The 283,885-nt window shown below is 56.8% G+C and overlaps 1 protein-coding gene across 2 annotated transcripts; it reads left to right on the top strand.

The window, feature by feature from the left end:
* The first annotated feature begins 109,169 nt into the window (after positions 1–109,169).
* Tafa5 (TAFA chemokine like family member 5) lies at positions 109,170–274,564 on the top strand. Of its 2 annotated transcripts, none has more exons than XM_069999813.1 (4): positions 109,170–109,363; positions 225,506–225,655; positions 256,161–256,288; positions 272,477–274,564. In XM_069999813.1, exons 1-4 carry the CDS (start codon positions 109,252–109,254, stop codon positions 272,483–272,485), a joined length of 399 nt encoding a protein of 132 aa, XP_069855914.1. In that variant the 5' UTR covers positions 109,170–109,251; the 3' UTR covers positions 272,486–274,564. The 2 variants fall into 2 exon arrangements, with proteins under 2 accessions (XP_069855914.1, XP_069855915.1); XM_069999814.1 differs by lacking the exon at positions 109,170–109,363 and adding an exon at positions 179,342–179,634.
* Positions 274,565–283,885: the final 9,321 nt, after the last annotated feature.

Raw genomic sequence — 283,885 nt, 5'->3', positions numbered from 1 at the left:
ATGTCTAAGAACGCTTCATGGGCCCATGTGACTCTGTTTGTGGACATTGCACAAGGTTTCCTGTACTGTGACAACAAGGCTACCAGCCCCTGCCCCCTAGTTCCAAGTCTGGATCACAGATTCCTGCTTCCCAAGTGATGGTCCTGGGGCCCACAGCTGTGTCTCTGAAGAACCAGGTGTCAGGCATTTGGCCACACTGCACATCAAGCAAGAAGACAGAACACATACCTGGAGAAAACCACAGTAGAGAGGAAGAGCCAAGGACGTAGGACAGGAAGAGGCCAGAAGGTGAGTGCACAGGCATGGACGCTCATCTGCACACCAGAGCTTCTCAGCCTTGGCAGGTAGAATGTGAGTAGGTGTTTGCCGATCTCCCAGGCAGAAGCCAAAGGACTGTCAGTCAAATGCCCCCATCCCCCACAGGGTAAAGGCACGTGTGGAGTGTGATCGTCTGCGTGCCCGCGGCCAGCAGTGCACGAGGCACCACGTGCTGAGTAAGGGAGAAGCAGACTCTGCTCAGCCACGGCGTGTGGACATTTTTGTGACCGCAGCGTACGCAGGCTCATGATGTGAGGCAGGAAGACAACTCCGCTTGATGCTGCATTCGTGCACTTGAGGGCTGGTGAGGGAGAAATGACATTCACTGAGGAGCTCCATTCGAATGCCAGGGACTCCATCTCCAGCAGCCAGCAGCCAGCATTGTCCACGGATGAGCTCAGGCAGTGAGACCCGGGATGGAGTGCGGGGAAGAGCCGTGTGAGCTCAGTCCCACACTTCCACTCCTAGCGTTTGTCCTGAGAGCCCTCTGAGAGTCAGAGTCCAGTGCAGTTACCCCCCTGTCCCATTTGCAGATATTGATTGAGACTTATTGTATACCGGTTAATGAGATACACTCTAAGAATAAAATAAAAGGCCTGTCAGAAAAATGAAAGGCCTTGTAAATCTGATGATGGTTTTTGCTGTGATGTGGAAGATGTTAATCCACCAATAATGAGTTCAAAATTAACCACACAGGGCACAGAATCAATGACTCATTGCGATGCTACATACACAAACACACAGAGGCACCGACGGGCGCCCGGCCCAACACACACAGGAGCAGAGGCCCTGGAGAGCAAGAGCCCTCCCTCGAGTCACTCTTGGCTTTATCCCCAGGCCCCGCTCCATGTTGAACGAGGAAAAGTGCTGACTGACTATGAAGTGTGGATCTTTCCGTAAAGGGACGAAAGGTGCTGGGCACTGTCGTTGGGGAAGGAGCCTGGGTCTGCAATCCCAGTTGGCTGCAACCATTAGCCGATGAACTGATGGAGTGGCGGCCCCCCTGCAGAGCCAGGAAGCTGGTGTCCAGCCTGGACACGCCGAGCAGCACCCGGGCCACCGAGGATGAACAAGCAGGTGTGGCGGCTGCCATAGCCCGAGCAGCTGGTCTCCCAGGCCGTAACTGCCCCACGTCTGCCCCACAGACAGAGTTGACAGAGACTGAATTCCCACCCTGGAGAAACGGTCAGCTGCCGTTTGCCATGTCCGTGTGGAAACTAGACAGGGAGAGTTTACACACAGTGTAACAATCGGGCGAGCAGGAATGACATCTCCACATAATGGCATCAGGGCGGGGGATGGAGGACAAGGTGAAATGGGAAACGTGGGCGGGAGCCCCTTGCAGTGGGAAACGCTGGGTGGAGCCCCTTGCAGTGGGAAACGCTGGGTGGAGCCCCTTGCAGTGGGAAACGCTGGGTGGAGCCCCTTGCAGTGGGAAACGCTGGGTGGAGCCCCTTGCAGTGGGAAACGCTGGGTGGAGCCCCTTGCAGTGGTCCTGCGCGAGGCTTTACCTCCGCCCTCAGACTCTCCTCAGTTCCCGCCCCCTCTGCTGGGAGCCAGTGGATTCCTGTGCCACTCCAAAGAGGCGGCCTGACCATCTCACATTCAGTTCTTCCTTGGTTTTAAGAGAAAAGGAAAATTCTAGAAGGAATACCTTTCACCCACCAAAAACCAAAGTACTGACTTTTTTTGACCGAATGAGCCAGTTAGGTAGTTTGTGTTTTAACGTTCCTCTGTTTTCTACAGCATAGTGCAACACTTTCACACTGCTCTGAACTATGGAGGGAATTTGCTCCCGGGCACCTGTACGAAGCCTGTACAAGCCCACCTGGCCCTGAGCAGGTGCGTTGGGAAAAGCCAGAAGCGCAAAGATACTTCTGCCACCCTCCTTCCTCTGAGAATCCTTGAGGCTTACAGAGCAGGGAGCAGCCGCCTTCCTCTTCAGCTAAATCCACTCCAGCCCCTGTCACCCTGACCGCTGACTACAGACTCAAGGGACCTCTGAGCACACGCCAGACTCCTCCAGCACCTTCTAGAACAAACACACCTCTTGCTTGAGCATCAGATGACAGCGACACGCTCAACACGCTCTCTCCTGCCACCTGAGTCTTTTCTTTTTTTCTTGAAGCCTAACAAGATTGCCTTCACCAGACATTAATCGCCACTTCTGGGGCTTATTACAGCTCCAGGTGTGGAGCCAGCAATTACCTTCTTAGCTGCCCAAGGTGGAGCCGTGCTCATACACTGCTCTCCAAGACGTTCTGACCAGAGTCTGGCAGATGGTGTGGTCCATGGGCTTACAGGAGGGCTTGGCCCCAAGACCCTAAGGTACCAAAATCCTAAGGCAGGACCTTTCTCTAAAACAGCCTCCCTCCCTTTTCTCCTTCCTCCCTTTATCCTTTCGTTCGTTCCCTTCCTTCCTTCCCTTCCTTCCTTCCCCCTTCCTTCCCTCTTTCCTTCCCTCCTTCCTTCCCTCCTTCCTTCTCCCTTCCTTCTTTCCCCCTTCCTTCCTTTCCTCCTTCCTTCCTTCCCTCCGTCTTTCCCCTCTTCCTTCCTGCCCCCTCCCTGTCTCCCTTTATCCCTTCTTTTCTTCCTCCCTCCCTCCCTCCCTGTAGCCATGGACCGACCCCCTGACAGACAGCTGTGTACTCGGGCTCCTGTGTGACTACTCCCATGCTCCCCAGAGCCAGGCTCTCTGCGTGGGGAGCTGTGTCGGTGGTGATGCTCAGAGGGAGGGCTGAACTCAGCGCCCACCTCTTCCTGGCGGGGTCCCCAGGGACCGAGATGGGGAGCAGCAGCCCAGACAGGAGGTCAGCCTCTACCCAGGCCACACACAACTGCAGCTGCACCCAGAATGCGGCCTCAGACCCTGGTTCATGCAAATGGGGCGGAGGCCTGGTCCTGCTGTCTGAGGTTTATGAGCCCCATTCCCAGAGAAACCGCCCTGCCAGGGGACCTTGCCGCCTCTGCTCGGGTGACCCGTTTGTGGATAAATGGGTAAGAGCCATTTTCCATTGATTAGTGTGAGAGAAAAACCCATAAAATATGCCAGTATGCTTCAACATTGGGCTATTTTCAAACAGCACGCATCGGGGGGTGCTCAGAACCATATGTTGTCAGCATCACTGCTTCTGACTGCCTGGGCCGCGGGGCGTGGCTGGCACTGGGGCAGCAGACGGACGCTGAGAGCCTGGGCCGTGGGGTGTGGTCAGACGCTGAGAGCCTGGGCCGTGGGGTGTGGTCAGACGCTGAGAGCCTGGGCCGCAGAGCACGGCGGGCACTGGGGCAGTGGATGGATGCTGAGACCTTGGGCCGCGGAACACAGCCGGCACTGGGGCAGCGGTCAGACGTGGATGCCCAGCCGGACATCCGGGGCTGGGGACCACTCCATCACAGGCTCCCTTGTAGCTTCTCAATTCGCAGATGCTGATTTAAAGGGTGGGGAAACTAAGGCACGGGGTGCAGGCTGGTGCTCACAAAGTGCGCCCTCCTTCCCAGACAGTGGTCCAGGGCCCGGATCCCGTGGCAGCCGTGGCAGAGTGAGGGGGCACACCCAGCGTGAGCACTCTGAGGCCGGGGAGTCAGGGCACCGTCTGGAGTCAGCATGGACGCCTCTGCACTCCCATAGGACAGCAGGGCCCCCCAGGCCAGCTCCCTGTCCAGTCCACTGTCCCTCTGGACCGGGCTCTGTTTCATGATGGAGTGCAGATGTAGAGCAGATGAAGGGGGCCACGCATCTGGGCTTGAGGACGGTGACCTGACCAGGGACTGCTGCCCAGGCTAGGGTGGAGGGGAGACAGAGGGGGCAGGGATACAGGGGGGATTGTGAGGAACGGGAGGAAGGTAGTACTGTGGCTGGGGCACAAGGCCCGAGACCTGGTTCTCTCAGCCGGTGTTTCTGCCAGAGCCAGACATCATCTCCTCTGCACAAGGGGCAGGGAGGGATTGTCACCACAGCTGGGACATCACAGCAGGGGGCACATGTCCCTCCCCTCTCCCCCGTCCCCTGTTACCCCACAGCTCCTGCCACACAGCGCTGAGTCCGTTCCCACGGAAGCCATTGGTCCTGCAGAGACAAAGTCTCCAGAGCCTCGGCTGAAGTCTGGGGATGGGCAAGGATGGGCAGGAGCCAGGCAGGATGCTGGAGCTGGGCAGGTGTGCAAACCGCCTGGGTCTCCTTCCTCACCCGGGTGCCTCTGAGGTCACCTTCATCAGGACGCTGTGCATCCGTCTTACCTCTGTGCGGTGGAGGCCTTGTACTGGCCCCCGGGGGCACTGGGGGAAAGGGAGGGTGAGGGTTCCCCCTCCCACCCCGGCCCCTCGGGGCCAGGCAGGCACCTGAGGCAGTGGGCATCTGCGAAAGGAATGAGCAGTCCTGGATTCCGACTTCGCAGTGGAATTGGCAGTGATGTTTTCCTGCAAACGCATTCTAAAATAAACACGCCGGAGCCGGCGCGCACTTCCTGCGCCCTGCTCCCCAGCCCAGCCCGCGATTCACTTACAAGCACGCCGGTTATAAATTGCAGCCTGCATTTCTCATATCAAAATGCACAGCTAGTGATATTTAACTCTGAAGAAATATATCCTCCGGCAATGAATACAGTCAGAAATTACTCACTGGATTTAACCAAGGGGAGAAAGATGCCATCGAGATGTACTGCATAAATTCGGAAATGTGGGACAATGGCCACCATTTATTAACATTTTATGTCCTCGTGGAAGTGTTTGACCTTGCTTCAGCGATTTTATTGGGAGCAGGATCTCTGGGAGCTCCCATCTCCTCTGCAGAAGCAACCTGGGCTGCGTGCAATGGCAAAGACCATGCAAAGGGCTGGTTTCTTGGTGTTTCCTTTACCCTAGGAGAAGAAGAAAAATACGTAGGGAAAGGGTTGCCCCCCTTCACTACTGCCCCTACTGGAAACTGCCTTTGGGACATGTGGTAGTCCAGGCCTCTTGAACATGCTGCAGTTCCTTCAAGGGAAATGTGAGTGATTGAACACGGAGGGGATGACACTTCCCAGGAGGCCCTGGGGCTCTGGGACACTGCACCCTGCAGAGGGGCCCTGGGAGGTGGGGGGGGAAGGTACCTGGCTACTGCATGTCACCAAATTAAATCCAGCCACTAGAACTAGGATTGTGTCCTGAGCATCAGCTCTGCCCCAGGCCCAGGGCAGCTAGGAAATTGTGAGAGGCACAGAAGCAACAAACACCTGCTGGCATCATGGAGCAGTTGTCCGGGGGTGGAGATGACCACAGACAGACAGACGCCCGATGGAAGAAATGGAAGGTGTACACCACAGTCTCGGAGGCCTCTCTCCCCTCTCTCCCCTCTGTCTCTGACTCGCTGCTAGGCACCACATGCCTCTTCCCCTGGTCATGGTTGCTGGCCCTCAGCCCTGGATCCATTCTGAAAACGGCAATGCTGGCTGTTTTGGTTGGTCTGAGCACACAGAGGGTGCATACAAGCCTGGATGGCAGGGCCTACCGCATACCCAACCTGTGTGCATACATGAGGTGCCGCTCATTGCCCCTGCTCCTTGAGAAAAACCACAGGAGGCTAAATCAGGAAACACAAGGTGTCTGAGGCTGGGGTGAGTAGAACCCCTTGCTGGGCTATAGAAGAATGTGTTTTATAAGTAAGAGGATGCTCTAAGAGCCTGACCAGGACAGTACAGTGACAACATAAACCAGAGATGGGCCGGGCAGTTCATCTCTGCCACCACCCCCACGCAGGACCCTGCTGCCCTCAAGGACTGGCAGGAGGAGCATGCATGCACACCAGCCTGTCACTCACGGGAGCCCTGCACTGTGTGCTGATGGTAAGAGGGCCCTCGGTGCCCCAGGTGGCAGGCAGGACCCTCTCAGCTCCCTTGCAATCTCCTGGGACCGAGTTAGACACGTGGCCTGACCCTGACAGCAACCCTACAAGGTCAGTGGTTTTCACCTGTGCATTCTCAAGGTCACTGGAGATGCAATCTGTTCTGAGCACTATTTGCAGCTCAGTGCTAACTTTCACAGGCTGACGCTTGGTGACCATGCTTGGAACTCGGCTCATCTGCAGCTATGCTGGTCGCGCTGCTCCTGGGACTCACTGGAAGGTTTGCTGCATGTGTGCAAGGCGCTCAAAAGCCTGAAATCCCCGGATCCCTGAGGGCCCAAGAGAGCTTGTTGGCTAGATGCTCACTAAGGAACAATTGAGCTGGGTATAAAATGTTTGGTCAATACATCCTTCCCCCCAAATCTTTCCAACTCCTTCCATCCTGATTCTGAGGATCCCACTGCTTGTCTTCATTTAGTCTTTCTTCATTTTCCCAGGTGATACATTTGTTTGTTCATGAAGCGTGCCTGTCCCCTGTTCCTTTCTGCTTGGGAAGGATGAAACCTCCAGGGACCATCACCATGCCGGTCTTGGAAACGTGACTGTCACCTCAGGCAGTCATCAGCCCTCAGGAACCCAGGTCCCTAGGGGCCCCTTTCTACCCATGCAGACATTCACATCCACGGCCATCTCCCCACCCCCAATGTCCCTCTACTGCAGTGCCACCACCTTAAGGAGACACGAGCATGCAAGAAGCCTTTCCACGGCTCTTCTTCAGAGACTCGTTCCTTGCCACTGCTCACCAGACAGGGACTACCAGCACAGTTGCCGCTCCTTGAAGATTCTCATGCCTGGAGGCCACTGAGGGTTCCTGTCAGTGTCCTCAGAAACCCTGCTACCACCAGCACCGTCCTCTCACACTGCTGGAACTGGGCTGGGCTCTCTGCTCCTCTGTCCCAGGACCTGCCTTCCCAGTCAACCACATCATCAGGACCTGCTCTTCTCTGCAGGCCCTGAATCCTGATCTAGTTCAATATCTAGTTCCAGATCTAGTTCCAGAATGCATATCTGATCCCCTCCCTGCCCCCCAGCACCTGCAGAACTGCAAACCAGGAGGCCCATACAGGGCTGTTCCCCTGAGCCCCTCCCCACCTCATACCCTGGGGCCCTCAGGACCATCAGTGACACCGTCACTGGGTAGTTGGACTTCTAGAGCACAGAGGTGTCTGTGTGAGACAGCTGAGGCGGTGCCCTGGAGGAGGGAGGGCTTGCTGGGGCTAGGAGAGCCTCCTTCCAGGCTACAGTGCAGATCAGAGATCTCAGCTCACCCAACAGAGCTCTGCAGAGCAAAGGTCCACCACGGGGTGCAAGCCTGACATTGAGCAGATACACTTAGGATCCAGGCACTGTCTGGACTGGCCAGCGTGGCTTTGCTCGGAGGTTGAGAGGAATCTTGGAGCTGCAGCACTGGGTAGGATGGGGGGACTGTGAGCTGCCCCCACCCAGGTAGCACTGGTGTTCCTATGGGAGGACAGAGGTTGGGTAGCATGGCCAGGCACTTCACTAGTGCTCAACCATCTGCCCAGTGATTGCTCCTGTCCAGCCCCCTCCTCAGTAATGCTCACCAGACCAGGCAGTGGACAAAACTGGGCTCTGGGCATGCTCACTGCCCCAGGCCTGCTCTGGGTCGGTGGTGCCAGGCTCACACCCACCCCAGGCACGTACCAGCTCTGCAGAAGGAGGTCCTTCAAATCCAGGGGGCTTTGAACAGGTGAAAGGTCACAGGCAGATGTCCAGAGCCTGGCTGCTGTGATCCCCCCAGAGCCTGGCACCCTGAAGTTAACATGGCCTCAGGATGCTGCCCAGGCACACACACATGACCCCTTGCTAAGCTGGGGGCTAGAAACCAAAACTGCAGGCTTGAGGGAGAGAGGAAGCCAGCCTCAAAGAGCTTCAGACCCAGCGGCTGATGAGCATCTCTGCAGACCGTTAGCCATTTCTCTCACAGGCAATGGTCCATGAGCCTGTCCATAAAAGACTGTCCAAAACCATCCCTTTCCTTTCCAGGCTTCCTGAGGCACCAGCCAGGCCAGCATTGTGACTGAGCCACGGCCCTGGAGCAGACAGAAGGAGCCAGATCTTCCAGAGAGGCCTGTGGTGGGGTCCCTGCAGCCCCTTCTCCTGCAGTCCCCAGGAGCCCAGGGTGTGGGGATGACGCGGGCCATGGGAAGGGCCTGGGCAGGCAGGGAAGGGGCGTCAGGACAGGACCTCAGAGCATGCTGTTCCCGCCCGGCCTCACTGGCCACTGCCAAGAAAGGAGAATTAACTGAGCTCGGGCAAGTATAGGGGATGCCCTGTGCAGGGAATCACTGGGGTGCCCAGCCCATGGGCCTGTGGTGTGAGGGGTCGTTAGTTACTACAGGCCACCTGCACTGATGGTCCTACTGAGGACAGGCCCTCCATCTCCATCAATGCCACACTACCGGCCGACGACCCCTGAACCACACTGAGCGCCCCAGGACTGGCTCCGTCCAGCAGCAGCCCACCTTGCTAGGGCAGGGCAGCAGATGGGGAAGGTGTTTGTATTCCCACCTCCACCTGGTCAGCGAGCAGCCCATCTGACAGCAGGTCACGCGTGTGTTCCAGACCCGCTAAGGACGTGGTATTCATTCCCACCTTGACCTTCTGCATCCACTCCATGATTGCGATGGCCTGCTATTCACGGGCAGCTTCTGGCCTCCGAGGAGTGGAGAAGGCCTGGCCTGGCATGCATTGGTCTCAGGAGTCTAGCCCGCTGATTGATTCACCCTCCCCTCCTCTGCCCGGCTCGGCAGCCCTGGGTTAGGAGTCCAAAGCGATCACTCACCACTGGTTCCCATTTGTCACCTTTAACTCTGCAAACTTTCAAAAGACTCCGGGCTTAATGCTACACTTAACACCATCTCTGCCAAATTAATTCTTGTCTTTTTATTTTAAAATTTTATAGGGTGGGAAAGGACACATTTATCTAGCCCACTTACATCTGTGTCTTTGGCTCCGATGGCAGTCGGGCAGAGAGCGTGGGTTCCATTCTGGCTTTGGCCAATCGCTTTCACGGCAAGGGTCTCTCACCAAGGGGACAGCGTGTATGGAAAAGGGGGAGGGAAAGGCTGTATTCCAAACCATCTGCTAAAAGGCACAAACTAGGTGGAAAATGAACCGTGCCACTTGTGGGCAAGGATGGGAGGGGCAACATGGGGCAAAGTAAAGAAAGGAGTGCCACTGTCCAGAGAACGGACTCATAACTGACCTATGAAACAGTGACGCCCTCTGCACAACACCTTCACAATAACATTGTCTTAAAAAGAGATGCAAACAGTAGGCTCACATGAGGAGGGAAGGGGAAGGGGAATGTGTTATTTTAAAAAAAAACGATTTAGGTGTTAAAAAAAAAAACCTTTTCCCATAATTACAGCTGAAAACACCATTTTAGGCAGCGGGGGCTGTTCATATAAAGTTGCATCGTTTTAGTAATCGGCGTGGTGTGTGCATGTGGGGCTGGGTGGCTTTTTGTATCAGGAGCTCTGGGGCTGGGCAGGATGTAGCTGAGCAGGACAGTGGCTGAGGGGCGCAGGAAGCTCTGGGCCGGGCTCAGCTCTCCCGGGTGGCTGATGCGGGGAGCAGCCTTCCTTCTGACTCTTTTTTTAATTGTGATGGAAAAGACAACACACAGTAATGCACCACTCTGACCGCTTTTAAAGGTGCCATTCAGTGGCACTCAGGATGCTGGCCTAGGTCACCTTCACTGCCGCCATTCTCCGGATCTGCCCCCACTGAACACCCAGCCCCCTTCCTTGGCAAGCCCCCTTCTCCTATGCATATTGGTGGATGACTTATTCAAGGTGCTCTGCACTCCAGCCACACCCTCGCCCAGCTTTGTGCTGGTTATTCTGGAGATGGAGTCTGAAGCGCTGTCTTGTCTGGGCTTTGAACTGTGATCCTCTAGACCCAAGTAGCTAGGATTACAGGCATTACCGCTGGCACCTGCCTTCTAGAGACCTCTTCGACATGGAATGACAGCATTCGCCCTGCGTGATCGGCTGTTTCACTGGGGTGCTGTCCTCAGGGTCACCCAGGTGTGAGCATTTCCTTCCTTTTCAAGCTTGTGCACTGTTCACAGCTCCCCGCGCTGTCTATCCATTCATGCGCACTGGGGTGGCTTGCCCTGGGTGGAGCTGTGAGCGGTGCTGGCCTCAGCACAGGATTGGGAGCGCCTGTTTGCGTCCCCTCTTTCACTATGGTGAACCCAGATGCTGAATTAGGGGATCACGCACGCAGTCTTCCTGAGGACCGGTCAGCACGGCTTTCCACCGCAACTCCCCTGAGCCTCCTCAGCTGCAGTGGACCCAGCTCTGTTTCCCAGGACACAGGATTTGACAACGGAGTCCAGCAGCAATGCAGTGTCCAGGGCTGACCCACAGGGAGGTGTGGGGGCTGGGGCTGCCCTCCAAATCCACCAGGAGCACGCGAGCCCAGGGCAGGAGAGAACAGTACTGCGGATTGGCCTGGAAGTCATGGGGGCAGCGTTAGGTGTGGAAGGAGCCCTGGGCCACGACGAGAGCCATTCTGGGTCCAGTGCTGAGCCCCCTGCCCCACCCACCCACTTGCTCCAGGGACAATCTGGGGAGACTCCTGGCCTCAGGGCCTCCCCATCCCATAGCCCTGCATCTCTCAGAACTCCGGTGCTGGGCTCCCCTTGGTCTGAGTCCACCCCTTGCACCGCCCCTGTGTGGAGACCCGTACATGGACACTCACAGCTCACCTCCGCTCGGCCAAGAGGGGTGGACACCGTGCGTCCCAACCCCACCAGCCATCTGGCTGTCCTCGGCTGGCCATTTGGAGCTGCTGGCCTGAGGCTGGGCCAGCAGGATGGGCAAGCGTGTCCCCACATGGTCTGTTGGCTCTGAGCAGGCTCCAAGCCTGCCACGCCGATTGTTCCTTCTTCCGGTACATCCGCCCACTGTGCCCACGGCCCCGGGCATCCGGTGTTTGTGGGTTGTAGTTCACTGACTAATTGGCAGGAGCAGACGGGGCTGGGGTGGCGGGGCTCCGGAAGCGAAGGTCTGGTCCAACCTCCGTTCACACCACCTTCTGCTCTCTTCGCCAAGCCCCGCAGATCCTGTTTTTCTGGCAGATTCCATATTGTCTGCGCTCTGAATCCACATGGTCTGACAGACAGCTCCCCCTCGGCACATTCTGGAACATGCGGCGGACACTCGCCTCTTGGATGGGAGAGTGGAGCAGGTGGCCTGGGCTGTCGGGGGAGCTGGGGAGGTGGTCCTGGAGGGGTACGGACAGGCCTGCGCCATGCCCACCAGGCCAGCGCGGAGGCTGGTATGTGGCCAGTTGGCAGAACCTAGCAGACACAGACCCAGCTTCCAGGGCAGGCTGGACCACTGTCGCTAGCGCGAAGAGCCAGCACTAATCAGATGTGTGGGTGAGCAAGATGGACCATGGCCTCCACCCATTCTCACAGGATAGGACCGGCGCCTCCAGCCTGGCGCCCCGAGGGAAGACAGGCCTCAGGCCGTCGCTCCAGCTGGAGGCCCGGCCCTGGGAGGCATCCAGGGCCCCCGAGCCACCAGGCCCCAGCAGCAGCCTGGTGGGTGGCAGCGGTCAGGTGACTCCAGGGCTCCAGTTCTGGCTCAGAGATGCTCAGACCCACAGTGGGCCCTGTCCAAGTCAGGCCCCAAGGTCCAGGCCAGAGAAGAGAGCTGACCAGAGGCCCCAGGGTCTGGGACGGAGGGAATGAGATGCCACTGGGCAGGGAGGGGAGGGAGCACAGGGGACTCAGGCGCAGCCTGAGACAGAAGGAGCTCAATGCAGGGAGTGGCTCGGGGTACAGGTGCTCCTTGGAGGGCGGAGTGCACAGCTCCAGGTCAGAGGTCACAGATGGTAAGTAGGGGCACAGGAGTCTCCCTCCCCTGTCCCTTACCCTCCACCCCCTGTGCCATCCATGATACTGTGTGACCCAAGTCAACAAGGCTGCAGCTAGAGACAAAGGAGAGACCTGGAGCCCCAGAGAGCAAAAGAGAGAGAGACAGAGACAGAGACAGAGACAGAGAGAGAGACAGAAACAGAGAAAGAGACAGAGAGACAGAGACAGAGACAGAGGGAGAGAATGCACATACACGGCCAGGCTTGGAGGTCACAGCTCCACCAGGGAAAATAGAGTCTCACAGCAGTTGGGACCTACATCAATGCCACTCTGGGCTACAAGTGCAGAATCTCACAGACCCCGTCCACCCCAGTGTTGGAATCAGAGGCTGACAGGATCTCACAGACCCCATCCACCCCAGTGCTGGACAGAGGCCGGCAGGACAGAGCTGCCTGGCCCCGTGACGGTGAGGCAGAACCGCCTGGACAGAGGCCCATGTGAGCGGCGCCCCCCTCCTGAGCCCCAGCGGTTCTGCAAGACACTGCTCCCGAGTGAGCTCTTGACCTCTCGCTGTTTTCATTTCTTCCTCCGCCAAGCGAGGAGACTTCGCAGCAAGTGTCCCGAGGCCGCGTGTGTGGACGCGCTCTGGTAACGGTGAACTGCTCTCTCTGAATGCCAGGCGATATTATTTTTGAATCAGCTTCAAGACACCACTGGAAGAGGAAGTATTGGAAAATTGATTTTTTTTTCCTCCTACCGATGTAACTGTCTCCCTGCCTTGATTAGACCGCGCATCTGCTGTCACTTGTGCCCTGGCCACTGGGCCACACCCCCCACCACAGGAGCTCCACATGGAGCTCCCTGCTCCCAGCAGGGAAGGCTTGGAGGTGAACAAGGCACCGTGAATGGATGGTGGTGTGCCTTTGAGCCCCTCGCATCTCCTCTGCTCCTCACATCTGTGAGCATCATTGTAGTCTTCCCAGGCATCTGCTGCTCTGAAAGATGATGAGCTCCGGGACATCACGGAAGATTCCTGGACAGGAGGGATCCTGGGGTCGTGGGAGCCGCTGTTGTCTAGGCTGGGATCCCCAGGGACGCAATGCGAGGACTCACTTAAGGACTAACGCTCTCTGATCCTCCAGACTGAACAGCCCGGCTTTCCTGCCCATGCTGCCTCTCCAGTGACGTCCCAGCTCCTCCCAGCTGAGTACCACCCCCTGGTGTGACCAGAGCAGAACTTCCCTTGGAGTCACTCATTCTGTTCTTGCTGAGGAGGTAGACCCCACTTCAGGGTTATCAGTTGTCTGACGTGGAGGTTGTATGTCCCTCAGGCCCCCGTCCGGTCTGAGTCAAAGCAATCTGTTGCGATGTCCTCCACACACAGCTGTGCCAGCCAGCCCAGCCAAGCCTGGTCCATGGACATCTGAGAGGCCTGTGCATCCTGCCACCAGCTTTCTCCCACCCCAGCTGGACCCACTTTCCAGCAGCCAGTCGGATGAGGTCAGGGCCAGAGGTGGCCGCTTCGGCTAATTTAGAACCTGGAACTTGGCTGGCTCACCTTCCAGTCAACAGCAACAAAAGCCCCATCCCACCAGGCAGCCTGGCAGGGAGGCACAACCAAGCCACTGGACCACAGGCTGTCCGCAAGAGCGGTCATCAGCCCTGCCCCTCCCCGTGCAAGCCAGAGCCATGAATCTGTGGAGGAGTTCTCCAGGTGAAATTGTCAGTGTGCTGCTCCCCAAACCAACAGAGCTGTGAGCCGCTGATGGAGCACTGAGATTTGGGGGCCCACTCTGTCCTTTCTATTTTGTCAGAGAATGGAGGTGTGCCATAGTGAAGGGTCAGCTAGGCACTGACCGCTGGGTCTGAAGCTGGCTCTGGGCCTCCCCCAGCCCCATTCCTGGCCTGTGTCTCTCCTCTCTGAGCTGTGCCGGGGCTCTGTCTGGGGCAAGCTGGCACAGTGGCCAGGCCAGGGAGCCCCAAAGCAAGGAAGACCAAGGAAGTAACCATGTGGATCTGGCCCTGGGAGCGTAGCAGAGGGAGAGGGCTGGACTGAGGTCCCCAAGGCCTTCTGCCCTTCCCCAGGAAAGGCATTTCTGATTCACAAACCCACACATGAGTTGCTTCTAGGGAGAATCTGGGCCTCTCCATGACAGGCAGTAGTATGAACCAAGAGGGCCCCTCCCAAGAACAGGGCTAAGCGAATGCAGACCCCCTTGAAGGATCCCAGGTTTCGAAGAGCCTGGAGCTCACATGGGGTTCTGCAAATGTGCTCCCTCCTCCTGCGCAGCTTGGAGTCCTCTTGGTCCTGGGCTCTGTCCCCTCTCTTCCTCCACAGGGGTTCAGCCTGGAAACAATTGGATGCTGGCACACTTCAGATTAAACAAACATTATTCCTCACAATGGCTTCTCACAGCTGGGCCACTTCAGGCCACGCAAGGAAGAACTCGGTCAGCAAGTCCTGGGAAGAATGCAAAACACTGGCTCCTTCATTTTCCAGGCCCCACACAACAAGCTATACATAAATACAGAAAGTGATTTTCATGAATTCTTTATGCTATTTACTTAGAGCCTGTGTTTATTAAACTGGTTGACTTCCAAAAACTCCTTGCAGATTTCTCTCTCAAAAAGTATGTTTTATTTCTCCATCCCACTATAAATTAAAAATGGGTCTGTGATGCAACCAGCAGATTTAGCCCCCTCCCCCCAAGCCTTACACTAGGAGCACAAATAGCTCACCAGCAGGCCAGAAGCATGTGCATGCCCACAGGCACACACACACATGCACACCTAGATGTGCACACGGCTTTACATACATGAAAATTTGCAATGGTGAGAGCCAAACACATTCCTATGTCTTGTCTTCTCCTGTCACTGGGCAGCTGTCATAGAGCCTGTCTGGGGCTTTCTTGCTGAATGAGAGGACTTGAAGGAATTTTTGGGAACATGATGAACGTTGCTCTCCAAGTCCACCCAACCAAGTTCACACATTCGCCAAGAGCCGCTGGCATGGAATAAAACACCATTCTACTATTTCCAGAAGGGCTAGGACTTGCCAGGACATGGAGCCCAGGGCCGGAGTAGACAGCACAGAGCCAGCACCACCAGCCCCGGCTTCGGAGGGTGAATGGAAAGATCCTGCAGAGAGGTCAGTGCAGGGAGCCTGGGGCCCTGGGGCCTGGGTTTCCATAACACGGGGCACAGGGCAGGGAGCCCTATTAGTAAATTGCTGCTCCTTAAAACTTTTGTTTTTCTATTTTTATTCTGAGCTCCCAGAAATCTTACTTCTGAAGTGACCTTATTATCAGGGCCAGCTGCAATTTTCCTGTGTTCAAAAAAAGAAAAAGAGGCTAAAGGTCCTAAAGAATGAAGCTCTTCCCTTTACAAGAATTCTCTTCCAGCAAACAAAGGAGCCAATAATGACGTATGAGTACAACACAAAGTTACAGCTGCAAAATAATACTTTAGAAGCATTTAAATTCTCATACCATAATAAATAAAGATACCTTGATATGATCATGTCTTGGTTAAGCATAGCATTTTCCGACTGTAGTAAATTTCTTTATAAGGTCATCAAAGTCTATACTTCCAAAGGAAAATGATGCCAGTTGCCTTAGACAAATGCATACCTGCAAAGAACTCGTTGGGAAGACACTGCACGTGGGTACAGCTTTTCCATCCACTCCTGCTCAATGTTTTATAGCTATGGCAACGTTGAGATGCATTTCTGGAGAATAATTTTGAAATACCAATTTACAGATGATAATACTCATGGAACAACTTCTCCAAAAAGATTGAGCTGTTCAGACAAACCAGTCTTGCATACTTCTGGTTGTTTTCGAATGCAAATCTACACGGAACATTGCAGTATTCCTTTTGATGACCCTGGACACTTGTGGCTGCCTGGTGCGTGTCCAACTCAGGAACCTGCTTCTGTATTCCACTGCCTTATCTGCCACCACGAGGAAAAGCTGAATTCTAAACCTTTCTCTTTATCATTGGATCATCTGTAGTTTCCTATGAAAACAGTTTTCTTTTCTGTTAGATGGGGTGATTTTCAAGTTTGATTCAAGTCTAAGCTTCTGGATATTTTAAATGTAGCAGCATTTTTCAAAACAGGATATTCATTCTGATGAATCCGAGGAACCGAGTCTGGGAGTAGTGACTCATGTCTGTAACCACAGCTACTTGAGGCACAGGGAGGAGCGTCATGGCCCAAGGCCAGCCTTGGGCAGTGACTATGTGTCTGTGTTGTCACCTTGTAGTCGCTGACTGACAGCGTTGACAACCGGCCCCATTGCTTCAGTGGGAGCTTGAATACTGGTGGCCTCCGGGGAGGGTCAGACTCTTTCTTCGGAGGGGAGTATTTTGTGGACCTCATCTCGTCTCCTGTGGCCGTGGCTCCTGCCATCACTGCTTATCCTACTTGTCTCCTTAGACGTCAACCTGGCCCTATGGCCCAGGCGCCCAAGAGACCTGGGGACCCCAGGGTACCTCTGGGCACGGGCAGGCTCAGCACCGCCTCTCCTGTTGGAGCCTGTGCAGGCCACGCTGGCGCCCTCTCCCCCTCCTCGGGAGCCCTGGAGCAGCACGGGGGAGGCCGCAGCCACCCGCTCTGCTGACGGAGCTCAGACTTCCCTCTGAAGTGTGGGAGAAGCCCTCCGCTGTTTGAAGACCCCTATGCCACTCTCGTTCGGGGTCTTCGCTTGAGGTAGCCAGGGGTGCACACCCACCCCCCAGCTTTCTGGGCACCATGTCTCCCCCGGAAGGCAACGCCCCTGGCTCCCGCTGGAGTAATTTCTCCCTTTCCTTCTTGCCCAGGTCATGCTTGGTCTTCCAAGAGCTGAGTGACTTTGGGTTTCCCGTTTAGGATTTCCTATCTAGCTGCCGTTCTCTGACTGTGCAGAGAGGTTTGGCCGGGCTCCTGTGGGCTCACCGAGGCCGGTGTGGCGCCTCGGGAACAACGCCGGCTTTGAGAACAGATCGGCGCTGCCGTCATCCCTGCATCTGCACAGGCCTGCTGAGAGAGTTCTCCTTGGGTTCAAGTCCAAGAGGATGGAGGGTTTTAAGTGCTACTTGGAAGTGAGTGGCAGGGCCTGGGGAGAGTTCTTCAAAGGGAAGTTGCAGGGGGCTGGAGGGAGGTCAAAGGCACTTAGCCAGCGGTGCTCAGTAGGCAGCACGGGGCCACGGGGTGTGTGCGTTTAAATTTCTATAAACCCAGGTGGAGTAAACGCCCTAGAAAAATCTGCTTTAGGAACTCGCACTGCAAATCCTTTTGAAAAGCAGACGATGCCCCACACCAGTTCCTCTACAAGGCCCCAATTTGCATCAAACTTGTTCAGTGTTAAGACACCGAACGTGTGTGCGCCAGGGTCAAAGCCAGACCTCCCTGCTTCCTGTCACCCTTTCTTAGAGAAAGTCTCTGCTTTTCCCAGCTCCAGCCAGGGGAGGCTGAGCCTCTACAGAGGTCAGAGGCTAACCTTGGTGACTGCTGTCCAAACCACTTCGATGCATCCCCTGCAAGACGCTTTGCCCCCAGCTTCCTCCCCACACCAGCTCCCGCTGCACTGCCCAGGGATGCTCAGGCCCGCCCTCCTCGGCAGCACACCACGGATGCCCTGGGACCCACCCCCCCACAGCCTCCTGTCCCACCCGCAGGGGCCTCACTGCACAGCTGGTTCTCAGACCTGCCCCAGGAAGGCACCCCTGGAGAAGGGGGCTCTCTGCTGTTGTGCTGCTTCCCAGTGGCCCTGGCTTAGAACCCATGAAAGTCCCTCTGGCTCTGGGAACCCGGTCACTGAGATACAGGCTCCGGGACAGGGACAGGCCTCCTCCTTCCTGCCCGATACCGGGTCAAAGCCCAGCAACTCCCGGGAAGTGAGCCACGGCAAACTCATTGTGCTCTGCCTATCCTCTTATTCCTGGGATATGGTTTTACTGATTTTCTTTGTGACCAAGCCCATACGCTCAGATTTGGGTGTATATATCACATTCTCTAAAAAGCCTCCTGGGATGGCTCCGTGCGCGAAGCTAGTTGCACGTGTGGCCCACAAATGTATGTTCAAACCCACATGCGTGGCTAACTGTATGTGACCACACACACTCTCACACTCTGAATACACATCTAAACAGGCATGCTCAGTCATGAGCATGCACACATGTGTGTATGTACACACGTGTGGTGGACCTAGTCTGGTGCTTCACAATTGTCTGTTGTACGGTATGTCTGTTCCTGCTTGGCCTTACCTGACCCCTTGACAAGGAAGCAGAAGATTCCGGTCTGCTGAGACCCCAGCTGCCAGGGCAGCTGAGATCCACCCACCTTTGGTGCTCATCCTGTGTCCTAGGAGTGAGTTCTTGGGGGAGGGGTGCCCTAATAACAACCGTGCCGCCTAGAGTAGAACTTCCAGTGGCCGCCTGTCCACCGCGACAGGGTGCTCTTCCCACCATCATCGCATGCACACCCCGGTGCCAGCCTCTGGCTTCCACAGCCCCAGGCTCCTGGAAGACACTATGGTTTTGCTCCAGGGGGCTGAACCGGCTTCAAAACAGACGAGTGCACAGGGCTGCCCCAAGCACAACATCCTTCCCGTCTGGACAGCTAGGCGCAAGCTCCGGGCAGCCCCGCCCTGCTGTCGCCCCTCCCAGGAGAGTGGGTTGGACCAGGTGACCGTCTTCTAGCCACAAGGACGTGGCAGAAAGGCCACAGAGGGTCATTTCCGACCTCGGGTTACAAAGAGGCTGCATCTTCCATCTTGCAGGCTTCTGCCACTCTCTGGCATGCTCACTCTGAGCTGTCCGTGCCAAGGCCCGTGTGGTGAGGAGTTGAAGGAGACTTTAGTTCACACCAGTGAGGGGATGAAGCCCTCCATCAAGCAGCTGGGAAGAAACAGCAGCAACCACAGGAGTGAGCAGGAAGAAGATCCTTCCCCAGACAAGCCAGGAGTGGGGGAGGGGAGAAGATCCTTCCCTAGACAAGCCTTCCCATGAGACAGAGCCAGAACGCAAGCTCCACAGCCACCTCCCAGGACCTTGAGCCAAAGGGTCCAGGCCCTACGGGGTTCCAGCTCTCAGAAACCATAAGGTCCCAGGGAGCCATAAGGTCCCGGGGAGCCAGGCGGTGTGTGCTGTGAACGGAACCGCCAGCACACTGTCCTGTGCCCTGTCCTGCCATGTCTGCCATGTCCCCCAGTGTCCCAGCAGCAGTTCCACAAAGCAAGTAAACGCCATGTGAAGGCATTTCCATGGTAAAACCAGAAACAGCAACACGAGGATAATCCATCACCAGGATTACAGGTGGCTCACACCTGTAATCCTAGCTACTCAAGAGACTGAGATCTGAGAATCAAGACTCAATGCCAGCCTGGGCAGTACAGTCCATGAGACTCTGCTCTCCAATTAATCACACACACACACACACACACACACACACACACACACACACACACACACACACATGCTGTAATCTCCAGCAAGTAATCTCCAAGGCATCTGAGCCCAAAGCAAGGAGAGGGCCTGGGCCTGTGTTCACGGAGAGGGGATGACCCCTGATCTCGTGGCCAGCTGGTCCTCCCCGGGCTGCGTGAGCGCTGGGAGGAACGGAGACTCTGCCGTCGCCAGCCGTCACCTGGGGCTGCATCGCGCTCAGAAGTGGCACCAGCTCACTGAAGTGTCTCATTAGCTTAGTGTTTGAAGCCTCCCAAGTGTTCACGGATAGCATTGCCCTAAAACCACCAGGCTTCGACCACAGCCACACGCTTTGGTCCCTTGAACAACTGTTCCAGACAAAATGCTCTTCCCAGAGCCCATCGTGAAGTAGCGACAGCCGGGCAATGGACGCCACGCATTCGCCTCCCGTGACCGGACCTCACAACCAGATAAGAAGAACTCTGCACCCAGTGGGCCTCCCATACCCTGTGGCCCTCCCCACCCCAGAGTGGCTGCCCCCCTACCTCTCCTACCCCCTGCCCGCTGGGGAAGGCTGGGCAGGCCTCTCTCGAGACATAGTTGCCACCTCTGTCCCGCCGGCAGCCTGCCTCCTGCCTGTCCACTGGCAGGGCCAGGGGACGTCTCCGGTGTACGGACCTGCTGTGCAGGAGTGCCCAGCCTCCGCAGACGGTGAGCCAGGCTTCTCCTTCCTGACCGCGGCTCCCGCTGCGACAACGGCTCCCGTGGCACCCTGCGCCACGTTGCCTAGAGAGGGAGGTGAGGTGCAGAGTTCCCAGAACTCAGCCGCACCCCCAACCTCGCAGCAGAGCTGTGGGCTGGCCTGTCTCTGCCCCCACTCAACAGCGGGAAGGGCCCCAGGTCCTCTGCCGCATGCCTGCCAAATGCTCTGTGCTCCGAAGAGCCTGCCTCAGCCCCTCCCACTGCGCACCTCACGCTCGGCCCGCCTCCAGCCATCCTGGAGACTCCGGGACCAGCTCAGCTTCGCACCACAAGCTTCTCCCCCCCGCCTCCGGCTCTGTGACTGGGAACCGTCCGCCTCCTTCACCTCTGACCTTCGCACGGTCTCCCCTGCCTCCAGTGGGGCAGGTGGACCCCAGCTGATCATCCGCAGCTCCGCAGGGGGAGGAGCCAGGGCTGTGCAGGGCACATGGGGGCGGGGGCGGGACAGGCGAGCTATGACATTCAGGGAGTGTCCCCCACCTCTCGGGAAGCCAGGGGACCCCTGGATCGGGGAAAGCTGCGCGAGCTCCCGTGGCCCTACAGAGATTGCCGTGGGAGCAGGAGCTTCTGCTCCAGAAACACAGCAGCCCCATTGCCCGGCAGGCGAGCGGACAGGCCTGGCGCTGCTCGGAGCCAGGGTCCATGGTTCCAAGTGTGGTGCAGACAGTGACACCCAGACCTGCCACGGGCATCCAGGGTCCGTGGTGAGCCAGGCAGCCCAGGTGTCAGCCTGTGGAGAGCCTGCGGGACAGCTCAGAAGCAAATCACGCCTGCCAAGTTTGTGGGCATCAGATGGAGAAAACCCCATAAAGGAGTGCACTTGCTCAACAGAGCTGCTCCCCCCGTGAGCACCCCAGGACATTCTCACAGGACTGAGCTGCTCCCCCGCCAGCACCCAAGGGAGCTCCCACAGGACTGAGCTGCTCCCCCGCCAGCACCCAAGGGAGCTCCCACAGGACTGAGCTGCTCCCCCGCCAGCACCCCAGGATGCTCCCACAGAACTGAGCTGCTCCCCCCGTCAGCACCCAGGAGGACGCTCCACAGGACTGAGCTGCTCCCCCCGTGAGCACCCCAGAACGCTCCCACAGGACTGAGCTGCTCCCCCTGTCAGCACCCCAGGATGCTCCCACAAAACTGAGCTGCTCCCCCTGTCAGCACTCCAGGATGCTCCCACAGGACTGAGCTGCTCCCTCTGCCAGCACCCCAGGACGCTCCCCCAGGACTGAGCTGCTCCCTCTGCCAGCACCCCAGGATGCTCCCCCAGGACTGAGCTGCTCCCCCCGTGAGCACCCCAGGATGCTCCCCCAGGACTGAGCTGCTCCCCCCGTGAGCACCCCAGGACACTCCCACAGGACTGAGCTGCTCCCCTGTCAGCACCCCAGGACGCTCCCACAGGACTGAGCTGCTCTCCTGTCAGCACCCCAGGACGCTCCACAGGACTGAGCTGCTCCCCTGTCAGCACCCAAGGACGCTCCCACAGAACTGAGCTGCTCCCCCTGTCAGCACCCCAGGACGCTCCCACAGGACTGAGCTGCTCCCCCTGTCAGCACCCCAGGATGCTCCCACAAAACTGAGCTGCTCCCCCTGTCAGCACCCCAGGATGCTCCCACAGGACTGAGCTGCTCCCCCCGTGAGCACCCCAGGATGCTCCCCCAGGACTGAGCTGCTCCCCCCGTGAGCACCCCAGGATGCTCCCCCAGGACTGAGCTGCTCCCCCCGTGAGCACCCCAGGACACTCCCACAGGACTGAGCTGCTCCCCTGTCAGCACCCCAGGACGCTCCCACAGGACTGAGCTGCTCTCCTGTCAGCACCCCAGGACGCTCCACAGGACTGAGCTGCTCCCCTGTCAGCACCCCAGGACGCTTCCCCAGGACTGAGCTGCTCCCTCTGCCAGCACCCCAGGACGCTCCCCCAGGACTGAGCTGCTCCCTCTGCCAGCACCCCAGGACGCTCCCCCAGGACTGAGCTGCTCCCCCTGTGAGCACCCCAGGACACTCCCACAGAACTGAGCTGCTCCCCTGTCAGCACCCAAGGACGCTCCCACAGGACTGAGCTGCTCCCCCCACCCCATCAGCACCCCAGGACTCTCCCACAGGACTGAGCTGCTCCCCCTGTCAGCACCCCAGGATGCTCCCACAGGACTGAGCTGCTCCCCCCACCAGCACCCCAGGATGCTCCCACAGGACTGAGCTGCTCCCCCCGCCAGCACCCCAGGATGCTCCCAGCCCTTCCACAGGCCCGGCCCCCCACCGCAGTCCTGCAGCCCACTACACACAAACGTCCTAGGGGTTTAGCCTTGACCTTCACGGAGGTGGAAGGTGCTGGACGGCGACTCAGGCCGCTGAGATGGCCAAAGGTGTCAGCAGGGGAGGGGGAGCTTGCGTGTAGGACCAGGGGAGCTGATTGTACCTCCAGGATGCCCCGAAACAGGCCCATTCACCATGTACTCTTCGTGGCTCGGCACTCCTGCCTCGTCTCTCTAGGTTGCTGTCCTACAGGTCAGGTCAGTGCCCTGGATCCCCCCCATCTGACCATCTCAGCCCCCAGAGCCCCCGGGGACACTGCCAGCCCCCTAGGGCGGCCCTGGAGCCTTCTTGGCTTGTCAGACTGCCCTCCTCCCCCAGCCGTGGTGCTCGGTCTGCGTTCGTGGCCAGAACAAATGTGTGGCTGAGCGGTGTGCCGCTTGGGAACACTGCCCACGGTCTCTCCCAGGAGGCGTGCGGCCCTCCAGGGTGACAGCAGAGCTGCAGCGTGCTCAAGGGCAGGTGTCCACGGTGCGTCTCCTCTTCCCCATGACCCAACACCGCCAGCCCACCTCCCGGGACCAGGACCTGTGCTTGTTCTCACCCAGGCTCCGTCGCCACCAGCCATGGCTTCCAGGAGAAATCATGACCACTAGAATATCCCCGTGGCCCAGGGACCGCAAAGGGGGCTCAAATCCTGCCCAGAGTTCAGGGCTGCAAGGCTTCGGGACCAGCACGGCTGCCTGGCTCCGCCTCCCCAGGCCCTCCCTGAGCCTGGCTGCGGACCTGGCCCAGAGCAGAGCAGAGCGGCAGTGGGGTGTGAAGACCAGTCCTCTGGGGCCCGTGCTCAGCTCCTCCAGGCAGGGCCGGGCATCAGGCTCACTACTCCCAGAAGTCACCCTCTCCAGGCAGAGGTCCCCAAAAATATCACAGTTACCCTTGGCAACCGGTGTCGGATCTGACACCTATTCACTTACTCAGCTCTTCACTGGTTGCCTTCTATCCAGCCAGCGCCACCTTCTGGGCCACACTTCCCTGTAGGGGAGTCTCCATGGGGGCCCAGACCCCTCCACTTACCCCTAGCTGCTCGCTAGGGCAGAGGGGCTCAGAAGCCCTCATAGTTGAACCCTGGCCATTCTTTGTCTCCAGGAATGAGACTCAAAGAGCAAAGCCAAACCCAGTTTTCTTTTAGGGAGACTGGAGTGGCTGAGGCCGGACTCCTGGGCAGGAGGAGGCTGGATGGCAGAGTCTGCCCCCGGGCTGGCTTCCTGCACGTGGACTGGTTTGGAAGACTGGCTTGTGGCCGGTGGTCCTGGGTCTTTTCTCGGCTCCCTGATGGAAGTGGTTTGGGGTAAGTCTTCCCTTTCCTCCTAAACAACATCTTTGGCCTTTTAGGAGAATGCTGGGGACAGCAGGGTTCCTGTACTTCCTAATCCTCTGCTCCTGGATTGTGCAGCAGAGCCTGGGTAGAAAGATAGGCTGACACCAGCGGATGCTGCTGCTCGCTGCGCACATGGGTGTGTGCCTGGAGGACATCCATTCCTTCCCTGTGAAATAGGGAGATCAGGTCTGGCCAGAGCCATCTTAGCCACATGGTGGATGGCACGGTCTGACATCTTGCTTTCATGATGGGGGAGGGTGAAGCCCCGCCTCCCAGGTGATGGGCATGCCAGAATCACTGGAGGCAGGGGAGGGGACTTGTATGATTGGGTACTAAACCTGTCAGTCCAGTGCCTGGGATTTGAGTTTCCTGTGACCCTGCCTGCTGACCTGACCCTATTTAGGCCTGGACCAGCTCAGGAAATGCCTTTCAACCTCCATGCAGTACCCACTGCATGACCAGAGCCCGCTGGCCCCAGCTCAGGCCTGTCTCAGTTGAGGTCCCAGTTAGGATCAACAGAACCCTCTGTGAGGATGGTGATGGTGGCTCCAATCCCCATAGAAGGTGTGGTCTTAGGGGCACTGTGGCACAGCAGCAGGAACTCCCCTCACTGGTGGGTGGGTTAGGGATGGATGGATGGATGGATGGATGGATTAATGGATGGATGGATGGATGGATGGGTTGATTGATGGATAGATGGATGGATGGATGGATGGATGGATGGATGGATAGATGGATGGATGGATGGGTTGATGGTTGGATGGATGGATGGATGGATGGATGGATGGATGGATGGATGGATGAATGGATGGATGACTGGGTTGATGGATGGATGAATGGATGGATGACTGGGTTGATGGATGGATGAATGGATGGATATACGGATGGATGGGGGGGTAGGTAGACAACTGGAAAAATGAACAGACAGACAGACAAAATGATGAATAGTGTTGGGAAAGCAAGGAGTATCACTATTTTTACTTGAAAAGAAATGAAACCAAGATATGTGATTGGGTTTAAAGGTATCCTCGGGGATTAGAGGGTCAATACAAGCTGTCCTCCACAATGAAAAAACTGTCTGGGATGGAAAGGGCAGAAGGTGTTGCTGGGACAGCTGACCTCGGGGACCCAGCTTCCTCGGGGACCCAGCTTCCTCTGGACCCCGCAGGACAACAGAGCTGGGTCCTCCTGGCTTGAGCTTCACGGACATGGCCAGGCCTACCAAGGATTCGGCAAAAGTGGGTTTCATTCCCTCTGAGCCTGAGCCTTGCCTCCATAAAGCTGGCATGCGCACAGTGTTTTTTCTGCCCAGAAATAGGTCTTGTCTCTTTTGGAGCCTCTTTCCCCCCATAACCATCAGGGCTGACAACAAGCCTGATGTGTTCCTGTGCACTCCCGAGCACAGGCTTTCTCTCCAGTGACAGCCGCCTCCCTACCTGCATAAATCTCTCCTTGGAAGTTTGTTCAGAGGAGGGTGCCTCTCCCCCTTCCCCCTGCCCCCCACGCTTCCTCCTTCCTGTAATTGAATGCACAGTTCATTAAGATCTCTGGTAGTGGCGGAAATGTTACAGGGGAAGAAAAAGCCGTTGACAATTTTATTTTTAAAAGTAACTAAGAATAGGCAAATCTTGTAAAAATAGCAAGCCTGCAAACAGGATCGTGTTCAAGGCCAAGTTCTCTTCCTAAAATTCAGAGTGTGGCATCCAAAAAGGAAGAGCTGCAAAGCTTGGTCTCAAAACCCTGCAAAGTCACGGAGGCCCAGAGACAAGAACAATGAGCAGTCTGTGAGTCCTGTGTGGTCCTGCATGGGCGGCCTGCTCCTGGACCCCACTCGAGACTGGGCATCCCTGGAAACAGACACATAGAATGCAAAGATGCTCGCCTGCTGTACCTGGGTGAGATTCACAGGCTCCTCACCTGAGGGAAAGCAGGAAGTCTCCCCTCGGCCTTCCCCCTGCGGCCTGTGGACAGGGAATGCCTTGGAGACACTCCCGTTTTTCATTTGAAGAACTTGGTTGTTTCCATGAGAGAAGAGGTTTGCAGTTGTGGGGACGTGGGCCGGAGGGCGCCCTGGGTTTGGGAGCCAGATGTTCACCCTGCCCAGGATGTCTGGATTCGGGTATCTTGTGAAGCCCATGCGTGGATGGGGAGGCAGTGGATTCCCATGGAAGGGGATCCGAGGTCAGGGCCTCCGGCCAGCTGGGGGGATCCACAGAGCAGTGGAGGACACTGTGGGCACTTCAGAGGGCTCCCTGGTCCTGCAAGGCAGCAGGCAGTACCCAAAGACTCCAAGACACGATGCTCGAGCCCACAGTCGTTGGAGGATGGAAAGGCCAGGTCAAGGGTCAGTGGTGATGCCGATGATGAGGGCTGGGCGTGGGGGACAGAGGAGGGACAGAAAGCCGTATGCTCGCATGCTGACATGTTAGATGGCATGTCCCCGAGCAGCTCTGGACCCAGAGTTCCTGTGGCAGCTGACCTCCATGAAGGCCATCGCTGGCAGGGGGCGGGAGACAAAGCGTTCAAGAAGTGCCAGCCGTGCTCCGTCCCGGCCCAGCCCCCGCTCCACACCCCCAGCAACGCCCGACCTTGGGAAGCCCAAGCTGCAGAGGTGGAGAAGGTGCACGGAATCACGGCACAAAGCACAAGGATCCACTATTAGGAGAAAGGAGGAGAAAGAACAGGCCAGACTTGATCTCGACAGGCAAGGACCGTTTGTTGAGGCATAGCAGCGACCTTCCTGCGGGAGTGGAGGTTGTGCGAGGAGGTGGGGTTGGAGCTGGGCCTTTGTGGGATCTGAGCAAGGAGACCGAGGTTAGCATTGGGGCTGGAGAGGCGGGGACGTCCGGTTGGGCCCACGATGGAGTGTGGACGGCCAGGCTGGAGTGGGCTGTCCTGCCTGCATGTGACGCACATCCACGCATACCTGGGGCTTCGCCTGGGCTGAGAGGGTGGGGGGCAGTCCTTCAGCCAGGGCCTCTACCAGGGTGCTGAGGTTATATAAATGAACATGGAGGAGGAGAAGGAGGGGAAGGGGGAGGAAGAGGGGGAGGGGAGGAAGAAGATGAGGAAGAAGAGGAGAAGGAGGAAAAGGAGGACAGAAGAAGGAGGAGGAGGAGGAGGAAGAGGAGAAGGAGCAAAATGAGAAGGAGGAGGGGAAGAAGAGGTGAGGGGAGAAGAGCAGAAGGGAGAACAGGAGGAGGTGGGTGAGGGAGAGAAGGAGGAGGAGGAAACATAAGAAGAGGAGGAGGAGGGGAGGAGGAGGAGAAGAAGCAGAAGGGGAGGAGGAGGAGGAGGGAAAGGAAGAAAAGGAGGAAGAGGAGGGAGAAGAAAAGAAAGAGGAAGAGGAGAAAAAAGAGGAAGGGAAAGAGGAAGAGGAGGAGGGGAAGGAGAAGCATGAGGAGGAAGAGCAAAAGAAGGAGTAAGAAGAGGTTGGGGAGGGAGAGGAGGAAGAGAAGACAGAGGAGTAGAAGGAGGAGGAGGAAGAGGAGGGGAAGGAGAAAGAGGAAGAGGAAGAGGAGCACAGGTCCCCTTACAGCGGTGCGATGGCTGGGCAAGGGCCACCGCCCAGGCCGCGCCGGGCTGTGAACTCCTATGGCGCTGCCTGAGGATTCCACAGAGGAGCCGCACCTGCTCCTCGCACAGAGGGGCCCTGGGCCCACCGCCGCCTCAAGGTGCCCGGCTTCCCTGGCAGACAGTGGTGAGCAGCAGAGCTGGGCTCTGAGGCAGACAGCCAGCTCTCCTCTGGGAGGCATCAGACCAGATGCAGGACCTCAGGACTGCACCTCCGTGGGAAGAAGAGAAAGCCAAGAGTTAACCCACATTGCAGGCGACCGGGGCTGGTCTCAGCACCCCTACGCAGAGGCGGTGTTTGCACACGGCAGGAGTGTGTCACTGCACTGTGAAACGTGTCTTCCTGAGCGATTCCTGGACAGCGGGCCGGCTCCCAGCAGCCAGGATCTGTGGGATGTGACACGAGCTGACCCTTCCCACCTCTTATCCAACCAGGAGCCAGCAGGCCCTGGCGAGCAGAGCTTCAGCCAATGAGGATGCAGGTGCGTGTGCCCCCTGACCTCACCCGTCCCTGTGTGCCCTCTGACCTCGCCCGTCCCCCAGCTCCAGGGGCTGAAGCCCCTCTCACTCTGCACCTCTTTGCTGACCTGTGCAGCTCCCATCCACACACCGGCTCTGGATCCAATGTCCTTTCTGACAGAGAGGCCACAATTTTATCTCATACTCCTGGCAAATGCGTGAGCTTCCAGACCCACAGGGTCGGACATCCAAGTCCACCTTGACTTGGCTATGCTTGAATAGTGTGACCTGGGACCAAGGTCACATAATTAATTAGGTCCAGAGGTCCAAGTCCTCCATCTTTAAAATGGGAATAGCCTCCCCAGCCCATTCGTCAGGGTCACCAGGATTGAAGAACACAGCCTCCATAAAGCTTGTCAGCCATAGCCAGGCGTGGTGTCTCACGCCTGTCATCCTAGCTGCTCAGGAGGCTGAGATCTGAGGATCGCAGTTCAAAACCAACCTGGGCAGGGAAGTCCGTGAGACTTTTGTCTTCAATTAACCACCAGAAAACCGGAAGTGGCACTGTAGTTCCAGTGGTAGAGTGCTTGCCTTGCGCTAAAGAGCTGGGGGACAGCGCCAGGCTCAGAGTTCAAGCCCCATGACTGACAAAAATAAAGGAAAAGAAAGCAAGCTTGTCAGCCACGGAGCTCGGCCGCGGTCCCCTTCACGTTCTCCCAGCTCATTCCAGTGCTGATTCAGAAAGGGAATATGCCCCCACTGAGCAATGGAGCACCCTCATGTTTAAGTGGGGTTCCTTATTTCCTGTTAATAGCCACATGCCAACATTGTTTTGGCTGCAGCCTTCGGTTTACTTGTTTGTTTTGATTTTTCTCTCTTTGCAGTGCTAGAGCACGGAACCCGAGGCCCAGGGCTTGCCAGGCAGGTGCTCGGCCACTTGAGTTATGCTTCAGCCTTTGTGGATGTTTGTTGTTGACATTGGGGTTTGAACTCCAGCACTCTACTACTGCTGAGCCACACTTCTCCCCCTTTTCTTTTGCTCTGTTTCTTTTGAGGTAGAGTCTTGCTTTTTGCCTGGGCACGTGACTGGGTGCAATCCTTCTGTTTTATGCTTCACCCTCTATGTGAGATTATAGGTGTGTGCCACCATGCCAGCTATTGGTAGGGAGGGGGTGGAGTTTCCCCAGACAGGCATGGAGCCACCTTCCTCCTCATGAGTGGTGAAGATGACAGGTATGAGCCTCTGTGCAGGTTTGGTTTCACCAGCCTTACCCTGGCCGGGAAACTCCAGATCCTCTTGTCTCTGCTTTCAGAGTAGAGGTGATTACAGGCCTGCACCAGCACGCCCAGCCTCAACATCATGTACAACGTCCTTTCAAACTACCGTACAAATCAAAATCCACTCCCTTCCGGGATCAGCCTGGAGTTACAAGATGAAGAGGCTGAGATGGATACCACACCACTTTGGAGCACCACATAGTTCTTCAAGAAATTAGCAATCGAATCACTAAACAACCCAGTAACCCCTCCTCTGAGTGTGTACTCAACAAAAATGACAGCAGCCCCTGTACACACTCACAGTCCTGCTTACAGTAGCTCAGACCATCCGAGCTGAGGCACAGATACAACCCAGTCCTCCTACAGGCAGGAGGGCAGAGGAAATGCAGCATGCACACAGCGGGCGTGGAGAACTCTCACACAGCAGTGATTGTGTGGGTATAGCAGTCATGCAATACACCGTCAACGTACACAATAAAAGCTGACATTTCTGCCAAGCGCTGGTGGCTCACGCCTGTCAACCCAGCTGCTCAGGAGGCTGAGACCTGAGGATCACGGTTCAAAAACAGCCCAGCCAGGAAAGTCTGTGGAACTCTTATCTCTAATGAACCAGCAGAAAACTGGAAGTGGCACTGTGGCTCAAAGTAGAAGAGTGTTTGCCTTGAGCAAAAAAAAAAATTAAAAAGCTCAGAGACAGGGCCTAGGTCCTGAGTTCAAGCCCTACGACCCACCCAAAAAAAAATGCAATTTCTGAGTTTCCCTAACCTGCCTAAGATCACACAGCTCAATGTTCAGGCCTGCAGATGTGTAGTTCCCGCTTGCAAACGAGTTCAGCAGCCTCAGAGCTCAGGGGACTCAGCTGCTCCTTTAATAAACACTTGAGGATCCGATAACCAGGGGAGGAAAAAAACTTGGTCTCGGACTAAGTTAATCCTCTATTTATTGAGAACACATCTCAAGCGGGGTATTTTTAGGCAGTCTGGCATTACAGTGTGTTAAAGCTAGCAATGTATTAAACACAGCCCTACTTACCAAAAATAACCCTTCTGTCCACACGGCCTCTCATTCATGCAAGGGACAAACTGTCAGGAACCAGAGACCCTGGAGGGTTAGCCTTGAGTCCAGCCCTGTGGCAGGGACCGGGGACCCTGGCTGTTTAGCCTCGAGTCCAGCCCTGGACAGCCTCTGGGTTTGAACCCTAGACAGAGAAATGTCTCAGATACTGGGTGTCTCAGGTTGGTGCTTTGGGAAGCGATCCTGTCTCTCTGTACTGAAAGGTTAAAGAAGAGATCAACAATGAAGACAGAAGAAGATAGAATATATACAAGACATAAAATATACACAAAATAGCATTCCTCGGGTCCTGTCCCCAACAGAAGTGCTCCACTGAAGAACCGCAGAGGGGTCCAAAGCTGCCCCCCACTCTGTCCCAGCTGCCACCTCTCCCGTGCCAGGCAGGAGAATCCTATCAGCAACAGGAATAGGGAGAGCGGCATGAATGGCCAGCTCAGTGTCCAGGAGTTACCACAGTCCAGCACACAAACACACTGGGTATGGTGACCCACAGCTGTAACCCAGCTACTTGAGAGGTGGAGCTAGGAGGTTTGAGGTCTAAGATCAGATCCAGCAAAGTTAGCCAGAGACCCTATCTCAACAAGAAAAGATAAAAGCACCCTGACCGTGACTCACGTGGCAGAGCACTTGCAAGCTCAAGGGCCTGAGTTCAATTCCCCATACCACCAACAAAGGAAGTCCCAAGAGTTCTCCATGAGCTTGGGCAGTCACCGTGTTCGCATCTGCTCTCCCAGACACCATCTTGTTGGCTTGTTCCTCTCGGCGGCGTCTTACGTGAAAGCAGACTTTAATGTTAATGAGGTCTCAACGTACTGCTGTCCTTCCCTTTCTTCTTTCTCTCAACGACCTTGCCTTTGGTGGTGTCTCTGAGCCCGAGCGCATGTCCGAGGTCACTTGTGCCCACTTCCACACCGCTGTGGGAAGCTTCTCCACCCGGCACTTTACATTCAGGCCTCTGATCCATTTTGAGTTGATTCTTGTGGAGGTCGAAGGCCACGGTCTGAACTCACACTCTCTTGCATGCAGATGGCCTTGCGAATATTTCTGCAGCCATTAAATCTTAATTATGAGAATTACAAAGAGGCTTGGAGGTAGCAGGCTCAACGTGATGTGGGGACAGGAATGCCTCTGGTGAGTGAAGATGTTACATCTGGGCTGATCCTAGGAGGGACAAGAGCAAGAAAGAGAGGGAAGGGGGGGCAAGGACGGAGCTGGCAGGAAGATTTGCAGCAACCGAGGGCTGAGGTGGCTGAGCACATCTCCACAGGACCTGGCCTGCACTACGGGACCCCCACCCAGCCCAGGCCTGGGCGGACCCCTCCTGCTGCAGTGGGACGGATGCAGATGTCCAACAGAAGTGGAGTCTAGGGAAGGGCTTGGATCTCACAGCGCCTTTGCTTAGAGGAGACTCTGGCTCTTATTGTGGGCAGACAGAGCTGGACCAAAGGGATAGAGGGAAATGGGGAAGAGCTCCAGAGGGGCTGCAGATCGGTGCTCTGCCCTGGAGGCTGAATCTATTGTTAATGTCTGATCTTTGTCAATGGTGTCTGGGCACCCTTCATTCACAGAGACCTCTGCCCCGAGGTTTGGCAATTGGGCCAGAGGTCAGGCTAGATTTTGGATACTTAAGGACCAGTGAGGATTTGTGGCTGAGGAGCAAAGTCCCCGAGTTAAAAATGAACCCCACATGGACAGGGCAGAATCTTAAGGAATCTGAATAAAGTCAGCTTAATCAGAGACTAAGCCACACCTCACCGGGTCGGGTTGGGGAAGGGCAGAGAGCACAGGGCCCCCACAGTCAGCCCTGGGCACGAGACGCCCCTTCCCAGGCGCTGACACGGAACTGCCACCAGCCTCTGGTGCCACCCACACACGCCAGCCACCGGGCTGCAAACAGAGCTCCCAGCCCTGCAGGGGCTGAGCCCAGGAGCAGCGCCACATGGTGGATACGCTACAGCCTAATGCCCAGCACCCTTCGTCCACACAGACGTCTGCACCACGCTCCTGCCTCGAGGTGCAGGTCCTGCTGCCGTAGCCTGCACCCTGTGGGACAGAACATTGTCTCTGAGGATCCAGCAGACAGCTCGGGCTTCTCCCTGGCCTTTTTCCTGGGCTGTCTACCTTCACATCTGGAGCCCAAGGGCAGACCTCCGTGGACATTTCCTGGCCATGCCATTGATCTCCATTCCCCACCCCACCCCTCAGCCTTTGTCTTCAGATCCAGACAAGGGTCCCCACACCAGCCCACGTGTCCAGCCCACGAGTCCAGCCCAGGAGCCCAGGCCCCCGAGCCCCAGTGGAGTCCCCAGCCAATCATCCTCACACACATCCCACAAGGTCATTAAGAAACGGGAAGTTTCCTGAGCATTGCTGCTGCCCCAAATATCCAGCATCTATGCAATCCAAATGAACTTGTTAAAAATAAGAAGAAGCTGATGATCGTTTGCTGTGGGCTCAATCCAGTTAGATAGTTCCTTAAAATAAAATCAGAGGATGGAGACAGTTCACTTGCAGCCTTCGGGCTCCTGCTGAGCCTGTCCGGCCATGGCTGGGCCCGCCAGGCATTGGAGCGGGACACCTACCCTGTCCTGATGTCTGCCCGTAACAGAGGGTACGGATGGGGTCTCGCCCATATTCCAGACTGGGTGGTACACCAGCCCCCAAACTCCCCATTAGTTCCCATGTAGAAGTACTTGGACTGAGTTTCATGCAAACCCTAAGAGATCCCCGAGCCAGCAGCATTCGAGAGCCTGGAACAGAGTTCAGATAGGACTGGGAAAGAACATTCCAGAGAGGGCAACTGTATGTTGTCCACCTAGAGCTTTGGGCTCCACGAGAAGGAGCAGGGTTTTGTCACCAGACGCCTGCCCCCCCCACGCCGCCCCCACTACCCACCCATCCCAAATTGACTGACAACCCCTCTGCCCCCGAGGCCCATGCGCAGCGCCAGGCTCCAGGACCGCCCCAGATCACGGCCTCCCCCTCGGCTGTTCAGAACCCCCTGTCCCTGAGCTCCATCTGCTCTCACCACGTCTATCCCCTCCAGTCAGTGCGGAACAAATCTGCTCCTAGCCCTGGGGGACCGGGTGGGGATGGTCCTTGGTGTTTGAAAATAGCTACCGGCTCCCCTCTGCCTGCCACCCCCCCCCCGCCCCCAGGCCCTACTGCTTCCTGTGCTTCCTGCAGGAGCAAACCTGCGATCCACATTTGGAGACGGAGACCAGGTGTTCAGCAGGTGGCAGCTCCCCCGGGGTCCACAGGGAAGAGGTCACGGCCAGTGTCCACTTCTGCCTGGCTCCAAAAGCCACCTCTTACCAGCTGCCCCCTATTACTAGCTGAATACCCCAGCCTCGGCACCCTTAAAGTTCTGCCCCAGTTGCAAAGCACCCCCACACCTGCTTCCGGTAAGTCCCACCCCTTCTGTATTCACTTCAGACAACAGGGGCCTAGTGCGATGTCCTAGACAGGTTATTTCATTTGTGTGCGTATGTGTGTGTATACCAGAGCCTTGCACTTGCTAGGTGATACTCCACCACTTGATGCATGACTCTGGTCCAGCTTTGTGCTGGTGACGTGGAGATGGAATCTAGCTAATTTTTCTGCCCAAGATAGACATATAATATTAGCACATCAAACACCGTCTACCAGGAGGCCTAGGTAAACCAAAGCGTGGAGAGCAGCAGTGGGTGACTGGATGGAAAGAGGGATGAAGAGAAGGAGCATGTGTCATTGGATAGATGGAAGGACGGAGAATAGGTAAATGATGAATGAATGGTGGGCGGATGGATTAATGGATGGATGGATGGTATGTGAGTGGATAAACGATGATTAATGATGGATGGACAAGTGGATGGGTGGTTACATGGATCAAGGGATGAACATGGGTGGGTAAATGATAGACAATGGATGGATGGATGGATGGAAGATGATGAGAGGGTGGATTGCATTGCTGGATGGACAGGTGAGCTGGGAGCAGAGTGGATGGGTGGGTGAGGAGGGAGCTAGATGACTGGGTGATGGGTGGGTGGATAGATGGGCAGGTAGGTGGATGGACAGATGCACGAAGGCAAGCTATTTCAGGGTCATCCTTTCAGAAAAGGCTTTTAGTTTTTCTGAATTCCCACAGAGCCGGCTTGGTTGAAAACCTCCCAGCGGAGTGCCGAATGCTTGCTGTCTTAGCGTGTTCTGGGTTATCTGAGCTCTGAGCGAAGCCCAGCTCCCAGGCTGGCAAAGTGCTTGTTCCCATTGTCAAGCTGAAGCAGGTGGGTGGACAGCAGCGCTCTCTGGGGCGGCCTTTTCTGCCCACTTGCACTCTCCGCTGACTCTAGCAAGGAGGACCCTTCACTTGTCACAGGCTTTGAATTGACCCCTGGGGGCAGGCGTCGGGCAAGATGGCTCAGAGGAACAGGATGCTTGAGGAAGCGTCACAGCCGCTCATCTGGAGGCCGGTCGTGCAGTCTGTGCTGGCCGAAGCGGTACTGGTCAGAGTGGGAGGTCCACGGGTCCCAGAGAGCTCCCTGGGCACCGTGTCCTCTCCTCGAAGGAGAATGGACGCCCAGTTGATCACTCCTTCAGGGAAGGATCTGGGCGCGAAGGTGAGGGTCTTTGCTCATAACAGCTGCAAGCATCTGGGGCGGGGGGAATCAAAGGATAGAGAGAGTGCACACAGAGGGCTTCCACGCCCGCCCAGCACGGAGAGGCCAAGCCTGTGCGTCTGTCATGAAGGGGTGCAGAGTGCTGTCCATCAAGGCCGGCTGGCGGTGCCAGGCACGTGGGGGGAGGCGGGTGGTGCTGAGCCACCTGCTCCCAGTGGGGAACCCAGCAGGTCAGCACCGGGCAGCTTCCGAGGATGCTCCCTGCCCTCACGGAGACAGAGCCACAGATCTGCCTGTCAGGAGCAGGTCTATTTATGGGTCGTTTGCTGTTGGTGCTTCTGTGGGTTTTTTCCTTTCTTATTCTTCCTCAGATCTCAGCAATGTTCTTTTGGAAAATTCCAGCAAGCTCAGCTGTGCTGGAAGCAAGGAAGGCTGCAAGGCACCTGGAAACCGGAGCAGTCAGAGCGAAAGGGGAGGCAAGGCCCTCGAGAGAAGGCTGCTCTCTACCAGCCTGAGGAAGTTTGGCCCTGCAGGCTCTCAGGCCTGGGCCAGGCCCTGGCGGCCTGTCACCCCGAGCAGGCTCAGTGTGAGCCACAGTGTGGATACATGGCATGAGCACACAGAGAACCACACTGCAGGGAACTGCGGAGACCAGCGACACCACACAGGAGCCCGTGTCCATGATGTGCACTGAGCACCAGGATGTCCTCCTAGAGGCCAATCAGGGTGAGGAGACTACACTGTGCCCCAGCTCACGCATGGGCCCACATGCACATATACACGCACATGCGTGCACACCCATGAATGCATGAACACAAAAGGGCGTGTCACAGGCAGCGCTCACATGCTTGCAAGCACACTTGTAGTCGCTCCCGTATACACGGCTGGATACTGACCACCACCATGCTTGTACTACTGTCCCTAGTGATCAGGCTGGGAATGCTCACATAGGTAGACGAGGTGGGCAGAGGGCAGGCGGGGCCCCCCGGACTCTAGAGATCTGAGCAGCAGCTGCTCCTTCCCTGATCCAATGTAAGGGACTGGCCCTGATGCCTGCCCCACCCCTCCCGGCCCAGGGGCAGATGGGGTGGTGTGCAAAAAAAGATGAATCCAGCACTACTGTGGAGCTCAACCTCAGACAAAGTCAGACCCCCAAAGACATACAGGTCCCCACGAAGAAGACAGGGGGATGAGGGCTTGCTGACATGCTCTCTAAGAAGCCTGCTGTCTTTGTGCTCAGTCTCCTTTGGAGGAAACTCTGAAGCCCAGAATTTCCCAGGTGGTAGATCGTCCTGTTCTTATGAAGGGGAAGCATGGCCTGGTCCGGGGTGGGGGGCCTTCGCGGTGCACCAGGGGCTGCGCCTCCTCTGTGAGCTCTAAGGTGTATCTCCTGGGGACCCCTCGCGAGCTTGTGATGAGTGGGGCAGTCCAGGAGTGGCCCACCCCACAATAGGAGATAGGTTTGGTCACCAGGTGTGGTGGCCTGTCTCCCAGCCTGGGGAAAGGCGTTGGAGCCTGAGACGGAGCTGCAGACTGGGTCAGCGGCTCTGCCGGCCTGCCCTTCCTGGAGGTCGTGGGTGTCCCTGGGGATTCCAGCACCCCTGGGGAGGAAGGGAGCTGAGACCCTCCAGGACCGGTGAGAGGAAGCTGCAGCTGGCCCTTCGGTCACAAGAGGACGATGATCACAGATGCAGCCCAGCTGCGTTTCGTGAGTTCTTAGTGATTTATTGAAACCGGTACTCAGGAAATGCGTGAGGCTCCCCAATTTGTAGCCAGCTGGTTGGAAGTGCGGGAGGCCTTAGTGGCCTTGCACATGCAGCTGGTGTCCACAGGGAGGGCATTCAAGTACAGAGCTCCCGCTGGACATGACTGCCAGAGAGGTGCGCAGGTGAGTCGTGGAAACAGTGTGGAAATGTTCAAACTAAGATGCTGCATACGAGCAAATCAAACCAATGTGGCAACCTAATTCCTCAGTGTAGGCAGGGTGAAGAGGAATGAAGTATGGTGTTCATGTCTTGATTCCACGCTGCAGATACACTCTAATCCTACGTGGGCACACCAAAGTAACTGGAAATAAAGAAACACTTCGGGAGTTAGTTAGTGAATGGCTGCTTCGTTCCAGGAACCTTCTCCATCTTCAGGATAAGTAACAAAGAACACAGTCAAAGCTTAAAACAGTTGGAATGATATCATTACTAAAGAAAATAACACCAGAAAGGGAGAAACACAGTGTCATTTGCAATAACTTGTGAACATGGCAAAAATGTATCCTAGTCTGTGCCACACGAAGCAACACATTCTCAAAAGCAGAATGGCTTAGAACATGTTCCCACTAAAATTAGAATTCGAAACAAAAGCAAACAGATACACACTCAGCAAGCAGATACACACACAGCCTTTGAATCAAAAAGTGGGTGAAGGGGGATTGAGACCCATCTTGTGCCTGCCTTGCTTCCTGAAGAAGGAAGGAAGATGGAGAGGGAAAGAAAGAGGGAGGGGGGGAGGTTCGGGAAAGGGGAAGGGAGAGAGGAAGACAGAACTCTCTCCGTGGATACAGAAAGATGGGGGAGGAGCATCTGGGTGGCTCCATCCGGCCCCAGCCTCACCCCTCTGCACCCCCTCAAAGCGCTGCCCTCCACCCCTGGGAGGACCGGTGCCCACTCCTCTCCTTCCTCAGTGCCTCGCTTCGCCCCAGTGCCCTGTCTCCGGGGTGCGCCCCTGCTTGGTGTCCTTGTGTGGCTGCCGGCCCTCCAAAGCAGGCGCCATGAACTCAAAGACCCAGGATCACAGACCCCGTAGCCCATGCACGGCCCCTACGAGCTGATGAGGACACCCTTGCTCGGGGGAGGGGAGGGTGCTGTGTTGTCCCACAGGTTTTTTGAGACTGGGACATACTATATAACTAACTGGGCTGGCCTTGAACTCACAGTGCTCCTGTCTCAACCCTGCCTAGGCCACCACATCTGGAAAATTATTGTTTTGATCCCACCGTGGCCTGGAGACTGACGCCAGCCATGGAGGGTGGGGAGAGAATCGTCCTCCGACCCCAGTCCTGGGTGACAGTGGCCTGCCCATAACTGCCCTGGCGAATTAAACCACAAAGTCACCCCAGGGGTTATGACAGCTTCATTTCAGACAGGAGATGTAGAGGGACACTGCCTGAGCAGGCTGGGAGCAGGCAGGGGCCGTGCCGTGAGGACGTCCATCTGTAGACTTACGTGCCTGGTGCTGACCAGGCCACCCGATGCCCAAGGCAGCCACCAAGACCAGCGCTGCAGGACCGAGTGAACCAACACTGCTGGCAACAAGGATGTGGGACTCGCTGAGGAGAAGCTTCTGGGACACCTCTGTGGGAGGAGATAAGATGCACTTGGCTGATGTCCAGCGCCTCTCGGTAGGGGGAGGGGGGCCGGAGCTACAGTGGAGCAGCTGGCCCCGCCTACCGACTCCCCCTGGACACCATCGGCCACGCCTCCTCCACCTCAGAAGCCAATTAGAACCCTCTCTTCATCTTTGTGTTCTTCGCTTACTACAGCAAGACTCCTAATGAAGCCAGATAAAAGCCAGGATGAGCAAAATATTCATGAAAGCAATAAGAAAGAGACAGCAGGAAGGAACTCCCAGGTCTTAAATGAAAGGAAGAACAGAGGGTCATCGGAAGAAATGGAAGAGGATTTGAATAAATGCAGCAAGGAGCCATGTTGCTGAATAAGAAGAAAGTGCCAAGCGATTTTTTTTCTAAACAAATCAGCATATTTAATGTTATTCCATTTTTTTAAAGCCAATGGAGATGGGTTTTAGGGTGGCATGTGGCCATTTGTAACCTTATTTGGGAAAATGAAAACATATAATATGAATTTAAATATATAAACACACGATGGTGAGGGGACTTTTGTCCTGACAGACACCAAATAACACCCAAAGCTGCAGAAATGAGTGGAAAATGGACGACACAGCAGACAAAACAGGCTCAGCAGCTCTGCCTGCTCTGGGCTTATTCGCCCACCGGGGCGGCGAGGGGAGGGGTTGTGCCTGGATCAGGCTTGGCGTCTATTTGGGTTGTGGCTTGGAGCCCAATGCCAAGACATCTCCCACATCAATGGGGTTAGAGGAAGCCGGGCACCAGCGGCTCAAGCCCCTAGTCCCAGCCACTCGGGAGGTTGAGCGCTGAGATCTCCTGTCAGCTTCAGCAGAAAGGGTCCTGAGGCGTGGCTCGCCTGGTAGAGCACCAGGCCTGAGTGAAAGTGCTGAGGAGTGAGAGCCTGGGTTCTTTGCCAGTGCCCCTCTCCTGCCAAAAAGAAAAAGGAAAGAAAAACCAACTTAGAGGCCCCAAACCTTCACTAGAAGCAGACCACATCTGGTGAGATTCAGCCAAATCTAAGCCTAATGACTCTTTTTCCAAAATAGGAGGACAATCGGGAGAGAGGGTCTCATGGGCGCAACGGCTCTGGAGTGGCCTGGGAGGTTGGTTAGTCTTTTCTGAGTTCATTTTTAAGCTTGTCCCAATCAAAGGGCAGTTTCTCCACCATTTTTGTGCATCTTGCACTGGCTGGCCCCAGAGCCCCTGCCTCAAGCTGAAGAAATGTTCCCAGGGCTCCATGGACTGGGCAGCGAATCCTGGGGGCTGTGCAGGTGCTTAGAACCTGGACCAGGACTCAAGCACTGGAGTCACAGGCATCTGCCCCTCTGCCATACCCACCAGCTGTGGTGAGGGAGGGAGGCTAAATTCTACTTTGGACATCCCCCAGTGTGACCAGATTTGTCCCAGCCAAGCATCAGAAAAATAAAAATAAATACAAGAAGGGGAGGGAGGGAGGGAGGGAGGGAGGGAGGGAGGAAGGAAGGAAGGAAGGAAGGAAGGAAGGAAGGAAGGAAGGAAGGAAGGAGGGAGGGAGGGAGGGAGGGAGGAAGGAAGGAGGGAGGGAGGGAGGGAGGGAGGGAGGGAGGGAGGAAGGAAGGAGGGAGGGAGGGAGGGAGGGAGGGAGGGAAGGAGGGAAGGAAAGAGGGAAGAAAGAGAGGAAGGAAGGAAGGAAGGAAGGAAGGAAGGAAGGAAGGAAGGAAGGAAGGAAGGAAGGACAACTACATAAAGACAATTTCAAATTCTCAAATTATTTACAGCATAGACCAGTATGAAAGTAGAAAAGGGGCACTGTTCAACAAAAGATGTAAAAATAAATAAAAGAAAGAAAGAGAAATAAAATGCCAGATCTGCACACGTGTGCCTTCCGAATCATTTAAACACGTGTTCTAATTAGTATTCTAAACGAGGCAAGAGCAGCAATCGAAATCTACATATAAATGAACTTCTCCACAACCCAAGACCCCCGCGCTCTGTCTGTGCCAGAGGTCTGCCGGGGCCTGGGCGGCTGCCCATCCAAGGTCTGCCGGGGCCTGGGCTGCTGCCCATCCAAGGTCCAGGGGACCCAGTGGAGCTCCATTCCTCCTGCACCTGGGTAGGGCTGTGGGCCAAGGCCTCCCCATGGGTGTGCAGGGGTCCTGTGAGCCAGCAGGCCCTGGGAGACAACTCCTGTGGAGCCAGGGGGTTGGTTGTGCAGGATTAGCCAGACGCCACCATGCCCAGCGCTGGCGCTACAGGCCCACCCCATGTGGGTGCTGCCCGCCAAGTCCCCTGAGCGGGCGCCCGGATCATGTAGCCATTGCATCCCAGCCCTGGGGACAGAGCCTGCCCCGTGCGCTCACACACTGCCGAGACTTAGACAGCAACTGGAAGAGAAGACAGAGCTAAAGCAGAATTGGTTTCCATGAGGGAATCACATGCCCAGGCCCGGCGTTGTAGGGGCCTCGCAGGTCCTGCCTGGTCCCCGCCCTGCACCCCTCCTTCCCGGAAGCAGGGGAGCGGAAGCAGGGGAGCCGGGAAAGATGCTGCCTCATAGTGGTCACCTGATGGCTGTGGTCACGTCATCTGGGTCTACATGTAGTTATGACTGGAGAAGCTGGAGAATGCAGCTAGCTACGCTTTCCAAATGGCATCAACCTTTCCATCAGCCTCCATTAATTCTACAAAGAGGTCCTGGACCTCCTCTCTGCTGGACCTCCTCTCTGCTGGACCTCCTCTCTGCTGGACCTCCTCTCTGCTGGACCTCCTCCCTCCTGGACCTGCCTGTGCTCCTCGGTGATTCCCGCAGAACCTCGGGGCCTTCCCCTGTACTGACAGAGGAGCCCAGGCCCCAGATGCAGTTTACGCACACATCAAGGACTTGAAATTCTGTGTCCCGGGGTGGACACTGCCTGGGTATTTGTGATATTCAGTTCTTAGGAGAGAGCGTGGTGGCCGTGTGTGGAGGGCTGCGGGTGGGCGTGGAGCCCTCCCTGTGCCCCCAGCCCGAGGCCCCGTGAATGGGGAGCAGTCACGCGCGGCCACGGTGGCCCCAAGTGGGTGCCGGAACGTCCGCCGGCCTGCATCACCGCTGCGTGCCACGCGTGACCCCCTTCCCCTCTGCAGCCTGGCTCTACTGCTCCTCACCGGCAGACTGGCTCTGGACCAAGGACTTGAGATCTCAGCTCATTCCCTGCCGCTGAGCTCCCAGTCTCCTTCCTTTGCCGACTAAGGAAGGGTTGGCACAGTGGCCACCTGCCTGCTCTCCCCCGAGCTGCCCGTGCCCAGGCCCCGGCCAGCCTCCTCCCCTTCCTCCCTCCTTCTCCTGTGCCTGGTTCCTGTGGCTCAGTGGCACTGAGGATCTTGTTCAGCACAGGCTGCCACGGCCCTGCCCCCGTCCCAGGCTGCCCCCCACCCCCACCCCGGTGCCCTGTGGGGTCCTGACAGGTGACATTTGTCATCCTTCCCCCTCCTCCCCCAAACCTCCTCTCCATTATGTGCTCCACTTCTGTGGTGCTCCACTTCTGTGGTGCTCCACTTCTGTGGTGAAAATAAGATAATTGTTCTCACCCCTCATTTTTCTAACACTTGACAATTTGAGAAGTACTTTCAACTATAATAACTCATTAAGCAAAGCAACCTTGAAGGCAAAGATTCTGATCTGGGTGTTTCAGTAATGCCAGGGCTCCAGAAAGCCACACAACTTGATGAAAATCATTGAATATTTATAGAAAAGCTAAGCTAACAAAAGACAGCTTCAGGGTATAAGCTATCACACACACACACACACACACACACACACACACACACACACACACACACACACACACAGAGCTCCCCAAGGTTCATCGTGTGTATTTCTAATGTTTGAGCATGATGTTCAGACTTCCCCAGGATCCATAAACCTCCTTCTTTTTTCTTTGACAGCATTGTCATCAAGACAAAGAATAGAAACAGAAAAGTGAGAATCAAATGTGAAATATTGGCATACCACATATTCTTCTTGTTTCTTCTTTTGCTTTGATTGCCAGGGAGCTCAATAGAGCTCAACTGTAGCTCAGCCGTGCAGGAGCCCAGGCCCGCTGTGTAAACTTCCCTTTCCCTGTGTTTGACGCCTTATGCTTCATCATCCTCGCATTGCACTCATGTAGCACCTAAGTTATGACTTTGGCTTCTTTTGCTCATTGATGAATTCCCCAAGCCTGGAGCTGGCCAGACAAGAGATGCCAGTCTGAGTCACTGTGTGAGTCACTGTATTTATTGTGGAAGCACTGATAAAAGCCAGCTCAGCAGAGCTAGCCCTGAAGAAAAAGTTAGTATGAGACCCTATCTGAAAAACAAATTAAAGCAGTCTTGGAGTGGCTAAAGTGGTAGCGTTCCTGCATAGCATAGCATAGCAAGAATGAGGACCTGAAACCAAACCTCAGTACCATCACAAAAAAAGAAAGAAAGGTGAGGGAGGGAGGGAGGGAGGAAGGAGGGGGGAGGGAAGGAGAGGAAGGAAGGAGAGAGGAGAAAGAAAACTGCTTAAAACTGCTTAGCTATCTCTGTAACAAAATACAGGAGGAATTAAAATGTACAATTTTACAAAACATTGAAAACATAAGAGGATATCACTTTCTATAAGTTCAGGATGGAATACGTCAAGGTGGAAATCTCAAGAAGGAAACTGCCAAATGACACCATGGTGCCATGAAAACTTCTCTATTGCATAACAGCATACGTTGTACTCGTGTGTGTACACGTGTCCTAAGTGCAAGGCAAATGGAGATGAATGTTTGCAATATGTGCTTCGTAACAAGTAGGAAACATTATTTAATTTCAGAATATTTATAGATATTCATAAAATTTTGGAAATAATATTATTAAAATACATTTTTGAAAATCTGAAGAAAAAATGATCCAGAGATTTAAATTGGTAAAATGATGCCCCAAAGCAAATATCAAAAGAAGAATGTAGTATCTAGTCAGAATATAAAATGTTCATCATTACCAGCAGCTGAAGACAGATTCGAAGAGGCTCACCTGCCACGGAAGAGAGGTTGGCTCACCTGTCAGCCTGTGGCTCTGGCTGGGGGAGGGGAGGTTGGCACACCTGTCAGCCTGTGGCTCTGGCTGGGGGAGGGGAGGCTGGCACACCTGTCAGGGCGTGGCTCTGGCTGGGGGAGGGGAGGCTGGCACACCTGTCAGGGTGTGGCTCTGGCTGGGGGAGGGGAGGCTAGCACACCTGTCAGCCTGTGGCTCTGGCTGGGGGAGGGGAGGCTGGCACACCTGTCAGGGCGTGGCTCTGGCTGGGGGAGGGGAGGCTGGCACACCTGTCAGGGTGTGGCTCTGGCTGGGGGAGGGGAGGCTGGCACACCTGTCAGGGTGTGGCTCTGGCTGGGGGAGGGGAGGCTGGCACACCTGTCAGGGCGTGGCTCTGGCTGGGGGAGGGGAGGCTGGCACACCTGTCAGGGCGTGGCTCTGGCTGGGGGAGGGGAGGCTGGCACACCTGTCAGGGCGTGGCTCTGGCTGGGGGAGGGGAGGCTGGCACACCTGTCAGGGCGTGGCTCTGGCTGGGGGAGGGGAGGCTGGCACACCTGTCAGGGCGTGGCTCTGGCTGGGGGAGGGGAGGCTGGCACACCTGTCAGGGCGTGGCTCTGGCTGGGGGAGGGGAGGCTGGCACACCTGTCAGGGCGTGGCTCTGGCTGGGGGAGGGGAGGCTGGCACACCTGTCAGGGCGTGGCTCTGGCTGGGGGAGGGGAGGCTGGCACACCTGTCAGGGCGTGGCTCTGGCTGAGAGGAGGCTGCTGGAGGCCCTGCTCAGGATGAGCTACTGGCTTCAATTTTTTATGATTCCATCTTACTGGAACAAGGCGCCGGTTGGTGCAAACTGAAGGTAAAAGGCAAATGAGATGAAGTGCGTGTGTGGCACAAAGGTGACAGCGTAAATGTGTTTCAGGCCTGGCAGGTGGAGCAGTTCTGCTGCCACCGGAGAGGGCAGGTGTGCTGGCACGGCTGGGCTGAAACGCAGGGGAAGGAGCGGGTCTGCGGGCGTGGTCCCTGCAGAATTTTCTCAGGAAGTCAGCTGCAGCAGCCGCTTGGTAAGAGAGATGTTAGGGAGTCTGCAGCCCCTGACAAGCGTCCTCTGGGAGGAACCCATACAGGGTCTGATGGGGCTTCCGGGCTCTGGTCCAGCTCACCGGGGACACATAGGCTAGACACAAGGTAATGACACCTGGAGGCCACAGACAGGTGCAGCGCGTGGAAGGTTGCTCAGGATAAACACCTGGGTGGGGGTGGGGGCCTGCAGCAGAGCAGGAAGCCCAGGCCTGCAGTGGCCTCCCTTAGACCATCTGTAAATAGGAGTTAGGTCTGGTGTGCTTCTGGCTATTTCATCAATGAATAAAAGAAAAGAAAGGGGGGTCCTGTTTCTGTGGCACACACCTATGATCTTAGCTACTCAGGTGGCCGAGATCTGGAGGATCACAGTCAAAACACAGCCCAGGCAGGAAAGTCTATGAGATTCCAGCTCCAAGCCGATCAAGGAATCCAAATGGGTAAAAAAAATAAAAAATCCTGAGTTCAAACCCCAGACTTCTGGCACCACACCTACCTACAATTGGGGTCCTCTGAGGATGGAATGACTCCTGGAAGAAACTTCTCAGGGAATTACCCAGGGGAGAAAGAGGGCGGGTCCTGAAAGCCAAGAAGCCCCCTCCCCGGGAAGATGTGGGGCACTGCAGGACAGGAAAGGCCTGAGCACCTGGGGCCCCAGGAGGACAGCTGGGGACCCAAGAGAGCCACCTTGCCCGGAGTGGGTCTTCCTGGCTCCCGGTGGCACCGCCGATGGGCAGGACAGCCCGCGGGCCACTGCTGACCTGGAGGACAGACCTGCCACGCAGAAAGCTGCTGGAGACACTGCACGGCTGCGTGGGCTCTGCTTCCCTAGAGTCTCGCTGGGGGTCGAGGCTTCCTTCTCACATTGGGGTGGACAGACACAGGAGACAGACAACGCCTGGCAGGTGCGTGTCAGTGAAGAGACCCCAGGACATGGGCCTGTGAGCTGTGGAGCTGTGCCAGCAACCTCATCAGCGGCTGCTCGATGATGCCGTCTGGAAGAAAGGAGGGCCCTGTCTGGCACCCAGGCCGAGGAAGCTGGCAGGAGCTGGCCCAGAAGCCTTGCCTGGCACTCAGGTGTGGAGAAGGGCTGGGGCCGACTCACACGGGACCTGCGGTGAAGCAGGTCAAGGTAGACAGGCACCCGAGGAGCACGGGAATGGAACGGATCGAGTCTAGTTCGGCAGATCCCCAAATTAGTCATGGGAACAATGTGGCATTTCCTTTGTTGTAGAAACAGGCCTGTTAAAAATATTTCAGGATATTAAAGTCACTTGCTGTGTCTCAGAACCCTAATTGCTGTGATTAAGCCTAATGAGGCTGAATCACCGGAGCTGAAGGAAGTGGGACAGCGGGGTTTTCCTGGGAAGTTGTCCGTGGAAGCCAGGCCCAACCACAGCAAGGACCCCCTCGCAGCCTTAGTGAGGACGCCCCCACCCCTGAACTGCCCCATCACGCCAAGGATGCCCCCCCAGCTGCACGGATGGACATCTGAGGGACTGAATGGAAGGAAGCAAGGAAGAGCTATAACTCCCATAAAAAGAGTGCAGCAAGCGACAGACTGACACCATAATCCTGCACACTCAGGAGGCTGAGATCTAGAGGATTACAATTCCAATGCTTCTTCAATGAACACACAAAATGCTGGACTGGAGGTTTAGCTCAAGTGGTAGAGCACCAGCCAAACAAGCAAGCTGATAAACAATCAAGAGACACTGAGTTCAAAGCTAAGTACTGGTGAGAGAGAGAGAGAGAGAGAGAGAGAGAGAGAGAGAGAGAGAGAGAGAGAGAGAGAGAGGGAGGGAGGGAAAGAGGGAGGGGAAGAGGAAGAGGGAGGGGGAGAGAGAGAGGGAGAGGAGAGAGAGAGAGAGAGAGTGGCACAGTGGTTCTTGCCTATTGTTGCTACCTTGGGAGGATGCTGGTTCCAATCAAGCTGGATTCACAAGACCATGAGCCAAGAAAAAGCTGGGGGCTATGGCATGCACCAACTATCCCACTTCCAAGAGAGACAGAAATAAGATCATGATCCAGTTGGGCCTAGGCAAAAAGAGAGACCCTAATTGAAAAAAGAATAAAAACTAAAGGCATTACAAGCATCGTTGGAGCATAGTTCAAGTGTGAAGCACTTGCCTATCGAACTCAAGACCCTAAGTTGAAACCCTGTACTACTAAGTAAATGAACAAATCACCCAAGTAAACCCCTGCCACAGTTCCTGAACCTTTGCTTGGAATAAGTGGCATTTAGTGGTCTGGGTGGCGATGTTCGGGATGGAGGTGGGTGGCCTGCGGAGGTCTGCCGGCCGTGTGGACGGTGCCGTGGCCCTCCGGACCTGCCTGCCCACATGCTGTCCAGCAACCCTCAGCAGTGGCAGCCCAAGACACTGACCCACAGAAGAGCCCCACAGCCTGCTGCCTGGTCAGCCGCCCCCTTTCCATGTTCCTTGACTGTCTCTGAACCCTGGAGAGAATAAATAACCGCCACCTGACACAATCCAGTCGGGACAGCAGCTGGAGCAGTGAACTTCTGTTAACAGACAAAAACGCACATTCTCTGAGCAGTGGAGCCTGCCAAGCTGTGGTCACGAGGCCCACAAGGTCTGATTTGCTCAGGATCGTTGTGTGGTGTCCTTGCCTATTTGGGGTTTAGGTGAAGGGAACACATACCAGCTCAGCTAGGGACCAGGCTGAGCGGGTGACTGAGCGTCCCTCACCGGGGACATGCCGCTCAGTCACCCGCGTGTCCTGTTTTATCTTATTGACTAATTTTTGGATTATGCAGATACATTGTCGGATTCAGGAATCTGTTATCTATAACCTGTTGTCTGCTCTGGACCTGCTACAGAAAGAGATTTCTAAAGGAATGACCAGTTTCCGAATAACTCACTTGCTCTCTGGTTGGAGTGTGCAAATTCAGGTCGGGAACTCAATCTCCAAATTTGTGGTGGGTGATGTTTGGAGGTGGGCACCCTGGCTGGTGTTGAGATCTGAACGGGGCACAGGACAGCGCCCCACGGTGGCATGGGAGGCTTCTAGAGAAGAGACAGACCTGAGCCGCCAGCCCGCCTCCCTGTCCACCTTCCTTGATGGGAATTCCAGCAAGAACTTCTGTGACTACAGGAAAATGATTTCAAAGTGTAGTTCCAAACAAGATGCTCCAGGACTCCCCACACTGTGCAGAAGAAGAGGGAGGCTGGAGGCCTGGCAGGGCCCCGTGCTGAGACTTGTTCAAGGCTGCAGTTCGGCGCTGCACACCGCCGGTATAAAAATGGACACATCAGCTAGGCACTGGTAGCTCACCCCTGTCATCCTAGCTACTCAGGAGGCTGAGATCTGAAGATCACGGTTCAAAACCAGCCCAGGCAAGAAAATCTGTGAGACTCTTATCTCCAATGAACCACCAGAAAACAAGAAATGGCGCTGTGGCTCAAGTGATAATGGGTTAGCCTTGAGCTGAGGAGCTCAGAGATAGCGCCCAGGCCCCAAGTTCAAGCCCCATGACTAACAAAAAAAAAAAAAGCACACATGTGGAGCAGAGCAGAGCACTGTCAACCAAGAATGAATCTCATAGCAGACTTTACACTTCTGATAAAAATTAACTCCAAGGGAGCTGGGAAGGTGGCTCAGTGGTAGAGCGCTTGCCTTGCATGCTCAAGGCCCTGGGTTCGATTCCTCAGCACCACGTAAGCAAAAAGAAAAAGCCGGAAGTGGAGCTGTGGCTCAAGTGGTAGAGCGCTAGCCTTGAGCTGAAGAGCTCAGGGACAGCGCCCAGGCCCAGAGTTCAAGGCCCCACGACCGGACCCAAAAAAAAAAAAAAAAAATTAACTCCAGGTGTAAAGTGCAACACTATACAACTCCAAGAAGATGAAAACTTGGATGATGATGGAATGCAGACTTTTTAATGTACAACACTAAAAGCACAGTCTTTTAAAGAAGCATTTAATAAGCTGGATTTTATTAAAATTAAAAGAAAACTATGCTTTGTGGAAGATATTATCAAGAGAATAAGAAAGCAAATCACAGACTGGAGAAAAGCATTTGAAAAACACATATTTGCTGTCCAAAATATACAAAGAGTTCAACAATCCAAAAACCAACACAACTGAAAAGCAGGCCACGAACCCAGACCGACACCTCCCCACGAGCGTACAAAGATGAATTCAGCCGAGGAGATGGCCCTCTGCAGATGTCACCGGGAAACGCAAATTCAAAGAAAATCAAATACCTCGGCACACTTGAGAGCAGCCCAGACTCGGCTCACCTGAAACTGGAGGGCGCTTAGGTCTGCTGCTGGCCAGAGTGCCCGGCGGCACGGCCACCGCGCAGTGCCTTCGCCGCTACCTAGACGCTCGCCATGTGGCTTGCCAGGCGTGCTTCTCCACATTTACCCAAAAGAGCTGGAACCCCCATCCATCCCAGACTGGCACGCCAGTGTGGATAGAGGCCTCCTCCAGCGTCACCCAAAGTTGAAAGCCATTTGGAGGCCAAACTGGGCTGAGGGGTTGAGGGAGTCATTGGAGGGGAGGGGAGAGGAGGGGAAGGTGCGATTCCGTGCACAACCACAGCCCAGCAGGTAGACTTCATAGCCAAGCAGGCCCGTGGGATATACAGGCCACTTCACGAAGAGCAGCCCGAGGAGGGACATCCCAAACCCGGACACGTGCACATCAAATAAGCAAGTTTAAAAGGTGGCAAATACAGCTGACACGCCAGCCCCTGTGAGCAATGCCAGGCCATATGCTGGACCCGGGGCTGCTTGGCCCTGCCCCATGCTCCCCTCCGCTCCAGGTCCTCTCCTGGATAATTAAGCCAGGAGCCAGCCACGGCTGTACCATGCTGATGTGACCTCGCCGACCTCTTACCATCGCCACATGCCCTCCTGGGTGATGTCCTACGTTCACGTAGGCGAAACTCCTGTTTGCACTGTGATTCTGAAGTTTCTGGCCATGGACGCTGCCATCTAGCCAGAGAGTCTGCCATCCTCAACCACACATCGAATGCCATCCATGTAACTTATTGTGCAGAACATGGGCGTATGCCATTCCCTTCTTCTTCGCCCCCAAATGTGGCCATTACAGCTATTATTTAGTGTCTATAATTTTTGCCTTTCGGAATGCCGGAGAGGTGTGGTGGGACGGCGCGCGGGCTCTGCCGAGTTTCTTCCACAGTCAGCACCAGCCCTGGCCTGTCCCTGGCTTTCTGTTGGATTTGTTCTCGCTGCTGAATGATAGGGCGTTGTCCGGCTGCTCGGTCTGCCGTGTCCAGGCACCAGGCGGGGAGCCGCTGATGGCCTGCGGCTGGGACTGGGGTAGGGCTGTATCCTCGACACACATTTACAAGTTTCCAAACTGGCTGAGTGAATTCCTAGAAGCACAGTTGCTGGATCATGTGGGGAAACTATGTTTAGTTCTGTAAGAAACTGCCAAATTGTCTTTCATCGGGCTTCACCACTCTGCACTCTCGCGGCAGGGAACAAGAGCCCCCGGTGCTCTGTGTCCCCAGCATTTGATACTGGTTACTTTGCTTCAGTCCTTTGTAGCGTTGCCACTCTAACAGCGCAGACTGGCGCCTATTGTTATCTTAATTTACATTGATCAAATGACAAATGGTGTTGGACGTCTTTTTATGTGTGCTTGACATCTGTCCGATATCTTTCTCTGGCAAAGTGTCTGCTCAGATATGTTTTATATCTACTTTTGAACTGCATTATTTTATTATTGTTGATTTCTGATTGTTCTTCATATATTTGGGTACAAATCCTTTCAGAGTTATGTATTACTCAACTATGAAACATTGTACACATTTATGGAAATGCCACAATGTACCCCCCCAAATAGAACTGAATATGTGCTCATTTAGGCATTACAGGGCTGGGGCTCGATCCAATAGAGACCAGGAAGAGGGCCAGAGGCAGGCAGAAGGGAGTCTTAGTGGAACCCAAAAGAGGAAGTCTAAAATTAGGAATAGCCATACACAAATGGCCCAAGTTAGTCAGGTCAAAGCAGCAATGGACAGAACCGGTGGCTCACACCTGTAATCCTAGCTACTCAGAAGGCTGAGATTTGAGGACTGAGGTTCAAAGTCAATCTGGGCAGGAAAGTCTATGAGTCTCTTATCTCCAATTAACCACCAAAAAAACCCAATAAAACAAAAACCTGACAATGAAGCTATGTCGCAAATGGTAGAAAGCAAACCTTGAGCAAAAAAGGGAAAAAAGTCAGAGACAGTGCCCGGGCCCTGAGTCGAAGCCCCAGAACTGGCACGATATATACCCTTCAAAACCATTTTTAAAAGTCTAAGTCAGAAGGCACCCCATGTGGAGACTCTTTTCCCTCTCGTTCCATTTTATCTGTACACTCCGTTCGTGAGAAATCTTTAGACACACAAGTACACACAGCATCTGAACGCCTGTGCAGAGAGAGCAGCTTGAGGAGACCCAGGGGAGGGGATGTTTGTTTAATTTTTCCTTCTCTTGGATCTGCCTTCCCATCCACTGCAGAGACTGAGCCTGCTCCTAGGGCACATGAGCGCCTTGTACTGCCCTCCCCCCCCACTCCCCCACCACCACCCAGACCTTCACTTCCAGCCTCTCCTCCAACTCCACTTCCTACCTTACCATAGGTAGGAACTCAGGTCACATTCTCATAAATTCCTCAGGCCCTTTTCTCTCTAATAAATTTTCCATCTCCTTTGACATAGATACCTTCCAAAGAGATTCCCCCCCCATCTCATAATTAGCAACTTTTGACACAATGATCCGCCTCGTTATGTCAACAGCATCAATACTAATATGCATTGTAACGTGTTGATTGCTCTCACTTGTGAGAGCTCCTCACCCCCTAGAAGAAGAAGGCAGGGAGCGTCCCTCGGATTCGGTCTCCTGGACGCCGGTTCACCTGTCCAGCAGCCCACGGAGGTGGCGGAGGTGGCGGTGTGTGCAGTGTGATGGGCAGGGACATGTCAAAGGAGGCGGAGCTGGCTCTGGGGCACCTGTGCTGATAGAACAGAGCCCATGTCGCTCTGGAGGCTGGAGGACCGAGGCTCACCTTCACTCAACCCTGGTAACTTCTGAAACAGCGCAGGAAGAGCTTCTGCCGGGAACTTTCCATTTCAAGCTCCAGAAATGGGCTGGTCTCCCCCATCAGGCAAAGCTGTGCTCTACAGAAATCAAGTCCCATGCTTAAGAACAGGGAGAGAGATGGAAGCCCACGCAGCCCTTTGCTGTGCTTGCATCGGGACTCCACACGCTCCGGCAGGAGGGCTGGGTCCAGCGGTGCAGCGGGGCCCGGCCTGGGTCACGCACGACCTAGCCAACACGGGTGGGAGCCTGTCTGGGCCTGGCCTCTTTCCACCACGCCCAGCACGAGGCATGTGGCTCCCTTCCCCTGCGAGCTGGGACTTGGCACCAGAAGCCCAGACTGACTTCCCTGGAGTCTTTGGGGATGTGCCTGGGGCTCCGTCCTCATGACTTTAGCAAAAGCCCTCCCTGTGGTCCATCCTCCCTCCGCTCCACACACCTGAGGGCCCAGGACAGTGCAGAAGGCCAGGCTGCTCCAGTTGCCACACAAAGGGCCATGGATGGTGGCTTAAATCAAAGGCACTCGGCGGGCTGGGTCCTCCAGGCTGGCTGTCCAAGACCTAGGCGTGCTCAGAGCCCAGGGCTGCTTTGTTCCAAGGGCCCCTTGGCCTGTGAGGGCTGGCCTCGGCTGGTGCATCACAGAGGTGTCCCTCTGTGTGTCCGTGTCCTGTCCTGTGGACACCACCAAAGAAAGCCACCATTAGGGAATAGCATCAATACCTTCATTACCTTCACAGAGACAGCTTCCATCTTCGAAGGCCTTGGGTTTAAGACACATGGATTCAGAGCAACACAATACATCCATGACATCTGGTATGCAATTGCTACAGTTTTCGTATTCCTGTTAAGATTATGGATTCCCCATTGATGAGCTTTTTTGTGTGCCTTGGTCAAGAAATCATTGACTAAAAACAGATAGTGTTGGCTCACACTGTAATCCTAACCTTTCTGGAGGTTAAGAATGGGAGGATTACAATTTGAGGCCATGGGTCCTGGGATGGGTACCTATCAGCCCAAGCTATGTGGGAAGATAATATTTGGAGAATCACAGTGGTAGGCCAGCCCAGACTGATCTTATCTGAATGAAAATAATCTTGACATAGAGGCCAAGGCCTATGATGCTAGCCTAAAAGTGGAAGCCTAAAGTAGGAGGATCACGGCCTAGGCTTGCGCCTGGACAGGCAGCAAGACACAGCCCGAGTTCAAGCCTGGGACTGCCAAATGACAGAACAAAACTGAATGAAGCCAAACAAAACAGAATGCCAGAGGGGACTAGACTGGTATGAATCTGCCTACAGACTCCACATTCCACTCCATTAACCGATCTTGGGGAAGTGGTAAGATCACAATCTTCATTATGAATTGGCCAGGATGGCACATCCAATCATTTCTTTGGTATCATTTTGGCTATTGAGGCTCTGCTCATTTCTAAACAAACTTTGAAACCCGTTTAGCAATAGCTACAAAATGTATTTCTGGGCGTTTGATTGGGATTACAGATAGTTTTGAAACCTCCTTTGCTCTCGAGAGTGGGCTCGGGGCTCAGGGAGTTTCGCCAAGGTTTCTCTGTTCTTCCCACACCAGGGCCTCCGGGGCTCTGTGACCTGCACTGTTAAGGTTCCTTAGGGAAGGATCTTGAAGGTTCACACCATCTGCTCACACTCAGAGCATCAGCTTCGTTTCCAGCAACTGCAAGACACTACTGTGTGGATATTCCAGCTGGGGTCCATGCCGGGGGTCCCCCCAGCTAAGCCCTAAGCTGTTTTCTCCAGCTCCATTGGTCTGCTCACGTTGTTTGTTCAGATCTTTCGGTTCAAGTCATTTTATAGAGTATTGTTTGTTGTGTTTTTTCCCTTTTCAACTTTACAAGAAATTTACTCTTGTGTATTTTTTTTGAAAGGTATCTCCAGCCTGCTACATTAGAACTAATCCGTGTTGTTTTGTGGTTTAACATATAATCACTACGTTGCAAATGTTTTGAAAAGATCAAATAATATGTTCAGTGATATGACACTGAGTTGAAGTGTATTAAGGCCATATTTTTAGTTAGACTCTTCAGACTCATTAGGAGATTAATTTAGACATTGTCTATTTGATCAAAGCCTGAGAGATGCAGAAGCGGCAAATGAGTCTGCCTGCTTGTAATTATGATTCTAAAGGTGTTTATTAGTCTATTTAGATAGGTATTCAGTGCAAAATTTCAAGACTGTTACGCTGTCCTCGGGCGAGGAGACAGTACCTGGTTCTGTCCATCCTATGGCTGGTGCGTGGAACTTCACTGTGTGTTAAGCTCCCCCACTCTCCCTCAGCATGGGAGAGCCACGGTCACAGCTCCTCTCCTTTCTCTCAGCTCCTCCGACTTCTCAGCGTTGGACTTTAGGATGATGGTAGTGTTCTGTCATCAATCTAGCCCTGCCCTCCCCTCACTCTCTCCGGAGACCCAGGGCCCGTGAAATTGTTTAACCCCTCGAGCCTGCTTCTTCAGTTATAAGTTGGGGTCTGTGAAACCGTTCACAGGGTTGTTGTAGCGCTCAAACGAGATAATGAATTTGGAATCCATTACTGAGCAATTCAGTGATGGAAACCACCACAGCATTCCAGGAGCTTTGGGTCTGGCAGGGAGACAGACTCCACGTGCACACTTATAAGAACTGCGCACCGCACAAAGCGTTCCCTCCACAGCAGCTTTTTCTTTATGATAAGTAGCAGCGAATGACCAGCTTATTTGATGTGGGTTTCCTGTCAATGGGTTCCTAATCGAGAAGGCTTTGTCACTTAGCAGGGAAGTTTAGCTCATTATTATTTGTTGTCGTAAAGCTATGCTCTTGTCTTCTTTCTGCCATTAAAAGACAAGAGCATAGTAAGGAAGATATTCGTAAACCATATGGCCAATTCTTAATACCCCCCACATTTCAGAAGCCTGCAGCCAAGCTGAGGAGGCGCAGTGAGGGGACAAGTCACAGAAGGAGAGCGAAACACATGGAGAATGCTCGGCACACAAGCAATTCTACAATGCAAATGGCAGTGCTTACAGAACGTTTCTGTCCATCTTTCAAGTTGGCAGTTTAGTGAGATAATCTTAGTGGAAATAGAAACAAGAATTGCCTCTCTCCAGAGCAACATGTAAATCTGAGGGAGGAGAGTTAGAATTTTATTCTCTGTGATGCCATAATCATCTTCCATCCGTCTGTCCTCGGAGACGAGACACAGGGGGATGTGACAGAGAGCCACCAAAAGGTCCCAGGTGGCTGTGTGGAGTGTGATGTCAGCCTCTTCCAGAGTGGGCTTAGGGAACTTGTCCTCCAGCCTCTTGGGGGGATTAGTCTGGCTATATGCTGGGGAGACGCTTCTTCCTAAAAGATACCATTGTAAAAAGTGGCTCTCTGAGCCTTTTCAATTAGTATTATCTTTAAGTAGGTGAACAAAGGGGCTTCAACTTTCTGAGTCTTCAGACTGTGAGTCTGGAATTTCAGAGGGGTTGGGGCTTGTGTCCTGTCCTGCACCATGCAGCATGGTGGCCTGACCTGTCTCCAGGGCAGCTCTTCCACACGGATAGACTCGAGCCGACAGGCCCCTGGGGTCCCAGGAGGATGTGCGGCAGGAAGGCCCCTGGGGTCCCAAGAGGATGTGCGGCAGGAAGGGCTCTGGGGTCCCAGGAGGAAATGCGGCAGGAAGGGCTCTGGGGTCCCAGGAGGATGTGCCCCAGGAAGGCTCTCTGAGTTTGGGAGTCTTGGACCCAAGCTAGCTATGGCTTCTGTCTGGGATGAGATGCTTCCGTGTTGTCAGGGATGGGATGCTCTTTCTCGTTGACAGTGACGTTCTTTCCCCTTTGGGGTAATCAGAGGTAGGCACAGGCCTGAACATCAGGACATGGCCGAGGCTGCCCGGCTGGCCAAGGCTCCACGAGCCTCCCACAGGCACGGTCTCCTGACTTCCAGCCCGCGGGCCGCGGCTCCGGCTCTCACAGGCTTTGGCACCACGCAGGCCCCTCTTCCCATGAGCACAAGGACCCTTGATGGTGCAAGGAAGAGCCACAGGCTGGATGAGAAGTAGAGCAGCCCAGGGCCAGCACAGCCGGCAGGGACACTGCTTCTCTCTGTGAGCAGCCTCGCGCCCAGGAAGACGCCAAGGTGCTGCCGGGGTCTCTAACGTCTGACCGTACCTGCCAGGGAGCCATGGTGGCACGGCTGGCGCTGAGCAGGGGCCCAGCTCAGATGCCAGGGCTGAGTGAGCTGGCTTCTTCCTTCAGGTTCCCCAGATGTCAGGGCCAGGCATGAGCTCCGCTGATAATACAAAGTCTGGCACAATAGTAGACATCTACTCAGATAAAAAGATATGAAAATTAAAGATCTCTTTCTATGTCTTTGCGATAACTACTTTCCAAATTGTCTGAAAGAATACATTGCTTTCATACTCTGCATTTTGGCAAGTGAGGTCTATTTAAACGAAGATGGAGAGCACATTCAAAATCCTTTTGTTCATCTAGAAACTTCAGGTAAAAACTGAAACGTTCAAATTATGCTCACTGGTGGCATTCTCTCACAGCATATTGAGTTGAGGTTTTTTTTTCTGAGAAGTGAAACATGAAATTCAAAATATATCTCAAGTCAGAGCAAGATTGTTTACTGGCTAAATTGAAAGAAAGATGTCATTCCCTCTGTTTCCAGGGACTGTCGGGGGACGGACGCACACAGACTCTGCAATAAGAGCTCTGTGGACCGGAGGCCCGCTCCTCTAGCCTGGACCAGACAGCCACGCACAGACAGCACAGGGAGGCGGCAGGAGGGCGCATGCACAGGGCCCTCAACACAACCTAAGCCATTTGTATCCTAGCATTTACTCAATCTGTGGGGCTGCTGTCTGCGAAGCTTTTCCCCCTCTAAACACAATTTGATATATAAATTTATGTTTTTACACTAAGTGGCTGGATTGCCAACAACACAAAGAGTAGCTTATGCATTTTAAAAACATTTCCCTTATGTCCCGTCAAGTGTAATCATACATTGGGCCTCGAGCCAAGGCTTCTTCACAACTTGCCTCGGTTTACTTTCCCAGCCTGGCATGTGCAGGCCTGGTTGTGCAACTAGTTGTCAGATTGGTGGGGTGTGAATTCGAAACTGATAGCTATTCATCACCTAGCATCACCACACAGTGTATCAAAGTTCCACACAGAACAGTGCTTTTACACTTCTCTTCATCTTCTTTCTTACTTCCTTGCCCCAAGAAGAAGTTTTATCACCTCTCTAAGGATTTTAATAGCTGTGAATTACAAACCCCACAGCTATGCATACCTGTCTTAGCATCCACTAAAGAGCGCGGCTGATTGGTTTTCTTCTGTAAATTCAATGTCAAATGTCTACCGCATCTTCAGTAGCCACATCGGGATTTGCAAAGCAACACTGCAGTCTTAGGAATCCAAAGAGTCCTTCTGGGCATTTCAAGATTGGTGTGAAGATCCTCAGTTCCCACAATTGTTATGAACCACACACACACACATACACACACACACACACACACACACACAGACTCACTTATACTCACATGCATACATACCCAAAGCCATACATACACACATCCATACATGCAAACTCATGCAGAATCACGCACGCACACACACAGAATCATACAGACACACATGCTCACACATGCACACACTCATATGCACACCGTCTGATTTGTGCTGTCTCGTCTCTTCTCCTAGAGAGGACGTGAGGACATCTGCACATGGCAAAAGCCTTTGTGGACTGTCCTCCCTCACAGACCACTGAAGATGAGACAGGCACAACCACTCATTCGAATACACGTTCTAACTTATCCCTACATTCTGAATGCATGGCCAGGTTCCGGAGGTTTTATCTTAAGACAGTTGAGAGCAGGAAAAGATGCAAGCTGACCTCATAGGTATCAGGAGTCCATCAGATGAAGCACCAAGTCATTTATGAATTCCCGCAGTGGATCTGAGAACCAGCGCTACTGTCCTCCACACTCCCTAAAATGAACTCCCCACGCCCTTTGAGGAAGCCAGGCCCCCTGTCCTGGCTTGGGGGGTCCCCCCTGCCCTGGCAGGTAACTGAAGGAAGAGGAGAAGCATTTCCATGGTGCTTCACAAATTTGTTGTAAGAGAAATCTTCAGGAGTGAGGCTTCTAATTGAACTGACTGAGTTCAGGATAGCCAAGTATAATTTCAGCAACAAGAGTAGATGGTTCCAGAAAAAGCAGTGCAGGGACAGTCACACGGAGCTGCTATGAGATAATTGGACGGAAGGTTTGGCTCAGCAGTGTTTGAGTATTGGGGGGGGGTATCTTTGGACAAGGAAAAAAATGACTTGTTCAGTTGTAAGGGAGAAGATGGCAGGAAAAGCGCATTCTCATTTGCAGACTCGGAAAATTTTGATCTGGACCCTCCAGAAATTAGCACCACAGTGAGCTGTCAGAGTCCACAGGTCCTCCCGATTCGGGTCCTGGGGCCACTTAGATGAGGGGTGAACTTCCCAGCATAAATGGCTCTATCGTCAGTTTTTGTTCAAGGTACTGGAAGAAATATTTTGTCTCCACCTAGTTCTACTCTACTCCTTTTGTGCTAGGCAAGATTAGGAGAAGGAAATTTGCATTACAGAAATCCCTAGTACATTAGCTAGAATATCTATTATTTCATGATGTACTCTTTAGCAAATGTGGAGCCATCCGACAAAAATAACCTGCTGTTTGAGAATCCCTTTGAAGTAAGTTGACATCTGGGGCCGAAGGGATCCAGCTTCCATCAAAACGGAAGCAGTTACTTGACACAGGGTGTGTTCGCATCCGTGGGTCCCCACCCCAAATTAAACTGTGCAGTTCTGGAGACCAGCAGTGTGAAATCAAAGTGTTGGCAGAGTGGTTTCATGGGGACTCCAGGGACAGCCAGGCCCCGCGCTCTCCCCTGGGTCGGCTGACTGACTCTGTCTCTAGGCTACTTGGTTTGTGGAATGGCCCCTTCTCCATGGGGCCTTTCCTTCTGCCTCTCCTCTGCCTTCTCTTGTAAGGACATAAGCCACTGGATTTGAGTAGCACGACCTCATCCCGAGATTCTTAATGACATCTGCACAGACCCTTTCCAAATATGGCCATGTTTGCAGGTTCAGCAAGTGGACATAGTGGGAATGCCGCTGTTCAAGGCTGTGTGACTCATTCATTGACTAAATCATGATTTCACAGGTCTAGCTTCCTCTCACAGACTCAGAATCACTGAGTGAGTCAAAAAATGATTGCGCTCAGTGACTGGAAAGTGGGGACTACTTCATGACCAAAAAAACACAATTTCACAATTTTGAGCGCTGTGTGCAGATCCAAGGGCACCTCCCGACTTGCAATCTTCCTTCGTATCTTTGCCTGCTAAGCAAAGGGGGCCTCAATACACGCAGAAGAACTGCTGTGGCTGGGCCCAAAGGAGGGTTCCAGAGGGCATTACTGGACCTGTGCTCAGTAAAGAAGTCTCCCTGAGGATGGTGATTCAGACCTGCATGCTTTCTTTCTTAACATGCTGCTGTGTTGTCCCTTGGTAACAAGGAGATACAGGAAAGTGGCTGGGAATGCTTTGTCGGAGGCAAAGCTCAGAGCTCAATGCTTGTCTCCAATGTAATGTTTACCCATGAGCCCATGGCCTACTCTTTTTTCCCATTTTCCCATGGTGTGACTTCTGATTCTGATGATGTTTCTAGATCCTAAAATGCTGATTATTAGAATCATTTCTATATTTTTTTCAGTGGTTTCAAAGCTTTTGTGAAATGAATTAAGGACCAGCTGATCCATTGGATCAATGGATGGATGGATGGATGGATGGATGGAGGGATGGATGGATGGAGGGATGGATGGATGGATGGATGATGGGTGGATGGATGGATGGATGAGGGTGGATGGATGGATGGATGGATGGATGAGTGGATGGATGGATGGATGGATGGATGGGTGGGTGGGTAGGTGAATGGATGGATGGATGGGTTGGTGGGTTGGTGAATGGATGGATGGATGGATGGATGAAGGACAGATGGTTAAATCAATGTAGGGTTGGTTAGATGAATACATGGATGGACTGATGACAGCTGGGAGAAAGGATGGTGGCAGGGTAAATAGATGTTTGAGTGCTTGATTAATAGTTTTTAGGATTCAGATAATTAGATACATGTAGATATCATATTTAATTTAATAAAAATTAAAAGCAGAGTTATAACTATTGACCAAGGTCTGTCAACAACTAACAGTTAACTTACTATAATACTTGAATTTGTGTGTGTGTGTGTGTGTGCACGCGCATACCTGTCCTGACACTTGAACTCAGGACCTGGGCTCTATCCCTGAACATTTTTCCTCCAGGCTGATGATCTACCACTTGAGCCACAGCTCCACTTTCAGTTTTTTGGTGGTTAATTATAAACAAGAGCCTCCTGGACTTTCCTTCTCAGGCTAGCTTGGAACTGCAATCCTCAGATCTTAGCCCCCCGAGTAGCTAGGATTATAGACATGAGACATTGGCATAGCTACTTTGACTATTTTTAAGTAATGCAGGTAAGTAGTTTTATTTTCACACCATTATACTGAAATTAATTTTATGTGAATTTATTATTTTATAGTAAATATCTGATTCAACAATCAGTGTGGTTGTATCCATATCCATTTTTATGGATTATGCCAATAATGAATGCAGCTAGCTTTCTTTTTAAGTGCATAGATTTCTACATAGCTCCAGTTTTCCTAGCTAAGTTTTCCATATTTAATTTTGTGAAAATGATAATACACTTTCCCACGTGAAGTTTCTTTTCTCTGCCACATTTATTTTGTGGTATTTCTACCAGCAACATTCATCATGAGATAAATAAAATGGATGGCCCATATGTCTCTCTTATTGTGAGAAATCTTTCTCAGATGTTCTAGCCTCGGACTTGGTTCCAGATCTATTTGCATTCTTGGAAGTTTGAGCGTGGGGAGAGTTACTTTGTTCATTTGTTTTCAGGGTTGTTTGGGGTTGTTCTGTTCCTGATTTGAGAAGAGCAAAGAGCCAGCAGAAGAGAGCAGCTCTAGTGACGACACAGGAGGTGACAACCGAGGGTCTGGGTCTCCCCACTGAGCGAGGTCCAGGAAATGAACATGGTCAGCGGAACAACATATGGTCTCCATGGAAACCCTGCCACCACAGCTCCAAAGCAGCTGCAGATGGGTGGGGCAGAGGCGTGCCAATAAAACTTTATGGACAAGAGCAAGCTGACAGTCCTGGCCCACTGTCCATAGTTTGCTGGCCGATTCCATGTGCTGAGTGTCCTTGGGGCTGATTCATGGAATATGTGACATGGAGTGGTGTGACCCTGGCACTCTGGAAAGCAAGCTTAGGGTGGTCAGGTGGCACACACACACACACACACACACACACACACACACACACACACACACACACACACACACACACTACTCATGTGTCTGTCTCCAGGGTCATGAGAGGTAGCAAGGACCCAAGAAGGATGGGTTGCTGTGGTCAACACAGCTGTTTCTGTCCCTTCCTGCCTGGTGACCCTTGTGATTATTAATGACAGGGGGACAAGCCACACTGCAGGGCCAGCAACCTGGAGCCGGGACCAAGGACAGAAAAGTGCCCAGGCTCTTCAGATGGAGTGTATAATGAGCAAGTAACAAGAATGAGGATTTATCTCCCTGTGATTTTCCAGCCCTGTCTGGGATGAAAAGGCACTCCGTGTGGAGCCGCTGATTCATGATGTGGCTATTCTTTAGTGGAGTTCTCTAAATATTTTGTAGCCAGCTTTGACTTGGAAATGCGGCATTTGAAATATCTTGACTTGACCAAGAGGCCCCAGGTGACATTAAAATAATGATTATCACATATTTTGCATCTTGTTGGAAAGTGTATTGGAATAATATCAGTCACCTCGGTCTCGGCGCCAAGTGATTTAGAGGGAGGCTGCGATCTGGAGTAGATGGCCGAGAACCCTCCATCTACGCTCATAAAAGGCCCGCGAGGAGGGGAGCTTCGTTTTTACTGCGCAGCTCTCTGTCTGGAGGGAGCCTTATTTCTACTTTACGCACTTTGGGAAAGTCTGCTGTTTGCTGGATTTATGAACTAGAGAGAGGAGGCTCCATGGGCGCAGAGACCCCTGGCCCCCAGAGCTCCCCCCACAGCCAGGCCAGGGAGCCCCTCGTTCCAATCTGCAGAAAACGTCTCGATCCCGCAGGCAGTCTGGGCTGGGAGACCACAGCCTGCCCCAGCCTTTGTGGGATCTCCTCGGGAGCCTCCTGCAGTTCACACCCGAAAAAGCCTTCTTGAGCTGGGTAAGGCCGCTTAGCAGGCCCGCTGGGAGACTCACTCAGAGCCCCACAGCTGCTCCTGGAGCTGAGGCCGCATGCAGGCGATGAGCACTGAAGACAGGCTCTGTCTGCTGCTGGAGGGAGGGAGGGGCCTGCACACTGCATGTGAGGCCTCCCAAGGGCATGGGCTGCGGGCTTGGTCCGGAATAGCGCTAGTGGGAGAAGAGCCAGAAGACCTCACAGGCCCTGGGGTTGGGGCCGGTGACCTCACAGGTCCCGGAGGGGTCAGGCAAGTCTACGTGGGAATCCTCTGCTGCCATTCATTTATCTCTGTCCTCATTTTCTCCCAGCTCCGCAGTGTGATGTTTTATTCCCAAGAACAGGGAACAGGTCAATAGATCCCTGAACAAAGACCCCTGCTGATGAAGGACGGTTTCTCTGAGTCTGTAGAAGAGATCTCAGGGCAGGAGCTGGTTTCTTGGTGGGCGTGAAGGGCGTGCAGAGCCAGCCGCTGCGGCTTGAGCCCGCGTCCCTGCTGAGTGAGCATCAGGCGCCTGTAGAAAGGAGGCGTGCTGAACCCCAGCTGTGCGGACCCCTGCACCCCACCTCCTGGCAGACCCTGCTGGAAACAGGGAAACCAGGATCTAGACCTACACAAGCCCTCAGTGGCTTCCCGGCCTGGTTTCCAGTCCATCCCGCCTGTCAGAGGCTCCACACTGGCCTTGGCAGGCACTGGGCAGGGGCGGGGCAGAGCCTCGTCCCAGAGGATAGAGACCTAGTCTGTGTGTCCCAGAGCCGAGGGGTGGGCCCAGAGCCCTCACAGAGGGGACCAGCCAGGGGCCTCACAGTCCCGCCCCACACAGGGGCTGGGTGTGGACAGTGGGGCCAGTTCACGCCTGCCACCATCAGGATGAGAAGTGACCTCAGCTTCTGACCTCAGGCATGACTCCCGGCATCGTAGGGTGAGTCCAGTCCCGACACGTCGGGCTGCACATGCCAGCCAGGGGGCACCAAGGTGTGTGTAAGTGGAGGGCAAGGCCCTAAAGTAGAACATGGAAGGGGGAGACGGAGTCCTAGAGCCCCACTGCCCCTCTGCCAGGACCGGGCCCTTCCCAGAAGAGCCAGCAGCTCCCTGGAAGGGGAGGACTGGTGGAACCCGAGGCAGGCAAACCCAGGAATGGGCTCAGATCCGTCACACAGGGTAATGAGTTGGATTTATAGAAAGGAAACACAATATGATTCCGAGTAATGGCTGTTGACAGAGATTCAGGCTGTTTGTTCTAGGGTATTAAATTGACAAACAGTGCAGGTTTGCTGAGCTCCCGTCCCTGATTTGCAGATACCTGTCAAAGGTGCACATTTCCCTGCTCTGGTCAGGGGGCTGGAGAATTCCAGATCCTGGGAACATGCCCAGAGAGCCTGGAGGGACACTGGTGACAGTGATCTGACTTCCAATGTCTCCCCGGAAACCCGCTCTACACTGAGCTAATTCATGTAGGAAGTGGGGTGGAAAAACTACCCCACTGCTCCCAGAGAGAACAGGCCGCATTTTTTGAAAACTTAATTAAGGCCTCAGATCAGGTTTGCGTAATTAAATTGGAGCTGTGAGTCACTAGGGTGCTGTGTGTGTGTGCTCTCACCGACGCCGGCCCTGTGAAGTGTGTGTGTGTGTGTGTGTGTGTGTGTGTGTGTGTGTGTGTGTGTGTGTGTGTCCTGGCCGCAGCCAAGGAGCCTCATGTCAAAGTCTGATTCTGTGGCTGCGCTCTGGGTGCACAGGGGGCTGTGGTAGGACCCCGCGGCTTTGGTTCACCTTTTGATTCCAGTAGGGCGTCTCTTGGTGAGCACAACAGAGGGGCAGCAAGCTGCTCCTCAGCACGAGCCCTCGCGTGCTCACGACTGCCTGTTCATGCCCACCAGAGCTGTGCTGCGACACTGCGCACCTGCCACTCAGGTCACTCAAGGGCTCTGGTGGGATGTCTCCAGTCTCCTGGAGGCCCCAATGGGAGAGAAGTCAGGCTTTGCCCACAGAACCCTCTATGGTCAGGTGAGCCCCAGTGGAAGGATGGTTTGTGCCGGGACGTGGAGGGCAGATCAGGGACCGGGCAGTGGAGTTTGTTTCCCATGACAAGAAGCAGACAGGCATCCAGGCTCCTCCCAAGGAAACACAGCACACAGTTCACCATGGAGGAAGGGAGGGAGGGAGAAAGAAGAGCTGGCAGAGGACAAGGGGGAGAGGGAAGGGAGGGCAGAGCAGGAGGAGAAGGGGCTCCTAGGAGGAGCAGCAGCACAGGGCGGTGGGAGCCTCCCCGGGCCAGCAAGCCCCGCCCTCCCCTGCCTCCTGGGTCCAGGGTTGGGGAACCCATTGGGCACCGGTTGGTATCAGAGTTAGTGTAGCCATGTGTGTGAAACTCCAGAGGGTATCTGGCCAAATCACAGGTCAGAGAGAGCCAAGCCAGAGGGTGAGTTCAAGGGCCAGGCCCTCTGTCCTTGTGGCAGCCTAGCCCTGAGAATCGCCCCCAGGTGAGCCAAGGCCTGGCTGGGAAGGGCATGGGAAGCCTCCGGTGACAGTGACAACCATAGCGAGACCAGGGAGGCTCTGGGCTGGAGGATGGCCGGGCTTCTGGGGGGGAGGGGGGAGGGCTGGTGCAGGTCACGCTGAGAAACACACACACACCTGGTCTGTGCCGCCCGGCAGGATGGCCTGTGTCTCTCGGGGAACGGGCATCTCAGCAGGCAGGGGAAGGGGACATTTGCTACCCAGCCAATTGACCCCTCTTCTAGAATCACCCTTAGCTGAGAAAACCCTTGAATCAAATGTGGGAGCTGCACTTTCACTGTGCGATGCGTGCCCGCAAGTCTTTCCCAGCCACGTTCCGCACCCTTCCTCCTCCTCCAGCCCCCTCTCACCCCTTCCAGTCCTGCCATCATCTCTCAAGGCTCGCTCAAGGAATAATACATGTCACGTTTTCTGGCAGAATCTTCAAGTGCCTGCATGTGTACTTTGGCTACAAATTTGTACCCAACAAGCAAGCTGGGCCATCAGACACATTAATCTGTTCAAATAAGACAGGGCCCGCACGTGCAAGGCCCCGGGTTCCATCCTCAGCATTCTGAAGAATAAAACTAAGTAAGTAGACAGATAGATGGGGGCCAGAAAGGTCCACCCCAGGGAGAAGGCTGCCGTGGAGTATCTGCCAAGAAGGGACGGGCAGGAATTGGAGAAATTACCATAGCAGGAGTCAAATGCTTTCCCTAGGCTTTGCTTTTCTCTCTCTTCTTGCCTGATTAAACCACACACCAAGGCCATAGGCACACAGTAACTCTTTCCCTAGTCCTGGGCTTGGATGTGTCACTTCTGCAAGAGTGACAGCCAGTGAACTTGGAGCAGGAATGACCAGGGTTAGAACCAGTTTAGGATCCTTTATGGTGGTTGTTTTTTTATTTTTTGTAATATGCAGAAAGTGGGAACTGGCCTTCCCCAAAGCAGGGTGAATGAACTGCTCCAGGGAGGTCACACCTACAGTCCTAGCTACTCAGAGATGGGGACAGGAGGATCAAAGCTTGGGAGGAGAATGGGCCCCGGTAAAAAGCTCGAGAACTGTCTGAAAAGACAAACTCCAGCAAAACAGGTGGGAAGTGTGGCTTACATGGTAAACCACTTGTCTAGCAAGCCCTAGGTCCCAGGTTCAGCCCTAGTACTACCAGAAGCATAAACATTAAATAATCTGAGCACTGGGAGACTCACACCTGTAATCCTAGCTACTCAGGAGGCTGAGGTCCAAAGGACTATGGTTCAAAAGTCAGATCAGGCAGAAAAGTCCAAGCATAGCATCTCTAAAATAAACAGCAAAAAGCTGGACTGGAGACATAGCTCAAGTGGTAGAGCACTAACTAAGCACGGGAACTGAACAAGTATGAGTTCAAACTCCAGTACTAGCGAAGACTAATAACTAAGCCTAGAACCGCCCCCCCCCCCCGTCTGAGGCCTGCACTTTCCCCTTCTAGAAATCACAGACACGTTTCCTACTTAAGATTGTGCCCAGGAGAGTTTCGGAGGGTCTTGGCTGACCTCTTCCCAGCCGCTTTGCTGCGAGTGCGTTCTTTCTCCTTCCCTGACTGCCTGGGAATCATCAGCCTCATCTGGTGCCAGCAAGCAACCTCTCGCTGGTTGGGAAAGCCTGGCCGTTTCCATGGAAAGCTCAGGTCTGGGGCACCAACAGGAGCCAACGGCTTCTTCCTGGAGGTGGAAGGACAGCATCGGCCAGCCGGCCCTGGAAGCAAGCCTTCCTGATTCTGAGCTCACTCAGTTGTGGGGTGATTTATGGTTGTATTATTCATAAATCTGTTTGAAGATGTAAACAGGGTGATTGTGCCTCCATACGATATTAATAACTTAATGAGTCTGTGCTATTTGTTTATGTAATGGATAATGGGATCTCTGCAGGGGCCAGATATAATATTACAATCTGGTAATTCAATGACTGCTATTAAATACACACGCAAATAGTATGTTGTTTGAGAAACTGAGTTCAGAGCCCCACAGAATCGTGGACAGCACAGGTGGCTCTCCTCTCTCGCTCCGGGGAAGGCGCCGTGGACCCCTGGCCTGCACGCCCTGTGGTCCCTGGCCAGGCCCACCGTGGGGACCCAGGGCTACAGATCCCTTGTCTTCTGAGAACGCTCTCCTCCAGCCCCGGCCCTGCTGTCCTCAGCCTGAGCTGCTCTCTGCCTACGTCCACAGTCCCAGGACTGTGATCCTCTGAGTTGCTGTCCTGAAGCCAGCAGAAGCCAGTGTCTATCTCCTCTTCCTTCCCCTCCTACCCTCCACTTCCTCCCCTCCTCCTCCTCCTCCTCCTTTACTTCTCCTTCCTCCTCCTCCTTCTCCTCCTTTTCCTCCTCTCCCTCCTTCTCCTCCTCCTCCTCCTCCTCCTCCTCCTCCTCCTCCTCCTCCTCCTCCTCCTCCTCCTCTTCCTCCCCCTCCTCCTCCCCCTCCTCTTCCTCCTTTAGGGTCCACTGCCCACTCTCCAGACCTTTAGCTCAGCCCTCCATGCCTGCTATGGCTGGGTTGTATCCCCAGTATTCACAGCCTGGCTTCTTACACTTCATCCCTCCATCTGGAGACAAGGTTTGCTGGGGGCCCACACTACATCAGGTCAGTAAGGTGCTGGCCCAGGGGCTGGCAACCTGCAGGAAGTGGGACACAGGGGACGTAGAAGGACACTGGCCCTGACCACACCTCTATCCCCAGCCACACCACACAGCTACAAAGAAATGCATATATTTTTTAGCAAATAAATGTTTTGTTTGATTCAGTGGTTTTTACTTTAATTCAGTCACACAACAGTAGCCATTATGTAATTTTAGAAATGGATCGCCTGGGATGTGCCAGTACCGTGGGCTCTCCCCTCTTCACCCCCCCAGTGCCGTGGGCCCTCCCCTCCTCACCCCCCCCAGTGCCGTGGGCCCTCCCCTCCTCACCCCCCCAGTGCCGTGGGCCCTCCCCTCCTGACCCCCCCCAGTGCCGTGGGCCCTCCCCTCCTCACCTCCCCCAGTGCCATGGGCCCTCCCCTCCTCACCCCCCCCAGTGCCGTGGGCCCTCCCGCTGCCCCCAGTCCCATGAGCCCTCCCCCCACCTGCTCCCCCAGTGCCCGTCACGCCCTCGATCTGTGGGGTTTTTTTCCCATTTTGAACATTGCACAGAGCTTGAGCCCTTTGATGTGTGGCTCCTTTCAATCCTCATGAAGTGTCCAGCTCCTAGGCTGCTCACCTTGTTAGAGGCCTAGCTCACCCATTGGATCAGCACCACACACTCGCTCGGTTCATTACCACCCCTCGGATTCATTACCAGCTGATGAATGCTGAATTGTGTCCACTTTGGTTATGATTGATGCTGTTGCCATGAATATTCACAGACAAGCTCTGTTGGCAATTAATACAAAAAACATCATGCATATCCCTGGAAGATAGTATCTGTGGGCCTTGTAGTGAGCACGTGGCAATTTCTGGTTTTTATCATTCTTCCCAGAGGTACTGGAGACTTAGAGGGACCCCGTACTGGCTAGGCAGGTGCTCAACCACTTGAGTTATACCTCAATCTTTTGGTGTATTTTGTTTTGATTATTTCCTGAATGTGATTTTGTGTTTGCGCCCAGAGCCACCGTGAACCATGAGCCCCCGTGGAGCTGGGATCACACGCAGGAGCCCCCGTAACCAGCCTGTGACTCACCACAGCCATGGTGTTGCTTTGCTGCAAAGCGCCAGAAAACACACGCACCCCAGCCTTGCTGCCTTGACCATGGTGGGCCTCGCCCCCAGCCTACGAGGCTGAGGGCAGCCCCCCAGAGACGGCCACAGGGGGCCGGGGCACCTGGAGGACATGGGCCCAGTGCAGGCTCACACCGGGCCATGGAGACCATGGCCGGGATGCGAAATGGCAGGACACAAAGTCTGATCCGGGGGGGGGGGGGGCGGACAATGGCAGCAGCCAGACAAGACCAGGGAAAGGAAGCCACGAGGCCGAGGGCTGGGCCTGGCCTGGAAGGAGCGACCGCTCAGTTGAGGGCTGGCAGAGGTGGCCCGGAGTCACCTCCCTACAGGGCAGCCCGAGGCCTCTGCACGAGCCCCACCACCTCACACTGGCCTCAGCAAGAATCACATGACCTCACAGGAAGGACACACCCTGCCCTGTGTGGTGCTGGCACCCCCACCAAGATCCACTGTCCACCTGGAGGACAAGCCGGTCAGGTGCACGCGCCCCGAGGTCTCTCCCACTCCCCAGGGGCCCAGAGGGTCTCCTTGAACCCCCACAGCCCCGGCCAGCCCACCCCCCTCTCCTGCCCTGCAACTGACAAAACCACCGCCCAGCGCCCCCCGCCCCCCCCGCCCTCCCTCCCTCTTCTGGCCAGGGGAGAACGGCTATCACTTCCTTCAGCTGCATTCGTCTAAAGTTTAAAAAAGAAAGAAAAAGGGCGGGGGGGGGGGGGAAGCAGGAGCCATTCACCATTAATCTCAGAATGACAGAGCTTCTTGTAATTAAACTCTGAAGATGTGTAATTCTTTATTGAGAGAGATCCTTTCAGTACTCAGCTGCCACGCGGCCCGAGGAGCAGGCTCATCCTGGGTGGTGGGGACAGCCCCCTCCACTCGCCCTCCCCCTCCGGGCTCACAGGGGCTGCCTCTCCCCACCCTCGGCTCACTGGGTGGCGGCTGACCAGACGTGCCATTGCCCCTTCCGTCTGGAGACCGGGTCTGCTGAGGCCGCCACACCACAGTGGGTCAGCGGGGTGCTGGCCCAGGGAGGCTGGCAGCGGAGGCCACACCAGGGCAGCAATGGCAGCAATGCCCTGGACAGCTCTGGTGCCTGGAGATGGCATCCCGCCCCCCCACGCCCTCCCCTTCATCTCTTTCTGTGTGTCTGTGCTCTCTGAATTGTGCTAACTATGAGCGGGATTGGACCCAGTGCCTCCGTTTCCTTATCTGTACAGCCAGGGTGATAACCTGCCTGGACACTGTGATACTAAGAGGAATAGCTGAGGTAATGATGGAACTTTCTGGGTGGTAATTGTGTTGCAAGGGCTGCCTACCCCTTCTCGCTCCGTGTTTGCATTACACACCTACTAGGCGCCATACACGGTGGGGATGCCAGACCTCCGCCTGGGGCCCAGAGCATTCTGGGAGGCAGGGAAGACACCGGTCAGGAGAAGGTGAGGTGGACGGCCCAGGGTGGCCGAGGCTGCCCGCAGCTCTCAGGATCTCGCGTGATTCTGTAAACCAGCCCAGGATGAGCGGGCATGACGGAGCCGCGTGCGAGGCCCTGCTCGCTTCTCCCGGCTGCTCCCAGCCCGTTGAGCGCGCCGGGGTCCTGTCCCTGTCCCGGAGCTCCCTCCTTTCTCTTCCTGGTCTTGGCTGCCTGGAGCTTTCCGGATGGTTTTCTTTTAAGTTTCCTGTGGTGTTGTCTTTTTCCTGTTTATTTGTGAGCTGCAGTGTGAAACAGTTACTAATTCAGATTTTTACTGTGGATAAACAAATACAGAAAATTAACAGATGTGTTTTGCAGATGTACTTAACAAAAATAACATCCCTCCTGATGAGCAAGCACCCGAGGCGGACGGAGCCCGAGGAGGCTCTCAGGAGCCCGCATCCTCTCCACGGCCATGGAAAGAAGCCGGCATCTGGAGGGATGAACGGGGGGCGGGGGGGGGGGGATGAACTCCAGGAGCAGTGGTGGAGCAGGCTGCCGGCCTGCCAGCACCAGAGACCAGCGGGGCCAAGGCCCACACACCTCAGAGGAGGACACAGGCTAGATCAGGTGGCTCTGAGCCCAGCAGAGCAGACAAGATCCCAGGCCGGAGGCTCGGGAGATTGTGAATCAGATGAGGAAGCCAGGCCAGAGCTCAGGTTTCAGGTGCAGTGGGGAGGCCAAGGAGCAGTTGAGATTTCTACCTCATGAACGAAGTGGGACAAGAATCAGACCGCAGCCAGCCTCGTGTGGGGAGGGACACAGGCCATGACCACTGAACACTGCACGCTGTGTATGAGGAAGAAGACCACCTGGACTCCCCAACCCCCCACCTGGACATCCAGCCCCCCCCACCAGCCCCTCCACCCCCCCACACACCTGGCTCAGCTTCTCCATCCCAACCTCCCCACCCCAGCGGTGGACGCTAAGCTCCTAGGACAGAAGGCAAGCAGAGAGCCTGGCAGGCCTCCCTTGCTTACATGCTTGTTTATAGGTGGACCTTTGCATTTCAGTTGTATTGTTTACTCTAGATTTTTAAAAATCATTATAGTCTAACTTTAACAAGTAAACTTGTAATTTTTGGCTGGTTTGCTTGCTTGCAAGAAGACAAAGGCTGTCAGCCATGGCCCCTTGCATCAGGCCTGGCTTCCCTGTGCTTCAGGCTCCAGGAGCTCCTCCATGCCGCTTCACATGGGCGCTCGCTCTCACTCACATACAAAGGTGCACACACACACACACACAGAGGCTCTGCACACACATGCAGACTCACATGCTCACACACAGGGTCACACATGGCTGCACATAAGCACATGCATGCACAAGTACCTGTGCATGCATGCGGGTTCACACGTGCTTAGGCAAGGGGCCACATGCCTTCCTGCACATGCTCACACACATGTGTGTGCAGAGGTGCTGGGCACTCAGTCTCACTTATGCACATGCATGTGGTCATACATGTGCACATGTGTAAACATGGAAGGTGCTGTGCACATATGCAGACTCACACATGCACACCCACAACATGCTAAGCAAATGCACACACTTTATCTCAGAGTCAAGGACACAGCAGCTCAGGTGCACTGGACAAGCACTGAAGGCAGGCAGGTGCAGGCAGGTGCGGCAGGTGCGGCAGGTGCAGGCAGGTGCAGGCAGGTGCAGCAGGTGCAGGCAGGTGCGGCAGGTGCGGCAGGTGCAGGCAGGTGCAGCAGGTGCAGCAGGTGTGGGAGGTGCAGCAGGTGCAGGCAGGTGCATGCAGGTGCAGGCAGGTGCGGCAGGTGCAGCAGGTACAGGCAAGTACAGGCAGGTGCAGCAGGTGCATGCAGGTGCGGCAGGTGCAGGCAGGTACAGGCAGATGCGGCAGGTGCGGCAGGTACAGGCAAGTACAGGCAGGTGCGGCAGGTGCGGCAGGTGCGGCAGGTGCGGCAGGTGCAGCAGGTGCGGCAGGTGCGGCAGGTGCGGCAGGTGCGGTAGGTGCGGCAGGTGCATCTTCCTCCTCTACCTGTGAGTCTGGTCTCCGAGAAGAAATGCTCCGTACACATTTTATTTCCTATGTGAAGGAGACACAGCCTCCCGGGAATAATTTAATTTGCCTTTTCTTTCGGAAGGGACTGTCATACAGCGGGAATTCTTCTCTCATCTAATTTTGTTCCAAAATTAAATAAAAGGTGTTCTGAGCATCAGAACCAAAAGGGAGGAGCTCGCCCCACTGATGGGCACCTGCAAGTGCAGACGGGACCTCCGGTCGCCACACTCCCTGCCCTGCCTGTGCTGCCCAGCCCGGACCCGTCCTCCTGTACTGGATGGACACGACCAGGGCGGGGTCCAGAACGGGCAGTATGGGGGAATCCCTGAGAAGCCAGCTCACCTCCAGTTTAGGGAACATCTACGGAGAACTCATTAGTGCACTGGTTGGCTGAGGTCTGAGACAGCAGCCCCGGCTCTCCTTCAGGCTTCATCTCTGATGACCTTAGGGGTCGGAGCCAGGGAACCCAGAGTTCTGGCAGACCCCCAGGAGGACGTGGTCAGCTCCCTGCAGCCTGAAGGGGGGTACCAATCGGGCTCCACCTGGGCTGACGTTAGTCTCCGCTCCCTGCCCACGCTGGGCCCTACCTCAGGCCCACGGCTGGAGGGGAGCAGGGCTCGGAATGCTTGCCTCTGATTTCACTTGGGGTCAATGTCCTAGAGAACAGAGGACAGAGGACCCCCTCTACGCCAGTGGCAATGGCTTCTAAAAAATCCATTTGCCAACTAAGAGAGCAATGCACCCCTATAGTGTGCTCTGTGAGGGTCCCTGGCCCCCGCAGGTAAAGTATTCCATCCTCAGCAGATAGCCCAGGCAGGGCCACAGGAAAATCCTCCCCCGTGGGGCTGCAGTCTAAACAGCCAGTGTGATGCCCAGCTGCACACCTGGCGCACTGCTGTCCTGCCCTAGAGAGAAGCTAGGAAGGTGGGGGGGGGCTTGATCCCGGCCTGGTCCCTGTCCCAGCTCTGCTCCACCCTTCCTGCACAAGAGGCCACCAGGCTGGTGGGGTGAGGACCAACCGGAAACGGGATCCAGAGAGGAGAAAACCTGGAGGCAGAGACGGGAGGGTGAGATGCAGAGGCTCTGAGAGCGGAGGCTGGAGGCCCGGTCTGAGGGAGGCTCAGAAGCACACAGGCCTCGGGTCTGTGAGGGCGGAGGCCCGGCCTGAGGGAGGCTCAGAAGCACACAGGCCTCGGGTCTGTGAGGGCGGAGGCCCGGCCTGAAGGAGGCTCAGAAGCACACAGGCCTCGGTCAGTACAGATGGGGGCGGCAAGCCGCGGTACGGTGCGCGGAGCTCAGGAGCAGGAGGGGCACACTGAGGACGCAGAGCCTCAGCCCTCGGCTGCTGGTGGTCACCCGTGCCGCCGCACATGCGTCCTGACCTTCTATCAGAGCAAAACCCTTTTGTGTCTATGAAGTGGCTGGCGGGAAGGGTGGACATGCCCTCTGGGAAGAAATGTATCTCCCTGTGAAAGGAAGACACTATTTCTCGGCTTTGAGAGGGAGAGAAGGGAGATGGAATTAGAGAGAAGCAATAACTATAGAGGGACACAGACAGAGTGAAGAAGGGTCTGCAGGAGAAGGAAGGGACAGGGGCACGGGATGACCAGTCGCATGACCAGGTCTCATGAAGGCTGGTGGACAGTGAGCGATGGAACAGGAAGCCCTGTGGGCGGTGTGGGGTCAGGCCCACGCCTGTCCGTGTGTGCTGGCCTGAGGGCGGCTGGCCCTGACTGAGCTCAGTGAAAGCAGCCGTGATGGGGACGGGGCACGGGGGAGTCTCAGGTCCTGGAGTCTGTGCAGGTGTGGGACGGGTGTCAAGGAAACACACATGTTTTTGCGTTGATGTCTGGGTCCTACAAGACACCCGACTACATAACCGGGGAGGGATACGGGGCAGTGGGCCTCACCGGCCAGATGGCTGGGCACCCACAGGTCCGGGTGGGCTCTGCTGTCGGTGGGTGGACCCTGCTGCCAAAAGGCCCCCCTCTGCCACAGTGATGGCCCACATAACAAGTAGAGCCCCCCTGGGCCTGGCTCCAGGTGGAGGAGGGAAGACCAGGCGAGGGGAGGAGGGAAGACCAGGGGCAGGGCTGGTTCCTCCTCAAGCCGCAGGGCCTCGAGAGTCCTTACCAGGCCCGTCAGCATTTGTCTGTGCCCTGAGCTCTTCTTGGGAGCACAGCAGTCTGACAGGATCTGATGAATCGTTCGAGTCCATTCCAAACGCAGTCATCTTCTGGGGTGGTGAGATTGGAGTTTCCACAAAGCCATCTGGGGGTTGCAGTGTGTCCCCTCACGGGGATGAGTGGGGTTGCCTCATGAGCTCAGGGCTGGCCTGGGTTCCTCTCCAGAGCCCCTGTGAGGAAGGGGCACACAGCCAGGGAGCTGCCTTGTGGGACCGCGAGAGGCAGGCCGCCACAGGACCGCCGACTTGGCCACTTACAGATAGAAAGCGCCTGGCAGCCGCGTACCTCATCAGGACGTTTTCCTGTCCACCCTGAATCATCAGTCGCTCCCTGATCTGCCTCTAGTTTCTTGAGCACACAGACTCAGACATGGTCACCATGGGGCTGCCCGAATTTCACCATCTGCTGGGAATCCTGGGCAGGGGCCCTCCATTCTGGCAGAAGGAAGGAGGGTGGTGAAGCGCTGGCTTTGGCCTCATTCCGGGATTCACATTTTTATAACATGGTAAAAGGTCCGAGGCGCTGTCCTTCATCTTGCGTATTCACGCAGGATAACTGGATCTCAGAACGTTCAAGGTCTCCTGGGGAACAAAGGAGCGGTCCGGTGGAGAGATGGGGAAGCTGAAGCCCTGGCCCTGCCGCAGCCGGCCAAGCGCTCAGAGTCACAGGGAGAAGCACGTGAATTCATCACGTGTTCCTCTAAAAGTGGCTCTGAAGAGTGAAGCAGACACAATTTACCTGGAGTCTCACAAACTCCCTGCTGGTTTATGATGTTCAGACAGGACACCTGCGGGCTCCTTCCGAGCTGTTTGAAAAGGGGTCCTCGGGTGAACGTATCGCTGCGGTCTCCAAAGAATACACAGCGCTTCCGATGAAGTCAGTTCTGCGGCCCACCTGTGACTGGCTTCCTTGGGCAGGATCCTGCTGGGCCTTTCCACAGCTTCCCATGGTCACCTCTCCTGGCCTGGCCTCCTGTGTGGGCCACATCTACAGCCAGCTGTCCTGAGGGGACACAGGTCCGGGTCGCTGTGGCTCTGCATCCCTGCCTGGCACCGTGCCAGCGTCACACACCTTCAACTTGAGGACCCCGAATCTCGCCACATCGGACTAGCTGAAAGACACATGCCTGTCCATCTTTTCTGACGGCCCAGATGGGCCCGTCCTCACTACCTCCCACTGTGGCACCCTGAGGACTTTACCACCCGGCTGGCCACCGGATGGGCAGAGCCCAATCAGAGCCTCGCTGTATTCCAGGGGGGGGCCTGGTGCACGCGGGCCTGCCACACCTGCTGTCCATTCTCCACACCACCTTCCCCAGCGCTGTCAGGCCCAGAAGTGCTGGGGAAGGGGAGGGGGCAGAGGTCACCAGGACCCTGCGCTCAGGGAGGTGCCAGGGCTTGCTCTCTCTGCGCCTGCCTGAAGGTGCACCAACGTGTGACCTGCAGGGTGGTTTGCTGCCAGGGCCTAGCCTACAGGAGGCCCCAGCAGATGCAACCAGACATAGAAAGCCTGGCCACTGCCTCTGCTGAGGGATGTTGACAAGGAGGGAGGGAGGGAGGGAGGGACTGGGGAGGAGGGAAGCAGAGGGAGGTATGAGGGAGGGAGAGGGGAGAACCGAGTCCGTCTCCCAGCATCCCCCACCTGGGTGGGGGAGGGGGACCCAGTGGTGTTTGTCCACCCTCGGTGGCTGCCCGCCCTCACGCCCTCCAGGTGTGGTGGGAGCCATGGCTGATGGCAGCTCAGGCCTTATTTAAACTTTTTCCATGTAAATAACCGATAGTCATAAAAAGGAAAATTGCATTTGCTTTGAGAGGGCAGAAGATACATTTAAGTCAAAATGAGGAATATTGTGTGAGCGGGCGTCAGCCCATGAATAACAACACCAGGTTACTTTTTTCCCCAGGCTCTCAGCTTGGCAGTGCCATTTGTCCCTGCATACCAATGCAACAAATTATGTTATTTAATGAAAAATGCCCAGGCCCACTTCCAGACAAGCTCACCACGTCTCACTGCCGGCCACATTACTGCTGGTGCACTAGGGCTGCAGGCCCCTGCAGCCTGGCTGGATCCCAGGACCCGTCCCCAGGGGACGCAGTGCAGACGTGGGGTGCCCCTGGGGGGAGGCAGGCTTCCCCATGGTGGAGCTGATGTCCCCCAGCCTGGGGGTCTCACTGTCACCATCCCAGAGCGACCAGAGGTGAGACAGTGATCAGAACTTCCCCTGAACACCAGGCCCTGTGCTGCAGCTCCGCAGGGAGGCTCTGCAGCCTCTCACTTTAGTTTGCCCCTCCAGCCGTGGCTCGCTCAGCCCTTCGCTGGATTCTGCGGGAGGACAGGCATGCTGTTCAGCTCTGGAGCACAGAGGCGCCCAATGGCCATTACAATACCAGGGACTTACAGAACAGAGCGCCAAGAGTGGCTTTGGAGGAAGCAGGCCAGCCTGGCCCAGAAGCTGGGGTCACAGGTCGGCAGCGGGGCCAAGGCAGACCCCACTCAGGGCTAGCAGGACAGAAGCGGCAAACCCAGCTCCAGGCACCCTGGTCCCCACACCCACAGCCCAATCCAGGACAACCCACGGAGCACTGGATCCCATAAGCCTCCTGCAGGGAGCACGCAGTGGCAGTCGGGTGCCCCGCCCTGGCAACTCTCCACAGCAGACCCACCGGTGCAGGGTGAAATGCCCCCCTCGGGGCGGGTTGGTGCCCATCGGGCAGATGACCTCAGTGACCTGAGCCAGCGAGCTGCAGACGGCAGAAGAGTGACAGGCGCACCTGTCTCTAGACAGGAGGCCGGATGGGGTCAGCCGCACCCCACTTGGGCTCCGCGTGAAGGTGGCTCTCACAGAAGCCAGTCCCCGCTGCACAAGGTGGCCAGAAGCATGCAGACAAGCACTTCATGGACACATGGAAGTTAGACTAGAATATGACCAAAAGAAGCCTAGGCGTGCTCCAGAGTCCGGTGCTGCAGGAAGCCAAACTCCAGAGCACAGCTAAGCCATTGGCCCAGGACTCCCTGTGTTGTGCTAGCACATGCTCACTGGCCCCTCACCGCACACAGTAGGTGCTCACTGGCCCCTCACTGCACACAGTAGGTGCTCACTGGCCCCTCACCGCACACAGTCGGTGCTCACTGGCCCCTCACCGCACACAGTAGGTGCTCACTGGCCCCTCACCACACACAGTAGGTGCTCACTGGCCCCTCACTGCACACAGTAGGTGTTCACTGGCCCCTCACCACACACAGTAGGTGCTCACTGGCCCCTCACCGCACACAGTCGGTGCTCACTGGCCCCTCACCGCACACAGTAGGTGCTCACTGGCCCCTCACCACACACAGTAGGTGCTCACTGGCCCCTCACTGCACACAGTAGGTGTTCACTGGCCCCTCACCACACACAGTAGGTGCTCACTGGCCCCTCACTGCACACAGTAGGTGCTCACTGGCCCCTCACCGCACACAGTAGGTGCTCACCGGCCCCTCACCACACACAGTAGGTGCTCACCAACCCCTCACCACACACAGTAGGTGCTCACCAACCCCTCACCGCACACAGTAGGCGTTCACAAACCCCTCACCACACACAGTAGGTGCTCACCAACCCCTCACCGCACACAGTAGGTGCTCACCAACCCCTCACTGAACACAGTAGGCATTCACCAACCCCTCACCACACACAGTAGATGCTCACTGGCCCCTCTCTGCACACAATAGAGGCTCACCGTACCCTCCCTGCACACAATAGGTGCTCACCAACCCCTCACCGCACACAGTAGGGACTCACCACCCCCTTCCTGCACACAGTAGGAGCTCAATGTCCCCTCCCTGCACACAGTAGGGGCTCACATCCCCTTACCACACATAGTAGGAGTTCATCATCCCCTTCCTGCACACAGAAGGAGCACACCGTCCTCTCCCTGCACACAGTAGGTGCTCACGTCCTCTCCCTGCACACAGTAGGTGCTCATGTCCTCTCCCTGCACACAGTAGGACTCACCGTCCCCTTCCTGCACACAGTAGGTGCTCACGTCCTCTCCCTGCACACAGTAGGTGTTCATGTCCCCTCCCTGCACACAGTAGGCACTCACTGTCCACTCCTGTCTGGCTGCTTTGGGAGCCTCAGGGGAGAGGAGGCCAGGGTAAGAACCCTTGCTCCCTAAAGCCATCCCGAGTCACCGCTTGTTTCCATCAGCAGCATCCACAGAAGACACCGGCCTGGCTCTCCTCCTCATTTGGCTTGTGGACAGACCGCTGGACGACGGGGAGATGTGGGGCGTCCTGCTCACCCGTGGATGAGCAAGAGACACGGAGTGCACCCCTCGCTCACCCTGCCGAGGGGCACAGGAGGACCCATGGGAGCCACAAGGACGCCGGTCCTCCCTGGAGGCCTCCGTGGCTCTGCCTGGCGGAGTGGCATGGGCACGTGGGTCCCCAGAGAGCTCCGTGCTCTGCGTGCAGCCCAGGGCGGGGCCTGTGTCCCATCCCCTGCTACCTGCAGCTCGAGGATGGTTGGAAACATTTACATGGTGCATCGTAAATTTCCAACACTGCCTTTTTTGTCTTAAATAAGCATTCAAATTTATGGATGATCATGAAAATCTCTCATCAGATGGGAGCCAGAGTTACAAAAATGATTAAGCAAGAATTCTAATGTGTAATGAAACAGCTGACCCGGCCCGAGGGATACAGCCGGTGTCACCCTGTCCATTTGCCTTCACGTCTGGCGCGTGATCTCCATTCCAACTCTGCCATCCTACCGCGAGGACCCCAGGCTTCTCCGAGAGCTCACCACCCAACCTGCTAAAGCCCCGGGGAAACAGGGCCAATGGCTGCAGACCACAGTGGCGGGTTCGGGGAGGGGCTCTACCTTCCCCCAGGCCTCAGTGCCGGCCCCTCCATGTCCACTAGCTGAGCAGTGTGTGCACTAGGGAGGCCAAGCCAGCTTCCCACAGCATAGATGGCCAAGGAAGTGAGCACCAAGGCCCAGACCTTCCCTTCCCCTCCCTTCCCCTCCCGCTGCTTCTCCTCTGTGTCCTGTTTCCACCATTCACTGAGGTGGTGAGGCCTGCACTCGGGGTCGGGTCCTGCGGGGCCTCCACCTGCCTGCACTCTCGGCCTGGGTCGGCCCTGCTCCAGGACACCTGGACAGCCACCCGGCTCTCAGCCCGGATTGATTCCCATGAAAGGAAGGAGCCAAACACCCTGCAGGCAGCTGGTGCTGTCTCCGGTCTCCTCTCCTTGGCACGCACCACGCACTGGGCACTGGCCTTCCTCCTTCCTCCCTCCCCTGTGACCTGTGGGTCCTACTCAGCCATGTCATCACCCTGCTTCTGAGAAAGTCGCATGTTCTCCAATCTGAAGGGCACTGGGTGGGCACACAGACCCACACCAGGAGCTCAGTGAGGGACTGGTGACCTCAGGAACAAATGGAAAGGGAAAACCAGATTTCCAAAGCAAGTGTAGGCAAAATTGCAGGGCGGGGTGGGGGGGTGGGAGGGATCGCTTGGCACCACATCCAGCCCCTGGCTCTGTAGGACTCTGACTTGCTCACTCCTTCAGCCTGGGCCTGGAACCCAGGGCACAGGTCCAGGGCAGCCCAGCCCTCAGGAGCACAGCTCGTCAAGTGTCAGTCTGACTTTACCCTCTACAACCATCAAAGGCAGGCTCATCAGAAGAGGGAGAGGAGGGACAGGGGAAGGAGGGCTGCCTTTGTACAGCCAGACACCAAGGTCACACACTGTTAAGAGCTACACATGAAATATCCCCCCAAAACACATGTATGGAAGACTCAGTCCCAAAGCAAAGCAGGCCCCCCCCCAAGGTGGGGCCTTCAAGATGCATTTGGAATATAGCCATTCTGACCTCATCCGTGGCTGGATGGAGTCATAGCTTAATGCGCTACTGAGAGGTGCACAAAACTCAAGGATATAGGCTCAGTTGGAAGTGGTGGGTGACTAGGGTCTGCCCTCAAAAGGCTATTTCTCTCTCCCTCCCTCTCCCTCTTCCTCTCCCCTCTTACTCCCGCTCCTCTTTCTCTTTGTCTCTGTCCCTCTCTCCTATCCCTCATCCTCTGCCTCCCTCTCATCTTCTCCATACTCCCCCTCTTCCTCTCTCCCTTTCTCCTTTTCTCCCAGTCTCTCTCTCTCCCTTCTTCCCTCTCCCTCTCTCTCCCTCTCTCCTCTCCCCTTCCAGACTGCCATGAGGTTAATAGTTTTATTCCACCACAATGCCCTGTTGCTTCTAAGCAGAGCGTCAACTTACCATGGACTGAAGCCTCTGAAGTGTGAGCCCACATCATTCTTTTTCCCCTTGAGTTGATTTCTGTCAAGTATTTTGTCAAGTGACAGAAATCTGACACATGCCAACACCCTCTGCTTCCTAGACTCTGTCTCCATTCTCAGGTCTCTGAAAATACCCAGCAGCCTAACTGGCTTTGCCTTTCAACCCCATAGCAGCCCTCTTTCCCAGAATGCACTTCCCCACAGACCCATACATAGTTATCCTTCTTCCAGGATACTCTGCCTGTAGTCCTCCCATGATGCTCTGTCTATAGTCATACAACCACACTCCTCCCATGATGCTCTGTCTATAGTCGTACCACCATACTACTCCCATGATGCTCTGTCTATAGTCATACAACCGCACTCCTCCCATGATGCTCTGCCTGTACTCATACAACCACACTCCTCCCATGATGCTCTGCCTGTAGTCATACAACCACGTTACTCCTGTGATGCCCTGCCCTGGATTGTGAAGGCTGGATAGTTCCTGAGAAGCAGGAACTAACTCTTAGGGACTTGGGGAAGCTCTGGGATGGGTGGGCCAAGAAAGATACAAGCCTAGGAAGGAGCAGGAAGCTGGACGTGCAGCTCTGGCTTGGTGGGTCTCTCACTCTGACACTGGGAGAGCTGCCTTGGGTCTCTCGGGCCTGAGGATGTGAGGCCCTCACAGGCCACCCCTGCCCTGTTCTGCCATGTCTTCCCAGTGCATGTGATAATAGATGACTCACAGAGCGTTTCCTCTGTGCTGAAAGCACTGGTGCTAGTCCAGTCCTGGTCCTGGGGCAGGGCAATGAACTTGGATAAGGAAGGCCAGAGCTCACCCAGCAGGACGTGGGGTAACATCACCTGGTCTCCACACCACCCTGCCGCTTTCTGAGGACCGCCTACTGTGTGCACACTTGCTGAGCCTGGGGTGGCCTTGTGTCTGGCCCCAGGGATGCAGAATGAAGGGGACCCTTCCCAGACCGGTGGGACAGTACACTAGATCTGACATTGACAGGGCAGGAGATTTTCTGAATGGGCTGAGGAGGAATCCAGGACAGGAAAGTATCCCTTGCTTTCCCCTGCTCCGACCTGAGCCCAGGGATCAAGTTCATAGGTGGGAAGGGGACCCCGTGGACCCACAAATCATTGTCCAAGTTAGGCTGCTCAGAAAGCAGAGACCAGAGGCGGGCAAGGGGGGAAAGGTGAGGTCTTCCTACTCTTGGAGCCCCACCAGTGCCTCTCAGCGAGAAGGGAAGGCCCTGCCGTGGGGGGGGGGGGGGACTGGCCGAAGGCTAGTGAGGGAGGACCCCGGCCAGCCCGCTCCCTGCCCACCGCCACCCGGAGGCTTGCTCGGCCCTGTGTGATGGGTGATCATCCGCCACACTTATTTTTGTCCTCTCTGTTATTCTGGGAAGCAGATTCCTAGATCAGCAATTAGAAATGTCACTTGTACTTTGGGGAAGGGGGGATAATTTGCAAAGTCTATAACTGAGAATAGTAATCAAACCCGTTGACAACTTCAATGATCCGAGGATGGTAATTAATTTTAAATTTTGATGGAATGTATAATATTTATCTATTTTTGAACTTTTTTTTTAACTGAGTAGCAACAAGCTCTGCTTTATTGCTTCCTTCTTATCTGGTTTCTATACTTAGCATTGGTTCCTGGCTTTGTTATAGATATATTTTTTCTCCATCAAAAGTTCCCTTTGGGGAAGCCAGAAGCTCCTGAAGAGTGGACTTCGGGGTCAACTCACTCAGCACCTAATTAGAGGACGAGGCACCAGCCTTTGTTCCCCTGGGCCTTGGGCTCTGCAGGGGAGAGACCCGGGACCAGCGGATGGATGAGAGGCATCAACTCACTGCCTGGGAGAGGCTGAGAGTTGCACATGCATGCACACACAAGCACAAGCACAAGCACACATGTGTACACACTTCACACACGCACACACGCTGCCGGTCTGCTGTGGCCCACCCTCGTGTTCCTCTGCCTTTCCCCCCAGCTTTCCAGCTGGTCTGAGAGCAGCAGGCTAGGCTGCAGGCTGCAGTCTCTGTCTGCGTCCTGTGTCCGCACAGCGCAGCCTCCCTCACAGGAGGGCGCATGGAGGACGGGGCTGCGGGGCTTCTGACAGTTCCACCCAGCGGAGACGCCTACAAAGGGCTGCGTCTAGGACTGATGCCTCTGACAGCAGCCCAGGGCCACAGCGGCCCATGGCCTGTGGAGGCCTTGTCCTCCGTCCCAGGCTCTGGCTCTCCCACACCCCACACTGCGGAGCCCGGTCACAGTGGAGTCTGCGGTAGAGTCTGCCCGGGGCTGCCAGGCCGTCTTCAGAAAGCAAACAAAACAATCACGTGCATGCACCCACTCACAAGGGTATGATCTTTTAACCACAACCCGCTTCGAGTGTGGTGTTTAAGCATCATAGGTTAATTCTTTTCCCATGAAAGTTTTAATTATGTCATCAACGCTTATCACCTGCTTCCCAACAGAAATTTGGGCTAGCAGACTTTCAGCTGAAAAGGAAAGGCTATTTGCCAATCACCAAGATGTGCCAGAACCTCTAGTAATGAGAACAACCTGCTTAATGTACCAGTACAGTAACGGGAACAACCTGCCACTGCACTGGTGCCTCCAGTCACGAGACCAACCTGCCCTTCTTCCTGTGCCGGGAGGATGGGGGCTCATCCAGGGAGAGACCACAGCCCCCAAACCCCGGGACAGAGGGGTCAGATTCTGCCACCGGATCTGTGGGGCTCTGTGCTCCTTCCTCCCCAAGCCCTGCTCTGACCACATGGGGGCCTGGGAGCCCTGCAGGTGGGGGCTGAAGAGGTCACCCTTCCCCAGGGGTCTCCAGGGCCAAGTGCATTGATGGGCAGGAGGCCAGAGGCAGGGAGGTGGCTGGGAGGCAGGGGGGAAGGGGGCAGGGGGCAGGGAGGCAGGGGGAAAGGGGCAAGGGGGCAGGGGGCAGGGGGGCAGGGGGCAGGGAGGCAGGGGGCAGGGAGGCAGGGGGCAGGGGGCAGGGGGGCAGGGGACAGGAGGGCAGGGAGGCAGAGGGGCAGGGAGGCAGGGGACAGGAGGGCAGGGGAGCAGGGGGCCAGGAGGCTGGGAGGCAGGGGGGAAGGGGGAGGGGGAGGGACAGGGGGGAAGGGAAAGGGGGAGGGGGGGCTGGGAGGCAGTAGGACTAGTCCTGGCTCCTTCTAACACTGAGCTTGCAGGCAGGCCCACAGCATCCTGACCGACAGGAGTCTGGGGCAGAGCAGTCCCCTTCCCCACTTTGCAAGACAGACAACTGGTCCAGGCAGACTGGGACTTCAGTGGACTGGACCCCCCTCTGAACTGGGGTCAAAGCTCCTCAGCAGCCCCCACAGAAGGCTCGGCATCAGTATTTGACGTGGACACCAACGAATGTACAGTGGTGCTGCGGCTGCTCTGGGGACCCCTGGGGACATCCAGGGAAGGCCCGAGGGAACGGGCTTCTGGGAGGCGGACGGGGGAAGATGGAGACACACAGGCACCAAGTGCGGCATTGACAGGAGTTGGGGTGCACTCCCCTGTGGTCTGACAGGTTCCTATCTGTCTGGAGGCACCTAGCTCTGCATGTCAGTGTCCCTCCCATGTTTGCAGCTGCTGGCCAAATGCAAGATGTGTCCAGGCAGAAAGGACCCGGGCCAGGGGCTGGGGGCTCACCTGGTCACCCAGAGCAGCCCTGCTCCTTCCCTGCCCGGCCTACCTGGCAGAGAGTTAGAGCAAAGCCCCTGGGCTCTGGACAGTGCAAACCAGGGCTGCTAATCACCACAGCCAGACCTCATGTTCCCACCACCGAGCAAACACATCCTAAATCCAATTGATAAGATGTAAAACATCGCCTGCTCCACCTTCTGTGCAGTCGGGTCAGAAGGAGGTGACGTTCATCGCATTACTTGGCATAAACATGATTTTAATAATTACCATCAGCCAGAACCATGCCTGCTCCCGAATAATGAGCGCTGAATCCTATTATCCTTCAGTATTAAATATCTTCCAGCTCAGCTCCTTCGGCGGGCTGGTACCACGCGCTGCCGTGGCACACACTACCCCTCCACAGCCTATCTGGTCCAAGATGCAAAAATCTCTGCTGCGTTCCCAAAATCTAATAACACAGCTTTCCATGCTCACATCCAGCCTCATCTGTGGTATAATCTGTATTTCATAATCAGCCGGATTGGCTTGAATTTGTTTCAATTTTAGGTAGTTTTCTTGTTCATTGATGATAATAATTACTCTCTACCTGAGAACCCATGTTTGTCTTATAAAAACATCTTTACCTTTGAAATGGTGAATTTATAGTTCTTATCTGCACCACCGGCACAGGAAGCTTCGAGTCCGCTCCTCCGCGGTGAGCGGCGCCCTGCATCAGATCCTGGAGAGTGCCGGAGCTCGGAGACAGCCCTCACACCCTTGCATCTTACACAAGCAGACAGTGAGGCCCAGAGAGGTTAATGGACTCACCCAAGGTTACCTGAATAATTGAAGAGCCTTTGGTAACAGATTGACCCTGCATTTCAGACACAAGCTCCCCGAGTATACGGAGCTGCTAAGTTTGATTCAGAGCCTTGCCTCGCACAGGAGGAGGAAGTGGTGGATGGGCAGGTGACAAGTCACAAAGTGTTTGTTGCCAGAGAGGCCCAGCATCCTCCTCTGTACAGAAGGAGCAGAGGTACCTCCGGGTGAGTTTCAGAAACAACAGCGTAGCCTTCCCTCCCGAGAAACTACAAGGGAGGACTATGCACTGAGACGTTCATACGTGTGTACAAGGCTCGGGAACATGCAAACATGTGCAACCACACACAAACAGGTACACATGCACAACACACACACACATACATATACACGTGGCTGTGTGCAAATGAACACACATTCAAACACAGATGTGGATGTGTGCACACACAGGAACTCGTGTGTACACACATCGGGCTGCATGCACACACTCATGCAGAGATTATTTTTTTGGCTAGTTTACCTTTGACCTCAGCTATGATGCCACTTTCACACTCATGTGTGTGATCTTAGTGGCTTTTTTTAAGGTGCTGGGTTTGAACTCAGGGCCTCGCATTTGTTAAGCAGGTGCTTGACCACTTGGGCCATACCTCCACCCCTTTTTGCTTCCCTGGGGACAGTGTCTCCAGTGTATGACCAGGCTGGCCTGGCTTCCAGTCTACCCATTGAGGGTTTCCAGGCAGCTGGTGTGTCGGGTGCACACTAGCAAAGTGATCTCAACCTGTCATGTGTGTGATCAAGTATTGCCCCAAGGAGGAGTGTTTTCACACACAGAGCAGCAGACAATGGAACAGAACAATGCAGAGCTGTACCCTGGACTGGGCCAACATCCTCCACGTGTGGCGTTGAGTCGGGAAACAGAGCTCCGTAAGCGGAGAGATCTCTTCCCTCGCCTAAAGCTCTCACACGCAAAAGGAAGCAGAGATTCTGCTTGTGGCCAGCATCCACCACTGCGTGTCCAGCCTAGATACCTGTCCTGACGGTCTCTCCTCCAGTCCCCACAAGCATCTGGGCCAGCTCCTGGGTCCATCCCACTGTCCGTCCATCCCTCTGATCCTCCCTTCCTCTGTCCTTTCGTTCTCTTCCCCTCCGCCTGTTGTCCGTCTGTCTCTCTCTCCTCCTCTCAGCTTCTCCACACTTCTGTAACTGATGAACTCTGAGGACACTGATGGCTGTCTCTGGCCCTGGCCCAGGTGAAAACAGAGACCTGAGAAAGGTCACTTAACTCCTCACTCACCAGAAGCGAGCTTCAGGGTGTCCCCTGTCGGTGGGCAGGGCCGAAGTGGGTGGGGCGGGCGGCCGCCACCCTCATGGTGCAGCACAGGTCCCGGGGTTCAGCTAATAACCGTGGATCCCAAATGAGGTCAGTCTCTGAGTACTTCGTCTGTGCTGAACACACACAAGGTTTTCTTTCTTGTCGTGACTCCCTCCACAATACGACAACTGTGGACCCAGAACTTAACACTTCCACAGGTATTAGCAGTAATCTAGAGCTGAGCTGAAGTAGACAGAAGAACCGTGTGGGTTCGGTGCCAATCCGAGGCTACTGAAGCGGGGAGGAGGAGGCCCTGCCCCAGACCATCAGGTTCTGAGCGGCAACTGCTGATGGGGGGGGGGGTAGAGGTAGCGGGGTCTCTGGCCGATGAGGAGGGGTGCTGCGTGAAGCCTGGAGCTCAGAGAGCTGGGGATTCAAGACCTGCTTTGCTTTGGTGATGAGTAAAAGATACACAGTCTGCAGAGTGAAAGATGCTAACAGAGAGAGCAGACATCCCAGCATCAGATCTGCTCTTTCCGATCCGGGACCTAACTCCCGTAGGGAGATGGCTTGCGAGGGGAGACGGGCCGTGGGAGGTCTGATGTTCTGTCTTTCTATATGTCAGGCAGTTCTACCGCAGGGTTGGCTGCAGGCTTTCTGTGTGGGGACTCCCAGATCCAGTGGGGGAGCACTGAGTCTCCACCTGACAAGGGACTCTCGGCAGCACTTGGAAGCTCAGACCCACGAGGACTCGGTTGCTGCCCTGACAGCAGAGTGAAAGCAAGCCTCAGTGCACTCTGACAAGCCGTGACCTTGGGCGCTGCTCTGCCATCCGGGAGCTGAGTAGCTTGGCAGGCCGCTGGCCATGTGCAAGCTCTGAGGAGTGGATGCTTCTAGGTCAAGTGAACAAGCCTCATTTGAATCACTCACCGCGGCCCTCCTTCAATCAGTTGGCAGACTCCCACCAGTTCCTAGACAGTGGGGGGTGGGGGTGGCTGTTCCATGCAGGGAGGGACCAACCACCCCACCAAAAATGGACCCTTTCCACGCTTACCCAAGGGACGCGTGGCCCTTTACCGGGTGACTGCACACGGGGGGACAGGAAGTAACCAGAATGTTTGGGGACTGCTGGAGGCTGGCTCCAAGCTGGTTCCAGAGAACCAAAGAGTCCCCGGGGCCTCCGGCCAGAGTCCAGATGTGCGAAGGTAGAAAGATCCACGCATGTCCCCTGCGCAGCATCTGTGGTCTGTGGAACACTGCTGTGAGGTCGCACGGCGTGGCACGTGCACTCCTCTGGCTGCGTAGCATCCGCCGGGCACACGGGTGTGCAAGGGGGCCGATGCTCTCGTTCTGTTGCTGAGCTATTGGAAGCGCTTCTCTGACTGTTCCCCCAGTGGCTGCGGATGAACCTGCTCCGGGGGGTGGGGGTGGGGTGGGGTGGTCCACGCTTGGAGATGGAGGCCTGGTTTGGGCTCCAGCAGACACTGCCCAGGGGGGATTGTGACCGAGCCACCTCCAGCAGCACGGAGGACACAGCTGCCCTGGCCCTCAGGTCCTTGGGTGAGGAAGGCTGCTGCCAGGGTAGAAGCTCGCACGGGGCAAAGCTGAGGCATGCTCCTGTGAGCAACATGTGTTCAGTCCAATTTCCCCTGTGTCCTGTGGGGTTCTTTAGCTTCATGAATCTGGATAATTCATACAGTTTGGATATGTGCTAGTGAATATCACCCCCTTAATGGTGTCCTCTGACTCATTTGATTTTGTTTCAATTTTATTTGTATCTTTAGTTTTGCAAAGGAGTTGCCACTTAACATAGCAGTTTATGAATACAATGTATCTTGACTAATGTCGCCCCGCCCCTTTCCACATTTTCACCCATCCCTCCCCTACTCACCCCTTCCCTCACTCCGTGTAATCTTGTAGGGTATGCCTGGAATTCTTGAATGAGCTCTCAGCTCTTTTTCTCTTCATTCATTGGCACTCTCTCCCTCAGCCCTACCCATCCCTTTCAAGTATCCGCTTGACTTGGATATTTCTAACTAGATGAATTCACAAGTTCTAATCTAGAAGTAACCTGAATGGCGAGAGGGGAGGGAGAGGCAGGGCCACAGACATTTGCCAGTGTGGCTCCGAGCAGAAGTCCAGTTTTGCAGTCTTACCACACAGGTGCAGGCCTCCTGCTGCTGCTCCACTCACAGCTCAGTTAACCCGAGGTTTCAGGAGCTCATCCTACAAATTCAACCAGAAGTGCCTTTATTCGGTCTTCCTAATGGCTCATGGGTGAACCAACCTATTTCCTCTCTGAGGAACAGCAGGTAGGTGGCTTAGAGGTTCTTAATTTCAGTAAAATCCAAACTGTCCCTTTCCCTTTTTGTATAAGAAATCAGCCTACATTAAGATCTCAAAGACGCACTCCTACGATTTCCTTGAGAACTTTCTTGTTTTTCCATTTAGACCAGTAATCCATCTGAAATTGATTTTTATGTAAGATAAAAAGAAGGTGTCAAGGTGATTCTTCTCCCCATTCAGATACCCAATTGGTCTCACCCTGCATAGGAAGAGTTCTTGTCTGTACTACAGTCCTGGACTTACTGTAAATCTTCCTTTTGTTTAATGACAAACTTATTCACCCAGGGCTCCACATCAAGTTTGTTTGTCTGGGCTCCTCCGGTCTGCCCAGAAGTCTCAGGCCCTCCGGGTTTCCCATGACCTTGAGGGTCTTGGGGCGTGTCTGCCAGGCACCCCAGCAGTCTGTCCTGAAGCTGGGCTGGACTACAGACTCCTTCGTGAGTAGGCTGACGCTACTGGGGCTTGGGCGTAGCAGCACAGAGGAGAAGCCCCCCTCCCCCGGCCCCTTCCTGGGGCTCACCCATGTGACGCTGTCACCTCAGCAGAGGTGAGCTGCCTCCCTGGCTCCCCGGTGAAGACACCCCCTCCCTGTGCTCCTTCTCTGGAGCCGGCCGCCACGGGCAGAGGGGAGCGTGCGGTCAGCACCGCTGAAGGCCGCAGCCGCTGCAGATCTCACTTGGAATTCTTCCCTACCAGAGCTCTGCCTCTTTTGCCCATTTGTTTATTTTTTAAGCCTTTATTTATATCCAAATAGACTCATGCATATTTATTCCTACATTGTCCTTTTTTAAAAAAAATTCAGTATTAAAGACAGACTCGTTGCTCACTTCTGACTAGGATGGAGAAAAAGGAATGAATTCAGCCAACGGAAGCTGGATAAAGCGTATGAAAACCCTGCGCTCATGATACGGACAGACAGGGAAAGACAGGGAGCCTGGACCCTCGGAAGCCAGTGAGGTGGACATAACTGTCCCAGCTCACAGCCACCGTGGAGCCATGCGGAGCCGTGATCTCTAGTCATGGAGATGAGCAGCATCAGGGAGCTCAGAACAGCTGGGGTTGGGCAGAAAGAAGTGCGTGAGATCTCTCTCTCTCTCTCTCTCTCTCTCTCTCTCTCTCTCTCTCTCTCTCTCTCTCTCTCTTTCACACACATACACACACACAAGAGGAAAGGAGAGAGAAAGAGAGCGAGAAAGAGAGAGCTGAGAGAGGGGAGGGGAGAGAGAGAACACTCTGGGGTCTCCAGAAGCCTGGGTCCTCAGCACATGGTTGGTCAGTGCATGGACAAGAGGAATCCTCCCCATGCCAGAGAACAAATGCCCCAAAGGATGAACAGAACAGCATCCACCATCCACACTTACACGTCGCCCCTTCTCACAGTCAACTGGGAAACTTCCCCTCCTGGGTAGGTCATTCTACACACCACACCCCCATAATGAGGGGAAACAAGCCTTAGTCTAAGTGTTCTATGTCCCCTAATAGGTGTCAAAAACAATTCCTGAAAGGTAAGCTCTCTCCATGCATACCAGCACACATCTCAAGAATCATCTGGAATCTTAAATGTTCAACAGAGCAAGGGAAAAGTTGCCATGTCTGCTGTCCAGCCCACAAACTCCCAAGGTTAGAAAGAGTTAGGAAGTGAAATTCCCAATGAGGAGGGGGAAACTATCAATCAACTGAAGCAACGTATGACTGACATGGAAGTAACAACTGTCAGGAAAGGACATAAAATAGTTACTCTAACTATATGCCACATGTTCACAATGCCAGTGGTGGGGCATGTTGAGTAGAGAACAGAAGTCATTTAAAAGTTCCAAATGGAATTTAAAGCTAGAGATACAACCTACCGTATAAGCGATGAAAAATGTATTATATGTGATTATTGGTAGATTAGACATTATAGAAGAGAATATTAGTGAAGTTGAAGGCAGTGGAAACTATCCAAACTAAAATAAAATTAAAAATATTAACAGATCAGCAGTGAGCTATAGAGAAAAAAATTACCATTGTGATATATGTGTAGTTGGCTTCTCTAGGGAGGCAGAAGAGAAAGAAAAACAAAAAATGGTTGAGTTGTTTGTGAACTTTATGAAGACTATACGCCTACAAATTCAGAAAGCTCAATGAACCCCCAAGATCAACAAATAAGAAAACTACAAGGTGCATTCTCATAAAATTGTTCAGAATCACTGATAAAGAAAAAAATCACAGAGCTGTCAAATAAAAAGTCATATCGTATCCAGAAGAGCAGAGATAAAGGTGACAGCAGATTCATCACAGAACCCATCCAAGCACGGAGCGCAGAGCCTCGTCTGTAAAGGAACAGCATGTCAACACCAATGTTTATATTCAGAGAAAATATCATTCAGAACTGAAGACAAAATGAAAACTTTCTCAGACACGCCAAAGTGGAAAGAATATATTGCCACTATAGAAGAAATTGGTTAAAAAAATTACGTTGAGTAATAAACAAGTTTTGCAATGTTGTGGGATGTAGCACACATGGACAAAATTGGTTGTCTTTCTGTACATTTGCAAAGGACTATTGGGAACTCAAAATTTTAAATGCAACTTACAAAAGCATCAAATATACAAATTAAGAATAACAACCCATGGGAAATACTATACACAGAAAACTATAAAAATGAGCACAAAATGTGAGGAGCCTTGCTCTGTTCTTAGGGTGAGTGACTCAACATTATAAAGATAGTTTCTACCAAAGGCTTAGTTTTCTATCCAAAGGTCAAGAGGGATATTTGTTCCTAATTCTAATTTTTATATAAGAAGAAAAGGAATCAGAATAGCTAAAACAAAACTTGAAAGTGAATAAAAGTAAAGGAACTACACCACCTGATTGTAAGACTTGAAGACTTACTCTGGGGATAGGGAGTTGTGTCAGAGTTAGAGTATCTGCTCAGTAAGCAGAGGATTCTGAGTTCAAACCCAAATACCACCAACAATTGGAAACAAATGACAAAAAATGTACTTTCCCGGTGCTTACATAGTATTGTATTTGAAAAAATCATATTTAAATAGATTCGTGGAACAGGATGAGGTCCAGAATCACACACATGCTGTGTGTCCTTTTACTGATTTGATGTCAAAAGTGTGAAGAAGATAGATGCATTGGAGGGCATTTACTCAATGCCACAAAGTGCAAAACTTTGTCATTGCACCCTAAAAAGTCATAAACCATGGCAAAATACAAGCAACAGAAAGGAAATTCTGTTTGCCTGTTAGTATCTATGAAAAGCAATGGATCACCTTAATTTACAGTAAGCTCATGTAAGTCAAAAGGGAAAACTGAACTGCCCACAGGAACGCCAGGCACCCGTGTCTGACGGGGTGGTTTCCAAAAATAAGAAAAACAAACATCCACAGTACACAGGAAAAAGCACTCGCTCTTACTCATGACCAAAAGAATACAAAATAAAAGGGGGAGCAAACGTGAAGCTCTGTCTCTTCACCCATTAGCCTGCTGGCCAGTCAGGGGAGGGGAGGGCCGGGCAGGGAGGAGCAGTGGTCACCGGAGAATCTACATGAAAAGCATCCTGAGTAGCCACCGCTGGCTGAAAGAAGGTCCTTGGTAGAACCAGTGTCACAGCAGATGTTGCTTTTATTTATATTTAAATAAGCAATCTAGTCATTTTTAAGTAGTTATGCTAAGGAGTTTCAATTCAGCATGTCAGTTTGAGAGTACAATGCGTCTTGATTAACGCCACCCCTCCCATCTTTCTCCCTAATCCCTCCCAACCCCAGCCAGCCCCTCAAGTTGCCTCTTCACATTTTCCAACTTCAGTAAGGTGTTTCTGAAATTCGCTAAGCTGGCACGAGCTCATTTCCACATCCATGGCTGGGCTGGACTCGGGGGGCTTTCCCTCCGGCTGTCTTCCACTTTGCTGCTCTTCTCTGTGACTCCACTCTGGCAGCCCGAGGTGCCGGGGGGCTGGTTACCAATTTACAGCACTTCATCTGTCTTTTTCATTGCTTTTGAATCATTTCTACATGCAATTTTACCTTCAATTACCTCTTTAACCACTTCAACCTACTTATTTTGAAGCCTCTGTCTGTACATAAAGACATGAACAATTTTCAGGTAGAGTCAATTTATGTTCCAAAAGATTATTTCATTGGCTGTATTTCTTAGATTTACCTTTGCGTACGCTTTTCTTGGTTTTGATTTCCAGGACAAATTGGAATGTAGAAGTTTGGAGATAACTTCTCCTCATTTCTGAGACTGGCTCTCTCTCTCTCTCTCTCTCTCTCTCTCTCTCTCTCTCTCTCTCTCTCTCTCTCTCTCTCTCTCTCTTTCTCTCTCTCTTCCTTTCTCTCTCTCTGTATTCCTCCTTCCCCTCCGCTCTTTTGATCTCTTTCTTTTTCTTCCTCTTCCTCTCACTTTCTCCCTCCCTGTCTCCTGACTCCCTCCCTCCCCGCACTCTCACTTTCTTATGCTCCCTCCCTTTCCTCTCTCTCATTCTCTTTCTTCCTGTCTCTCACTTTCTCTCTCCCTCTCTCCTGTCTCCCTCCCTCCCCTCTTTCCCTCTCCCTCAGTTCCTCTCCCCCTCCCTCCTCTCTCTGGCTCTCTCTTGCCCCTCGCCCCCCCACCCCCACCTCTGTGTAATGACAGAGCCTCTCCTCCACTCTTGGCACAGTCTGGATCCATAGCATATACAGAGCCATGCCACCTCCCAGAGCTGCTGGGAGGGTCCCAGGCCACCCGTGAGGCCTGTCCCACAAGGTCTGTCTCCTCTGGTCTCCCAGGCCAGCCGGCCCTGGGCAGACAATGAGTCCTCTCTGCTGAAGACAGGAAACACCTCTCTCTGTCTGACAGGCCTGGCCACCACCACTGGGCAGGAAGGAGTCTCTCCATCTTCCTGGCCCGGCCTCTGGACTCAGAGCCCCTGCCTGAGTCCTCTGTGGCCCTGGGCACCCAGGCACTGCGTCCTGCCTGTGGGGACCAAGATGTCAGACCCCTCTGTTCCCACGTGTTCCTCCTCTCCAGGAGCAGAGGACAAGGGATCAGCCCTGCCGGCTCCCTTCCCCAGCCGGGTGGGAAACTCTTGTAATTGCTTTGAACTCTGAGGGGTTTAAATAATAAATACTTTTTTTTTGTCTTGTGAAACCTTGTAATTGGTTTTAACTGATAGGATTTTAAATAATAAATTCTTTTTGTCTCCGGTTCAGAACTTCCAAACAAAAACAGATTAGAGAGATTACAGAGCAAAATGAAGTATGCTCATTTTTTTTTTGTTCGAGCAACTAGAAAAGAATAATACAAAATTAATGTGTAAGGTATTTAGAATCGGGGCAAATGTATCTTTGATTTTAATTTTGACTAAAGTTACAATAATCAGGAGCATATAATTGTTTGGTGGATTGAAGAGAAAAAAAAATGAAGTAATCATGTTTAATGATTAGGTGATTTTTTTTTTTCCTCTGAAAAAGTAGGTCATGTTCACTGGCAATGGGGACACTAATGAAAGAATCCTAGCAGCTATAAGGAAAAGTAAGCAAATAAGCAAATAACTAGAGGAAAACACATTGCGGCTATAAGGAAAAGTAAGCAAATAAGCAAATAACTAGAGGAAAACACATTGCGGGAGGGCACGTCGGGAATGGAACAGGAAGTGAAGCACAGGCTTGGTGAGGAAGGGGGAGGGACTTCAGGAATGGAACAGGAAGTGAAACACAGGCTTGGTGAGGAAGTGGGGGGGACTTCATGAATGGAACAGGAAGCACAGGCGTGGTGAGGAAGGGCAGGAGGGGTTGGGTGTTTGCTTCTGGACAACACATCTGGGTACAGCCTTCAGGCCCGCAGGGGCAAGGGCCAGGGTGAGCTCGGCAGTCTCCCCAGAGACGGACAGCAAGAGCCACAGCACGGCCGTAGGATGGGCCGACCAGGCCCCTGGGGCGAGGCCCGCCCAGCCCGCATCCTCTGGGGTGGACGGCAGGCAGGCCAAGAGTCAAGATTTAAGAACAAAATGAGGCAAAACAAAACTGGCTCTCTTGGGACAATGACCATGCAGGCCTCGGCTCCGGCCACAGCACAGGGCAGTAGCCTCCTGAGCGCGTTGGGACAGATGACCCCAGGTAGGCCCAGCACCTCCAAGCTAGTCAGACAAAGACGACCCCGGCCTGGCTGTCTGCCTTGTGCAGACCGCAGGGCCCCCAGTGTGCCGACTGACCCCCCGTGGCTTTCTTTTCTATTCTTTTCTTTTTAAAATGCCTTTTTAAATTGTTATCGTAAAGGTGATATGCAGAGAGGTTACCCTTACGTAAGCCAGAACAGTCGTTTCTTTTTGGGCAGTGTCACCCCTTCCCTTGCTCTCTCCCAGTTTCTCCGTCCTGTCCCCACCCACAAGTTGTGTAGTTCATTTTCCACCTAGTGTCCAGTGAGCACCACGGCTGCAGCTGTTCACCCCTTTGTCCCACTTCTATACCCCCTTACTTTCCCAAAGTCAGGAAGACAAACAAGACAAAAGGAAAAGAGAACAAAAACAGCAACAAAGAAAAAAAAACAACAACCTTGCCTCCATTTCCTGGAGCTGATGTCAATCATCAGCTCCAGGGTGTGGGGGTGCTGGGCCCCTTATACTGGCACTCGGCTTCTCAGGCTGCTTCCCAATGGGCCATGATGTGAGGTCCTGGAGCTGGTGGGTGGGACATCTGTTCTCTCCAGTTCCAAATTTCATTCGGGCCACCTCATCCGTCCATCCTGGAGAGGAAGGAAGGGGCCTGCCTGCCACACTGCTCTGCTCTGGGAGGGATGCCGGCTGCCCAGCACCCCCTCCGGGTGCCCCTGTGGATGACCAGCTGGTCCAGACTCCAGTTCAACGTCTCCACCTCCCTCCACAAACCTCCTGTGCTGTTTTAAGTCACAGTTCCAACAACGCAGCACGCGGTCCCCAACGTCCTCTTCTACTGCTGGTTTACCTCAAAACAGCTCTTACCTTTAAAAAAAATAATATTTTATGTTGAGGGCACACTCATATGATGATGAGGCTCGAATTCTGAACTGACAGCAGGGTTGTTTATCAACAGAGTCCTTAACTCCACGGCCAGGGGTCTGTGATGAGGGGCCCCCCAGGGAGGGCTCCCCAGTGGGGGCTGAACGGCGAGGGCCTCCCGGCTGGTAAGTATTCAGTGGTGGAACACGCTGGCTTTAGAACCCAGCAGGTCCCAACTGCAGGGGCCTGATGAGTTCCAGGGCCTCAGCCCTGTGTGGCAGCAGGCCCCGGATGCCAGCGGCTGCCTGCACAGGCTTGGACTTCTCTCGGCACACCCTGCCTCCTGTAGGGGTGTTTCCAAGTTACCAACCTCCAGCGAGCCCTCGGATCTGGGTAGTAAACCTGTGCTGCCAAGGACCAGCCCAGACTGGGCAAGAGCAGAGCCTAGAGAGGTGAGGTGTTGAGTTTCCATGGCTTGCACTGGCCACCATTCTGTCTGACCACACATCCCCCGCCACAGAGGGAGCATGGGGTCCCAGAGGGAGCATGGGGTTGCAGAGGACAAGGGAGGACCCATCACAGCCACAGCAAAGAAAATCCCCAGGCGAGCCCATCCTGAGTGTGCAAGTCTGGTAAGGAGCCTCTATCTCTTTCCCAGCCACAGCCTGGAAACAAAGATGGAAACTTTTCATTGAATGAGACACCCCCAAATTACCCCCACATCCTAACCCAGAGCCTGCCTTGGGACCTGATTTGCAAAAGCAGCCTTCACACACACCGTTAAGCTTACCCTAGATGATGCAGTCATGCCCTAATTCAACACAGACAGAGAGAGGCCACTGGGCATGTGAATCAGACAGGAGTTATGAGACCACAAGCCAAGGACACTGGAGCCGGGAGCGGTCGGAGGTCTGGGCCTCCACACAGATCTCAAGCAAGCTTTTTTCTTGTGAGTGCTTTTTTATGCTGGACTCAGGGTCTCTGCAGGCCTGGGGAGGTCAGGCAGGAAGAAGAGGTATGTGACCTCTCAGGCCCCAGGGATGACGGAAGCCTGCCGGGCTTGTGAGCAGCTCACACAGCGTGCCTTAAGATGCCAGAACTCTGAGCTACCAGCCAGGGGCAGCTCAGGCAATCCCTTTCTGGGATGAGGGTGGTCAAGCGTTTAGATGGGGCCGTGTTAATGTCCCCTCCAGTGCCCTGAGGAAGTTGAGGACTTTGTCCCTATTCTCTAGGGAAATGGGTTTTGTGTAGAAGTCCCTACAATTGACTCACAACAGAAAATTAATGACCATTCATAAATTCCTTTATACACGAGAGGAAAAGATGCAAACAGTGATTTAGTGAAGTATTTTGCTCTCCACACTGTCTCCACCATAACAAAAGGGCGTTCCTTAGTATTCAGAAGCAGTTGGACTGAGAAGAGAAGGTTCTGTAAATGGCCATTAGCATCTTAATTACATGATAACTCAAAAGACAGCGCCACGGAGAAAGCTTCACCCACAAACTCCTGGGCCTCCAATGCTGGAAGGGAAATAGCCGGGGGGGGGTGTGGCCTGCCTGGGGCAGGAAGGCTGGGTCTCCCGGGAGTGGGCACAGGGCATCTGCCCGGCGAACGTGGTCTCCGGCACGCTGCCTACCTCCGGAGCGGCCACTAGCTGTGGGGGGAGTCTGCCACATGAAGGGCAGGAATGTCACTGCGGCTGCTCAGAGGCCAGTTCCATCCCCAAGGGACCCCGGCTGGGAGGGCCGGGGCTGCCTGGAGCTGGCTGTCCGCAGCTTCCCAGAGCCTCCGGGCACAGTGTGTCCACGTGCCTGCAGGTGCAAGCCCGGCTGTGCGGTGCAGAGCGCCTCCACTCTGCCCTGCCACCCTCCCCTCCATCCCAGCCCTGCGGGGTACGTGGGCTTCTCCTGGCTCTGGTCATCGCCCCCGGCACCTTGCCACCACCTCCCCATACCTGTCATGAACACCCCAAACCCTCACTAGGGCCACAGCCTGTACCTGTCACGAACACCCCAAACCCTCACTAGGGTCCCCTCCAGGGCTTGTCCAGGGCTCGGAGGACTTCTGGGATGGGAACTGAGTGCCTGTGCCATCCTACCTCTCTCTGATCGTGAGCCACAGTTGCAGGCTGAGGCCTGGCCCAGCCTTTCTCGGGCCCCACTGGTAATTCTTGTAAGGTTTTAGGCGGGGAAAAAACACACAGGAGGAGGTAGAGGTGAGGAAAGAAACGTTTATTGGGGTACACTCCCAGGCCAAGTCCCTGTTCGGGATCAGAGAGGTCTCACTGAGTGTTGTTGTACCAGAGCTTTTATAGGTGGGGTAAAAGCAGCACTTGTGGTGAGCGGGGGACTTGTGGCACGTAGCTTGTTTTGCCAGCTTGAGCGGTCTTAGGCCAGTCACTCGAAGAATGGTTGACTCTGATGGTGTTTTGGATGGGGTCGTGGTCTTTCTCGGAGCAGCCTGCTTTCCTCTCTCAGCCTGACATTTTTCCCAGCTGCCTACTTCCTCCAGTGACCTGACAACGATGGGTCCAGATACCTGCCTGAGCCACCGTGTCCCATGAGGACCACCCTCAGCTCAGGGACAGTGCTTGTCTGTCTGTCCACACTCGTTGCCACCCAAGCTGAGCTCAACTCCTACCTCAGGGCTCGCTCTTCTCAGGAGGGGCCATGCTCCGGCTCTGTGTATCTCTCCAAACCTCTGGCACCCTGGGACCTGTGGGCGCCACCCCTCTGTCCCACAGCCAGTTTGTCCTGCCCTGGGCTCTTCCCTTGGTGGAGCGTGACTACACAGGACGCTGGCTGAGCCTGGTGACACCCACACTGCCCCATGAACATGTCCCCAGCCCGGAGAGCTCCCTGGTGCAGGCCAGCGCTGTGCCACGGCTCCCTGAGCTTCAGCAAGGGGACAGCTGCACCCCATTCTACTGGACTTGTTGGTAAGTAAAAAGATTACCTGTCTTGTAGGCTAATTTCTTGTGATGAAAGAAGTAAAGGAGTTCTGCTCCCAAAAATAATGCAACACCAGTGATGAAGTGCACCTCCCACCTGAAACAACTGAATAGTGGCTGTCTGTGTCTATGAGGAAATTGTCTGCAAGGACTGGGTACTGGGGCAGTGAGGACAGCAGTGCCTGGGGATGGGAGGAGCCTGGGAATGCCAGTGTCCCCCCTAGAAAGAGCTGAAGGACAGGAGGAGGAGAACAGGGGCCACCCACTGGATTCTGGTTGAACTGAAGTGAGCCCAGCATCAGGGACTCTCAGGCGCACCTGGTAACCTGCTCAGGCAGGGAAGTTCACAAGACTCAACCTCAACCACTGTCTGCCTGCAGTGGAGCATGCCTGTGATCCAAGCTCCCTGTGATCCAGGCTTCCTGAGTCTACTCTCTAGAGTGAGGCCACACCCCCAATTGTCACAATAACAGAGGTTGTGGGTGTAGCTCAAAGAGTGCAGCACCTGTCTAGAAAGCACGAGGCTCAGTCATGTTCAATTAACGCACCATCCCAAAAAATGTTATATATGATAAACCTCATACAATTTTACTTGTCCGTAAAAAAATTTCAAAAAGGAAGACAAAGAGAAAACTCTTAAAAGTAGCTAGAGACAAAGGGCAGTTACTTAGAGAGGAGTGGCTGTAAGAAGGATGGCAGATTTCTTGCTGAAAGCAATGCCGGAAAACAGAGTGTGGAGCAGTCCTTGCAAAGTGCCGAAGCAGACTGCATATCTCAAGGAGAGCTCCGGGCCTAGCAGGGACATCTTTCAGAAATGGAGGCAAGAGACATCATTGCTGGGATATTCAAGGGACGAAAGAATTCACCAGCAGAGCAGCTTTTTGAGAAACATTAAGAAGTAGTCCTTTGAGCAGCAGGAAAACTGCAAATTGGATGCTCTCAAAGGAGTAAGAATTCTCCAAACAGTTAACATATAATTGCTTATACTTACAGTATAAGAAAGTGGTATATTAATATAACTTTAAATGGCATGAAGGTATGTGTAAGACAACACTCACATAATAAAACAAAGAGCTGTAGCTAATAAACTATCAAAAATTCCATAAAACTGACCCATAAAAATATTCAGTTAATTCATAGGAAACCACACAAAGTGGGTTATATTGTTCAACAATTTTTGTATGGTGATGGACTGAAATTTACTCATACAAATAACACATTAACTATAAATTGTTTAAATAACTCCCCAAACCAGCATTTCTATTAGGAAAAGTGACTCAATGTATTACTCCAACCACACTTAAAAAAATAAGGCCATGAAGGCATGGCTCTAGTGGTATAATACTTGCACAATAAGCCCAAGGCCCTAAGCTCAATTATAGTACAATGAAAAAGAATAATACAAATGTGTTAAAATAGTCAAAAAAGAAAAACATACTGTACTAATGGAGTGAAGATATTAAAGAAACAGATTTCACAGCCAACTATGAAGGATAAATGGGTAATTTTATACGGACAGTAGGGTCTCTTCAACAAAGGCAGGAAAATTACAAGCATTCACATATTAACAGAACTTCAAAATATTTGAAGCAAAAGCTGATACTGTCATAGGAAAAAAAATAGACAAATCCAAAGTTATAGTCAAGACTTTCCAGTCAACGATTGACAGAACAAATAGATGGAAAGTGAGTGAGAACACTGTCAACCACGATGTGATAGAAACTTAAATGCCCCCCACCCCGCTCCACCCCAACACACACACACACACACACACAGCAGTGTTCATACTCTTTCCACATGAGCAGGAGTCTGGATGCAGGGGTCACAATCTGAGCATAAAACATCTCTGATTATTGTGAAAGTCCCAAGTCATGAGACGTATATTTGTTGCTAACATAGAATAAACATAGAAGTCAAGAAAGAGAAAGTGACTTCTAATACTTAGAGCTAAATAACACGTGTCTAAATAACTCCTCAGTAAGAACAAAGCAGAAAGGAAATTAAAAGTATTTCAGATATAATATAAAGCTGTAATGGGTGGAACAATGTGATGATTCTCTCAGGAGATGCCAGAAAAAGACTTGGAAAATTCTGCATCTATTTCTGAATTTTCTTAATCCCCTCTGAAAAAGAGGCATGAAGGGAACTCCCTCTACCTGAAATGTCAGCTGTGCAAAAACTACAGTTGACGTCACACAAAGGCCAAATGCTCTCTTCTGAAGTATTTTGATTGTAGTAGACTTTTTAAAAATTTTCCTTCTCTCTCTTTTCCTTCCTTCCTTCTCTTTCTTTCTTTCTTTTTTCCTTCCCTCCATCCCTCCCTTCCTTCCTTCTTTTCTTTTTCTTTATTTCTTTCCCCCTTCCTTCCTTCCTTTTTTCCCTTAAGACTTCCATCCTTCCTTCTTTCCCTTAAGACTTCTTTCCATCCTTCCTTCTTTCCAGTCTTTCTTCCTTTCTTTTGTTTCCTCTTTCTTCTTTCTTTTTAAATTATTTTAAGTAATTGAATAAAGGGATTTCTATTTGACATGTCTGTTTATGAGTACATTAAAACTTGATCAGTGTCATCCCTTTCATCTTTCTCCTTTTTCTCTCCCAATCCCACCCATCCCAGCAAGTTACCTGTAGAAGACTTAAACTTAACCATATAAATAATCACACTAAATGTAAATGGCCTAAATAACTCACCAAAAGGTATTTAAAAAATGAAAGATGACTTGCTTCTTCAAAATCCACCTCAAAGGATACAAACCTGTCCTTATGACAAATGTATTACCGTTTCTGTTCTGCTTGCCTGCAGGTAGCACTGTGTCGATGGCTATGGCCAATGCAATACAACAAGAAAAAGAAATGAAATAACTCTTCCTTAGGCTAGTAAGGAAGATGTGAAGCTGTCTTTATTTAGAAATATTAGGAAAGGTTGTTTATGTAGAAAATTTGATATAATCAACACAGTAAGTACTATATCTACTATTGAGATGATCAAGGTTACAGGATTCAATATCCATTCAAAATTTCGAAGGACTCGGAAACAATGAGGGCATCAGAATCTATCCCCAAGTAAGAAGGGATAAAGGAAGAAGCCTGAAACCAGATTGTCAGATAAGAGAGGCCACGGACTTTCTCTAATGCATGCTGGGAACAGGGCCAATGGGTGTTATCTAGAGGAGAAGCTGCCTCCGGCCCACCACTAACTCACTGGAATCTGGACGGACAAAGACAGAACAAACTAAAAAGTGTATCATGGCTTCTGTTATTTAACCTGCCAAGCCCCTTTCCCTGTGACAGGCAGTGAGGAGCAAAGAATTCTGAGAGACAAGGGCTGCTTGCCCAGAGAGACAAGGTCTGCTTGCCCAGCTGCCACTCTGGGCCTTCAGCAAAGGAAGGAGCAGTGTGGAGAAGACAAGTTGCTGTTGGAAAGACCAGCAGTGATGTATCCCATGCATTCCCTCTGCGTGTTTTCTCCAGTCTCTGGGTGCCCGCAGCACAAGCCTAGCACGCTGGCAGCAGGGAACTCAGAGCCAAATGGAGTCCTGTTTGGCTTTCCTGTTCCCATACCAGGACAAGCTAGAACAAGGATACAAATTACCTAAAATAATTACAACAATACATTTGAAATACGTGAGAAGATACGGCAAAAATGATAAAATGGTAAAGATCAGTAATCAGAAAACAATAAACTATTTTTGAAATAAATGAGAGGGGGAAATGAATACATGGAGATGGATGATGCCCAAGTGAAAAGCCGCAAGGCTGCTAAGGCGCCATTGTTCCAGAAAGCGAGTTATACATCCAATATTCTTAAATTAAACCAATTCTCTCCCATGAGAGAACCTAGCAGCAGGATTTTTTATTTATACGAGTTGACAAACTGATTCTTAACTAAGTATGGAAATGGAAATAACCAAGAAAGAACAACAAAAAAATAATTTCCAAACTATACACTATGAGGATCATTTGCGAAAAATTAGAGAACTATGTGAAAGGCACAAAATGAGGGACCAAAGCCCTGAATTCTGACAACTCATTTTTGACAAAAGTGCAGAAACAATTCTATGGAGGAAGCATAATCTTTCAAACAAATAATGTTGAAATGATTGAGAATCCATAATAAAAAAAAAACCAACAACTAAACTTGAACTTACAACTCACAACATTACAAAAATTTTAACTCAAATAAGTCCTAGGCCTAACCATGAAGCCTTGACCTATGAAACTCCCTGAAGATACAGATGGTGCATGCTGTCAATTCTAGTTACTCAAGAGACCAAGATCTGAGGATCACAGCTGGAAGCCAGGCAGGGCAAGGAAAACTGTGAGACTCAGATCTCCACTGAAACTACGAACCATGCTAGAAGTAGATCTGTGGCTTAAGTGGTAAAGTGCTTAGCCTTGAGCAAAAGAAGTTCAGGGACAGTTCCCAGGGCCCTAATTCAAGCCCCAGGTCCAGCACAAAACAAAATAAAAACCAAAGCAAAAAGAAAAAGTCTCCACAGAAAACAGTCTGTGATTGCTTATGTGCTCTTAGACTGAGATTTCTTAAGTAGAACATAAACAATATGATTCCTAAATGCCCAGACAGATAAACTGGACCTCATGGAAATTAAAACTTCTGCTTTCCAAACAACACTGTGAGGAGAATAAAAAAGAGCAGGCTTCAGCTGGGAGAAAACACTTGCACATTATATCTTTGATAGATGGCTTGTATTTAGAATAGATGAGAAAGTCCTCAAAAGGAAGGAAGCAAAACTCTCCCCCTCAAAAAACATCTGTGGGAACTTCGCCATAGAAGAGACAATATGCCCGTAGACCACCCTCAGTCACTGCAGAAGGATGAAGCCACAGGGGATATGGCTCTGAGTCCAGGACTTACCAAAGCTGGACCACACCACACAGGGCAGGGCATGGCAGGGAAGGGCAGGGATGTGGAGGAGGCGGCTCACACAGCCAGGAAATTTCCATTGATGGATCCTGTCGGAATCCACAGGTTTTCTGGGATGGAGTGGGCAGGCCAAGGGCGATGGAGATCTGCAGGTGACAGTCATGGCTCCATCTACCATCTTCATGGTGCCTTTGTGGTACACATTCCCGTCAGAGCCTGCACAACTGCCTGGTTTAAATAGTGCGGTGTACTTAGGTACCAGACGAGTCTCCGGGATGGTTAACAATGTGTTAGCTGGGCCGAGGCTTTACCCTATTGTTTGCTCAAATGGCAGGCAGTCCCCACTGTTTCTGTGGATAGGTTTTAAAGATGCAGTTAACATTGAAATCAATAGACCGAGTAAGGTGATAACCTTCTAGAACATAGGTGGACCCATCCATCAGGTGAAGGCCTTAAGACCAAGGTCCCTCAAGGGTAGAGTTCTGCTCATAGACAGCCTCATACTGGAGCTGCCACATGGGTCCAATCCTGGCCCAGTAAATTCTAGACTTGCCAATTCCTGACATTGTGTGAGCTTATATGCCTCCTTCCCTCTTTCTCTCCCTCCCTCTCTCCCTCCCTCCCTCCCTCTCTTCCTCCCTCCCTCTCTCTCTCTCTCTCTCTCTCCCTCTCTCTGCCTCTGTCTCTGTTTCTCTGTCTCTTAATTCCCCCCTCCTTCCAAAAGGAAAAATTGTTACAGGATATAGTCAACAAAGAAACAACTGGAAAAAAATTGATGTAAAACATGCAAAAGGTTGTTCATTCTTGTGACTGTTTAACATCTTCAATTTTTAAAGTTCCAGAAAACTTGAAATTATTTTTGGGCATTGTAACTGTTCTACTGACTGACAGGACAGACATCTGCACATCCTTCGGAGACCAAGGGAAGACCACAGGTGATTCACTGACCCCAGGAAATGGAATGCTCAGAAGTGGTGACCTCTTGTAGGGCCACATAAATGCAAATGAAAACATCCCTAAAGCTGTTCACCCTGGTGACCTTGTCCGCACACTGTCAGTGATGACACCCAAACCTGCCCACAGCCATGCGAATTACTGTTCGTGCTTTTGGAAAACATATGGCCTGGTCTGCAAGCAACATCCTTATTGTGACCTAATGATTCTTTCTTCTATAATTTTTGCCTATAAATAACCATAGTCATACAAAAAAGGCTTACTATGAACATGCTCATTTCTGAAGTGCTTGAGAGAGTAAAAACTAGAACTAGAAATAGTCTTAACTGTTCAAAAATAAGCATCGATTAAACAGAGGGTGACATTGATAAGTGACAGTGCCACAGACTGCCACGACAGCAAGACTGTTCTGGAAGGGTGTTGAGACTCTGAAATCATGCCACCACACATGCACCCACTCTGAAAAATACCCACGGAATGGGTGTGTCTCAGGAAATAGGATGGCAAAGAGATCAACGAAACACTAAACAGGAGTTGTCTAAGTGAAGGACATCATTTTGCTTGTCCATTGGAAAATGGAAGTTAGGAAGGAGAGGCAGGAAGCCCCAAGCTTCAGAGCACATTTCCAATGACCAGATTACTTGGGGTCCTGCCACAGCTGCCACCTCCCTGCTCAAAATCCTTAACTCATCTGTACGTAGGCACTGGCTGCGCTGCAGGTTTGTTGGAAAGATCAACCCAGGCGTGCCAGCATGTCTGCACTCAGGATGGGATACATGCACGGCTACCACTTACTGCATTAGTAAGACCCGACACATGCCATGGATAATAATCACTTATAGTGTCAGACGCTGGTGGCTCAGACCCATAATCCTAGCTACTCAGGAGGCTGAGACCTGAGCACTGTGGTTTGGAGTCAGCCTGGGCAGAAAAGTCTCTGAGAATCTTATCTCCAATTAACCACCAAAAATCCAGAGGTGAAGTTGTGGTTCAAGTGGTAGAGCACCAGGCTTGAGCAGAAAATGTCAGGGGCAGCCCCCAGGTCCTGAATTCAAGGCCCAGGACTGGTGTGTGGGTGTGCGCGCGCGCGCACACACACACACACACACACACACACACACACACACAGCAATTCATTCCTTGCTTTGTGGATTCTCTGCAGACACAGAGGCGGCCTCTGCCCTCACAAAGCTTACAGCTGAGCTTGGCAGCTCACTGTCTTGCTTTGCCCTGGCTCTTCTCCTCCTCTGTGCTTAGCTCCTTCCTGGCCCAAGAGCTCACCACGGATGGAGCCCGTGGATGCTGGGTGTCTGTCCCCTGCAGCCGGCCAAGGTCACTCCGTAGACCTCCTGCAGGCATGTCTGTTACGGGAGCCCACTGAGGCAGCTGCTGGGCCCAGCCTGGGTCCCGTGCTCACAGCTGGGGGCTGGGGGGGACGCAGCCACACCCTGTCCTCCAGGTTCTACCTCCCAGAAGCCAGAGGGACCTCCTGGGACTGCACAGGAGGGTGAGTGCCGAGGCTCTCACAGAGGAGGAACCCACCACGCAGGAGGGACACGCAACCCAGGCCCTGGTCAGGCCACCCCGAGTAGCTTTCCACACACAGATTCACAGTCCCCACATAATCGGGCCGGGGTCATCACGGAATAGGCTTCCCAGCCTCCCCGTGGGGAGGCCAACCAGAGCCATCCCAATGCAGCAACTCTGGGAGTTTGCGGTCCGCTGGGCGGCTGAGGGCCTAGCACCGTGACACGGTGAGGAAGACGAAGAAAATGGCAAGCCAAGACAAGGTGCGCGTCAACCGAAGAACAGCCGGAGCACGGCAGCACATCGGAGGGGCAGCTCAGGCTCTCCGGCTGGCGTGGAGTGTGCACCTCAGAGGTGGAGGGGCAGCTCAGCGACCTGGTGACCCTTGACTGTCATTGCCATGAACTCTGAGCATTTCCTCAGGGTTAAACTAGTGTCATCCCCGCTGACTTTAGGCTGGTGTCCAAGACCTGCTATGATCCGCAAATAAACTTCCTTGAGTCTCAAATTTTAATGTCCTACTAATTCTGGCTAGCAATCAAAGCCGGTCCATCACCAACAACCACGAATTTTTGTCAATTGGTAGCACACATTGGGATCCAGAACTGAGGCTCTGTCTCCTAGCAACAGAGCTAAGCGCTCTGCTCATCCCCCTCCCCCCATCCTCAATTCCACCCTGGGCGCTCTCACCAGGTCCTGGAAACAAGGCCTGGACGAGGCCCGCGGTGCCAGGCACCTGCTCTTGTCTCCAGGCCGCAGCGTCATAATTAGATCAGGGCTGCCGTCCATACTAGCCCTCGAGGCTTCTCCCTTACCACACCCACCCCTTTCCTTCCATCCCATGCATAGCTAGGGTAGAGAATGGCTGTCTCCAGCCTCTGGTTCCCAGTCTCACCTGTCCTCTGGATTCCAAGTCTTACAAAGGGCTCTGGGCTCATTCCTGTCTAGGAATGCTCAGTGCACGACATGAACCACATGCCAGTATTCTAAGGTTTCCCCGCTGAGCCTCCGGTGCTGCAGCCCAAACACTAGCATTGCCTGTGTGCCGAGATGGAGCAGACCACCTGCCCCCCCCTCGTGTGTGCCCCTCATGTTCCTGAACCCCTCCATGCTCCTCTGCTTAGACAATCCCCCCCCCCTGCCGTAGACAGGACAGTTCCACTTATCTTCCTCAATTTAATATAGACTCTGTCTCTCCTGGAACAAGGCTTCTCAAACAAAGAAAATTACTGTAAACCCAATTATTGAGTGGGCAACCAGCATTTGAAGAACTGAATTAAGACAGAAAAGAAAATATCAGAGAATATTGTGAGGATAAATGTTGTTCTGTGAAGCTTTCATTTTATGTGTGTGCATGCATGTGTACATGAGTGTGTGCACATATTTGCATGAGCATGTGTGTGCAAGCATACGTGCATGAAATGTGCAGAAACACCTGTGTGTGAACGTGGGCACAAATATGTGTGAGGGTATACAGACATGTGTGTATCACCATGCGTGTGGTCACATGCAGGCATATGAACGAACACATGTGCAAGGGGCAACTATGTAAATAAATGTGTAAGTGAACACATATGATTGTGTGTGCAACCGTGTGTGCATATGATCATTTATGTATGGGTGCAAGTGTGTGCATGTGAGCTTGTTTGGATAAACACACGAGTATCAATATATGTGTGGTTAAGCGTGCATAAGCATACATATCCATGAGAGGGAGAGTTCATTAATGTGTGTGTGCAGGAACCTGCATGTGTGGACATGTGGGTGCATGAACATACGTGTATTTGCAGGTGTACACGAGCATGTGTACTGAATGAACATGTGGATGCATGAACACACGTATATTTGCAGGTGTACATGAGCATGTGTACTGAATGAACATGTGGGTGCATGAACATACGTGTATTTGCAGGTGTACATGAGCATGTGTACTGAATGAACATGTGGGGGTGGTCATAAGATGGCACCCCCAAATGATTGGCAACATCTCCAGTGCACCCTAAAGTCGGTACTGGGCCCTGACACCTGCAGCACTGTGGGCTTGCTTTCCTTCTGTCTGTTTCTCCAAGCACAGTGAATGTCTAGAGGGAAGAAAACCTAAGTCTTGTGGACTCCCTGGCCTCGGGGCCCACTCTCCAGCAAGCCCTCCGTGCGGCCTGTTAAAATGAGGAATGTGGGGCACGGCACGGCATTCTAGAATGGACAGGATGGAACGGCTTTGCCGAAGGTGACATCCTTTTCAAGATAAAAGGCCTTGATTTCAGGATGGGGGCTGGGAAGCAGGCTCAGGAATTCCTGGTGAGTTCCATAGAGTCCCACGGTGGGACAGACACACTGCCCTCATATCAGGGGCATAGACAGGGGTCTGGAATATTCAAGCCAAGAATGCTGCCTCTGTGTCCACATGAAGGCCCTGCTCCCATGGGGGCACAGCAGGAGACACTGCCCTGCAGAGGCCAGCTGGGAGGCCAGTGTGAAGGCAGTAGGAGTTGAACATGAGCGTCTGTGTGCCTCTGTGTAGGCCTCATGCAGCCTGCTGCCACCTCGGCTGCTCAGCAGCTTCTCCAGACCCCTTTATAGACAGGCAGCCTCCACTAAGGCTCAGAAGACAAGAGGGATGCTGGTAACCAATTAGAGATTTATTGGGGAATGTCTGCAGTTCCAGCAAGAACTCCTGCCGTGCAAGCAAGCAAGCAAGCACACCTCTTCACCAAAGAGGAAAGGGCCTAGGAATCCAAAGCAGGAGTGTCTATAAACACACCCACCTGCCTGCAGGACCATTGGCAGCACCCCGCCCCCCAGGTGACTGGCACACCTGAGAGACCCCAGCCTGGACTTGGTTGTGTCTCTCCTGAGCCCTGGGACCCGGACTGGGAAAGTGAGAAAACCCCTTCCAAAGACCAGCTTTATTTTTAGAGATGGAGCTACATTGAGATGGTAATTATGCAACTAAAATGATTTGTTATCCTTGTTATCCTGCTCTGGAAGCTCACCTGGTGCCCGGGCCACCTGAATGGGATCAGCCTTCCTGGTACTGAGAACCAGAGGCAGCCCTGTCAGGGGGAGCCAGCACCAGTGGCTCACACCTGTAACCCTGGGAGGCTGAGACGTGAGGATCATGGTTTGAAGCCAGTGCAGGTAAGAACAATCCATGAGACTCTTATCTCCAATTGAACACTAAAAGTAAGTAGAGTTATCTGCTTTTGTCACAGGCTCAAGTGGTGAAAGCTAAGGGCAGTTTCCAGGTCTCGAGTTCAAGGCCTAGAATCGGATTTCAGGGGAGTAGGTGTCTGCCAGGGTCCCGGGGCAGGCCGCGGGGAGGTGGGCAGACCCAGGGTGACCAGGAGCCCCAGGCCGCACTCTGGGGAACGCAGGCGGCAGGGCGGCCCCCGAAGCCGGGCCCCAGCGCCCATCCTCGGCGCGGCCTGCACTCTGGGTCCGAGCCCAGATCCAGGAGGTCGTGGGGGGGACGGCGTCGCAGGCCCCGAGGATGGGAGACGCCGGGGAGCCGCATCCCCCAACTTCAGGCCAGCCGCGCCGGTCCCGCCGCGAGGCGCCCGCGCGGAGGGCGCGCTGGGCCGTCTCTGTCGCCATCCAGAGGCGCCCGCCTCCCGCGCCGGTCCCGGGACGCGGGGCCCCGCCACGCCGGGCGCGCGCACCGAGCGCGCCCCTCACGCTGGTGCCGGGCCGGGCGCGCCGCGACGCCGGAGCCGCGGGGCCCGCGTCCCCCTCCCGGCAGGCCGGCGCGGGCGCGGGCGCGGCGGGCGCGGGCGCGGGCGGCGCGGGCGGCGCGGGCGCGGCGCGGGGCGGGCCGGAGCGGGGCGCAGCGGGCCGGGGCCGGGGCGCGGCGGCGGCGAGGGCGGCGGCGGCGGCGGCGGAGGAGGAGGTGGTGGCGGCGGCGGCGGCGGCGGAGGAGGAGGATGGCGCGCGCGGGTCCCGCACGTGGAGGCCGGCGCGGGGGCGCGGGCAGGGCCGGCTGCTGAGACGCGCTGCTGCCCCCCGCGCGGGCGCCGCGGCTTCAATGGCGCCATCGCCCAGGACCAGCAGCCGGCAAGATGCGACCGCCCTGCCCAGCATGTCCTCAACTTTTTGGGCGTTCATGATCCTGGCCAGCCTGCTCATCGCCTACTGCAGTGAGTACCGCGCTCCGGGCCCCGCCGGGCGCGCGGGGCGGCCCCGGCCCGGCCCTGGCCCCGGCCCCGGCCCCGGCCCCGGGCCCCGGCGCGCCGCCCGCGGGCCGCCCCGCGTTGGTGCGGAGTTGGGAGCGCGTGGCGCGCGGCCCCCGGGCCCCGCCGGGCGCGCAGGGCGGTGTGTGTGTGGGGGGGGGGGGTCCGCGCGGCTCCCGCGGAGGCCGGCACCTCGGGGCCCGGGCGCCTCTGCCGGGCCTCCCGCCCGCCACTCCCGGGCCGGGCCGGGCCCGCGTCGGCGCGGCGCGTCCCTGCCCGCCGCTGCCCGCCGCCCCGGGACCCGGGACCCGGCCGGGCGCAGCGCGCAGAGGCGGTGGCGGTCCCGGCGGGGGATCGGCGGAGGCTCCCGCCCGGGGCGGGGGAAGGTGGGGGTTTCGGGGGTGGCGGCGGCCGGGGCCGGAGCGGGGCTTCCGGGGCTCGGAGCGGGGCTCGGGCTCGGACGCGCGGCGCCGTCCCGAAGCGGAGAAGTGCGGGGCGCGCTGCGCGCGGGGCCGGCGGCGGCCGCGGGCGTCCCCGGGGTGGCCCGGGGACCGAGCCGGCGATCCGGTGGACCTGGGATCGTGCCGGCCGGGCCGGGTCGGGCCGGGGTAGGGGAGAGGGGCCCCGAGCCCGGCGCCCGCCCGAGGCCGCTGCCCGCTCGCGGCCGGCCGGGCTGGGCAGCGCGCGGAGGACTTGCCGGGCGGGCCACGAACCCCGGTGCCCCTCGGTGTCCGCGGACAGCCCGCAGCCAGGGACACCTGTCGTGGAGAGCCGCACGGGCTCCGGGGTTCCGGGGCTCCGTGTAAAGGTGGACTCTTTACGGATAGAAAATTAAATACAAAGGAGGCCCGCGGCCCCCCCAGCCCCGGCCCCCCGCCCCGGCCCGCGCCGAGCAGGGGGCTGACCGCCGGCGCGGTGCCAGCCTGGGCCCGGGCGTCCGGCCTGCTCCGGCCGTGCGCGCCCCGGGCGAGGGAAGCTGCAGGGCCGGGGCGGTGGGGCCCGCGCACCCGCGCTCACCCCCGGCCTGACCGGCTCTGCGGGCCGCTCCCGGGCTGAGCTGGGCAGGGGGACGGCGGTAGACTCGGAGCTCTCGGAGCTGAGAGCTCCGTGGCTGCGCTCCCCCTGTGGCTCCGCCGCGGGAAGGGCTCGCCCAGCCGTGGTGGGGTGTGCGCGCGTGCCTGTGTCTCGTGGTGACCCCAGGCCCCATCCGGCTGTCCCTCCCCGGCGTGTCTGGCAACGGTGCCCTCCGGCCTGCTGGACACTCCAGAGCCCGGAGCTGGCCCCGGGGAGGAGCAGCTGTGTAGGTGGACGGGGCAGGGCCATGCACGCCGTCCAGGAGGGCAGCTCTCTGCCTGGCGGGTGGGCTGTCCCTTGGGCTCAAGGGCCTGTGGTGTCACTCACTCTAGCCACAGTGGCTCACACTTCCTGGGCAGGCTGCCCACTCCGCAAGTTTGGTGTTGGAGTGCAGACCTGGGCCCCAGCGGGTGGAGGGAGTTCAGACACTGACACCGACATGGACACAGACACAGACATGCTGGCCAAGGGGGCAAGGGCCACCTCCTCACACCTGTCCCGCATCCTGAAAACAGCCCCAGAGGGATATTTGGTAAAAAAAAAAAAAAAAAAAAATCTTATCCACAAGAGTAGAAATTATTAATCACTGAAGCTGGGGAAGCCACATTTCCGTGGCTGGTTTCAGTCTCCACGTAAAGCAATAATTGACAAGAAGATGTTATTTCTAGACATACCTCATTACACCAGAAAGGCACCTGTAGAAATTAAAACATTCCACTAAAATACAAAATAGACCTCATAATAATGGATAGGTTGGAACTGCATTCTGGGGGGTGGGTGGGGATGGGGGGGTGGAGGATGGGGGGTGGGGGGGTGGGGGGGATGGGGAGTACTTTTTCTTAGAATTGCTAAAGCAAAGAAAACCATGTTTTTCTTAGGATTTACATTTTCCTTCCAGTACTTCTGGGATGAAGGAGGAAATTTAGCATGGTTGTTTGTCAATTGTTTTAGTTATTGGTGAGAATTTTTATTACCCAAGAGAGAGGTAGGTTGTGTGTGTGTGTGTGTGTGTGTGTGTGTGTGTGTGTGTGTGTGTGTGTGTGTGTGTGTGTGTGTGTGTGTGTGTGTGTGTGTGTGTGTGTGTGTAGACGTAGATTCGGTTGTATTAATTAGGCAAAGTGGTAAACTTCCTACAGAATTCATCGACCCTGCTGGTCAGGCCCCTGTGTTTCTCTGCAGGCCAGAGGGTCTTCACTTCCTGGCTCTGCTAGGAAGAAACTGGATTATTTCCTGGCCTGGTTTCTGCTGGGTTCTAGGCTGTTGGCCCAGTGAGAAGTCCTTCTTATGTACAGAGCTTTCATAGTTAAGGGCATGGGCTCCACCCTCTGGCTAGAGAGAGACCTGCAGTCCACCAATTAGGCTGGTTGCTATGGTGACACAGCCTTGTCATTTTCTCCTATTGGGGAAAAATTGCCAGGAAAAAAGAAAAAAAAAAAAAAAGGAAGAAGGCTGTGCCTCATGTGTCTTCTTTTTAAAATGTGTGCCCCGCCGTGCATGGTCCCCGGAGGACAGCAGGGACAGTCTTTTAGCAGCCCGGCTGCCCAGGGAGGGCTGGGCTTGGTAATGAGGGGCAAGGGGCATTGGAGAGAAAGTTGTAACTACACTGTTGTGAGCTGGAGGAACTCCCCGGGTCGCAGCTCTTAGAAGGACTGGCGTGTCTGATTTCTTCCATCGAGTATAGACCTGAGAGGTCTGCTGACTGCACTGGGTTCTGGTTTGGCACAGTCCTGTTTAGGAACAGGGAGGGTCGAGTTGCCTTGTGCTGTGCTCATGACGGAGATGTGCTTTCCCCATTCGGGCTGTGGCCAGTTGGGTACGGGAAGAGGAGCATGGAGGACATGCGCTGTGGAGTGCCTTAGGACGCTCCTCAATGCACCTGTGTGCTATTTAACACGAAGCAGAAGAAGGCTATCCTGTGCTGTGTTGAGGAGTTGCTCACAGGGCCAGCCTGATGGCTTGTTGGGACTTAAGTTGACTTTTTTTTTTATGTTAATAAACCCCATCAAAACTGAACTGCGCCTTTCATGTAAACCTCATGTCCTCAGCTGCATCTAGGGGAGGAATTACAAACAACTTCTAAATTGTTTTTAATCCATTAGAATGCTAACTGAGCATAGGCCCTCTGGTGCTGCCTTCCTTTATAAATACAATTTGTGGCATATTACAGGAGAGGTTCGGAGATACTGTGTTCCTACTGCTCAGATGTTGTACCCAGAGATCTTGGAAACACTGGAGACTTAATGAAGTGATGCCATTCCAGAGTTTGTTGCTTTCTTTTATTCTTTACATTTCCTGCTGTGTTTGTATTTGACTGATTTCTAGCACGAGAGGCAATGTTCTTAGAGTGGTGTGAAGATGTGCTCCTCCCCCAGCTGGCTCCACGCGTGACCTTGTAGGGAGAGACGCCGTGCCACTCCAAGGGTGTGTCGGATTCCCAGGGTTAGAACAGCCTCCCTCTCTGGGTGGTGGCCAGTCCTGGTGGAGGGTCCTTGCCCCCAGCCTCACCTAGCTCCCTGGCACATCCAGAGAAGCGCTACACTGCATTTTCCACCCAGAGCCTCATCTGCGTCCTCTTGTGAGACCAGGACCCTGGATTCAGGCACGGGGCTTGGGCTGAGCAGCCTTGACACCTCCCGGCTAAAAGCTCTGGACCAGCCAGTCCACACCACAGGATGCAATATGCGCATCAACTTTTGTGACGTGCAGGGGTTTCGGGTGACTTTTATGGGTGTAATTATGGGAGAATGCTATGATAATGGGTACTAGGAAAAGGAGGAAGAGCCACACATTAAAATCCACACTCTCTTATATAGCACTCCAGCTGTTGCTCTAGAAGAGCTCATGTTTTGTTGTTCTGTTTTTGCATGAAATGGTGGTGCTCTGGAGTTAATGACCTCTACGGATTTCTACCTGCCACCCCAGGCAGTGCTGGTGGGGCCTGCCTGTCCCTGGCAATCGGCAGGAGTGGACAGAGGGGCCAACTAGCATACATCCTTCTCCACCAGCATTGGGGAGATGGGCGGATACATGGTCTGCTGGTGTTGGGGAGAGAGTGTGCCGTTCTCTGCCAGCTGAGGATCTGTGCAGGCCCAGGGGCAGGGCACCCACAGAGGCTGTGATATCCCTTCCCGGACACACCCTCCACAGGCCAACCCACCCACCATGACTCCTGAGCTGCCCCGGGGCTCCAGGGGCTGGAGAGGAGGCCCCTCAGGTGGACTGGAGGCTGGAAAGCCCATCCCCCCGCCCGCCACTGCCCAGCGTCCCAGGCTCATCCTGCCTTCCAGACCTGGCCCAGGTCTGCATTAAGCAGAGACCAGCGGCTGCCTTGAGCTGTCCAGGTGCTGAACTTTCCAGAAACAGCAGCTTACAGCGGGCCTGTGACTGTTCTGGCCCTTCTATCACCCCAGGGAGCATGTGGGCCTCTCAGAGGCTTTGCTGCGTTTGCACACTTCCTTATGCAAATGGCCATCAGGAATCAAAAGTGAGTTACTTCCCATCCCACTGAGGCTGGAGACAAGGCTCCTCTGGAATCTGCCTCGTCTGGGCTGCCAGGAGGCCCAGTTCTAACTACCAGCCAGCAGCCTCTGCCCTGCGGGTGGGGTGGGCAGGCCTTCCAGTGAGTGTCTTCCTAGTCAAGGCTGCTGCTGTGCCTGGCACGCACTTGCCCCGGGTGAGAGACATCCACGGCTCCCTTTTGCAGAGACTTCCTTCCACATCTGCGTGAGGGGGAGGGTTGGGAAGCCCAACTAGCTTGGCCCTGGGGCACGGACCTACCTGGGAAAGATGGTCCCCCCTGGCACACTCCCTGCGTCTCTGCAGACTGCTGGTTGTCCCTCCTCACCTTTCTCTCCCAGAGCTTGGTGTTCAGGGCCTTGTTCTGTTCCAGTTGGGTCGGCCAGTGTCTGTCTTCACTCTGCCTGCTTATTTGAAAACCGTGGGCTTCATTTGCAGGCTGATCTGCAGGACGGGCAGATGGGAGCCATCTAGCCCTCGGGGATCCTGGACCCAGTAGGTTGTCACAAGAAATACAGCGACCCGAGTGACGAGCCACCGAGTGTGGGCGTGGTTTGTTCTTCTGCCTGGCTGATGGTCTCTGGATGAATAACTGTGAAAGTGGAGAGAAGCCACCCCTGGCACTGTGACTGTCTGCCGAGGCCCTGCCTTCAGTTTGGGAAACCAGGCTGGGCCCCGGCTGTTCCCCAGGCCACCAGCCAGGGGCCTCGGGTTGCTTTTCCAATGAGGAGGAGTTAGGCTGGCTTCCTGGGATGGGGTCAGGGAGAGAGGTCTTGCAAGCCCACCCAACTGAGACCTGGCCTCCCTCTCAGTGGCCATGTGTTCTCTTTAGGCGTAGGAGGGGGGAGGGTGTTCCCCAAATAGGCCCAGGGGAAAACCTGCCCTGGGAGCTACTGAGGCACACACCTCCTCCCATATTCCAGAGAAAGTCCTCCCGCCACCCCCTTCCCCCCCCCCCGCTCCTCCCCAATTTTCACCCCCCGCTGGAGAGAAGGCATGCTGCCCTCTGCCCACATAATTCCTCTTCATAGGACCCTTGGGCCGGCCACTTTCCCCTGTCTTTGCACAGATAGAACATTCTAGAAGAGATGGTATTTCCATCCCAGCATAGTAAGTGGAGAGAAGCAAGTGAGATTCTCCTGAGTGAGACAAGATGAACTGGCCGAGCTCGGTGTTGGACCAATAGGTGTGGTCTGTCGCTGGTTCTAGGACTGGTGGTGGGGCCTGAGAGGCGGGGCTAGAAGACTGGGGGTCCCGATGAAGGACGGGGTGGAGAGGAGTGGCTGGACGTGGCCTGAGGACTAGGGGCTGGGCTGGGGAGCCAGGGGCGTGGCTGGAGGGCTGGAGGTGCCAAGTGCTGGAAGCCTAGAGGGCCCAGCTGGCCGGCAGAGACCTGTAGACAATGACTAAGCCTTCCAGGTACCCAGGGAGCTCTGGTGCTCAATCTGATTAAAGAGAAGAATACTTGCATGGGATCCCGGTGAGAGAGAGGCTGGCCCGTTAGGAAAGCGCCCTCTGTGGCCCTTTTCTCGTTCTCAGAGCAGAAGTCAGCCTGCCCTGTCTCCAGCCCATCCTTGGCTCGGCTCCTGAGTCGTGAGCTCTGCCGCCCCTGAGGACTTGCCAGTGGAGTCTCTCAAGTGGCCGGTGGACATTGGAACAGTTCTGGGTGTACCATGAGGACTGGGCAGTGCCTCAGGCCCGTCCCTACTCACCCACAGCCATCTTCCGAGAGGCAGAATCAGCTGTGGGGTTTGCGGGCTCTTCTCGGGGGGCCCCCAGTGGGCACGCCTGTGCTGGTGTCTCCTGGTGATGGAATCCAGACTTGGGTCCAGGGCCCTAGTGATGTGGCGATGACAGGTGCGTTCCGCACTTTCTCAGCCTACACAGGACAGGAGGATGTGTCTGGCCTCGCGCTCCTGCAGGCGTCTGAGCCCTGGTGTGGCCTCTCTCTGCCCAGGCGGCCTGCACAGGCACCGACGAGCTACACCCCACTTCTGCTCCTTGAAAAGGCTTTCTGCTGCTTCGGAAGCTGCTGCCGTCTGGAGCTGGGGACCGGCGCTGGCTGGCGAGTTGCTCCGTGCTTGGTTCTCCCATGTTGCCCGGTGACTGCAGTGTGACTGAGTGGGGTGAGGAGGTTTCCGGGTGACCTGCCACTCCCAGCGAGGGAGCAGCCCCTCGGCCTTTCTCCTCACTCACCCCCTTTGCCCCTCCACGCGGTGGCGGGTGCCCTGGTGTGATTTCCAGCTCTGGGGGGTTTGGAGCCCGCGAGAGGAAATTTCTTCAGGCTCTGTTCGAGGAGCTTCCACCCAGGCTGCTTCTAGATCTGTGTCTGGGAAACGGCAGCCTTGGCTCCTTCTGTTTGAGGCGCCACCCTCGGGGGGGCCCTGATGGAGTGCAGGCTCCAGTGGGGTCCTCTACAGGGAGGAGGTGCCCGGGGTCAACAGTCCACACGGCAGAGTGCTTGCTCCCACCTGGGCGCTCAGGGCAGATGGTCCACTTTCATCCTGCGGGCAGCTGCTCAGCTCTGGAGGCTGGAGGTTTCTCTGCTCCTTCTCTTAGGGCAGAGATACAGCGCCTGTCTGGTTTCACACACCGGTGGGTGGGCGGCTACACTCGTGGCCTGTACTTCCTTGCTGGGAGTGACTTGAGCATTCTCTGGAGGGCTTTCACAAGACGATATTTTAGCTGTTAAAATGCTAACGACTGCTCTGGAGGTAGAGATCAGGAGAACTGTAGTTTAAGGCCAGCCCCAACAAAAAGTTACCAAGACCCCATCGAGCATCGTTCTTTGATTCTGTAATGTAGTTACTCAAGAAGTGAAACTAGGAGAAGCATAAATACGAGACCATATTCCAAAAAGTAAAGTACAAAGGTCTGTGAGTATGGCTCAAGTGGTAGAGCGCCTGCCTAGCAAGTGCATGGCCCAGACTTCAGACACCAATGCCACGATAATTAAACTACATAGGTAAGTGTCAGTAAGTTCAAGTTTCTCTTCTGTGCCGTGGTCTCACAGTGTGGGGGTGATGATCTCAGCCTGGAAAGAGGCATTCGCTCTGTTTTTAAACTATTTATCTCTGTACCATTACGTTACCTGATAGCACTTTCCGGAATATAGTTAAATACCGTTAATGGATTCTGCACAACTTGTGTTAATTAATTGGTGCCAATTTATGTTCCTTGGCTGTTGCACCACAGCGGTTGCAGGACGCAGGCCATGGGAGCCACGTGGGATCTTCGGTGGCCTTCCATGCAGCCGTCTGTGTCTTTGTTGATGGACGTGTTTCTGGGGGCCTCTGCCAGTGGTGTGGAGACAGCGGGGCTCCTGTGTACCCTCATCCTCAGAGCTAGGTGTTGGAGGACTTGGCCCCCCGACCCCTGGGGCAAGAAACCTGTAGGGCTTAGCTCCTCGGGGATGGGAGCCTGGCCTGGCAGGGCACGGCCTGGCACGGCGCGGCGTTCCGTCGCTTGGTTAGATGTGTTTGAGTCTGGAGCCCAGTGTGGTGTGGATGTGAACCGCTTGCTGCTCACATCGCCGGCCCTCAAGGGCCTCTGCATGGGTGGCCCACACACAGTCCATTCTGGACAGCAGGCCCAGCCCCAGGACAAGTCAGGATAATAGACCTGGGAAGGTTTCACCATTGTGCAGCCCGGAGACTGAGCTCCCCTCCCTGAAAGAACAGCGGGGCCGCTGGATATGAGTAAAGGGAAGGGCCACTGGCCAGGCCGGGGTCACCTGGGGCCGGGCCATGTCTGGTTGGTGAGTTGTCAGATGCTCTGCTCACTGAGCACCTTGTGGAGGAGACGATCCTTCTTTGTCCCGCCTTCTTGCTTTCCTCTTTGTCCTGAGGTTCCGGAATGGGTGGGAAGCCATCTTGAAAGCAGCTTTGAGAGAGCCTCAGAGAGGGAGGGAAGGAGGGCCGAGCTTCCTTCCAGCCACCCACACGGTGACTTAGAACCAGGTTCAGGACGTCACCACCTCCTACCATGCTCTATTATGTCTGGAAGTAGCCAGGACACTCTGGGAGATGGAGTGTGGCTCAGAGGCTCTGGTGGACCAGCGAGGATGGAGGACGGCGGTCCCATGCTGAGCTGAGAAGGCTCCCTCTCTCTAAGCCATGTGCACATTGCAATTACACCAGCGATTTAAACAGACAAGTTAAACTGACACCATCAAACAAAGGGAAGGCCAGGCCAGCGAAGCACCTGTCGAGGTGGAGCTCTGTGTGTCTCCCCAGGGGAGACACAGGGGACCCCGGGGCTGAGATGCTTGGGAGGAATGGGGGATCTCCTGTTGGGGTCTCTCCCTTGCTCACTCACTGCCTGGACCAGCCCTGCTCACCTATACTAGCTGCAGTTTCCCCACTGGTCCCTCGCATCTGGTCCCTGCTCTCCAGAGACAGCTGTGTGGTGCTGGTGGAGCCCTCCCTGGGGAAGCAGCCTTCCTGTTGCTGTCGCTCTACCTCCCTGGAAGCTTGGCTGTGTGGAGGTACTGGGCCCAGGCCGCACCTCGCTCTACCTCCCTGGAAGCTTGGCTGTGTGGAGGTACTGGGCCCAGGCCGCACCTCGCTCTACCTCCCTGGAAGCTTGGCTGTGTGGAGGTACTGGGCCCAGGCCGCACCTCAGCCCTCTCGGGGTCTGGGGCCTTCAGATGAGGAGGCTGAGCGAGGTGGTGTCTCCACAAGTTCAGCCGGAGGCTGCAGACAGGACCACCTCAGTTCCAAACTCTTAGCCAGGACCTGCTGCCCACCCAGAGCCTGAGCTGGCGACTGAGAGGAAGAGGGGTCCCTAGAAGGTGGGGACCCGAGATGCAGTCAGCTACAGAGAATTGAAGAAGCCAGACCAGGTGCCACAGCTGCCTTCCATCCCAAAGGTAGACAGCAGGGCTCAGGACAGCTGTGGTGGGGTGGGGTGGGGGGCCTCAGGCCCCAGGCTGGACCCAGACCCTCCCTGCCATGGCTCCCTTGTTGTTTCTTCAAGTTTAGTCTCATTGCTTTTAAAAACAGGTGCCACGAGTGACTCTAGATTAAAAATCCCAACACAGCCAGACGTGGTGGCACCCTGGGAGACCGAGGCAGGAGAATCACGAATTCTAGGCCAGCCTGGGCTACGTGATGAGACCCTGTCTCAATAACAAAAGGAATCCACTAAAATCAAACTTCCTTGCCAGGATTATACATTTCAGATTTGAGAGAAATTGGCTTTCCATGAGTGTTGGCCGAGCAAATTCTGCCCCTTGGGAGGGAAATCACTGTCTAGCTGCTGCCCCTCTCCAGGTGTGACATGAAGCCCCTCCTCCTGGGAGTCCCCTGAGAGTCTTGGCCCCCCTCCCCCTGAGTCCCCGCTCACCATGCTGTGAGTTCTCCTTGCTGACGGGAGCCCCAGAGCAGGAACAGGGCTGGGCCAGGCAGGATCCTACAGGATGTCTCAGAGGTGGACCATGTGTTGCTGGCTGTTGGCAACACTCAGGCCTGGAAGAAGGGGCTTTGATTGTTGGCCAGATCCCATCCTCTGGGGACCCTTGGGCCTCCCCTGATGGGGGGAAAGGGTGCTAGGGGAAGGTCCTGGCACGTAGATACTGCCTTGGAGAGGAGGGCATGCACATCTAGGATGCACCCCTGTTTTTGGTGTTGGACAAGAGTTCCCTGTGTTCTGGGGCTGCAGAGCCCCAGGTGTCCCCAGGAGCAGAGGCCTAGACAGCCCTCCAGCCGAGGGAGTAGGCAGGACCGGGGAGAGTCGCTCAGACCTGGGGCTGATCTGGCCTGCGGTACTTCTGCGCCCTGCATCCTTTGGAGGGAGCCAGCTTCCGGTCACCACCAGAGAAGCCGGCCTGGCCTGCTGCAGGAAACCCACCTTTGCTAGCCTGGTCCCCTGTGGCCTCTGCCCCTGGCAAGCTAGGTCAAGTGGCCCTGCTTCTCAGGAGGGACTGAGTGGCAGCCATTTTATCCCCTCCTGCTTTTCCTTCTCTCTCCTCCCTGGTCTTCCTCCCTCCCTCCTCTTCCTCGCTGGTGCCTGGACTGAGGGCGCCTGTGTCTGTCAGTTTCTGAGTCACCGGGACAGGATGCTGGCAAACAGCGTCAGTGAGGAGGGACCCGCTGTGTCGTGGAGGTCTCAGTCCACAGGTCGTGGATCCTGGGCCTGTGATGAGGCGGTACGTCACGGGCGTGGGAACACGCAGCTGAGGCTGCTCCCCTCTGGAGGCCGGGAAGCAGAGAAGAAGAGTGCGGGAAGGGGCCCGGGACAGAGAGCCCCATGAGGACAGGCCCCAGGCACCTGCTTCTGCAGCCCCCCATGCCCACCCCCTCCCAGGGAAGCCATATGAATCTGTGGAGGGACGAACTGCTGATTAGACCAGAGCCCCCAGGCCCTTCACAGACCCCACCGCGGGTAAACATGCTCCCTCGAGCCGTGACAGTGCTGTACGGGTTAGCCCTCCTGGTGGACATGTCTGCGCTGACAGGCACGTGACTGGTTTATGGAGACATTTCTGCAGGGGGTAGTTTCCATCAGCACCACACTCCGGGGATTCTGACAAAAGCAGTACTTGGTCACCAGTTGACCCCTGCGGGGCCAGTCCACCCATCTGAGGAGCTGCTGGACACAGCCCCTTCTGCCCTGCCAGGCTAACTCCTGAGCTCCGGGCCCCAGAACTCTCACTCTGGAGCTGTCCCTGAAGCTGGCACCCTGGGGTCTCTGGTGGTAGCAATGGTGCCCTTTCTCCTCTCCTGGGGGAGCCAGGGACAGCACTCGGGAGGCAGGCGGACCCTGATTGGTATATACACGATCCGTTCCTGGTCACCTTGGGATTTTTTGGTTTTTTTTGGGGTTTTTTTGGTCCGGTCGAGGGGCCTGAACTCTGGGCCTGGGCACCGTTCCTTGGCTCTTCAGCTCAAGGGTAGCGCTCTACCACTTGAGCCACAGCGCCACTTCCGGCTTTTTTCTTTTTTGCTTATGTGGTGCTGAGGAATCGAACTCAGGGCCTCATGCATGCAAGGCAAGCGCTCTACCACTGAGCCACCTTCCCAGCCCTCACTTTGGGTTTTAAGGGTTGAGGGGCTGCTGGCTCTGTTGCTGAGTGGGCTCAGTGGGGAAGGCCACTCTTGGGTGTCTCTGGCTGAGGCTGGTACCCAGGGCGCAGGCCTGCCACGACCAACTGAAAGGAGCGAGGCCACGGCCAGTTTGGGATCTGAGGAAAGTGTCCCCCACACCCTGCGTGGCTCCCTGGCTGCTGTGGTGTGGTGTACCCAGAGTGACCTAGAATGGCTGGGTGGCCCAGGGGACGGCTGCAGTGTGCGGTGTGGACAGGACCCCTCTTGGCCTCCTCGTGTCACAGTCGTACGGTGGCAGGAAAACCGCCACCCAGGAGCAGGGAAGCAGTCCCTTCGAGGCACCCACCGACAGGAGGTTCCTCGTTTCAGAGAGACTTTGGAAACTAGAGGAAAACAACCAAGTGTGAACGAGGACCGCAGAACACGCTGACTGGTGTCCAGGTCCGGGGTCCTGAGCCTGTGTGCGCATCCGTCCAGTGGTCTTTCCTCCTCTCCTCGCCTCCCATTCCCCCTTCCGGCATGGCCTCAGGCCCCCTAAGAAGGCCCCGCAGCATGGTCAGGGGTGCCACTCCCCCTCCGGGGGCCTGAACTCTGAGTAGGCCACGGGGGAACATCTTTGTGTGTCAGCCCCGGCCAGACCAGTGTGAGCCCTGGTGCTGCCCCGTCCAGGGTGCAGGCTGTGGGCACAACCAACGCACGCCACTCAGAAATCCTAAATCACAAGATTTGCATCACAACCAATGTAATAGTCAGTGTCAGGAGGCAGCGGCAGGTGCTGGAAAGCCACGCAACACCTTATACCTCATGCTGGTGAGAAGGCCAGCCGATCAGCTGACTATTTTTATATTAGAATCCCCAGGCGTTGTCAAATCGATTGATACACTCATTGAAAACCCGTTGCCTCTTCATAAATTTGGTTTTGACACCAGGGGAATGCTTTGGCGGTGGCCTCTGTCACGGCTCTGTCTGGACACACGTGGGTGAACTCGCTCCGTGAGTGGCCACACCTCCCTTGGGCTTGGGCTGGGGTACAGCGAGCTCTCCTGTCAGCTGTGTCTCTGTGGGACTGATCTCAGGGCTCCCTGGGCAAGGTGGGCTGTCCCCTTAGTTGTGCTCAGATGGCTTCTGTATTAGAGAGGCCAGCCCTCTGGGTCAACCTCTATCCTTACTAATTGGTGACCCACCCCACTTGACAACCACCCAACCTACATTGGAGAGAGCGACTCAAATTGAGCACCAAGTTTAGCTTTGAGTTTCCTGGTAGACAAGTCACAAAGGGTCGTGTGACTGTCATGGTCTGTCCACGGTTAGAAGCATCTCAGAATGCTAAGGCCACATGAAAGGGGTTGTGACTGTGTGTCCCACTGCGGTGGCACAATGACAGACATCTCTGATCTCCAGGCACACCAAGGCTGTTCTGTCTGTCATTCCACATTCATGGAAAGAAACTACCAAGGCCCAGAGCTGAGCAGGCCTCTGTGTCATAGCCAGGCCAGCCTCAGGAATCTTTCTAGAGTAAGGAACAGACCGATGCCGGCCTGGGGTCAGGAAGACCAGGCCAGTGCTGTGCCCTGACTGCAGGATGTAGGGTACAGCAATGTAGGGTGGAGCCCCTCCGACTGCAGCCCCTGTCCACCCTTCTGGCCTGCTCCTCCACCTTCACCAGGCTGCCCCTTATCTTCAGGCCACTGGGAGCATCAGCTATCTCCAGCTGCCCCAAGGTTCTCTCTGTCTCCTGTCTGCTCCCCCTTGGGTCCTTTTTCCTCCTGGACTTCTCAAGGGTGCTCTCGGGGCTCTGTGTCCAGCCCCGCTACACCCCTTCTCCTCCCAGGCTGGTCCTCCTGAGGCTGTACCTTCACTCCTCTAGAATGAGCACCTGACCTTGGGTGGTCATCCATTGGTGAGGCCCTTCCTCACATCTAGGTGGACACAGAGTCCACCAGACCCCAGCACAGAGAAGCCAGATCCCACCATGGAGGACCCCGCGTCTGACTTGGGGACGCATAGAACCAGGCAGGGCCCTGTCTGCGTAAGGCAGCTGTCTCCATGGACGGAGGAGGGCCTGGGTGGAGGGGTCATCGAGACGAGGGTCAGTAGGGGATTCCTGCTGTCAGATGCTGGCCAGGACCATTGGCATCCCCATCCATCCTTGTGAACCGGTGTGTCTCCTTCAGGTGGGCCACGCGCCTGGTGCCCACCCTGCCAGTCTGAGGAGAGGCCAGGGGCTCACCCGCCCGCCCCAGACTCACACCCTCTCTGTTGGCGCCCGGCACTGCCACCACCACTAGGCAACCTCCGGCTTTGACCTCCCACCTGAGGGTTGAGGAGAAACAAACTTGATGAGATAGAGCCTGAGCAGCCTGCTTTCTGATTGGCCCAGCAACTTTTCTGCCATTAACTTTATGATGCGCTACCCGAGGACTAATTAAAGCAGATGGCGGCAAAACCCCGCGTGGAGGCGCGGGGTTGCTTTTACATTTAAGTTGATCAAAATTAGGAGGGACGACATATGCCGGTGGAGATTGAGAATTTTTTAACTACATATTAACGGCTTTCCTTAACGCCCTTCCTGGAGATCCAGCCCCTGCCCCCCATGCAGCTCCCGCAGCTCCCACCCGCCCGTGGCTGTGAGGCTGGGGTGTAGTGCAGACGCGTGGAATGTTCTGGGCAGACGTCATTAGTGCCTCCTGTGACCGCGTTGAACACAGCGAGGTCAGTGGCCCCAGCTTGCATCGGGGTGCTTTTCCTGGCCAGAGTCTGTCCTTGCTAGCTTTTATCTAGATTTTTAAAAAAAGTAAAATGCACATAACAGAATTAACCACTGGTGAGCGGTGTGTTCCCCGCCTCCTATGACTGGCCCTTCCGGAAGCATGCTGGCCTGTTCTCCCCCACAGGAAGCTGGAGCACGTGAGGCAGAAGCCTCCCTCTGTCCCCCGCCCTGGGATGCCCAGGGCCCTGCTTTGAGGCAGGCTAGCCCTGGCTCCTGGCAGGTGCCCCCCACACCCCACCTCTGATGGAGAAGTTCACTCCCTTCTCCCCTTCCTCCCCCCCCCTCGCCTGTGGGAGAAGTTCGGCCCCAGGCCTAGCCTGAGTTCTCCTTCACTGCGGGCAGGGTGACTGCTCAGTGAGTTGTGACACAGCCCCTGCCCGAATGAGCAGACATTCATGAGGGACCTCCTGAATGAGCCCTCCTGAATGAGCAGACATTCATGAGGGACCCTTCCCTGCCTCCCTGTGCCTGGGGTCCCCGGGTCCCAGCAGCAGACCGTGGCTGGCTGTCACTGGCTAAGGCAAAGCTGGATGTGCACGGAGAGGCCAGGGCGGTGGCCGCTGGCTCCACATCTCCTAGGCTCATGCTGAGCACCCCATGGCCTGCCCTGGGGCCTGAGAGGATGCCCCCAGAGCTGCTGGCCCAGTCCTGGGCCTGGGCCCAGCACAGCGCTGCCTGGGAGGCCGGTGGCTGATCTGCCGGGGCGCCGGCCTGTGGGGCCTCTGGCTGCCAGCTTGGCTGTGGACCGCATCAGGCATTGAGTTTTGCCCTGGTGGGAGTGGGAACCTCATCTGGGGCTTCAGTCCCCAGTGTGGCTCCTCTACCCTGTCCTGATGCTGGACCGCAGCTCTGATGCTCGCTGGCCACGGCGAGGCCACTCAGGGTGATTTGGGGCTGGGCTCTCGGCTGTGGTGGGCACCTGCTCCTCCTCCCCTCTCCTTCGGTCCTCCCCTGCCATTCTCTGGGCAGGCGCAGTGGGGCGGGGGTAAAATCCTGGCAAAGTCCACCCTGTTTTCCAGCCCAGTGACGCTCCCATGTGACGCACAGGGGCAGCCCCTGTGAAAAGCGCCTTTGTTTCCCCTCGCTAATTAAGAAGTAGCAGCAGGCCTCCAGGGGGGCCCAGGCCCCTCGTCCTCTCTGGACACCAGCCATGGTCAGAAGGGGCAGACAGCACAGCCAGCCGTCGGCTCCAAGGAAGACCCCAGGCCCGTCTCGCTGTCACAGAGCATGACTGTGAGGCCCTCCAGCCCCTCTGGTCATGAGAGCGATTCCGACCCTGGGTGGCTGATGAGACAGTCTGGCTGTGTCCTGCGGTGGTTTGCTGTCCAGGCTGAATGGTGGGTGAGGCAGCATCTTCTCTGGGCCCACAGTGCTTCAGACTCTGCTCCAGCAAGTCCTGGTCCCCACACTGAGGCAGGAGAGAGTCTGCAGTGAGCCTTAGCCAGGCCATTCGGCCTGTTGCTCATCCGCCCAGCAGGTCAGCCTCAGGGAAGCTGGGCTTGTCTGCCCTGGGGTCACAGGGTCCACATAGACCCAGACAGAGAAGCAGAGGGCACTGCTCCCTGTGGCCGCTATGGCCTCACTCCTTGGTGCAGGGCACAACTGAGTTTACCCTAGAGCCAGGCTATGGCTCAGGGAAACCCCAGATGGCTCCTGGTGAGAGAATGGGGCCTCTGGAGAAAAACAGGTCTCCTGGGACACCATTGCACTCCCCAAGGCTCTGGCTACCAGCCCAGTTCCCCAGAGTATGGCGGGGCCCTCCACACTGGGTGTCTTCCCTGGTTTCCACCCACCGGAAGCCAGGTTAACCCTGGAGTAGGGCAGAAGGGAGACCAGCCTCCTTCCCAGCTCCCCTATCCCTGGAGAGCATGGAGGATCCAAGGGGATGGAGGGGTTGTTGGGAGGGGACGGGCATCGGTGTCGGGGGGCAGGCATAGGGATCAGGGGATAGGCATGGGCGTAGGGGGGTGGGCTTGGGCAGGGGGGACGGGAATGTGGGGGATGGGTATAGGTGGGGGGGACAGCCTCAACCTGCCCCACTGAGACCCCAGACAGGAAGCAGCCTCCAGAAGCTGACCCCAAGCAGGGAACTATAGGGTAGTTTAAATTTGAAAATTAACACGGAATCAAAAGAGACAGAGTAATTTTTTATTCAGCCTGAGAGGTTATTTGCTTTCTCAACCGATGCTTAGTGTACTGATACATGATGTCAAAAGGTAAATGATTTTAAACCAGATTCAATTTAAATTTCATTACATATTTGTAGGAGATAGAGGCTCCAGGAATCCCTCGCTTTCTCTTTGAGCATCTTTCACTTTTAATAACTCCAGTGCCTAATGCCCTAATCTATTTATTACGCGATTGTAGAGCAGGGCCTGCTTCTCAGAGGCACTCGTCCAGCATCCCTGAGCCAGCCGCCCTTGCAGCTGCTCGCTGTGCTGGGCATCCTGGGCCTTCTCTACAGCCCCAGCAGCACACGTCATGGCGGGTAGAAGGGGAGCATCTCGTAAAAGCAGACTGAGGGTGTGCCATCCTGTGTCCCGCCAGAAGCATGGCATTACCACAGGCTCTGCAGGGCAGCCTGCACCTCCCTGGTGGACCTCTGGCCCCAGCACTGGGGGGAGAGGAGGACACTCTGTAGCTAGAGGGTAAAACGCCTGACCGCCTGGGGCAGGCATGGCTGTGAGTTACTGTCCACTTGGTCCTCAGGCCATGACCAGCCCCAGGTGGCATCTGGACCAGACCTGCCAGCTTTGGTGCCCTCATGAACCACCACAAACTGGCTTCCCTATTGAAGCTGGTGCCGTGTCCACAGCCACAGGGTGGCCTTGGTCCTGTGGGCAAAGGTGACCCCATGGAGGTGTTTGGGAAAGGTTGGGTGTGGGGAGAGAGAAGCGAGGTCACTGTCTGTGGATGAGGAGTTGAGAAGAGGAGAGTCTGAGCCCTGAATGTGAAAGCATGTGGGTGAGAGGCTGGGTGGGAGAGGGGAGGCTTCGGCAGACCTGGGGTGCCCTCCACCAGCAGGATGGTGCATGGAGGGCTGGGAAGGGAAGCCAGGCAAGAGCGCAGGCAGAGAACCTGGGGCGCAAGGGCCACACGGAACGATTCCAGGGGGTGCTGAGATAGTCTTTCTTATGTAGAGGCCACAGGCCTGGAGGTGTCCATCAAGACAGGCTGTGTATTACTGTCAGACCCTAGGTGCTAGCTTGTCTCTACGGCTATCAGTCTGAAAGGGTTAGGGAGGGGCCCAGACCAGGAGCTGGGCTGGACTGTAGTGGCCTTAGGCAGTGACAGGATGCAGAGGGATCCAGTGCAGCATCCTGGCAGGAAGTGATGGGATGCAGAGGGATCCAGTGCAGCATCCTGGCAGGAAGTGATGGGATGCAGAGGGATCCAGTGCAGCATCCTGGCAGGCAGTGATGGGATGCAGAGGGATCCAGTGCAGTCTCTGGTCAGGCAGTGACGGGATGCAGAGGGATCCAGTGCAGTCTCTGGTCAGGCAGTGATGGGATGCAGAGGGATCCAGGGCAGTCTCTGGGCAGGCAGTGATGGGATGCACAGGGATCCAGTGCAGTCTCTGTTCAGGCAGTGACGGGATGCAGAGGGATCCAGTGCAGTCTCTGGGCAGGCAGTGATGGGATGCAGAGGGATCCAGTGCAGTCTCTGTTCAGGCAGTGATGGGATGCACAGGGATCCAGTGCAGCCTCCAGGCAGGCAGTGATGGGATGCAGAGGGATCCAGTGCAGCCTCCAGGCAGGCAGTGATGGGATGCAGAGGGATCCAGTGCAGCCTCCAGGCAGGCAGTGATGGGATGCAGAGGGATCCAGTGCAGTCTCTGGTCAGACAGTGATGGATGCACAGGGATCCAGTGCAGTCTCTGGTCAGGCAGTGATGGATGTACAGGGATCCAGTGCAGTCTCTGGGCAGGCAGTGATGGGATGCACAGGGATCCAGTGCAGTGTCTGGTCAGGCAGTGATGGGATGCAGAGGGATCCAGTGCAGCCTCCAGGCAGGCAGTGATGGGATGCAGAGGGATCCAGTGCAGTCTCTGGTCAGACAGTGATGGATGTACAGGGATCCAGTGCAGTCTCTGGTCAGGCAGTGATGGGATGCAGAGGGATCCAGTGCAGTCTCTGTTCAGGCAGTGACGGGATGCAGAGGGATCCAGTGCAGTCTCTGGGCAGGCAGTGATGGGATGCAGAGGGATCCAGTGCAGTCTCTGTTCAGGCAGTGATGGGATGCACAGGGATCCAGTGCAGCCTCCAGGCAGGCAGTGATGGATGCAGAGGGATCCAGTGCAGCCTCCAGGCAGGCAGTGACGGGATGCAGAGGGATCCAGTGCAGTCTCTGGTCAGTGATGGATGCACAGGGATCCAGTGCAGTCTCTGGTCAGGCAGTGATGGATGTACAGGGATCCAGTGCAGTCTCTGGGCAGGCAGTGATGGGATGCACAGGGATCCAGTGCAGTGTCTGGTCAGGCAGTGATGGGATGCAGAGGGATCCAGTGCAGCCTCCAGGCAGGCAGTGATGGGATGCAGAGGGATCCAGTGCAGTCTCTGGTCAGACAGTGATGGATGTACAGGGATCCAGTGCAGTCTCTGGTCAGGCAGTGATGGGATGCAGAGGGATCCAGTGCAGTCTCTGTTCAGGCAGTGACGGGATGCAGAGGGATCCAGTGCAGTCTCTGGGCAGGCAGTGATGGGATGCAGAGGGATCCAGGGCAGTCTCTGTTCAGGCAGTGATGGGATGCACAGGGATCCAGTGCAGTGTCTGGCAGGCAGTGATGGGAACCACAGGGATCCAGTGCAGCCTCCAGGCAGGCAGTGATGGGATGCAGAGGGATCCAGTGCAGCCTCCAGGCAGGCAGTGATGGGATGCAGAGGGATCCAGTGCAGTCTCTGGTCAGGCAGTGATGGATGTACAGGGATCCAGTGCAGTCTCTGGGCAGGCAGTGATGGGATGCACAGGGATCCAGTGCAGTGTCTGGCAGGCAGTGATGGGAACCACAGGGATCCAGTGCAGCCTCCAGGCAGGCAGTGATGGGATGCAGAGGGATCCAGTGCAGCCTCCAGGCAGGCAGTGATGGGATGCAGAGGGATCCAGTGCAGCCTCCAGGCAGGCAGTGATGGGATGCAGAGGGATCCAGTGCAGTCTCTGGTCAGGCAGTGATGGATGTACAGGGATCCAGTGCAGTCTCTGGGCAGGCAGTGATGGGATGCAGAGGGATCCAGTGCAGTGTCTGGGCAGGCAGTGATGGATGCAGAGGGATCCAGTGCAGTGTCTGGGCAGGCAGTGACGGGATGCAGAGGGATCCAGTGCAGTCTCTGGTCAGGCGGTGACAGGATGCACAGGGATCCAGTGCAGTCTCTGTTCAGGCAGTGACGGGATGCAGAGGGATCCAGTGCAGCCTCCGGGCAGGCAGTGAAGGGATGCAGAGGGATCCAGTGCAGTCTCTGTTCAGGCAGTGATGGATGCACAGGGATCCAGTGCAGTCTCTGTTTAGGCAGTAATGGATACAGAGGGATCCAGTGCAGTCTCTGGCAGGCAGTGATGGATGCAGAGGCATGCAGTGCAGCCTCCAGGCAGGCAGGTGAGGAACACACATACCACATACACACTGGCAGCCGACTCCCACCCTGTCACTGGAGGGGCTCTGGATGGTGGGTTGGGCATGCCTACATCCTCCAAAATGTCTGTCTGTGTGGTAATGCATGTGTAGGTGGATGGAAACTTCTTGGGAAATCAATTGCCTGGTGAATTCTCCCCACCAGTGGTAACAATCCAGGCACAAGTCGAGGTCTGCCATGGTCAGCCTGGGTCCATCTCAGCAGGGCCCTGCTGGCCACTCCTGCAGTACTTACAGCAGGATGTGGCTTTTAAATGCACATCCGGGCTCCTGCAGGGGGAAAAATAACTCCTGCGCGTTCAGGGGGCTGCCTTCTTCCATTTGGGTTTATTCTGTTCCACAACATCCAACAGTGAGGAATGCAAGTTTTCAGATCACGGCCCAGAAGCCCTCGGGGTTGCATTTGCCAAGTGTCTCACCCGGCACTGACTGGCTTCAGCCTTTTTCCCCCTCTCCCTTACATCCACCTCTCTCCCGCTCCCGTTTTTCTCCCTTTCTGCAATGCTAATGATATTGTTTGTTCCCAATGCCACACAAAAAAAGCACAAGATAATCACCCAGGCATTAGTCATCATTAAGCTGGTGATAAAAACAAAAAAAATGCTAAAGTGCTGTTCCCAGGATGGGTGTCGTGGCTGCGATGAATGGTGTTTATCACTAATGTGAGTTTGAGAGCTCTGTCATGGCCAGCGGTACCCAGACCTGGGGTGGGGGGTGAACAGGCACAGTTGCAGGTGTATCCCATTCATGAGGTAGAAGAGGTGAGAGCGTATAGCACACAGGTTAACCTGCCTTCCTGGAATCATCCCATGTCATTACTGGATTTGTCATTAAAGAATCATATTTATTCCAGGGTGCTGTCACCTTCTTTAGAGCTGTCACCCATCCCTTGTCTCGAATCTGTCACTGGGAGCCGCCCTCAGAAGTCCCCGGAGCCTGGGAGGAGCTCTGGGCAGGGAGGTGGGACTGCTCGCTCTGAACCCTCAGATTTGAGCGTGGCTGCAGGGAGGACCAGGTTGGAGCTGGAGTGGGAGGACATGTACAGGTGTACAGGTGCATTTGGAGAGAAAGTCTGTGCCCGTGGGCGCTGGACATTCCTGGCGTGGGAGGGGTCAGAGTGGACATGGCCGGCCTTGGCCCCTTTCTCGGATGCTTTCAGTTGCCATGCATGTTAGGAATGTCTGCAGGCAACGGAACATCTGGCCCACAAGGACTTGAACTCCAAGGGGCTATGGTTTCCGCCGCAGGGAGGAGCGGGTGGAGCTGACTGTGGCTCCCTGCGTTTCTTCCTGTGGTCTCAGCCATCATGGAGCCCTGTCTGTGCGGGGCTGAGGGCTGGAAGAAGTGGGGGTAGCAGCTCCCTCTGTGGTGGGGAAGAGCCTGTGAAGGCAGTGGCCCTGCCACCCGCTGCTGGATGGATGCACAGAGCCTTTGCTTGGCTTTGTGGAGCCAATTGGTTATTCCCAACCAATGCAATACCGGATGTCTCTGTTTACCAACACTGAGAGGCACCTGGTGCCCAGCCCTCCCTTTCCCAGAGCTCCATGCATCTATGTGAAAGCTTGTGCTCAGCCTGGGCAGGCCAGTCACCACCACCTCCCACCGTCCGCCACGACTTTGCCTCCTGGCCTCTCCTGCCCGGTTCTGTCCGGAGATGAAGGATTCTGCAAAGAAGCACAGCCAACCCAGCGGAAAAACCCACATCCTGACATTTCTGGGCTGCCCTAGCCTAACAAACACCAGGGAGCTTTAGGGCCCTGCCTCCAGGACCTGAAGGCAGGCCGGGAAGGGAAGCAGGGGCAGGGTGGGGTGCACGTCTGGGGTGTACACCTGGGTATAAAGGGCTGCTGGGGAGGACGGGCGGAGGGGAAAGGGAAGCAGGGGCAGAGGGGGTGCATGCCTGGGGTGGCAGGCCGCTGGGGAGGACGGTCGGAGGAGAAGGGGAAGCAGGGGTGGAGGGGTGCATGCCTAGGGGTGCACGTCTGGGGGTGACAGAGGCCACGGGGGGCAGGGGCAGGGTGGGGTGCACGTCTGGGGGTGACAGAGGCCATGGGGGGGGCAGGGGCAGGGTGGGGTGCACGTCTGGGGGTGACAGAGGCCACGGGGGGGGCAGGGGTAGGATGGGGTGCACGTCTGGGGGTGACAGAGGCCGCGGGGGGGCAGGGGCAGGGTGGGGTGCACGTCTGGGGGTGACAGAGGCCGCGGGGGGGCAGGGGCAGGGTGGGGTGCACGTCTGGGGGTGACAGAGGCCGCGGGGGGGCAGGGGCAGGGTGGGGTGCACGTCTGGGGTGGGAGGACGGGGGGGGGGGAAGGGGCAGGGTGGGGTGCACGTCTGGGGTGGGAGGACGGGGGGGGGGCAGGGGCAGGGTGGGGTGCACGTCTGGGGGTGACAGAGGCCGCGGGGGGGGGAGGGGCAGGGTGGGGTGCACATCTGGGTGGGAGGACGGGGGGGGAAGGGGCAGGGTGGGGTGCACGTCTGGGTGTGACAGAGGCCGCGGGGGGGCAGGGGCAGGGTGGGGTGCACATCTGGGTGGGAGGACGGGGGGCAGGGGCAGGGTGGGGTGCACTTCTGGGGTGGGAGGGCGGGGGGGAGCGGAGCAGGGTGGGGTGCACGTCTGGGGTGGGAGGGTGGGGGGCGGGGGCAGGGTGGGGTGCACGTCTGGGGTGGGAGGGTGGGGGGGCGGGGGCAGGGTGGGGTGCACGTCTGGGGTGGGAGGGCGGGGGGGGGCAGGGTGGGGTGCACGTCTGGAGTAGGAGGACGGGGGGGGGGGGGCGGCCCTCAGCTCCAGGCCGCAGCCCGCCGCCGCCGCCGCACTGCCCGTTCGGGTGCTGGCTGCGCAGTCTCTGCTCGCGGGACCCGTCCGGGACCCACAGGCTCTGGGCGTCTGAGTGAAGAGGCCGCTGAGCTGGGCGCGCAGACTCCTGAGCTCCGAGTGGCCGCCATTGGACTTAGAGACATGTCTGCGCATGCTCCATGGAGCTTGCTGGCACGTGTGCATGCTCATTGGGCATGCGCCTAAAGCTGGGATGGAGAGTGCGCATGCTCCCTCGGCCGGGGTGGAGCGTGCACATGCTTTCTGGGCACGCTCCCAAAGCTAGGATACTCGCTGGGCCTGGGTGGCCCTTTAAGGCCCTGCCTCCAAGCAGGAGCTCCGCCCGGGCCCTGGCTCTGGCTCTGGCCCACAGCCATCTTGTCAAGGATCCTTAGCCAGTCTGCTCTGTCCCCGCGGGGCTCCACGGGGCTCTCAGGACAGGAGTCTGTGCTCTGGTCACCCCAGCAGCGTGTCGGGGGTGGGGGGAGTGGGCTGCACGGGGTGAAGGCCAGGGCCCCGGGGCTGGGTCCGGCCATCCTCCCAGGGATGCTGGGTTTGCTCATTTTTAAAAGCAGATGTTCTTGTCACCAAAAATCAGAAGGCAGGAGGAGGAGGGGAAGGGGGAAGGAGGAAGAGGGGCGGAGGTGGGGAGGTGAGCTCTCAGCCTCACTCTTTCTTTTGCCTGCACCAGACAGGAGATTCTCAGGAGCAGCTGGGAGGCCCGGCCTGCAGAGCTGAAGGTCTGCCTCTCCCCACTTCCGCAGGGGAGACTCCACAGAGAGACTCCTGTCCTGTGAGTCACCTGACAGTTCCCATGGGTCCACTCCTCCCCAGTGACAGGGGAAGCCGGCGCAGGCCTTGCTTGCTTACCTCCCAGTGACGAGGGCTCCACCGTCTCATGCTGCCTTGAATACTGGGGCTCCGGGGACCCAGGAGCTGTGGCCCAGCCTGAGGTGGACAGTTCTCCCTAGGGTTCACAGCCTGCAGGTGTTGGAGGAAAGCCAGTCTCAGCGATGACAGGGCTGGGTTGTGCCTCACCACAGCTTCCTCTGCTCAGGGCACTTCTGCAGCCACGCCTCGGGCTGGGCACTCATGGGAAGGTCTGGAGACAATACCCGTGGTCTCCGATGGCTGGAAGAGTCTGTGGTCATCTGTTGGCCCTGTGGTGGGGCCAGGGTTGCAGTCCAGAGTGGCACCACCAGGTCAGTGGAGTGGCTGGTCAGGGCCATGTGGACCGGGCTCCACAGGGGCTGAAGCAGTGGAAGGACTTCCTGGCGTCCTTCTGCTGAGGGAGCACCCTGGAGTCCGGGTGGGGGGCTTGGCCTTGCCAAGCATGGAGGAGGGGGTGCTCTCAGGGCTCCACCTCCTCAGGAGACCTGGGGAATCTGATCTCTCCAGCTCAGCGCCCTTCCCTTGTCCTTACTGCCCTGCTCCATTCACTACCACCATCTCCATCCATCCACGCCTTATCACCTTCCCTGCCCTCGGCCTCCTTCTCTCCCTCATCAACCCGTCTCCCTCCTCATCTTCCTCCTCATCTCCATCAGCTTCCTCATCCTCATCGCCATTATCTTCATGATCATCATTGTTGTCTTTTCATTACCATTACTTTATCATCACCACTTGCTGCACCACCACCATCATCACCATCTTCCTCCTCATCATTGTCTTCATCGTTGTCCTCTTCCTTGTCTCCATCTTCCTCCTCATCACCATCTCCACTTTCCTTGTGATCATCTTCTCCATCCTCATCATCACCATCACCTTCCTTATCACCGTAACTATCGCCATATTTCTCATCGTCACTATCCTCTTCCTCATCTCCATCACCAGAATCATCACCATCATCATTTTCATCATAACCTCCCTCTTCCTCACTATTACAGCCATTGCCTTCATCACCAGTACCACCATTATCACCATCCTCCTTGGTACCACCACCCATGATCTTCATCAACAGTCTTGGACTTCATTGTCACCTGTCATTATCACCATTCCTTCTCCATCATCTTGGACATCCTCATCTTCATTGTCACCATCATCATCAGAACCCCCAGGTAGACTCCTGTGTCTTGCTTGGCTCCTGCCCTGGGTTGGTTGGTCTTGATTCTTTCTGGGATTCTGTTCTTCCCTGGTGGCAGGGACAGGGAGTGCCCGCTCCACCCATCCTGCTGCACGGGAGCCCAGAGTTGGTCTGGCTGCCCTTGGTGGGTAGCTTCTCTGTGGGATTCCTGCCTACAAGGTCTAGGGGAAGGGGGTTCAGTGGGTTGGGGGGGGGCTTTCCATTGGTACCAGACCCTCCTTCCCTCTCTCAGGTCCACCTTACCACCAGCTACCCCTCCAGTTCTGAAACTGGATCATTGCTCTCTCCTGGGTGGTTCAGCCCATTTGGAAGGGGGTCAAGGATTGTGCCAAGTTCTCTGAGGGCTGGCGTGCAGGACACACCACCCCAACAACCAACCCCCCCACCCCCGTCCCTTTGCAGTGTGGTGCCCACCCACAGTCAGGCCCTGAGCGAGCCTGGCAGCTGCGCCCTTCCCGGCTCCTGTAGCATCTCCTTGCCCACATGGTCCCCCTAGTTGACAGGGCCTTTCTCTCGTAGTGCTGAGAACTGCCGAAGATCTTTTTTTTTTTTTTTTTGTCTATGCCACCACAGAGGCCATCTGGGCTGCCTCTGGTCGGGGGTCATTGTGAACAAAGCTGCTGCACACACTCGTGTACAGGTTTCTGTGGGAACATAAGCCCCGGGGTCTCCCAGGATCATATTTTTTTTGATGTATGGGAAATTAATAGCCCAGAATGTGTTGTGCGGTGCTCTGTGTGGTGACAAAAATGAGTTTCATTGCCGAAACCTTTCTACCTAGCCATGTGCAAACTGGGAAAGGGGTAGAACCTTTCCACCTAGCCGTGTGCAAAGTGGGAAAGGGTAGGATGTAATTCCCCAGTGCCTGGCCCTTGGGCCTAGGCCTGACTGCAAGAAGGGAACTGTAACAGCCGCGCTGTGCTCCTGGCCTTACTTGGTGCATGCTTCAACCTCCCTCCAAAAGGCCCCATGGTTGCTCTGAGGACTTTGCCGGCTGGAGAGCTCAGGACCAGTCGCCTCCGCTCTCAGGACCACAACACAGGCACCTTGGCCAGCGTCTCCTCGGCACGCTGGAGGACAGGTGCTGGGATGAGGGCCTCGGCTCTCGGGTCACCACTCCACAGAGCATGGGCTCTGAGCAGTGGGGTCCCCTTGGGATCTGGGAGCAGCCTGGGCCCTTGCACCCGGGGTTCATGGAGGCTCCTGCAGGCTCCTCCTGCCCGCGGGGGACCCACTGCACTGCGGTTCCAACGAGACGCGCCCCTTCTTTTCTGTCTCCCCTCAGCTCTGCCTGTCCACTTGGTCCCTGCCAGGCTGATGTCCAGTGCTCTCTCTCTGCCTCAGCCTCTTGGACTTGAGTGGACTTCCCGTCCTCTGGGGGCTGGAGATGGCACAGCTGGCTGGGCTCCTATCGGAGTTTCTTACTCAGTAGATAGCTCCGGGACTCCAGAGCCTGAGTTGTAATGCAGCCCACGGTTTGCTGCTGCTGCTGCTGCTGACCAGGGCCACTTAACATCCTGACCCTGCAGATGGGCGGTGGGAAGGGCCTGGCCTGCCTCTGTTACCCCCCCCCCGCTGGGGGCAGGTGGGCAAGACACCCAGGATATGGGGGCCTCTTTATGTTTGCTTCCTGTGCCCTGCGTGACTCAGAGAAAAAGGGTGTGTAGTCAGAGGGGTCCCTCCGTCCCCCTTCACAGACGGGACACAGGGACCCACCCTGTGACCGTGCCCCTCCCCTCCTCCTGCAGGGAGCTAGGCTTGTGAGGACTGGAGCTCACAGCCAGCCTCTGTCTTGCTGCCATAATGTCCTCTTTGGGGCTATGTGGTCTGTGCCATTAGGAGGCTCTCTTGCCCTCTCCTGGTGTTCCTGATCCGTCATCCTTGACTGACTCCAGAAGCTTCTTGGTGGGTAGAGTGGCAGTAGGTGCTGCTACTGAGCCTTCCAGAGTCGCTGGTACAGAGGCCTGTGTCCTGCAAGTGGGAAGTGTCACATGGGCTGTTTGCTCTCGCTGTCTCTGCATGTTGGCCTTGCTTAGGCTGGCGCTGTCCCAGAGCACCTGGAGGTACACCGGGATTGCGCCCTCCTTCCTGGTCTTCACCAGGAGAGACAATGTCCTGTGAACTCATTTGCATGCTGATCACACTGGCATTGTGTATCTGGGAGTTTTTTTTATCGTGAGAAGAAAGAGATAATCATGTTGGTATAGACTGAATAGACTTGAAAAGATTGCAAGATGGCACTTCCATTGGAAGAGGGGAATTAGTTTAAAAATATGCTGTCAAAATATGTTGTTCTAAATGCTGAGTTGATGGTTCTTTTGTTTTGCTTTGTTTCTTGAATGTGTCATTAGGAAAAAACTAGCGGTGACATCAACTGTGAGGGGACTGCAGCCCTCCGGGAGGGAGGAGAGGTAGAGCTGTCCTGGGAACGTTTACAGATTACTTTCCTTCCTGTAAATACGATCTCTACCTCTGGATGCTGCCGTCTTAACTTTGGTAGAAATCAGATAGGAATTTTAGGAGGAATCAGAGCTGGGGCACTGAATCTTTGGCAGAGTGGCCCCAGCCTCTTCCCCTCCCTGCTGGGGCTACGTCCAGCCTTGGGCGTGTGCCCTCACCCTGTGTCAAAGGAGCATCACAAGTTCTGAAGGGTGACATCCAGGCAGAAGACACCTGGTCCATCTCAGAAAATAGACACCCAGACAGGACCTGGTGCTCAGACAGGAAATGAGGGTGTCCAGGCAAGAAACAAGTATTCCAGGCAGAAGATGGGGGTTCTAATTAGAAGAGAGTATGTCCAGGCAGCTAACAGTAGTCCGACAAGTAGTGGTCTCCAGGCAGTGACCAGGCAGATGATGACCAGGCAGATGATGACCAGGCAGCTGATGATGATCAGGCAGGTGATGATGACCAGGCAGGTGATGATGACCAGGCAGGTGATGATGATCAGGAAGGTGATAATGACCAGGCAGGTGATGATCAGGCAGGTGAAGATGATCAGGCAGGTGATGATGACCAGGCAGGTGATGACCAGGCAGGCGATGATGACCAGGCAGGTGATGATGACCAGGCAGGTGATGATGATCAGGCAGGTGATGATGACCAGGCAGGTGATGATCAGGCAGGTGATAATGATCAGGCTGGTGATGATGACCAGGCAGGTGATGATCAGGCAGGTGATGATCAGGCAGGTGATGATGACCAGGCAGGTAATGTCTAGGCAGGTGATGATCAGGCAGGTGATGATCAGGCAAATGATGATGATCAGGCAGGTGATGTCTAGGCAGGTGATGACCAGGCAGGTGATGATGATCAGGCAGGTGATGTCTAGGAAGGTGATGACCAGACAGGTGATGACCAGGCAGGTGATGACCAGGCAGGTGATGTCTAGGCAGGTGATGATCAGACAGGTGATGATGATCAGGCAGGTGATGATCAGGCAGGTGATGACCAGGCAGGTGATGACCAGGCAGATGATGACTAGGCAGGTGATGATCAGGCAGGTGATGATGACCAGGCAGGTGATCATGATCAGGCAGGTAGGTGATGATGATCAGGCAGGTGATGATGATCAGGCAGGTGATGATAATCGGGCAGGTGATGACCAGACAGGTGATGACCAGGCAGGTGATGATCAGGCAGGTGATGTCTAGGCAGGTGATGATCAGGCAGGTGATGATGATCAGGCAGGTGATGATCAGGCAGGGGATGATGACCAGGCAGGGGATGATGACTATGCAGGGGATGATGACCAGGCAGGTGATGATGACCAGGCAGGTGATGATGATTAGGCAGGTGATGATGACCAGGCAGGTGATGATGATCAGGCAGGTAGGTGATGATGATCAGGCAGGTGATGATGATCAGGCAGGTGATGATAATCAGGCAGGTGATGACCAGACAGGTGATGACCAGACAGGTGATGACCAGGCAGGTGATGATGACCAGGCAGGTGATGACCAGGCAGGTGATGATCAGGCAGGTGATGATGACCAGGCAGGTGATGATGACCAGGCAGGTGATGACCAGACAGGTGATGATCAGGCAGGTGATGATGATCAAGCAGGTGATGACCAGGCAGGTGATGATGACCAGGCAGGTGATGATCAGGCAGGTGGTGACCAGGCAGGTGATGATCAGGCAGGGGATGATGATCAGGCAGGTGATGATCAGGCAGGCGATGATGATCAGGCAGGTGGTGACCAGGCAGGTGATGATCAGGCAGGTGATGATGATCAGGCAGGTGATGATCAGGCAGGTGATGATGATCAGGCAGGTGATGATCAGGCAGGTGATGACCAGGCAGGTGATGACCAGGCAGGTGATAATCAGGTAGATGATGACCAGGCAGGTGATGATCAGGCAGGTGATGATGACCAGGCAGGTGATGATCAGGCAGGTGATAATGACTAGGCAGGTGATGATGATCAGGCAGGTGATGATCAGGCAGGTGATGATGACCAGGCAGGTGATGACCAGGCAGGTGATGACCAGGCAGGTGATGATGATCAGGCAGGTGATGATAACCAGGCAGGTGATGATCAGGCAGGTGATGATGACCAGGCAGGTGGTGACCAGGCAGGTGATGATCAGGCAGGTGATGACCAGGCAGGTGATGACCAGGCAGGTGATGACCAGGCAGGTGATGACCAGGCAGGTGATGATCAGGCATGTGATGATGACCAGGCAGGTGGTGACCAGGCATGTGATGATGACCAGGCAGGTGGTGACCAGGCAGGTGATGATCAGGCAGGTGATGACCAGGCAGGTGATGACCAGGCAGGTGATGATGACCAGGCAGGTGATGATGATCAGGCAGGTGATGACCAGGCAGGTGATGACCAGGCAGGTGATGATGACCAGGCAGGTGATGTTGACCAGGCAGGTGATGTTGACCAGGCAGGTGATGATGATCAGGCAGGTGATGATGATCAGACAGGTGATAATGACCAGGCAGGTGATGATGACCAGGCAGGTGATGATGATCAGGCAGGTGATGATGATCAGGCAGGTGATAATGACCAGGCAGGTGATGATCAGGCAGGTGATGATGACCAGGCAGGTGGTGACCAGGCATGTGATGATCAGGCAGGTGATGACCAGGCAGGTGATGACCAGGCAGGTGATGATGACCAGGCAGGTGGTAATGATCAGACAGGTGATATCTAGGCAGGTGGTGACCAGGCAGAAGATAGTGGACCTCTCCCAGGCTAGGACGTGGCTTGGATTTTCTATGCAGATGTGCTTTTGGATTGGGCTTGGGGCAGGAGGAGGCACGAGGGATTCCCGTCCCTTGGCCTCCTGTCACTGATGGGTGATTATGCTTCTTTTGTCCCAGCAAGCCTGGTGGCAACAGAAGGTACCTGCAGGCGGGGCTGTCCAGGTGAGGGCTGGCCACCCAGGCCCGCATGGCCGGCTGGTCCTCCTCCTGGAGGCCTGTGAAGACAGGTGGCACCCATGCAATGGTGTGTCCTGTGCCCACCGGCCCTCGTGGGACCCGTGGGGCCTGTCCACTGTCGGGCGGGCTGAGGCCTTGTCTTTGCGGCCCTCCCTCCTGGTAGGTGACCTGAAGAGCCAGCCCTGTCTCCATGGCAGCACAAGGAGCAGCGGAGGGCTCCATCTACACATCTGCACGCAGCGGGACTTCGGCATCCATCCATCTTTCCTGCTCCTCCTGTGGCATCCACCCGCACGGTCCAACGCGTGGAGCAGTTGGACATTGTTGAGCAGGACATTGTTGAGTTGGACATTGTTGCCTGTCACTGCAGCGTCATCCTGAGGACATACATGATGGGCTAGCCCCCTCCGTCAGCCGGACCTGGTCAACACAGCCAGAATGCCCCGGAAGCCTGGCCATCCACTGCACCCCCAGGCTGCGGGCCAGGGTCCTCCCCCAGGGCATCGCATCAGGCTGTCCTCCGGTCCTGGCTGATGAGAGGAGACCTGAGGCTGGGGTTGTGGATAGCCTAGCCCACAGAGATGAACTGAAGCAGGGGTCAACCAGAACCTTCCATTTCCTCTTTCTTGGGCTGAGACAAGAGGCCTGGCCTTCAACTGTCTTCCTGTCCAGTTGTCCTTACCACTAGAATCTTCTACCTTTGGACCACCGGGTCCCAACCTTCCTCCTGCTGGACCTTCAGTGGACCGTGGCAGAGTTTCCAGAAATGAAGTTAAGGCGAGGAGAAGCACCCCTGGTGGACATGGATCCAAGGGCCCAGAACCAGAGAGACAGACCCCTGGTGTCAGCGTGCCTTGTGTGACTCCCAATAACTGTCTGCCCTGGGGCTCCAGAACAGCCTGTCTACTTGGTGCTCTTCACTGGGGAGAGTAGCCATCCTCATGGTGTCCAGGGATTGTGCTTGTGATGTGTCCAGTGGCCGTCCTCATGATGTGCCCAGTGGCCATCCTTGTGGTGTGCCCAGGGAGTTGGCAGGAGTGTGTCTAGGTATCCAGTGGCCACCAAAGAGCCCAGTGTGTTTCCAGTCCAGGAATGTGGTTTCCTGTTGGGCCATGCCCATTCTGGGGGTCCCCTTGTCTCTTCCCGGAGCTTGGATATACAGGTACAGGGGGCTGGGCCCAGAGCCTGGGTGCTGGGCTCCGGATAGAGGTGCCCACTGCGGGTGTGCAGAGTGTGGTGAGAACCCAAGGCAGGGTCCAGCATCTGCTCTCTCCCTTGCAAAGCAAGTCCCTGGCTTAGACCAGTCCTGTACCGACTTGGGACCTAGAAATCGTCCAGTCCTTTTGGTGCCCAGCCCGCAGGTCTAGCTGGCTGACCGGTGCTTGCTGGTCTGTGTGTTCACGGGCAGCTGGTGCAGCCTCCAGGCTTGCATCTCATGGCTCACCCGTGAGCCAGGCTCCAGTCCAGACTCTGCCTCCTCACCTCTATGAGACGACATCCCACCGGTGAGAGTCTGGAGCCTGAGCGTCTCAGGACACCGGGGAAGAGGAAGGCAGGGCAGGCAACCCGAGGACTCTGGGTCCCTAGAATGCCTGTTGGGGAGATGATCCCAAAGAAGAGGATCAATGGACCCCCAGGCCACGCTTCTCAGGGCAGTGTGATCCTTGTGTGGGACTTCCAGGCCCGGTGGAGCCCCGGCCGCAGCAGGCCCAGAAGGCTGAGCTGCTCCTGGCACCCACGTGGAGCCATTCTTGTGGGGGGGGAGGCGGGAGGGGGGACCCCTCCTCCATCAGGGAATCTTGAATCGTCTTCCTTTCACTCCAGAAGGAGGGGTTCCCTGCTTTTCAGGCTCACAGGAAAGATATAACAGTTTGGAAGGTTTATCTACAGAGATTATGCAAATGTTGTCAGAGCCTGGAGCTGTCCAGCGAGATTATGGGGACCAGAGTCTAATCTTGGGAGTATTTGCCTCATCTGATTCACTCAGTGTGTTCTTCAGGATGTCAGGCCCGCCCTGCCGCCCTGGGGGGCCTCTGGCCACCTCCCACCTTTTGGGCAAGGCTTCCATTTTGGAAACACATTATTTTCTCAGGACACCCTTTCTCTGTGTGCACCTCCTGGTGACTTGCGTAGTCAGTGGTGCTCACTGCCTTCCTGGAGAGGCCCCGAGTTTTTGGCTTGATGTCTGAGTGATAGGTTTGGGGGGGCATTACTGGCGATGTCACTGGGGGGTCACTCCTGGCTGAGGAGGAGGGCGGAGCTGGAACTAAGGTACAAACAGCAAAAGCTAACATTGGATTCACAGCAGGTGCCCGCCAGGGTCATGTGTCTGCCTTGTGAGGCCCCATTCGCTCCAGCTCCTGCCCAGTCTCAGTGAAGAGAGGGAGGCAGGAGGAGGAAGCACACGGAGAATGTGGTCAGGCCCGGCAAAGGCAGAGGGCATGTGTCTGCGCCTGCTCCTTCAGCTGGTAAGGAGCCAATGGCAGGAGCTGTCTGAGAGCCCTGCATGTGTTCTCAGGCCCAGAGCCCCTGCACCAAGGTGTGGCTGGCCAGAAGGGAGCAGGATGCACTAGGCCTAAGAGATGAGCCTTTGTCGCTCTCCCACATCCTTTCCCTTCCCCACCTGTCCTTCTGGCTCGGCAGAGAAGCCAGTGTACTGAATGGAAGTGAGGTTGAAGCAGAGTTGCTGCAGGCTTGTTGGGCAGGCTGAAAGCAGAGCAGGGCTGTGGGCCACGGCACATGTGGCCAGGGACCGGGCCAGGGCCGAGGCATGCCCACTCCTTCCCTGGCTGGCCTTCCGGGATGTTCATTCTGGGGAGGCTGGGCTGCTCTGCCTGGTGCGGGGACGGCGAGCGCGCTGCCTGCCACACACCCTGTCCAGGGACCGTGGGGTCAGGAAGGGGCCCGCCTGCGCCTCCCCCAGCAGGTCCACAGAGAGCTGCCTGGCAGCAGGCTGGGCGCATGCAGGGACAGCAGGGCCTGTGTGGCGGCGGGACTGCGGGGAGCCATAAGGTGGGCCGGTGGGGCCCTGGGAGAGGCATGTAGGAGCTAGGCTTCTGGGCCTGTACCTGAGGCTGGACAGGACCGATTCTGTGCATCACCCAGGCCCTCCACTGCCCCTGTACCCATGGGCCCCTCTGGAGCATGGCACCTAATCCGCCTGCCTCATACAAGACCCCTCCCTAGAGGCAGGGCCCGGACTCCAGCGGTGCCAGGCACCCCAACCAGAATATAGACTGATGGCACTGTCCATGTGTGCCATGTGTAGGACTCAGAGTAGGGTACCAACAGGCATAGGTGGAGACGCCAGCCACACCATTATGTATGAGGTTTAGAGTGACCCTTGTGTGTCACAGAGAATGTCACAGACATTCTCCCATACAACAATATAACCCATTGTGATTCTCATGGAATAGCCAGACCGAGACCCGAAGGGCGTAGGTGAACTCCATGCCCAGGAGAGCGTCTGATTTCCACGTTCCATGGTGTGCACACCTCCTGTGCATGTGAGGCTGATAGATGTGTGCATTTGTGTGTGATGTGTATTAACACACGCCTTCTGCAGTGCACATTCATGCACACGTACATAAAAGATAACATTCGTGCAGTAAGTACATCCTTTACCATACTCACCATCCCCCCACAAACATACACATACATGTGCACACACACACACACACACACACACACACACACACAACTGTTTGCCAACCCCCCACCATGGGGATGACCAGCTGCTCTCTGACCTAGGCCAACCTAGCACTAGCAGTACTTTTCATCCTCAACTTGGTTTTCTTCTCTGACTATAAACTTGGCAGAGTCAACTGCCTGTATGTAGGTATGAGACTATATCTTGGTGTATCCTCTGTGCATGCATGCCTGCACACACATATCCACGGGTCCTCTGGGTGCATGCCTGCACATACACACACCCTTCGTGTGCACTCTTGTACACACGTTTATCTTCTGTGTGCATGCCTATGCGCATGCACACGTGCATCCTCTGAGTGTATGTCTGCGCATGTGTGTGTGTGCGCGCACACACACACACACACACACACACACGTCAGTGAATCAGCGAGGTCTTGGAAACCTGCCAGGCCGGCTCAAGGAGAATGCCAGCAGCCCCGGGTTTCTTGTGGAGCAACACAGAGTGGGAATTTGTCTGTCAGAAAGCTTTTCCTCAGTCAAATCTGGAAACAAGTGGATTTCCTTTGTTCACCAACAAGTTATATGTCCGTAAGCTCCCGCCGGGGCAGTGCCCATCCGGCTGACAGCGTGTCGGTGCGGGGAGCCGTGGCGGCGGCCCGCACACCGCACGCCGGCGAGGTGGACATATGGCTCTGCACCGCCTTGACGCGCTGTCAGGGGCGCAAGGCGAGGCTTGTTTTGCCAAACGCAGCACTGTGGAGGAACAAGGACTCCAACCTGGTTATCAAAATTTGACATTTTGAAACTGCCTGAGGAGTTTTTAACTGTTAGGTTTCCATGTCAACTGCTCGCCGGCTTCCTCTGCGCTCAGCTTCCGGCCTGGCACCCAGTGCCTCGGAGGACAGAGCGTCTTTGTGTGTGGCAGCTGAGCGGCTCATGACAGCGCTTCCCGAGGCCCCGGATGTCTGTCCTGCGTGGAGAGGCATCTGATGGGGGCCAGCAAGGACTCACAGAAGCCAGGCCAGAGGTGCTGACATGCCGCTCCCTGGGGACAGGGTGCCATCGGACCTGGGTGGGACTGGTGCCTGCCCGAGGAACTGCATGGTGCACTGGCAAGGGTGGATGTCCCCCCAAAGTACAGCCCAGCCTGGCTTCCAGCGTAGCAGGGACCAGGAGCCTACGGCTGGAGCCAGACCGCTGCATGTTTGCTCTGAGGGCAAGCTTGCGCAGGCCCTAATACCCTGATGATGCTGTGGGCGTGGCCACTGCTAGACCATCCCTTGGGGCCTGAACATGAGGTTCCCCTAGCCAAAGAGTTTTGGCATGGGGAAGTGGGTCTGCTGTGGGAGCCCTGGGGGCACTAGCCCCCATCCTCTCTCCCATTAGCCTGGGGCCAGGAAGCAGGAAGAAGGTGGGATTCAAATCTCAGGCCAGTGCTGATAGATGGGCTGACCGCCGCTAGGCTGGCCTGGCTGGGCCTCAGGCAGGTACTGAGGAGGGTCACGTGGGGCCCGCAAAGTGACTGAACAGTCTTTAGCAAGGAGCTCCCGGAGGGCAGGGAGCAAAGGCCACTGCGTTCTTGCCAGGACAGGCTCTGAGCAACAGGTGCCCAGCTGGGCCACGCGCCTGGAGATGCACCCTGGGCTACGTCACCGCTCACCAGGCCTGAAGGCTAGCCTCCCAAACAACCCCACTGCCTATCCACCCCCACAGGCCCCCAGGCTGAGCAAGACCTCCGCAGGGAGGGTGCAGGCGGGGCCTGGAGCAGGCTCAGCACCCCTGTTCTGAGACGCTCAGGTCAAGGCACTCTGGAAATCTGAGTCGCTGATGGAGTCAGAGTCCAGAAGTGTGGTGGTGGACATGGGCAGGTTCCCTTCCTGTGGCCCTGGGTCAGTGGCAGGTCTGGGGTGCAGTGGGCAGCAGATCTTATAGACATGGCTCTCAGAGCCTATATGGCCCATCAGTGTCCCTCTTGCTGAAAGATGTGTTCTTAGAGCCAGGCGTCTGTTTCGGTACTTTAGGGACCTACGAAAAGTTCTTACATCTTCACAGACAGTCAGGCCACTCCAGGGTGCACAGGGACAGAGTTGGGGGACCAGGACTGAGCAGGCCTAGAATGCAATGTCCCTGGACATGGAGATGACCAGCTGAGCCCAGGCCCTGCCTGCACGCTGGCTGCCCACGGGTCAGTGTGATTTGGGGTCATTAGATTCTAGCTGGTAACTCTTCCACCTCGCAGTTCCGTGAAACCTACTGTGTTGTGTCTGGAGTGGAGGGGGGAATGGGGTGGCTTCACAGTATGACAGCCAGCCACTGCCCCCTCCATGCTGCCTGACCCTCCATGCTGCCTGACCCTCCATGCTGCCTGACCCTCCATGCTGCCTGACCCTCCATGCTGCCTGACGTACGTTCCTACTTTCTATGACGGAGAGCATCAGGTTTCTTGCGCGTGGGTCTGAGGGCTGTCTGGGAACGGACTCCATGCGGCAGGCAGGTCAGCTGGGCCGGGCCCCTGGCTGCCTGGGCTCAAGTGTTGTCTACACGTCACTGCCATTTTGTACCTCCTGTCTTCCGGGTGTAGTCTTGTCATCATAAGTCATAGACACCTGAGACGCTACATGGCTCAGTTAGGGCTCTGTGTGGACTATAGCAATGACATTCCTTTGGTCAAAGGAGGTCACTGGGCCGGTCCCATGCCAGAAAGTCAGGGTCACAGTCCTGTGTCTCTTCAGGGGTGACTGGGCCGCACGAGGGACCGGCGGTAGGCAGGACAGCCTGGATGGACCCACAGAGAGCGGCTACATTTGGGTCGCTTTTATCTCTTAGTTTCTTATGTCTGTTTCCCCCCCTTTTTTTTAAAAAAGTACAGTTTTATTATGATTAAGGTGTTGTATAGCCAGGCTGTCACTTCACAATTCTGGTGATGCGTACGTTTCTCTTGGACAACGTCACCCCTTCCTTTCCTTTCCCCCAGCTTCCCCCCCACCCAACCCTTATCTATGGTAGGCGTATGGTCTACACAGCGCGCAGTGGGGTATATGTTCACCTGTGCCTTTGTGAAGGGAGGAATTGCAGCAGGCGTGGCTGGGTCTGGGGACTCTGGGCTGGTGCTGCGTCTTCCTCTCCCTGCTCCAACCAGGCTGCGCTGGAGCCCACTGAATAAAGCACCATGGGGCCTTTCTGCTGGCCTGCCCAGTGATTGCCCTTTTCAGACCTTGCTTTCTTGGTGAATAATGCCATTTCTCTGTCCAGCAGTGGCTGCTGGCTCTATGGAAACGAAGAGAAGCTTGTTTAGCCAGGACCCTGGAGAGGTGGACTCCCAAATTGGTTTATTTGCTGGGTAATCAGAGGCGGAGAGGACACAGTCAGGGAACATGGCTGGGTCTGCAAAGGGAACGCGGCCGGGGGGGGGGGGTCCTGCCGGTGCCGTTCTCAATGTTTTCTGGGTAGGAAAAGTACTTTCATTTGCCTCTTGTCACTCGTAGTGAAAGCAAGAGAATTACTGTGTTGACTTTTCCGACAGACGGACTTACCTTAGACGGTGCAGCTCATCCTGGCGACTTTGCTTTTCTATTTTCTGGATTGTGTTAAGCCGCGTGGCGGAGGGGAGCCTGGCGTGGGCTGGGAGGTCATCAGAAAGACAGTCATGTGCAGAGGCGGGGCTCACGGCTCTGCCTGGGGGCGGCCATGGGAGGGTGGTGAGCAAGTCACAGGTATGTGAATCCATCTGTGATTTATAATGCAGCCCTTGATAGCCTCAAGGTGGTGTCGGACCTTAGCTGGTCACAGCAAGTCACTCCTAGGAGGTGACATTTTAGGACAACACTGGACAATAATAATGAGAGAGATGGAGAAGCTTCCAAACTCCAGGCTGCCCAGCAGACATAAGATCAACCTCCCCACGGGGCTGGAGTGGCACAGGCCCCGGCCCTGGGCCTGGACAGGTGGGTGGGAGGACAGCTGGAGGGAGGAAGGACTCCCGGGCCGCTGCGGGATGCTGGATTGGGAGGTGATGCTTCTCCTCCCTCTCGGCCTGGCCTCCCCAAAGCTCCCACTCCCCTGGGAGCCGAGCACCCGAAATCCCCAGCCGGGAGGCCCTGGTAGTTGGTGTCAGCATCACTGAATCTAGCCTAAAATCAGACGACCCCTTGGTTCCAAACACCCAGAGGAATGTCTGGGTCCCAGACCTTGCCCTGCCCAGGCCTCCTTGGGCTGACCCTTTCCCACCCTGCCCCTGCTGCCCAGAGCCAGGCTGTGCCCTCTCCTGGGGGTCAGGCGGGTGGAGAGGCTTCCTAGCTGGAGACTTACAGGCCTTGAATCAACAACTGCAGGTGGGGAGCGCCCAGAATTTCCGGCCATGACTCGTGGGGTCGGGAGTGGGGGGGGGATGGCTAGAATTCCGAGTCTATGACTGTTGGGGGCGGGGGGATGGTTAGAATTCCTAGTCCGTGACTGTGGGTGGGGGATGGTTAGAATTCCCAGCCCAGGACTGACTGTGAGTCACGTCTGCTCGGGAATCTGGTGAACATTAGGGTGAGGGGATGGGGTTGCTTGGAGCTGAGAGACCCCATACCCTTGAGAAAGCTGGCCCACACCATCTGCTCCCTGCTCCCTGGCCTCCTTTGGTTGAATGAGGCTCTTATATCCTCCATCCGCAGAGTCTCCCAGCTCCACCCTTGGCCTGCGGAGTCACCGCGCTCCAGGTTAGATGCCCCATTCCCGATCTGAGGCAAGAAGCTCCAGAGCACCGCCTTGCAGCAAGCTGCTTCTGGCTGGAGCCTCACCGTCTGTCCTGTCAAACCTCCTCCCGTCCTCAAAGCCCGGTTCACCGCCCGGTCTTTCCATCCTTTCTCCAGGTGCTTCCCTAAAATAATCTCGCAGTTCACCAACTCTTCCTCCTTTGCATGATGACGTGATTCTGAACGTCGTCCCTAACGAACTGCCATACGCTGATTGCTTAGAGGAAGTTTGGAGTGATTATTTCCAAGTTTGCCTGTTAGGCCATCCTTCATCACCAGTAATGCAAATGGCTGCTCTTGAGAAGATGGCCAGGCTGCCGCAACCCCAAGGGAGGCTTCCTGATAGCCCCGGACTCTCATAACCTAGAGAACGGCTTGCAAAGGGAAATTGGGGGCTGAGGACACCAGGTCCACCCAACACTACAAGGGGTCCAGGGCATGTCTGAACGATCAGGAGACCCAAGACCCTGTAATCCCAGGGACCCGCAAACCCTCCCAGCCTCCTCCTAGCTGCAGGATGTGCATAGAACCTAGGATTTCATTTTTTTTCCGACCTTTTTGGAGGCTACATGTCTCAGTGAAGTCAACTCTGTGCTCAAGACAGGCTGCCAGGCCTGCTTTTCACCAGGAGGGAGACGCAGGCAAATCCCACGCACACCTGTGTGTCAGAGGTGGCATTGGCCCTCCAGGGCTGCTTTGGGAGGATGGATGGAGGGGGAAGAGGCGTTCCTGGAAGAGGCCCGTGGGGAGGACTGTTTCCCTTCTCACGCGGAGTCGCCCCTCACCTGTCCTCTGGGCACAGGTCCTGGACTTGGGGGCTTAGCTCTAAGCCTAGAGACTTGGTGGGCTAGAACTGACCCCAGCATCTGCCAGGTTTTCAGCCTGAGCTCACCCCAGCCCTGTGTGTGCAGGAAGTGGTGACCCACCCTGATGTCCAGTCATCTGCCCGCAGGACCAGCGTGGGGCTGACTGGGCGCGTTGGCGTGGCTGGGGGAGCGTCTCGCCAGCCATTGGCCCTGAGCCTGGGTGAGGCATCTAGACAGACAATGCTACCTCTAAGAGGCCTGACATCTCCAGCCCTTCCCAGCCACGCCCCTGGGTGCCAAAGGCCCCTCCAGAGCCCGCACGAGGACCATGTGGTGTCTGGACCCGGGCCGGGACTGGGTGCTCCTTCACGCCGTGTAGTCCTGTTAGCTTCTAGAGAGCTGGGAAGAAACGTGTGTGGCGTATCACCATGAGTGCCCCGATGACTGTCATCATCAGGCTCTGCCGGGCGTGGGGGAGTCAGCCCGGCCTCACCGAGCGCCCCTCCTCCGGGCCGGGAGGGCAGGGCCTGCCCACCCCATCCCACACCCTGATGTGGGTCACCGGCCCGAGAGTGTGCACCCAAACCTGGACGGGGTCTGAGCCCCACTCCAGCACCACCTCGCGTTCCCCCCAACCCCCCATGCCCAGGTGTGGAGCCCTTGGGCTCTCTCCCCGCCTCAATTTCCCTGAGAACCAGGTTTGTTGAGTGGCTTTGACTCTTACTGCCAGCTCCAGGAGTAAGCTGGTCTCTCAGGACAGCGGTTAGACCCAAGTCGTATTTTGTAATAACATTTGTGGAACGTAAAGACAAAACCTTCGTGAAAGGATCATAAAGCATCATCATTGCTATGAAGTGGGCCTGAGGGAGGACTGTGACCTTTCAGTCCACTCTGGGGAAAATGTCACCCAGGGAGCACGGCTTTCCTCCTGGGAGAGCCCCCTCCCACGCTCACGAGATGGCTCCTCCCTCCTGCCCTGCCCCCCACTTCCCCCCTTCCCCCCTCCCCCGCCCAGGCTGCTTCCCTGGACTGGCCCTGACTCTGCCAGCAGCCACAGGAAGCGGGAGGACCCTCTGAGGAGCCCAGGGAGGACCGCAGCATGCACGCGGCCGGGTCAGAGAAGGCAGGGTACAGTGGTGTGGCCACCCCCAGCCTTGCCCTCCGCTCTGCCCCCAATGCTGGCTGAGTAGGCCTGTGGGGCCTCCTCTCCCCACAGAGCTGGGGATCACTGGCCCGGTGTGTGTGGGGCCACACTGGCGTGCCTGCTCAGGGAGGCTCCCAGACTCCAGTCCCCGCTCCGATCTGAGTTCCTGGCTGGCTGGGACTCCCTCAGACCCAGTTTGGAGGTGATATCTGACAAGCCATCATTTTATGAAATATGCAGACCTCTGCACCGAATACTAATTTGGGCTTTATTCAAATGAGCAGTGGCAGTAGGAGGGTGGGAGCTGTGTTAATTACATTAGCGCCAAGCCAGCTTCCCCAGGGCTCAGGAGGAGCAGGCGCCAGCTGTGTGAGGTGGCTTGCATTTTTCACTCACTTTTTGAAAAAGCCCTGGTGTGCACTGAGCACGCGCGTTGAGGATTTGCCATGTCCTGTGAGCTGTCGGCCCTGGGAATGGGGGTGGGTCTCAGTTGTGCGTTTGGGGCAAGGGGAGATGGCTTGGGGAACTTACTGAGTTCTAGATCATGCCATAATCTATGGGGTTCAATTCTAGATCATGCCATTCTCTACGGGAAACCCCGACGTGTCAGGTGTGGTTTGGAGCCTTGGGCAGTAGTTTGGTGGACTGACTGTGTACCGGGAAGGGTGGGGGAGGAGGCTTGCTGGAGGAGGGCCGAGGTTCTGAGGCCCTCCCTCCCTCCCTCTCTCTGTCCCTCCCTCTCTCCCTACCTCCTTCCCTCTCTTTCTCTCCTCTCCCCCCACCCCTGCCCCATTTTTCCCTGGTCTTCACATCTGCTTGCTGAAGCCCATCTTTCAACCAACCATGGCCGCCATCTTGCCTACGTACCCTGGACCTCAGCCTCTTCTCATTCCTATTGCTTTTCCTGAAGCGACCTTGTCTGCTGCCCAGCGGCCCACTCAGAGGTCGCTGCACCTGCCTCTCCTGACAGGACTGCTTGGAATTTGTTGTCACCGTTGTTGCTTAGCAGCTGTTTGACCTGAGGGGCAGAGCCTGTGGGAGCAGACACCTGTTGGTCTGTAGCCCCCACACCTGGCTGCCTAGGGGACAACAGGTGCTAGAGGTGCTGGGTGACTGTCTCTAGAAAGTTCAAGTCTTACTTAGTACCTGGCCATCACCTTGAAATCTTTCTGGAACGGAGTTGGTCTCTGGAAAGTAAATCCCCTGTAGGTGATGGAAGAGGAGAAGGTGCCCAGGTTCTCTGAGTTCCAGGGGCCAGGGCTGGTGGGCTTCTTGAGTGAGAGTCATCTGGTCAGGAAGGCTGCAGGTAGAGGAGAGGGGGCTGCGTGTGTAAGAAGGGGAGGGAACAGCAGCCCCGGCCTGTTCCTGTCCCTTTCTCAGCAGACAATCCCCAATCCCAAATCCGTCCGGGAAGATGCACCAGGTCACTGTCCAGCATGGTTGGGCTGACCATGCTGCACATGGGCTGGATCTGTGGCCTCCAGCCGGCTGCTCAGAGGGGCTTCCCTGCAGCTCCTGGGAACGGGGCCCAGCCTTGGGGCAGGAGGGGAAGAGCTTGGGTTGTACTAGGGCTGGTGTCCCGTGATGGCTGGACCTGCCCAGGTGGATGCCTGGGATAGCTGTCAGAGGCCTCGGCCGGCAGCTGGACCAGAGCAGGCCCGGAGCAGGCTCCTGGCCACACTGGAGAGATAGATGTGTGTTCCCCCCAGGGCCCGTGTCCGTGTGAGGCCAGTGAGGAGCATTCACTCCCTTGCCCTCCTCTGCCCCAACAGGGTGCTCCCTCAGCCTTCATGGCTCCCCTCCAGGCCGTTCCCGCAGCTCCCATGTGCAGTACTGCACAGGCTCCGCGTTGGTGCCCTGAGGGCTGGGCCACCGCAATGCCTTCAGCTCCTGTGCCGTGCCACACACAGGCCGCCACAGAGACAGGCCGCCGCCACCTGCCACCCTCTTGGCGGTGGGGAGGAGGGCCTGGGTGGCTCTGGTCTCCCTCACGGTGGGCATCTCCCTGCCACGCTGGCTCCTACCCTCCATCCCGGGGATGACAGGCACGGAGATGGTCCTGACTACTGAGCAAGTCACGGACACCGCGGAGCAGCGTCCTCGGGCGGGGGCGGGCCCCACTGGCAGCCCCGATTCCCCTTCCTGGGGTCTCGTGGGGAGCTACCAGGGGTCCACGGCCACCAGAGGCCCAGTGGGGATGCCTGCTCCCCGGTGGGCCCTGGCTGAGCCTCTGCCGGGACCCCCCTCCCCCACCCACAGAGCGTGGCTGCCGGCTGCCATCGGCTGTTACTACCGGCAGCCTCCACTGGCTCTGCAAGCCTTGAAAATCGCCAGTTGCCAGACTCAATCTTTGTCTTGTTTGAAAAGAGTTTGTTTTTCCAGATTCTGGCCAAGTCTGTTTTAATCCACCAAAAGAAGAGCTAAGTTTGATAAATAAAAGAAGATTCAAAATGGTAGAGGAAAAAAAAAAATGTGTTCCCCCCTCCCTCCCAGCCAGCTCCCAGGAGAATACTGCCAAAATTGAAGTGTAGAAACAAAAATAGAAGTGATCAAAATGTCTGATGGTATCTATATTTCCAGAAGAAAAGGCAGAAGCTGCTTTGGGCTGAGCCATGGATGGGAGGATGGACAGGCCGAGCGCCTGACCTCATCTCCCGTGTGCTGAGCAGGTGGACGGCAGGGTTCAAGCCCCACTTCCTCCTCTGGTGGGTGGAGGGCTGCCCTCCACAGGGGGCTTGTCCGTGGTGGCCGGAGGAGGAGATGTCTACAGGAATGTGGGACTTAGACCCCTTGGGGTTTCCTTGGTGCTCTGAGATCCCTGCAGTCTGTCTGCCCCAGGTATCCGGGCCTGTTTGTCACAGAGGTAGTGAGCCTTTGCCGTGAGGTTACCTGGCATGGAGCCCCGAGCCCCTGCCCCAGACCTGTGGGAACCCTGCACCGGAGCAAGGCTGGCATTACAGCTTCAGGACCGTCTCCATTTTAGAAAGACCTTAGTGATGGCAATAGCAGTCGTGTTACAGAGTAGATCTGGGTTTCTTGATTTCCTTGTGAGCCAGTGGTTGTGAGTGAAGCCCAGCCCGGCACACCAGCCCTGCCCGGCCGTTCCCATCGGGAGCATCAGCTCCCCTGGGCCTGCGGAGTCAAACATTGGGAGCAGGGAGGACTCAGTTCCCCCATCTCCCTTCGGAGCAGTTCAACGCCTGCTCAAGTTTGGAAGCTTTCTGCTCCTAAGACAGCGTGAACCCCATGCTGTTTGCAGGTGGGAGAGGTTGACAAATGGATGTGGACTGAATTCCCCACAGTGAGCGGCCGAGAGGTCTACCAGTGCGGCCCTCACCCACAAGTTCAGCCTCCGGCCGTGCTGTGGAGGGCCCATTCTTCCTTCCTGTGGCTCTCATGTCCTGGGGGTGGAGGCGGTGGCCCCGGGGCCCGGGCCCTGCGGGTGTGGGTGAGGCTGTAGGCGAGGCAAGTGGAGATGCTGCTGGGCCTCTGCATCCTGGCATCCTCCTAGATGTCCCTCTCTAGTTTTCTTCCTTCCCAGGCAGAGTTAAATGATGGCCGATGGCTTGGAAGGCCGTGGGCTGGCCACCATGCTCCTGAAAGTCGCCCCTGCTCCGGCCATCCTCCCTCCGTTCCAGACCGTAGAGAGTGGCCCCGGGTGTGACCCTTGGCAATCTTTAAGGCAGCACAGGCTTGGGTCTCAGTGCATTCATTTTTAGAACTTAGCGCCTCTCTTGGCAGTGGGTCCCGAGGCCCCCGCTGGAGGAGGCCACCCCGTCCGCTTGGCGGGGGCGGCCTCGGCTTTGTGTCTGAGCACCCACGGCAAGGTGGGACTGAGCCCACGCTCCGGGCCCCAGTGCGTGTGGGGGCATGGTGGGGTTCTCCCAGCACAGGTGGGACGGGGCGGGCAGGGGGCGTGGTGGTGACCGCTGCTTCCCACACAGGCAGCTGACCCTGAGGTGGGCATGGCTCCCCACCCCTGCACACCGGGCCGCCGCAGGCCACTCGCCAAGCCCAGCCTCGGTGGGTAAGGGTTAAAATGCATATTCTGGGAGAGGGCATCCGGCACCCACACCCCCATCTCTCTCTGAGGCCCTTCTATCCAGTTCCTCACAAGGAACAGCCTGTCACAGGTTCTTTTTTTTTGGGGGGGGGTTCGGTCGTGGGGCCTGAACTCTGGGCCTGGGCGCTGTCCCTCAGCTCTTCAGCTCAAGGCTAGCGCTCGACCATTTGAGCCACAGCGCCACTTCCGGCTTTTTTCTTTTTGCTTATGTGGTGCTGAGGAATCGGACCCAGGGCCTCAGGCATGCAAGGCAAGCGCTCTACCACTGAGCCACCTTCCCAGCCCCCGTCGCAGGTTCTTAATAAGTGCGTAGCTCCTTGGTGGACTGAAGGCCATTGTTTCCAGTGAATTCACCACCTTCCTAGGAATGAGAGTGTGAGATGCCACCACAGCCATGGACACCAGCAGCCGCCTGGCCAAGAGGTGCTCTGCAGGAACCCAGCTGACCTGAAGAACCATGTTCAGATGGCAAACACAACTCTAGTGGCGTGAAATGACACCGCCCGTTTCCTCGTACATCGCCTCCCACGTGGAAGTGTGAGGAGTAAACACGCATCAGCGCTTCCTCCAGTGGTGCAAGCTGTGGTATCTCGCCAAGTGTGGAGTTCATGACCCCCGTGCTCCGCCTCTGCTCTCTCCAGACCTTCCCTGAGAGCTGCGCATCTGTGTCTGCCAGCCTTGGACACGCAGGCCTTCAGCCCAGGCCCTCCAAGAATGCCGGGAGCCTCAAGACTTGGGGACACAGTCCCCCACCCCCAGATGTACGGGCTGGGCACGTGGGTTTCTAACTGTAGCTCCGTGAGATCTGAACTTCGGTGCAGTGAGTGAATCTGTAGGCACTCCAATAGTGGCCTTAATTTGAATTTAAATATTATTCATCGTATTCAGTGGTGGCATTTGAAGAAGGGGATACGACAGTAATGCCAGGCTGGCTATGGGGACTCAACGGCGGCAGGCACGGTGGCTCTGCTGGCTTTTGTCCAGCGCCGGTGGGTCGTGTTCCTCGGTGTGTGGATGGCAGGGAAGACGCCTTCAGGGAGAGAGCTTTGGGCTCTGGAGCCAGAGTGCTGTGGGTGGAGAACCCTCCTCTACCCAACCCTGTACCCCGTGTGTCTGTGAGCTGGGTGCAGGGCCTCAGCCCCGAGGGCGGGGTGGGGGGCGGGGCCGCGGGCTCCCCACAGTGAGGCTCCCGGGGCCCAGCTCCCACACGAGCTCCCTCCACGCCCCAAACTCGCGTGCAGGTTGGCGTTCACCCACAGCTCACTGGGCTGTGGTCCAGACTGAGGACACACGGTGACTCACGCTCCCCGTCCCCATGAGGGGCTGAGTCACGGTCGGCCCACAAGACCACCAGTGCGTGGCAGAAGCCCGAATGCGGTTGCTTGCGCACAGCGGTCCTCGGCCGGTCCCCGCTCACTGGTGAGCGTCCTCCATGCCCCTCTCCCGCCAGCACCTCGGTTATGGGCCGGGCTCCATGGGGGCCGGAGAGGTACCAGGAGAGGCCATGCTCACGCGTGCCCGCCTGGGGAGCTGGGTGATGGGGCGCGGCTGTGTGAACCGACCCCCAGTAGCTGCTCAGCCAGCACTGGCCTGGGCGCAGGTCCTGTGGTAGGGAGTGCCTCCTCCTGCCTCTCCAGACACTGGCACTGGGAGAGCAGGATACATAGGGCGAGGCTGGGGGCGAGGGCCAGGTGTCCGGGAGAGCTGGGGGGCCCTGGAGGGTGAAGGGCATTGCACTTGAGGGGCTGACATTGAGCCTGGAAGTTCCAAGTCACAGCCCTGAGCAGGAGTGCCTGTCCCAAAGCACAGAGCCCCTCCTTGTCCCGCAGTCCCCCTACCTGCCAGACCTCCCTTCACTGGGTCTGGACACTGTCCCTTTGCACATGAACTGGCTTTCCCAGGGCCATGGGGCGGGGCGGCCTGGGGCAGCGGTCCCTCCTCCGGTGACTGATGTTCCCCTCGTTTCCATAGATGCAGTCTCTGGGGTGAGGCCCGGCACTCTGTCCCCTTCCCCCCCCCCCCCCCCCGTCCTGCCCAGGAGGTCACACAGAGTGTCGTGTGAACCCTTCTCCAGTCTCTGCTTTGAGGACCCCAGGAAAGCTGGGCTCAGCCCCTCAGCCCCCGGCTGTGGGGGCCGGCGCCAACCTCGGGGTCTCGCAGACAGGAGGCCGGCCCGGCAAGGGCGTGTCTACTGGCACAGCCATGTTGCCAAGAGTTCAGCCGCGCTCTCGGGCGCCGGGGTGATCAGACGGGCTGAGCGTGGGGCACCGTGGCGGGTCCAGGTCTTGGTGGGCCAGACCTGGCCATTCTCCTGTCCCCACCCAGGACAGGCCCCGAAGGTGATCGGCGGAGCCCCGGGTGAAGGAGCGGACTCGCCAGCAGCCCGAGCTCTGTCTATGGGGTGCGCACATCGCAGGTTCCAGTCCACAGCTCCTTGGTATTTGGCGTCAAGTTTGGCCTGGCGTGCAGAGCTGCCAGGCTGCGCTCGCCATTTGCCTTGCGCTGTGGGTGAACGGGAAGGGGCGGGGCTGTGCCTCCTTCCTTGCTCCTCTTACTGTGGGCCCTGGGACCCCCCCAGTCCCCAGGCCTCTGTGGGGATCTGTGTCAGTGCCCCCTCCGACCATCCCTCCCATCTGGGCTGCATGCTGAGCCCTGCCCATCCACTGTGTGGTCCCTCAGAGACCCCACCCTGGAGCCAGGGCACAGAGGATGACCAAACTCTTGGGGTTTGTGGGACAGTGGGAAGGGTCCTTGCGTGACCCCTTTGCAGACTGCTGGTGTGGTACGGAGGGTGGGAGAGGGCTGCCCCCGGAGCCGTGACGGGCCGGGCACCCACGGTGTGACACGCGTGTGAACACACATCCCAGGTCCCAGCGCAGTCCCCGGAGGCAGCGGCCTCCTCTCCCGAGACCACAGAAGCTGGGCCTTTCCGGCCTAATTGGATCGTTCACCCTCACCCCTGGAGGGATGCGGGCAGATGGGCTGGGCCATCTTTCCCTCCGGTCCCCCGTCGATTAACTCGGCTTACTGGATTCATTGATTTGTTGAGGCTTCGTTTATCACGATGACAGCTGGAAAAACCTTAAGTAAATACTTGTTGTCCTCACGGGCCTGTGGGGCCGGGGGGGGGGGAGGCGGGGGTCCTGGAGGAGCAGGGCAGATCTGTGCACCCCACTCTCTGGCTCCCACGGCCCCGGGGGAGGACCGGTGATCGTGCCCCAGACTGGACCTTCCGGGACCCACGGGGGCCACTGCTGCCTTGTTTCCCTTGCAGATGACTCTGGAAATGAAGGGTAAGGGTTGGCCAAGGGAAAGGCCCAACCCAGTGCATTTGCTTGGTCAAAGCCAGCATTGCTGTCTTAGCATTTCCTTCCTTCCCTCCCTCCCTCTCTCCCTCCCTCCCTCCCTCCCTCCCTCCCTCCCTCCCTCCTTCCTTCCTTCCCTCCCTCCCTCCCTCTCTCCCTCCTTCCTTCCTTCCCTCCTTCCTTCCTTCCTTCCTTCCCTCCTTCCTTCCCTTCACATACCCACGCCTCACCAGGCCCTGCCCTGCTACAGTGTGGGCTGAGCCTGTGGGGAGCTTGCATTGCATTGGCCTTTCCCAGCCCACAAACTGCAGGACAGCTTATCTGTGTGGCAGCCGGCCTGGGCTCTGCCCTGTGCATGGTCACCGTCCCTGCCTTGTGGTCACCCTGTCTCCCCAGTTCCCTCTTCTGCCCAACTCCACCCTGCCTGGGCTGCTTAAGCCCTGCCTTCCTCGCTGTTTCCCATGCTCCTCACCCGTGGTGCTCCCCTTGTTCTCTGTCCTCCTGAGTCCCCCCCCCCATCTCCCACACTCCTTACCTGTCTGCTCCACCTGTTCTTCCCGAGGCCCTGGACCCCGGCGGTGAAAGCCCCTCCCTCCTGCCTCTCTGCCTCCCCCCCCAACCCCCCCCCCCGCACATCTTACAGCCATCCCTGGGCCCCGAGGCACACTGTCCTGTGACTGCTGTGTGTCCTTGTGCCGTCCCTGCTGGGCTGCGTCCCCACTGCATCCTGGGACCCTGCCAAGGATGGAAACTCTCAAAGTGCCGTCAGGTCACGAGGGATCCGGAAGGGTAGATAGGGACCGGGGTGTGTGGGGGGGGCAGGGGGGGTGTCCTCACTCAGGTACCCAGGGAAGCAGATCGCAGGGGGGATGTATGTACAGAGGATGGGTCTCTGTGTTTGGGGGTTTGGTGGTAGAAGACGAGGTGCATACTGAGGATGAGCATGAGAGGAGAGGGTATGGGGTGGTGCGGCCTGGGGAGGGGTACACCCCGGGGAGGGCGCATCCTGGGGAGGGGTACACCCCGGGGAGGGTGCATCTGGGGGAGGGGTATACCCTGGGGAGGGATGCATCTGGGGGAGGGGTACACCCCGGGGAGGGGTGCATCCTAGGGAGGGGTACACCCTGGGGAGGGGCGCATCTTGGGGAGGGTTACACCCCGGGGAGGGGTGCATCAGGGGGAGGGGTACACCCTGGGGAGGGGTGCATCTGGGGGAGGGGTATACCCTGGGGAGGGGTATATCAGGGGGAGGGGTACACCCTGGGGAGGGGTGCATCAGGGGGAGGGGTACACCCTGGGGAGGAGTGCATCGGGGGGCAGGGTACACCCCAGGGAGGGTGCATCCGGAGGAGGGGTACACCCTGGGGAGGGGCGCATCCTGGGGAGGGGTACACCCCAGGGAGAGATGCATCTGGGGGAGGGGTACACCCTGGGGAGGGGTGCATTGGGGGGAGAGGTACTCCCTGGGGAGGGATGCATCCTGGGGAGGGGTACACCCCAGGGAGGGATGCATCTGGGGGAGGGGTACACCCTGGGGAGGGCACATCCTGGGGGAGGGGTATACCCTGGGGAGGGGTGCATCCGGGGAGGGGTACACCCCAGGGAGGGATGTAGCCCCCTGGCCAAGGTCAGGTCACGAGATCCTTCTGTCCTGGAATAAGGTCAGGGGTGGGCCAGTGGCTGGGGGACACGGTTCGTGGGGTCCCTGTGCTTGCTGCTGAAGGGACATCCTGTCCCAAGACCCTCACCTTCTCACGGTTCCTATCTCTTCTGTGATGTGGTGTGAGGGCCAGCATCCTAGAAGGTTCCCGAGCTCCTATTCCAGGCTCTCGGTGCAGGCAGGCCTGTAGGTCCTGACAGGGGTGGTGTCCATCTGTGCCCAGCGGGGGTCAAGGCCCTGGCCCACCGCCCCTCTCTGTTCAGCATGGTGCCCTCCTCTCTGGAGAGCACATTAGGGTCCCCCAGCACCGAGTCATCGGTGCCTCGATGCTGGCCCAGGGCTGACGTGCCCAGCTCTGGGTGCTGGCCCGGCCACCCATGCGTCATCTTTTTCCTGCCAGCTGGTCTCCCTCCGCCCTCCAGGTGCCAGCATCAAAGCAGGCATGCAAATCCCCCCAAAGTGCAAAGCCAGGTACCAACCACAGCTTCCTTTCATCTGGCTCCAGGTCCCAGAGCCCGGCCTTCAGTGGCTCACAGGGGTCCCCTCCCACCTGGGCCCCTGGGCTGAGCGGGGTTGGCTGAGCCTTTGAAGTACCGGGAGGAGGAAGGATGGGAGCAGGCCCAGTAAGACGGGGGCCTGGGGTGGAGCCTGGGGGCCTGGGCAGCCACGTTGAAGGTGCGGTAACGTTAGTACCTAAGTGCATCATTTTTTCCCTCTAATCAAATGTAGGATAGAAAGAAATGATCAGAATGCCACACAGACAAGGAAACTTTCCCATTTACTTCTTATTTCTGTAAGGTTTTCTTTTTTTTAAAATCAAAACGATTTATGATTAATACAGTGCATATTAAAAGTTTTAACCTGGTACCTTGGTAAAGTTAAAACTGTTCCCAACATATTACATTTTTAATCACACGAGTTAATTACTCTTTAGGGAGGCTCTGGGAGTTCTGGGAAGGAGAGCATTATGGATTTCAAAGAATGAGACAGAAACTGTCATTTTAATGAGAATGCAAATGAGAACGGTTAAGGTTCAATGAAGGTCATAGCAGCTTAATCATCAAACTATTATGGCCATTTATTGCTAGTAACAAATGAATATTAAAAGCTATTGTTTTAACAGATTAGAACTCCAAATTATTATTATTCCAGAATTTCCCAGGTGTCTGGAGAATAAGAGTTATTAGTGCTGAGGCTCTGTTCAGACCTGTAGCCTCTCCAGGTGGCAGTCCCGGGGTGCTTGGCCCAGCTGTGGGATCCCTGATTGGTGGCCCCACTTGGAGCGAGGCTGCCGAGTGTCCTCCGGCAAGGCTGGACAGTGCCCCTGCATGGCCATGCGGCAGGAGAGGCCTGGCCCCAGAGACTCCCAGGCTGGAGGCAGGAGGATGCTGAGTGGGGGCCAGCGTCAGTAGAGACCCTCCCAACCCCGGGGCCACTGCGGCCCAGGCCTGGGCCTGTCTCACTCTCTCACTCTCAGCCCAGGGCTAAGCACACTGCGGCCTGGTGAAGCAGGCCGGGTGGGAAGGAAGGAGGGAGCGACGGTGAAGCGGGAGGGTGCCAGCCTGGCGGTGTCTGACCCACCCTTGCTGGCCTCTCTTTGGTCTCCCGCAGGACCTCCTTTCTTAGCATAGTGAGCCGAGCTCGCTCCGTGTCCTGACTCCCGGTAAAGGCCCAGATCCTCTCTGGCGAGGACTTCGGCAGAGGGAGGCTGGTCCCACGGAGGCATCTTCCGGACCCTCCTGGTTCTGAGCATCCTCCCTGTTACACGGAGCGGGTTCCAGTGCTCCTCTGGTTTGAGGCACCCGCATCCCCATCTCCCGTGGGCCTAGGAGACAGTGGGGCTTTGCCCCGGGGGACCTTGTCCCAGACCTCCCTGCCACCGCTGGGTGAGGTGGGCCTGCCGTGGCCCTGGCTGGGCGTCCAGGGCGTGCCTGGCATGCAGGACCCCAGGCAGGCAGACCGAGGCCCGGGAGGGAGGCTTTGTGAGGGGCAGAGGCCAGTGCATCCACCCCTGCACCCGTGGGCTGCCGTCCCCTCTGCCATCCCTCCCTTCCTGCCAGGGTCCTGGCTCTTGGGCAGGGTCTGAAAGTGAGCTTGGGACCTAGGATCCTGGCCAAGACCCCCAACTCGGAGGCCGGCTCCTCTTCTCAGGTGCCAGGCTCGAGCTTCCCGGGCTCGAGATCCCCTGGGCTGCCATGTTGCTGCGGGCCTGTGGCACAGGGGTGTCCCTGGCATTGGGGGTCCGGTCTGCCCAGGTGTGTGTGGGGCCGTCTCTCCAGGAGGAGCTGGCACCACTCTCGGGGCCATCCTGCTGAGCAGCCCTCTGGGTTTGCCAGCCTCCGGGGACAGCACTGTCCTCCCTGCGTCTAGATCCTGCACACCACAGGGAAAAGTAATTAAATGTAATGGATGCAGAAGCTTCTGGAATCACATTATTTAGGAGCTGCGGCGCACACACACATACACACACATGCTAAGCTGCAGATAATTAATAGGTTTATGTAAATCAGCCTCTGCCGTGTGTGTGTGTGTGTGTGTGTGTGTGTGTGTGTGTGTGTGTGTGTGTGTGTGTGTGTGTGTGTGTGTGTGTGTGTGTGTGTGTGCGCGCGCGCAGCCTGGAGGGGCACTGGCTTCTGGGCCGGTCCCTCCTAGAGCCCCAGTGACGAGTGCAAAAGAAGCTGGGTGGAGACGTGGACCCCGGGCCCAGAGAGGCCTGTGGGGCAGGAGAGGCAGCAGAGGCCGCAGGACCCACCTGGGCTGCCCCGGGTCGCAGTGCCCCGCCTTGCTTGAGCCTGATGGCCCACCCAGGCCGTCAGACTCAGCCTGTGCCCTCTCAGGGTCCAGACACTGCACTCCCAGCTGAGGCCGTGGTCCTGGTGGTAGGGGAGAGGGGAGAAGGGGCTGTGGGGGGGGAGGCCCATGTCCCTGGAGGCCAGGCGGTGGTGACGATGATTCCGGGAGGGGTTCCGCCTGCGGCCCGCCTTCTGAGGGGCTTGGGGCCAGGCTGCGCGTGTGGCTGGTGGATGCGGGGCCTGCAGGTCACAGTGCAGCAGCCCTCGGCCCCGGAGGGACGTATCTGATGAGGTTGGGCGTGTGCGCTCTCCCCTCTCCATCGGGAGGCTTGCTCTTTACTCAGGATCACCGGTCGGCTCTGTAGTTGGAACCAAGAGGTGAAGCCCAAGTGCTTGGTTACCCCCACAGCCCCGGGCCCTGCTGTGGTCTGAGGCCTTTCACCATGGCTGAAAGAGCCCCAGATCAATGCCACAGCCCCTGTCACGCTCCGTGGTGAGTTCCACCTGGGTCCCCGTGGAGTTCTGCAGCCACACATGGGTCATGCTTACACACTTGCTTCATACTTAAACACATAAGACGTGTGGAGGAGCCGGGGAAAGAGCCATGCACCCCCCACCCCCCATACACCGGCCCTGCCTGCGGCACTGGAGCTGAGTCCTTACCGCTGAGCCCACACAGTGGGGCTCGCTCCGCGTCTCCCATGGGGGAACTCGGCCAGGCGGCTGTCGGCCTTGGGGGGGCCTGGGGTGACCGGCCCAGGGTCCCGTGTGATGTGTGTGCTCCCTGTCTGAGTCCCGCGTTGCCGCTGTCCTCACAACAAGCCTGTGCCCTGGCTGGGCAGGGCCCAGTGCGTGGCTGTGCGTATTCCAGGAGACGGCTCAGGCCGGCCAGGGCCTGCGGGTGGCGTGCGTGGGGTTTTATGGCTTGCCCTGAGTGGGCCCCTCTGCCTACGCTGCCTGCTCTGCCCCTGCGTTCCTGTGCTGTGGGGACGGCCAGGTTGGCTCTCAGCCGAACACAGCCTCCATCAGACCCTCCCGGGGACCTGGGGGGACACAGCCCTGGTTGCAGGAGACAGTCGATTCTCCAGGGAAGCACAAGCAGAGCCTTCTTCCCAGCGGAGGCCTGGAATGAGAGGCTCGAAGGTAGAGGCTCAGAAGGAGGTGTTGGGACACAGCAGAGGGCAGGGTGTGCAGGCCCGCGGGGGCTTCAGACGGCCCTGGGCCCCACCGTCAGAGTGCAGCAGGACCCCACCACGCAGCTCCTGGGTGCCGACTGCCGGGGACTCGGGGATGCTGACCTTGGAGGTCCAGAGGCCCACGAGAGTGCAGCCCCCTTTCCCCCCCGCCCCGTACTTCTGAGGGAGAAGCAGCCGGCCACACGAGTGAGTTTATCTCTGAATCGAGGAGAGGTGGCTGCAGGCGGAGCTGGGGGTGGCCGGCACCATGTGTACCCCCCAGGGGGAGGGCTCTGGGGGGAGGACACCCAACACGGCTCATGTGCCAGTGGCAGGCAGGTGCATCAGGCTGAGCTGGGTGCCCTGCAGTCCGTAGGCCGGAGCCCTCTGCTGCAGCGCTGGGGAGGGAGATTGCACCGGGAAGTCTGAGCGCGATGAGTGCATTCGTGAGGCCCTTAGAGGGGACCCTCTCGGACCTGTGACCTCATGAGGAGTGACGGGACACAGAGGGACCGCGGGCTAGGGCAGAGGGAGAAGGCGCTCCCTGCAAGCTAGAGGAGAGAGGCCTCATCCTCTGCTCTCCTGGTGAATAAGGAAACCCCGCCCCATGCTGTTTGTGCCTCCTTGGCTGTGGCACCCTGCGGTGGCAGCCCTGGACCAGCTCTCCCTGAGGGGCAGGGATGGTCATAGCAGGGAGCCAGCCCCGGAGACGGGGCAGGACGCCGGCCTGGTGCAGGCCTGTCAGACACTTCACCCGACCCTCCACGCCACGGCCGGATGGCTCACCCATGCCGGGCACCTGTCACGTGAGCACCATGCTGCCCCCAGAGCAGAGCTGACCTCTAACCTCTACGGTCCGGTCCCCACGGCCTGGCCTGCCCCGTTCCTCTCGGCAGGGGCCTCTGCGGGCAGCGGTGGTGCTGGTCTCCCTCCCGGCCTGCCCTTGCCTCCTTCCACCCGGGAGGTGCGGTGCGTGCTCCGAGGAGCAGGAAGGTGACAGGAACTCCCAGATGGATCACAAAGGGAGCCTGTGCCAATTCATTCGTATTCCACGCCGCGGTCGCCACATCCCAATGTAGTCATTATTGCGTTTGTGCTCTCCGTAGCTGCATTGTAATGGGAGCTTATGTTCAATTTGCTGGGAGCCAGCAAATCGCCGTCTGCCTTTCCTCCACACACCCTCATTTGTTGCTTGCCCTAGGTGTTTCTTAAAGTCTGGGGTTTTACACATAGACAAATTAAGTCTTGTTTTCCAGCGCGTCCCCCTCCGAGCTGACATAATGTGTTTTAATAGCCACCGACCCTCTTGGGGTCTTGGAGCTCGCCGTCATCTGCATTTTCAAGCAGCGGATTATTTACAGGGACATGTCCTCCACGCCGGTAATGAAGCCGGCGGAGGGAGCGGGGGCCCGTGTGGGGCCGCGCCGTCTCTCCCACCACGGGCAGCCTCTGAGCGGCGGCGGTGGCGATACTGGTGGCTATTTCTGAGAGGCCTCTCTTTGTCCCTGCATTTGTTCATTCATTCCACCAACTTGTCCTGGCATTTTTCCTGGAGGGCTCCTGTCAGGAGATACAGGCAGGTGGCTCAGGCCTGGGAGTCTAGGAGGATGAGAGCCGAGGATCGTGTTCGAAGCCAGCCCGGTCAGGAAAGTCCTTGAAACTCTTACCTCCAGTGAAACACAAAAAGCTGCAAGTGGAGGTGTGGCTCCAGTGCTAGCCTTGAGTAAAGAAAGGTTGGGAAGTACCCAGGCCCTGAGTTCAAGCCCCGGCCTGGTACACACACACACACACACACACACACACACACACACACACACATACACGTGCACACACACACATATGCACATGGACACACACACACCCAGATGAGTGAGTCCTAGCTCTCAGCAGAAGGCCTGTTTCCTCTCACCGGCTCTGCTGGGCTGGGTCAGCAATGGCTGGAATACCTGTCCCTGGGCTCTCTTGGGGTGGGGACCCAGAGGTTCAGTGGCATCTGTGTGGCCCGATGAACTCCCAGTGTTTGAGTGCTTGGGTCCTGGTCGCTGGAGTTCACACCAGGAAGCTCAGGAGCCTGGAGGAGCAAGTGTATCAACGAAACAAAGAGGTGCTGTCCTGGCCCAGGGAATCTGGTGTCTCACAGGAGCCAAAGCCCGGACCTGGCCAGGCCAGGGCAGCCAGGCCCCGGAAGGAGGGACACGAGGCGTCTTCGGGTTGCACTAAGCAAACCCCGAGATCTGTGCTAGGCTGTGATGTCTTGAGCGTCATCCTTGCTTACTTCTGGTGTCAGGCATGAGCAGATTCCAGTGGGTTCCGGCAGATTCCTGTCCTGTGCCGTCCTCTCTACCCGGACTGGGCTCCTGGCGGATACAAGTGGTGTGGACGAGGCCAGGGTGGAGCTGTGGGGAGGGCGTGGGGGCGCAGGGTGCTCATGCAGACGTGGAAAGCCTCGAGGTTCATAAGGCAAAGGTGCCTCATCGCCTGTCCTGTCGGGAAGGTCACCTGACCCCAGAGCGGCGGCACTGGTGACATCACACTGGAGAGGTGCATGCGTTGCTCTGTGGTCCTGGTGTGACTGGAGGCACGCTCGCCTCACACAGAGGCCTGGGGGTTTCCTTCCTGATTGACGTGGGAGCTCGGGGTGCGTGGTAGATCCCACAGAGACTGGAGAGCAAAGCCAGGCCCGTGCCCAAGTCCCTGGGGACATCCCTGGAGCCCTGGGACGTGAGTGTGACCAGCTTCCCGGGGCTCCGGCTCAGAGTCCCCTGCTCCAGCTGTCTCCTGCCGGGTGCTGTTGGGGTCCGAGCGTGCTGATGTCTGGACATTTGCCAGCGGCTTCCAGGTCACGGGGTAGAGATGATTCACTCCCGCTGCAACACGGGTATGATTGAAAATGTTGTTAGAAAGTTCCAGATGCCGGCAGTCAGTAGGGAACTACTTCACAAACAGAGCTCCCCTGTGGACTTTAAAATCAGTAAGCCATTTCTGACAGGACAGAGCGGCCATGGCCACGAGCTTTGACCTCCGTCGGAAGTGGAGGCCTCTGCCCAGCCCCGCTGCCTGTGGCCGTCCCTGGCCGTGCCGTTGCCCTGGGAAGATGACACAATCGTTTCCACCTACTGAGCATGGCTTGGGAGGGAGCGAGGGCAAGGCCCAGCTCATGGCTCAGGTTCCACCAAAGTGAAGATCTTGGGGTGCTCTGTGCCTCAGTTTCCTTTTCTGTGGATTCAGATTGGCACCTTCAACACGGGGCTGCGATGGGGCCTGGGGCTGTCACGTGTGCTGGGACCAGCAACTGGCGCCTAGTGAATGCTGAATAAATGTGGCTTTATTTACCACCACAGTTGCATTCATGTCCCCAACCCCCTCCTAGAAAGCAGAGGGTACTGCCCAGAGCTGTGCCCAGCGCCGTTGGCCTGGCCTGTCCTCCTGGGACACAGAAGGGACATCGTGACTGGGGACACAGGGCCAGGATTCGTTCCTGTCAGAGCCACCACCAGCCTTGGAACTCTCCCAAATCTTCCAGGAAAGAGCTCTGTCCATTTGTCCCTCCATAAGCCGTGCTGGCCTGATAGGCAGACAGACAGACAGCTGGCCCCCAGCACAGTCCTCTCTGTCTAGCACATAGTCAGGGCAGAGAGGCTGATGCCTCTTCTCTGCAGTTGTGGGAGGGAAGTCCACACCAATGTGGAAAACAAGCGAAAAGGCAGGGGCATCTGCTGCCTTGCTGGCAGTCCTGAGGCCAGAGCTGTGCCCTGGAGCATGGTGCCCAGAGGCCACAGACCCACACTAGGGACAGCTCCATCCAGTCAGGAACCGAAGGGTGCTTCACCTCCTCCCCCCACCGTCCACACGTCCTCCCCATGTGCTCACACCACCCGCCCCGTCCCCACACCATCCACACGTCCTCTGTGCGCTCACACTGCCCGCGCCGTCCCCACACCGTCCACACGTCCTCCCCATGCACTCACACCGCCCGCCCCGTCCCCACACCATCCACACGTCCTCCCCATGCACTCACACCACCCGCCCTGTCCCCACACCGTCCACACGTCCTCCCCATGTGCTCACACCGCCCGCCCCGTCCCCACACCGTCCACACATCCTCTGTGTGCTCACACCGCCTGCCCTGTCCCCACACCGTCCACACGTCCTCCCCATGTGCTCAAACCACCCGCCCCGTCCCCACACCGTCCACACGTCCTCCCCATGTGCTCACACCACCCGCCCCGTCCCCACACCGTCCACACGTCCTCTGTGCACTCACACCGCCCGCCCTGTCCCCACACCGTCCACACGTCCTCCCCATGCGCTCACACCGCCCGCCCCGTCCCCACACCGTCCACACGTCCTCCCCATGTGCTCACACCACCCGCCCCGTCCTCACACCGTCCACATGTCCTCTGTGCACTCACACCACCTGCCCCGTCCCCACACCGTCCACATGTCCTCCCCATGTGCTCACACCACCCACCCCATCCCCACACTGTCCACACGTCCTCCCCATGTGCTCACACCACCCGCCCCGTCCCCACACCGTCTACACATCCTCCCCATGCGCTCACACCACCCGCCCCGTCCCCACACCGTCCACACGTCCTCTGTGCACTCACACCACCTGCCCCATCCCCACACCGTCCACACGTCCTCTGTGCACTCACACCACCCGCCCTGTCCCCACACCGTCCACACGTCCTCCCCATGCGCTCACACCACCCACCCCAGCCCCACACTGTCCACACGTCCTCCCAATGCGCTCACACCACCCGCCCCGTCCCCACACCATCCACACGTCCTCTGTCTGCTGGGGTCATCAGGTCACCTCCCTTCTCTCCCTGTGGTACATAGTGTTCCATCCACCTAGCGTCCCTTCTTCCTGGGGAGAGGCCGCCCTGTCATCCTGGTGAGCAGGACACCGCTCTGCGTGGACAGGCATTGCTCTGGGACATTTGCTCAGGTGAGGTCTGCCTGTGACTTCCAGACTTCAATTTGGCTACCATGCCTCAGCATGTATAGGCAGAAAGCAAGACCACAGTTTGTGTGTGTGTTGCCCTGAGGGCAGGCGGGGCCCTGGCTTGGGGTGAGTGCCCTGGGCCTGGTCCTCCTGGCACCCTGTGTGCCCAGGTGGGGTTTGAACCTCCACAGGCCACGCGATTTCCTTCCAGCCTCATTAGAAAAATGCTTTAGGAAGACAATCCCCATGGATCAGACTGTTAGATCTGGCTAAAGTGAGAGCTAATGTGCGCAGAGAAAAGATGAGAGTCTAAGAAGAGTGGGAAGTCCTAGTTCAGGGTCAGAGATGAGAGCTACTGCAACAAGGACGTGCTGGGCTGGGAGGGGGCTGGGGTTGGGCTGGCCTGGGAGGGGCCTGGGAGGGGGCTGAGCTGGGAGGGGGCTGAGCTGGGAGGGGGCTGGGACTGGGCTGGGGCTGGGGCTGGGCTGGCCTGGGAGGGGCCTGGGAGGGGGCTGGGAGGGGGCTGAGCTGGGAGGGGGCTAGGACTGGGCTGGGGCTGGGGCTGGGCTGGCCTGGGAGGGGGCTGGGGCTGGGCTGGCCTGGGAGGGGCCTGGGAGTGGCCTGGGAGGGGGCTGGACTGGGCTGTCCTGGGAGTGTCCTGGGAGGGGGCTGGGCTGGGAGGGGGCTGGGGCTGGGCTGGCCTGGGAGGGGCCTGGGAGGGGGCTGAGCTGGGAGGGGGCTGGGACTGGGCTGGGGCTGGGGCTGGGCTGGCCTGGGAGGGGCCTGGGAGGGGGCTGGGAGGGGGCTGAGCTGGGGCTGGGCTGGGCTGTCCTGGGAGTGTCCTGGGAGGGGGCTGGGCTGGGAGGGGGCTGAGCTGAGCTGGGGCTGGGCTAGGCTGGCCTGGGAGCAGCCTGGGAGGGGGCTGAGCTGGGGCTGGGCTGGAAGTGTCCTGGGAGGGGGCTGGGCTGGGGCTGGGCTGTCCTGGGAGTGGCCTGGGAGGGGGCTGGGCTGGGAGGGGGCTGAGCTGAGCTGGGGCTGGGCTGGGCTGGGCTTGCCTGGGAGGGGCCTGGGAGGGGGCTGGGAGGGGGCTGGGCTGGGGCTGGGCTGGGCTGAGCTGAGCTGGGAGGGGGGCTGGTCTGGGGCTGGTCTGGGCTGAGCTGGGAGGGGGCTGGGCTGGGGCTGGGGCTGCGCTGGGAGGGGGCTGGGGCTGGTCTGGGCTGAGCTGGGAGGGGGCTAGGCTGGGGCTGGGGCTGTGCTGGGAGGGGGCTGGCAGAGCCGGGGGGCTGAGGGCAGGAGGACAGGGCTTGTGTCTGCTCCTTCACCTGGCCGTTGGCTCTGTCCTGGGGTCTGAGCCCCTCTCAAGGGCCGCAGGGGTGGCTGGCAGGTCCTTCCAGGAGGAGCTGTGCTCTCTGGGGTGGGCACAGATGGCCCATGCTGAGGGCTGGCCTGGGAAGGGTGGCGATGAGCTTGGTACTTGGCATTGGTTCTCGGGAACTCCCAAAGCCGGAGCACCACAGGGAAGACAGAAGGGGGTCGGGGAGACAGGACGCTGCATGGCTTCTGTTTTCTGGGGGAACCTGCGGGGTCGCGGTGAAATGCTAGTGTAAGACATCCAAGCCCTGACCTGCAAGTGGCTACCTCCATCTGTGGGCGGAGCCGGCCAGCCTGCCGGGCCTGTGCCTCTGCCGCCTGAACACAGTCTGAACACAGCCTGAACACAGGGGAGAACTCACACCCGCCCCTGAGCCCACCCCGAGCCCCAGGCTCCCCTGGTCTTTCCTTTTCTCTGGCTCCCGCCTCCTCTCGTTTCCTGCTTCCTATGCTAGAGAGGAGACCTGGAGCTCGACTACTACCAGGGACCAAGGGCCCCTGAGGCCTGCTGGGGACCTTAGCCCCACGCAGGATCAAGGCACAAGCTGGGGCCATGCTCCGGGCTGGCCGTCTGGGGCTTCTCTGGCTCCCCAGCAGCAGTGCACCCACCCCAGAGCCCCCCCGGGATATGATGCTCCCAGTGCCAGGGATCTACTATGGAAAGGAAGGGGCCAGTGGCCATTGCCTTTGTAATAGGTCAAGGTGCCCGGAGAGTCACATCCGGCCAGGGTCAGGTCACACCAACATCAGGGCAAGCAGGAGCTGGGGCCTGGAGACCCAGCCGCTTCCCCAGTCCTGGCTCTTTGCTCAGCCCCTGTGGCTGCAGGCTGCCAGCTCAGACACCTCCCCGGCCCTGCCAGGCCCCAGCTCTGTAGCAAGGGAGGCACAGCTTTCTTGGGTGGAGAGGGAGATGGGGTGGGGGCATCTGAGGACGTGCGTGCGGAATGGGGAGGGGACACAAGAGGAGGCCGTCCACGGGGCTGTCCTCTGACAACTCTTCATCGCAGCCTGACTCCAGCCCTTTTCTGACCCGGGATGCAAAATGGGCATTCAGAGCAAGCCCCTGACTCAGTGCTTAGAAATAGGTCAGTTAGGGGGAAGTCCCTCTACCTTTGGACCACAAAAGCAAAAACCAAAGCAGGAATTGGCTTCCGGAAGTTCAGCGCTAGCTAGGAAGACTTTCTCAGATTTGTCTTTAAAAGCAGCGTTTGAGTTTGACCCACACCTGGTGCTGCGCGTGGAGGAAGGAGGGGGTGGGGATGTATCTACGGCCTGCCAGAAGGATCGGATCATGGATGGCAAACCCACCCCCTCAGTCCTGTCCTCCCCTCCGGCTGCTCTGAACCACACAGCGCCTCACCTCACCCTGTCTGCAGCCTGTGGGTGCCACAGCACACCCAGCCTCCTGCCTCTGACTGTGACGGTGTACCTGTTAACCCGCCTTCCCCCACCCACCCCTGCTCTGCCAGTCCCCAGGGAGCACCATCCACTCCTCGAGTATCAGATTGACTTTATTACACTCAGCAAATGAGTGAGATCATGCGGTGTTTCTCTGTGCTCAGATGATTTCACTTAATATAGTGTCTGCCAGGCTCTTTCATTTCGTCCCAAGTGGCAGGATTTCATCCTTTGTAAAGGATGAATAATATTCCGTTTTGTACACACACACACACACACACACACACACACACACACACACACACACACACACTTCCTTCATCCATTCATCTATCCATGAGCATGGGAGGTTTCTGTATCATAGCGGTTGTGAATGGTGCCAGGGTACACGTGAGCAGACATTTCCTTAACCAGCCGATGGCGTGTCCTTTGGGCAGCTAGCCAGCCCACAGGATAGAGCTGGGCTTTGTTTTGTGAGAGATCTCCGTGCTGGTCTCTATCATGATTGCACTAACACACATACTGGACATCAGATTTAAAATAAAGGGGCTGAACTCTCCCCTCCTCGTCCCCCAGGGGTGTGAGGCCGGCCGAGAGGCAGAGCCAGGCTCTGGCTCCTCCCTGTGTGTGGGTGCTGAGGCCCCATCGCTCCCCACTCCAGCTTTTGCCCTCCTCCCTTAGGTCTTTGCAGGACCGAGTGGCTGAGCCTGTTTCGCAGGGCTAAGGGTCTGTGCAGAGCTGGGCTGGTGATCACGAGGCAGCCCAGGCCCCACCCACCACGGCTCCGTGGTGCCAGCAGGAGGAGGGGACCGGCTCGGGAGGCCCTGCAGATAGATGGGCCCAGGTCTCTGTGCAGTGCAGACATGGAGTGGCCATGTGTGCCAGGCCTCCGCCCTCAGGGCTGTGCACAGTGTCTCAGCGACACTCACCTCTTATCACCCAAGGGCAGAACTGAGTGGGTGGCTGAAGGCTGAGGAGAGCAGAGCAGCGAGTGCTCACGGGGTCGGGCTTGTCCGTGCAAACATCTGTGTGTGTGCATGTGTGTGAGCGTGCACGTGTGTGTGCACAAGGCAGGACTCCCATGGCGGCTTGTGTCACCAGTACTGACAGGCGTGTCGGGAACTCGCATGTGTCCCCTGATGGTTTCCCTAAGAGGTGGGCACGTACCGACACACACAGACCTCCCCACGCGTGGAACGCCCCCCCACGCACACCCAGAGGGAGTACCAGCGGTGTGCATTTGCACACGCCTAACACATGCATATGTGCACAGCACAGTAAGCTCATGCATAGATAGCACACACAGGGACACACGCTAGACACGTATTGCACCGGGCACATGCACACGTGATGCACTGAATGCTCAAGCTCATGCAGTGCGCACACCTCCGCAGACCTGCCTGCACATGCTCACACCCACATGTGCACATGCATGTCTTAACACCTCCATTTAGCTCACCTGCCTGTGTTCTGCTCTTGCAAGCAGCCTGAACCCATGGACCTGGCACACAGCACGTCCTGAGCCCGGCACGTCTGTCTGTCAGCAACAGCCCTGGACCACCTTTACCCCAGCACCTCTGGTGGAGGTCCATCTGCCCGGTGCAGCCCAGGGTGTGGCCTGGGCCGCCTGTTCTCAGTGCTACGTGCGGCAGGATGGAGTGGGTGCTCTGCTGCCCAGGGAGGAGCTGTTCAGAGGCACGGTCTGCAGAGGAAGCGGGGACAGGGGCCATGGAGGGACCCGGGACACATGCACCTACGGGAGCCGTGGGACAAGGGTGTGTGTAAGCGCATGCCAGTGTGTGTGTATGCATGTATGTGTGTGTGTGTGCGTGTGTGTGCGTGCGTTAGTGTGTTTGAGTGCTTCAGTGAGTGTGGTAGTAATATGATGGTGTGTGTGTGTGTTTGAATGTGGTGTGTATGAGTTAGTCTGTGTGTATGTGTAAGGGTGTATGTTTGCCTGAGTGTGGGAGGCTGTGGAGGCAAGCACGTCTGAGCATGGGCGGCAGCTGTGTGATGGGTGTGCACCACGGGCTCAGCGGTCCTGCGTGGAGTGTCCACGCAGAGCACAGCCGGGGCCGGCTCCAGCGTGCCTGGCCCGGCGCTGGCTCTTACCCACACAAGCTGGGTCTGCTTTCCGTCTACCCTCCCACCAGCCAGGACGGAGGCATGCAGCTTCTCTACGCTCCAGAGTGGGGACACGCATCCCAGCCAGCCAGGCTCCAGACAGCGCGCCTGCTGTCTCCCCCTCGGGCCCCTCTCCTGCCCTCAGCCCAGACTGCGCCTCCCCACTGTCCACAGGAGTCCTCCCCCCTGTCCACAGGAGTCCTCCCCCCTCCTGCTCACTGTCCACCAGGAGTCCTCCCCATTGTCCACCAGGAATCCTCTCCACTGTCCACAAGGAGTCCTCCCTCTCCTGTCAGTATCCACCAGGAGTCCTCCCCTCTCCTCCCCACTGTCCACCAGGAGTCCTTTCCACTGCCCACAGGAGTCCTCCCCTCTGCTCACTGCCCACCAGGAGTCCTCCCCTCTCCTCCCCACTGTCCACCAGGAGTCCTTTCCACTGCCCACAGGAGTCCTCCCCTCTGCTCACTGCCCACCAGGAGTCCTCCCCTCTCCTCCCCACTGTCCACTAAGAGGCCTCCCTCTCCTCCCTAGCGTCCACCAGGAGTCCTCACTCTGAGCTGGTGCTCCCTGGGATGCCAGGCCTGCGTCTGCCTCCCACTGGGCTGGGCTGTGGCCTGCCCATGCCGATGTGTCCCCGCTTTCCCATGTGGATCTGGGGGTATCCATGGGCCCCTCCCCGCCCCCCCTCCCGTGCTGGACCTGGGGCTGTGGGAGGAGCTTCATCCACACTGCTGGGTGCCGAGCTCTCCCACTCTGTGCTGCCCTGCTGGGCTGGCCCGAGTCCCACCCTGTCACAGTCTCCCCTCCCCCGCATACTTTTAGGACCCTTTGCCGCCCGTCTCCCTGGCCTCCATTTGTTGGCCCAGACCTCATCTCTTCTCGGCCTGCTGTCTGCCCAGCCTTTGTTCAGACCACAGCCGGGTAGAGGCTTCCCCGCTGGCCCAGGCCCTGGTCTCATGTCCCTGCTGGCTTCCCACTGCCCACCTGCCAGCTCTCAGATGCCAGCGGATGCTGCTCTAGGTGCCTGAGGTCGAACCCCAGCTCAGTCCCAGACCCGAGTCCCATTCTGCCCATCCCCTCAGTCTGGCAGTGGGCAGCTTCCTTCCCACCCTGCCTTCTGCTTTCCCCATGGTCAGACCCGGCATGGGCTTCTGGCACTTGGGATGGCCTCTGCCCAGCTAAGTCCTCCAGCCACTGTCCCCAGGGGAGCCAGTGCTCCTTCTCATGGCAAGAGCTCTCCCCCCGTCCCTACTGGAGGGGTCAGTGCCAGAGCCCCCTCCAGAGATCTCAAGGTTGTTGGCACTGGCGGCTTTCGTCTGCTGAGCACTGCCCAGGTGGCAGGGCAGGTGGCCGCCGAGAGGGGGTGTCCACTCACCCATCCTTGTCCACACAGCCTTCGGTTGGCAGCGTGCGTATGTCCACGCCTATTTCCACAGTATAGTGCCTTTGAAACACACGTGCTCATGCATCTCATACTCTTCTGTCAGTGCAATGTCACTACATTGTACGGATTAAGCACAATTTTTATGTACCTATCTCATGTCTCTGTGTTTGCTCAAATCACAGAACATCAGCCCTTCAGGTTTCTATCTCTTTAATTTTTTAAAATATTTGAATAAGCCAGGCGCCAGTGGCTCACGCCTGTCATCCTAGCTACTCAGGAGGCTGAGATCTGAGGATCACAGTTCAAATCCAGCCTGGTCAGGAAAATCTGTGAGATTTTTATCTCCAGTTAACCACCACAAAACCAGAAGTGGCGCTGTGGCTCAAGTGGTACAGCACTTGCCTTGAGCTGAAGAGCTGAGGGACAGTGCCCAGGCCCAGAGTTCAAGCCCCATGACCAACCACCACCACCAACAACAAAAAACGAACAGTTTTGAATAAGTATGATGATGTTCAGCTCATAGTTAGATTTGTATTTTGTGACTCATCAGCTTTGGTCGGCTTCTTTTTACTTTCTGTTGAAACATAAACTCCTTTTATCATTCTACCCTCCTGCTCATTGACTCATATGTGCGGATGCATTTGTATCTGTACGTATACGTGCATGTGTGTGTGGAGGCCGGCATTATATCGCTTGAGCCACACATCCAGCCCGTTTTGCTGTTGTCATTTTGAGAGAAGGTCTTGCTTTTCACCCAGGCTGACACAGATCTCAACCCTCCTATTTTATCTTCCCATTCCTGCCACAGTTGGGATGTGGCCAACAGTGTGTGACCATGGCCAGCAGTTGGGCTGGGCTCTTATGGATGTAACCACCATCCTCATCTCCACCTCCTGAGTAGCCAGGATGATAGACGTCATCCATGCCACCAGCTGGACGAATGTTTTCAATAATCGAGGTTTAGCCACTTGCATTTGCCTGCCTACTATAATTAATTTTCTGGGCTTTGTTTTCATACTGACTTTAAAACTTGGAAAGAAACAAATGACATTTACGGTTCTATTCCATAAGTGATGTTTACCAGAGAAAAGATTTGTGACTGCAACTGTGCAGAGACTTGGATTTTACTGTACCGATTTCCCCCCAGCTGAAGGAGTGTCTGTGTGCATATTCTTCACAGGTCCCCATGCTTCTCAGAAGTCAGGAAAACCACCTTTCATTCTGCGTCTCCATGCCCAATTTCCCGACTCCTTTCTCTGGTGGAAGGTCAGCTGGGCCAGCTCTCCATGTACAGTGTGTGATTGGCTGACCCTCTAGGACATTCTGGCCGCCATGTCTTTTCCCACCAGAAAGCAGAGACACTACTGGGCTGGCTAGTGGAAGCCAGCATACTGAGTGAACACCCGAATCCCTGCTCTTCCACTTGGTAGAAGAGGACTATTTGGGCTTTTGTTGGTTGTTTTTTCCATAGAGTATTACAGGATAATATTCTAGAATGCTCCTCTGGCCAGTACCTCCTAAGTGTTGGGACCACAGGTGTGTACCACTGTACCCTGCACCCCGCATCCCTGTGCCCTTTGTAACCTTGTCCAGCCCTGTTGATGTTTTTATTTCACAACAGTTTGAGATAAGTTTCTTGGATTGTGTGTATCTCAGATCTGCCCATTAGGCCTTTTGCGGAAGCCTGAAGAACCCATCTCAGAATAAACAAAAAGGTTTAAGATGACTAAGAATATCAGTTACATTACAATGTAGTTACCACATGCTACAAGCCCTCTTTTGATTCAGGAACGAGTTTGCTTCTTTATTAAAGCACTGCGCTGGAGTTCAGTGGTTGGACGGCTATAAGTGGGAAGTTAAAGACAGACATAGCAGGGGACAGAGATACCTGGAAGGACCATCATGTGAAAGGAAAGCCCTGTGATTGCTGCTGGCAGGAAGTGCAGGTTACAGTCCCACATTGTCTTTACTGCCCAGAATGCCTCACTGAAAGAGAACTCTTAAATTATGATCAGAGATGTGTTGAAAAGCATACACCCTACTGGATGCCTGGGCTTCAGACAGTGTGGGGACCATCCCCAGGCAGCGAGCCTCTGTCTGGGCAGCCTCTAGCTTGGCTCTCAGCTAAATGGCTGACAGCAGCCCTCTCTGGGGGTGAAGGGGACAGGTTGCATGTGCCCTCGGTGAGCAGCCTTCCTGGGCCTCCCCTCTGGTGCCCTCGGTGCTGTCCCCGGGGACATGCACATCCTCATGGCCCTTGGCTTCTGTCCAGCACGCAGTCCCGGGATCTTCTTGGCTTCTCAGGCCTGCTGGCTCTTACCCTTCTTCCTTTGCTGCACGACCATGTTTTTAGTATTTATTCTTGTGCCAGTCCTGGGGCATGAACTCACAGCCTGGGTGCTGCTGTCCCTGAGCTTTGGTGCTCAAAGCTGGTTCTCTAACACTTGAGTCCCACCTCCACTTCCGGCTTTTTTGGTAGTTTAGTCTCATGGACTTTCCTCTGATCCCCAGGATCTCAGCCTCCTGAGTAGCTGGGATTTTAGATGGGAACCACCAGTGCTGGGCTCATATATTTAAAGGGCCTTCCTCTTTATTTTCATGGGCCCCTGGTTTCTCCCCAGAGCTCTGTGCTGGCCCCAGCCACTCAGGAGTGCATGCGGCCATCTTGAGTTGCCAGGGCACTACAGCCCTCTTTGGTCTACACATGAGCCGGCCTTCTGAGTGCCAGATACAGGGTCCTCCACAGTTTACCTGTGTTTTTCTTTAAGGGCCATGCTGGCCCTCCCCAGCAGGAGGTCTTAGGATGCTTCTGGCCTTTCCACCTGGGCAAGCCAAGCCTGCCCACCCCACCTGAAGGCTATGATGGTGCCACACCTCATCTGGGCACCTTCTTTTCCTTCCTGCTCTTCAATTTTCTGCATAGAGAGATCATCCAAGTGGTTTGTTGTTCTAAAAGTCCCCCTAAGTGAATTCAAGCTACGCTTCGGTTTTCAGGATTTCAAATAATGTGCACCTGATTGGGGCCACAGCTGCTGTGGGAGGTGAGTCTCCACGCTGATTGAGGTCCCGCTGGGCCAGGCCTGTGTGTGTGTAATGAGCTCCAGGAGACCCTGAGCTTGGCCAGGAGGTGAGCAGGTCAGTGACCTTGGAGGAGGTCAGACTTGGTTAACTGAGCAGGGTGGGGATCCAGAGGGCTGCTGCCCGACAGCTTTGCCAAATGGCGTGTAGGGTGGGCAGGTGGGGCCCTAGATGCAGGTGGGAAGGGCGGGGCCCTTGTGGGACGTGGGGGCTGGAGGGGGTCTGCCCAAGGGGAGAGGATGCCCAGCCCTTCCCAGGGCAGGCCCTGAGCTGCTCACCTGCCTGGTTGGCACGGTGGTTCTCACTAGCACCCGTCCTAGGGGTCGGGGCCGGTGACGGGAGCCAGAGCTGCTCTTGGACCCTGGCTGCCCCTCCTCTGGCTGGGTGTGAGCACAGAGGTGTTTCTCACCAGGCAGGCAGTGCTGAGCTGGGTTGAAGTCCTGGCTCTGCCTTTGACCTGCTAATGAACATCTCAGTGCTGGTTGCTGGTCGACTTGTGGGGGGGGGGGCTCCCTTTTCCAGAAGGCACAGGGAGAAGCTGCCTCCCCTGACCCCTGGGAGTCTTCTGGTCTGCACACACGGAAGGGCAGAGAAAGGCACGGAAGGGAGCAGGCGGGTGGCAGTCTGGTCTTCCTCCAAAGCCCTTTCCTGGGCCTTTGCGATTAAATGCTGAAGAATGAATGAATGAATGAATGCACCCATGCATGCATGCCTGGCGGCCTCGCCTGCACGCCCCCTTCCAGCAGGATACCGCCCCACCCCCCTCGCTCGGGCTGCCCGAGAACCGGGAGGAATATTATTGAGGAACGAGCACCCGGCCTCCCTGGAGGGGAAACAGAGGCAGCGGGAGGCGGGCCCCCACTTGGTGCCTCCGAACAGACCTTGGCACCGGCCGGCCGAGGGGGGCACTGGGAGGGCCGGGGCGGGCAGGCCGCTTCGGGTCAGACGTCCCCGTCCCAGGGTCCTGCCGGTGGCCTCGCTTCCGCGTTGGTTCCCCCGCTGGTCGGGTTCCGGGGCCGGGCGGAGGCCGGCGCGGCCCGCGCTGCAGTGAGGGCCCCGCGCGCCTAGGTGGAGCCCGACCCGCGGTTTTCGGGCCCGGCGGAGCCGCCGCGCGCCAGGCGGGGGCGCTGCGGGGCGGCCGGGTCCCCGGGGTCCCCTCCGCGGCCCAGTGCGCATCGGCGGCTCCGCGGACCGGGCGGAGCGCAGGCAGCGGCGGGCGCCGGCCACCCCCAGCCGCCGGCACCGGCGGAGACCCGCGCGCGCGCTCCCCGCCCGCCGCCCCTCCGACCGGGACCCGGACCGAGCCGAGCCGCGGGCGCGCGCCGCCGCCCGGACCCGAGCCGCCGCGTCCCGCGGGCGGCCGGGCGCGCGGCGTCGCCGGCCCCACCTGTCGGCGCGGCCCCCGGCGGCCTCGCCCGGGAGCGGAGGCGGCCCGCGGGCGCGCGGGGCCCGGACGCGGTCCCGGCCGCAGCGGCGGAGGCGCCGGCGCCGGGGGAGGGGGGGGCGCGGAGGCCGGCGCCGTCCGGCGAGGACCGGGCCGCGTAAGTTGGATCGCGGCGGCTCGACCGGGCCCCGGCGGCGGCGATGGTGCGGCGGCCCCGCGGCGGGAGCGCAGCCCCGGCCCCGAGCCTGGCTCTCCGCGGCGGCGGCGGCGGCGGCGGCGGCTCGGCGGCTCGCTGAGCCCCGGGCCGGAGCGAGCGCGGGCGGCGGAGCCGGAGGAGCCGGCGGCGGAGGCGGCGGAAGGCGACGCCGAGCGGCGCCCGGGCCGCGCCGGACCCCCTCCCTCCCCGGCCGTTGCGCAGTCCGCGGCCCGCCGTCCGGGCCCTGCCGGCGGCGCGGGGCCGATTCATGGGGCCGCGGCGGCCGCCTCCCCGCGCGTCGGCCCCCGGCGCCCCGCAGCCCGCCGTGGTGGCCGAGCGGCCGGAGCAGCGGCGGCGGCCGCCGCGGCCCGAGCCTGGGCGCTGACCTCCCCGCCCGCCCCCCGCCCGCCCCCCTCCCCCGCTCCCCTCCCCCGGCCCGAAGCGACGCCGATCGCCTCCCGGAGCGGCGCCTCCAGTCGCGGCGTTGGCGGCGGATGGAGGGCGCGGGCGGGCGGCCGCGGCCGGCGGGGCGCTGATGCGGCGCCCGGACCTTCGCTGCGCGACTTCGGGGGCGTCGGCCGGCCGGGCGGGCGCTCCGCGATGCAGCTCCTGAAGGCGCTGTGGGCGCTCGCGGGGGCCGCGCTCTGCTGCTTCCTCGTCCTGGTGATCCACGCGCAGTTCCTGCGAGAAGGTAACGGCGCGGGCCGCGCGGCGGGGCGGAGGTCGCGACCCGCGGGGCTCGGCCCTGGCCCGGGCCGCCTGGCTCGCGCCCACCCCGGTGTCCAGGCGGCGCGCGCGCGGGGCGGGGTGGGGAGGCTGCGCGGAGGCGGCGGCGGCGGCGGCGGCGGCGGCGGAGCCCCGGGGCGCCCGGACCCCGAGCCCCCCGCGCGGCCCCCGCCGCCCGGCCCCCGCCGCCCGCCGGCTCCGACCCCGCGGCCCGGGCGCCGGCTGCTCTCCTCTCCGCGGGCCCTCGGTAGATGGCACCCGCGCTCCACGTTGGCGGCCTCGCGGAGGGGGGACACAGGGCGTCCCTGTGGTGGGGCCCAGAGGGCATTTTCTGGCCAGGTCCGGGACCCGCAGGCGCAGGCCCGGGAGCCCGCGTCCAGCTCCGCATCACGGCCCCCTTCTGTCTCGGCCCCCAGTCTGCCTGGCTCTAGCTCTGGGTCGTCCGAGCCCTTGGCCGGCCGGGAGGACAGAGCCTGGTCCTAGCCCTCCATCGGGGAGCACGGCGGCGCATTCCTGGAAACTTCATGGCCCACCGCGCCTCCTCCCTGCCCGCCGTGTGCAGGGACTGGGACCGGGGCGGACCCCCTGCCTACCGTGCCCCCCGGGGTGGCACTGGCTGCACGCAGCGGCCTGCGGGCCGAGGGGAACCCCCGGCCCCGGGGAGCCCTGTGGCCCCTGTACTGCGCTGGCTCTACGTAGCTTTTGGTTCCTGGGGAGGAAGGCTTGCGGCAGTCCCCGTTTTCCTGCGGACTGGGAGCAGGTGCAGGTGGGAGCCGTGCAGGCTCTGCTCGGGGCCCTCCAGGCTGTGTCCTGTCTTGATTTGGGGTCTGGACGGCCAGCGCCGGAGGAGGGAGCCGGAGAGGAGGCTGTTGTGAGTTTGCTGTTGGCCGAGGCCTGCTCGCCTCCCCTGCCCAGCTGGAGACCAGTGCTTCCGCAGGTCTGTGACCTACTTCACGGGTAGGTGGCCCTGCCTCAGGACAGTGGTCCTCTTCAGCCCCGGCTTCTGTTGAAGCTGTCTCCCCGGGACAGCCTCTCTGCCCCTGGGGGTCCCCCAAGCAGTGTGCTGGGGCTTGGGGAGTGGGGCTTGTGTGGGCCACAAGTTCCCAGGGTTCTGTTTCCCTCTGGCGTCAGATTTGGGAGGGAGTTGTGTGTGAACATTTCAGAGCTTCTTGGAGATTGCCTGCGTCCACCTGAGTCATGGAGTTTGGGCTCTGAAACATGGTAGAGAACAGGCCGTCTGGAGGCAGATGACTGGAGGTAGGGGTGGGGGTGGGGGTCTTCGGCCCTGCCCCGCAGGAATGCACTGTCTCTGGTGGAGTATCACTGCTCTACGACTCTGGCTAAGAGGAAACGTTGGTATCTTGGGTGTCGGGTCAGAGGTAGAGCAGGTGGCATGTACTGGTAATCATACTCATGGGGCAGAGGTCTCCTGAGTGGTCGTGGTGTATCCCTTTCCCAAAGCTTTGATGTGGCAGCACTGGCAGCGTGAGTGAGGGAAAGGCAGGACACAGCCAGCAGGGTGAGAGGACTCTGCCAGGGCCTGGGCAGCTTTGAGACCACACTGTAGGAACAGCCCTCACACACCTTCACATTCACCCCAACCGGCCACCACACTCCAGTACCCTTTGCTGCAGCCTGTGGACGATGAGGAAGGGCAGAGCTCGGTCCGTGCTGACGCGCTCTCTGCCCTTGAGGTCAGGAGCCCCGGGGACAGCCCTGGGGGCCTGGATTGAGAAGCCGTGCATTCCCAGGGGAGACACAGGGCCCTTCTTGGAGGATGGGGCTGGGGTGCGGGCATGTCGAGGGAGTGTGGAGGGGCGGGGCAACTGGGACAATTGTGACTTGTTGCCGGACCGAGTGGGAAAGAGCTGTTTAAATAGCCATTTCCATGAATCTGGGTTTTTCAGGGGTGAAGAATGGGGGACCCAGGGAGCCCTTTTTTCCACACTTCCCCTTTTGTGTGGAGATACAGGCTGCCCGTGGCTAATCCGTCCCCCTCTGGCTGGTCTGTCTTCCAGCTATTTCCCAGATGAATAGGGCTGTGAACCCAGGGAGAAGGGAATTGTGGTCCTAATTGTACCTCTGCCTTGGCCAATCTCTGTAAGCACAAGTCCTGCCCACCAGGCTGCTTGGCCCCAGCAGCCAGAGAGAGGGTTTGGGGGGAGCTTGGCCAATGTGTGGGGTCCAGGGATCAGAAGAGCCTGGTCTACACTTTGCTGTGGCCGTTCTCTGCGGAGGGCAGCTGTTCCCCTCCGAGTGGGGTGTGGATGTACCAGCTTTTCTGAGCTAGAACAGGTGGGCGCCGGGGTGGGCGTCTTAGAAACCTGGCTTAGAATCCAGCCACTTCATGAACACACAGAAGACGCGTGGAGTGGAGGGAGCGGGGATGCGCTGTGTGTGATCTTACAACACAACCGAAGGCAGCAACTGGAATTACAAATTCCCATCTCTCTCTTCCCCCATATTTTTCTCAAAGTCTTTGATTCTCTTGGACCAGGGCATTGCAACTCGCATCCACCGCTTTGGTGTGGAGACAGCTCATCACAGGAGGAATGGAACAGTACTACAAAGAGCAGAGGGATGCACAGGCCAGGCTGAGAAGCAGCCCAGGCAGGCTCCCTGTGGCCCAGAGGTGTCTTGCCTCTGGGACCCAGCAGCCCTTTCTGGATGGCAGCCACAGCCCCGCGCCTTCCCCTTCAGCTGTGGACCCCAGGGTTAACTTGACTCTGTCAGTCCCTTTGATGGTCATGAGAGTGTTCCACGGGCAGAGCGTGCTATTAGAGAGCCTCTTTAGCAGTTGAATATTAAGAGCTCGTGGGGGAGATGCATGTCTGCAGCCGGCTGACCCGGCATGATGTCCCCACACTTTGAATTCCAGCTACTTCCAGAGTCTGTCAGCGAGGCCATCTTCACCGCTGCTCAGTGGGCAGACTGTCGATGGAGTAGGCAGTACACTTGCTTAGCTTCCTATTTTGAAATCAAGCGTTATTCTGTGAACTCGCGTGTCTGGGAAGGAGAGGCACAGATAACCTGGCGAAGGCATGTAGCGGCAGTGTGCTAATTGTTAACAGCTCTGTGCAGCCACGTTCATTTGGTTCTTCCAAGATGACCAGCCGACATTTGGTTGGCTCACAGACCTGCACAGCAATCAGTTTACTTTACAAAATAGACAAAGAACTTAGGAGACAGTATTGTTCCTGAACCTAAAGCCTGCAGAAACATAATTCGCATGGTAACGGTGCACTTGTTCCCAGATGATGTGGTGATGGGCAGGGGCCTGTGCAGGACAATTCTGGTTGGTGAGGGCCTGGTAGACTCCTCTGAGCTGTTCAGAAAAGCGAGGTTGTTTTTGGTGGAGGCTGGAGGCTGTGCCCACACCAGGTTAGAGCCTGTGATAAAGAGAGGAGGAGGAGGAGCGAGCAGCGGAGCTCAGGCCTTTGTGTCTAACTGAAGACGAGTTCAGTAACCCTCTCCAAAATTCCCACCATCCCTTTGGGCTGCACATACTCACCACTCCGGACAGGATGCAGGGATCTGGTCCTGGCACCCTGGCTGAGGAGTTTCTGGGCCGCCTGTAGAGGAGGCTTGGCTTTGTCCAGAAGGCCCTGGGCCTCCCCAGCACAGCCTGCCCGATGGTCCACAGGGCCTGGCAGCCCTCTTAGGAGTACAGGGAATGGACAAGGCACAGAGCATCCAGTGCAGAGGCACAGGGCTCCAGCCTCTCCCCTAACCCACCCGCAACTGCTGGGAGGCCAGCGGCGTGTGAATGGCCGCCAGGGAGGGGTGGAATTGGAAGGGCGTTAAAATAACCAGCTGCTTTATCATCATTTACTATCATTTCTGGTGTGACACAGAATCTAAATAAAACCCACACTCACTGTAATGGGACTCTCAGCTGCAGAGTGTCTGACAACTGTAAATGTGAAGGCAGGAAGGGCTCGGGGATGGAGCAGGCAGCAGACGCTGGCTCACCGCAGCCGGCTCCAAGTAGGACTGATTCCAGCCAGAGCACAGGGCCACACAGGCCTTTGAGAGAGGGTGCAGGGTGACCCTGGGGTTGGAAAATCTGAACTCACCATCCACCTGGGCTCTAGACGGGCCTGTCTTCCCTCTGCATGGTGGGAAACTCCTCTGTCTCTCATGTTCCTGCTTTGAACTTGAGCGAAGAGACTTTCAGACCCTCTTCGATCAGGGTCTGGATGTTCGTGGTTTCCGCCCATCTCTGGGCACACAGCACAAGGTGCAGCACTGGGCAGGGGTGCCACTGGGGTAAGAGGACTGGTGACCTTGGACCTGAGAGAGCAGTTGTTCCGCCCAGTGCAGGAGCTGAGGGCCTAGGAGAAGGCAGCGTGTGGTCTGTCCTCAAGGAATGATGCCAATACTGTGTGTGCGTGTGTGTACGTTATGAATATGATTATTCATAATTAAATGCTGATAGGTATTAATACTGTGTGTGTAATCTACCTAAGACATAAAGTTTATGGACATATATAATGAACTTAATTTAAAATATAGCCGATAGCCATGTAATGAATGAGCAGCGGATGTGTGGGGTGGCTGGGGGCTGATGCGGGCAAGCAGTTACTTCGTCTCATTGGCATAGAAGGAAGTCACTGTCTAACATGTAAATGCCAGTGGGCTGCTGTGGCTCAGACGTATATGAAGTACATGCTGCAGCCCGTGGAGAGCCCGGGCCTGCTGTTAGTACGGAGTCTGTCCAGCGAGTGGGTTTGGGGCCCCTCAGAGGCATTTCACGGGCTGCGGCCCCGTCCATCGGCGTGAGCAAGCTCCGGGGGCTTGATTCTGCCTGCTGCTGAACCTACCTGCGCTGGGGAGCTGCGTGCTCCAGGTGCTGGTGCCGTAGCCGTGGCTGTCCAGATGATGTGTAGACCCCACACCCTCATAACACAGCACATACCAAGTACATGACGTACGTGTGGACAGCACACACAGATACACACATACAGCACACACCAAATACAGGATGCACGTGTGGACAGTGCACACACCAAGTACATGACGTATGTGTGGACAGCACACACAGATACACACATACAGCACGCACCAAATACAGGATGCACGTGTGGACAGCACACACCAAATACATGATACACGTGTGGACAGCACACATGGATACAAACATATGCACCAAATACAGGAAACACATATAGACAGCACACACCAAATACATGACATACATGTGGACAATACACAGGGATACACACATATACACAACACGCACCAAATACAGGAAACACATAGACACAGTGCACACCAAATACATGACACACGTGTGGACAGCACACATGGATGCATACATATACACAGCACACACCAAATACATGACACACGTGTGGACAGCACACACGGATATACACATACAGCACTCACCAAATACAGGATGCATGTGTGGACAGCACACACCAAGTACAGGACACATGTATAGACAGCACACGCCAAATACATAATACACATGTGGACAGCACACATGGATACACACATAACACAACACGCACCAAATACAGGAAACACATATAGACAGCACACACCAAATACATGACACACATGTGGACAACACACACAGATACACACATATAGACAGCGCACACCAAATACATGACACACGTGTGGACAGCACACGGATACACACATATACACAGCATGTATCAAATACATGACACACATGTGGACAGCACACACGGATACACACATATACACAGCACGTACCAAATACAGGACACACGTATAGAGAGTGTACATGGACACATGCATATACACAACATGCACCAAATACATGACACACATATAGACAGTGCACATGGACACACACATGTACACAACATGCATCAAATACATGACACACATATAGACAGTGCACACAGCACATATCAAATACATGACACACATATAGACAGTGCACACAGCTCATATCAAATACACATGCATGTATAGACAGTGCACACATGACACACATATAGACAGTGCACACAGCACATATCAAATACATATGCATGTATAGACAGCGCACACAGCACACATCAAATACATGACACATGTATAGACAGTGTACATGGACACACATAACCCAACATGCACCAAATACATGACACACATATAGACAGTGCACACAGCACATATCAAATACATGACACACATATAGACAGTGCACATGGACACACATGTACAGGGTGCACACCAAATACAGGACACATAGTGCACATGACTACACACATATACACGGCACACACCAAATACATGACACACATATGGACAGCACACATCAAATATATGACACACATATACACAGTACACACTAGATACACACATATAGACAGCACACACTGTGTACACAGCACATACCAACTACACATATAGACATACTGGACACACATATACACAGCACAGCACACTGTACTCATGTACCTAGTGCACAACACATGTGAATACCACATGCTGTATATGTACAGCATACATTGAACATGCATGTATACAGTACACACATCTATACAACATACACCACTTACAACACACAGCATACACTCATGTACGTGGCATGTACCACAAATAGACAGTACACACTAACACACATGTGTATATGTAGCATACCCCATATACACGGTGTACACTGAATATGCACGTATAACATATACATGGAAAACACCACACATACACGGCGCACAGTGATACACCAATACCATACCTCACATGCACAGCACATACAACATATGTGCACAGCAAATATACAAACACCAGATGATATACAGTCGCTAGATACACATCCACCTCACATCTTATATATAAGCACACACTGTATGCACAGTCTACACTGAATATACCATACTCCCCAAATGCAGGGCATATGCCATATATACACAGACCACACTCATATACTATGTATATACATGCCATACACAGCACACACAAATATGTACAAACTGCCATATGCACAACACACATGTGAACACTCTACACAGGGTCATACCACACGTAAGCTGTACCACCTATGCATAGCATGTGTAGATCTTATGCTTACCACACATATTCCCATACCACACAGCACACATATCCAGTGTGTAACATGCTGCCAACACTCCCCCACACCTGCACACATCCTTCCACATGCCACACACATAGCACATATCACACCTTGTATATACCCAGGGCACACACAACACACATCATATATGTACCCAACACACACGCAGCACATTCATACCACATGACAACCACACACCACACTTATTCATAGATACACCACAAACACCTGTATAATACCCATACCTACATAGGTCCATACTTGCACATGCAGTGTGTGCACACAGGATGTGTACAAATGCACAACCACACCCACCTCGGGCCCATACCCCCCATCCATAAACCCACCACCCATGGCCCACAGCCTCTTCGGAGTGGGGCAACAGCCCTTTCTCTGCTACTGCAGCTCAGCCTGCGCCTGACACCTGTGGCCTGGGTATTGCAGATGGCTCTGCATTCCATGGGGGGCGTGATGTGTCCAGGGGAAGGGCAGCAGTGTGGGTGGTTGGGCGGCTGGGGATGCCACAGAGGAGACAGGGATCAGCGGGAGGCGCCAGGTGGAGCATGGGTGGGGGAGGCAGCTCAGGAGAGTCAGGAGGTCAGCTGAGCCAGACACAGGCCTGGTTCTGACTGGCCTGTGTACTCGGTCCCCACTTTGGCCTGCCTGAGATGAGGTGGGGCGCTGTTTTCCGGCCAGCCTGGTCTCTCCAGGGCACTGTCTGTGCCTCTGCCCTGGGTGAGGGTGTTGGATGGGAAGTTCTGGGATTGGCCTGGCCTCCATCCCTTCCTCTGTGTGCTCTAGTCAGCTGACAGTCAGGTTCTCCCTGGACGGTGGGTCCACAAGAGTGGCATCCCTGACCTCTGTAGATGGGGGCTGCCACTATGGAGGAGCTGTTAGGAGCAGGAGAGGGCCCGGCAGGCCCAGGACACACAGTCCACTTCTGGGCGAGGACATGGGGGCCGGGGCCTGTGCTGGGAGGGGAGCAGTGCCCATGGACAGCGAGTGCAGGCATCGGCACAGGCTGGGTGCCGCAGTGGTGTGGACAGCCATTCCCACCCTCGTGGGCTGGCTCTCCCTGAGCAGGCCCTGGTCTCAGTGGATGGACGTGGTGTCAGGTGAGGGAGGCCTGGCTCTCAGGGTGGCTGGAAGGGGTGGGAATTCAGTCTGTGCTGGAGTGGTGGACTAGACTCTGGCTGTGTAGCCATGCCTTCTCTGCCCTGAGCAGAACTGTGTAAAACACCAGAGCCCACCTGTCCATCCACCAGCCAATCCCTGTGAGCTTCTGGACAGGGGGCTGGGCCAGGGGCCCTGTCCCGGAGGAGCTGGGCTGACCTTGTCGTGGGCTGGGTGGGCAGAGTGTCTCTCCAGGTCTCTCCTGCTTCCTGCCTGTGTCCTAGGGTGGGCTGCGTAAGGTGGCAGCTGCATAACACAGTTGGGACTCTCCTTCTAAGGCTGGTGGTCTGGACCATGCCCAAGGTGACCTTGGAGCCTTCCTCTGGCACATGGTCGCTTGGTCACCTCAGTGTGGCTGGAAGTGGGAGGCAGGCCCGACCCCCACTTGTGCCCGGGTCCCTATGTCCACTTGCAGAGGTCTGAGGATGCCGTGCAGCAGCGCCAGGTCTCTTCTTGCCCCGAGAACAGCACCTTTGGAGCAGACCGGGGACCTAGATGAGGCCATCCCCTCCTGCCCGTGACCCCCGACGTTCGGGGTGACCCAGAGGGTGGAGTAGACCTCCTGCGGCACCTGCCGTCCACTGATGGGCTGGCCAGGCAGGGTGTGCTGGCGTTAGGGGAGGCTGGGGCCTGTGCTTCGCCTCTCCAGACAGGCCGAACTTCCCAGGTGGGCCCTGTGCAGATGGAGCCTCCCATCAGCCCTTGCTGGAACGCCAGTGCCATGCCTCTCCTGTGGTTGGCGCTCTCCTGGGGCCGGGCAGCAGCGGGCTGAACGCTCCTGCTGCCCCGAGCCAGGCTCTGCCCGAGCTGGCGACTCTTGACAGGGCTGGGGTTTCCAGGGAGACTGGGTGTTCTTTAGGGATGGTGTTTGCCTTGAGGGGAGGGGAGGGAGGGTCAGGAGGCGGGGCAGGGGCAGCAAGGCCAGGCTGAGTGTGGAGAGGGCCTGGAAGGCCCTCCACCCCCTCACCAGGCTCCCAGTCTACCTTCCCAAGAGCGATCGTTCCACGGCTCTGCCCTTGAGGAGATTCAAGGACAGAGGCCTGAGGCCAGAACTTGTACCCCCGGTGAGCAGCCCAGTGCCCTCTTCTGCTGGCTCCGGGGGGCGGGCTGTCTGTCTGTACCCCAGGAAGAGGGATCCATGAGTGGGGGCTAAGGCAGAATGTCACCCCTCAAACGGGCATCCCGTGTGGGGCTGGGACTGGCCATCTCTGGTTCCCAGCCTGGGGCCTGGGGCTCTGATATTGGGAACCTGTGCCTTTGGTGCTGCCCTTGGATGACGACTCCCCCTCCCCAGGGGGGCAGGGCAGGGGAGCTTCTGGAAGGTTCAGGTTAGGGTGAGCGAAATGTCTCATTGCTGTGATTGCTGAGTGCCGTGGTTCGGGAGCCTGTGGGGAGACCCGTCCCAGGACGGGCCTGCGGGCTGCGGCCAGGCCCTCGTGACCGGCCCGGGTATATTTAGAAGAGGTCACACAGACTTTAAGATACACACGCTTTTCAAAGCCAGCTTCTGCCTCGAAGGGGGTGGATTTTATTAGCCAATTACCTCCCTTCCCCGATTGCAGGGCAGCCTAGCAGGCCCTCTGATTCGCCTCACTGATAGAGCTCAGACTCCTTATAAATAAACCCGCCTTGGCAGCGCCTTGCCATGCGTCCTCGGACCGCCTGTCCCCGGGGAACGCCTGCACAGTGACAGCCTCCTGCTGGTCCTGCCCATTACCGTGGGGACAGCCCTGACAGACACGCCGGCCTCCGGTTGGCATGCACGCATGGCGTGCCAGCTGTGTGCCAGGCGGGACTGTGTCCTGGAGGAAGGGAGGCGCTGGCTGTGGAGTTGGGGCTCCGTGGGTGGCCCGCGTGAGAAGATGGAGCGGGGCCTGTGGTGGTGCACCATGAGAAGCGGGGGCCCCGTGTGTCAGGCGAGAGTCCCCAAGCACAAGCGTACCCTAGAACTGAAAATGTACTCCATTTGGAAAGCGTCTGTGCAGACACCACGACAGTCTGCAGGGGAGATACTCCTACCTAGGTTGCACCCCAAATCCGAGCCAGTCCTGTGAGAGCAGAGGTGAAGTATCTGCACACACAGGGCAGAGGCTGGCGTGCCGCCACGCTGGAGGGCAGGGCCTGCCCGAGGCCTTCGGAGGGAAGAGTGTGTCCGAGAGGCACCTCGGCCCGGGCTCCGAGCCTCCGAGCCGGTGAGAGGAGAGGCGTCGGCTCTGTGACTCGGTAGGCCTGTGGTACCACGGAGCGCACCCAGGAAAGCTTGCGGTATGCACAGCGGCAGCCTCAGCCACGACTGGCTCCGGCCACCTGCGTGTGCACCTGTGCGGTCCCCAGGCAGCCCGGCCGGGTGCGGACGGAGCCTAGGGTTTGTCTCCCAGCCTCCATATCAAGACGGGCTTCAGGGGCAGGCAGACTCTCACCAGGAAGTGAAGATGGGGTTCGTCTCTGGGAAGACGCGTTCCACAGAGAGCTGGGGTTTAAGGCGGGAGCTGCTTCTGTTGGAGACTGGGTTTGGGGTGCACGTCCCAGGAATTCTTAGACTCCTCCATCATAAATTGAGCATTCCCTAAATCGAGGGCACGCACTGCTGTTGGCCCTCGAGATGGTTTTATGCGGGATGCGGAAGGGCGTTTTTCATTTTAATGGCTGTGTATTTACTTTTATGGTTACCTTCTATTTATGGCAACGGTGCTGGCTCTATTTACAGGGTGATGGAAAGTGTCTGTTTCACACTCACATGATGCACGGATGCAGGAAAGTCACAGGAGTTGTGAGATGACAGAGGTTTGGGAGGCATTGTGCTGGTGAGGACACGTTTACTGAGCACCTACTAAGTACCTGGCTAAGCCAAGGCTAGGACAGAGAGGCAGGCCGGGCCAGGTAGGGCGGCTGGATGTCATGGGCTTCGGGTCTGTGGCTGCTGGGCAGGCACTGGGAAGCCTGGGACGGTGCCCAGTCATCTGCACAGGAGCAGGTATCCTGGGTGAGCTGAGAGGGTCCACGTGGCCCTGCCGTAGATACACAGTGCGATGCGGAGTGTCTGTGTCCTGAGGCTACTCTGATAAGTGGTTGCACACTGGACACCTGAATAATCACAGGCTGGAGGTCAGAAGTCAGAGATCCGTGTGTCAGTAGGGATGTACCTTCCTGGGCTTGGGGGAGATTCTGTCCTGAGCCCACCCCCCGCCAGCCCCGACTGTCCTTGGCGGACCCCGTCTCCTCTCTTAGGAGGACGACTGACCTTTGCGTGTATGCCCACCTGAATCCCAGCTGATCTCATCTGCGTGTTCTGTATTGGGATCCAATTGAGCCGTGTCCTAAGGTTGGGGTGGACATGCCTCTGGGGCCACTGGCTAGCCCACCACATGGGAGTGGGGAAGCAACGTGCCTCGGGCTCCGGCCTGAGTTCCCGTCTGCACTGGGGTCCCGGGGTCCTGGGGTCCCCTCGGTCCGCAACTGTGGGTCTCTGGTCTCTGTGATGGCCTGTGGGAGGGGCTACAGCCGCCTGAGCCCCCAGGGCCTGGCACTGCCAGCTCTGGGCATGTGGTCTTTGGGTGCCACTCTGACACTGGCCTGGGCCCTCTGCCCTCCTTGGCCTATTATCTAGGGGCAGAGGCAAGAGGCCACCCCGTGCCCAGGCCCAGCATGGGTCCTCGGGGAGCCTGCTGGCGTGCGTCCATCTGAAAGTGCATGTTCCTTTCCTTTTTGTTTCTCCAAAGAAAATAGTGAAAAGCAGTTTGACATTTGTACCTGCCTCCCCAAAGGCACTTTTGATTCTGATTAGAGTAGACTGTGGCCAATTTAGCAGTTACCTGGCATGTTATTAAAAGTGTGCTCCTAGTGTTTACTCGTTTTATTTGTGATTTGTTCTTAATGCATTAATTCACGTTAATTGAAACTGAGATATTTCTCTTTTCCATTAAGTCTGTGGCTTGGCACTGAGAGCCCAATGCTACGTTCTGTGCATTGAATTATTTTGTCTCCTCTGCCCACAGGGAACCTGGCGGTGAGCAGCCGCTGTGCATGTGATCCTCTCCGGGCCTCTGCAGTCAGTCAGGGCTCGGAGAATGGGGGGAGGGGTTGCTGGGGCTCCACACTGGGCCCAGATCACCCCTCCCGACCACTGGACACCAAGACAGCCATGCAGGGATTAGGGCAAGAAAGGCCCAAGAGGAGGCTGTGCCGAGACTCGGGGGTCTGAGCAGGATGGGGAACAGACAAAAACAAGTAAGAACAGGAGGCGTCCGGGCGCCAGTGGCTCACATGTGTAATTCAAGCTACTCAGGAGGCTGAGATCTGAGGATCACCGTTTGAAGCCAGCTTGGTTAGGAAAGTCCATGAGGCTCTTATCTCCAGTTAACCACCAAAAAGCTGGACGTGCAGGTGTGGCTCAAGTGGTGGAGTGCCAGACTTGAGTACGAAAGCTCAGGGACAGCACCCAGACCTTCAGTTCAAACCCCAGTACCGGCACAAGAAAAACCCACCACCTCCACCAAAAACAAAACAAACAAAAATACTAAGAGGCAGAGTGCTGGCGTGATTGGACTTAACCCCAGAATTATGGCCATGAGGCCTGGCGGGGTGGTGAAGCCATTGTCCGGGATGTCCCCGTCCTGAGAGAGCTCCTGCTGAGAGGGGGACTGGAAGGGTCCCCAGAGAGTCACAAGGACCACTTTTGGCCACCCTGGCCCTGGAGGCTGGGGCCCGAGAGTCGGGTGTCATTGCCATGAGTGGTAGTGACCTGTGGGTCGCAGGCACCCTGTGCAGGTAAGCTCCTGCAGCTCATCCATCCCTGTGGTCCCCGATGGGTCGCCCCTCACACAGGCACAGTGGCCTTGGGACCCGCGGCCCCCACTGTGGAGAAGCAGCCCTCCTCTTAGCGTGTGTGACCCTGGGCTTGTGCTCCAACCTCCTCCCGGGCTGCTGTGATGACACAGGCCCAGCAGGCCGGGTCCTCACGGAGAGCTGGACCGTGTGCGTGCCTGGACCGTGTGGTGGCCCTGTCCTGGACAGGCCTCGCCCATTGCTGCCTTCTGATCCCTCTTGGACAGAAGTGTCTCCACTCTGTGGCCCCGATGCCTGTACGTTCCTCTCTCAGCAGCCTATCTGGCTTCGAGTGGCCATGTTGGTGCCGCTACTCCTACTTGTACCCCTGGATTTCAGTCCCCACTGCCCGCCTTCCTGCTGTCTGTCTCCAGAGCACCAAGCCAGGGACAGAAGCAGTGTCATAGAGCCGCAGGAGAGAAAGGCCAGTCTGAGGGCTTGGCGGCCGCAACCCCAACTGGCCTTCCCAGGCCTCTGCCTCCCCGTCTGCCCCCTGCGTACTGTCCTGACCGGGGTCTCTGGGATGGCCAGGACTGGCCTCTGAGATTGTGAAGCAGGGACTGGACCGCACAGGGGGCGGTGCCCTCAGGCAGTGCAGGCCCGCACTGAAGTTACTTCATTATTTCCCAATTGCCTGAGTCCTTAGACTATGAAAAGGCCAGAAAACCAAAGGCCCTGACCACGGTGCTGGGCCTGGAAGGTGCCCGCTCTCTGCCCATGGGGCGATGCTTGTGTCTCTCCTTATTCTGGGGTGGGGGGGCGCTGCACAAGGCTGATCTACCCTAAGACACAGGGGAGGCCGGCCAGCCTTGGGGTAGAGTGCTCAGCAAGCCCTTACTGGCTCTGAGGGTCTCACCCAGCGTGGGTTAGGCGTGGGGTCAGGGACTGGCGGGGCCTCGGGGCACGCGTGCAGGAAGCCTCTGGATGTGTTCCCAGCTGTGAGCCCACTTGAGCTTGCACACAGGTGCTCATGTGCTTGTGCACATGGCCGGAGCCCTCTGCAGAGGCGGGCTGGGCCCAGGGCCTCGGCCTTGGTGCAGTTGACTCGGTCCGTGTTCTGCACGAAGAGGGCACAGCAGTACAGATAGTGGAAGGATGGGCGGGTGGATTTGACAGGCTCCCGGTGTGGAGCGGTGGCTTGTCCAGCCCGGTGCCCCAGTTGTCTGTGCAGCGTGAGAGCAGAGGGGCTGGACAGGACCGGCTCTTGTCTGTCCCACGGCAATGCCGTGCCTGGCGGTCTCCGCACATCCACGGCTCCCAGTCCCCAGAGGCAGGTGGAGTCCCGTGTTGGGCAGTTCTGGATCTACGTGTTTCTTGGTGACCCCTGCGTCTCGCTTTGGAATCAAGGCCTTGAGTCTAACTGCCTCTGCAGCCGCCACGTCTGGGGCATTCTCTATACAACTTCCCTGGGGCATCTCCCCGGGGTGGGGGGGGGCTGGCGCAGGGGTGCGGCTGCCACTCTCAGTTATCGCTAGCCTTAATGGTGCCCTGCTCCTTCCAGCCAGGTCCTGGATGGCTATGATCACAGCCAGGTACCCAGATAGTTTTCTGGGAGCTGGTGGAGCTGAGGTAGAGGCCAGTTCCTGTCCCACAGAAGAGGCTAAGCAGTAGGTGCATGTGCTGGTTTGGTTAGTAAGTGCTGCTGCTGACAGTCGAGGCAGCCTGGCTGCACAAGGGAGCGTAGGAGCCCTTGTGTGGACCTGGTAGAGCTAGCTCCGGACAGGCTCGGGGTGCTCCCGTGAACCTCGGTGGGGGAGAGGTCACTCACCCATGTCTGTATGTAGGGGAGCAGGGCAGTGGGGGACCTGGGCAGCAGACCGGTGCCCAGCACACATCCTGTGGGCCACATCGCCCTTCCAGGAGCTGGTCCCATCCACAGTGGAGGTCCCTGTGCTGTTTAATTAGTGTGTGTGTAGGGCCACGCCAACATCTTTGTGCTTTAATCCTTTAAGAACTGAGATTGTCTCAGCTCCGGCTGAGTTACAAGCAGAATAAATTAAAACTTCTCGTACATGAGATCTTGTAGCCTTATTAAGTGGCAAGATTATGCAAAAAAAAAAATCGTTAAGTATGATAATGCAACTTGCCGTGTGATTTGTAAGAGGACATTCATTATCTCTCATTCTGCTCTACTTAAGCCCCATTGCAGGGGAATTAGTGGTATTACTGTTTAAATCTTAACTTTTGTGTTACACAGGCATGTTCCAAAGCTTTGAAATGTATCTGAAAGCGTGCCTGGATTGCACAGATTTGAAGAGATTGAGCAGGAGGGTTTCAAAGTGGGGCTCATCTGGAGAAATTGTACCAGTAGACTGTCTCATTTAATTAGAGACCTAGCTGGAGGAAGAGGTTCCTGCCCGGAACCCAGCCACTGAGGAGGTGGAGTTAGGATTTGAAGCCAGTCTGTGAGGGGAAGAAGAAAAGTTTGAGAGACTTCAGCTCAACCAATAAAAGTGCTGAGTGAAGTGGCTCCTGTCTGTCATCCCAGTTCTATGGGAAGTGCAAATAGAAGCACCAGATCCTACTTAAAAAATAACTATTAAAAAATAGCTAAAGACAAAGGCCAGGGGCCTGGCTCCAGTGCTAGAGTCCCTGCTACCAGATGCCCAACCCCCAGTTCAAACCCCAGTTCTGTGCCACCCCTTTCCCCAAGGAAAAAAAAAAGGAGAAAGAAGCCCCGAACGCCAGAATGCTGCTTGGCAGGAGCTTATCAGGGAGCTGCTGCGCAATAGCACCAAAAGGCCGGCGGGAGTGGGGGGGAGAGGCCCCGCCCACCCCTCTGGAGACACCGCCCGCTGGTCTGGAGCCTCAGCGGACAGGCAGAGATGTGCATCCACGCTCACTGCCTGCCACTGACAGGCATGGGGGCAATTTTAGGGTTACAGAAAACCTAAGCAGACACTGGAGAGAATTGCCAGTCCTCCACACCCCTCAGTGTGCACTGGCACAGGTCACATGACCTCCAGTGTCCCCGGTCACAGGTATCCATGACCCCCAGTGTCCCCGGTCACAGGCTCACATGACCCCCAGTGTCCCCTGTCACAGGCTCACATGACCCCCAGTGTCCCCTGTCACAGGTATCCATGACCCCCAGTGTCCCAGGTCACAGGTATCCATGACCCCCAGTGTCCCCCGTCACAGGCTCACATGACCCCCAGTGTCCCCGGTCACAGGTATCCATGACCCCCAGTGTCCCCTGTCACAGGTACCCATGACCCCCAGTGTCCCCGGTCACAGGCTCACATGACCCCCAGTGTCCCCTGTCACAGGTATCCATGACCCCCAGTGTCCCCGGTCACAGGTATCCATGACCCCCAGTGTCCCCCGTCACAGGCTCATATGACCCCCAGTGTCCCCTGTCACAGGTATCCATGATCCCCAGTGTCCCCTGTCACAGGTATCCATGACCCCCAGTGTCCCCTGTCACAGGCTCACATGACCCCCAGTGTCCCCTGTCACAGGCTCACATGACCCCCAGTGTCCCCTGTCACAGGCTCCCATGACCCCCAGTGTCCCCTGTCACAGGTTCACACGACCCCCAGTGTCCCCTGTCACAGGCTCACATGACACCCAGTGTCCCCTGTCACAGGTACCCATGACCCCCAGTGTCCCCTGTCACAGGCTCACATGACCCCAAGTGTCCCCTGGGCCCTTGGGCAGTGTGCATTGGTTCCCTGGCCTCTTGGTGTAGCACGGCCTGTGGGTTTGGACACACGTCCTGACATGCGTCCACGATGACCTCATCACCCGCCTGAGTTGTCACGTGGGGCGGTGGTCCTGCCCGGCTCCTCCATGCTGAGGTCTCCATGCTGAGGTTGGGCTGCTGTGCCTGCCCGGGCTGCGGCTTGTGACTGCTCAGTTTCCAGAGCTCCGAGCCCTGTGCTGCTGGTGTCCTGACCCCAGGGAGACCGTGTGTCTTTCGCTGTGAGTGCTCTCCGCCTGGCCTGCCTGCCTGCCTTGAGGTGCCTCTTGGAGTCTCCTGGTGCAGGGCTGGTGGCAGAGGCGGGAAGGGACTGGAGGCTTGCTCCCCAGTGACAGGGGCTCTTCTTATGCTGCTCTTCGTAAAGCGGTCTTTATAACCTATGCACAGAAAGAGGGAAGACCCAGCCTTTTATCTTATAATCTCTCTATATTAACACAAACAGGTGTCAGGTGACAATTTTCCTTGCAAAGCCAGTGGAGTTCTCTTCTGGCTTTGAGAGGATGTCCTGTGCCTGGCCCCTGCTCGTCCCCAGCGCTCCTGCGGGACTGCCTGCCTGCCTGCCTGCCGCCACCTCCCCGATTCACTGCCCCGCCACCTGGGCCTCTCGTCCCTGCTGCCGTGCTGTGTCCCGGCCGCTGCACTCCCTGGCTGGTCTCTGTGGAAGGCCACCCCATGTCTGCACCTCTCCTCACCTCTCTCCTTCCTCCTAGAAGGCCTCGGTGGATTTCCAACCCACAGGTCAGAGGCTGGGGTTGGGACAGGTCGTAGACAGGCTAGGGGATGGCCAAGTTTAGTTTCCACACCCAGGCAATGTTCCTCCTGGGAGGAGGAGAGAGCCGCTCAGGGACACAGAGGTGATGGTAGCCGGCCAGTCACACGCACATGGCTGAAGGCGCCCAGCCAGTGGACCAGGACACTGACTAGAGAGGGAATGTCAGAGGCCCTGGCCCTCCATCCCCGGCCAAGCCTAGCCGGGTCTCATCAAAGAACTGAAGGGCAGGGTGTGGCCAGGGGGAGTGATGACAGCACCGGACTGGCTCCTGGGTGTGAGGCGCTCAGCGGAGGCTGCAGGGCGGGTGTCACGGAGGCCGCGTGGAGTGCAGATGTTTCAGGTTCAGGCGCAGGGGCTCAGTCTTCATCCCCCCGGCCTTGGATTGTTCGGCTGGGGCCCGATGCGTTACAGCAGGACAGCTGTTTTGCCTGGAGTGCACAGATTGAAACGTTCAATCCATCCACACCCACAAACCACTTGACCATCTTGTCTTCACAGCCCAGCTGGGAGGCAGGAGTGAAGGGCTGGCAGTGTTTGAGACTCTGGGATCAGTGGCACAGGGCTCGAGGGAGGCCATACGGGGAGAGAGATCCCTGCCTGGTGTCGGTGCCAGGAGGCTGGCCATGCCCGGCCTGGCAGTAGCCCGGTCCTCAGGCAGCAGCACGGGAGGCCGCCGGCCTTCGTGTGTGGCTGGGCTGGCAGGGCTGTGCTGTTTCCTCGCACACGCTGCCACATTTGTGGGTCTTTCACACTAACCAGTCCTCCCACTCCAGACATCGACTGTCACCTGTGTCATACAGCTTAATTCAACGCTGTCTCACACCACAGGAGCCAGGGCAGACCCCCCAGGCTCCATGCACAGCCACCCCCCAGAGATGCTAACCACCTAGCCCAGGTTGCCAGCTACACCACTGACCAAGTGGCTGTGATCCCAGTCCCGCCCTCCCAGACTCTCTTCGCAGAAGTCCTGAGGACTCAGGAAACACTACCTGGCATTTGCCAACTTATGACAGATGGCCAGCCCATCAAAGAAGAGGTAGGTGACAGTGCCCAGCCCCCTGGGGCACCTAGCGCTCTGGGCCGCACCCTTCCGGCCCTGCGATGTCACCATCCCAAAGCTCCTGGAACCTGTATCTCAAGAGTTTTACAGAGGGCTCGCGATGTGGCCTGATGGTTGAGCCTACATCATGGTGGTTGCCTCACCAACCACTCCCCTCCCTGGAGTTGGAGTCCCGTGGCTGGAAATCCCGTCCATCCTTCCTGCCTTACTGTCTGCCTGCAGTCATCCCACCACTCTGGCTGAGGGAAGACACTTACCATCCTGGAGATAAGAAGGGTTTTGGTGCTCTTTGCCAGCAACTGGGGCAGAGATGGAGGCACTATGGCCTGTGTGTCCCAGAGGCCTGCACGGCAGCCTAGTCAGTGGGCACTCATGGCCTAGTCCTGGCCTGGACAGCCCAGACAGCCTCTGCAGATGTGGCTCAGAGTGGACGGAGGGCGCATGAGCTTCACAGCGTGGGGGAGCCGTGGCTGGCGTGGTCCCCAGTCCTCCGGGAGCCTGGCAGCATAGGGGAGCCGTGGCTGGCGTGGTCCCCGGTCCTCCGTGGGCCTGGCAGCATGGGGGAGCCGTGGCTGGCGTGGTCCCCAGTCCTCCGTGGGCCTGGCAGCGTGAGGGAGCTGTGGCTGGCGTGGTCCCCGGTCCTCCGTGGGCCTGGTAGCATGGGGGAGCCGTGGCTGGTGTGGTCCCCAGTCCTCCGGGAGCCTGGCAGCATAGGGGAGCCGTGGCTGGCGTGGTCTCCGGTCCTCCGTGGGCCTGGCAGTGTGAGGGAGCTGTGGCTGGCGTGGTCCCCGGTCCTCTGGGAGCCTGGCAGCATAGGGGAGCCGTGGCTGGCGTGGTCCCCGGTCCTCTGTGGGCCTGGCAGTGTGAGGGAGCTGTGGCTGGCGTGGTCCCCGGTCCTCGCAGCATGGCGGAGCCGTGGCTGGCGTGGTTGCCGGTCCTCCAGGAGCCTGGCAGCGTGGGGGAGCCGTGGCTGGTGTGGTCCTCAGTCCTCCAGGAGCCTGGCAGCGTGAAGGAGCCGTGGCTGGTGTGGTCCCTGGTCCTCCGGGAGCCTGGCAGCATGAGGGAACCGTGGCTGGCATGGTCCCCGGTCCTCCGGGAGCCTGGCAGCGTGAGGGAGCTGTGGCTGGTGTGGTCCCCGGTCCTCCGTGGGCCTGGCAGCGTGAGGGAGCCGTGGCTGGCATGGTCCCCGGTCCTCCATGGGCCTGGCAGCATGGGGGAGCCGTGGCTGGCATTGTACCCGGTCCTCCGGGAGCCTGGCAGCGTGGGGGAGCCATGGCTGGCGTGGTCCCCGGTCCTCCGTGAGCCTGGCAGCATGGGGGAGCCGTGGCTGGCGTGGTCGCCGGTCCTCCGGGAGCCTGGCAGCGTGGGGGAGCCGTGGCTGGCATGGTCCCCGGTCCTCCATGGGCCTGGCAGCATGGGGGAGCCGTGGCTGGTGTGGTCCCCAGTCCTCCGGGAGCCTGGCAGCGTGAGGGAGCCGTGGCTGGTGTGGTCCCCAGTCCTCCGGGAGCCTGGCAGCGTGAGGGAGCCGTGGCTGGCGTGGTCCCCGGTCCTCCGGGAGCCTGGCAGCGTGAGGGAGCTGTGGCTGGCGTGGTCCCCGGTCCGCCTACCTGTGCCTCCTACACAGAAGGCATGTCAGGCATTGAGTCTATTTCTATAATTAGGGCCTGCCTCTCTTACCCAAGAGCACATACACTGGATGTAAAATTAGCTCAGGGAGCCAAGCGAGAGCCTGGATTGCCGTATCTGGTCACTATCACCGCAGGACCCCCCACGGGGGTGAGGGGGGTGGGCAGTGCTAACTTTAGTCTGTAAGCAGCATGTGGTCAGCTTCAGGCCCGCCCGCGTGGGCTCTGGGTTCACGGCGCTCTGCGTGTGAATGGGGCCCTCCCTCCCTGGAGCGCAGCTGGCGGCTGGAGAGAGGAGGCAGCACCGAGGTGACTCAGTCCAGTGAGCTGAATGAGCCACACGGGGAGCACAGGAGGACCGTTCCCTTCCCCACGCACCGCTTGACAGCAGCCCCCTGAGGGCTCCCCTGCCTGCACACTGAGGCCCAGGAAGCCCAAGCCCCGATTCCAGAGATGTGTCTGACCCTGGGGAGGGGGAGGGAACGGAGGGCCAAAGGACAGGGGTCCACAGGGAGGGGTGTGGTGGAGAGCAGAAGGACAGGGGTCCACAGGGAGGGAAGGGTTCGAGCACTGTGGAAGGTGCCGGAACCTGGGTGAATCGGTGCTGATTCCGAGACTGGGAAGAAGTGGGTTTGTGGAGTGTTCACGGGATTCCGGTGCCTCTCGTGTGTTTATACATTCACATCAAGATCTGTAGCAGGAGGGAGTGCTCCCGTGAACGTGTGCCAGGAGGTTCGCAGCGGCTGCCCGGGCGGTGGGATGATAGGGTAATTTATTTCCTTTCTTCTCTGATTTTCTTCTTTTTGTGTAGAAATATGTTTACTGCTGTATGCAGGAATGCATTATTAAAAGCACTTGCCTCCGCCTGCTCCCCCTGCCAGTCAGGAGCAGCGATAGTGTCGAGTTCCACACACTTCCTCTGCCCAGCCTTCCACCTGGGGCCAGAGTACACCGACCGGCTCCCGGGGGGGCGGGGGACGTGCGGTGGTGTGAAGACTCCTGCCCCGAGTGTCCGCGGGGTCGTGGGCGGACCCACGGGAACTCTGCCTCGTGTCCTCACACTGGTTCTGTGTCCCATCTCCTGAAGGCCACTTTGTATGAGCAGAGGAAGGTTGGCCTTGTCCACCAGGCTTGGAGGGGTGGACAGTCTCCCCCTCTGGCCCACCTGCCCCACTGCCCTGCCCCGTCCCGGGCCTTCCTCCCAAGGCTCTGTGAGCTGCCCTGGCCAGGCAGAGGAGGGGCGCGATGCTGTGTGGCCTACAACGGGGCTGGGGCTTCACCTCAGGAGTGCAGCACACTCTTGGTGATGAGTGCAGCCACCCAGACTACATTGTCGGGGTGTGGCTGCGGTAGTGAGAGCAGGCCCCAGTGAGGATGCCCGCCTGAGCCCCGTGTCCCTCCCCGGCCCCAGACTGGACACTGACATCCCCAGAAGAGCCCTTTCCAAGGTGCCCAGGAGGCAGGCCGGCCCCTGGGGACAGCTCCCTGGACAGGGCCCTGGGGACTAGGGTGTGAGCTCCAGCTGGCCCAGGTCGCTCTCCCGGCCTCCACTCAAATCCACAGCGCTCCTGCCTCCTTCCTCCAACACGGGGTCCCCCAAGGAGAGCAGAACTCCTGCTATGCGACAGGAAGATGTGTGCCTAGGCTTAGGAGGGTCAAGGGGGCTGATCCCACTCCCGTGCACTGTCTGTCTGTGAACCGACAGGGGTCTGAGCATGCCAGGTGGGGTGGGGCGGGGCTGTGAATTCTCCACACTGGGCGGTAGCGTGCATCCTGCTCACCCCTGAGCTGTGTGCCCAGTGCAGAGGCCTCTGGGCCCCAGGATGCACCTCAGGCCTCTGGGGGCCTCTGGGCTCAGGGTGGCAGCCGGAGCAGGTCATCCTCATGGATCCCGTGGGTGACCTGTAGGATAACCTGGGAAAACCCTCAGGGAGTGCTCATCTTCCCTGATGAAGGGAACATCCTCACATTTCCTGGCGGAAGCGGCTGTGTTTGAGGATCACTATCGCTTGATTGCAGTGCCTAAGTGGGAAAGAAAATAGCCTTGGTAACTGCCAACCAGCAAGTGGCCCAGCCTGGGCCAGGTATTGTCTGTGACATGGACAGAGGCAGTAGTAGAAGACGTGGAGAATTCGGGAGGAGGACACTCACGGGTCTGAGGTCGGTTTCCTTGTGGGAGAATCTGACAGGTGTACCCCCAGTGTCTGGTGGTACTGGGCCGTCCTGGACTTTTGACTGCATCTCTCTGATCTCTGTCTTCATCTACACAGCTGCCTTCGCCATGTCTGTGCACCTCTTGATGTGTGTGTGTGTACGCACGCGTGCATGTGCGTGCACACGTGTGAGCATGTGTGCATGTCTGCTGGCTCTGGGGTTTGAACTCATGGTCTTGTGCTCTCTCTCAGCTTTATCCTCACACTGGTGCTCTACCACTTGAGCCACACCCCCAATTCCAGCTTTCTGTTAATTAATAATTGAAGATGGAGTTTCTCAGTTTGCCTTCCTTGGCTGGCTTTGATCTGGGCGCTGAGGCTCCCAAGTAGCTAGGATTACAGGCATGAGCCACTGGCTCTGGGCTTGACTCTTCGTTATAAGGTGGCCAGTTTCCCAGGCCCAAGCCCCACCCTAGAGGTCCCACCATGACTCATTCACATCGGCCAAGAGTTTCCAGTCAGGGGTGCCAGGGGTCCAAGCTGCAGCATACAGTTTTGAACTGCAAAACTAGAGCAATGGAGGGGTTGTTTGGCTTTGTGGGGAGCTAGGCCTGAGGTCTGCTGCTGCAGGAGTTCTGTCCGGAGAGACCTGCTGGAAGCCCACGGCCAACAGCTGCCCGGCCATGGCTGTGCCGGGGAGAAGCCCGGGGACGGGTGGTTTTGGGGGACGAGCACTCCTGAAGAGAAACGAAGGACAGAGCCGAGCGGTGAGCCTGCATCTTGGCACCTGCGCTTTATACATAATGAGGGGTTTTGTGCCTATTTTTCATAATTCTATGTGGAGCCGGGCCGTTCTCTGCGTTGGCTGAAGAGTACATGGCTGAAAAGCTGTAGGCTCTCGTCCTCACGCCCGCCACCGCTGTATGAATAAATAAAGGTCCCCGGGGAAGCACTCTCGCACATGATGAACTTCAGCATAATCAAATTAGCACCCCGTGAGGGCCAAGGGCATTGTGGGCCTGCAGCAAGGGGGACGGAGGGTGGGCAGGCAGGGGGGAGCTGGGGCAGGGGCAGGGTGGCTTCTGGGGCAGGGTCTCCTCTTAGAGGAAGGAGCCACCAAGATGCCTGCCCCCTGAAGGTGTGCCGGGCCTCTCTCCCTGCTGGAAGGCCGGGTCAGCCGCAGTGCCCCTGCTGCTCCAGTGTGTGTGGCCCTGGCTGTTGCACCGGCCTAGCCCCGGGGACGGCGAGCTCTGCGCCAGGACTTGCCGCCCATCCCCGTGTGCACCCAGCTCTGCTGTTGTGGCCCCCCTCCTTTTTGTTGACTCGCCTTCCTGGGGTGAATCTTTCACACCTGGTTGCTCACTGTTAGAATCCGTCCTCTTGGCCTTATTAGCCAACCTGTGCTTCAGGTCAGACTGAACTACAGACAGAGCAGCAGCCTCTAGAATTTTCCGTTCTTTTAGGTCCAGAATTTGTTCCTGGGCATCTGTGACTCAGTGCCTGGCTGATGTTGGGGTAGAAGGTATTGGGGTGCTGTGGATATAGCCCAGTGGTGCCCATTCCGGCTCTTCCTCCCTTCCCAGAGCTCACTGGAGCCTGTGCTGATCTCTGCCCCGTGTCCCATGCCTGTGGAGCTGCTGTGGAGTGGGGTCCTGATTGTGTCCATGTGGATGGAAGCTCTCTGCTTCCCATGCTGCCCCTGCTCCCCCCCCCCCCAGCTTAGCGTTCCTCGCTCTTCGGTGAAGTCTCTTCCAGGGGGAGATGCTGTTCCAGGAGGTAGAGCAGCATCGTGGGAGACTGAGCCTTGGAGTTGGGACGGACACCCTGCCCCGTGGGAGGCTGCCCCACACCTGGGCTGATGCCTCTATGCTTGGTCTCGGAGGGGGGCCCTGCGGGGCGAGAGCTGCATCTTCCCTGCCCCGGGACCCTGAGCTGCCGGAGGGACTACCAGGCCTTCTGGGTGGACGTAGTCACACGTGCCCCGTCACCCCGCACCGAGTCACCACAGCTCACGTGAGTCAGGGCAGGCCCGTGACCGCGGGCGGAGGCCGGTGCTCATGGTTTCCCGACCTCCCGGGATGCACCCAGGCCCAGGCCTGCATGCGGTGTGAGCAGGGACAGGAATGTGCCTTGTTCTGCCGGGTTCTGATCCGTTAGAACAGTTCCCGGTGTGCCGCATGGCTGGGTGTGGGGCAGCCCGCGTGGGGCTCTCCCAGGCCTCCCTGTGACCCACGCCCCGTGACTGCAGGGTGCGGGTGAGGACGCCCCGGATGCAGCTCCGGGCCATTTCTAGATCTCATCAAACTTCAGGAAAACACCATGATCCCGCGGGGTGGTGCTGGGATCACCACCACTTAGGGCTGGGGCACAGTCCCAGATTCTCTGCTACTGAGCTCTGGAACTCACATCCTCCCTGGAGACCACTCCAGAGTCTCTAAGCCTGACACGGACATGTGCGAGACAGCCCACTGCAGCATATCCCTACTTGTCCCAGGGTGGACGCGTGGAGTGGGCTGTGTGCAGGGGTGGGTGGACGCGTGGAGTGGGCTGTGTGCAGGGGTGGGTGGATGCATGGAGTGGGTTCTGTACAGAGGTTGGTGGACACATAGAGCAGGCCTCTGGTTTGAGCGGTGGAGTGTGGAGCAGGTCTCTGTTTGGGCCTGTGTCAGGTGTGTGAAGTTGCTGCCTATGAAGAGCAGCTCTGGAGAGGAGTGAGCCTGTGTCTGGCCAGTGGGTGGGTGCCCTGGGCACCTGGATCAGGAGGCCCAGGTGTGCTGAGCACCGCTGCATGCACACACAGACCTAGGATGCACACACGGTGCTGGACCCCATCCCCAACTTGAAGGAGCATGGGCTGGGGCTTGGCGTCAGTCTGCTAACCGGGAGTGGGAAATGCCGAGCTTCCAGCATGCTGTGTGTCCATGCAGTGGCTTGCCTGGCTGGGGCCAGAAGCTCCAAGAAGCATTTTGGACAGCCAGGTACTGTGCACAGCCCGCTGCTGTGTTCCTGGTCCATGGGAAAGGGGTTCCGGGCCTCAGGAGCCACCTGGGAATCTTAGTTCATGACCGTCCATGTCCCTGTGCCTCAGCTTTCCCACAAAGGTGTGGTCACTGCTCCCTAGAGAGTCTCGGACCCAGGTGGAGGCTGGAACAGCACAGGGCACCCCGGGGTCCGGTCGCGGAGTCACGTCCAAGAGGAGGAGGGACCCCTGCAGAGGGTGCCACACCTTGAGTCAGCTGTGAGGACTCTCCACACCCTGGCTGGGAAGAGAAAGAAGCCTGTGCATCCTCAGAGCCTGGCTGGCCCCTGTGCCAGGCACAAAGCCGGCTCCAGGCGGCCATGCCCCGGGGGCTCAGCCCCAGTGTCCAGGCACACAGGGTCTCTGGGAGGTCCCTGCTAGAGGGCAGGGACAGAATTCCTCAGGGCGGCAGACGGGTGGAGCCCGCAGGGAGCCCTGTGCTTGGCAGGGGAGGCCGGGGTGGAACATTTTCTGCCACACTTGACCCTCGTGTGAACAGTTGGCAATCTTTGTAGGACCAGATCCTCAGCCTGAAACCACAGTTGACTCCCAGTGCACTCCTGCTCACGCCGACTGGTGCTCACTTACCTTTTCGTGTGTCATCAGAAGCAAGAGTGAAATATTTGCGCAGGCCAATCATAGTTTACAGTCTGTGTAAATCTTAGGGAACTTAAAGGGGGTTGGATCCCACATTTACCTTCTGGTCCGTGCAGTCCGTCCGGAGGGGATCACGGGCAGAGTGGAGTAGGAGATCCTAGATGGATCCTGGAAGACTGGATCCTGCCTTCCCAGCGGCAGGTCTTCTGGGATGGCGCGTCCTCCCCACACGGCCATGGTGGGTCCCCCACGATGGCAGGGTACCCTGGGTTTGTAGTGGGTGTCACAGAGCCGTGTCTAGTTTTGCAGGACCACCTGTATCCTTGGTGGCCCAGGAGATTGCTGTGTCACCTCTAGCAGCTGTCTGTGGGCTTGGGTCCAGCTTCTGCCCTCCCTTTGAGTCGGTGTGAAGGCTGTGGGAAGGGCTGCTGGGGTCTGTGCTCACGGCTGGCTCCCGCCTGCACTTCTGAGAAGGGATGAAGCCGGCCACAGTGGTGCCAGCACTGGACGTCTTGATTTCTGACACTGCGTTGGGGAGGTTGTCTTGGTGTCACTCGGCTGCCGAGTGTCATCCCAGTGTGTCCTGGCTAGTTACCCAGGGGTGTCTCCCTCTGCAGAGTTGAACGTCCTCACGGGCTCCCAGATGGGCTTCCGGGCAGCACAGACCGCTGGGGCCAGCACTGTCTCCTCCCTAATTATGAAATTTCACATGTGCTCAGAGAGGATGGGACGTATGTGTCCATCCTTCCATGTTTATGTTGTGTGGGAACTCCATAACTGCTTAAACCACCACCAAACTCACTCCATTCATAGATGCATCCTCAGATAAATGTACACAGCACTGCGCACATTCATGCCATCTTCCATACGCTGTGTCATAGGTGCCATATTTTCAGATCTTTAGATACATCCCTGCACTCTGGGATCCGAGCGTAAGGGGAGGCCCGCTTGTCCTTGCTGGAGACTCATAGATTTTACCTGGTGTGAGTCACAGACAGAGCAGATGGCTTCTGGGTAGAAGGGCAAGCTCTCTGCCCAGGAGAAGCCCTGGCAAGACAGAGAGCAGAGCTTGGGGTCACATTTCAAGTCCCTGTGCTGTGTCCACCAGGACTGTACCATCCGCAGATTTGCTTTGGGGGACTTACATTCGGTCCCTCTGAAGTCAGCACACATCAAGCTGTCTGCAGAAACCCCGTGAGGACCCTCTGCCTTTGCCTCTTGCAAACAGGAGCCTCTGTGGTTTCCTCCAGGCTGGGTGGACCGAGGGTTCAGGCCAGCCTCCGTGCCTACTGGCAGGGTAAGGCTGGAGCAGGTGTGTGCCTGTGGAGGCTTAGCTGGTGGGCCCAGAAGTCCAAGGCAGCTGGCCTTGGAGCCCTGGAGGAGAAGGAATGGCCTCAAGGTGCTCTATACTCATTTCATCCTTGTGTGGGAGAGGTCTCCCCATTTATCCTCAACATTTCCACCTCTTAGGTCGTATCAGAGTATCGGAGTATGGTGGAGGTCACACCCTCTCCCTGCTAGCCTCTGGAGGGGCTGTGCTCTGGTGGGGTGGACAGGTGTGTGTCTCCCCAGGTGACAGAAGATGGAAATGGTGATTAGAGGGCTTAATTAGCAAGAGTTTTCAGGCTGTACCTTCATGCCAGCAGCACTAATGGAAACCACTATTTGACTGCTACAGCAGGTGGAGGAGAGAAATGTCATCCCCAGGTAGCAGGTGGGGTGAGCAGTCGCCCAGGATGATGGAGCATCTGGGGCCTACCTTGCCCTCCACAGCCTCCCTTGACTGTGTTGGAGGCAGACTCCTGGGTTGTGCTCAGGGCTGGGGGGAGGTGGGGCACCAGGCTGGGAGGTTACTGGAAACCCAGCACTGCCCCAGAGTGTGTGTGGGAGGGTCCCTCTGCACCAGGAGTGGTCTGTCCGGGGTGAGTGAGGCACAGCTGCTGCAGAAGGCTGCAGGCTTCACGTGGAAGGGTCGGCGCAGTTAGGACCATTTCTGGTGTTTTCTGGCGAAGTCATGATTAACCACAAGGCCCAGTTGTTAATAGCACAAACCATTCCGGCAAGTTCTGCCGTCATTTCTGAGTGCCTGTTGGAGAAGCTGGAGAAACCCTGGGAGATGAGACAGTCACCGAGCTGTGCCACGGTGATCGGTGTGTGTGAGCCGAGGGCTGGGTGTTTGGAAGATGCCCCAGAGCCCAGTGTCCAGGCTTCCTCCACTGGCAGTGAGGCCCAGTGGGTCCGCAGCCAGTGCTGTGGGAACGGGGACCCCGAGCCCTTTGCAGGAGTAACACCACCTCGGTAGAAAGAGCCCCGCTGACGTTGCTGTTAGTGCCCCGTTTGCAGATAGGTCATCAGAGCAAATGGCAGAGCTAGGACTTCTCTGTGGTCTTTGGGTGGAGCGGCCAGGCTGTCTGGAAATAGGGAAGCATTGCAGGAAGCTCTGGGCTTGTGATTGTGGGAGTCGTGTCTCTATTCTCTCCAGACTGTTTGCCCAGTGGGCTGCAGCATACCCAGGGAGCCTGGGCTCCGAGCCCCCTTCTGCCTGATTCCTGCGCTTCACACGCTGGCCCAGACAGCATTGCTGCTTCCCAGACCTAAAACACACATGCAGGGGTGTGGCGTGGCATGGTGTCTTCTCCGAGCTTCTCCAAGTCTTCGTATTTAACCTTTGCAGGCTAAATTGGATTAGAAAAATGGCTATCCATGCAGTTTTGAAACAAGAGACCTCGTAAATACTTTATTGGAACAAGTCGGGATTTACTTGCTCATAAACCTGGCTGGACAGCTTCTCCTGACTTATGGACGACTGATTGGCTCCGTGTAATGTTCATCACTGGTAAACAGGTGCCTGGCCCAGCCAGAGCTCCTGGAGGCCTGCAGGGCACCATGCACAGCTGGTTTTTGTAACTCTGCAGTGCCTCTCCCTGGTCCTGTGGCTGTGGAGGAGCAAGCCGCTGGCTTCCAGACCCATCTGTGACTGGATGGTGGGGGAAGGGGCTTGGAGAATCTTCTTGCTTTAAGAAGCTCATTCACCTCATTCTCTTCTCCCTTTGGCTTCTGACCACCTGTAGAGACCCTCAAGGAGCCGTGGGGGACCAGCGGTACTTGTTTCTGGGAAGGCTGGGAAGACTCAGGGCGGGCAGACAGGCCCTTTACTGTGGAGGGAGAGGGTGGTTGGTGGCTGGTGGGCATGGTGGCTATGGTCCTTTCTCCGGGGCTGTGGTGCCTCTGGCTTCCGCATCCTCACCGGCAGGGTGCCTGCTGGTCTTCATTCTCCTGGGTGGAGCCAGGGCTGTTCTACCTCTGCCCACATCGCAGGCAGGGCCAGCCCCCGAGCAGCGCGGCCTCCTGTCTTCCTCACAGCTTCTGTGCGGGGTTCTGCTCATGAGGGGCGGAGCTGAGTGGAGACCCCTGGCCCCGGGTCAGGCTGATCCGCCAAGAGGAGGGTGAGCCCCCTCTGCGCCGTCCCCAGGGCTCATTGCCTTGCTGTCATTTGCAAGAGTTTCCCCTGTCCTCACACAGAGAGGATTTGGGCTTGCCACAGATGGATAGAGCCTGAGATGCAGGGCTCAGGGCCCAGAAGGTTCTGCCTGAGCCAGTCTAAACCCCACAGGCCCTGCAGTCCCGCCCCCCCACCCCCCACCAGCTGCCTGTCCCAGCCTGTCAGCTCCTTAGGCCCCCGAGCTCCTCCTCCGTCCCAGCAGTGGCTGCTGCATGGACCCTGGGCCCTGCCTCTCTCGGGAAGCGGCCCCCCAATAGAGCCGGGAGGAAGGGGTGGCGGCAGACCCCGTGTGTCTCGGTGCGTCTCACACTCCACCTCAGTAGGCCGAGAGGGTCTTCATGTGTGGGAAGTGGGAGCACAGGAGACTCGGGGGTCTGGGCTGAAGCATGGCCTTCCCTAAGCGGGCTGGGCAGAGACTGGCTTTAGATGGACAGAGTGGGTTTGGAGCCTCACAGGCCCTTATCAGGAGAAGCCGCGCCGCAGGCCACTGGCGCTCTGGGCAGGAGGCTCTCCTTCCCATGTGCCCACGTGCCTAATGCGGGATCCTCAGGTGGGCGCAGCGGTTGGGTGCGCCTGCCTCACCCGGCTGGGTGCCCGTTCCTGTCCCTGATGACCTCTCTGGTGACCTCCCACCCCTCCCTCCTCGCTGTCAGTCCCCTCCCATCTCTTCTGCAGTGTCCCGGGACCCCAGCCCATCACTGTCCCCTGCCTCGCCCACGTCCGTGGCTCTGTCTGCGAGCCTTCCCCATCTCCCCTGCCCCGAGCTTTGCTTTCCTTTCCCACATAGTTGCAAATGGATGCACATATTTTGACTTCATTATCTCAACATGGCCCAATTTGGATTTGGACTTTTCTGATGCTCATAAAATCTGGGAGGTGGTTTTTAATCAGTTAGTTCTGCTGCCACCGCCTCCTCAGAAAAGGGAACACTGTCCCTTGTTCTCCTGTTTTTGTTATTTTTTGCTGAGAACAATTTAATTTCATCTCCGAACGGGAGTTGCGGAGCCCTGTTCTTTGCTTTCCGGTGGGCGTTCTCCTGCTGCCCTGCCCCCCTCCCCCCAACGCATGTCCTGGGGCTCGGTCCCTCAAGGCCAGATCTGTGTTCCCCCATGAATATCCCTTTCTTCTAAGGTTTGACGGTTGATGCAGTACGCAGCTGTTTACCCAGTGTCTCTTTGTGGAGCAGTTCTACTGCATCAGGTCCAGGTAGATGAAGATACTGGGGAGTGGCCCTAACCCTGAGCATGTGAGAATCAGCTGCTTCCTCCCTCCCTCCATCTGTCCCATCATCATTCACCTTCCCATCTGCCCAGCCATCTCCCTCTTGACCCACGTGTCTACCTGCCCATCACCCATCAAGTCACCCATCCATCTTCCATGGTCTGTTCATTGTCCTCACACCCACTTACTCACGGACCTCTCCACTCATTGGCCCAACCATCCATTCACCCAACTGTCATTCCACTTAACCCACCCGTCTATCTACCCATCATCCATTCATTCATTCATCTGTAGCATGCATTTATCCACCCATCCATCCGGCACCCATACACATTTTGGATTCTTATCTGTGGCAGCTGCTGAGAGCATTGATACTAAGGTGGGCTGGCCCTGAGTGCTGAGTGAGTGAGAGTTCATAGTGCTGGGGTAGTGGATGCAGGGTGATGGATGCCACTTTTCAGAGGGTGGTTGAGGAAACCAGTTGAGGTGTCTGTTCTCCCAAGGTCTTGGAACAAGCATCAACTCAATCTTTTCAACACAGCTTCCTACTTTCTCCCCCCTTAGCAGCAGAAGCCAATCGCATCTTTCAAAACAGCACCCTAGAGCGAGCTAGAGTATATCAGATCCTGGGTGAAGCCCTCTGCCAGTTTGAAGAGAATGACCTTGAAACCAAGCAGTGATTGTTCCAAGTTCAGAAACTCCAACATTCTCACTGACTGCTCTGTGCCCCAGATACTTTTCTACCATCACGACCCGAGGTGAGAAGACACCTGAAGTGGTGAATGACCACTTAGACACATGGGTTTAGGACTTGCACACCTACCAGCCTGTGTCTTGGCATTTATGTTTATTAAAGAAAAATGCGGTACCATCGCTGGGTTTGTCAGCATCTTCTAAAGCACGCTACATGGATATCTACGCACACACAAACACATACATGCATGATTATAAAGAGGAATCAGTTTACATTATTGTACACTAGAGAGCCAGAGAACCCAGGACGGCTAGATGCCTCCGGCGGTCCAGGGATGGGGGTTGACGCTCCCTGGTGTCACTGGTGGCAGTGAGTGGTAGTCACTGGTGTGAATCTGTGTTCAAGGGCTGACGATGCTGGGATCCCATGCAGTGGGCAATGGCCTCGGCCACAGATGCCGGCTCTGGAGGAAGGGCGTTTGCGTGGCCCGACTCCCGAATGGCCCTTTCTTTTCCCACCTTTATTCCATCTGACTCCCAGCTCATGAGGTGGGGCTGCCCTCATCCAGGTCTCTCCAACTCCCTGCTGTCAGGCCTGGAATCGCCCTCACAGACTCACCAGAAGAATGTGCTGCTAAGTGCCCAGATGAGTCTCAGTCTCCCCACAGAAATCCCCCTCTCTCCCAGTGCACCCCGGGAGAGGTGGGGATTTCTGTGGGGAGGGAGTGTGAGGGAATGACCGGGAGAAAGCCCCTGCCCTGTCAGAGGGGGGAGACAGGCACGCCCAGATGACAAGGAGTTGAGAATTCTCGATGACTGATCGTAGCCCTCCATTTCCCATTGCTGCAATACCCGAGCCCGGATGATGTATACAGAGGGAGGTCTCTCCATCTTACGGTTTCGGTAACCTCTGAAAGGGCCTGGTGGATGCATCCTGATGGGCACCTATGCAGAGCCGTCACACGGTTAGTTAGGAAGCCACAGAGAACCTTGCAGGCCATAGTTGCTCTTGGCTATCACCGCACTCTCGTGGGAACTACCTGGGCTTCCACCAGCACTGCCTTCAGCCCCTCCACGCCGGTTCTCCCAATGACCTCGCCACCACTTCTCCCCAGGTGGCTTCCTGAAGGACCTCCACCGCGGGCATCTCCCGGAGACCAGCTCCTGGCACGCGTGAGCCCCAAGCGAGTGGAGAGCCGCTAGGCAGGGTACTTTGCTGACACCTGGGCTGGTGGCCGTGCGGGAAGCTGGTTGAAAAGGCGTGGGGGGCCCGGCCAGGCAGGGTGAAGGCGAGGTCCTGGACACCACGGTGTGGTGCTGTGAGGCACGGGACAGTCAGAGCGGAAGTGAAGTGCAGGACAGAGGATGGGAGGGACCTACCAGTGCCGCAGCCTGCCATCCAGCAGGGGACTGAGGCCGTGGGTGGGGCCGCCATCTCAGCCGGAGGATGGGGCAGGGCTGATGGTGCAGGAGCATTTGTTGTCTTCCTTCAGCTGCTTGTCTGTGGCCGGGGCCTGGCTGCAAACGTGGGCCTGCCTAGCCACAGCCACAGTACCGTGTCCCGGCCAGCAGGCGTGGACTGGATCCTGGGTCCTATGTAAACTCACTCTGCCCCGTTCTTGGTGTGGCACTCAGCAGCAGCAGGTGTCCTCTCTAGCCTGCCCTTCCAGGGTCTGGGCAATTACCAGCAGAAGGTGGGCCCAGCCCCATCCCCGCACGCCCTGGAAGGAAGCCGTGTGGGCCCAGCCCCACCCCAGCATGCCCTGGACGCCGTGTGGGGTCCACAGCGAGCTCTGCCTGCAGCTGTCGCCTTTGACCTTGGAAGACGTCCTGGTGGCCACAGGCAGGGTGTTCTGCAGGGCCCTGCCAGCTCCCTGGCAGCCTGTTGCTCTGCCCTGCAAGGACAGCCAGGTGCTTGCGGTGGGCGGCTGCTCAGCGGGAGGCCTGACAGGTGTCTTTGGAACAGTGATGACGCAGCTGAGTCTCCAGGTGAGGAGAAGGGGAAGAGGTGGTGTGTTGCTGAGCACAAGGCCGATGTGAAATTCCCAGGGCTCAGCATCTTCCTTGGAAAACCTGGGACAGGTGCGAGGTAGGAACAGGCCAGCGGGTCTGGGCACGCTCCATTTAACTGTATCTGCTGCTGGCACGGTCCTCTGAGAGGCAGCTGCTGTGCTCCTCGGCACGGGCTCCGCCAGGGCCGTCATCCTGCGTGTCTTCCTGGATTTTAAATAGACCTGACTCTTGTTTTGGGGGGGGCAGGAGGGAAAGTCTTAGGTTTATAGACAGTTTGTAGAGATGGTTCAGAGACCCTCCACACGGCCTACACCCACTTTGCTCGTGGAAAGGAAGAGGCTGGAGTGCAGTCCAGTTGTCACCCATAAAGAACCAGCATTGTCCTGCTGTCACTTCCAGAAGCTCAGGTTACTCTGGACTGCTTGCTTTGCATCTCACATCCTCTTCTACCCATGGTAACATGAGTGTTCAGTCGGCCCAGTTCCTCAGCTCTTCCCGTACGGGTGAGGCTCTGGGGGGTCTCTCAGCCTTTCTCGGTCTTTTAGGATCTCGACGCAGTCTTGATCCGCTCTGGTCTGTGTGTTGGAATCCATCTGATAGCTTTCCTATGGTTAGACCAGAGGCAGGAAGTTTAGGGCTGGAAGATTCCGGATCTGAACCCTTCTCATTATCACATCTAACTGAGGGTTGCACCGTCCCTGTGGCTTATTTGGCCATGACCCTCTGAGTGGGATGAGAGCAGCCCAGAATTCTCCATGCCTACATTCTCTTTTTCCATTCTGTGTCATGGCCCAGCCCACACTGAAGGACCCCATTGGAGGTGGAGTCTTTTCCCAAATGCCTTGGAATCCTCTGGGAGATTTGTCTTCTGTATTAATTGACTCCATTGTTTGCTTAGGGGCTTGCGGCACTCTGCATTTTGGGTTATCATCCACTATTGCTGCCTTGATTCGCTCTCCCTCTTTAGAGTCTGTCCAGTGGCTCTAATGTCTCTGGCACAGGCATCATGGTTTTGCTGGTTTCTCTTCTCCTCTGACACAACCAGGAGCTCCAGGCTCAACCTGTCCACTTCCTGCCCAGGTCCTATGGGCAGCCATTTTCCCAAGAGCCCTGGTTCCTTTCTAGCTGCGTGACATGGGGAGCCGAGGTCTGGGGGTTGCAAGGTTGCCAGTGGTGTGCCGCCACTCCAACACCACTGTGACTCCAGAACAAGGGGTTCGTTCGTGTGTGCACACCGACCAAGACGTTCACATGTCTGTAAGTGGGTAACAGCTGGTGTTGCGTTATGTCATGCGTGAGCTCAAATGGACCCCTCTACCTTAGCCCCTCCGCACAAGTCACTGCACCCCAGTCCTTGCCTGTCCGTGACCTCCCACTGCCACAGAGAAGCCCGGCCCCCACCCCTGCCACGCCACATATACCGCGGTGTCAGCACAGCCCATGTGTCCCCAGGGAAGCCGCTCTTTCACCTCATGTTCAGAGCTCGGGGACAGCTCGGGGGCCCTGCATCAGAGGATCTGTGCCTTCCAGAAATGCATAGATCAGCACCTTCCTCCTCTGTGCCTCATCCAGGTGACTTCATGCATTGCAAACACAGCGGATCCCCTCCGCCATCTGAACTCCTGCCTGGGAACCACGAGCTCGTGGGCGACACATGTTTCTAATTAACATAGATTAAGGCTAAGGCTAGTCCACTCATGGTGTTACTCCCCCTACCCCTACCCCCCCCCCCCCCGCCCCATGTCATATGATTCCAGTATTAATCCCGGGAGGGTGACCCTGTACTCTATCTATGCATTCCTCCTTTCCTTCAAAACTGGTGGCCGCTGGCCCTTTTGCTCGCTCTGTGGTTTTGTCTTTCGTAGAGCGCCTCTCAGGCAGCCTGCAGCCTTTCCATACTGGTCTCACTTGCTTAGCGGTATGCATTCAAGTTTCTGCAGTTTCTTTTTATGGCTTCGTAGCTCGGTTTTTGTTATCATTGAATAACATCCTATTATATGAATGTGCCCAGATCTGTTTACCGGTTTACCTACAGAAAGACATCTCGGCTGCTTCCGGTTTGGGGAGAATTGTGGCTAAATCGGCTCAAACGCTCACATGCGGCTTTCTGTGTGTGTGTGGGGAGGAACTTTTCAGCTCAATTGGCGAGGCACCTCAGTGTGGTTTTTGGATCGCATGGGAAGAGAATGTTTAGCTTTGTCAGAAGCTGCCAGCTGCCTTCCAAGTGGCTGTGCTGTTTTGCCTTCCCACAGGCAGTGAGTCAGCTGCAGGGCCCCCTCAACGCTGCCAGCCGTGGGTACTTTCCTCTTAAGTTTTTGCTATTCTAATAGGTGTGCAGTAGTTCTCGCTGCTTCCTGTGAAGCTTCCCGGTGACTGAGGTCTGGGAGGTAGGTCACATTTTTTTATGCACTTGTTTGCATTTGGGGGGAAAGTTCTGTTTGAGATCCTCTACTGTTTTAATTGGGTTGTCTGAGTTCTTACTGTGATGTTTACAGTGGGTTTTGGTTGTGTTGATGGTGGATTTGGGGGTTTGAGGTGTGTTTCTTTGGTATATTGTAGATACAGTTCTTCATCAGGTATGTGGTTTGCAAATGTCATCTCCCAATCTGACTGGCCCTGTCATTCTCTTAACCGTATCTTTGCTGCAGAGCAGAGGTTTTTAGTATTAGTGATGTCTGATTTATCACACACTTTCCTTCATGGATTATGTGGTTGGTGTTTTATCCCATATCACGTCACCAAATCCCACACCCACATGGATTTGTCCCCCATGTTACTTCACGAAGTCTCGTGATAATGTGTTTTGTATGTGGCTTTCCAGTCCATTTTTGGGTGTCTTTGTGAAGGGTGTGACATCTCTGTCTAGATCTTCTTTCCCGCTGGCCCAGCCCAGGTTGACGGTCCATCCCCGCTCGCAGTTGCTCTCAGGCCTGGGTCACAGGTCAGCTGATAGTATTCTCAGGTGTCTGCATCCACTTCTTTTCCTACTGTCCTGTTTCACCCCCCGTGGTTCTGAGGGAAGTTCACAGAAAGGACTCAGAATGAATAGCTCAGTGTTCCTGATCGATTGGTGATGGTGAGCCTCCTGGGCTCCTGAATTTGGTTCTTAGTAAACATAACCCTTCTGAATGGGCTCGGTGCAGCCGAGATGAGGCTTTCAGCCACTGTGCCCAGGGGATGAGACTGTTTAGTCCTCAGAGAGCTGGCCACAGGCTGGGCAGGTGTGTGGTGGAGCAGGTGCATGGCCGGGTGGATGTATGTTAGGTGCATGGCTGAGCAGACCAAGGCTGCCTGCAAGTGTTTTGGCTTCCTTTGTTCCTCCTACTGGGCAGGCAGAGAAGCAGGCTCAGAGAGGGTGTCTGTCCGAGTGTGGGGGGCAGGCTGCGGTGCTGGTCCCGTAGACTGTGCTGGGATGAGACAAGAAGTAGAATCCTGGCCTGGCCAGGTCTGGCCTACGTGTTCTAGGGGGCCTCAGGGCCAAGGCCAGCTTGGGAAATGGCACACAATGGCCAACATTTGTTGGCTTTATCCCCACATTGTCTGCTTTGGCCCCCTCTTCAGGACCAGGCCACCTCCCCTGGGGGAGGGCCCGCGGGGCTCCTGCCCACAGCACTGTGTCTCCTGTGTGCTCTGATGCTTTCTGGGCATCTCTCTCACCACGGACTCTGTGCCCTGCTCCATCTGCCTCTGACCCAGCCAAGCACCTGCTTGGAATCAGAATGACCTCCCCCTCTCTCTCCCTAGGCATGACCTTCATGGAGAAGGAGGTGCCTGGGGCTGGGAAGGTGGCTCAGTGGTAGCGCTCTTGCCTCACATGCATGAGGCCCTGGGTTCAATTCCTCAGCATCACATAAGCAAAATGAAAAAAGCTGGAAGTGGCGCTGTGGCTTAAGTGGTAGAGCGCTAGCCTTTAGCTGAAGAGCTGAGGGACGGCGCCCAGGCCCAGAGTTCAGGCCCCATGACAGAACCCCCCCCCCAAAAAAAAGGAGGGGCCTGTGTGGTCCCTCCCGATCGGCAGTCCTCATCATACTGTTGGTCTGGTTGACTGTGGGGTGCCAGGCCTTGGGGCCCTGGCCTCCCCAGACCAGAGTCAGGAATGACAGCCTCAGTTACCATTCCCAGTCCCCTAGCCCAGGATTCTTTCTAGAACAGGTCACCACTACCAGCATCAGTTCTGCATAGCTGGTAGCATTTTCAGGAAATATCAGATAGATTTGTGTTTTTGCCAAAACACAAATGTTATGTGTTTCCAAGGTTGAAGTGTTAATTAGGCAGAGGCAGTGGCTTTGCTGTGTCCCCTGCTGGGAGGCAAAGACTTACAGTCACAGTACTGAGCAGCAGGTGTCCCCAGGCCCTGGGCCGCAGCTGCACTTCCCCTGAGGTCAACTGGCCTAGGGAGGGGGGGGGCACCGAGTCTGCGGGGAGCTTCCCACTGCACGGGGAGGCCGGTCAGTGAGGTCCTCAGAAAGGACAGGTTGACCTGATCCCACCCAGAGCCTGGCCTGCCAGTCCCTGCCCCTCCCTGTCCTCCCCTCCTCCCGTTCCTCCCCCTCCCTGCCCCTTCTCTGTCTCTGCTTCCTGTCTCCCTCCTCTGGGCCTAGGTTCTTGCTGCTGGTTGGGTAAAGTATACTTTATTTCCATGTCCTCAGTCCCCCAAAGCAGTTTGAAAGACACACGCATCCATTGAAGATCTAAGTGAGGATGTGTTTTATAAAGTGAGTGAGTTGCTAGTCTAGTTACTCTGCAGGGGCTGGTGATGCTGGGAATATTCTGGGTGCCTGTGTGTGTCTGTCAGCACATGCTGGTCACACACAGATGCACATGCACACGCACTACGCGCATGCACACACACATACACACACACACACATATACATACACACACACACGCACATACACGCAAACACGCACACCATCCCACCTGGCCTCCTTTCCTGCCATGGCCTCAGCTGCTGTGGCTATGTCCTGTTTCCACTCTGGACTTCCTGGACAGACACTATTGAGATAAGCAGGAGGAATACGATCCTGCCGATTCTCTACACCCACAGGGCCGCCCGCCTCCTGACCCTCCTCCTGGCACTGCGCGGGCAGGCATGGTTCAGGCAGGCACCGGGCGGGCAGGGCACCGTGTGGGGGACACGGTGTGGGCGGGCACGGCACAGGCAGGGCACCGTGGGGGGGCCGGGTACCAGGTGGGCAGGGCAGCTGGGGAGATGCAGGCTGGACCATGCACCTTGCTCTTTGGACCCCAGCAATGACCAGGGAGCCCTGGTTGGCAGGGATCCTGGGGTTGTCCGTGAGGTTCAGGGAGTGGGTCTGGAGGCCACTGGGTGAGGTGCCAGCCTGACTTGGAGTGGGGTGGGGGCATCTGATTCAGAAGCCGGGGCTCTGCTTGCAGAATGAGCTTAGCTGTTTGTGGCTGGAGGGGGGCTTGTGGGCTGACGCTGTCCCCTCTTCACCCAGTGTCGTTGCCCGGTGGCGTGCGCCCAGTGCGGGATGCCACGGGATGGGGTGGGACATTCTAGGAAAGGCCACTCTGCCAAGGGCCTGTTTCCATGGCACTGGGAGAGAGAAGCTTCCTGTCTCCTGGCTTGCCACTATCCCTGCACCGCCTGAGCACTGGTTCCGAGCCAGCCCCCGCCACGCTGGGAGAGACTCACATGAAAAAACGCCCCACCGGGCCGTGTGCTGACCTCTACAAAGCAGTAAACTAAGGCGTAATTGTAACTGTGGTGTGGCAAAGGCACTCCGGTTCCCGGCCGGCTCTGGATGGGCCCTGCGGCCGCTGCTGGGCCCGCCAGGCGGGCAGCGCCTCGTGGATAGCCACACCAAGGGAGATGGTCGACTGGGAGCCAGCTAGCTAGAGTGGGGACTGCTCGCCAGTGGGCGTCCCCCCCCCCGGCCCCCAGCCCCAGAGATGGAGGCAGGAGCTCCGCTATGCGCTCAGGCTCAGCTCTGGATGCATCTTCCCTAGCCAGACCCTGAGAACCGGCTAGAGGGCGCTCCACGGCGTCCTGCTTTGCTCACACCGTTGGTGCGAGGTGGTGGCCCCCCCGCTGGATGAGGCAGAGGCCGTCGGAGTGTGTGTGCTCTCTTGTCCTTGAGAGCACATCTCACAGCCGGGCAGGGACCCTTGGGACCCCTGCGTCTGGGCGGACTTGGGCTTGGGTCACAGGCAGACCTTACAGCCAGCATGTCCAGCCAGGGTCCACACACAGCCCCTGGGCAAAGAACAGCTTCTGGTAGGACCGAGATAGAAACATAGGATCCAATTAAGGGCACTGAAAGGTATTTTAGCCTGTGGCTGGGAGAGACAGATCCTTGTCAGTGAGTAATGGTTGTTCTGGGAGGTTCTAGGCCGAGCTACTATAGTGCCAAAGCAGTTAGAGGTGTCCGCAGGCAGAGCCAGTCTGTACTTGGCCGGGAGAAGGCTGGAAGGGGGACATGGGAGGCTGGGGTCCCAGCCACTCCACATGCCCTGTCTCTGCCTCCTCTCTCCTCTCCCCCATCCTGGAGCCCTGCTGCGCCTGACACGCTAGTGAGTGACAGGGCCGTCCATCTTGCCCAGATTGCTGTCGGCCTCTCCGGCTCTTTCTTCCTGGCCCTCCCTGCTCAGGACCCAGGCTCTGTCCAGCCTGTGCACCTGTGGGACCAGTACCTGGCTGGTTTGGGGACACTCTGCACCTGCCCTCTCGGGACTCCACCAGACCAGGTTGGGAACAAGGCCTTGTTCTGCTCATGATTTGAAGCCAGCATCGATGGCCACAGCCTCTCCCCTACCCCTTAGTGTGAAACTGCTTTTCTTTCTACCCGATACGAAACACTCAAACCACAAAGGGCACCAAGGCCACCCAGATGCCATGAGTCAGCCCCCCTTCCCTGTCCTTCCCCAAGGCCCTGCAGGAATCACACAGTGCCTTTCATCAACGGGTGAATGAATAAAAATGAGTACAAGAAGAGGGACAGGAGCCCGACTCTGCCCGCAGCACCTGTATCCCCAGCTATGCCCCCACCACAGCCTGTCCAGGGGACACGAAAGACCTGGTGGAGCCGGAACTACCCGCCGAGCACTCCAGGGGACCTGGGACACCTCCCGGCCACCTCCGTTAGTTCTGCAGCATGTGGTGGTTTCCATGTTCTGGCTTCTTCTGGCAATGGTTAGTGAAAGATAGCCTAATGTGCAAATCAGAAGAAATGTAAACAAACACAATCATGACAACAGAAACATTAGGTCCTCCACTGCCCTCCACTGCTCCACAATTCCTCCCTAGAGAGAAGCATCCCCACTTTGGCGGGCTTCTCTCTCTTCTGCTCCTTGGATCCTGGGCCTGCCCTGTCTTCCCAGGAGAAGGCTGCCCTTCCCCTGCCATGCAGGCTTCCTTGGTGGCTCTTCTGTGGTGTGGCGGCCTAGGGAGACGGGCCTGGCTCACTTTGGTTCAGCCACACTGGGTCCCTGGCTTGTGTTTTCACCAGCCTCAGGCCAAGGGCTGTCGGTGCACTCTTCCTGAGCAGGTGCCTCCAGGAAGCCCCGGGGCAACCTGCAACACAATTCTGGGATAAGCCAAGCCATGTTTTCTCCAGGGAGAGTTGGCCTGGACCTGGGCTGGGGTCCTCTAATCGAATAACGGATGTCTCTATCACCCGCAGCCTGGCAGGCCTAGTGCGCATCTCTGGACCACACAGCTTGTCCAAAGCCCTGTGTGCTGGGCTTCGAGAGGGGGTCCTTCTAAAGATCTCACTCTTGCTCTGTCTTTCCTCTTGCTGTGGAGCTGATCTTCAGCTCACCTCTGAGCTGCTCCACACCAGAGTTGGGTTTTGCAAGGTATCTCACGTACTTAACTGGCTCTGTGGAAGCCGCACTATGGTGGAGAATTTGATGCTGGGATTTAACAGACTTGATTGCATTAGCACTCAAATATTGAGACTTTCATACTTCATGGGATCTTAAAGAGCGTTTTTCCTGCATTAATCTTTGTACTACATGTCTATAGGATCGGGGATGAAACTGAACATGGATCACTTAATTTGTGAGTGAATTGTAGAACTAGCAGGTTTGAAGTCGAGAGCTACGATGTAGAGTAGCTTGGCGTAGACTGATGTGTGGACTTGATGCGACCTCCTGCTCATGGCGGGACCACATTCATCCTTGCACCAGGAGGCCTCCCCATGCCTGCGGCGGAGGCCAGAGTTGGCTGAGTGTCTGGGGTGGCCAAGCGGGAGTGCACCATCATCTTCCCAAAGTGACAGGAAAGCGGGGACAGTGCCCTAGGAGGTGTGTAGTGCAGGCCAGGGATGAGCAGGCCCCAGGAGGCAGGGGTGGGAACTCTGGACTTTGGATCCCCACCCTGAGACAGTTCGGGCAAGCCAGGATGGTCAGAGACATTCTTCCTCGTCCTTGTCACTCATGTGCTTCTACGATGAGCTGCCTGCTGCGACTCATGCTCAGAACTTTCACAATGGCCACCTCACAGAGACCGGGACCCACCAAGGACTGAGTCCTTGAGAGGCAAAGGGGAGCTCCTTCTTGATCTTTCAAACAGTTAAAAATTCCTGTGGGTAAAGCCAAGGATAAAGGTCAGGTTGGGGTGTGGGAGCCCAGCCGGGTGCCTGAACCACTGCAGCACTGTGGTTGATGGATGGATGTGTGCCGGTGCCATGTTTTGACCAGGATTGATGTATAGATGTGTGCCCGTGCCGTGTTTTGACCGTGGTTGATGGATGTGTGCCCGTGCCGTGTTTTGGACTCAGGGCATGTCACTCTCACTCCGATTTTTTTGTTCACGCCTGGTAATCTGCCACTTGAGCCGTTTCCAATTCTGGCTTCTTGCGGGAGGTAACTGGAGGTAAGAGTGTCTAAGATGTGTCTACTCAAGCTGTCTCCAAACCTGGGACCTCGGCAGCTGGAGTAGCTCGGATTCTCAGTGTGAGCCACAGACACCCAGCTCAACCAGGATCCTTTCTTTAGAGCAGAAGCCATGGACCAGCTCGAATAAACAGATGCCCCCCTCCCTGTGTCTGAGCGGCCAGCGCATGAGCCACACGGTTGACTTTTATCTCCCCAAAGACACGGCTGTTTCCTGTTGTGCCCCCAGACTCCTGTCCTGGAGGGTAGCTGTGGCAGCCTTGGAGCCAGGCCGTGGAAATCACCCACAGGAGGCATGCTGGTGCTTCAGAGGCTGGGGAATCAGCCTCTGGGAGGTGTGTCCCTCCGTCGGCCCCTACCGCTGTGCATTTAGAGAGGGCTGCTGAGTTCTATGCAGATGACACCGCAGACCTGACCTCCTTAAATGCTCTCCTTTCAGTTCCCAGTGATTAGCAGGTCATGACACAGATTTGAAAATTGCCGGCCGCAGCAGCCTTCCCCTCCCCCGCATCTTCACTTGTTCTTCTGTGGTCTGTGAGTAGCTGCTGTTCTCCACCCAGCCCCCGCCCTCATTGACAGGGAGGGAGCTGAGCTGGATCCTACGACACCCCACTAAATCCCTTTGCTTCTGATCCTGGCGGTGTTCGAGGTTCTGGGTTCATTAACCTCTCTTCCCCGTCGTAAGAACCTCCGCTGCTGCCCAGAGGCCCTGGAGCATCCAGCACAGTTCAGAGTAAATGACCAAGTCACACTGGCCACTGACCCAGGGAGACCCCCGGGTGCCCCCAGCCCCACGGGGCCTTCGCCTGAGGCACAAACCGCACCTCCTCTCCTGTCACACAGGAGAAGTTGTGCCTGTGTCCTTCTCCAGGTGTCCCCCTGGCTGGCAGCCTTGTGTGCCCCTGTGGATCACCTGAGGGTTCCACCAATGTGCTTATACCCCTGGGTCTTGTGGCAGCCCTCAGTGGCCAGAGGCGTTACCCGGAGGCCTGCCTGGGAGGGCATGCCCAGCACACAGTGGACCAAGGGTCTGAGGGTACATCCCCAACCTCATCCAACTCCTGGCTGACCTGGGTCAGGAAGGTGCCAGGTGCCCGTCTGTCTGTGCCGGGCTCCTGCTTGGTGCTTGAATCTCCTCGGTGGCTTTGGAAAGCATCGCCAGGTATGTTGCCTGCCTCAGACCCGGGCCCTGCTGGCCTTTTGGGTTCCACCTTGTTTTCGTTCTAATCCCAGCACCCTGCTGACACTCACCACAGCTAAATGCCATCCACTGCATTGGCCTGTCAGCGTTGATTTGAATCTTTACTCTGTCATCCATCATATCAGGACACCCGTCCAAATTTGTGTCACAGCCTCGTTGAACTAAATAGCCCATCTGTCTGTGCCCAGAGCTGGAGGTAGCCCTGCAAATGAGGACCCAGGCTGTGTCCCCCCCCCGCCGTGTCCCCCCCTTGCCGGCCCCCAGGGCCTTCTCCCCATCTGCCCAGGGAGTCCTGGGTGCTGGCTACTGAGCATGACCTCAGTTCCCATGCTCGGAGGCTGCCAGCCTGGGCTGTGCCCACCTGGAGCCCTGGTGCCCCTCCCCAGCACCTGTGGGGGCTGGCACAGCTTCCTTCTGAGGTGTATGGCACACTCTGTGTTGGGAGGGGTGATGTCCTCATGTCAGGGGCTGCTTGGCATTCCAAGGACCTGTGTCCAGCCATCCATTGTGCCTAGCCCTGAGCAAAGCGTGCCCGAGACTGGAGCGGACCGGTGGCTATGTGCAGGCTGCCCGCAGTGCCCGCCCTGCCCCGGGGCCACTGGAGTCCCCGAGACCCACAGGTCCCCTGAGGCTGTGTGGCAGCCTGGCTCCGTGGCCTGTCCGTGGTGGCCATGGGGCCTCTGCCGCACCTTGAGTCCCAGTCAGGTGCACGGTGGTAGCTCATGGGAGAGCCGCAGAAGCAGGGCCGGGGTTTGCCATCCTTAGCCAGGCGCCCACCTGGTTGCCATCCTCAGCCCCCCCTTCCTCCTTGGCCCAGCGCCCCTTCCTCATGGTGCCTGGTGTAGCTCCAGGAGCTGCCCTGGCAGCCAGCACTAGGAGGCTCTAGGAGCCACCTTCTAACCCACTGCTGGCATAGACCAAGGTCCAACCCCCGACCCGTCCCGCCCGTGCTTCCCACTGACCGTGGCGTGGCGGCTCTCCAGGTGGGCTGGGATCCCCGTATGCTGCCATCCCTGACTGGAGGGAGCCCCGCCCCGGTCCCCCCAGTCCTCAGCACCGCGGTCCTCAGCAGCACGGAGTGGGCGCCCACCCTGTGCTGAGAAGAGCCTGGGGTGAGGGGGCATGCTGGCAGGAGCGATCGAGAGGCCGGCACGGCCTCTGTCCTCCACAGGGGGCCAGGTTCCCGTTGTTACAGGAGGCTCTTGAGCGTGGCACTGTCTGTATGGTCAGCGGTACGCTCTCCCGGTTACTGGTCTGGCCAGGCCACAGTTACCATCGGAGACAAGACTTAAAGAGGGTCACTCCTGGTTGGAATTCCCTCTCGGCTCACGCGCCTTCTCCTGCAAAGCCTGGGCCGGCTCCAGGTCTCCAGTTCTCCCTGGATCAGGAGACAAGTGGAGGACAGGGAAGCAGAAGCCAGCAAAGCAGCACGGGTCAGGGTTGTGGGAGAAACAAGCTCTTCTCTGTGCGTGGGTCAGCCTGGGGCGTGTGTGTGTGTGTGTGTGTGCGCGCGCACGCGAGCGCACGCACACACGTTTGTGCATATATGCTGGCATGGCCAGGTGGGCTGTGTACATCCAGGTGTGTACATCTGTGTGTGTCTGTGTGTACGTGGGTGTATACACAGGCCTGAGTGCCCCTGTGCCCAGGTGTACCTGTGTGGCCTGCATGTCTGACAGGCCCTGGCCTCCTGTGTGCTCTGTGTCCATAGCAAGTGCCATGCCATGTGTGCCCCAGTGTGTCTGCATGCTTGTGTGTGCACACATAGGTGTACACACAGTGGTGTGGATGGTGCTTGTGTGGAACTGAGCTTCTACCGGCTGTGATGTCTGAACTGAGCCTCCACCGGCTGTGATGCGTGGACACCTGGGCCTCCTGCTGGTGCTGGTGCTGTGCCCCCGGGCAGCCTTCAGCACCCCTGGGAGGGTCTGGCCTGTGCGTGGATCCCAGTGCCGCCTTGTGTGGGGACGGAGACGGAGTCTCAGCTTGGCGGTGGAGCCCCGTGCTCTGTGCAGCCAGTTTTCTCCTGTGACATGCAGGGGGCTGGGGAAGCGGGAGCCCCGTCCTCTGTGTCTCGCTCTTTCATTTCCGGCCGCAGCTGAGCTGGGCCACGTTTAATTTCCTGTCTGCGGAGGCAGAGCTGACTGGAAAGCATGGGGTGGAGAGAATGCAGGGCCCCACCTGACCCGGCGCTGGCTTTCCGAGTGCTCTCCCCCGCACCCGTGCATGGGTTTTGGACGTCTCCCTGGAGCTGGGTGTCCCTGCCTTTTGCGCCCCTCAGCCGATGGCACTGGGTGGGCCTCGGGCTGGGCTCTGGGCCGTGGGCAGGGTCTGCGGGGCTACGGCTTAGCCACTCAACTTGCCACCACTCCTGTCTTGTAGGTCAGCTGGCCGCCGGCACCTGTGAGATTGTAACCCTGGACCGGGACAGCAGCCAGCCACGGAGGACGATTGCTCGGCAGACGGCGCGCTGTGCGTGCAGGAAGGGACAGATCGCGGGGACCACGAGAGCCAGGCCTGCCTGCGTGGACGGTAAGAGCCTGGCACGGAGCAGTCACCAAGGGTGGCATCCTAACAGAGCCATCCCAGAACGACCCCAGGCCCAGACCCCACGTCACCCTCCCCACCTGGTCTTGTCTTCAGGCTGGCACTTCAGTGAGATTGTGCCGTGGGCAGCATGGCTGGCACACACAAGGGCTCCTTGCTCCCTGCCACAGCTGGCACTGGTGAAGGGCAGCAGACGCCAGTGTGGTCTCTGGGGAGTGGGAAGGGCAGTGGACGCCAGTGTGGTCTCTGGGGAGTGGGAAGGGCAGTGGACGCCAGTGTGGTCTCTGGGGAGTGGGAAGGGCAGTGGACGCCAGTGTGGTCTCTGGGGACTGTGGAGGGCAGCGGACGCCAGTGTGGTCTCTGGGGACTGTGGAGGGCAGTGGACGCCAGTGTGGTCTCTGGGGAGTGGGAAGGGCAGTGGACGCCAGTGTGGTCTCTGGGGAGTGGGAAGGGCAGCAGACGCCAGTGTGGTCTCTGGGGAGTGGGAAGGGCAGCAGACGCCAGTGTGGTCTCTGGGGAGTGGGAAGGGCAGTGGACGCCAGTGTGGTCTCTGGGGAGTGGGAAGGGCAGCGGATGCCAGTGTGGTCTCTGGGGACTGTGGAGGGCAGTGGATGCCAGTGTGGTCTCTGGGGACTGTGGAGGGCAGTGGACGCCAGTGTGGTCTCTGGGGACTGTGGAGGGCAGTGGATGCCAGTGTGGTCTCTGGGGAGTGGGAAGGGCAGCAGACGCCAGTGTGGTCTCTGGGGAGTGGGAAGGGCAGTGGACGCCAGTGTGGTCTCTGGGGAGTGGGAAGGGCAGTGGACGCCAGTGTGGTCTCTGGGGAGTGGGAAGGGCAGCGGATGCCAGTGTGGTCTCTGGGGACTGTGGAGGGCAGTGGACGCCAGTGTGGTCTCTGGGGAGTGGGAAGGGCAGTGGACGCCAGTGTGGTCTCTGGGGAGTGGGAAGGGCAGCAGATGCCAGTGTGGTCTCTGGGGAGTGGGAAGGGCAGTGGACGCCAGTGTGGTCTCTGGGGAGTGGGAAGGGCAGCAGACGCAAGTGTGGTCTCTGGGGAGTGGGAAGGGCAGTGGACGCCAGTGTGGTCTCTGGGGAGTGGGAAGGGCAGTGGACGCCAGTGTGGTCTCTGGGGATTGTAGAGGGCAGTGGACGCCAGTGTGGTCTCTGGGGAGTGGGAAGGGCAGCAGACGCCAGTGTGGTCTCCGGGGATTGTAGAGGGCAGCGGACGCCAGTGTGGTCTCCAAGGTGCCCTCTTGTCGACCTCATGGGGCCCTGGGTCCAGCCTGGGCCCTCACTTCCCACACTGTCTGCCTATGGGCTCCACCTCCCCGGGCTCACACCCTGCAGCTTCAGCTGCACATGGGCTCCAGCTCCCCAGGCTCACACCCTGCGGCTTCAGCTGCACAGCTGAGGCTGTACCCCTGCCCTTCTGCCTGGTCCATCTGTGCTACGGGACCCTAGGTGTGGGCAGCTGGGGAAGGAGGACTGATGGGTGCTAAACAGAGGCCAAAGTGTCCTGTGTGTGCACAGGTGGGTGAGGCATTGTGTGCGTGTGCACAGGTGGGTGAGGTGTTGCGTGTGCACAGGTGGGTGAGGTGTTTTGTGTGTGCGTGTGCACAGGTGGGTGAGGTGTTGTGTGTGCACAGGTGGGTGAGGCATTGTGTGTGTGCACAGGTGGGTGAGGCATTGTGTGTGCACACAGGTGATTGAGGCATTGTGTGTGCGCAGGTGGGTGAGGCATTGTGTGCACAGGTGGGTGAGGCGTTTTGTGTGTGTATGTGTGCACGCACAGGTGGGTGAGGCGTTTTGTGTGTGCACAGGTGGGTGAGGCATTGTGTGTGCACACAGGTGGGTGAGGCGTTTTGTGTGTGTATGTGTGCACGCACAGGTGGGTGAGGCGTTTTGTGTGTGCGTGTGCACAGGTGGGTGAGGCATTGTGTGTGTGTGCACAGGTGGGTGAGGCATTGTGTGTGCACACAGGTGATTGAGGCATTGTGTGTGCGCAGGTGGGTGAGGCATTGTGTGTGTGCACAGGTGGGTGAGGCATTGTGTGTGTGCACAGGTGGGTGAGGCGTTGTGTGTGTGCACAGGTGATTGAGGCATTGTGTGTGCACACAGGTGGGTGAGGCGTTTTGTGTGTGTATGTGTGCACGCACAGGTGGGTGAGGCGTTTTGTGTGTGCATGTGCACAGGTGGGTGAGGCATTGTGTGTGTGTGCACAGGTGGGTGAGGCATTGTGTGTGTGCACAGGTGGGTGAGGCATTGTGTGTATGTGTGTGCGTGTGCACAGGTGGGTGAGGCATTGTGCATGTGCACAGGTGGGTGAGGCATTGTGTGTATGTGTGTGTGTGTGCACACAGGTGGGTGAGGCATTGTGTGTATGTGTGTGTGTGTGCACACAGGTGGGTGAGGCATTGTGTGCGTGTGCACAGGTGGGTGAGGTGTTGTGTGTGTGTGCACAGGTGGGTGAGGCATTGTGCGTGTGCACAGGTGGGTGAAGCATTGTGCGTGTGCACAGGTGGGTGAGGCGTTGTGTGTGCGCACAGGTGGGTGAGGCGTTTTGTATGTGTGTGCATGCACACGCACAGGTGGGTGAGGCGTTTTGTGTGTGTGTGCGTGCACAGGTGGGTGAGGCGTTTTGTGTGTGTGCACAGGCGGGTGAGGCGTTTTGTGTGTGTGTGCGTGCACACGCACAGGTGGGTGAGGCATTGTGCATGTGCACAGGTTGTTAAGTCCTGGGAACTGGATTCCGGGCATGATGGGTGGAAGCAGGGCACGCCAGGTCCCGGCCCCGTGCCCCCGTCTTCCTGGCGTTGATTCTTCCCAGGATGAGGGGCTCAGTGGCCGCAGCCCTGCCTTTCCCCTCTGCCCCTCTCCCTCCTCCGCTCCCTCCCTCCCCTCCTCTCCCCGTGGGAAGCTGGGTCTGGCCTGATAACGAATTGAATCTGGGGCTGCGCATGGAGACTCTGCCCTGCCTGCCTCCCGGGAGCCTGCGGTGCCCCAGGAGCCGGGTCCCAGAGACAAATTAAAACCTCGCCGTTTCCAAGGGAGGCCAAACAAATGAGTTAGCTCGCAGTTTCTGCACAGTAGGCATTTTCTAGGCGGCTCTCTAATTTAATTTTTGCTTTTCTATTTCCTTGCTCTGCCTGCATTATCCACTTCCCGGCGTGTGGGTCTGTGGACGGAACGTGCTGACCGCAAGCAGGGCCCCGCCGAGACGCTTCACGCTGACCCTCGCGTGCCCGAGATGCTAGGGCAGCGCTGCCCCTGGCATCGGTGCTCTCCTTAGTAGCTGACGTTTCACTGCTCATAAATTTTTCTCCCATTCATTTGAAGAAGGCATGTGCTGAGGTGCCAGGGGTCTGGGGGAGGGACTCTCAGAACACTTAATCCATCACATCCAGTGTGGAGTGGGGCTGCTTCTGCCTGCCTCCCACAGACAAGATGCTTCCTGAGGGAGACTTCCAGTGGGGTGTTGAGGGATGAAGAGGAGCTCCATCTTCTGGCACTGGCGGTGAAAGCGGAGCATCTGGGGCTAGTATACTCAGCTCCTCTCTGAGTCAAAGCACATTTGCATGAGCCTGTCCCAGGACAGTAGCAGAGCAGATCAGTGCACAGAGCCACAGGGAGAGATGGGACAGTGGACTGCACGGCCTCAACACCTCTCCGACCTTCACGGTGCTGCTTCAGGGTCACCTTGTGACATCACCCTGGCCGCCTGGACAGAGCAGCACCGCCAGCTGTGTCTGCACGTGCTTTCTGTTCCCCTCTCTACCAGGCCGTCCCGACCCTGTACCACACCTCCGCGGGCCTAACCTGCCTGTCACCGGGCAGAGCCACCCGCCTGCCGCTCCCTCTTGTGGAAGAATGTCTCTGTGTCCAGCGGAGCGAGGAGAAGGTTCTTGCGGCAGCAGAGCATGGGGCTCAGCGAAGGGCAGGCAGGGGTCACCGTGCTAGTCCTGGGCAGCATGTTCCCCTGGGAGCGTGCAGGCGGGAGCAGGCTGGTCTTGGGTAACTGGGCAGCTAGCCCCAGCGGTGGACACCGTGGACGGCAGACAGGAGCCCCGGAAGCTGGCTGTCCGCCTGCCCGGCCAGCGGTGGTCTACCCAGGAGGCTCCTGAAGAGCCCGCAGGCTGATGCGATGGACACGTGGTGGTCCTGGCCGTGCTGGGCCGGCCCAGGCTGGAATCCATGGAAGACGTTCTCTCCAGCACAGCCCAGGAGGTGTGACCATCCCAGAGACGCGGTCCCGCTTGCTCTCCAGCCTGGGCCCCACGCAGTGGGTGTCTGTGGGTGGAGCCCATGTCTCCCCCACACCTGGGCAGCAGCCCCTCCTCCTCAGGTTCTCTGGGAGCAAAGTAAGACTGCACAGAGGCCTCGCAATACTCAGCCCGGGCCATCATTCTTCCCAGGCACAGATCCTCGCCACCCAGGAGCCACGCACATGGCGGATGAAGCATGGGGCTCTGCTGGGGAAGAAGGGACGGGAGGTGGGCATAGGCCCCTGCCTGAGGGCTGGCCATAGAAAGTCAGCTGCTGGGGTGCTAGCTGAGGGCTGTTGACCCAGAAGAGCCAGGAGGGAGGGGCTGGCACCTCAGAGTCATGGGGACGCGGAGCACAGGAGGAGAGCCTTCACCCCCAGCGACTGAATTCCCACCGGACCACCAGCGAACGCTGAGGGGGAGGAGCAGCCTATTCAGCAGATGGAGCAACTGCACGTCCACAGGAAGGGAATGAAGTCGGGTCGTCCCCGCACATTATATTATACTCGAAGTTAATTCGGAGTGGGTTAAAGACAAGGTGGTAACAATCCTGCGGACCCATAGAAAAAAGTGGGCAAATCTTTAGGGTCTTAGCCTTGGCAAAAGGTTCTTTTGACAGCAAAAGGCAGTAGCAAAGCAGTAAGGGGGGAAAAAAAGCAGGTACAACTGATTGCATCAGAGCACAAGTTTGTGTGCATTCAATTACACCATCAATTGAAAAATTCCAGAGCGTGGGAGAAAGTCGTCTGGCTGTTCCTTAAATAACTTAGCATAGAGTTATTTTATGACCCAGAGCTCTAACACTGTGGACATCTAGGTACGCACCCAACAGAAATAAAAATAGAGGTCCACACAAAAGCCCACACAGGAATGTTTACAGCTCCATGAATCGTAGTGGTTGAAAAGTCCCATAGCTCAAATGTCTGTCCTTGTGCCAGTGGATAAACCTCCTGTACATCCACACCGCTGATGAACGTCACCTCATGGATGACCTTGAAAACCTGTACCAAACGAAAGGCCCGAGGCCTCAAAGGCACACATTCAGTCCATTGATGCAAAATGCCCACCATAGGGGCCGGGAAGGTGGTCTAGTGGTTGAGTGCTTGCCTAGCATGCCTGAAGCCCTGGGTTCAATTCCTTAGCACCACATAAACACAAAAAGCCAGAAGTGGCGCTATGGCTCATGTGGTAGAGCACTAGCCTGGAGCAAATGAAGCTCAGGGGCAGCGCTCAGGCCCTGAGTTCAAGCCTCAGGATGGACAAAAACAAGAACAAAACCTAAAGTAAAAATGAAATGTCCACAATAGGCAAGTCTACGGAAAGAGCAAGTGACAGGTGGTGTTGGCCAGCCTGGGGGTGGAAGGGTGCAAAGTCAAAGCTGAGGGACACAAGGCCTCTTGCTGGTGATGACAGTGTTCTAAAACTGGCTGGGCAGTCAGCCTGCCCTGAACTGTCCCCCGCTCATCCTCATGACAGCCAGCTTGGGGCAGCAGCCGGCGGCCAGGGGATGCTGTGGAAAGGCCCCATCCGTCACCCCCGGGAGCACTGCTGGTTTGGGGAAGAGGACCGGGTTTTGTATGGTCCTTCAGTTGGCAGCTAGACTCCTCACCACCGTCACCACAGCTCCCGGCTTGCTAGGCTGTGCGCTGGTCGCCCCCTTGATGCCCTTCTGGCATGGATCCCTGCGTCCACAGCACCGAGGGTGCGCTGCCTGCCAGTGCGGATGGCCCTAGGGCCCTTAGGAAGGTGCAGTCAGCAGCCTCTGGACCTGAGAGTGGCCCTGTTGGCTCAGCCTGCACTGCGCAGGGCCTTTCAACTATAGAAGAGGTGCCTGGAGAGGTTTTGCCTCCCAGGGACAGACGTCACTTCTGCAAGGCCACACACACACACACACACACACACACACACACACACACACACACACACACACACACACACACACACACACACACACACACACACACACACACACACGGGAACACTGGGGCAGGGAGGAAAGACCCTGTGAAGTCACCCCTGATGGTAACAGATCCAGGGTGGGCCAGGGAGAGGATGGAGGCTTAGTGGTGGCCAGATGCCGTGGCTCCACAATCCAGGAAGGCTTCCTGGAAGAGCCTGGTGTTGGCACTATGGCAGAGCAGGCATTTCTTTCTGCCATCCTTCATTGTCACTCTCACTCCTCAGGAGTCCATTAGCAGCAAGGGTGCATGCATGGTCACTGGCCTGAGCCCACTGGACTCTTGACAGTGGTCAGTTCTGCAGCAGGCCTGTGTGCTCAGGTCTCCTTCCCCAGGGAGAGATGCTCTCCTACATATGTGCATGTTTAGAAAAGAGTATTTCTGTATGTTTCTGTCTTAATCCAACGAATATCTGAACCTGGGTGGCTAATAAAGAATAGAGCCAGGAGTTTTTGGCTCCTGTCTGTGGTCTTAGCTACTTAGAAGGCTAAGGTCAGAGAGTATGGTTCAAAGACGGCCAGGGTAGGAAAGTCTGTGAGACTTACATTACCTACTGGAAGCTGGAAGTGGAACTATAGCTCAAAATAGCAGAGCACCAGCCATGAACAAAAATGCTAAGGGACAGCATCCAGACACTGAGTTCAAGCCCTGCTACTGGCGCATATGTGTGTACACACACTCATACACACAGATTATTTTTTCTCTTATATCTCTGGAGTCTGGGAGCCCGCAGCCCAGGTGCTGCAAGTGTCCTCCAGGGCAGAGAAGGCCATGTTCACATAAGGGCCCAGGGGTCTTCCACTGAGCCCTTTACCCACAGAATTAATCTGTTCATGGAAGAGCAGACCTGAATTCTGTAACAAAACCTGTGGAGCGGGGGTGGTTTCCAACATGAAGTTCAGAGTGTTGTAATTTAGAAATGTGAGTCCCTGCTCTTCATGACGCTGTGTGACCTCAGGCAGGTCCCCTGACTTCTCTGAGATGTGCTCAGAAAAGCAGCACAATGGTGAATGTGAAGGCTCAGCCATGAACTAACTTTGTTTCATGGTGGTACATGCTTTCTGGAGTCTGCTGCACCCTCCCTCACCTGCCACATCCACAGTCTCTTCCCCTGATGTATGGTACTCATGGGTTAAATTGTCAGGAGATTTGTGAGCTGACTGGTGTACATGACCTTATTATTAATTAGATTATGAACACTTTCTTGTAAATAAAAAGAGACAAAGGTGTTTTTGATTATACTAGAAAGAAGGAAGAGCCAAGTAAGCCTAAATCAAAGCAGTAATGATAAGCAAGGGAAATATGTGAAGTGGAAAATTTACAAACAGGGGAAATCACCTAAGCAAAAATTAGCTGGTTGAAAGACAAACGATATTGCCAAAGCTCTGGTTAGGCTAAGAGGAAGGATGAGGAGTGGAACAAAGAGGAGACAGAGGAGTCACATGATTGACTCGGGAACAGATGACCCACCTCACCACATAAATGAGAGTTAAAAGGATTACCACAGACAACTGTTTGCCGACCTACTGGGTGACCTTGATGGGACCAACATTCCTACAAGACACAAATTACCAAAACTGACTCAAGAGGAAACAGATAGCCTCTGTAGAACTATTAATTATCAAATAATCAGAAAGAAAGCTTCCTAGCAAGAATGCCCCAGACTAGAGGTCTGCACTGATGAATTGTTACTAAGTCTGGTGTCACTGGGAGAGCAGATGCAACAACAAAGACCTCCCAAAGGCATTCCCAGAATGCCATAGACCTTGGAGATGTAGACACAAAAGCTCACAACACAATAGCAAGCGGAGCCCAGCAGTGTGGCCCATGGGAATTCACCTCAGGAATGCAAGGTTGGTTCAACATATGAAAAAAATCAATCTATATGCCGCACACTGCTCATATGATACAGAATAAAGGTCATATGATCATGCAAATAGATGGGAAAAATGAGCTAACCTCAACGCCTTTCATGAGGAAAATTCCAGAATGTGAGCTGGAAAGAGATCCTTGGCATGACTCAGGGACTTGTGCAGCACCACAGTCAGCATTGTACTGCTCCATCTGCAAGACTTGTTCCTGGAACGGGAATAAGACAGGATGTGCCCTCTCCATTCTGCTCAACACTACAGAGTCTCTGGCTGGAGAAAGTAGGCAAAAGAGAATCCCTATTGGAGTGGAAGGAGTAAAATTATCTGTGTTCACAGCTACACTGATCATCGATGAAGCAAACCTTTGGAGCACACAGATGCACACGTAGCTTTTTAATAAGCAAGTCCAGCAAGGCTGCAGGATATACAAGGAATGCACAAACGTCAGTCGTATCTCTGTGCTAGTGAACAGCCATGTTACGGAACCAATCCTATGTGCATAGCATCGGAGGTAATGAAATACTGGGCGATATCTGGAAAGGAAGATGTGCAGAGCTTATACACTGAGACCCAGGAAACAGAGCTGAGGAGCTCAGCATGGAAGCCCTGCCCTGGCCCAGTGGGACTCTTGGTCCTTTCTGGGTGTGTTGCTCTCCAATTCTTTTTAAAGCACATTTCATCCTGGAGTATCAACACTCTCCAGCTCCTTCTGAGCCCCACCTGGATGGTCACCTAGCATCCATGGCACAGAGCCCGCTGCATTGATGCCTCTGCCCTGCTCTATGGGGCGTGGGTCTTCAGGGGGACTTGCTGAACCCCCCTGCTGGGTCTGCGGTCCAGCTGGGTCCTGGCAGGAAGGAAGGGCTAGAGTGCTGATCCTCTGCTCTCTTGAGCTAGTCTCTGCCAGGCCCTTCATATGTAACATGTCCAGCTCAGAGCTGGCCCAGATCCGTGACTTTGGGACATTGGGGTCACGGTGAGAAAGGACATGCCTGTGACCCTGGAGACCTCCTGGGATCTGGGACCAGGGAGGAAAGGGCCAGGGCTGTACTAGGAAGCGTGGAGCATGGCAGAGCACATTGCACACAGCCCAGAGGCAGGAACGGAAGACTGAAGCTATAGTAGGGAGGGGGCGCATCCTGGAGGGGTGGCATCATCATTGGGAGCAAGTGGGCTTCACAGGGAACTTGGCCTCGTGGGACAGAGGACACGGTCAAGGGCAAGTGTGTGCGAGTCCTCTGTGGGGCTGCGTCCAAGAGAAGCAGAGGGTACCAGTCCATGTGTCATGGCCTCCTCGCTAGGCCCAGGCTTGGTTTCTGTGTCTGTGCCTGTCCAGCAGCTTCAAGCCAGGAAGGCATCCTGAAGGAGACAGAGCCTCGTCCTGGCTCTGTGGACCCTGCTCTCCTCCGATCTGTCCTGGGTAGTGACAGTAGGGCGCTGGCTAACATGGTCCCTTCATGGCCCGGGGGCCCTGTGCACTTAGCTGGTGTTCCTCTGCCCTGCTCAGCACAGCCTTTCTCTGATAAGCCTAGATCCCTGGTGCCTTCTTGGATGTTGTTTGCGATTTCCGACTAAATTAAACAGTGTGCTGAAAACCAAATCGGAGGCAAGGAGATTTTAGAAGTGCTTTGGTCATGTGCCGTGGGGCCGATCTCCTTGTCCTGTCCTGCGGTAGTGCCCCGGTCACCTCGGGGGTCTGTCCACTTGGACGCGGCTTTGCCCTCCTCTTTCTGAGCGCCAGTCCTCTGGTGTGAGGACTGCATTGTTTCGGTCCTGCTCCCCAGACCTAGGCCCCATACTGAGGAGTCTTGGGCTGCCTGGAGCCTCATTAGTTCAGAGCCCCACCACCCTGAGCGCCCGGTGGAGGTGGCTTCTGGTGGTGGGCGGACGCCACACTCAGGCCTTGAGTGTTTGGGTCACATCCTGGAGCGATTGTTGTGTATTAATGTGGAGGTCGGAGATGTGCTGAGGGGTCAATCCAGAAGTCCTGGAGAGGCTAGAACGGGGTTTGCAATTGATCCCTCAGTCCCACACTGCTCTCCCCTGGACGTGTTTCCTTCTCCCGCCCCCTCCGAATCAGACGCCTTTGGGGAAGTGGCTGTAGGTGGAGCCCCCTTCCCAGCAGTGGGTGTGTAGGGGTGCATGGCCTGTGGGTGCGTCCTGGCTGGGGCCCTCAGCAGCAGTGGGGTCAGGCCTGGTTTGACACCACTCACCTGGGAGGCAGGCTGCCAGGGTCAGGAGGCAGCAGTGCCCGGCATGAGGAACACCAGCTCTGAGCCCAGCTAGTGCCGGTCCTGGAGAGCCTGGCCGTCCAGGGTGGGGACGTGGGTCCACAGCCGTGTGCACAGCCAGTCGCCACCTGTCTTGCAGGCGCGGGCATGGGCACGGGTGTGGGCATGGGTGGCCCCACTCCATAGGCTCCGGCCAACTTTTGTGGGGAGGTTTACTCAGCAAATCGTAAGAGTGCGCAGAGCCCTGAGTAGGTCCCGTTGGTGGGGGCAGCCCTCGGCCGTCCTGCTTAGGGGCCCCACATGGGGAAGGAAGGTGTTCTCTTCCCCGTGCCCACTCAGCCAGGGTCCTCTGTGGCATCTCTTCCCTGTAGGAAACTCACACCAAGCCAGGCGTGGGTCTAGGGCAGGGCAGGGAGATGGCCTTGCGTGCTGTAGAAGTGGGTGAGCCCAGCTCAAGAGATGGAGCCCAGACAGAGGGAGGTGTGCGGGCTCCCGAGGGGGCTCTCCTCCATCCTGGAGCTCTGAGGCTGCCGGTGGCAGGAGGAGGAAGCCCTCCCAGAGGAGGGAGCTGAAAAGGGACAGAAGACCCCCCTGTAATGACCGAGATGTGGTGGGACGCCACTGCTGGCCCGACTCCTCACCCAGCCTCCATCGGTCTGTGTTCTGTGAGCACTCACATACCCTGTGGGTGCCTCACACGTAGGCATCGGTCGGCAGCTGGTAGGTGGCGTCTCCTGCTTCGGCCCGGTGTGTTGGCCGCTGGTAAGTGGCGTCTCCCGCTTCGCCCGGTGTGTCGGCAGCTGGTAGGTGGCATCTCCGCTCCGGCCCGGTGTGTCGGCAGCTGGTAGGTGGCGTCTCCCGCTTTGGCCCGGTGTGTCGGCCGCTGGTAGGTGGCGTCTCCGCTTCGGCCCGGTGTGTCGGCAGCTGGTAGGTGGCGTCTCCGTTTCGGCCCAGTGTGTCAGCAGCTGGTAGGTGGCATCTCCTGCTTCGCCCGGTGTGTCGGCAGCTGGTAGGTGGTGTCTCCAGCTTCGGCCCGGTGTGTCGGCAGCTGGTAGGTGGCGTCTCCCGCTTCTCCCGGTGTGTCGGCAGCTGGTAGATGGCGTCTCCCGCTTCGGCCCGGTGTGTCGGCAGCTGGTAGGTGGCGTCTCCGCTTCGGCCCGGTGTGTCGGCAGCTGGTAGGTGGCGTCTCCAGCTTCGGCCCGGTGTGTCGGCAGCTGGTAGGTGGCGTCTCCCGCTTTGGCCCGGTGTGTCGGCAGCTGGTAGGTGGCGTCTCCCGCTCTGCCCGGTGTGTCGGCTTGCAGTCTGTTGGTGTCTCACACTCAGGCACAGAGTGTCGGCCTGTAGGTGGTGTCGCACCTGCTCCTTGTTTCTGATGAGTGTCTTGGGGCGACAGACCAATCTCGGGTTTCACGTTCCTTCCTCACCCTGCCTCCTTTTTTGAAAAGTTCTCTCCTTTCACTCACGATGATTTTGGGTGAAGTTCTGAAACATTTTTTTGAGACAGAATGGAGGAGATGGGCCTCATCCTTGATTATATTATGTATAATTAGCTAATCATCTCATACTGTCTAATCAGCTGCATGCCAGGGCTGCTACCACACACAGATTACTATTTTTTTTTCACGTGCCCCCCCCAGAAAGCTAACAGACGCACTGCATTTCTTTTCCTCTGTGCTCTTCCACCTTCATAAGTGTCCCAGGTGGAGTCTGCAGTGGGGAGGTAGCGGGAGCCCCATTTCCCTGCTCCCAGCTCAGGAGAGCAGGGCGGGCTCCAGCCAGCACAGGGACGGGCCATCCAGAACGGTTCCCGGCCTGCTGCTCTTCCTGTACACACGTGAGAGGAGCTGGTGCCCCTCCTGTGGCCAAGGCCACCTCCACCTGCCCTGAGGGCCACTGGCCACAGAGGGAGCTTGTCTACACTGATGGCTGCCGACCTTTCCCCACAGCAAGCCTGCCTGGAGCTGAAGAGCTTTGCTTGTTTCAATAAACCTTGGGCTTTTGTGACATTTTAGATTTGTACAAGAGTAGGCAGAAAGCACAGGGGATCCCCAAGGCCTCGGCCCTACAGGGACCCAGCATCGGTGAGATCCTTGAGGAGCCAGGACCCTCAGCTAACGAGGTCCCCTAGGTGTGGGACCCTCAGCTAACAGGAGGTCCCTGGCGGTGGGATGTGCTTCAGGATCCCTGGGTGTGGCATTGTGGGTGCCAGTGTGATGTCAGAATGCTGTCATGATCCAAAATCACTGTGTGGGTCTAGAACCGTGCTCACACGCACCGACCCCGTGGACAGGGAGCAGCCTTTGCCAGTCTCGCTCTCCCTGGCCAGGAGGCCAGTGTGTATGGCTGGCGTGTGCCCTCCGTAGTCTGGTGATGCCTAGGGGACAAGTGCGTGAAGCGTTGGCCTCTCGGGCCGCTTCCCAGACATCTGCCTGGGCCTCGGGGCGGAGCCTGCGGTGTGTGTCAGAAGGGTGCTGCTGAGAGCCAGCCCTGCCCCTTCCCTGCCCCGTTCCTGTTGCCTAATGGTGTGATTATCCACCTGTCTCCTCCTGTTCACCCAGGAGACGGCCGCACGCTGTGGTGCCCTGGCCAGTGTCAGGAGACAGGCCGGGAAGAGGAGAGGAAAGATTGGAAAACTTCTAATAAAATTACATTTCCTGAAATAGCCGTAACTGTGGTTGTGATGCATTTGCCCCGAGATTGGGTCTGACACAGGTGTCACGTGTGGGACATTAGGAGTCTCCCACGTTAATGCTCCCCAGGCTCTGCGCCTGCTCCATCCTGTTGATATTTATTTACCTGGAGGGCTTTGCTTGAGTATCGACGCTCTGCGGGATTCCGCACTGCATTATAACCGCCGCCCATTTAATTCAATTTCTTGTCTGTTCAGACTCCTGACAAGAGTAATCGGCTCCTGGCCGCCAGGGCTGCAGAGTTCGCAGCGGGGACTCGGGTCTTGGGGGGCGGGGGGGGGGCTATGGGGGGGCGAATCCTCTGCACAGAGGCTGCCTGTCTTGCCTTCTTGAGGCAGACACCTGTGGGGCCCCCCACGGCGGACTTCCAAGAGTGGATTCATCAAGATGAAAGAGAAGTGGCCAGGCATCCACGTGTTCTGAGTGCCCCAGCTCCCCAAGCTGTAGGTGGGAATCCTCACCCTGCACCTCTAAGATGGCAGCGCTACAAGATGCAGTCTTAGGGGTGTTTAGGTCGCAGGTTCTGTGTCTGTGTTAAAGAAACCCAGGGAGAACAGGCCTTTCTCCACTCAAGGGCACGGGCACGCGGTGCCGTCCACGAGCCAGGACGCGGGGCCTTGCCAGACCTCGGGCCTGCCAACGCCTTCACCGTGGCTTCATGGAGATGCCCGGTCTGCCTTGCTCTGACACCGCAGCCAGTGGGTTGGGGTAGGCATGGATTTGTGTCCACATCCTTGGGACTCAAGGACACTGTAGTCACAGATCATGAGGTTGTGTCTTGCTCTGTGGAAAGGTGCCCCCAACCTCTGGTAGCCCCTCTTTCAAGTCCGGGCAAGTTGTACCTGGCTTACAGCATTTGCATGTCTGCTCAGTAACACTTCCTGAGGGCAGCATACCAAAGGGGAGAGAGGCCGCTGTCAGCATGACTGGGGCCACAGCCCTCCGGTCACTACGGTAGAGGTCAGGTGCCAGTACACTGTCCCACAGGACCAAAGTGGGAAGTGGCAGAGTTCTTGGGAGTCAGCAAGAGAAACAGTCTCCCATCCAGGGGTGTGCCAGTGTGCCGCCCACCCATCCCACACAGGAGGTCTGAAATGACCCAGCCTCAGGCCCCGCGGGCAGCATGCCCTTGGTGGAGCACCTACACAGGGCATTTGTCCCATAGCCCGCCTTCTTCCATCCTGCTTCCAAGGCTCAGAGACCTTGGTAGTCACAGGACTAGGCAATGGCAAAGCTGCTCTGTTGAAGCCAGAGTCTTAGAGACACCAAGCTAACTTCTCTATGCAGTTAGTTGGAAATGGAAAATAAACAGACCGTGACCCGGCCCTCCCCTGTGTTCCTGTTGCTGACCCTCAGCTCACAGTCAGCTTGACCCCACAGGCCAGACGGGCCCACAGGAATCGTGGCTCAGGAAGATGGAGGAGGCCGGTGGGGAGGCAGGAGGCCTGGACGCTGGCCGGGTTACTTACCCAGAGCCCGCAGAGGGGCAGCCTGGTCATACCCGTGTGACTGCAAATGTGCTCCGGGCTGGCTCCGGCTGCACGTAATCCTGTAATTGGCCACTAATCGCTCCGTGCACTTTGTGGGTTGGCTGTCTTTAATAGTGGTTTTTATGGAAAATAAATGCTATATTTATTACAACTCCTTTATCCAGGCCATTTTCCTTCTGAAGGGGTCACCCTGATTTGGTTTGCAGAGAGGATCTGGAGTGTTCTTGCTAACAGGGGTTCTTCCTGGAGAAATATTCCCAACATCGACCACAGACAAGGCTCTGCAAGCCGGGCGTGGAGAGCACTTGATAAACTCCCCCACGTCAGCTCTTGTGGCCGGGCTGTGGCTGGTACGCTGTGGCTCAGATTCACAGCAGGTGGTGAGGCTGCAGAGCCAGGGGAGGATGGCCGGCCCTGCTGGGCGGTGTGGAACCCACGTGGAGCTCTTGGCTGCCCAGAAACGATTTAGGAGCCACTGGTTACCAGCACGATGATTCTGCTGTCTCATCAGGATGTAGGGAGTGCTGGGTCGGGGCTTTTTGTCACAGCCCTGACGGGCAGGAAGTGCCCGCTAAGTGGGATGAGGGCGATTTTACATGATGGAGATCATTATGAACTGCCGCGCCTCCGCCGCCGACTTGCTGGTTCCCTGGCGACTCGACTCTATAATAAATAAGGCCAAGAAGCACCATTTCCACAAGCCGGGACAGGTGGTGCTCACTTATCTACTTGAATGAGAATCCTAAACCTTGTTAAGTCAAACTGACATCACTCATTACCCGTAAATTAGGAGGCAGGGGGAGGATCACACACAGGTATTTATTAGAAAACGCCAGAGGATCCTTTGTATTCTGGGGACACAGTCAGCCTGGACAAGTACAATGAGCCATTGAACAGGTTCTCTACATCAGGCTTCTGCAGATCAACGTAGCACAGAAGACAGGAAACCCATGGCCCACATGTCTGCTGCTGCTGGTCAGGATCTCACCTTCCCAGGATCCTCAGGGTCAGGGTCAGTGGGGTAAACAGCAGGAGCCATGCAGGGCCTGAGCTGTGGTGCCTCCTAGCCAACCAGCCAGCCCCAAAGAGCACAGCCTGTGCTGGAAGCTAGGAACACCCACCCTGCCTCCTCCCTCGTTCAGCCCTTATTGCTGTGTCAGTGGAGAAGCTGGGCATGCTCCACTGAATGGTCTTAGCCTAGGATGGCATTCGTTCTCACTGGGGGAGCCCCAATGACCTCTGCTTTGTTCATCTGCACTGGGCATGGGCCACGGCTGTGGATTCCTTCCATGGATAGTATGTGTCTCTGATGTGATCCTTTCAGCTTGCTGGAAATGACACTGCAAGGACCAGGGACTTCAGTGCATAGATCAGCTATGCTGTGCATGATCAGCCAGCTAATGCAGTGTGCAGTCACCTATGCAGTGTGTGGATCAGCTATGCAATGCATGATCAGCTAGCTAATGCAGTGTGCAGATCAACTATGCAGTGTACAGATCAGCTATGCAGTGTGTGGGTCAGTGTGTGGATCAGCTATGCAGTGTGTGGATCAGCTCTGCAGTGCACTCATTATCAGCCATGTAGTGCATGGATCAGCTATGCAATGTGCTGATCAACTATGCAGTGTGTGGATCAGCTATGCAATGCATGATCATGCAGTGTGCAGACCAACTGCAGTGTGCAGATCAGCTATACAGTGTGTGGGTCAGTGTGTGGATCAGCCATGCAGTGCGCCGATCAGCTAAGCAGTGTGTAGATCAGTTGTACAGTGCATGGATCAGATGTGCAGTTTGCTGATCAGCCATGCAGTACATGCATCAGCCATGCAGTGCATGAATCAGCTCTGCAGTGTGCTGATCAGCTCTGCAGTGCATAGATCAGCTATGCAGTGCACAGATCAGCTGTGCAGTGTGTGGATCAGCTACGCAGTGAAGGATTAGCAATGCAGTGTTGGGCAGTTGTTCTCAGTGGAGAATGGAGCGTCAGCACTCAGGCATGTGTGGTGGTTTCACATGTTGTGGGGAGCAGGTCTTCGTACAGTTGTTGGTTAGGACCTATGTTCTGCTCTGGGCAGTGTCATCTGGTTTAAGATTCTGGTCCCAGTTAGGCCTTAGGCAGTTGCATGCTGCCATTCTTGTCTCCGTATGCAGGGATCCCAGTGTGAACCTCCCAGGCTTTTCCTGTTCTCTTGGCCAGCCCTGCAGCCATCTCCTCCTGCGAATGAGGCAGTGCCCCTGTCTCTCTGGGGATGTCTGCAGGGCTCTGCCCTCTCCAAGTGTTCGCCTGTGTTCACCTCTCTGTGCCTGCGGTTAGTGTCCCTCCTGTGGTCAGTGGCCCTCTTGCATGACCTCTGCTTCCTCTGCCTCTTTCTGGATAAAGGAGAACAAGCAGAGACTCCCAGACATGTGGCTCAGCCCCATGCTTCAGTGCAGGTCTCCCTGAACCAGGGGTGACCACGTGGCTCTGATGGCCAGGAGCAGGCCAGCCTCATTTGGGGAGAACAGCTAGTGTCCAGGAGGCCGGCCTGTGCCCTGTGACTACTGGGTTGCGAAGGCTTTGCATGTTGCAGGCAGACTTCCCTCTCTGAACCTCTGTGTGTGCATGAGTGGGAAGAGGAGGGCTGGAGGACAATAGTGTGTCCAAGGCCAACGTCGACTGTCCACAGCCAAAGTCATGCCGGGCTCTAGTGACCACCTTCTTGGGTGCTGGCCAGTAGATGCCCCTTTCCGGCCCTCTTCCTCACAGGCAGGACACTCGAAGGCCCCTCTTCTGCTCCCAGCTGGATCACTGGAGGCATGGAGAGGGTGACTGGGGCCTCTGTGGCTCCCGGCTGTCTCGTCCAGATGTTCCCTCCTTGTATCTCCATGCTTGGACACAATGGCTACACTCTGCCCTTCAGCCACCATCCAGCCTGGCCCTGGCCCGTGGGCCTCTCGGCTCTCCCTGCAGTCCCAGTGGTGAGTGCAGCTGCGCCGTGCATCGCACTAGCATGTGGGCTTTGTGCTCCCCAACAGTCATGTGGGGCTCCTGAGGAGATGGAAGACCTGTTCTCCCCAGGACTCTCCCTGGCTCACTGGCCAGGCCGGGGTCTGTGTGGTTCTGAGAACTCTCCCTGGCTTACTGGCCAGGCCGGGGGCTGCGTGGTTCTAGACCAGTTTGTGTCCTTTCAGGAGTGCTGAGGAAATTTTCCCTCCCCCGCAGGGCACATTGGCTTTATTGGCTGAATTGCATAGTTTGCAAACTGAGCTTTTGTTCAGGCATTGGTATCAGTCTAATCCATATCAATGCAATTAGGTGCTGCACCGTGGGCTTTTTTTTTACACTTTTATTAGCATGTATGGTGGTACAAAGGGCATTCATTGTGATATTTCTCTACACACAGACAATGTACCCTGATCAAACACACCCCCTCTGCCGCCCTCCCCTGTTCTCCTCCCCTACTTCTTAAAACAACTTCAACAGCTTTGTCGAAGCTCCCACAGAAGCACAAAGAACAAAGGCTACTGTCAGCCCAGCAGGCCCCAGCACCCCCAGGGATGCAGCAGCCAAGTGGAAGAGAACTTTGTGGGGAGACGGGAGCAGGTGCAGTCTCAAAACCGTCAGGGCCTGGTCTGGACCTGTCCCCCGCCCCAGCCTTGCACGCCCGCCCTCTGCCCCAGCTGCCACTATGTGTGTGGGCGGAAAGCCGGCCACCACCGCTCACCGCTCCGAGACGCACGCCTGAGCTCAGGTCTGTCTGCTCTCCTTCCCCGCCCTGACCTGCAGGGGTCATGGGGCTGCCTAAGCTGAGAGTCTTTCTGCAAATGAAGGTGTTCCCACAACTCCTCAGAGCCGCTGCCCTGACGTGGTGTCCATGGGAGGAGTTGTCATACGCAGGCCGCGGTCCTCTTGAGCTGAGCCACCAGGGGTCAAGGGGACGCTGCCCTCTCAGAGGAGGCCCCCTGGGAGGCTCTCAGCAGAAGCCACTCTGAGCACTGAAGGGCTGCCGACTGACACATGGGGACGATAAGTCTGCATGAAGATGTGCTGGACTCTGGCACCGGGCATGTGGCTGCAGCTGCCCAGGACAGTTCCATCTCCCGCCAGCAGGGACAGGGTTGGCTTGCTGTTCCCAGGAAGCCGGACACTCAAGTGCCCCCTGGGACTCCAACTGGCAGTGTAGGAGTTTGGAGACGAGGCTGCTGGGGTCTGTGGAAGACAGGAGGATGGCTGAGAACAAGAGGTCACCATGAACCTGGTGGGTGCCGCAGCAGCTGCAGGCTCACAGCTCGGCGGACCCTCACAGGCTTCAGGGGCACCCTCAGGCCCCGAGCATCAGCCTTGGTTTGTGGAAAGCTGAGGGACGTGTCCAGGTGCAGGGAGCAGCAGCCCAGGACCCGAACCAGTGCTGGCCACAGCTTCCTGGAAGGCTGACCCACCCCGGGCTTTGCAGAGACCCCGGATGCGTTGAATTCCTGAGTGCCACTTCATTCTCTGGAGCCCTGGGCTGCTCGGAGCATCTGCCCACCCTGACAAACACCGTGGCCTGGGCCCTGCCCCCAGGACTGAAGCCTTGAGCCTGGTGGCCCTGAATAGAACGTGACAGCAAGAGCGACCGCTGCTGACCACAGCCCTCTCTCAGAACGCCACATCCAGTTAGCTGGGCTGAGTTTTCTCCCAATTTGGAGGCGCTCAAACATCAAGGAGCCCAAGACAGGAGGAAATGCACAGGGGGCAAGAAGAGAGGCCCTGTCCCTTGGACCATTCAAAAGCCGGTGATACGAAGCTTCCCATGAACTGAGCTCTAAGATTCGGTCCTCACACCGGTGTGGAAACACTTAACCTACCATGCAGCAGCCTCTCCTCTGCACACAGGCTAGATCCTGCGCCGTCTAAACTCTTGCTCACACAGCGGCGCCCTTACTTCGGGGCCAGGCATCCGGGAAAGCATCTAGGCTCTCAGCACGCTGCCCTCCCTCTCGGCGGTGGCTGAGGGCCTTTCACTAGTCATGAGGAGCCTGTGTGCTACTCCTGCCCCAGCAAGGACGACTCTGATGGGCAGAGTTCAGTGAAAAGCCTGTCGGAGCCCAGACCCCAGGACCTGGGAATGTGCCTTCGTTTGGAACCGGGCTTTGCCAGCATGATCAAGGCGAAGCCACACCCCTCCGGCGTGGCTGGTATCCTGGCAAGACGAGTAGATCCTGAACACAGACAGGCAGGATGCCTGCAACACCGACTGACCGAGTGATGTCACTGCCAAGAAGAGCAACAGGGATTGCCAGTGGCCCAGGAGTGGACCCGTCCACTGATAGCCACCAGAGCGGACTCTCAGGACAGGGTTCTGCCAGGCCTGTAGAGAGCATAGCCCTACCCACCGTGGGTTAGGACTCGTGGCCTCCTATGCAGCTCTGTGTCTCTGTGGCTCACACAGAGCCTAAGGCAGAACAGATCTGGGTCCAGCAGCATGGAGGCCCATCCCCCAGGGAGGCTCATCCCCTAGGGGAGGCCCCGTCCCTACATGTCCCAGCCTGACCTTGCCATCGCGCCGGCAGCCTGGATGCCACCTGTTCCTCCCCCCCTCCCCCCCCCCCCCGCCTGGCCTGCTCCACACCTCCTCCACAGGGCTTCTGTCTGGGGCCCCCAGCCAGCCTTGCACCTGCCTCCCTGTGCCCGCTCCAGGCCATTCAGTGAGGACACCTGACATCTCTCATCCCAGTGAGTGACACCCTTGGGCCCTGAGGGTGTGGAAGCAGAAAGCCACTGGCGGGACACCAGGTTTTCCCTTCACGGAGAGGCACCCTGGCCTGGGAAGGAGGGATTCCTCTGCGCTGGGTAGGAACTGTGCTCAGTATTCTGGTTTCTGTTCATTCCCAAAGCGAGGCCCACGGCTATAGTCTTCAGTGTCACATTGCTGTGTCCTTGGGCCTGAGGGAGAGATGGAATGAATGCTACGTCCCCAACTTTCCCACCGCACCTCTCTGGTGTCCGCCAGCCCGGGAGTCCTGCAGTGTGCTTTGTTTTACAAGTTCACTTGTACTGCATCTTCACATGATATTCAATATTCGGCTAGCTTTCATAGGAGGAGCCATGTGCATTTGTGCATTGTTTTAATTAAGTTTCTCAGCAATAGTTGGGGCACCTCCAGCTTCAGACTGTACTGGGCATTCTGGGTAAACATTTGACCCGAGACACGGTGACCAGGAACTCAGGACCTGGCATGGGTGCTGGGCACGGCTGCTTGTGCTGGGACATCATTCAGATGTTCACAAGCAATGCGTGTGCAGGCTGGGCACAGCCCCAGGAGGTCAGGAGGGGCGTGGCCAGGAGCACCAGGCAGGCTCAGTCACACGGGACCCAGTGCCGTGGCTGCCTTCCTCATCCCCGTGTGGCTGTCTGCCGGTGCTGTTCACAGCTCCATTCCCAGCCCAGACCTTGGGGGCTCAATTTGCTAAAGTAACTGTAGACCCAAGAACCAGAGTTGGGGCAGAGCCTGGTAATCATGCTGGAGATGCCATCCTGAGCTGTCCCTGAAGCTCCAGGAACAATGCACCCCTAGGCCAAAGGGCACCACCCCCCCCCCCCAGCCAGGCTACAATATAGTGGTCAAATCTCACATCACATAATGCCTTGGAAGTAATTGCAGACTCCACCTGCTCATCAGCCCTGTCAGTTCCCAGAGCCGGGAGCCTGCTGACCTGGCGGCCGAGGCCTTGTGAGCAAGAGGAGGCTTGTGTCCTCGGGAAGGGAGCAGGACCCTTGTACGCTCGGTGCAGGGCCTGCCCTGAGACTCTGCCGCCTCCTCCCAGCCCCTCCTCATCCTCTGCAGGGAGGGAGGGTCCCTGAGGGCGTAGGGACCTTGGCCCCCTGAGGTGGGGAGGGATGTGGAGTGGCAGAGCTCAGCCAGGAGGGGGTCACAGAGAAGCCTGTGACGGGCTGTCTGGGGACGCTGGAGCGGAGCCAGTGCCTGGGCCGCTGACGGCTGTGCCTTGCGGTTACTGACACCAAGCCTCAGAGCCCACAGCCTCAGTGTCCTGGCCTGTGTCACTTACCTTGGCCAGACCTTCTTTCTTGGCTCCAGAGAGGCATGCGGGCCTGAAGTCAGGCACGTCTCATCATGGCTCTCCATGTGCTGTGCCTACAGAGGCCGAGAGGACCCGCAGGAGCCACAAGTGCCGCCCCGCTTCTGTCTTCTCTCTGCACAGCTCGCTCCAGAGGGCAGGGGAGGGACTGGACCCTGACAGGGGATGAAGGCAGGACAGAGACTGAGGCCACCACGGTGATCAGAGGAGGAAATATCACCCAGCGCCTCGGGGTGCCTCAGGTTGCTCAGGCCGCTGTAACAGAGTTCCAGGCCCCGGGCTGCTCTCAAGCAAGACAAGCTCGCCGCTTGGTCTGAGAGCCCACACAAGTTCTGAGGAGGACGGTCTGCCCTGACACAGGCCACATCACTCTGCTCCACACATGATCCTTTGTTCCCCCTTCCTAGGGACATAACCTCCCTGTGAGAGCCACACAGTCCTTGCCTGGTCCCCTCCCAAGGGTCCCACCTCAGTACCATCACCTCGTAGGTTAGAATCCAGCATAAGAATCTGGGGGCCGCACACATTCAGTCGCAACCTGTAGTACTCAGTGTTGGAATGTTTGGGATGGTGGGGAAGAAAGATGGTTTGATGGGAGATGCATGAACGCCTGGTAGGTAAGAAGAAAAAATGGAGGTTAGGTCAATGGACAGATGAATGATGAGTAGATGATGGAAGGATGGAATGATAAATGGAGAGATGACCAGATGGGTGAATCTGGTCACGTAGAAGTGGGGGGGAGGGGAGTCAATGAGCAATGGGTAGATGGTTGCATTGATGGATGGATTGGTAAGTGGATGGATGGATGGATGGATGGATGGATGGATGGATGGATAGGTGGGTGAGTAGGTGGATGGAAGGATGGATGGATGGGTGGGTAGATGGATGGATGGGTGGTTGGATGGATGGATTGATGGATGGGTGGGTAGGTGGATGGATGGATGGATGGATGGATGGATGGATGGATGGATGGATGGATGGATGATGGAAGAAAGGATGGATGGATGCATGAGTGGATGGATGGATGGACAGAGGATGGTGTTATAATATTTCGAGGACCAGGGAAGCTGGTCCTGTATCTCAGTGTTTATTGGCAGTCCCCATTGTTTCCCCAGAGGTAACAGCAGATAGGATCTCACTTGGAATTGTGGCTTCTTCCCTTTCCAGAGACCAACCCACTACAATCATCAATAACCCTGTATGCACCCCAGCTGGCCCCAGGTGACCTCTCCCACTGAAGGAACTCCCCATGCCCACGAGGAATGACCTGTGGCTGCCCTTGCTGTAAAGATGAGCCTTTCCCCGATGCCTCTTGCTCCGGGCGCCTGCTTCTCCAGCAAGGAGCCCTGTATGCCTGAGAACAGACATTGCACATGGATCTTAATACCTGCCTGCCTTCTTAAACAGCTCCTGTCATGTCATAGGAGTTTGCCCTAGGAAAATGATGGAGTGGATTTTTTCCTTCCACTTACATGCTTTGATCCTAATGAAATAATGAAACAGGTAGCTCCTGACAACTGTGGGCTGTTTGGGGGTTTTTGTGTGTGTTTTTTTTTTTACTCCTCTCTCAATCTAATTTGATTACCCGAATGTGGAGTGTTTCGATGGTGTGGCACGGTGCTCTAATCACAAAGCGAGACTTCCATTCTTGAGGGCCAGTGGGGACAGTTCTAGGCAGCTAATGAATCACTCTAATCAGAGAGCCATCGTGAAAATTAATACATTCTACTGGAACTATTTAAAGACAAAAAATAATTATCAAGACTGTTCTCACTAAATTATGCTGTCTAGAAGTTGTAGAAAGAAAATGTTGTCTAATTTTAAGACGTAATCTGGTTCTTGCAGATTTTTCTTCCCTAGCGTCATTAAAAGATTCAGCATGGAGTGCCGAGGACCAGAGAGATGCTCCCTTTGCTGGTCTCTCTTCTCTGTCCTCGAGTTCGCGTAGCCTCCCGAAGCCACGGCGGTGGCTGCTGCCTCCCTGGGACCCGTGCCATGAGTGCCGTGTGTCCAGACCACATGCCCCCACTGAGCATCCCTCCCGCCAGGCTTCTGTGCATGCTTTAGTGTCAGTTGGAAGGAGACTCCTGGACCGCCAGTTTTGGCCTGGCATGACTTTAAAAAGAAAGAAGGAAAACCTTGGGCCGTGGCCGAGCGTGAGGCTGGTGTGTGCCCTGCGTCTTCCCAGGCTCCTGCCTTTCACTGCCCCGCAGCAGGCGTTGTCTGTGGAGATTCCCAGCCACCGAGGTGCAGGGGTGCCAAGGACTGCGGTGTGGGCGGGGCTGGCGGGGCTGCGCACGTGAGGCCCGCCTCCCAGCCTCCCACCTTCTTCTTGGGTGGGGCGGTGAGGTGGGCACGCAGTCTCCCCATTTCCCACCATCCTTCCCACCCTGTCTGGGCAGCCCAGACCAAGATCACCCGGAAGGATGCTCTGTTGGGAGCAAGCCCTCATCCTGGTCTTCTGGATTCTTGGGTTGGAGTGGCGGGGAGCCGTGGGCGGGCAGCACGGAGTGTTCCCAAGCTGCCGCTTCCGGTGCCGAGAACTCAGGGAGGGCTTTCCACGCCTCCCATCCCCGCCAAGGGAGCGGGCGTAGCCTGTTCCTAGAATAGAGCCTCCCACAACACACAGATACACACACAGAGATTGGCAGATACATGCATGCACAGATGTACACACACAACCACACGGGTGCACACGTACACTACCATTTGCGGACACACACTTCGGTGTGTGGACAGGCACACCACGTGCAGTCAAGAGTCACTCACAGACAACAAAAGGCAATGCTTCAGTTCTTCGGTGTTGGCTAGCCAGAGGGAGGCAGTGCATGGGAGAGCTGGCTGACCCTCAGCTCGGCCCTGCTTGGTGGAGCCGAGTCCTGTAGGAGGCCTCTAGCTCGCAGGTGTCCAATTCATGAGAAGATGAAGTGCCAGGCGGCCATGCTGTGGGCACACAGAGGCTGGCACACCGGGGAGCGTCTGAGTGTCAGATCTGCCCAGTCAGGGCTCGGCTCGTTCTGAACACTTCTGCTCATGCGGAAGTGAGGCTAGTAGAAGAACCGCTGCCTAGAACCACGGTGAGGACAAAGGGGGCCACCTCAGCATGTGTGAACCACATAGGTGCTGGCCGTGAGGATGGCAGGTGTGATGGTGGTGGTGATAATGGTGGTGGTGGTGATGATCGTGGGTCGATGGTAAGAGGGATACTGGTTGGAGATAATGGTGGTCATAATGGAGAGGGTGGTATTGGAGATGGTGGTGACTAGTGATGATGGTGGTGATAGAGATGGTGGTGTTGGAGGTGTTGTGGTGATGTTGACAGGGGTGGAGTGTTAGTGTAACAGTGGTGGTGTTGGGGTGATTGATGCTGGCAGTGATAATGGAGGTGGTGGTGTTGGAGATGTTTGTGGTGATGGCGATATTGGTGATGGAGATGATAGTGGTGGTTGTGGTGATCCTGATAGTGGTGGCGGTGGTACTGATGGAGTAGATGTTGATGACAGTGATGAGTCTGATAATAGGAGGGCATTAGCAGGGAGCTGTGGGGTTGGATGGCTCCTACAGGGGAGATGCTCCCAGGCCTGGACTTCTGGACAGGGCAGGCAGCCGGGGGGACTCCACAGCCTGATTCCTGGGCTCTGGCGCCTTGGGAAAAGGCCACGGAAGGGAGCAGCCTCTGAGCTCAGCATGGTGTCCTCCCCAGCCAGCCTCTCCACCAGCTTCTCCCAGAAGAGGAGAGAAAGGCAGCGGACCAGGCCCAGCTGTGAGCCGGAGGAAAATCAATGCCCAATCAAGATCTGTGCTTTGCTTACCTGCGCCCAGCCTCTGATGACTGCACAGGTGACAGGGTCTTCTGTATCTCAGAGGACGAAAGTGACTGCAGGGCACGCAAGAGTCTCCCAAGCCCAGCAGGGGAGATGCCGGACTGGCTATGGCTGGCTTTCTTTTTTTTATTATTATGTTTGGAGTTTTGTTCGTTTTCTTGTTGTTTTATGTTAGTACTGGGGCTTAAATTCTACGCGATGCTCCATCGTGGGTTCTGAGTGCTCTTGTCCAGAGTCCTGAGCGTATAGGCTGGAGCCAGTGGTGTGACCAGGAGAGGCTGGCCGACTTGACTGCTGTCCCGGCTCTCTAGGCTTCGGGTCCCCTCCTGAGCCCTTCTCTATCCCAGGCTGCAGTCCAGCTCTGCTCCTGCAGGCTGTGTGTGGCGGTACCATGACCTCTCTCCTGTGGAAGCGTCTCTGGCCCCGTCCTGTGGCGGCCCAGGCTGCCCCAGCAAGCCCAGCTCTCGCTGGGGGCTCCGCTGAGCCTGGCGGCAGGCAGCTGCCCAGAGCACCGCTCACACCTAAGTACTGGAGAAAGCCTGGAAGCTGAGGGAGGCGGGGGGGGGGCACCCCTCCCGTGCCCGCCGCTGGACCGGCCAGGTTTTACCGCAGTGTGGCAGGGATGTGAGCACTTGCCAGAGTCCAGCCCCCCTGCCCCTCCCGCCAGCTGTTACGAAGGAATGAACTGAAACCCATCTACAGATTAAGCACACACAACACTGCAACACCAATAAAACTGAAATTTACAGCATTCATTTTCCAAGGCAGATGTTTCTGGAGGTACCGCGCTGGGAGCAGGGCTGGGACAGAGTGTCTACCTGCCGGGACCCATTCCTTTGGTCGGATTTAGTGATGCCTTTCCCACACCCAGAGGGGCGTGCTGCATGAAATCCTACGAATAATCCTGCAGCTTTGTTTGTTGTAATCACACCTTCTATTTAACCCGGGGCCATCCCAGAAGGCCTGCTTAATAGCGGGTTCCTGATCATTCCTCCGAGCCACCTCCTTCACGTGCAGACAGCTCTGCCTCCCAGCCTGACAGGAGCTGCTCTAAGTGGGAATATAATCCAATTACTGCTGGGACTAGGAACAGAAAGAATCTTCAGTGCATATTTACTGCCGCACTTACCACGAATGAACTGCTGCAGGCAGGGAGTGGGAGGGCTGCCCTGGCTTCCACCTCCCCAGCCCGGCTCCCGCTGCCCTGCAGGGAACGGCGGGCAGCCGCCCTTCCTGCCCGAATCGTGTGGGGTCAGATGGATGGGAATGCAGGGGCACCCCTGGGCACACACGCCGTTGCCCTGCACGCTGCCGAGGGGACCGCGTTTCAGAAGTAAAATGTCCCCTTTGGACCATTTCCTGCCGCATGCTGAATGAGAACTTCTCTGAGATGGGGAATGGTTCTCAGGACACAGTTGATGGCAAGAAACACTTCGCCTCAGTCATTAAAACGTGCAGTCCTGCAGGTACAGCAAGACAGCCTGAAGTCCTGAGATTTGAGATTCTCCCCCCACCCTTTGCAGATGTTGACTTTCATCCCCAGCGCAGGCTGGCCAGAGGGTGCAGTGTGTGGCCCGTCTGTGTCCTTGGCAGGCTCTCCTGTGTGAGCCACAGAGCCTTTCTCTCAGGGACCTGTGGTGTGGGTGCGTGTGCGAGCACTGGGCTCGTGGAGCTGGAGGACGCGGCTCCTTCCTGCAGTGGGGGAACCTGGGGAAGTGCCTGGGCTGGCCTGCTGCCTCCAGCAAGGGCTCTCCCTTCGCCACCCGTACTCGGGCCTGTGCGCCTTCAGTGGGCGGGGCAGCAGCAGTGGGAGGGCACCGCGTGGCCGGCTCCTGCTGGGGCACGTGCGCGTGGCTCTGTCTGGGGTGACCCGGCTGCCGCACCCCACCTTCAGAGCTCATCAGATGTGGGGTCCCGGTCCTGCGGCTGCCTTCTCGCCAGAGCGATGAGACGAAGACAACTGTAAAGACAGTCTTGCTGCTTGGGTTGGGGGCAGGGGGTCTTCCGGAGGAGGCCAGCGCTGCTGGAGAGGGGCCAGGCTGACCGCTGACCAGGGATGGGCTGAGGGTTTGGCAACTATCCATTCGTCTTGGGCACTACTCCAGAAGATGTTTCTGCTTGTGCACAATCGCCCTGGCCTTGAGGTTTGCAGGCTGACGGGAGTTGCCGAGTCCCTTCTCTCATTGACACGCTCGTCTTGCACAGAAGTCTCGGCCCTGTGGCTTGGTGTGGGCCTTAGGCTAGGTCAAAAGTACATGGTGGAGTGGATGGAACGCCAGCTCCCCGGGCAGGTGGCCCCTGTTGTCTTTTGTCTGGGACAGACCAACAGGTCCACACGCAGAGCCGAGCGGCGTCTGGCATGGGGTGGGCGGCCCAGGGCACAGGTCCCGTGTGCCGTCGGCGGTGCCCAGCCTTTCGCCCCACATTCTTCGCCTCGGGCATGTGCGGCTCCAGTGGGTAGGTGGAGCTCTCAGGCACAGTTCTGCCCTTGCCACCCACAGGGCAGAGCTGCTGCCTACTGCAAAGCTAGTGGGAAACTTAATGGCATACACTAAAGCTGTGGCAGCTCGGGCAGGGGGAATGTCCACCGAGCTTTTAGTCGGCAGCAGGTGAAGGCCCAGAGTTGACTTGCTGTTTGTCCCCTCCGGGGTGCATCAGCCGGTGGTGGGGGCACCACAGCGCTGCTCCAGTGGAAAGTGTCTCTTCCCCTCCATTGGGCGTCCTTCATCCGAGCTGCCCATCCGCCCCACTTCCTCGCTCCGTGGCCATCCTGGTCTGTCTCCTACACCATTCAGGGTTGCCGAGACATTTATGGCAGATCAGCCTTTTCACAAATTGCCTCGGAGCCCAAACATCTCTAAGGTGAGAATTTGAGCCCTGCATGTACCGTTTCCTGGGAAGACAGGCCACGCAGTCTCCGCCTCTCCTTCCCCGGGAGGCTGTGTCTTCACTGGCTGCAGTGACCGCCCTTCCCAGGTGGTGGATGAATCGTGGCACCTGGGGAGGTCCGGGACGGTGAACACAGGAGGCCGCTCCACAGAAAGCCATGGACACGGTGACCACTGCCGGCCTGTGACACTGCCGTGCAAGGCCAGAATCAAGGGCTCAAGAGTGGACCCTGTGGAGGTGTGTGTGGACGTGCCATGTGTTCATGCATGTGTGTGTACATGGGTGTGTTCATGTGTGTGGAGTGTGGGACGTCAGTGTGTCCTGTGGACATGTGTGTCATGTGTGTGTGCATTCCCGTGGGCTGTATGGTGTGACGGTAGTGTGTGTGCAGTTGTGCGTGTGGGTGCATGTGTGGTGTGGGTGTGAGCTGTGTGTGTGATGCAGGTGTGATGGGAGCACACCTGTGTGCGGCGCCCGATGCCACTGTGGGCGAGCGTGTGGGGTGGCGATGGAGCTGTGCCGGCATCGACCCTGGCCGTGGCCCTCGGCTGCCGGGTCTTGTCCAGTCTGCCCCGTGCTGTGGTGGGTGCAGCTCCCTTCCTCCCGGGGCTGCCATGCATGCCCTGCAGAGGCATGCCGGTCCCTGGCACTGCCCTCCCTCCTCCTCCTGCTCCTCCCCCTCCTCCACTAGTCCTTGGCACTGCCCTCCCTCCTGCTCCTCCCCCTGCTCCTCCCCCTGCTCCTCCCCCTCCCCCTCCTCCTCCCCCTCCCCCTCCCCCTCCTCCTCCCCCTCCCCCTCCTCCACTAGTCCTTGGCACTGCCCTCCCTCCTGCTCCTCCCCCTCCTCCTCCCCCTCCTCCTCCCCCTCCTCCTCCCCCTCCCCCTCCTCCACTAGTCCTTGGCACTGCCCTTCTCCCCCAAGGGCTGTTTCCACATCAAGCCCAGAGGCGGGGCCTGCAGTCCGTACCCAGGCAAGATGGAGTTGTGCGGTGTGGGTATGAAAGGCCCCTTTGTCCTGGGGCTGTGGACGTGGTGGCCTGGCACTGTTGCTCCCATCATTTTCCAGGGTGGGGGACAGGGTGAGCCGTGCTCCCTCAAAGAGACAAAGGACTGTGTGTGCCCTGAGCTGGCCTCGCGTCCCCTGAGGGCTGGTCCCCCGGGAACGCTCGGGCAGGGGTGGGACAAGGCGGGGCAAGTGCTTCCCTGTGCCTGTGTGTGCCAGACATGCCCACAGCAGGGCCTGCCTGTGTAATACACGCGTGTCACCATGCAGTGCACCGCTCACCAGTGTGTGTTACACATGCACAATGTGTGGAACCGTGTGTTGTACACACACAAGTGCATTTGTACACGCATAGTGTACCACGTCTGCACATGTGAACCTATTGAGGTATGCTGTGAGTGTGCACATGGAGAGCAAGTGTCCAGCGCACACGAGTGTGAGGTGTGTACGTGTGAGTGCATCCTGGGCTTGCACATGTTGTCACGTGGTGCCGCCAGGCTGCGGTGGTGCTGCGTGAGCCACGCTCTTCCCTTTTCCCTGACCTGTGATGTTGGAGCCCGGAGCTCACGTCTCCTCTTTCTGATCCCCAATGCTGTGTTCCTGGGGTTGCGTCAGGTTCCAGGCTCTCCCCAGGGACAGCATGGCTGTGTGCTTTGTCCTCGTCTTCCTTGCTCTCAGAGCCGAGTGTGTGAGGGGGGAGCAGAGTGTGGGCTCCCGTGCCCCTGTGCCTCTGCGGGAAGTGGCATGGACCTCGATAGGTCTGGCACTCGTGGACAGGACAGAAGAGACCCTCCAGTCTTGCAAGCTGGAGTCACAGGTCCATCTCTAGCCTCAGGAGTCAGCCTGCTCGGGAGGCCCCGCTCCTGGGTCTGCCGGGGTCTGCAGTGTGGATGAGGCATGCTGGCGGTAGAGTGTGCCATTTCCTACTGCGCCAAACCAGCGCTGAGCGGTTGGCTTCGTCCCAACCTGTGTGCGGCCATGTGGGTACCTACAAACCCCTCCTTGTGCCCTTTCCTGACAGGTCAGAGAGCAAGCCGCCACCCCTTGGGGCAGGGCTGTGGCCACTGGCCTGCGGACGTGCCCCCTGCATCTTGGTTACCATGGCTGGTCAGTGACGCCTGCCTCTCAGAGCGAGCCCCTAGCCGGAGAGCACTGTTCTCCACAGCATCCGGGAGTCCAGGTGAGCAGCCCGCTGACCACCCTCTCTCCTCTCCCCGCAGCGCGGATCATCAAGACGAAGCAGTGGTGTGACATGCTCCCCTGCTTGGAGGGGGAGGGCTGCGACCTGCTCATCAACCGGTCCGGCTGGACGTGCACACTGCCCGGTGGGCGGATAAAGACCACCACGGTGAGTGGCCCCTTCCTTCCTGGGGTGGCTGGGGAGGGTGAGCTGCGTCCTCGGAGCCCGCCCCCAGGCAGCTGTGGCAGGTCTGCGGCCCTTTGCCGCCAACCTTGTCTTCCTGCGTCACCTGGAGCTACGTTCCCGAAAGCCTGTCTTCAGAGATGCACGGGACTGAGTGAGCATTGGCGCTCTGGTTGCTTTTTTGGGCCATTCTTGGAGATTCCTTTTCTGAAAGACATTTCTAGACTCATGCCCTGGCCAATGCAGGCAAGTGTCCCTTCAGTGGCCGGGAATGGCTATCATCATTACCCTTGCCAAACTCCTCTGCGTCCTGACACGATCCTGAGAACAGCCCCGGCGTGCCGGCCGCCCCCTCCCTGCCTCAGAACCAGCTCTGTACACCCGCCTTGGTTTCTGCCGAGCCCACTGGAGTGCCAAGTTGAGCTGTTAGCAAGGCTGTGTCAGGGCTGGCCGTGGACAGAAGGTGGCCCAGGCTGGACACAGCCCTGCTGTGCAAGAGAGGATTGGGACACCGTGGGGCAGCCACTCCCCAAGGCAGACCAGAGCTATGTGGGACGGCCTTGATTCAACCCGACAGGGAGGCTTCTGGAATCAGCAGGGAGATGCAGGCAGCACTCACACCTGCCTCACACACACACTGCAGAGCACTCACACCAGGCTCACACCAGACACTGCAGAGCACTCACACCAGGCTCACACCAGACACTGCAGAGCACTCACACTAGGCTCACACCAGACACTGCAGAGCCCTCACACCAGGCTCACACCAGATACTGCAGAGCACTCACACCATGTACTGCAGAGCACTCACACCTGCCTCACACCATGTACTGCAGAGCACTCACACCTGCCTCACACCATGTACTGCAGAGCACTCACACCTGCCTCACACCATGTACTGCAGAGCACTCACACCTGCCTCACACCATGTACTGCAGAGCACTCACGCCTGCCTCACACCATGTACTGCAGAGCACTCACACCTGTCTCACACCATGTACTGCAGACCACTCATGCCTGCCTCACACCATGTACTGCAGAGCACTCACACCTGCCTCACACCACATACTGCAGAGCACTCACACCTGCCTCACACCATGTACTGCAGAGCACTCACACCTGCCTCACACCATGTACTGCAGAGCACTCACACCTGCCTCACACCATGTACTGCAGAGCACTCACACCACACACTGCAGTGCACTCACCCCTGCCTCACACCACACTGCAGAGCACTCACACCACGCACTGCAGAGCACTCACGCCTGCCTCACACCACGCACTGCAGAGGTACTTTGTGCATTTGGTTTGTGCACCACCACGTCTGACTGGTTTCTCGTCCCTGCTTTAGCCCCAGAGAGACCTCGCCAGCCATACCTCCACGTGTGGGTCAGTCTTCGTCTCTCAGCACAGGCTCACTGTTACGAGATCTGTGGGCCCTGGTTTTGGAGTATAAATAAGGTCATCAGGCAAGCCCCCCCCCATGCACGGGACCCACCCTGAGAAGCACCCTCCCCCAGCATGCCAGGCCACAAAGAGACCCCACCAGCCGGCTCCACATCCTCAGGGCTGATCAAGTCTAGATGGGTGGGTAGGGGGCGTTGCTGGACCTCAGGCAGGGCTCTGCACTCCATCCTCATGTGCACAGTGCTCCCCTAGAGGGTCTCTGGAGGCCTCGGGGAGGAATGGCAGGGTCTCAGCCTCCACTGGAATCCCCAGCCCAAGGTGGCCTGTTTGCAGCTGTCTAAAACCGTCTGTTGATCTCTTGAGCCGGCCACCATCACGTTGGAACTTGATTGCATCACTTTGAAGTGAATTAGTGTCCCGGAGTTTCACCTGTTGCCGTAAATTGGCCTTTGGAGATGATGGTGTTCTTACCAACAGACTTAAGAGCCCGGCAATCACTTGGTATCTGAGGGTTCTTTTCCAGTGCTCCATCCCGAGGTTAGGCCCCCTGCCCCCTGCTGGGGTACAGCCATGCCCCCCAGTGCCCGCACACCTCCGCGCGCCCTCACAGTAGAGGCTGTTGAAGGAGAGGCTCCGGGCATCCCTGCCTCTCTCAGGGCCTGCATAACTATGTGTGATAAATGGATTAATTGATTAACCAAACCCTGACCCCAGGCTCATGCTGATGTTTGTATTTCCAAGATCAGGTCTTTGCACAGAGCGGGTCAGCACCCCATTAGTGGGTCGCAAAATTAATTTAGTGGCTCATGATCAGCATTGAGAAGAAAGGAGAAGACACGGAATAAAATTACTAGAGTGCTTCCCAGGTCACAGGGTGAGCGCCATTTAATGAAACACACACACATGCACATGCACGCACATACATGCATCTGCACACAGATACACATTTGCATTACATGGGTGCACACATACACTTATGTGCACATTCATACACAGGCATGTACGCACACTAGCGTGTGGATATATGTGTCACTGTGTGTCCCATGGAACGTGAGGAGTCCATGGGGACCTTTAGGAAAACAGTGGGACTCTCTCCTGGGCTGCTGTGGCACTGTATCCAGCTGTCTGCACAGGTCAGTTTGGTCCCGGTGGACATGATAGGTCCAGCAGCAGGTCCTGGTACACACCCGAGTGTGAACCCTGCTTCCTGGAGGCGGTCGGTCTCCATCTCTCCCTCAGCCCCTCGGCTCCCCCTGGCTGCCATCAGCCCTGGATCAGAGCACACAGGACAGGGAGGGCCAGGCAGGAACTTCCAGGTAGGAACTCCAGCCCCACAGCTGTCCCAGAAGAGATCTCTGTGCAGATGCTCACCAGCTGGGTCTGTGTACTCCATGCATTCTGAGTGTCTTTCAGAAATATTCTAATCAGTGTTTGCACATTTCTGTAATGTTTATGGATTGTAAGATGTTCATCTATGAGCCATACCATCTCCTAAGTCAGAATACATCAGCTGGATTGGAATCCATTTTTCAATTAACTATTAAGCACCACATTTTAATCCCGTCTGCTGGGATGCATAGTCATGGGGCGGGGGGCAAGTGGAAGATTCCTGGAGCCTGTAGAGAGTTGGAGCCAGAGCTCTGTGGAAGCTCCTGACACTGCAAACGTTTTCCCTGGGAGCAGATCGCAGGCCTGCCAGACACCAGCTGTTCTGATAAATGGTCCAACTTACTCCCAGCATGCAGTGTGCTGTGTTGGGCCACCCCAGGGCCCCCATTAGACCTGGTGCTTGGAAGGATGGCCAGGTCTGATGCACACCTGGAAGCCCAGCCAAGAGTGGTCTGACTTGCTGCCTCTCCTCCCATTGTGCCTCGAACTGGCTGCAGACTTGGGCCGGGCAGTCTGCGTCCCCACCTGCCGGGGGGCGCCCTGGGATCTGAGGTACTGAACAGTGATCACAGGACAGGACGGCACTGCTGCAGAGAGGCTAGCCTGTTGGCTTGCTACGTGGTCCAGCACCTGGAGCCGGGACCGCAGCTTCCCCCGAGCTCGGGGACGCGAACTTGGAGACCTGAGCTCGGAGATGAGCAGGGTTGGTCCCAGGAAAGCAGAGAGAGCTGGGCCATGGGGCCTCCGCATCCTCCAGTCCTGTGGTCCAAGGGCCGTACCATAGCAGATCCACGCACAGAGAGATGGTCGAGTCTCCCACTGATGAGGAGCCACTGAGCACCTCTGAGCCCAGCCCTCAGCCCTCAGTCCAGGCAGCCGGGGACCCCACATGCTCAAAGAGGCGCGTGCGGAAGGCCAGGACACACCTGGCCGCACAGGAGAGCCATGTGTCAGAGCTGCCCTTGAGGAGACAGTGGGCACTTGCTGTGAGCCTGGTACGAAGGATCGAACCGCCAAGGTGCCCTCATCTGCCTTCTGGAAGCCCCAGCAAGGTGAGGGGGACGCGAGCAACTGGCAGCCAGAGAGCAGACCCCAGCCAGACGGACGGGCAGAGTGGGAGTGGGTGCCCGAGACTCTGAGGAAAGCTGGCCCTGGACAGCGGGAGTGTGGGCCCTGCTTGGGACGCAGGAGGTGGCTTCCCAATGTGAGTCTGGTCCGTGCTCTCATTCTCCCGTGTGAACCCCTGCGTGCTCAGGACCCCACGCAGGGCTCCAGGAGCTCAACTTGCACAGCTCGGGACCACACAGCACCAACACAGCCTGGACGGAACTTCTAGAAAGCAGATGAAGTGAACAGGCACCTTGGGAGGGACCCCCGCTGCGGTCAGCAGGCGCGGCTGGGAGAGGCTGGCTGCCCTCTGAATCCTCTTCCTTGGGAGCCCTGTGGCTGCCGCTGCCCAACACGGTCTCACAGCGAGGGTGTCCTCATGGTGCCGGGGGCTGAAGTCCGACATCGGGTCAGTGCTGTCTGCCTTTGGAGGCTCCAGGGGAGGGCAGGGGTCCACCTCCTGTCCCAGCCGCAGTGGCTCCTCGTGTCTCTGGCGTGTGGGCACATCGCCCCTCCGACTCCATCTCCACCTGTGCCCTGGATGTCAGGCCTTCCTCTTCTTCCTCTTGCCCCAGCTGCTGGATTTGGAGCCCACTGTAACCCTGAGCATTTCCGTCTCCACACGCCTGCCACGTCTGGAAGGACTCTTTCCAGGATGGGGGTTCTGAGCTTGTGTGTGGATGTGAGCCTCAGGAGGCACCGGGTCACCCACGTCAAAGCCCGTGGACATTTTGAGCCTCGCTCCAGGGGCCTTGGTGAAGCCCCCTCCCCCTCTCCCCCAGGCTCACGGTGCCACGGATCCCCCTTTGAGGAGAAGCACAAAACAAAAGGAACCAGAATTCAGAGGCAACCTAAATAATAGACATAGTACAGGAGGAAGCAACACAAACACACCAACAAATCGCTGCCACAGCTCCCGGTGAGATGGGGAAGTGCATCCAGGAGGCAGGCAGGGGATGAAGAGACCTGCGGAGTCGCGGGCCTCTGTTCCTCCCAGCGGAGGGGCCTCAGCTGGCCTCCCTGACATGCCCGGCCAGTTGCCAGGAGTGATTGTCACCTGAATGGAACTTAGGTCCCAGGACACTGCTCTGGGACCTGTTACCCTACGCCTGCCATGCTGGAGAGCCCCCCTCCCTCCCACCTCCAGGACCCACTAGAACAGAGAGGAGAAGCCCGCACCTGCCAGTTTGCCCTGCCAACCAGGTCATTCCAGCTTGGCCCAGGCATCCAGGATCTAGGGTCTCCTCTAGCTGTCCCCAAGTCCTGACATACGGACAGACAGATGTCCCTGGCATGAAGCAATTCTGCTGTTATGTGGATGTAGCCTGAAAAGGGGAGGGGAGGCTGCTGGATGGAGGAGCTACCGAACGAAGCTCACAGAGGACAAGGTTGCTCTTCCGGAAATCATGTGTGCATGGCGTGTGTGCACGTCAGATACCGCTGCGAGTGTGTGCAGATAACAGCAGAATTCATTTAAAATCCAGCAGGTATTTGAAATGTGAAATTGAAGAAATTCGTCAGAAAGCCAGGGGGCAGTTGTTGTTGTTTGTTTAAAGAAATGGGAAATAGAAGAGAAAAAAATAGATAGGTAATTAGAAGGTAAATCCAGAAAAAATTATCCCCAGTGAGAGGAAAACAAAGGAGAAAGGATGGAAGGTGTGTCTTTGCAATCATGCTGAGAACTCGGACTTGGGCTTTCCGTGGGAGCCTCCACCACAGCCCAGGAAGTGGCTGAACTCAGCTCCAGCCAGAGCCATCTGCAGGAGATTGCAGGCCACCAGGATGGAACAAGATCTAAAGTATCAGGGGAAAAAATAGGTCACACACAGCAATGTGGACGCCAGCTCAGCTGCTTCCAGGGAGTTCCCCGGGCTGGGACTGCGCAGCCAGGTGCTCCGGCTCAGGTATTCAGCCTCGGGCGCTTCAAGCCCAGGTGTCCCTGGCTCAGTGCTCCCGTGCCCGAGGACATCTCCTGACCTGGAATTCCATGGCCCCTGGAATGCCCCATTGGGGGGGGTGTAGGGAGAACAGGCCTCCCCCGGGGAGGCCCCAGGACCGCCCTCCCCCTCCCTCGACAGCCAGTGTATTCCAGGCGCCCCGTGGGCCTGCCCAGCTGCTGCCCCCAGGAGGCTGGGAGGCACAGTTCTGCTCCCATGGAGTGTAGAGTCCATTAGATGCACCCAGAGCCAGCTGTGAGTCTTGCCGCCAGCCCTCATCTCTGTTCTCAAATGAAGGCTCTGGGCAGTAGAAGCCTTTATTACAGCCTGAGTCCCAGCTGCAGCTCCAAGTCTCATTCCGAAAACTAATAAGAGATAACCTATTCTGGACCGAGTGAGGGGAGGGGCTTCTGACCAGAGGCCCCTCCCCCACATCCCAGGTTCCCCTGCTTCTCCTCCCCACAGCACTGGGCTACAAACAGGCATGCTGCACAGGGGTGGGTGGGGAGTACTGCCCCTTGCCCCTGAGCACCTGCACCAGCCGTGAGACCCTCCACACTGCTCCCGCTGTGATGTCTGAGTCTGGCTCCATTGTCCCGAGCTGGCCCCTGGCTCCCCAGGTACACAGGCCCCCAGGAGCTATCTGCCAAGGACAGAGGACACGTTTCGCCTATGTTAAGCCTGAGGAATGGAAAGAGGATGTTTCTCTCCCAGCCCCTGGCTGGGTACCTGGCATGCCCCTGGGGCAGTGGCCTCCAGGAAGGCTGGCCCAGAGGGGCGGGGCCTGGGGAAGATCGGCAAGGAAACGGAGGCTCTAGAGACCCATCAGAGCCAGAGGGAGGTGCACTGTGAGGTCTGCCTAAGGCGGCCCTGTGCTATGCCACAAGCCAGCCCAGGACAGTGGCCCCGGGGAGCCTGGCCATGTGACCCAGTGAGCCATCCACCAAGCAGGGTGGGTAACAGTTCTGCCTTCAGAGGACAAGGAGGTGGCGGCTGGAGATTTTGAGTCCCACATGGGACTCAGATGAGCCCCTGTAGACAGAGGTCTGCCTGCATCCCTGGCTCCAGTGCCAGGGCCCAGTGCTGGGGGGAGGAGGGGGTGTTGCCTGCTAAACTGAGGCAGAGCTTCCTGTGGGCACACACTGGAGGGTAGTAGTGGCCACTTAGAGGCTACCATCCGGTCCCCCTGTGCCGGAGCCCAGGCGCTGGACAGAGGGCAACCGAGGCGGAAGCTGCGTGCAGGGAGACGGGCTGGTAGAGGCCAGGAAGCGGGAGACTGCCTTCCTGAAGGAGCCTAGTAGAGCAGGAGCAGGAGTGGGGAGACACAGCCCCCTTCTCACCGTGGTGGGAGGGAGCCGGCCCGGATGGCTCAGCACCTCACATCGATCTGGATCGGGATTCTGCCTGGACGTGGAACGTGATGTCCCCCACAAGGACAAAGCCAGCTGAGGATTAAAAGGCGGCCGAGAGACGGAGACGGGCAGGGGCGTTCAGCCCCCAGAAACCCAGCACCTGCACCCTCACTAATCTCCGTTCGCACAAACAATGAAAAACACCAAGCCATTACTTGGATCCCTGTCTGCAATCCATTCTGTGTTCTTTTGAATCACCGCTATTCATCACCGCTGTAATAGCCGGACGTTTTAATAGATTCCGTGTGTAAACAAAAACGTATATGGCAGAGCCGCATCAACTCGTGTAGTAAGCTGTGACATTCTTCATTTTCCCCACAGAATTGAGCCCAGAAACAAAGATTGGTTTGACCAAGCCCTCGTTATTTCTGTCGCTACTTCTTTTTGTGTTGTTTTTTTTTTAATAATAGGAGATATTACACGCGGCCGCTATTTACTGTAATTGTGCTGCATTAGTCTCAATTTTCCTTAAAGCAGTTGTTCTTGGAATCATTTTAAATACGTAAATGGCAAATGGTGGAAATTGGACCGAGCCCTCGCAGTGGGGAATGGTGGACAGAGCCAGGAGGACATGGAGCGAGCCCAGCACCAGGGGAGGGAGTGCGGCGCCCATGCACCTGCGGGACAGGCTCCTGTGTGGAGTGTCAGAATGACTGAAGGTGGGGTGCTCCGAGAGTGGAGCCTGGAATGTTCACTCCCGGGTCCTGCACTCAGAGCCGAGTCCCAGGGGAGGCCCTTTCCCCTTCCCCTGGCACGTTCTGGTGGCTAGAGTGAGTGACTCTTGCCCACAGAGCTAGGGGACCCTCAAGGATCTCTAGAAGGGGACCTTTCTTGGTGCCCAGCGGGCTGGCTAGAAAGCCCCTGGGTTGGTGGTTCTGAGAATGGAGATCCCAAGTGTTAGCTGGGAAGAAGGGATGAGCTTGGTCTGCCTGCTGGGGATGCTGCCCGCTGCCGCTGTGCCTTGGTACAGCCAGAAGAGCACTTCTGCGCCTCCTTCGGCACAGGGGAGCCAGTGACCTCACCAGGAGAGGCCGGACTGCATCTCCAGCAGAGACAACTTCCTGTTAGCCCCAACCTCCTGGGAGTTCTGAGGATGGCCTGGTTTTGCATTAGTGATGCAAACTGACCAGAGGGTGCGGTACAAGTCGCTATTGGCCCCAGGGCTCTGGGCGTGTTTCTAAACTGCAGCACACGGCCTGGGCTGCTCATGGAAGGCAGCCCACAAACCTCTAGAAATCTGCCATGGAGCCCGCATGGTAGCCTCTGGAGACACCCCCTGGGCAGAGCCCAGGGTGGGAACCTCTGGCAGGTCCCTGCACACAGTGGAGTCAAGATCCCCAAGTGCATGGAGTGAGTCCCACACCAGGACCCAGGAGAGCCAGGTGTAGATCTGACTGACAGTTGTGGGTCTGACTGACAAGTGTAGATCTGACTAACAGGTGTAGATCTGACTGACAGGTGTGGATCTGACTGACAGGTGTGGGTCTGACTACAGGTGTGGGTCTGGCTGACAGGTGAGGGCCTGACAGGTGTGAGTCTGGCTGACAGGTGTGGATCTGGCTGATTGGTATGGGTCTGACTGACAGGTGTAGGACTGGCTGACAGGTGTGAGACTGACTGGTGTAGGTCTGACAAGTGTAGATCTGACAGGTGTGGGTCTGACTGAAAGGTGTGAATCTGACAGGTGTGGGTCTGGCTGACAGATGTGAGTCTGACTGACAGGTGTGGGTCTGGCTGACAGATGTGGATCTGACTACAGGTGTGGGTCTGGCTGACAGGTGAGGGACTGACAGGTGTGAGTCTGGCTGACAGGTGTGGATCTGGCTGACAGGTCTGAGTCTGGCTGACGGGTGTGGGACTGGCTGACAGGTGTGAGTCTGGCTGACAGGTGTGGGTCTGGCTGACAGGTGTGGGTCTGACAATTATGGATCTGACTGACAGGTGTGGGTCTGTAACTCACCAGGTGCTGAGTTCCATCTTGCTGTGTGATTCTGGCAGAGAGCTCGGGGTGCTTTCTCCTTTTGTCAGTGGCCCCCAAGACAGAAGCTCAGCTCTTGGCTGTCCTGGGGGCATCAGGTCGTGCTGGGTAGGAGGGAGAGCCACGCGCACATGGGGCTCCTTCCTCACGCCCCTGTGCCACGCAGCCCTGCTCTGGCTCTTGTGTGCTTTGGCTCTGATCGGGGCTTCTTTGCGTGGTCATGCCAGGCAGCTTGAGCTGCTTGCAGGACTCATAGACTCCCAGTGCCTGACGCTTACAGGGATGAGGACCGGGCAGGGGGGATCGAGGCCCCTCCTCCCTGAGACCATGGCCACCCACTGGGGGGGGGCAGGCTTCCCACAGAGGGGAGGGAGGAGAGGTCAGCACCTCACCTGAGCTGGCCGAGCAGTGGCCAAAGGGCTTCTGCATCCCCTCGCTGGCCTCACCCTCTGGTTTGAAATAAGAACAGCTGCCAGGAGAGAGGAGAGCGGTTCCCAGGGATCCCCTGGTGCTCCCCCCACGCCGCAGCAGGCCCCCACCTTGATGTCTACCCCCACCCTTACAGACAGTGGCTAGGACCCCAGGCCGCCAGAGGGAAAGTGCTGTGGAGGGTCCACTTCTGCAGCCATGGAGGTGGGCCCCGGTGAGCTTCGCTGGGAGAGGCGTCGTCAGCAGGAAGAGCCTGCAGAGAAGGGCTCTCACCCTGACGGCCCTCATCCTTCAGTTCTGTTCTCCCACTCGTAAACTCCTGGCTTAGACGGAAACCTAACTTCCCAGCTGGGCCAGAGCCCATGCTGGGACCACTCCGCAGGCAGGGGTCTGTGGGCCTGTCTCTGTCTCCCAGGCCTGCTGCAGGCGGCAGGACCCTGCGAGGTCCGGAAGGAATCATGGCTGCCCAGTCTTGGCAGGCCAGCTCTGTCTGGCTTCTATGTGGTTAAGAGATATCGAAAATTGAAACTCAGACCCGAGCAGACCAGGGAAAGGAGCAAATCCGAGGAGAGGAGGGCATTCTGCAGTAGGGGAAGGCCAGCGTGGCCTTTGGAAATGCTGCTTGTGCACCACACAGCCCCACAAGGCAGAGACAGACATGCTGGAGTAGGACCCAGACCACAAGCATAACAGGCTACACTGAAGCTAGACCTCCAGTGATTTTTTTGGGAGAAGTACAAGGCAAGTGCAAAGCTACCAAAAGCATCAGGGTGGAATTCAGATGTGTCCTGGAAGCTACAAATAACGGAAACTTCACTGCAGAAAGTTGAAACAGTGCTGAGGGACCAGTCTTAAACCAAGAGCTAATTCACAGAAAACAACCAAGAAATGGAACTGAGGGAGAGAAGAGAAGGCAGTGGGTACAGAGGGTGACACCGTACCATGTGGATCCCTGGGAGAAAACCATGCATGGGAGCAAGAAGGAAAGGGGTGGGCATATGGCCAAACAGTGTAAAAAGAAATTTCTGAGGCCCTGGAGCTGAGGGAGAGCTCTGTCTAGAAGCAAGAGAGCCATCCTACAGCCAATGAGCACACAGTGGCATCTATGCATTTAAAGGATAAAGAAACTTCTGTAACAACTGTTCTGGTGAAGAATAAATATAGGAGAAAGTTGGGTGCTGGTGGCTCATGTCTGTCCATCATCCTAGCTACTCAGGAGGTTGAGATATTAGGATTGTGGTTCAAAAATCAGTCCAGGCAGAAAAGTCCATGAGACTCTTACCTCCAATGAAGCACCAAAAGTGCTAGAAGTAGAGCTGTGGCTTAAGTAGTAAAACACTATCCTTGAGCTTTTTAAAAAAGCTCAGGGACAGCGCCCAGGTCCTGAGTTCAAGCCCCAGTACTGGGGCTTGCACACATACATGCACAGACACAAGAAAAAAAGAAAAAGAAAAACTGACAAATGGTGGGTCTTCCTTGTTTCCTGATGGGGGGACAGCCCAGGCAGGTGGTAGTGCCTGGCTGGTGTTCATAAGAACCAACGTGGATCCCAGGATCATTCCAGGCCCGCAGCACGCACGGGGAGACTGGCTTTGTATCTGGTGCAAGTTCAAGAGAGGCTCACCTCCTTCCACAGGCCTGGCCGAATTCCCCAGGGATGAGAAGGGAGGGAGAAGGGGAGCAACTTTAGTGAGTGCCGAGCCGAGTCTAGAGGGGGAGGCTGCTGCACAAACCCAGACTCAGCACCAACTATGTCCTCTGACACCTAGTTCTAGGCACTATTCTCAGAAAACAGAAAACGTCGTGGGGGTCAGTGCCCAACAACCCTCCCAGGGCGCTTCCCTGCCCGGCCACACGGGGCGCTGTCCAGCCCTAGCTGCTTCTCCTGGGGATCACAGGGCTGGCTTGAGCTCATTCCCATTGCCCTTTATCACAGGAGGAAACTGCGCCCTGTCTGTTTCTTGTTCAAAGATCAGACCTCTGTGACAGAGGCAGAACACTTGCCTGGCATTCACAGCTCCAGAGCTCCGTCCCTAGCACCACACCACCCTCCCCCTGAAAACAGTATAAGCAAATATGCGTCCTGTTCCATGTTGCTGTCATCTCAGGCCACCTTGAACTTGGGCACACACACGTCCATGTGCGCCTGGCTGAGTAGCCAGGGTTCTCTGTGATGCAGGGTGGGCCTGGTTATTGGACTGGTGAACTGGTAGGATGATGAAAACTTGGGAGCTGCATCAGATCTGGGAACAAAAGAGGACAGAGACCCAGGACTGTACTGCTGCGTCCTTCCTTGTCAGGGCTGCTTTGAAAAGTTGCTCAGGCAGCCGACCATTCTCGGAGCAGAGGAGCATGGGAGGCTGGAGGTCCACCCGGCTCTGGGGAGCTCAGGATTTCCTTGCTAGATGCCCTGCAGAGGCAGTGTGGTGCAGTGCGGGCAGCATCTCCCCCTCCCGCCCTCTCCTCTGGCCACACAAGCCCTGCCGCCCGGCAGGGACGTGCTGTGGTTGGTATAGGAGTCAGGAAACAAGGCCAACTTGTCACCAAAGCCAACGTGTCCTGTCACCCCCACGCCCAGCCTGGGGAAGGGATCATGCTTCACCTGCCTGTGGCCCACAGGCTTTTGTCCAGAGGAAGCGGCCTACCTGGGACAGAGAGGGTTCTCCCATAGGATGGAGAGGGCTCCCAGCTTACTGAATCCCCAGGATTCAGTAAGGCCACATCTAGGAGTTACCGCTTGGCTGCAGCGGGTCTGAGAGGCAGCTGGGTGGCTCAGGAGCCGCTCTGCGTGCTGGGGTACCCAGGCTCCTGTGTGAGTGGTTGCCTGGCGCTGTCGTGTAGGATGGTTTTCGAGGTGAGGGCCTGCAAACTCTTCCCTGTGGTGCTAGACACAGGACAACCAAGTTGAACTCCACCCACGCCTGTCTTCAGAGCCCCTAGCCCTGCACGCCAAGCCCACCCTGGCATCCAGGTGGCGCTTTCCCTCCAGAAAGCTTGGCTTGGGAGGGCTTTAGCCCTTTCTTCCTCCCGGGGAGGGGTTGGGGGGGGCGGAGGGGAGGAGAGGAAGCCTGTAAAGGTGGTGAATCTCTCATGAACCATCAGCATTCCAGGGGCTCCAATGAGAAAGGCTAGTGAAGATAAGGTCAGAGAAGCGTGAACACAGAGCTCTTCTGTCTGGGGGCAAGAATCTGCCAAGGCTCCCTAACACCCATTTTTAGTAAAGAGCTTTGTTTGTAAAGGTCAATGAATATTTGAAGAGTGGGTAGATAGATGATGGATGGATGGGTGGGTGGGTGGGTGGGTGGGTATGTAGATGGAGGACGGATAGATGTAGATGTATGGATGGGTGTAGGATTCATGGGCAGGTCTGTCAGCTACACTAAGGCCTTCCTTGGAACTTTCTAGAGCTGCTACATGTGGTTGTGTCCCAGTGTGTCTCACCTTGGAAAGGTGATCACACTCCAGTTTGATTGGTTTGGGGAAGATTTTATTGCTAATGTTCTTTTTGTTTAGAGGGCCTGGCATTGCCAGACCTGGCTGGGCCCGGGCCGGGTGCTGCGCTGTGGTCTGGACCTGCAGTATAAGGGTCCGGTGCTGTGGTCTGGGGCTGGGCCTGCAGTGAGGGTCTGGTGCTGTGCTGTGCTGTGTGGGGCTGGGCCTGCAGTGTGAGGGTCTGGTGCTGTGGTCTGGGGCTGGGCCTGCAGTGTGAGGGTCCAGTGCTGTGCTGTGGTCTGGGGCTGGGCCTGCAGTATGAGGGTCTGGTGCTGTGCTGTCTGGGGCTGGGCCTGCAGTGTGAGGGCCCAGTGCTGTGCTGTGGTCTGGGGCTGGGCCTGCAGTGTGAGGGTCTGGTGCTGTGCTGTGCTGTCTGGGGCTGGGCCTGCAGTGTGAGGGTCCAGTGCTGTGCTGTGGTCTGGGGCTGGGCCTGCAGTATGAGGGTCTGGTGCTGTGCTGTCTGGGGCTGGGCCTGCAGTGTGAGGGCCCAGTGCTGTGCTGTGCTGTCTGGGGCTGGGCCTGCAGTGTGAGGGTCTGGTGCTGTGGTCTGGGGCTGGGCCTGCAGTGTGAGGGCCCAGTGCTGTGCTGTGCTGTCTGGGGCTGGGCCTGCAGTGTGAGGGCCTGGTGCTGTGGTCTGGGGCTGAGCCTGCAGTGTGAGGGTCTGGTGCTGTGCTGTCTGGGGCTGGGCCTGCAGTGTGAGGGTCTGGTGCTGTGGTCTGGGGCTGGGCCTGCAGTGTGAGGGCCCAGTGCTGTGCTGTGGTCTGGGGCTGGGCCTGCAGTGTGAGGGCCCAGTGCTGTGCTGTGCTGTCTGGGGCTGGGCCTGCAGTGTGAGGGTCTGGTGCTGTGCTGTGCTGTCTGGGGCTGGGCCTGCAGTGTGAGGGTCTGGTGCTGTGGTCTGGGGCTGGGCCTGCAGTGGAGGGCCCAGTGCTGTGCTGTGCTGTCTGGGGCTGGGCCTGCAGTGTGAGGGCCTGGTGCTGTGGTCTGGGGCTGAGCCTGCAGTGTGAGGGTCTGGTGCTGTGCTGTCTGGGGCTGGGCCTGCAGTGTGAGGGCCCAGTGCTGTGCTGTGGTCTGGGGCTGGGCCTGCAGTGTGAGGGCCCAGTGCTGTGCTGTCTGGGGCTGGGCCTGCAGTGTGAGGGCCATGGTCAGACCTTGCATCCCTACCCTCTAGAGAGGAGCCTGGGACGGCCCTCATCCCCGAGGTTCCCTGTGTAGAGCCCACCTGTCCTCAGCCCCCTACTGCAGACAGGGAATTGGGCCACCCGCCTGGTCCTTGTGTATGGCAGGCTCGGGAGACAGAGCTGGAGAAGCTTGGCACAGGGTAACAGGAGCAGCTGTTCTGATGAGCCCCTGACCCACACATCTTCCCGTGACCTGACTCAGGGAGGGACCCGCTGACCAGTGAGCGGCCTTGGGGGTCAGTGGCAGGCTGCAGATCCAGTGAGCTTCTGGAGAGGAGGAGGACCCCCAGGTAGGCCACAAGAGTCAAGAGCCCTGACTGGGGACATGGGGGGCCACAGGAGAGGGGCCCTGGCTCACCCGGGGCAGAGGCTCCCTGTGCGTCTGTCTTGTGGAGGGGGCTGGCTAGGGAGGGAGCCGGGGCAGGCCTTGCTCTGGGGAGTCCGCTGGGTGACCGTGGGAAGGGTGGGAGCAGAGTAGGGCGCAGGGTTGGTGCAGCACAGATGCGGGCTTCTAAGAGCCACCTTGTTACTCTTTTCTAGAAAGTACCAAGACAGTTGCTACTGAACAGTCATAAGGAAGCTGCCCCTAGAACGGTTTTAGGGAACAGTGAATTCTTGGTAATTGAACCAATATGTCACTCTTGCAAGCAGAATATTACAAGGAACAGATGTAGATGGTCTCAGCATCTGCTCTGAGTAAGCCTCCAGACACCCCTATCCTGTCTACTCACCTCCCTAGCAAGTCGCCTTCTAGAGGGTTCTGTGGGAGAGGAGTGTGTCGGGAGGGCCGGTATGCCCGCAGCCCACCGCCAGCCAAGGCGTGGCCGCCCAGTGCTGAGGGGAGCCGCAGCCTCCCCTGACTTCTCTCCACAGGACAGGCACGAAGTGGCCACTTCCAGGAACCTTGTCTGCAACAAGGCTGCTGGCCCCCAAGGGGTCAGACCGCTCTTGAGAAGAGTCTAGGGTAATAATTAGTCTCTGTCGAGGACAGTTCTAGCAGAGGGTCACAATAGCCCAATAGCTATGTACACAGTACCGTATAAAATGATGCTAACAAAATGAAAGCCAAGATAGGGAAACAAGAGGGTTTTTGGTGTTTGGTTGTTTTTTTTTTAATATACTGTGTGAAGTCAGTTTTTTCTTTCATTTTTTTCCCTTTGATTTATCCTGTTGTCACTGTTTTTGATTTTGGTTCTCTGTGTCTTGTCTATACGTTGATCTGATTTGGGGAAGGGAGGGGGAGCAACAAAATGGAGAGACAAAGGACAAAGTGCAAACCAACGCAAGAGCGGTACCCACAAGGCAATACGTTGGAAATGAATTTTACAATTCTGGGGGAGGGGGAGAGAAACGAGTTAACAACGTTGGACAAGAAATGTACTCGTTACCTTACATAAGTGACCACCTTCACCATAAAGTTACATTAAAGGAAGAGTCTGGGGGACTAAACTTCATCAGAGATCTGGGGTCCACAGCCCTCTGTCCCAGGTAGGATGGAGCAGGAAAGGTCCCTCACAGGAAAGCATTGTATGGAGCTGTCCCTGGGTGTCCACAGAGGACTGGATCCAGGACACCGGAAGACACAAAAGTGCCCAGGGGCTCAGACCCCTCCGTGGGGCCGTGCCCACAGCCTAGGTCCCCGCGTGGGGCTGAAACAGTGGCCCAGCAGGCAGGGTGGGTGTCTGCCCCATTACGGTGTAGGATGAGCATTGTAGGGCACTGTCTGCCAACAGCATCTTGGTTTCACCTCCTTTGGAGAAGGCCCCGGAGTGTGTGTCCACGGAAAGCCGCCCTCTGTGGCCCTCAGGAGGCTAAATTCTGGCTCCCTTCCTTTTGTCCCTCAGGTATCCTGACAAACACAGCCCCACGGGGCTCCCAGGAGTGGTCCTGGCTCCTTGGAAAGTCTGCCTCAGCCACGATCCTCCGCCCTCCACGGACTCTGCCCACCCTCCACTGTCTGCCCACGGTCTCCCCGGGGCCGCTCCAGGACCGCCTCCACCTCAGCATCCTGAGCTGCAGTCTGCCCAGCGCATCCCAGGAGGCCCGGACTCGAACACACAGGTGGGGGGGCGGCACCGGGCATCAGCAATACACAGTCTGTGGAGCCCAGCTGTGCCCACCTCCCGGTGGCCAAGCTCTCCTTGGAGCAGGAGCAGGAGGCCAGGAAGCTGCCTCCCAGCCGCTGAGCCAGCCCTGGCACCGCCAGGGACTGCCAGGTGAAGCATCTCTTCCTGCACCCCAGACTGTCTGAATTGCTTTTATTTTCTTAACTCTCAGCATACTCAATAGACCAAAGAGCAGAATCTATTTTCACGTGGACGCCCTTCCCGTCGAGTCCCGGGTTCACTGTGGGGCATGGGAGGGCGTGGCGGCACAGAGATGCGGGTGACGGCCACGGAGCGGAGCAGGCGTCTGCGGCGGAGGCCCCGCCCCACGAACGCTGCGGCGCGCCCCAGGAGGAGGGCGCAGGCTGGACGCACGCCGCGGCACGCCCGTGGGACCTGGCCGGGCGAGGCCGGCACGGCCCCTGCGCGGGGCGCGCACGCACCCGGGGACACAGACCCTTCGCGCCTCTGTGCTTAGACCGACTTTCTCATACTAAATCACTTTGTTTTAACCAGTTAGTCACGCCTCTTCTGCAGCTCCATTTTTGATAGTTGGATAATCCAGTACTTGCCAAGAGCATGTTGGGTCTCCCCTGACTGTCCTCCAATCCACCATTTAGCTCCAGAAAGCAAATTAAAGAAAACTGAAGTAACACTGTTTGAAAGAGATCATTAAATGTATTTTGCAAAGCCTAAAGTTATATATTTAACAGTTTTTATATGTTGTATATTTGTAGAAAATCCTATTTAACAATTCACGCGCCAGCCCGGGCCGTCCCCAGCATTGGGACCAGGCCCCGGGTGTCCCTGGAGATTCTGGGGTGGCCGCGTGGGACCTCAGGTGCCAGGCACAGAGGGGCAGGGCTCCGGGAGAGGGTGGCTGGGGACCATGCATAGCTGTCCTGCCCAGGTCCTAGAGGATGTCAGGAAGCCAGCTTCCTTTCTGCTTCGGTTGGGTTTGGTGGCTCATTCCCCCCTTTCAGTCTATGTATTGGTAAACACCATGTGTACAATATTTTCATTATGCCTCCTGGACGGATTCTGTTTTCCCTCCCTCGACCCCACCTCCATCCATGGGTCTTGAGGCCCACGGGCAGCCCGTGTGGATCCCCTTGCTCATGGAAGCCCTCCGTGTCGCAGCAGGAGGTAACGGAAGCAGGAGGTGGCCAGGGACCAGGGGACCGAGGGAGGCACTGCCCACAGGCACTGTGGCCACACACCCCGGCAGGAAGAGTCCACAGGCCGGCACGTAGGGTCAAGTGTGGCACTCATGCCAGCACCCACCATTCTCCTGAGTTTCTGCTGACGTATACAACCTACAAGCCCAATTAACATGAGTATTATGCTAGTTCTATGCTACTAAAAAAAAAGTAAATATATACATATATATATATAACTCCAGTATATAGATGCCGTTCCAGCAACCATAGACTAAAGATAGGAAAGAAGATCCGTTCATGTGAGACCCGATCCAGTATCTACCGTATTTAATTTACCTTCGGTCACCGCTCACTCAGAGGTGTTTGTATCCTGGACAGCAGGAAGAGGCTGCAATGTGGGCTCGGATAGGGCGCTGTCCCCACCGGGCACCCAGCTCTGATGGCCCCAGCTGCCCGGGGACAGAGCAGGAGGCGTCTCCCGGGCCTCTGGCCTGCCAGGGTCCCCATCCCCTCCCCGCACTTGTTTCTCCTGAGAGCAAGTGTAGACGCCTTTGAAGGCAGAGGCGGGAGACTTAAGATGTGACAGCATATTTTCCCCTTGTTTTACAGTATTCAATTTTGTGTTGAATTCAGCTAAATTATGAAAATAAAGAAAAAAATCCTTTGATACGCATGGCTTTTGTTCCCTGGCCGTGGTGTCCTGGGAGAGGGGCAGTCGTTGGCCTGGCTGGCGGGGACAGGCGGAGGATGCGGGCACCCTGGGTCGGAGCGGCCCCAGCATCGAGGTGTCCCTCCTGCCCGGGTGCCTCGGGGCCGGCTTCTCCCACAGCCATCGCCAAGGGAGCATCAAAGCCTTCCTGTTCCTGCAGGATGGCCACGGAGCCCGTCCTAGGCCCCGGTGTGCTTGCTCAGCACCACAGGGGCCATCACCTCCCTACACAGAAGCCAAGTGAAAGCTGTTGCCTTCCTTCCAGTTGGAGAAGCCCAGGCAGCTGGTGGGAACACAGGCGGTCGCGTGCATTCTCCTGTCCACTGTAGCTGGCGAACCAGCCCCACCTACCGCAGCATGAAGACGCTGAGCCATGCCCCAGGCCAGTGACCGCCCAAAGAGCCACACCCACGGGAGAGCCTGGGCTGTCTGCTGGGCCCGCTGGCCACACCCATGGGAGAGCCTGGGCTGTCTGCTGGGCCGCTGGTGGTGTCTGGAGTCCCTGCCAAAGGGCACCGGCGTGGGAAGCCACCGCTCTCCTTTCCCAGCTCTGCTTCGTGAATGCTGGCCATGGCGGTCAGATGGCCTGTGCTTTCTTCCGAAGACCCTTCACTGCTCTTATAGCCACTGCTTGCAAGAAACCAGCTTGTCCCCGCCAAGCAGGCAGTACAGGGCAGGCCTGCAGCTGCTATAGGAGCCCCAGGCCGGCTCCTAGCTCTCAGGTGAGACCTTGGCGTGTCCTGGGCTGGAGGGAGGGCTCACAGTCCCATCCGTGGAGGGAGACCAACCTGGGTGAGCTGGGCTCTGCTGCTAGAGCCTGCCCTAGATGGGCAGTGGGTCTGGAGACAGGAAGGACTCTGCCCTCCTCTTGGCACACAGGAGCCAGGTGTTGGGATACAGGGTGGAAACGTGGGTCCCCGTCAGCCAACGTGAGCTACCTCCTGCTGTATAACAAACAGTCCCACCCCTAAGGATGGGTGAGCAGGCATTCTTCCTCAAACAAGGATCCAGCATAGGCTGCTGGGGACATGTCACCCGCAGAGCTCCGTCGCCCCGGTGAGGGAGGACGTGGGGATCCCGTGTGGGAGGCCGCCCCCGAGCTCGGCTATTGGCTGCCAGTGGCTGAGGTGCACGGGCCTGGCTGGCACCGGCGACAGTGTGCCTGCTGGTCAGTGACTGCGGCGGCCTGTCCGTTCCCACAGTGACGGGCTGGGAAGGCAGTGGGCACGGCACCCCCTCTGGGCACACCAGAGCCTCCACCGTGGCAGCTCTGCCTCAAACCCTGGTCCTCCGACCCGGGGTCTGCCCGTAGACCGGGCCTGCTTTGAAGCCACTGAGTCGTGTTTTCCAGGGATGGCCTGAGATGTTAGGCCACCACCCAGAGCCTGTGCCTCCATCATAGCAGGACCATCAGAGCAGGTCAGATTCTCTGGAGATGGAGCTGGCTGAAGGTTGGTGTGTCAGGCCGGCCCTCTGCCTGGTGTCACAGCCTGGCTCCGCTTCCACACCACCCCCACCGCCCTTGGGGGCCTTCCGGGCCTTCACTCCTCCTCTCCTGAGACCCTGCCTCTGGGAACTCACGAAGGCCATGTCCAGCACAGGTCTCCGGGGCCCCTGGCCGGGCTGGGATGAGGAGCGTCTCCCTGGCCGGCGGGCAGCCAGCTGCCCCACGTGGATCATGCACCTGTGTGACGGTTCTGGAGCTGGGACTCCTGCGGTCCCCATGGCCTGCCCAGACAAGCCAGCCTGCACTGTGGGTCCCAGGGCCGGGCTCCGTGGAGAAGAGGAGGCCGTAGCGAGGCGCGGCTGGCCCTGGCCCGCCACCAACGCAAGAAACAGGAGCGCGTCGGGTTTGGGTGGGGGAGGAGCGCGCTGATCATGGCCAGAGGTGGCTCGCGGGATCGCTGGGGAAGCCGGCTGGAGTGACCCCGCTTTGGGGTGGGGGTGCCCCTGGTTCAGCAGCCTCTCCCTCTCCTCTGTGCTGTCCCACCCTCCCTACCTCGCTCTCTAGGGGACACTATGGCCTTTGCCTTCATATCTGGAAGGGGACGCAAATTGTGGCCTGGCCCCCAGCCGGCCATCCCACTGGAAGCTGCGCTCCTGGAGAACCTGCCTCTCTCTCAGCCCTGACAGGGCCCATCTGGACCCCGGCCCTGGGGGGCGGGGCTTCCCTAGGCACGTGGGGCCCTGCTCCCTGCAAGGCCAGCTGACGGATCAGGCCCAGCTGTCTGTGGAGAGGCTCAGCTGTGGGACTCAGGAAGTCCCAGGCAGCTGCTAGGACTGACCCTGACCTGGTCCTGGCCCTGGCCCCTGGCCCTTGTCCTGACCAGAAAGAAGCTATTTGGAGTGGAGCTGTGGGCACCGGACAGCAGCTGGGAAAGGCTGGTGGGGAAGGAGAGGAGGCTCGGATCACAGGCTCCCTCTCACGCACGTGAAGAAGAGGGTGCTTATGCGGCTAGGCAGAGGACAGGCCCTGTCCTGTCCCTACATGTGTCCTGAGCCTCATTTAGGGGCTCAGCACCAGCCCATCTGTACCCCCATAACAGTCCCCTTCCCCGCCGTCATAATGGCCACTTTGCCTACCCAGTAACGGCTACTTTGCCCACCCAGGTGCGCGTGGTGGGAGACTCAGGCTTTGTCTCCATGGCTGGTGGCTTCCCCGCTCCAAGGGTGGGTCCCGCTGTGGGAACAGGCCACAGGGGCTGCAGGAATATGTCCAGGCATGGAGCCCTTGCCGTGCTGCCACTGGCTGTGTTAACCAGAGGTGTCTCTGATTCTGGACCAGGCCTGGGTGAGGACACGTGGAGGCTCAGATGCCAGGTCTGACTAGTTCTCCCCCAGGGCTGCACCCTGGGAGCAGGCCATCCACCAGGTGCCTCAGCACCCGGTGCGGCTCAGAGTGCTGCCTCGGAGAACCTCAGTAAAACTAAACGGCCTCCCAGGCTCCAGCTCTGGCTCCGGCCCGGCCCGTGCCACGCACAGCCTGTACATCTCTGCTGAGCGATGTGATGCAGCCCAAGTATGCTTCGTTTCTTCCTTCTGGGCCCAGGGTTCTGGAATTACTCTGAAATAATAACCACATTTATTTTCTGCTTCTACGAATGTCTTTTCATTTCTTCCTCCCCCTGTGCCGCAGGGCAGGAATCCGTCTCTTTCGCTGGTCGTGGGTGAGTGGTGGTCGGCTATGGGAACAGGCATCCAGGCCAGGAGCAGAGCAGAGGCAGCCCTGCTCCACGGTGGGCCAACGGCCAGAGTTCTAGCCACCACGGGGAAGGACAAAGAGGGTACATCCAGGCTGGGGTCGTGTGGGAGGGAGCCAGTACGGTCAGGTCAGGGAAGAGGATCCTCCACGTTGGCTTTGCAGCGCTGGACGAGGATGGACAGAATCCCACAGTTGAGGCAGGCAGAAAGATGGCTCCAGCCTGACCGGGGTGTGGTGTCCAGGACTGGGTTTGTTGTAGTCTCCTCTGGATGTGCAAGCAGGGCCTCCGTCCACTGTCCTCAGCCCCTCGCCCTGGCGGTCAGCCTCTAGAGCAGGAGAGGAGGGGGAGGGAGGAGCAGCGGGTCTGCAGCGGCTCACTGCGCGTCTGTGTCTCAGGGCTGCTGTCGGGAGGGGAAGGTGATCCCCCGGATCCCCTTCGGGGGAGGGGCTGTCCATTGCTGCCTTGGACGTTACCAACACCAGGATTCAGAAGGCGCTGGCTCAGAAGCTGAATCCTGGCAAGCGGGCTTCATGACTTCTCCAGGAGGAGGGAGGACAGCGTGGCGGCCGTACACCTGTCCTGAGGGACAACATGGCGCCACTCGCCTGTCCAGCTCCTGGTCTATCAGCCCCCAGGGTGATCCCAAAGGCGTCCCCAGCTCGGGCCCTGGATCATTGTGAGTGAGCACACGTGAGCACATGGTGGGCTGCACAGTCTTGGATTACATTGGGTTCAAACTTCCCACCCTGGAGAATTGGCTGTGGGGTGTGTGGGCAGGCTGCAGGCACACACAGCTCGCCAGAGGCGTCCCACGGGGCCGAGACGCCACACCAGTCCCCTGGGGCCCGTGCTTGGGGCCTCCTGGCCCTTAGAGTGTCCCCTCCACTCATGCTGAGGGAGGAGGGCAGAGGTCAGGCCCAGGCCTCCCTCCCATTTCTTGAGCCAAAACAGTGAGTGCACTCTCCAGGAGCTTCTAGAAGCAGTGTCAGCCACCCAGGGGCCTCTCTGAGTTGTCAATCACCCACTGGCCACTGGGCGAGCGCGAGGCCATGCCCTGCCATGGCTCGTGCACATAAGGTGCACCGTGCAGCAGGCGCTCTGTGTGGGGGCTGGTCCCACATCCACAGAGGGGTGAGGAGACGCCGCCAGGCCCCTCGCCAGCCCTCCCAGCGCCTTCCTGGCTTCTCCTCTGGTGTCCACCACCCCCAGTGGAAGAGGTGAAGGCTTGTAATGGAGTGCTTTAACTGGTTCTGAGCTTAATTATTAAACTGGAACCAATGTGAGCCTCAGGAAAACTCCGAAGGTGCAAAGGCCGAATGTGATGGGCCACTGCCCCCCCCATCCTGAGGCCCCCCCCTCTCACCCCCCCCAACCCCGGTCCTGAGCGCGGCTGCCAGGTGCTTTTGATCAAGCAAAATAGCAAGCGCGACTGGCAGACACGGAGGTGACGTTCTGTGTCTGTCTGCTCTGTGCCCTGGTGCCCGCCACCCAGGACAGCAGCCTGGACCACGCTGCCAGGAGATGAAGGAGCATGGAGGAAAAACCACCAGCATCCCGGCCATCCATGGCTGTCAACACCGGCTAAGCCTGGACCGGCGGCAGCGGGCAGGGCACGGACGGGAAGGGGGATTGGACAGCGTCCCTTGAAAGTCTGGGGGAGAAACGCCACCCAAGTTAACTCCACTTAAAATTCTCCTAGCAAAGATGAAAATATGAAGCATGGATAAAATAAAAACACCGGGAAGAGAATTAAACTGGGGAGAATCACTGTCCCCAAAATGCTACTCAGGAAAAATACGAAAGGAGAAAGCTACAGCACACAGAATGGCCTGGTCCTGGGTGGAACTCAGGATCTGCAGGAATCGCACACGGCGGATGTGAGGATGCAGGTAGCGGGAACTGTGCGGGGAGGGGACATTGTTCCCACAGGCATCCAGAGCAACCACTCAAAGACACTGGGAAACAAACACAGGCGGGAAGAAGCGCAGGAGGACCAGGCTCTGCGGGGAGGAGGACCGGGCTCTGCAGGGCAGCTGCGTGTCCGGTGGAAACCGTGGGGTCGTGGGTTCCGGCCGGAGGCTGATCCTTGGAACCAGATGTGTGGAGGCAAAATGCAGCAGCCAAACCAGCTCGAGGGGGCAGTGGCTGGCCCAAGCCTCAGAACAGCTGCAGGTGGGAGCAGAACATTGGTAAGCAAGGCAGCACAGATGGTCTGACATCTGCAACCTGAGTGGGACTTTCCCCAAGTCCCAGGCTGACCTCCAGCCTAGCCTGCTCCTTTGTGGGAGGCCTGCAGGAGGGGGGCAGAGGTGAGCCAGGGCCCCAGAAGCAAATGAAAGTGACGCGCAACCTCAGAATCGGGCCCCCAGGGGTGGGAGAGCCGCAGATCTGAGGATAAATGCTTCCCAACACCACCCGGCGGTCATCAACCCAGCCGGAAGCAGAAACAACAGCAACAGCAGCAAACCTAAGCAGAACCACCAACCAGGACCCGCTCCTGGGAAGACACCCAAAAGAGATGACTACCATCCGCTGTAACAAAGCACCAAGAACCCTTCAAAGAGTCAACATCCTTTCATCCAGCACACATGGCAGCAGCAAGCCTCCCTGCCATGTGGATTAGATATGCAAAGACACCGGGAAATGTGGTCTGTGCCCAGGGCAAGGTCTGGGCAAAGGAAGCATTCCTAGAGTGTTCTCAGGTCAGAGCTAGTAAGGGCTTCAAAGATATCATGACCGCCAGTATTTATAGCTATTATTTTTTAAAAATCCAGATAATTGAAGTAGAAGGCAGTATTCACAGGTGAACAGCTGGCAAGAATCAACGGAGAAATGAAAACTTCAAAGCCCAGAACAGTAGCTCTGGAGGTGAAAGATGCAATATCAGAAAATAAATTGAAAAAAAATTACCAGATGGGCTCGGCAGCACAGCAGAGAATGGAAAGAGAATCAGTCGACCTAAAGATAGATCAATAAAAATTGTTCATTCTGAGAAACTGGTAGAAAAATGATGGGAGCAAACCTTAAAAGTTTCAGAGACCTTTGGGACTGGACCAAGAAGCTCCACATGGATGTCATTCGAACCCTAGAAATAATGAAGAGAATAGAGTGTCGAAGACATTGAAGAAATAATCCTCTAAAGATGGGGAGAATGTGAATACACAGATTCATTGAGGTCACGGCCAGGCAGGATAGTCAAACCTTCAAAAGAGAGGCCTGAAGCACTGCGGGACATGTGGGGGACATAATCAGAACACTCAGTGTGGAAGTAGAGCTGGGGGCAGGAGGGTTGGGGCAGAGAGGATGGCACAAGGAAGGACCTGGACCAGGAGGTGTGGCACCCACGCATTGGTGTATTGAGTTGAAACCCCTTTGCAAGTACTAAAGGAGTTTTGGTTTTGGTTTTGGTTGGTTGTGGGGCTTGAACTCTGGGCCTGGGCTCTGTCCCTCAGCTCTTTAGCTCAAGGCTAACACTCTACCACTTGAGCCACAGCACCACTTCCAGTTTTCTGATGGGTTTATTGGAGATAAAAGTCTCAAGGACTTCCCTGCCCAGGGTGGCTTTGAACTGCAATCCTCAGATCTCAGCCTCCTGAGTAGCTAGGATGACAGGTGTGCACCACCAGCACCTGGCAAAAGGAAAAGAAAGAAGGAAGGAATGAAGGGAGGGAGGGAGGGAGGGAAGGAGGGAGGGAGGGAGGGATCAGCATTGTTCCACTGTCAATTCAAAGAATTCACAGGAAAGAAGGAAGGAAGGAAGAAAGAAAGAAAGAAGGGAAAGAAAGATTGATTTAACCAAACAAAATGCAAGGAAGTATAAACCATAGTAATATCTGCCAACCAAAAACTATAGCCAGACGAATTCCAATGAAGATGCACGCCTAGTAAAGCAAAGCTGATCAATTTCATGGCCAGTCAAACTCGGTGCAAGAAATACTAGCATATTCTGTGTAAACCATGTAAATATGTGATGTGTGGCATATTCTGTGTAAACCATGTAAATATGTGATGTGTGGGGTCCCGTAATTTCTTTAGAATAGGCATCACTGCTGAGAGCAGAGTTTATTCCGTTGTGTTCGTGGATTTAAAGTATGTAGAATTTTTTTATATTGCTCTATAAAAAGTCTGTAGCCCAAGGAGTGGGCGGCAAGAATAGAAAATATTCACTTGTAAGATTTCTGTTTAACTTTGATATAAATTTGGCTATAATGGCTTACGTTAATCCACAGCACTAGAAAATAATGCCAAAACAGAATAAAAGTGGTATATGTTTAAAACATGGTTGACCATAAAATGAGGCAGGAATATATAGACGAATATAAAGAGGACTAAAAAGAGATATTAGAAAAGAAACACCGGAGTGGCATGTAAATCTGAGCACCTCAATGGTTAAATTAAATAGCTTAACAAAATAAACACTCCAACCAAACACTAAAGACAAGACTTGCCTTAAGCCAACAAACTTCAGCATGAAGGCATGCAGAAGCTGCAAGTTACCACAAAAACAGCATGCCACGTCCCCCAAAGAGTCAGTTTTACAGACGACAGTAATATTTAACAATGATAAAGCATTAATGTCGCAAGAAACTAAAAACAATGCATATATTGGCAAAAACAGTAAGATCCCAAGTCAAGGAAGCAAAACTGGGGCTGCGGAGAGGAGGCCTGCACAATTGCAGCCTTCAGTGGGGCTCCCTTCTGATGGGAGAGCAGTGCAAACGCCAGAAGTCAGGAGCACTCAGAAGACTGGGACCAGCTATTAAGCTGGCATCTGTAGACCATTGCAGACTTACCACAGAACTAACACCAGGACAGGGAAGAATGGCTGGGTCACGTGGCAGAGATACACTTACACTTTTTCAAATGTCCCAACTCTTTCCCAAAGTGATTTTATTGTGTTTGATTGGTCTTTATTGATTGTCATCTTAAAAATCTAGACTGTTAACTCTGCCCACAAACCTTTTAAGATGCATGGAAGATGAACCAAGAAATACCAATGCTGGCTAGTAAAACAATATCCAAAACTGAAAGTCATAAAGTATACATTCCCTGACCAGAATAAAATTAAGTGAGCAACCAAGTAAGGAGTAATAAGTAAAAAAATTCTCCAAACATATGTATATACCTTTTAAACAACCCATAGGTTAAGAAAAAGAAATGAAGATTTTATATATCTTATTGAATAAGTTTAAATATTTTTATTTGAATGATAATAAACTCGTAACTGTATTTAACTTCTGCATACACATGGAAGGTCGGGAAAATGGAAAGGGTTATCCTACAGAAGTTGATGGAGAAAGGTATCCCACAAAAGTGGAAATTGAACTAAGCAGGAATGGCTCCTCTATCAGACAAAATAGCAAACCTCAAGACAAAAACCAATGGTTTCCTTCACTGGTGACAACTAGAATTTGCCTCTGAATCTATAAGTCAACATGTGACTGGTATGCAAATGGTTACAAGTGTATTGACTGGCATATGGTAGACTCTAGGGAGAACTCAAATAATGTAATTCCTTAGAAAGACAAAAGTCAAAGCCCAGCAACATCAGCACCAGGAAACGAGTACTTTTACGAGTGAGGGTGAGGCCCAGGGGAGAAGAGTAAAATGAAGGATGGGGAGAGTGCACTCCAGGGTCCACCGTATACACTACACAATGAAGAAGAGCAAGGGGGCGTATGTTGAAAGGGCTGACATGGATCAAGATACATTATATTCATAAACTGCCTTGTTAAGTCGAAGCTCCTTTGTACTACTATTTAAAGACAATTTTTAAAAAAGAGACAAAGTAGGTCCCTATATAAGGATCAAGGAGCTATTCAACCAGGAGATGTAACAAATGCAATTGTATGCTCTCCTAATGTCAGAGTACCTGATTCTACCAAACAAGCACTGTTAGATACGAAGAAAGACAGACTGTAATGCAAGGGTCGCTGGGGGCTTCAGCACCCCGCTTTCATCAATGAACAGATCACCTAGACAGAAACTAACAGAGAAATATCAGTGCTAAGCTGCACAGCAAGTGAACCTGGCTGACATTTGCAGGGGATTTTATCCACGGCTACAGAATATACAT

The sequence above is a fragment of the Dipodomys merriami genome, unplaced genomic scaffold (genome assembly GCF_024711535.1).
Source record: "Dipodomys merriami isolate MVZ:Mamm:240054 unplaced genomic scaffold, mDipMer1.0.p SCAF_55, whole genome shotgun sequence".
NCBI classification, from domain to species: domain Eukaryota; kingdom Metazoa; phylum Chordata; class Mammalia; order Rodentia; family Heteromyidae; genus Dipodomys; species Dipodomys merriami.
This window is presented reverse-complemented; position numbering and strand designations above follow the sequence as displayed.

What these genes read in the sequence shown, in the direction of transcription:
- Tafa5 (XM_069999813.1), top strand. Translation starts at nt 109,252, where the DNA reads ATGGCGCCATCGCCCAGGACCAGCAGCCGGCAAGATGCGACCGCCCTG. An exon ending in CCTGCTCATCGCCTACTGCA is followed by an intron (nt 109,364 to 225,505) that starts GTGAGTACCGCG and finishes CCTGTCTTGTAG; the next exon opens with GTCAGCTGGCCGCCGGCACC. An exon ending in CAGGCCTGCCTGCGTGGACG is followed by an intron (nt 225,656 to 256,160) that starts GTAAGAGCCTGG and finishes CTCTCCCCGCAG; the next exon opens with CGCGGATCATCAAGACGAAG.